The following is a 268989-nucleotide window of genomic DNA, read 5'->3' as shown; positions in this document are numbered from 1 at the left end:
GAACTGGAGCCACGTCAGGACGGGGAAAGGAGGGACCGTCCCCGTGAGTGTGAAGAAGCAGAGGATGAGAGGAGGATCTCCCGGGAGCGAGAGAGGGAAGAGCCCGTGCGGGAGAGGAGGATCGATCGCCAACGGGAGCTGGACCTGGAGGTCTCCGAGCGCCGCAGCCGCCAGACGCGGGACAGGGAAGAGCGCGGTGCCACGACCAAGCAGACAGAGACACGTGACAGACGGGACGGTCAAGCAGGCGAGCCCGAGGACGATGGAAGGAGACAACGTGACTCAGTGAGGTACGAAAGGACACGAGAGACCACGGTGGCGGCAGCAGAAGCAGACGTGGAGATCCGCCGCACGTCCCGGGAACTGGAGCCACGTCAGGACGGGGAAAGGAGGGACCGTCCCCGTGAGTGCGAAGAAGCAGAGGATGAGAGGAGGATCTCCCGGGAGCGAGAGAGGGAAGAGCCCGTGCGGGAGAGGAGGATCGATCGCCAACGGGAGCTGGACCTGGAGGTCTCTGAGCGCCGCAGCCGCCAGACGCGGGACAGGGAAGAGCGCGGTGCCACGACCAAGCAGACAGAGACACGTGACAGAGGGGACGGTCAAGCAGGCGAGCCCGAGGATGATGGAAGGAGACAACGTGACTCAGTGAGGTACGAAAGGACACGAGAGACCACAGTGGCGGCAGCAGAAGCAGACGTGGAGATCCGCCGCACGTCCCGGGAACTGGAGCCACATCAGGACGGGGAAAGGAGGGACCGTCCCCGTGAGTGCGAAGAAGCAGAGGATGAGAGGAGGATCTCCCGGGAGCGAGAGAGGGAAGAGCCCGTGCGGGAGAGGAGGATCGATCGCCAACGGGAGCTGGACCTGGAGGTCTCTGAGCGCCGCAGCCGCCAGACGCGGGACAGGGAAGAGCGCGGTGCCACGACCAAGCAGACAGAGACACGTGACAGACGGGACGGTCAAGCAGGCGAGCCCGAGGACGATGGAAGGAGACAACGTGACTCAGTGAGGTACGAAAGGACACGAGAGACCACGGTGGCGGCAGCAGAAGCAGACGTGGAGATCCGCCGCACGTCCCGGGAACTGGAGCCACGTCAGGACGGGGAAAGGAGGGACCGTCCCCGTGAGTGCGAAGAAGCAGAGGATGAGAGGAGGATCTCCCGGGAGCGAGAGAGGGAAGAGCCCGTGCGGGAGAGGAGGATCGATCGCCAACGGGAGCTGGACCTGGAGGTCTCTGAGCGCCGCAGCCGCCAGACGCGGGACAGGGAAGAGCGCGGTGCCACGACCAAGCAGACAGAGACACGTGACAGACGGGACGGTCAAGCAGGCGAGCCCGAGGACGATGGAAGGAGACAACGTGACTCAGTGAGGTACGAAAGGACACGAGAGACCACGGTGGCGGCAGCAGAAGCAGACGTGGAGATCCGCCGCACGTCCCGGGAACTGGAGCCACGTCAGGACGGGGAAAGGAGGGACCGTCCCCGTGAGTGCGAAGAAGCAGAGGATGAGAGGAGGATCTCCCGGGAGCGAGAGAGGGAAGAGCCCGTGCGGGAGAGGAGGATCGATCGCCAACGGGAGCTGGACCTGGAGGTCTCCGAGCGCCGCAGCCGCCAGACGCGGGACAGGGAAGAGCGCGGTGCCACGACCAAGCAGAGAGAGACACGTGACAGACGGGACGGTCAAGCAGGCGAGCCCGAGGACGATGGAAGGAGACAACGTGACTCAGTGAGGTACGAAAGGACACGAGAGACCACAGTGGCGGCAGCAGAAGCAGACGTGGAGTTCCGCCGCACGTCCCGGGAACTGGAGCCACGTCAGGACGGGGAAAGGAGGGACCGTCCCCGTGAGTGCGAAGAAGCAGAGGATGAGAGGAGGATCTCCCGGGAGCGAGAGAGGGAAGAGCCCGTGCGGGAGAGGAGGATCGATCGCCAACGGGAGCTGGACCTGGAGGTCTCTGAGCGCCGCAGCCGCCAGACGCGGGACAGGGAAGAGCGCGGTGCCACGACCAAGCAGACAGAGACACGTGACAGACGGGACGGTCAAGCAGGCGAGCCCGAGGACGATGGAAGGAGACAACGTGACTCAGTGAGGTACGAAAGGACACGAGAGACCACAGTGGCGGCAGCAGAAGCAGACGTGGAGTTCCGCCGCACGTCCCGGGAACTGGAGCCACGTCAGGACGGGGAAAGGAGGGACCGTCCCCGTGAGTGCGAAGAAGCAGAGGATGAGAGGAGGATCTCCCGGGAGCGAGAGAGGGAAGAGCCCGTGCGGGAGAGGAGGATCGATCGCCAACGGGAGCTGGACCTGGAGGTCTCTGAGCGCCGCAGCCGCCAGACGCGGGACAGGGAAGAGCGCGGTGCCACGACCAAGCAGAGAGAGACACGTGACAGACGGGACGGTCAAGCAGGCGAGCCCGAGGACGATGGAAGGAGACAACGTGACTCAGTGAGGTACGAAAGGACACGAGAGACCACAGTGGCGGCAGCAGAAGCAGACGTGGAGATCCGCCGCACGTCCCGGGAACTGGAGCCACGTCAGGACGGGGAAAGGAGGGACCGTCCCCGTGAGTGCGAAGAAGCAGAGGATGAGAGGAGGATCTCCCGGGAGCGAGAGAGGGAAGAGCCCGTGCGGGAGAGGAGGATCGATCGCCAACGGGAGCTGGACCTGGAGGTCTCCGAGCGCCGCAGCCGCCAGACGCGGGACAGGGAAGAGCGCGGTGCCACGACCAAGCAGACAGAGACACGTGACAGACGGGACGGTCAAGCAGGCGAGCCCGAGGACGATGGAAGGAGACAACGTGACTCAGTGAGGTACGAAAGGACACGAGAGACCACGGTGGCGGCAGCAGAAGCAGACGTGGAGATCCGCCGCACGTCCCGGGAACTGGAGCCACGTCAGGACGGGGAAAGGAGGGACCGTCCCCGTGAGTGCGAAGAAGCAGAGGATGAGAGGAGGATCTCCCGGGAGCGAGAGAGGGAAGAGCCCGTGCGGGAGAGGAGGATCGATCGCCAACGGGAGCTGGACCTGGAGGTCTCTGAGCGCCGCAGCCGCCAGACGCGGGACAGGGAAGAGCGCGGTGCCACGGCCAAGCAGAGAGAGACACGTGACAGACGGGACGGTCAAGCAGGCGAGCCCGAGGACGATGGAAGGAGACAACGTGACTCAGTGAGGTACGAAAGGACACGAGAGACCACGGTGGCGGCAGCAGAAGCAGACGTGGAGATCCGCCGCACGTCCCGGGAACTGGAGCCACGTCAGGACGGGGAAAGGAGGGACCGTCCCCGTGAGTGCGAAGAAGCAGAGGATGAGAGGAGGATCTCCCGGGAGCGAGAGAGGGAAGAGCCCGTGCGGGAGAGGAGGATCGATCGCCAACGGGAGCTGGACCTGGAGGTCTCTGAGCGCCGCAGCCGCCAGACGCGGGACAGGGAAGAGCGCGGTGCCACGACCAAGCAGACAGAGACACGTGACAGACGGGACGGTCAAGCAGGCGAGCCCGAGGACGATGGAAGGAGACAACGTGACTCAGTGAGGTACGAAAGGACACGAGAGACCACGGTGGCGGCAGCAGAAGCAGACGTGGAGATCCGCCGCACGTCCCAGGAACTGGAGCCACGTCAGGACGGGGAAAGGAGGGACCGTCCCCGTGAGTGCGAAGAAGCAGAGGATGAGAGGAGGATCTCCCGGGAGCGAGAGAGGGAAGAGCCCGTGCGGGAGAGGAGGATCGATCGCCAACGGGAGCTGGACCTGGAGGTCTCTGAGCGCCGCAGCCACCAGACGCGGGACAGGGAAGAGCGCGGTGCCACGGCCAAGCAGAGAGAGACACGTGACAGACGGGACGGTCAAGCAGGCGAGCCCGAGGACGATGGAAGGAGACAACGTGACTCAGTGAGGTGCGAAAGGACACGAGAGACCACGGTGGCGGCAGCAGAAGCTGACGTGGAGATCCGCCGCACGTCCCGGGAACTGGAGCCACGTCAGGACGGGGAAAGGAGGGACCGTCCCCGTGAGTGCGAAGAAGCAGAGGATGAGAGGAGGATCTCCCGGGAGCGAGAGAGGGAAGAGCCCGTGTGGGAGAGGAGGATCGATCGCCAACGGGAGCTGGACCTGGAGGTCTCTGAGCGCCGCAGCCGCCAGACGCGGGACAGGGAAGAGCGCGGTGCCACGGCCAAGCAGAGAGAGACACGTGACAGACGGGACGGTCAAGCAGGCGAGCCCGAGGACGATGGAGGGAGACAACGTGACTCAGTGAGGTACGAAAGGACACGAGAGACCACGGTGGCGGCAGCAGAAGCAGACGTGGAGATCCGCCGCACGTCCCGGGAACTGGAGCCACGTCAGGACGGGGAAAGGAGGGACCGTCCCCGTGAGTGCGAAGAAGCAGAGGATGAGAGGAGGATCTCCCGGGAGCGAGAGAGGGAAGAGCCCGTGCGGGAGAGGAGGATCGATCGCCAACGGGAGCTGGACCTGGAGGTCTCTGAGCGCCGCAGCCGCCAGACGCGGGACAGGGAAGAGCGCGGTGCCACGACCAAGCAGACAGAGACACGTGACAGACGGGACGGTCAAGCAGGCGAGCCCGAGGACGATGGAAGGAGACAACGTGACTCAGTGAGGTACGAAAGGACACGAGAGACCACGGTGGCGGCAGCAGAAGCAGACGTGGAGATCCGCCGCACGTCCCGGGAACTGGAGCCACGTCAGGACGGGGAAAGGAGGGACCGTCCCCGTGAGTGCGAAGAAGCAGAGGATGAGAGGAGGATCTCCCGGGAGCGAGAGAGGGAAGAGCCCGTGCGGGAGAGGAGGATCGATCGCCAACGGGAGCTGGACCTGGAGGTCTCCGAGCGCCGCAGCCGCCAGACGCGGGACAGGGAAGAGCGCGGTGCCACGACCAAGCAGAGAGAGACACGTGACAGACGGGACGGTCAAGCAGGCGAGCCCGAGGACGATGGAAGGAGACAACGTGACTCAGTGAGGTACGAAAGGACACGAGAGACCACGGTGGCGGCAGCAGAAGCAGACGTGGAGATCTGCCGCACGTCCCGGGAACTGGAGCCACGTCAGGACGTGGAAAGGAGGGACCGTCCCCGTGAGTGCGAAGAAGCAGAGGATGAGAGGAGGATCTCCCGGGAGCGAGAGAGGGAAGAGCCCGTGCGGGAGAGGAGGATCGATCACCAACGGGAGCTGGACCTGGAGGTCTCTGAGCGCCGCAGCCGCCAGACGCGGGACAGGGAAGAGCGCGGTGCCATGAAATCCCACAGAGCAACATGCGAGAGAAGCAGTCTCCAGATAGTTGAAGAAGAACAGGAGAGAGATGTTCCGCACTGCCTTCAGGCAAATGAATTACGGCATGAGCCATGTGAAAGCACCCCCTGTGAGCCCTCAGAAGACCAAGATTTGAGGAACCACAGGCTTTTACATGAGGAAGAAACACGTGAGCCAAACAGGTGCCGGACACATAAAGATGAAGGACGAAGGCCCGAGAGGAGCCTCTACCGAACCATGGAGGTGGATAACAGAGACCTCTGTCCCACAGGAGATCAGGCGTCTGTCACTGACATGAGGGTCCGTTACATCCCCGCTGAGCCCAATGTACAGCCAGAGGTGCAGGTCCTCCCTCAGTCCTGCGATCCTCAGACCATTGCTTACTTGATCCACGTGATCCAAAATTTGAACGATCCTGAAGCTACCACCTACGAGATCGTCTGCCACCAGCCCCATGACCTGGGGAAGCCCATCTACATGAAGAAGTGCTATGTGTCACCCCAGCCACCGGCAGTCCCGTGTGACAGGAGCAACCACCCAGAGCCACGACCCCAAAGGGACGAGCAAGAAGCAGGGGAGCCCAAACCGCCGCAGCAAGGGGGTACACCAGCTTCTAGCTCCCAGGAAAACACAGGGGATCGCAATGAGCCACAGGAGAGGTCTGAAACAGGGGTGAAGGAAGGGGCTCACCAGGCTTCTGCCTCCAATTCGGATGGTGTTAAGGTTGACCCTTGCTGTGCAAAGCCCAAGGAGGACAGGAGGGACAGCCAGCACACCAAGATGCCTGACACAGAAGAGAAGGAGCATCATCCCCAGGGAGATGGATCAAAAGCTGCCAGTGAGCAGGTCCTGCGGGAGCCTGAATCCAGCTGCCAGGTGAGCGAGCATGAGGACGGGGAGCCCAAGAGCTGCCCACCTCTGCCCCAGGCTCCGGAGCCACGGGAAGCTTGCGAGCCAGGCCAGCGAGCCACCGAAGAGAGCTGTCCCCAGCCGCCCCAGAGAGATGAAGCAAGCCGCTGCCATGAGGATGCAGAGCTTCCCCCGCCGGAAAAGAGTCACCAGTCACGGCAGGAGGAGAACAGCAAGAGGAACCTCCAGCAAGTGAGCGATGCCCAGCCTCAACGGGAGGAGGAACCACGTCTTTGCACCAAGCAGAGCCAGGTCCCCCCTGACCCCCCGGTCTCACAGGAGGCACCGAGCTGTCCTGCCGGGGATAAAGCCAAGGCATCTTAAAGGCAAGTCCCCTCCCTGGAGCTGGTGGGGCTTCTCCGAGTCTCTTTGAGGATCACTTCTGCTCTCGGCTTTCAGCTTAGGATGTTACCGTGTGGTGGCACAGAAGTGTTCGACACAAAAGGGTTAATGGGGTGCTCTGTGGGGGCATCAAGTTTGGGGTTTTTCTATCTAACAAATCCTCAGCAGCTATGTAAGCAGAGAGTTACCCCAGGATCTGCAGCTTCTGCCTTCCTGCATTACGTCTGTGCACCTTAATGCAGTATTTAGTCACTTTTCTGCTCTAATTGGATTCCTTGGGTCTCGCTGTCCTTTATGTCCCTGTCATCTCTTCTGCCCTGTGGCATGACTGTTCTGCATCTCACTGCACTCACGTCTCCCTAGCCCCGTGACTGGTTCTCCTGTTAGCTTCTGCTGTGCAAGGCAAAAAAAAAAAAAAAAAAAAAATTCCAAATCCCAGTAGCTCAATCATACTCATTCCAGGGCCTGAAAATCCTCGAGGCTGGAAAAAAAACACTTTTGTAAACTCAGTGGTTTTAGTTACACCTTTCTGCACCCCTAACAGCTGAGCAGAATGCGAGCTCCAGCCTCACGGAGGCTTTGAAGCAGCTGAGTTATGCTGTGGTTACGGCAGGGTAATGGTGGCAGTTGGGGCGGGGGGGTTGTCTCTTTCTTCTTCACACTGATGTATTGCTTGAAAAATCAGAATAAATAGCTGACGACTGCACAGACTGCTGCCATCCTTCATCCTTGCATCTAATTTCTACAAGGGTCTCAGCCTGGTGGGAGGCTGTCCCAGTTCAGATCACATATTCCTCCTAATCCCAGACAGGGGCTGCAGAAAATCCCACCAAATCCCCCTGACGACATGTCTAGGAGCCCACATACCTCTCAGACTCTGGCCCTCACTACTGAGCTGCATGATTTCAGGGGCTCCCATCGCAGCCCGCACATGCTGTGGTCCGAGACCCACATGGGGCCGTGCGGATGTGCCCGTGCGCTCCGGCTTTCACGGCAGACGTGCGCTACGGGGAGAGCCAGCAGTTCAAAGCCATCCAGATGCACATTTTCCTGGCCATATGCACCTGCCTGCCTTTTCCCCTGGGCTGCCCCATACCAGGGACCACTCCTGGCTCCTTGGGCAGGAGAGAGGCAGCAGCACAGCATAGAAAATGCACCGGATCTCACACATGGTGCACAAGGCTGGAGGTGGAGACATCCATGATCCTCCCTGGAGAAAACCATATTGTATTCACTTTTTTTTCCCCTTGAGCAAGAGCGAATCAATTCCCTCAGCAGCAGATGGGGCTGCAATGTTGCAGGAAGACCATGAGAGAGGCGAGGGCAACCCCAGCACCATCTGTGTCTTGCTCTTAAATGCAACCAGAGCCCACTGGCTGGTATCGGAGCCGGCCAGGAGGAACAAGGGCATCCCAGGTCCACCAGAGCCTGATGCAGGCTCAGAGGGCAGCACCCAGGGCTTCTCGCTCACCTAGCCACGGCCACCACCCTGTGATGTTTTGAACCTGGCGCCAGAGGGACTCAGAAGGGTCCGTCCCAGCCAGGGGCAGGCGGATGCACGGGGCGATGCTCTCAGCGATGCCCCCTTCGTGCACGTGACAGTCGCACGTCTTGGTGACAAACATATGGCAGCACAGATGGTCTGTCTGCAAACAGGGCCAAAGCCTGACTGCAAACACACACAGCAGCAGCAAGAACCAGAAACCTCCCGAAATCCCCCACTGCAGCCAGGATGGGGCCGGGCCACAACCCCCCCTGGGATTTGTTCTTGCAAAGGGGGAAAAATAACACTTGGGCCTCTGACCAGCTCAGATTTTATTGTTAAGGGAGCACAAAGAGGAGTTTGCAAAATGCAGGTGGAAGTGCAAAATCCAAGAAGAGTAGCAGGTTTCTTGCCTTGAGCTCCCAGGTTTGGAAAATCCTTTTCATTCACGTGGACTGAACTGTTTCTAGATTGGGAGGGGCTGAATGGGGGGAGGGGGGGAAGTACTTTTTCCCCAATACATGGGAAAAAAGGAGAGTTTGGGGGCAGGAAATTGGGGCAAGAAAGGAAAATATATTGGGGACGTGTCCCCCCGATTTGCTGCTTCCCTTTCTCCTGCTCTACGCTGAGTCCCAGCCTCCAGCAGGATTTCCCGAAGAGCCCCATCCCTGGAAGCTGTCCCAGATCCCAGAGCACATCCCGGCTCCGGGTGCAGCCCGCGTTATCCCGACCTCTCCGCTCCAGGCTCCCCCTGAAGCTTTTGGGGATAGGTGGCAGCGCCCAGGGCTGGGAGTCACAGGGAAATCCAGCCCTGGGCGGGCAATTCTGCGTCAGCGCAAGGTTGCAAAGGCGTGGAGACGGGTGCCGTAACCACGGGCCGGCTGTGCAAACGTGGGTAAACACCACGAGCAGCTTCCCTGGCTCCCCGTGGATGGGGAGCGGCCGGGCATCGCAGCCCCAAGTGCTGGTTTCTGAGCAGCACAAGCCCCGCAGCCCCCATCCTCCCTGCTCTGAGCTATTTGAGCACATCACTTGCCTTTCTGGGTGCCTTTTGGGTGCCTCCTGTCCCTCCTCCACCTCCGTGTCTCCCTGTTTTCAGCCCTCCAGGGACTCTCGCTCTGCAGCAGCGTGAGGGTAGCCAGCCCCAGGCCAGCACCGCTGGGGACAAATCCTGGCTGCAGCCAGCTCCCAGCGCAGCACCCCAACCCCCTGGGGGCTGCCTTCCCCCCCTTTTACACCATCAGAAGGCTACGAGGTGTTGTCAGCGAAGCTCAACAGGTCAGGGTTGAAGGGATGGGGCAGAGGATGGCTCCCGGGGTGGGCAGCCCCAGTTGTGTTGGCAGGGGAATGCTGCCTGCTCTTGCCTTTGCCGGCCTCATCGGCAAAGCTGGGGAAGCCCAAATCTCACCGTGGCAAGACGAAACGCCAGGGATGCTCCGCGTAGCGACGAGGCAGCCCTGGGGGTCTTAGCCTCGACCCTGGGGAAGAAATTAAGGGAGCCATAAAGGGACAAGTGGCAAAGGACTGAGGGGCGAAAACAGATCAGAAGGAGAAAATGCGAGTGTAAATAACTGTAAAGAATAAAACTCAGGAAGGAAAGGGACAGGAGGTCTAGAGGAGGGGCCCAGCACATTCCTGAGCCGGAGCTGGGAACCGCAGGCACGTCCAGATCTGCCGTTAGAGCTGACGATTGCCCAACGCAGCCCAAGGGGCTGAGTCAGGGCTGGGTGCTGGCTGCACCGGGAAGGGCGGTGGCTGCGGGGTGAGGCTCATAACCACCCCGGCTCCTGCTTTGCCACATCGCACCGCAGCCGTGCCGAGGACCGAGCCCCCTCTTCGCACCCCAGCCATGGTGAGTGAGTCGGGACCCCAGGATGGGGAGGGAGAAGTGGTTCCGTAAGGGCCGGCGGGCGATGGCAGAGGAGCGTTTCCCGCAAGCGGCCCCAGAGCTGAAGGCGAGACGCGCTTTGGCACGGGAAAGAGCAGACAGTGCCAAGGGCTGAGCTAAGTCTCTGCCGGGGATGGGGCCCAGGCGCAGGAAGAGGGTGCAGAGCTAGAGAGGAGGGGCAGTGGGTCCCTGCAGGTGTGGGGGACCAGGGGGTGGCATTTGTGTTGTTCCCCCCCCCCACCCCCTTCCCTCCCCTCCTTTTTCCCCACTGATGCTTCCGATGCCCATCGCCAGACTCGGGGCTGCAGCTCTGTCTCCACCATCCCATCCCCCCCAGCGCTGGGGTAGGGGGGTGCAGAGGAACCAAGAGCCGAGGACCCGCGGCTGAGGGTGGAAGCAACTCGGTTCCTCTCACATTAACCAAAAAAGGCTGAACTGAGCCTCAGGCAGGGCAGGATGTGGCAGGGAGTCCCCGGGATGCTGAGGCCAGGCAGGGAAGGGCAGAGTCCTCCCAGCTAGCTCTCCCCGGACTGCCCTTCCCCAAAGACTGGAGCCATGGGGAGGGGAAAGAGCCCCACATTCGCCCCCCCTCCCTCACCTTGCCCTGTCCATCCCCACTGGGGAAGCCCACAAGCCAGCCCAGCTCCATCCCCACCCGAGGCAGCAGTTTGGGGAGCCAACTCTGCTCGCATTTTTCTCTCATGACTCAGAGTTTCTCCTCTGCCCAGACAGGATAAGGGGAGGGAAAGGGGGAGGCAGGCTTAGCTTTCCAAAGAAGCAGCCCCAGCCAAACCATGCTGGAGAGCATGGAAAAAAAACTAGCCCTTCGCTGTGGCTGCAGCGCAAGCTCTTCCCCATCTCCGATGGGAACTGACATCTCCCCAGGGGATTTTCCATGAACCACTCCCCAATCCTCTGGGTCCTTCCCGCACCACAGTGCTGTGCCAAGGCATCAGAGAAATTAATACCGAAGAAAAATGCAGCTGAACAGGTTGGGCATAGGAGACTCCTCGAGGAAAGCAGTTGCAGGAGGCCCCCCTCGGCCCAGCCTTCCTCCAGAAATAGGGTCAGGCTGCTCTTCTGCAAGCCCAGAGCTCCCTGCAATGCTCACCTGAACTTGCTCTTGCTCCCGCAGCCCACGGAGACTGAACGCTGCATCGAGTCCCTGCTCGCCGTCTTCCAGCGGTACGCAGGGCGTGAAGGCGACAGCCTCACGCTCTCCAAGAGGGAGTTCCTGGCCTTCATGAACACCGAGCTGGCTGCCTTCACGAAGGTGAGCAATAATCCAGGCCAAAAGAGGCTCCCGTAGCGTGTACTTCAGCCCCCGGGACAGCAATTCAGCCCCACAAGCACCATGGGGTGGGCAATGGGAAGAGCTCACTCCCACCGGATGCCAGAGCGTGGCCTGACAAGAGCTGGCCCGACTGAATTCTGCCTCCCTCTGCCAATCCCTCGCCACTGGTGACGAAGTCAGCGGCTGCAGTTCCATACCTGGGGTGGGGGGGTTGAGCGAGGGGCACCTTTGCCTCGAGGCAGACATCGATTCCCATCTCTTTGGTCTTTTGCAGAATCAGAAGGACCCAGGTGTCGTGGACAGGATGATGAAGAAACTTGATTTGAATAGTGACGGGCAGCTAGACTTCCAGGAGTTCCTGAACCTCATTGGGGGCATCGCAGTGGCCTGCCACGACACCCTGCTTAAGGCCCCTCACCCCTAGCCCTCGTTGCTGTGTCTCCCCCACCACTGTGAACATTCCTCGAATAAGACCAATGCAAAGCTGGAAGCAGTGTCCTTAAGATGGGGACATCCCCATTCCTCATTTTTATCTATAAAATAAAAGGTTCAAAATCCTAGTGTAAGGCATGGCTTTATTTCAGCATGATGAGTGAGGAGAAAGCACTAGGAAAGTAGTCCAGCCACATGGGAGCAGGATCTCTGGGTCCTACCCTCTGCTTCTCCACTGATGCGAGAACACGCGTGTTCTCAGCCTTGTCACTGCCAGAAACTGCGATCTGCCTGGCTCTGGAGCTCCTCCAGCCTGTCAAGCACCATGGGGAAAGGTACAGTAATACTAAGGGTACAACCACACCCGGTAAAGGTAAAGACAGGAGCATTACCAGTAAGGATCATTTAAGCACTGGCAACAGCAATTACATACTAATAATTAGCAGAAGCAGCCCCTGCTGGCCTGATAAATTATTTCAGGACTACAGCCTCCATTTTCTGGAAACTTCAAAACCCTCCGAGGCTGGTAGCTTAAGAGTGCAAAAGAGGAAGCAGGGGGAAGGTGAAAAGAGGAAATTAAATCTGATCTCTCTTTTATCTCAGATCACATAAGCTACAAAACAGGAAGAGCAAGATGGTCGATTTACTTTATTCATGAGAGAAGCTGACTATTTTGAGGAACGTTGCCAGGACAACAAAACAAAAAGTCAACACTAGCACTTGGATGCTGAGCTGCTCTCTTGCCACTTCCGAGGGGAGCAGAGCTGCCCCGGAGCAGGGGCAGGCTCTGCGTTGGCCCCGGTTCCAGACAGTGCCGCGTTCCTGTGAGAGCCAGGCTCGGCTCTTCCTGCTGCCCAGGCTCCAGCAGGGTCTTCGAGCTCTTCTTTCAGGAGCCCAACATTAAAGGATGTAAGGGGCAGCTGCTGCCTCTCAAGCAGTTTCTACCTCTGAAGCAGTTTCTACAGAGTGCACTGTGTGGTAACCAGGGCTCAGCAAGAGCCACCCTTTACGCTCCGGAAAAGATTTGCCCTGAGACAATGCTACGTAGAAACTTCACATCAGCTGGATCTAGAAACAGAAGCGCAAGTTGCTACTACTTGGAAGCAGCAAGGAGTCTCACTACAGCATTCCTGGGTGGGGAAGAGCAGGTAAGACACAGCACAGGCACGGCTACGATAAAGAGACTAGACTAGAAGCTGAAATGGTGGGAGGTGAAAGTTTCCACTTCGTGCTGTGAAACGGGACCATTTCCCTCCGATCTCACACCTCCCCAGGACAGGCATGCCCTAGCGGAACTGGAGCGGGCTGATCCGCAGCCCAATAACATCTTTGCCGATCTCTGTCACCTGAGGAATAAAAGGGAGATGATTAATGCTTAAAAGCAACTCAACAGCCCAACCCTGTAACGCAGCATTCAGAATCTAGATGGTTCTTAAGAACCCACGCTGCTGATCACTGCAATGTCAGTCCCTGAAGGTAGCATTTAAACTACACCGTATTTCACAATTCCCAAACTGTTCCACCTCACATGCCAAGTCCTCCGACATTCAATTTGACCCACAGCCCATGCCAAGTCAGCTTAGGGGGAGCGTGGGGGAAGCTGCTGAAGGGGATTCTCAAGGGAAACATCATGGGCTAGGAGCAGGTGGTAGCAGACGTTGAGACTCCCTTACTGTAGTGACGCGGCAGATCTGCCCATGGAACTCGGGGCAGTAGCAGGCTCCGCTGAGCGGACACTTCTCCACGGGTTTGCCACGATAGATGGGTCGGTAAGAGGCAGCACAGATGTCAAAGGGGTTGTGCATGTCATAGTTGAGCTGGTAGGTGTCAGTGGGATTCTTCTCACACGCTGACAAGATCTTGCGAGTCTGCAAAAAGCAACCACATTGACCAGAGGGGCAGCTACGACGCAGTCCAAATAGGGTCTGCCCCAGTAGATATTTCGGCCCATGCACCTCACAGACATACCTGCTGGGCCACCTCAGGCTTCGGACCCAGCTCCAGCAGCCGACGGGCAAAAGTAGCAGCTGTCCTGAAGTTTTTGAGTTTGAAAAAGAGGTTGAGAGCAGTACGCAGCACCAAGATCATGTGGACGGGCTGCAGGTTGGAGTGGGTGAAATAGGCAGCCATCTGCATTAGGGAGAAGGAGAGGAAGCAGAGATACAATCACTACCAACCACGTGAATAACTGGCTGCCCTGAAAATGCTGCAAGAAACCCCTCCCAGGTAATCACTGCCACATCTGCTTTAAAGGAGGAAATAGCAGAATTCAGGATTCCCAATGCCTTTTTAAACCCAAAGGCTACTTCCCCCTCACCTCCCTCATAGTGAAGAAATTCACAGAGTTTCTGTACCTCGCAGATTCGCTTCTGCTGCTCCAGGGTCTCCTTGGGCAGCTTCTTCCGCTCAATCTCCATCGAGAGTCCTACGATATACTCCCGGCAAATGGCTATCAGCTGCTGGGCCTTTCAGAGAGGAAGACAGAGTCAGGCATTCAGCCTCCTGCCCCACGGGCACGCAGACAACGGGCAGAAGAGTCTGCCTCTCACCTCAGCAATCTCCTGCTTGTTGTCCACCACCAGCAAGGGCACGCTGAGCAAGATGGAACGGAACTTCTCCACGGCCTCCTCAAACTTGCCAGCCGTAGTGAGCTGGTAGCACAGCTGCAGGCGCTGGATCAGGTCGTTGAGTTTCAGTCCAACGGCAGGGAGGGCGTTCTTCAAGCCAGCTTCTTTCCTGGGGGCACCAAAGAGGGGTTAGGGGTATAAACGTGACCACTGCAGAGGCCAGCAAGAACACAGACATCGTCAGCTCGACTGCAACTTGTCAGAAATGTTTTGACCGAGGGCCACGCTGTTTTTCTTTGCCATTAGCTTAGCACAAAAGACATCTGTGCTTCTGTAATTCTGCCACCCACAATGCCCAGCTCCCTCTGAATTAGCACAGGCTGGGAAGTCTGGCTCATTTTTCTACAGTGGCTTCCAGGCACCACTGTAAAAACACACCTGTGGTTCTCTAGATGCCTCAGACCAGCTTTGTCAGAGGCAGAGCATTAGTGCTAGAAAACACAGCATCCCAACTGCCTCACCCTGGTTTTAGTCTCTAAAAAAAAAAAAAAATGAAAGCAGTTCTTTACATCTTTACATCTAACAACAGGCAACAGAAAAATCCCACTAAAGACAGAATGCTCCCTATTTATATCCAGCAAAGAGGAAGGCTCCTCCCTTCACAACAGAGGGAGGAGACATTTCTGGCTATAACTGTCAAGGAGCCTGGGAGGTATATGGCACAAGGAAAAGAGCACAGAAAAGGAGCTAACCCGGCTGCTTACCAGTTGCGATGTGGGTATCCATACATGGTAGGAAGACATGGCAGGGCTTGGTAGGTCGTACGGCCACGGGCATAGGTCTGCAGGAACAGCTGCTTGTAGGGTCCGAAGTTTGTTACTCCCACCTGGTCGTGCAGGAGCTTAAAAAGACACATCGATCTGCTGAGTAAAAGCTGTCCAGGGCTTTACAAAGGCCACACAGACATCACTCAGGCTCACAGCACCTCTTATTTTATACCCAGAGAAAACAATGCACAAAATGATTCACAAAAGGACACAAAACGAAGCTTCAGACTGGATCAGAGACAAAAATACGTGGGGACAAGGGCACAACCTTTTCCCTAGAAACTCCAGGGGAAACTTACTCTCATTGCTGTCTCAAAGGAGCCTGCCAGAATGTGGTCAACAGGAAGCTGAGAATTGTTACACCACACCTACAAGAACAGAAGGGAAACATATATAAGAGGAGTTGTGTATATGCATACATTTGTCTTACCTACCCTCATCACCCCTAACTCCCCTTAACAAAGTTCCTATGCTGTGCTCACAGATGAGAGTTAACAAGAAGGACTGAACCCAAAAAAAGAAGAGCCAAAGTAGAAAGTTTCTGAGAAAGACAATCAAAGACTCGTGCCACTACCTGAGCTGGGCTGGTGCCCTTGGTGGGTGGCACAAAGAATCCATCCTCTGCAGCTCCTGCTGGACCAGCAGGAACATCCTGGGGGAACACACAGAGCAGTGATTAGTCTGGAAGTTTCTGGCACTCAGATGAAATCAGAGCTGGCCACAGCTGTGGTGACCAAGTCTCCGAAGACCACCAGAACAGATTTCCCCCACCACCACCACCACGACAAGGTGTCATTGCCTTCTCAAGTAACTACAACTGGGCTACTTAAGAAGCCCCCTGGAAGACTCCTACCAGTTCAGGGGGAAGATCCAAATCTTCTTCGACTTCCCATCCACCTCCTTCTTCCTGTCCTTTACCTAGACCTTCCTCTCCAAAGCCCTCTCCAGCATCCACAAAGCCATCTGCATGGAAGGGGCAGGGGGGAAATAGTCAGAGCTCTTACACAGGTACACACTTACACATCTGCAAGAAAAACTCTTGGATTCACCCACCTTCATCCAGCTGCAACTCTGCATCTTCTCCCCAGCCTTCGGTGCCAACAGTGTCGATATCAATATCAGCAGCCAAGGCACCCCCTTTACCTACAAAAAGGGTACGATGCTTCATTTATTCACCTCTGGGTGGGTCAGGTGTTAAGCAATGAATTACATTAGGCCAGCACCCTCCCTCTTCCAATTGTCGAGTCCCATCTTGTGCTAAAAGGCCAAAGATTTGAGAGATTTGCCAAAGATAGTGTAAATGCCAAGCTGGATTCCAACCTCTGCTAGTAACACACAACAAATCTGAGCTTAACAGCAACAGTTCAGGAGCCACGGAGACAAATATCTCCATTCTGCATATCTCAGCTTAACGCAACTTTCCAAGTACAAAGCAATACCTTTGCTAGCAATTGTTCCTTCGAAGAACCCCTTGGAGACAGTCAGCAATGGCCAGTTGGTATCCAGAGGCATGACAGGAGCAGGAGGCTGCAGCAGCTTTGCATTGTGATCAATGTCTGGAATCTGAGCAGAGAGAAGCAGAAAACAGTTAAAGGCCACATAAGGAAAATCCCATTCTTTGACCTACCTGCCTCCAAGCGGCACAGACGGTCTCAAGCCTGATAAGCGGTGACTGGAATGGAGATGGTTCCTCCCTCCCAGAAAGGAGCTGCCTAGCCAGTCACACTAACACCAGATCCCACCGTCACCTTCTTCCCAAACTCTACAGCTCTTGTAACGAAGTAGGAAGCATTAGTCAGTGTGCTAACCGTTTCCTTTTCAGGATCAAATGTTTCCTTCAGGCTTTCAGCTTCCTCGTCCAGACCATGAGTTGCAGCCGTGAGATAGGCCAGGGACTCTGAAATGAGATATAACTAACATGAGCGCGTGTTCTTCATCGCCTAGAGAAAGAAAACTTCTCACACCAGCACCCATGGCCACACTGTCACAAAGAGAAGATTAGCAGCATACCAAGGTGTAGAATCACACCCTTAGGGGTGTCACTGGATTTAGGACTAGAACGTGCAGGCAACGACTAACCATGGGAATACGCTCTACAGTCGGTTCAGCTCTCCTGGATCATATTCTAGCTCTCGGGTTGCTTTCTGCTCATCTGATTCAGTTTCTCAAGTAAGGGATTATGCTGATCTGCCTCCAAAAATTACTGTTCATCCCAACAACCTCTCCAGCTTCTCCCCAGCCCACAGGAACACATGTTAGTCGGATATTACTCACTTTGCCCACAGTTCTTTAGGATCCTCACTCTCTCTGCCACGTCTCCTAGATACAAGGCATTCTGGTAGTGGCCACTCATATCTTTACGGATCTCAGCTAAACCAAAAGAAAAAAAAGTCACAGTAGCTTTGCTGTTCTTGGCCTCCACTGTGATGCCGCTCATTCCCTCTGCGAATGACACTCATACCCTCTTATCTCATTCTTCTTTGCCATCGCCCTGGCACTCACCTATCTTCATCATCTTCCGAAGCTTCTCCAGATTGCCAGTGATGAGATAGAGGAAGGAGAGCCTATCGAAGTTCTTGGTGCGCTGGTAGCACATCTCCACAATCTGGTGATTTCCCTGCAGCAACGCCACTTCTCCCAGTTTCTCCCAGCAATTCTTGTCATCCAGAGCTTTGGCTGCTTCCAGAGCAATCTAACAAGAGAATTGACATGGTTACAACGGCTTTGCAGAAAGCAGTTTTCTCTGAAAGCTTCTGTTGATAATGCCCGAGATGGAAAGCACAGCAATACAAGGATCACCACACTAAATCACGCCCCCAGCTGAAGGCCTGCACCTTAGCAAAGCTGCTATCATCCTCAGTTCTGTCACTCTCAACTAAGACTTCTTCTTCCCAATACTCCCCCTCCTCGCAGCAAAAAGTAAGGTTGGCAAGCGATGCCCCAAAGGCCACGCCTTTCTCACAGCACCACCTGCCACCTCACCTCAATGTTGCCACACTCCAGTGCCAGGCTGAAACGGGTCTTCTCATCCTTGACAAAGTGCAGGGCCACCTCTGGGTAGCCCTTTTTCTGCAGGTAGGCAATGATGGACTGGCCCACAAGCTTAGCATTCCTCACCATGTGCAGCACCTGCAAAGAAAAGTCCCAGGTATTGAAGCTGTCAACTTCCCTTTACCCTCAGGTATAGGTCAAGGAAGAGTGCGGGGTTTCTCATGTCTCCTCACCTCATCATACTTTCTGTTGATCAATGCCAGCTTGAATTTGAATTCTGTGGGATCAATGGTGAGGACCCTGGGGCGGCACTCTCTGTCCAGGCAGTACACGTTGTTCCCCTTCACGCGTGTAACGTAGATAGGCAGGTCCAGGGTGCGGATAATTCCGTGATCCCTATGCCAACACACAGCATACGCGTGACATGCATGCCAACACAACACATCTGTAGGACTACATTTTCTACCTCAAAGAAGGCCCAACACTCTATATGTTACTTTAGCCCGGATTATAAAAGCAAGCCCCAGCCAGATGAACAGTGCAGCCATCCAGCCCAGCAATAAAATACCAGTGCACAGGGTAAGCAACCAAACATGAGTATTTAGCTCTAGCTCTCTTTGCGTACGTCCACGTTGTAATAAAAGTGCCGTTTCACAAGCACCAGCTTTAGTGTCTGCCAAAAAAAAAAAACTATGGTAGTCTGCAGAAGGCCTGCCAGTTCAAGGACTCGGTGCACGACTCCCAGACTCACCCTGTGGTGACAGCATATTTGATGTGATTGCTGGTGGTATAGATGAAAACACCACTTTCATCCCAGGCACCGCTCTTGACACGGATGTTTTCATGGATGTTACACAGTGACTCCAGCTTTCTGTTGCAGATCATGATGGCTGGAGAGGAAAGCCAAAAGAAGTAACGCTAGGGAACCCTCTACTGTTAAACATCTGCCTCTGAATTATGACTTCTCTCTTCCATAGTCCCAGCAACAGGAACGATATTCAGAGTGTCAGACACTAAGGAGATGATGGCAACCCCAACTAAATTGTCACCATCTGCCTTTGTTTCATGAAAGAGATTAGCTGGATCATTTTGAGGAGTACAAGAAGCCCTCCGTTTTACAAGCTTACAGAAGGGTTTTGCTGAAGAGACAAAGTGGCAGGGCCCACACTACGGATGTCTTCAGCTGCACCTTCACTGCTAGCCGTGGCACTGAATGGTTTCTCTAGCAGGGACTCTGCTCCCAACCAAGGAAAGAGCTAACGCGCACTAGGATCCAGGTGAAACACTGCACCCCCCCTGCTGCTTACCATGCTTAGCCAGCAGAGCTACATGGGACATGTCAGCCGACCAGATGACGTATTTCACCTTGGAGATCTTCACCGAGGCCAGAGTTCTGGGAAAGGACAGCAATGACAGAGTTGAACAATACCCCTCCACAGCAAGCTCTGTGATCAAGCTCTGTATGATAACTACCAGCGCCCAACACCCTGAACCCAGTTTGCAGATGCCCTGAAGCCCCTTTTTGTAATTCTGGAGCTATAAAATCACGAGGCAGAACTGACTGTCTCCACAGTCCAGTACAGCAAAACAAACCTCCCTCCACACCTGTGCAATAAAAAATATATTTGAGTGACAACTGACTTCAAAACCTAGATTTCTGAGGGGGTTTTAGGGATAGATTTAACAGAACAAAGGAAATAAGGTATTTCCAAGCAGCATATGCATTGTTTAATTTACTTGTAACTTTCCTCAACAAGACTAGAAAGACAAAGGCATACAAATAAGGAAATGAGGCAAGTTTTGGGACATAAGCAATCGACATACACCATATCTATCTGCAGATAATCCAGAACCTTCTCAAGCCTACAAAGATGGCCAAAAGCACCAACTCCTTGCCTGTTTCTTTGTGGCTAGCAACACGTATGCCAGCACAAACATGCTGCCAAAAAAGATATAAAACCTAAGGGATAAGACATCAGGCAAGCTTAGCTTGATTGAGTTTGGTTTTTTTGATTTCTCTCCACTTTTATAGCACCCGATTCTGTAGTCACAGGATTTACAAGGGTATGGCACACATCTCCCTGTGATCAATGGCACGATGCCTGCAGCATAAATTGCACCTTGGCTATGTTTACACTCTGCTCTTCCTAACAGTTGTTAGCCGTGGTTTGGATCAGTCTGACGCAGCCTGCAGCTGATGCTAAATTCTGGAGTGCATTAATAGCCATTACTTGTCCCCAGAGGGCATACGCCAGCAGGATTACAATATTAAAACTTCTCCCGGCAGACCGGATCTTACCGCTTCTGCTGCACGTCAAAGAGGGTGATGGAGTCTGCATCTCTCAGTAACAGGTTCCCTGTGCCAGCATAGAAAATCTCATCACAGTTCGGCACCTGCACCTTCTTCGTGATCTCATTCTTCAGGTTTTTGATTAGGATCTGCCAGTGGATGAGAGGAAATGTAACAGCACAGGACAGTTTGGTAGCTTCTACAAAGAAATTTAGGATTATTTTAACTCACAATTTTTGTATAGCTGAACCTCACTGACAAGAGGCCAAAATAAGAGCTGCAGTCATTCTCAAAGCAGGATCAGACTTTATGCTGCTAGAAAACCCAACCACAAGTTTGCCAGGGTGCAGACACAGCGTACCCTTTCTTTTCAGCCCCACTGCTGTCATTACTAGCTGGCTGATACAGTTTGCAAGCCCCTTCTACAATGAGTATATGAACAAAGTAAGTATTAGGGAAAAGTGAGAGAGAACAGAGTGTAGATAGAAAAAGGAAATTGGCAAGTTGAGAGGGGAGAACGGCAAGTGGAGAAGGGGAAGGCAGGGAGGAGTAACAGAATGGGCATGAAATAAACTTGAATTTACTAGGCCGAAAAACACCCTGAATTAGGAGAAAAACGAAAAAGAAAAAATACAATATCCTGCATAGGGCAAACAGCAAGACTTTTCTTCCCCTTCACATCAAGTAAATTCAAGCAGGGAAAACTTTCCATGACTGTCTTTCCCCATTCTTTCTCCTCTTGCAGTCCACAAGTGAGAACAAAGAGCTTTATTAAAAAGCTAATCTGTATTTTCACCATTTTCCCATTACTTTCATGCTAAGAAAGTGACCTGGGTGGCTTCAGAGTCCTGTTCTGGTCAGCTTTCGCTCCTGAACTCACCTGCTGTAGCAGGCTTCCAACAACTGAGCTACGATTTACTGTCAAATAAGTTAAATAATATTTCAACTCATTACATTTTCCACTGTATTATATTTCTTTGTGTACGTCTGCAGCCCACTCTCTACTGACAATGTTTTGCCAGTCTACTTGGATCTCCAATAATTCTGTTAACCCAATCTCCCCGCTTTCCATCTGCATACTTCCAAATGACAACATACCCCGTTAAAAAGATGACCCTATTAAGCTTGTCCCCTTACCGAATGCATGCGATCCAGGACTGCAAAACGATTACGAGCTACCCACACAGCTGTTAGCCCGGAGGAACGTTTCCCTTCAGGGGCTAGGGAGAGCAAAACACAGGCAGTGAATAAAACCTCTGGCAGGCTCTTACGGCAACACATTAGTCAGTCTTGTTTGATCCCATCTTGGCTGTTGTAGCTGCTTCCTACTAATTCATGTTTAACCTGAGGCTATTCACAAGACTCATTTCCTCCCCTGATGTCCTTTCAGATCTCAGTGTGGCCAGCGCCAGCCCTTCTCTCCAGCCAAGGCACAAGACAAGTGGCTGTCTGTACCGCCAACGCCACTGCTTGGCGCTGAAGCGGGCCATCGTGGGCGACAGCACCGTCTGTCAAGCTAACGAGCAGAGCCTTGCTGGCCAAACGAACCGAGCAGCGAGGGTCCCGGCTTCAGTGTAAGCCCCCCTCTCTCTCCCCGCTGCAAACTGATATAACGAGCTGGAGGAGAAAGGCTGCACTCTCCCCAGCACGCAGCTGTTCTCCCAGTTTTAAAATGCTAATACAAACACAGCACTCTGCATGTCAGACAGCACAGAAAGAACAGTACCGCAGGATGCGCTTCAGATGCAGAAAAACCTTTTTGCAGCAGCGGAAGGGAACAGAGAAGTGAAGCGAGAGAGCTGCTGCTGTTTTGGTAAAATAAAATTTTCTTTAGTTCTCAGCCCCTTTTCTCACCAGTCCTGCTGCTGCTCAACACGAGCGTTTTTGGAGACTCACGCACTAGACCAAGTGCTATTTCACCACGCATAGTGCCATTTGTGGCAGATCTACACCCTAACAAATGATGATTTAAACCTGACTGCCTTGCCCCTCAGCCCTCATTCACTACCCAACACAAGGAAGACTTGTCTGAATTCAATTCCCAGCTCCGCTTGGGGTTTTCTGATGGCAATTTCACCCGTTTTTCTGGATCTCCACAACTCAGCATTTTTACCGGCTTTACGTCTTTAACACTGACTGTAGATCAGGCAGAAAATTATTGAAACATATTACCCAGAAGACTGTTAAAGAGCAATAAGAAAGCTTAGCTTGCCTTGTAGGTCAGGTAAATAAGCTGAAGGACATGAGGATGACAACTCCAAGGCACACATTAATACCTACATTATAGTCCTGGGACTACAGGTTGCATATATAGCAGCTTGCTAGAGAAGATACTTATCAACCAGTAGAATTTTATGTTATTCTTGAAAATGCATTAAAAGTGCATGGTTTTCATGAGACCTAGACATTTCTTCCTCTAGAATAACCCCTTTCCTCATTTAAAGGGTCACAAGCTGGGCGTCCCCAGACAAGTCAGCTTTGAACGTCTCAATCAAATGAAATATTTGAAATATATTCAGTAACATTTAATATATATAAAGTTACTAAAAAGCTCCCTTTCTCTTTCTCTCTCCAAATACACCTGCTGACTGTACTCAGCAAAGAAATCTTCCCTTCATTAGACCCACAGAAGTCAATAAATCTATGAACAAGAGAGCTGGATTCCAGTCTAACTCATTCATCACTCCCACTCATTTCAAAATCTTTACTGCCGTGACGACAGAGGCAGGAGGAACCAGCTGGAGTTTCAGATCCCAAATGGAATTCATAGTTAGGAGAAAGAATTATTTATTTTTTTTTTCCTAAATCATGTTTTGACTTGTAAATTGCACAAAACTGATCTGGAATTTGCCGAGAGGAAGAATGACTACTGGCACCCTGGCGCTGTCACTTTTACAGCCACTTTTCAGAGTATAAAACCTCTTAGAACAAAACATATCTGGTTAAAATCCATCTCTGTTGACAAGCCAGGAAGGCTGCCTGCTGCGTCGAAAGGGAAAACGGAAAGTTCCTAATAACAAAATTATAAAATATATATTTGTAGCAGTAAAAGTTTGGGATGAACATGAATTTTTCAAGTCAGTGTAGTGTGATATAGTGAGCAGGAAGCCTGCCAAATGATGTGTGCTGCAGGGGCATTGGGAAACACGGAGAGAGTCCAACAAGAGAGGCTTAGAGAAATAAAGCTTTTTTATATATAACACACACACACACTCAGTTGGAGAGCGGAGGAGGGGACAGCTCCACAGTAATAAACACTCACAAGGATTAATGTGAAATAAGAAATGCCTACCATCCGGATTCTGGGAGTCTGCATCCTTAGGAATGGTGTATAGGTCATAAGTACTGTTCTCTAAGTTGCTGGCTCTCTGCAGAGAGGAGGAAAAACCCATTTTGAGATAGGATTTCTAAGAATCGACATTCACAGCCTCGTGGAAAGATCTTTAGCACATTATGCAGCAAAACTGACTTACTGTGCAGAGAAGGACAGCATTCTCAGCTGGGTTGTATGACATGTTGAAAACAGGGAACTTGGAACCACTGAAGAAGAGTCATGAAGAAAAGAGAAAGTTAGAGTGGACCAAGAGTATTTCTACCAAAGTTGCCTTCTGATAAACGCCCTTCATTTTCTGAAATATACCGAGTACCAGAAAAGCTCAGTTTTCATGAATTTCCTGAATCAAAACCACTCGGAAACACTGTAAGAACATCAGCATTTCAAAAATGAAAGAGCTGGCATTTCAGTTTGAAATTTAAAACTAGTTAAAAAAAAAAATTATATCTACACACAGATAAAAATTGACCTAAAAACTTCTTGTAGGCTTTGTAAGTTCATCTGACAGAATAGTCAGTTGAAACAGGTATGTGAATACAACAATACGACCTATCTGTAAGCGAGAAAGGGGTTCAGGATACCGGCAACACCTCTTGTAACATGATGAGCACCCATCTCCTACCTTCGCAGCTGCATGACAGCAACGTCTTTTGAACTGTTGAAATCGAGCTGGCGGAGGAAACGGTCCTTCACATAATACAGCATGTTCCCATGCACAGCATAAGCAGGCCTCTCTCGCTCCAGTTTGAACACAATCATGCCACCGTCATGGCCTGAGAAAAGGCATGCGAGAATTCAAACGTGAATTAAGTCCTGTGGTTTTTCTCATTATGAAGATGACACTACCAAGCCCTTCAAACCAAGAAAGAGCCAACAAAAATCATAACCAGTGACTGCCAGCCACGTCTCCTACTCCTCAGCCTGAATGAATTAAGTGATTCCACTTCTTTCCTAATGGCCTACCCCCCTTTAGGTTTCCTAATAAATCTAAGATCTGACACTCTTCTAGAAACACTTTGCCTTGCTGTCATGCATTTCTTTAAGTGGTAATAGTCCAGCGTGGGTTCCCCTAGGATCTGTCCCATCCCTTCTTAGCCTTAGAGCATTTAGCCACTTAATGCAGAGGCTATCTTGTTCTAGCTTTGAACTCCAGCTGATACAATGAGATTGTGTTCCACTAAATAAGGATCTTTTCCCTACGATACATTTAATAAAAGCATCTGCAAGTCAGTGTGTTCCGCAAAGTGTGCTAAAGAACAGCAAATCCTATATGGATTTCCTACATGGAATACATTTTCTCTCCACAGCAACCTGTCAGACGCTGAGCAGGAGGTTTTTTTACCTGCAGCAAAGAGGTTGAGGTTGGGATGAGCAGCCAATACCCAAAAGCGATCATGATCACGCCGAAAGGTCTGGACACCCGTGCTAAATGTGCAACAGAAGGAATAAGGAATATAAACAAAATGGAAACCCTGGTGTAAACTTCAGTTCCCAAAATGAAGATTCTAAGCTTTGCCATACAGACCATCTCTAGCATTCAGCACGAGGAATCCACTGAGAGTTCAAAACACTGTATTCAAAGCCTTCTGTCAAATAATATATTCTCATTTAACATATCTGCAGCAGCAGTATCACGAAACAAGACGGCCCCCTTCCACTTGCTTTCAGACAATTACAAGCCTCGCTCTTAACATGTGTCTCAAAGGGACAGAAAACGTGAAAAACATGACTTCTCGCTCATGAATTATCAAACCCTAGCACCGATGTTTTAAGAACTGCTAGTGTTCAGTTTCTCTAAGAGTAACTGTAGGTCTTTCACACATGTAAAAACTTTCATAATAAGATTGAGTCAGATGCTTGAAAAGCACTAACCGTTTAGACATATCCCAGACACGGATGCTCTTGTCTTCCGAATTGCTGAGGATTAGTTCCTGCCGCGGGTGAAAGACAGCGCACGAGACATTGTTGTAATGCCCCCGGCAAGTGTCAACCTCCCAGGCCTTCGATTCTAACCAGAAGTGGAAAAGAATGAGGAAAATAATGCTTAAACAGGTTAAGCTCTGGCATAGCAGAAGCACAGCATGCACTTTATAATAAAGCAAACTCCATCGGCCACTAGTTACTATACCATTCTCTACAATTTACATTTATGATCTCTCTCTAACCACTAGCACAGCTCACCTAAGAGGAACAGATAAGCCAGATTACTAAAGAGGTGCTAAGAATTGTATATACTTTAGCTGGACTGAGTTGACAAAAGCACAACCATTCTTGATGGAGGGCTTCTGGCTCTCGAATCATCTCCCTTTCTTATTGCATCAGTGCATATTCAAAAAGCTTCAGAGTTACGTTTTTCTACTCCTACAGACTCCTGCTCAGCAGTGTGTGCAAATCAAAAGAAGCTAGAAGTGTTTGCTAGAGCTCTCCTCAAATTGCAAAAGCCAATGCTGCTTGGGATTATTTACCACTCTATCATACTGACATGTTTGCAAAGTGTAAGTTACCTCCAGGTTCAGCCTACAGATGTTCAAACATAAATTTCAACTCTTAACCCCCTTCCCCCTGTGGGCTCCCCCTGGAAAATCCTCTTACCATTCATCCGCCAGATCTTCACTTGCCGATCATCAGCTCCCGACACAATAAGTGGCATTGTGGGGTGGAAGGCGGCCCAGTTCACCCCACGATCATGGCCCTACAGGCAAAAAGAAAACAGTCACTTGAAGCAATTTGGTGACTGAATGGAATGAGCAAAGGAAGGATGAAGCAACAAAGACTGCACACAGGCTTGCCAAGACACAGCTTTCGCTGTTTTTATACGCCATGCTGCTCATACCAAATGCTTACAGATACTAAGATTATAGATGCCTGCAACAGTAAGCTTTGCGGATACCGTTCTTCACCAGTAGAGCAAAGCTGAAGCTCAGCAACAGAGCAGCACCACTTCCTAGCTTTAACAAGCCATTACAGAAGGCTGTCTCTACCGTAATCTCCCCTGTTGCTTCCAGCAACACAAGATAATAACATCTGCTATTTACCTGAGCTTTTGGCTGTACAGAGAAAACTGTATCTGTTTGGTTACAGTGCAAAAATCTCCAGGTTTCAGATTTTAAACTCAGAAAAACTAATGCCATAATCTACAAGAGCATATAACTCTCTATAGAGCTGAGTCAGGTGTTTTAACTTTTTTCCTCTGCTATTTTTCTGAGCTTTTAGAGGATCATTTGTGTCACAGGGATTTCATTAAATAAATCTGAAAAGGCTGTACTGACACATTGACACTGTACCTCAAGAACGTGCTTCACAACCGCATCTGTTGTCCCAAATAAATCCACCCCTGTTATGCCCCTGACATCCGATTCCACAGCTCCAGGGGACAGGTTCTTCTTCCTTAGGCCTTGTGGAACAAAGAGGAAGGAGGAGGGGTGGAGGAAGCAAAAATTATATTATCAAGAGAATGTTTCTAATTTAACAACAAATTGAGTGCTCTCCTGTGCGGTTTACACACATCTTCAGGTGGAAACTGGGAACTTGAGTGGAAGAGGGTGAGAAACATCCAGGACTCCCTTCCACTTCCTCCAAAAGCATAAGCTCAGATTAGACATATCAAAAGGAAAGTCTGCAATGCAGCAAATCGTACAAAGGATCACCTCAGCTCACTGGGATGCAGAGCGCGGCACCTCAGCAAAGGCCTGACACATTCCGATTTCTCCCCCTCGCACCCCTTGGCTAATCTGAGCTTGCACCTTTCGGGGGACTTTCACCCACTGCCACTTTGATGACCTCTTGGTTATGGCTTCGGACAATCTGCCCGGAGACAAAATATTTTCAGGAGCTAAAGCTATATGAAATAAACCCTGTTCCCACTTCTGAAGAAAACTAAGTCATCCAAGTTAAAACAGACCTGTATCTCCTACCCTTCATCAAAACCCCATGCAACACAGCAGGGAAAGTGAGAATCAAAAAAAGCCTCTCCTCCAATAGCGCACAGGGAAAAGACACTACATACAACACTAAAACAAAACTTGGAAAATAGGCTTTTCCATTTAAAAGTACTTGGCCCAAGGATGCTACTATTAAATTTATCAAGGATAAGAAAAAACTGTCTAGGATAAAAGCAGAATTGCACTGGTACGGATGCCAACAGAGAGGGAAGTGTAAGGAGAAAACAAACAATACTGAAGACAAAAATTATTATTTTCTTGTCACAGTTCTGATTCCCAAACTCCTCATGGATTCACAGCTCAACATCTCAACGACCTCTCTGGCAAAGTTAGTCTAATGAAACCAACATGTTAAGCAGTGTCTCACAGCAAAGCACAAATGCTCAGCGCACTGAGTGAGGTCCACATACAGATGGTCCGGGTAACGGTGAAGGACTTGAGTGGCTGAGTAGATACTTCTACAAACTGACACAAAGCTCCCAGAAAGGAGGAATAAAACATATATAATCCAAGAAAGATGAGAGAAGAAACACAAGACTTTGGGAAGAGAAAATACTTGAGCCTTTGACAAGCCAGTGAAACAGGACTGGGACACAAGTGGAAAATTTCTGGCGCAACTGCACAAATCGAGAGGAAAGGCAGGACACTCACAGAACACACCAGCCTCCTGTGTTGCTCTGGGGAGGGAGCAGGGACAGAAAAGGGACTTATAGCAGAAAGGCAGACATTAGGCATTCTGAGGACAGCTGTTAAAAAAATAACCTGAAAAGGAGACTCAGCTCAACATGCACATGAGCACTCAGGAGAACGGGTATTAAAATAACCAGAGTAAAGGGGCAACATGCTAATGGTGAAGGACAAGTTGCAAGTTAGGAGAGAAGGAAGAAGACAGACAGCCCTTTGCAAATTCTTTTGCTTTGTTCTCTTCTTCAATGGAAACTAAAGAGGGCTCTTGGGTACAGACTCTTTTGTTGCTGGGCTCAGGTTCCTTCCTGTCCCCGTAATCCATTCACATTCGGCAGACAATTAGAGAAGTGCAGCGGAGGCTGAAGTTGTACCAAAGGTTTTGCCAGCCATCAACATACATCCGCTGAGGATGCTCAAGGAGAGGCAGTCTAGGTTTACAGACGCTATCTGGGGACTCTCAGCTCAGGTCTTCCCAGTCCCAGGGCTTCTCAACATTGCCAGCCCAAACCCTCAGGTGATCCTCACTTAAGCTGGTCATCCAGAGGGACTAAACAGAGCCCTGACAGAATAAGGAAGTTTCCTGCCAAGCGTCAGACATCGACACTTGCCAACCACGAGTAAGGTTAAGCAGGAGTTGGTGTGTGATGTTAGAGCACACACAAAGGCCCTGTGATCAGGGTAAGACGACTCACACCCTCCTCAGGGGTTAACACTTATAAAGAGACAGAGAAAAACACAAGATTATTTTGTAGTTTCTGCAGGTTAATATCAGCATCATGAGCAAGGACTTCATTCCACAGCACAGGTGAGTAATACAAAACGAATGTTCATGCATTTTAATATATACAAACAAGCTTATTCTGACTGCATTCACACAGTCTTCTCTCAGGAGATTAGAAGGAAACAGACCCTTTAACCTTGAGCATACTTGTTTTACCTTGAAGATCCTTTACCAGAAGGTTTCAAACCAAGGAGCACTAACTATATAGGAATTCAAAACAACAGGGCCAGCTTCACATTCCAGTGCCCAGTCCAGGTCACGCTCCTCATCCCTCACGCTCTCTGCTGAGGCTGCCAACAGAGTTGACAGTTTTGGGAAGAGGATTTTGGAATCTGACCTCTAAACTCATTTAACTGAGGGCATCAAAGAACCGGTGCTCATAATCCCAAAACCTGCTGAAAAAAATTCCCACTGATGTCAGCAGAAGCTGCAAGTTAACAGCAGCACTCAGAAACTGAGTTAAAGCTCAACACCAAAATGATGCTGTCTATGAGTAGGATTATGGGCACAAAAGACATCAGACAAAATGGGGAAATAATCCTTCCCAGGAGACTGCTAGAGCCAAGAACTGAATCCTGCTAAGGACATAAGTCATTTTGGGGAAAAATTGGGGAGTGAAATTGTATTTTGAATCCATTTCTCATCTCTGTGTAGGTTTTTCCACACACTAGTATTCTCGCAGTGTCGTGTCTGACTGGAGCGACAGCTGAGTCAATAATTCAGCATGTCTCTAAAACCCCTCATCACATATCAGCTGAGAAAAAAAAAAGGTCTGTACCATCTCCAAACCAATTTGGCAGCTGGAACCCTGCTGAGAGAGAGCGTTTGTGGGAGAATGCAGCAGCAAAGCTTACTGGCAGAATAGCTGTTAAACTCCCCATGCTGGCAGTACAGAGAGCAGGACAGGTTTTAAATAACCAGGATATCCTGTCCCCAGCCCCTACTGTTGACACAGCTGGCCACGTCTGAGCGTGTACTACAAATAACGCAGTGTGCCCAACCAAAACTGCAATGGCGAGAGCGGCAGGTCGGATGAAGTCTGTCTCTAGACTAGTTTATGTTGTAACACCACCACTACTGCCTTCACCTGCCTCCCACCAGTCCCTTAGTCTCCATCTAATATTTTCTTCCTTTCTAGCTTTTCCTTTAGGGATCATATTTCATTCCATTAAGTCACCTTGTGGCCTAGGTATAACGAAGAAATAGCTAAGATATCAGCAAAGTACTTTGGAGTTTTGCCTTGCAACTCCTGCTCTGATCTTTAGGCCACGCTTCATTTTATGAAACAGGCAAGCAGACTGAAAAAGTTGAAAGAATTCCTAATAATATTATCTTCCTGTCGCCACCCACAACTAGGCTACCAAAAAACAAAAAAAAAAAACCCAAAACCCTACCCTTTTTGCAATCCAGAGGCCTTTTTATCTTTCTCTCAGAACGAATGACTTATTGCTGCCTCCAAGAGTTTTTCAAGGGGATAAAGGTGATCCAGAAACTTCTAAAATCCTCCTACAACTCTGGCACGTCTGCAAAGCTGATCAGTTGACAACACTACATCCCTTCTGACAGCAATACTCATTGCCTATATTGGCTATAAAATCAGACTGGGGGATTAGGTTGCAGAATCTCTGTCTTTAGAGGTTTTTTTGGCTGCACAAAGCTCCAGCTCACCTCATCTACTGTCGCAGAAGACTTGCTTCAAGCAAACGGCTGGACTAGATGATGCCCAGAGGTCCCTTCCAGCCAACATCCTTCGATTTCAAGGAAACTGAGGGGAATAGGTTCCCATCAAGAGAGAATTTCCTGCCTGAGGCTCCTACAGTCAACAGGCTACTCTTCCTGCTCTCAGATCCGAACCACTCTTTCCTGCCTCACTTGGCTTTCAGCAATTGCAGTTTTGAAGTGGGCTTTGCCACTGGGTACCCCCTTGATCTGGGCAGCTCACCAGAAATATCCCAAACGCGCACAGTCTGATCCAAGCTGGCTGACACTACCAGGTCCTCAGAGGGGTGAAACTGGGCACACATCACATAGTGGTTGTGTCCTGTCAGCACACTACAACAAAAAGGACAGAAAATACCATTTAAACGTAAGAGATATTAATAATACACATTCCAATTTGCACCAACAGCAATAAGCTCAGTCTCGGGAAGTATGACGAGGAATATAGGACTGCTAAAATGCTACTCTTCAAGAATTAGCATGACTGAACACTGAGCGCATCTCTTCTCACCGAGAGCATTCAAGGGCTGACTTTCTGATATCAGTAACTTCACAGGGTTCGGCCCTGACACGTCTTATATTAACCTCAAAAAATTTTCAACCAAACAACATGTGAATTTACAAATACAAGTCTAGTGGCATCAGGATAAACGAGCAAAAGACAAGACTGACAGAAATATTCAGAACTGATCAGTTCTCTTTGCCAGTTCTATTCCTTCAACTAAGCACGGCTTCTGCTTGAAAAAAACAACAGATGAAGACAGCTTGCCCCCAAACTGTGCAGTTATTTTTTTAAAGCAACCACTGATTTTACCAAACACAAGTTCTGGACTGCCAGTTCCAAACCCGAATGGTCTGGTCATCAGAAGCACTCAAGATCCAGGGATATTCCTAAAAAGACAAAGTATTCTGTATATGAAGCAATACACACCCCAGGCTTTCCCTCCCCGCATGGTATTTTCCAACTGTCCCCAGATATGACCCTTTTTAAGTCTTATTTAAGATCTTGGAGGCAGAATTTATGCCTCTTACACCTCTACAGAAGGCTAACGTATCTGGAGCACCTTCATACCAGCAAGTCCAGCAGAATTTCTTTAGAAAACATTCTCATCCAGGGAAGCAAAAGACAGATGCCCTCTCATACACAAAGGGAGCAGGCACCCCCCGCGGGCATAAGTACGAGAGGAGCTTACGTGGTGGAAGAAGGTAGTGCGAATATAATCCAAGTGCCCAAGCAGAGTGAAGAGACAACGGCGTAATTTGTAATTCCAGACCTGCACAACACAGAAGCAGAACAAAGACGGTACGTGCCACCGCCTGCTAGATTTTTTTGTGTGCGTTCTCACATTTCAGCTCACTGCAAGCCTCTCTCTTCCATTTTAAAATGCGTTTCTAATGCAAGCTACAACGAGACTTCAACTCGCTGCAGTTAACTCTGCAACAGGAGAATCGCAATTCCCAAACACTATTTCCCACCCACCCACCCACACTCTCTCATCTTTTAACCGGTTTCTTTACACATTCCCTTCCCTGGATGATGCCTTTTAGAGAACAAGAGCTAAAGGAGTAAAATTTTACCTTTATTTTGTAATCATCACCTCCAGAAACAAAGAGAGGCTGCTGTTTGTGGAAGTCAATACCTCGAACGGGTCCTACAAATAAGAAGAGCAGGTTGGACACAGCAAGACGGCTGAGAGCTGGAGCAGTCCCTTGTACCACTTAAAGACTACAATTACATTCCTCCTCGCTCCTGTTGCCATTGATAAATTAAGAGCTCCAAAGCAACAATAAAAAATCATGTAAGACTCTGAGATCCCACTCCCAAACCCGTCTCTCTCCGTCAAGATGCCTGCAGCAATCCATCCCAAAACATCCAGGCCCTTCAAGTCTGTATTTACAGGTTCATTCTCCTACCATAAATAAAACTACTAGCCCACTTTATGCATGTGCAAGCAATGTTCAGAGCCAGCAAACTGGCCACAAAGAAACACAGGCGAAAATAGAGACGATCTGATGTCAGGCAGAAGCCTCAGCAACGCTTCAGCAGAGCCCCTCTTCCTCCTCTCGCACCCCAGTCTTCCTCCACAAGCAGGTCCCAGTACCTCCCCCCAGCACACTCACCGTCGTGCTCGTCGAATTTATCGATAAGGGTGCACATCCGATAATCCCACAGCTGGATGACGCCATTGTGCAGGCTGGTGAGGATCCACGGCCGCTTGGGGTGAAAGCTGAGCCCTGCCGAGGCACAGAGACGTGACAACGAGGCCTCCGCGCACTTGGGAGCCCAGAGGCCCGGAGCAGCCCTGGGGGAGCCGCCCAGCCCCCCCGCTCAGGGACCCCAGGGGCGGGTGGGAGCTCCCGGCACAGCCTCCCCGGGTCCCCAGGGGCTCCCAGCACAGCCCGAGCTCAGTCCCGCCGTTACCTTTCACCCGGGCCGACTTAGTCTCGAACTTGGTCAGCATCGCCCTCCGCCCCGGCCCTTCGCACCGCCACCGCCTCGGCCCTCCACGTCGGCGCCCCGGAAGTACGCCCAGCTGACTTCCGCTTCCGCCAACTCCCCGACCATCGAGTGTCAGTCCTCCCGCCGGCGCAGAGCGGCTTCCGGTGGCGCCCGTGCGTGGCCGCGACGGAGGAAGCGGAAGGACTGGGAAGATGGCGGCGGGGAGAGCCTGGGGCAGCCGGGGGATGGAGGCCGCTGCGGGGAGCTGCCGGGCCCCGCTCCCGGCCTGGTGGGGGCTGCTCCGGGGGCTGCTTCTCGCCGTGCTGGCAGCGGGTGAGGCTGGCTGGGAGAGGGTTGCGGTAGGGCAGGGCAGGCCTCCCCCGCTTTGGGGCCGCTCCGCGACTGAAGCGGAGCTAGGGAGGGCCTCGCCTGGCCCCCTTTGCGATGGGGAGAGGCTCGTCTTCTCTCCCCACCCCCCGAGTTAGGGGAGAGCCTTTTGAGATGGGGAGAGCCCCTGGTTTGTCCCCCTCTGAGGTGGGGCTGTGTCTTCTCCTCAGGCTCCTGCCAGGGGAACTCTGTTGAGAGGAAGATCTACATCCCCCTGAACAAAACGGCACCCTGCGTTCGGCTCCTGAATGCCACCCACCAGATTGGCTGCCAGTGTGAGTACAGCTGCGGGGCCCCAGAGCTGCTCGTGGGTGATGGGGTGTAACGCAGCTCTCGTGGAGCTCCTAGATCAGTATCGCCCTTGTTCTCAGCGCTGTTCGCCGTCTTTTCCAATCCTCCTCCAGTAACGCTGAATATGCTGACCTGTTTCTGCTAAATTGAGGGGTGGAGACCTTAGAGAGACTGTGTTCCTACGGACCTCAAAAATCCCTGCCGAGGCAGAGAGCAGCATTTTGAGGTTGTGCAATCAGTGGATGCACAGGACAAAACCAAGCCACAGCTTCTAGGGGTACGAGGCGAACCTGTGAGCGCTGCAGAATGCATTGGGGTTAACAAGGTACGCGAGAAAGGGAGCAGGGAGTGAATAAGTGAGAAGATGACGTCTGAAGGGAGAAAAGCGTTCGGTTGAGCTGCTTGTGTAGTGCTTGTTAACTTTGTCAGGTTGTTTTGCCATATTGAAATGGGGAGGGCAGGACTGCGTGACTGTAAAAATTAAAAGATAGATAAGGGAATCCCATTCAGGCAGTATTCCTGGCTGAAGTTCGTGCGAGTCAGTGTTTTGCTCATTTCCAGTTCAGTTTTGCTTCCTCAGTGAGCCACTCCCTGCAGCGGAGGTTGTCAGCTGCCACTACAGGGCAGCACAGCTGCGCTTGGTCTGTTGGATAACTGAGGGTACAAGGTTCTCTTGACTCCTCTTCCACCCTCTGTGTGAGCCTAGTGTTTGGGCAGACAGCCACATGCAGCCCTGCCTTCCCGCTCACAGGCAGTTTCTGACAATGACAGCAGTTACTAACTGGGGGGGGTGACAAAGTGCTTGTTTTTATAAGTAGCTTCTTGTGAAAGTGCTTTGTCTGTTGTCCGTTTTCTTTGGGACGGGGTGAAATGCCAAGCGGTAGACCTGCTTTGTTGCTAGTCCCCTTTGCTGTCACAATCTTTTGCCCCTTGTGCTCCTCCAGGCCTCGTGCTGAGCTGGCTTTGAGCTCTCAGTTTCTGAATTTGCAGTCTTTACTCTTTGCTGAGGGACAGCGCTAAACTGCTGCTGAGACCGTGGTCCTTGAGGGAGGTCCTGTCTCCTCCGAGTGCCTTTCTGTCTCAGGGCCTTTTTCCTGCTATCCTTCCTTATTCTTTTCAGTCACAGGAGACTTGTAGCGCTTAGTTAGCTGAAGGTCCTTAAGTGCTTTGATGCGCTTAAACAAAAGATGCTTTCAAAGCACGAGTGCTTATTTCTTAATTTATGCTGTTCAGCTTTTTTCTTTCCCTGCTAAAAGCCACTGCTCCTTTTTCTGTCCTGCTCTAGCTAAATGGTGCCGCTTCACCAAATTGCTTCCTCCAGTCCTCTAATCCCATGAGCTGTTCTTCCCTAAAGCCCTTAGTAACATACTGCCCTGCTTTTCCAGGGTGGTTTGGGGGTGTGAAGGAAGTAGATGACTGTGAAACGTGAAGGGCACGCTCTCTTTCCACAGCCTCCATCAGCGGAGACACAGGGGTGATCCATGTGGTCGAGAAGGAGGAGGACCTGAAGTGGGTGCTTGCTGATGGCCCACACCCACCCTACATGATACTGCTAGATGGAAACCTCTTCAACAGGTCAGTCATCAGGAGTTTTTATCTTCCCAGGGTGAGTGGAGCCCGGAAGACCAATATGGGTGATGAAAATGTCATTTTTCAAGTGACAGATGGCAGAATCGGCCCTGACTGTGCTGAAGTATAGTGAGGTTGAAACATTTATGGGTTTACTGTGTTTTAGTGCCTGAATTTATTTCTTCTTAAATGGGCTGGTTTGCTGTTAGAAGAGCTCTGCTCTGTGGAAATTCTCATGCCGTGTTCATCACTGTAGCAGTTACTAAAGTTCACTAAACAACGTGATTAAGATTGGTCACATCTCTTCCTGGGCAGAGCAGGAAAGAAGGGGCTGAAGTTTTCTGTTTGTTGCTGTCTGCATAACTTTATGCGGTTCGGAGAAGATAAAGAAAAAGGGACATGTTGGTTATTGTGATCAAAAGCATCATCACGTGCTCGATTGTAATATGTCAGCATTAGCATGTCTTGGGCTGTAACTCTTCATTAATGAACTCCAAATTTCACTCCTATTTTCTCTCTTCCAGGAGGGTAATGCTGCAGCTGAAGGGAACCTCACGAGTGTCAGGCCTTGCTGTGGCCATTGCCAAACCTAGCCCTCCCCAGGGATTCTCTCCTGGTTTGAAGTGCCCCAATGATGGGTTTGGTAAGGAAATATTAAGTCTTTATCCTCATTAGGAGGCAGAGAAATGGTGCCTTTACATTGGACAGTCAAAACAAGAAGTGCAAAGGGTAGCTGAAATTGCGGCTACACTTTAATGTCAACGTGGTGTTTAAGATGACAGGCTCAGTACGTTCTTTCGAAGTAGTTGGTCTGAGCTGGAATCTCATCATTTCTCAACAAGGGCTGGGACAAGTGTTTGGGGGAAGACTGTTAGATAAGCTGGCTGGAACAGCATTAAGTCACTAAAGTGCTAAACCTGACCAAGGGTGGTTGTAACTTCTTTTTCTTTAACATGTGAAACTTGTACTTTCTCCACACGTGATCATTAAAGTGTCTTGTGTTTGCATAGGTTGAGTGGAGTGTGTGTTTCACCTCTCTGTCTGGGCCAGTCGCTACTTTTTAAAATGACATTCTGCCTCCCTGAATTCCCCCTGTGGTTTCAGTTGGGTTTTCATTTCACTGTTTTTTCATGCAGCAAATTTATTGTATTGCACTTGGAGGGGAGAAATTGCTACACCTTCTGTAGTTTGCGCAAAGCTTTCTGCTGTGAAGGCTGCCACGTACACTCCTGAGATGAGTTTGGTGTGCTGGCATTTGTCGTCTCTCTGCCTTCGTGCTGTTTGCGCAGTATCTAGGTGTTAAAATGATTGGCACATTATGGATGCCTTAGGGGTACTTCCAGCACATGATGAGCTCAGAAAATGCGGGTTTGTATGTTCCTCCTTTTGAAGTATAATGTTTCTCTGTGTGCCTCCTCCACTCTCTCAGCATGTGATAAATGCTCGCTGAGTGCTCATGCCAGCCTCCTGGCATGTGATGGCTTTGAGCATGCATGTTTCTCATTCTCTCTGCGTGGCACGGCGCTCTGTCTCTGCCACTCTGCCTCATGCAGTGACCAACTCCATCTCTCCAAGCTTTTGTCAGCTGGTTCCTCAGCCCGTAATGGTGTTCATTCTGTGTTTGCTGCTATTTTCTCAGCAGGCCCTACCTCTCCTGCAGTCTGTTATTCTCTTGCAGGCTCAGATTTGCCCATTTCTTTCTGTTTCCAGGTGTGTATTCCAAAGATTACGGCCCTCAGTTTGCACACTGCAATAAGACTGTGTGGAATCCTGTGGGGAGTGGAATTTCGTATGAGGATTTTGACTTCCCTATTTTTCTCCTTGAAGATGCCAATGAGACGCAAGTTATTAAGCAGGTACTGCACTTTCTCAGCGAGTAGGAGAGGAGAACGGCTGCACAGTTCAGGAAAGGGGGCAGAAGTTTTGTTTTCTCTCATCTTAGATGTTGAAATCTACAGTAAAAATGTATGGTCCAATTTTATATGCAGTACACAGTGCTATTACAGAAAGACTAAATTTTGTAATTATTTTTATTTCCATCCAGTGTTATCAAGACCATAATGTCCCTCGTGATGCATCTGGCCCCCAGTACCCTCTCTGTGCCATGCAGCTTTTTTCCCACATGCATGCTGTCACCAGCACGGTTACCTGCATGAGACGCAGCTCCCTCCAAAGCACCTTCAGCATTAATCCAGGTGAGCAGATTCCTCTTTCCATGTCATGATGTGGGATAAGGCCGGTGGTAAAAATCCCAGTGGAATACAGTTGTGCAAAAGAAAGAAAATTTTAGAGTTTCCCTAAAGGCTTGCTTGCCAGCTGAGCCTTTTCAAAATCAACTATTTGAGCGATAAGGAATTTGGGGCTATGTTTGTCATCAGTTTAGAAAATAATATGTAGCAGAGATGCTGGCTGAGAAAGTCACCTAACACCTGCTACGTAGATCATCAGGAATGGCTCTGGGATTACTGCTCCGTTAGATTCTGTGTACATGAATTGAAATCCTGGTGAATGTTTTGCCAGTGACTTTCCTGGGGCCAGGACTTCACCCCTGCTGAGCAGAAATTTGCTCCTGTGATAGAACCACTGGTGAGCTACAGCTGACCAGAAAGCTCATTTCTCACTTGGCACTGCTGCAGTCTCAACTCAAGCAATGTTGTTTCTGCTTCCTAGAGGTTGTATGTGATCCTCTTCTCGATTACAATGTGTGGAGCACCTTGCAACCTATCAATTCCTCTGGAAAAGTCAATCCTGAGAAGGAAGTTATTATTGTCGCTACACGAGTAGGTACCTCTTATCTTGCTTTGTAGAGCATGGACTGGAAAGATTCTGGGAAGATGTGGGCTTAGAGTCTCATGGGAATATGCTCCTCGTATATTTTCATTTATTCTCATGTTCCAAACCTTTTAGGTCTGACTGTCTATTTTGTTTCTGCAAGTATCAGCCTTTTTTTAGTTGGTGGGTTTACCTATTGTTTCAATATAAGGACATCTGCATTTTGTTTCTTTCTTTCTTGTTAACGTGAGACTTTTTTCAGCACTTCTTTCACTGATGGAACCAGACAAGTAGAAATAGTTAATGTGTCTGTTATGCTGTGCTAAGGTATTTCACATCCTTAAAATGTGTGCAGAGGGAGACAGTTGGCTCCTCTGTATTTTGGGGGGCGGGGGGGGAGGCTGAATCACATGGAGATTTTGTTGTGTGTCAAGCAGTGAGTCAGTGTCAGAGCTGAGAAAAAAGTTCACTTCCCCATCTAGCAGTCACTTTACAGTCACTTTATACATTTTAAACACAGTCACTTTATGTTTTACAGTCACTTTATACCCTCCAGAGATGCAAGTTCAAAACTCTGTTTTGTCACTATCTCAGAGGCCCATGCTGAACATTAAAGCATTAAAATTACGGCACACTTGATGATCTCAGTTTTCAGGTCAGATCTGAGGGGTGGTGGCAGCGGCAGGGCTCTGAAGCCTCAGGACAGCCACAGCAATGCAATTAGTATTTTAAGTTTCATTAGGCAGGGTGCTTTGGTTCTTCCCTTACCAGTAGGATGAGTGGGATAGGAGAGGGGTGATAGATTTGCTTTCCCAATACAATATTCCTCTGTCTATGTGCACATTTCTTACACCTCCTGTTCATGCTTACAGATTGACAGCCATTCCTTCTTCTGGAACATTGCACCTGGGGCAGAGAGTGCTGTCTCTTCTTTTGTGACCCACTTGGCTGCTGCTGAAGCCCTTCATAAAATGTCAGATGTTCATTTGCTGCAAAGGAATATAATGTTCACCTTCTTCCAAGGGGTAAGAGCAGCGGTGGCACTCCACCATTTGGCTTGTTCTAAGATAGCAAATCAGCCCTTGGCTCCCTGCAAATGAACTTTTTCCCTACTCTTTGTGCGGAGTCATTTGTCTGCATCCCCACGCTGTGGTTCTCTCTGCTCCCCCAGTGAAAACAGGATCTTAATTGCACTGGGATAACAACAGCAGATGGAGCTTCCACTGGGGCAACCCATATTCTGCCCCACAGTTCATTCTGGATGAATGACTCAAACTTCTCTTTCCCTCCTGTCTCCTCCCAGTGTGCCTGTCTGTATGTCTGTTCTCTGTCTCACCCCCCTGTTCAGGATAAACTGCAATGGCCAGGCTTTAAATTCTGAAATGAAGCCCAGAAAAGGCTAGATTAAAAATATATGTGTTGACAGCAGCAAAATGTAGCTCATTTCTGAGAGCCCAGCACTGGAGTTGGCAGCTGTGGAAAAGCAGAGCAAGCATGTGGAGGAGGGACTGATGGCCAACAGCTGATGTTCCCCTCAAGGCATCTACATTGATGGCTTCTTTTGTGCAGCTTTGTGAAACTGGCTCCCACAGCCCCATGCTGCGGCCATGTGATTCCCTTCATTCACTCTCCTCAGCACATATATCCCTAGTCAGAATTTCCCTGGGGGAGACAGGCATACAGCGCTATGGAGCGGACGTTCTCTGTCGTGCTCCCAGGACGTAGGAGGAATGATAAGACTTGGCTGTAAATTAGTCAAGGGGGAAGTCTGGTGGCTGGCTGACCTCGTTGCCCTTCTTAGTCGTGGTGATTCTCTTCTTAGGGGCACGTATTCTTCCCCACGCAATGCTCAGCTTCTTGCAGGTCCCTTGACAAACTCATTTCTGTCATCTAGCCTTCCCTCCCTTTTTTCCAGGGAAACAGACACCCCTCCTTTCAGGAAAGCTTCATATATTTCATTCCTGGAATGGAGAATTGCCCTTTTCCCTGACTTGCTGTCCTCCTTACCAAAAAACAAAGAGGATGACTTATGCCAGAGTAAAGGCTGTATTAATGCCTCTCTGCTGTTACGCACAGTAAGAGTATCTTGCTAGATATCAGTGCTCACTTAAGTCTGACTTTGCCTCTGCCTTTCTTGCTTGTGGAATTCAATAGCTGTCCCCTGTTTTTTTGCTCTTTGCCTTCCTTTTTGTCCTTTGCTCCATCCCTTCCTACAATACCTTTGTCTTTGGAGCCAGGCACAATGTAATATTTGCTTCGGTCTTTTGGTGTGTGTCAGGCTATGCGAACCTTCAGAAATACTTGGTGCAGTAGTTGGCCCTCAAACTCTTGGTTTTGATCCGCCTCAGCCTCTGAAACATTGCTGTTAGTTGTGCCAGGCAGCTATCCGTATGTGATTCAAGTATGATTTTTTTTTTTTTTTCTGTTGCAGGAGACCTTTGATTACATTGGCAGCTCACGAATGGTGTATGATATGGAAAAAGACAAGTTTCCTCTCCGCTTGGACAACATTCATTCATTTGTGGAGTTAAATCAGGTATGGGATAAGTTAGGGGACCTTTTTATTCCCTGTTTCTCTGTGATAATTTAGTTGTGGTTTTCCCAGCCAGCCTTTCACTGGTTTTGATTTCTCCCTGGACTGGACTTCCCTGCTCTGCAAGACTCAGTAATGTCCAATCATGTACTTATGGTGGGTTTTTTTAATTTTCTTGAAGGTGGCTCTAAGGAATGACTCAATTCTATGGATGCATACAGACCCTGTCTCTCGGATGAATGAATCTGTGGAAGTGCAGGTAATAGAAAGCAATGTGTAGTCATTCATCTAACCAAAATGCTGTGGGATCTTTAACACACCGCAGATAATCAGGATATTAACCTTTCCAGAGAAATTACACATCCAAAAGAATAGCGGAACAGTGCCATTTTCTCTTCTTTCAGGTTAGAAACTTGCTAGATATTCTGAGTAATAGCAGCGTGGGAGCAAACGTGACTTTGCAAGAAGCTGGATATTCGCAGCCTCTTCCCCCATCTTCCTTCCAGCGCTTCCTTCGGGCCCGGCACATCCCCGGAGTGGTCTTAACTGACCACAAGACTGCCTTCCAGAACAGGTACTTCTCCAGGGTCGAGGGGCACAGGCTGGCCCACAGCCGAAGGCAGCGGAGCCGGCAGAGGGCATCTGAGCTCCTGCAACGCCTTTGCCGGGGGTGTGCTGCCTAACATACATGTAGAGCGGCAGTCCGGGGGGAGCGGAGGAGTAAACATGTGCCATGTAATTGAACAAGCGCAACATAATTATTCTGACAACCGAAAGAAATCCAGTTTTGTACAGAAAATGTTCCCCACAGCTGGCTAGAAGCCAGAGGTGAGCAAATGGCAACTGAGCGTGCCTAAGCCTCATCTGTTCTTCCAGAAGCTAGCTGCCTTTTTCTTTTTTTTTTTTAATATAGCTTTCTGTTTGTGATGGCAGAAAGCCCCAGGCATTGGAAAGGGCACTTTCATTCACCCCACATGACCCTACTACAGCACGTTCCTTGGGGATCCCCTGCTCCTTTTCAACTTTGGAAGTGGAAATGTGGGGTAGAGGACAGACATATGCCTCTCCCCTAAACCCTTCAAATTGTCTCTTTCCCTTCATCTTCTATCCTTCTCTGCTGTTTCTGAGAATCTCTGTAGCAATCAAGGGGAAGTAGCTTCCCTTTCACCTCTAAATCTGCACTGCTTTAAAGGGATAAGAAGAGCTGGGGTGGAGGAAAGCGCAACTCACTGCTGTGTGACCCATCTTCAGGCTGGGGCGATCAGTCCCAGGTTGGCTGGGAATGTCAGGTGCATAGGCCATGCAGTGGGCTTTCAGCCCAATTCCCAGTTCAGCTGCGTACGCTGCAGATGCCTTGGTGTAAATCTCTCATAGAGTTCACTTGCAATTCCTCTCTGCCTTCAAGATAAGGCATTAATAAAATCCACTGGCATGACTTGCATCAAAATCCCGCTTCCCAGGAGACCTTCTGCATGGGTTGTCCTTGCCTCAGTTTCTCTACCCATTTAATAGATTGGGCTGTCGCCCACCTGAAAGCTAATCACAGCTTGTAAATTGCGTGGAGATCCTCAGATGGGAGAAGCTGTGGAAGGGCCAAGTTAATTATAAAGCCTCATTAAATGGTTTAAGGAGCGTGTGGCAGGGCAGTGCTTTGGCAGGGCTGTATCTCTGCTCCCAGGAGACTGCTCCCACTGTTTGCTTTAGGCACACTCTGAATTGAATTCCATGCCCTGTGGTTTCTTCCTGCCCCTCCCCAACCTCTGTTTGCCTTCTTCTTTTCAGATACTACCAGAGCATGTACGACACTCCAGAGAACATCCGGATGCAATACCCCGAGGGCCTTAGCCCTGAGGAGACCTTGGAGTATGTCACAGACACAGCCAAGGTGCCTACTTTGCATTTCCTTTAGCTGCTCTATCTGGGGTGGATGGGGCTTTGGGTAGGGGCAGATAGAAGTAGGGCCATGGGGAGAGGGGGAAAGCTGTTTCCAAAAAGGGCAGAAAGAAGATGGGAGTGCTTTGTACAGTGACAAAGGCAATCGGCACCCAAATGCTAGCACGATGTAAGCATTTTGATGGATGCGTAGATTCTGGCTTGCTCTCCTTGCTTGTTTTGCTGGATCTGCCGATCTTGATTAACACAGAGCGCTCTTCCTTTGCAGTCCCTGGCAGAAGTTGCCACAGTGGTCGCCCGTGCTCTCTACCGGCTTGCAGGGGGAGCCAACAACACCTCTGCTATTCAGGCAGATCCAAAAACGGTACGAGCAGATGGAATTGAGTCCTTGGCATCTTTGATGAGCCCTCACGTACTTCCCTTCTGTCTCTGTTTATATGTGTTTACACAGCATGCTGTCCTGTCTGTCTCCATGAGGGCTTTGCCTCCCCCCTTCTCTCTTTCCCCACCACAGCTGAATGAAAAACCTTTCGCCCTTCACTAGTTCCTTGCCTCTCGATCTCAGGGCAGACATTAAGCTTCATGAGCCCTCTACAAAAGAGAGCTCCTTTATCCTCGTTCCACAAAGCAGAAGAGAAAGTTGAGGTGAAATGGCAAGGTGTGCCACAGGGATCAGCTAAGGAGTCAGTGGAGCTGGAATCAAACCCAATTTTCACAGCTCGGTCCTGAATTATATACAGTTGTGACATATAGTCTCTCCTTTACTGTGCTCTTGGCCCTTGTAGTGGGAAACATCTGTCAGCCAAATAATCTTGAGAGGTATAGCTGTTAAGATGCTATTTTCTCGCCTCTTTGTATAAAGCAATTTCCATCTCTTTCCAGGTCTCTCGAATGCTGTATGGGTTTCTGATTAAAATGAACAATTCCTGGTTTCAGTCCATCATTAAGCCAGACATAAAAGGAATTCTGGGTGAGAGCAACATAGGGAAGAAGAACTCAGGAATGGGTTTGACCCCATATGTTACCTGGCAGCGTTCTAAAGCGCCATACTAACATTGTCTGCTTCTGGCCATCTCCCCGCCAATCCCATTTCTCTGACTGTTCCAGGTGATGTTCCCCAACATTACGTTGCCGTTTCCAGCCCTGTGAACACTACCTACCTTGTACAGTATGTCCTGGCCAACCTCACGGGCACAGTTGTTAACCTCACCAAGGAAGAGTGCCTGAACCCTGAAAAAACACCCAGCAGTGAGAAAGAGGTGGGTATCCATTAGAGTGGGATGATGGGTAAGGACAGATCTGCTGTCCGATTTGCTGGTTTCTGCTTTTGAGGAAGGCTGGTTAGGAATGCTTTCTGTTGCTCGTAATAACACACGGGGGAACCGGGAAGCTCCTCCAACAAGGAGGCATCTCTAATGCCCAAGGGCAGGGGAGGAGTGGGCAAAAGGATCCCCTTACAGTGAGAACAGTCAGTAAAGCCCCTCTCTCTCTCCCCAGAGACACGGGTAGGGTTCCAGAACAAGAGGATAGTCTGGTTATTTGCTAGTGGCTGTTTGCTGTCTCTTACTCTCCCGTTTTCTTTGCAGATGTATGAATATGCCTGGGTGCAGGGTTCCCTGGACCCTAACTCAACATCACGAGTCCCCTACTGTGTTCGGTCAACTGTTCACCTAAGCAAAGCACTCTCTCCCGCCTTTGAGCTGCGGCAATGGGGATCTACGGAGTACTCCACATGGACAGAGAGTCGGTGGAAAGAGATCCGTGCCCGAATATTTCTGGTAGCCAGCAAGGAGCTAGAGGTGAGTTTGTACATGTCTGAAAAAGAAAGTAGAGAAAAAAAATATGGCTAGCTTTGAATAACATTTCCTGCCAGCTGGAGAAACAGTTCAGAGTTTGTTACAAGATCTTGTGAGCTCCCCAGTTAAGAACAGCCAGGCTTTGATCCTTGAAAATGAGGTAACCAAGAATGCATCACTGGTGATAACCCTACCACCTCCAGCCATTTGTGGGTTAATAACCTAGTCACTGAGGCCGAGACAGTGCAGAATAATCAAGAGTCCCATGAGCAGGCTGAGCTCTGTGAATAAAAGGTAGAAGTGACAGGAGTCTTAACCCCTTCCCCAAGCACAGGAAGCCAAGCCAGTGAATCTGGCTGTTAAGGTGTTTTACCTGATGTGCAACCCTGATCTTCCTTCCTGCAGTTCGAATCCCCTCTCGACAGCGCAGAAATAACTTTTGCACAAACCTGCACAAACAAAAGCTGCTGTTGGTTCAGTGTCTCAGATTCGAAGCAGCCCTTAGCTGGGTGTGATGTGGCTTAAGTACCAGCAGAATAAGGGTTAAGCGTACAGTCACTTTGGGACTCTCTGCCTGTGTTGATGCCCTCTGGTTGGCTGTTAATGATGTCATACCCTGTCAGGACAGACTCAGGAGTGCACAGCGCTGTCGTCATCATGCGCTAGCAGTAAGCCACCCAAAGGCCATGCAAGCCCAGGCAATTGTTGCATCTCTCGGATGGTTATTTGAAATCTGAGCAATTTATTTGTGTGGCACTGGGCCTTTTTAACACCATCAGGCAAGCAAAATGCCCTGCCTGTGTCTCTTGGCCCAGTAGGTACTGGTGCCCTGGAGATGCACAGTTTGAGCCCAGCCATCCCTGAAGTGTTGACCCGATAGAAAATGTACTGAGAGAGTTGTAGCGGTGCATGAGTGTCTGGCCACTGCATGGGGACTGTCCTGAGATATCCAGGGGAGACTGGGAATGGCAGTCCTACCATGCAAGGAGAAGGGTTGACAGGAAGGAATCTAACGAGGCTTTAGACTGGTCTGGCATTTAAGCTTCTAACAAGGCCTTAGGCTGGTCTAGGACTTAGGCTTCAGGAAAGGCGCTGAGCAGGAGGTAATCTCAGTTATGCAAAGACAGATGTTGATTCTGCCAGCAGCTGTGCTTGTTGAAGACATTTACAGTTCCTTGCCAGAAGAGATGACAGTTCACGCAGGAGTAGCCAAAGCATCACGTTAAATGCTTGCTAAAAATCTTTGCAAACTGCATCGACTACTCTGAAACGCGATACGTTCTTTATCCGTGAGACAGTTTCTTATCTTTTCTCTTAACCATCGGTTTGTGTGGACTGTTGGTAACTACAGGGAAAGCTGACCTGGTCCTGTCTGGCAGTTGCTTTTGTCGAAGTCTGTAAGATCCTCGGAGTATCTTTTTATTTCAATGTACATAGTGCCTCAGTAGTGAGCTGGTCTCTGTAGCTTTCTGACGGAGACCCCCATTCGATGCAAATTCTGTGAGGTGCTGCAGGTCTGTGTTTGTAACAACAATGCTAAGTGTTTCTCATCCCTTCCTAGATAATCACTTTGGTTGTGGGCATTGTCATTCTGATCTTCTCTCTCCTCGCCACGTATTTTATCAACGCCAAAGCGGATGTACTTTTTAGCGTCCCGCGGGACCCTGGGGCTGTGGCTTACTGAAGATGCTCTCAGGCTTGAGAAGTCTTAGCCCTTGGATTACAACTGTCAAAGATAAAACTACACTGGAATGCCCCTCTCTCTGGATAGGGATGCAAATGGTTCTCTCCAGAGCTTCCGTGCTCAGGTTCTGGGGACTGAGCCCTAAAACATAAGAGACTTTCCCAGAAAACCGTGCCGACCAAGCCCTAAAGAAAACTGTGACTGAGAAGTTCCCAAAGCCTTTCTTTTTAATTTGTCCTTACTTCTGAGCAACTTGAGAGGATTGGTCCTGAATGCCACTGAGACAACAATGTGATGGAGGTGTTCCCTAAATGAAGGCAAGGGTGGAAAGGGTAAAGGTATTTTCTCTGGGGGTGTATGTGGACCAGCAGATTTCCATGGTGTCTGACAGTACAGGTCGCCTGTTAATGTCCAACAGTTGCTGTGAATTTGTGTATACTACAATGCAGGGAGGGCAAGGTGTGTTTAACAGATGATTAGATGTAAAATGTCCTTTTTTTAATGGTGCAATATTTTCTGGGTTTTGTATATATATAAATAGTTCCATTTAATTAAAAAAATCTCCGCTTACAAATTAACCCCTTGCCTGTTTTGTCTTAGTTGCTGCCAAAAGGACCAAAACCACTGGGTGTTGCAATATGTTTTGGACTGGGGAGAAAGCGTTTGTCTGATGTGTTTTTTGACTCGCATTGAAACTTTGAATTCTTTCTACAGCTGGACAAAAGAAAGCCATTGTGCCCTCAGACAGGACAGGGAATTCACTCACCGTTGTTTAGACTGTAAGCTCTCCAAGGCAGGGATAGCTGATCACTCCAAACGGTGCTTTGTACGACGGTACCTTGCTCTCAGTCGATCCCTAGGCACTGGTATAATAAACGTGGTTTTTTCATGAGCGTGCTCACACATTTTGTTTCCTTCAATGCCATTGCTTAGCGCCCAGCAAGACTGGGCTCTCAGGGCTAGCGGTTGTGACTGACCAGGCACTTGAATATTCCTGGTTGCTTCTTTTGTATGAAAATTCACTTGTTCTTCAGCAATCATGATTTAAAGGTGCTGTTGTCCAAAGTGAGGAGCTCAAAAATAGGTAGAGAGGATTAATTCCAGAAATCGGAGCTGACGAGCACTAAAGCAGACATCGCTTTCCCTTCCCTAGAGGACAGTGCAGGCTTATTGTGTTTAAGTCTTTTCTCAACTAGGCATACACTCTGGAGTTTTAAAGTAATTCAGACCTTGTACTTTCAGTGCCACCCTGAGGGAGACTTTTTCCACTTGCTAATGCATCCTGCTCGCAGGAAACTGCTCCTGATTCTTGGTGGGATGTTTCTGTGCCTGATTTCATTTCTCCTAGCAATGCTGAAGAAACTCGTATCTCAATTTACATGGAGATATCTTGTCTTTACAGTAAGGATTTTCATAGCGTCTAACTCCTAATCTTTGGACTCATTCCAACTTTGTCAGAACAAAATCAGTTGCCCAAAATTATCCAAGTAGACCATTTCTATGCATGAAAGTATTTTGGGTGAGACAGAGGACCTCAAGACAGCATGTGGTCAAGACAGCATGTGGTCTGGCAGAGAATTTTGTAGAGTATGTTTTTCCTTCCCTAAGGTAAGTTTATTATATATTTTTTTTTTTTTTTACATATCAAAATGCAAATGCTTAATTCATGGTGGAGCAGCGCTGTGTGGAGACATGGTGGGATCAGTAATGGCTAATCAGCCAATTGGGTCAATATACACAGGGTTCCTGATAATTTTCAAATTAAAAATGCATCCTTGCCGTACTGCTCTCTCTCCCATCTTTGAAATCTAGATTCTGTGCCTGGGTTTGGGCTTTCCCCTACCTCGAAGGCTTCTTGTTGGAATTTTCTTTTTTCCATCCTTGTTTTCCCCATACAAACAGAAATAAACCCTTTTACCACTCCCAGCCCCATTTTCCACTCCCAGCTTTTTGTTCAGAGCTGCTCTCTGGCGAGGCGAGCAAACAGCTGCCTCCGTTGTCTGTGCCTACACCGCTCCTTGGATGGCCAACAGGTCTCCCCTGTGGACAGTGCAATGAGCAACCCTCCTATCAGTGGCTGACAAAAGGAAGGGAGAAGCAAGGGGGCTAGGCTGGCAGGCGCTGCAGCAGAGACACATTTTCCCTCCTGCTGCCAACGCTGGAGAGCACCGCAAGTCTTCGCTTGACTGTCAGCCCAAAATTTACCCTGAGCTGGGGGTTTGCGTGTCCCTCAAACTCTCTTGGTGCCAGCACTGTTGCTGCACAGAGGGGTAAAAGGAAAGGCAGTAGCCATCGGTGTTTCCAGCCCTTCTTGTTGTGTTTTGCCATGGTCAGTAAATTTGTTTTGCTCAGCTGGCTTTTGATGATGAGGCTTGCGCCGTGCAGCTCTGAGCCTTCCCTCCTCTGGGGAATTGGGCCTGAGTGTGGGATGAAAGGGGGTGGGGAAGAAATAGTCAGGATTGCGGGATTCATCTGGGAAGCAAATGAGCTGCGAGAGCGAGTCCTAGTCCCTAGGTTTCTCTTCCCTGTCCTTCCCCAGACTGGCTGTGGCTGCTTCCCTTCCCCTCGCAGTGCCCTTCTCTCACGGTGACACCAGTGACTCACGGGGGTGAGGGGATGCTCTTGAGACCTTGAGGTGAACAGTACTTGAAATACAAAGGTGTTTTGTTAAAGTAAAGCTAATGTTGGTGCAAGGGGCTGCTTTGTGTGTCGTGGAGAATGAAATCCCATTTTATACGGAAACAAGACCATGCAAAAAGGTCTTATGTTCACCTGCATCCCTCTCCAGATCATAAATGGGGCAAGCTGGGAGGAATCGGGATCTCCGTGACCTATTCAGTTGTTTAGTCTCACTCCTGATCTTCAGACAAAGAGCTGACAGTGGATTTGGGAGTGCTCATTCCCCTCCGCTGGGACCAGGAAAGCCTTTGCTGCTTTGTGTACGACTACTAAATCGCTGCCCCTTAGGGAGCTGCTGTCTGCTGCTTTAAGCCCAGAGTTAGTGTCTTAGCCCTAGAAAGGCTCACTCTTAAGCCGTCCTTTCCATGCCTTCAGTCTGAGTACAGTTATCTGCAGTAGATACATGTCCCCAGTTGAAAAATGAACAGGCTTGACCCTTTGTGTATCTTCCTTTGTAATGGACAGTGGCTGCCTTCGGTTTGGGGCTGAGTTGTGTCTCTAGTTCCTCCTGCCCATCCTGGTATAACAGCAGCTGTCCTCAGCTGTGCGAACCTTAAAGTTGATAACTCCCCTGATACACTTTTCTCCATCACTCCTGAGATTATGTGCATTAATTAGAGCATCCCTAATGCTAATAAGCAATGGGGAATAAGTGCCTTCTCAGTAAATTAATGTGGAAAGTAGTTTGAGTATTGGTATATATGTAGATTTATTTTTATCTTTGCGATAGAAACGGAATTGCAGAGTTCTGAGGAGCAACTATGCATATTTTGATGTGTGCTGGCTAAATAAGGTAGAGCCTAGGTTGCGCTGGGTGACAGTGCAAAGCCAGCGGTACGGCCTCCTTTGAGGTAGGCTGACATGAACGTAATTCCCTCATTCAAAGCCCATTTGCTTTGATAATTAGAAAAGTTTGCATGGGAAATTATGCAAAACATATGGAAAGCAAACAACTTTCCTGCTCCATCTCTGGTCGTCTTTGAAGCAGTGGCTCACAGCAGAGTACCCCTGGCTGCCTCTTGGTCTAGGGAAGGGATGCAGCAAGCACCACTTGTGTCTGCCGTAGCTGGTCCAGGAGGACGTAGTCCAGCTGGGAAACAATTCACAGGAACGCTCTAGAGATACCTGGCTGTTTTCTGGCTTTGACAGATTTCTCCTGGCAAGCCTTGCTGCAGTGATTTAAAATGCTTTCCCAGCTGACAAAGGTTACCATCTCTCTAGCACAGTCAGCAGAGGAGACAAAGCTCACTCCGTTTCAGTTCAGCATCTCAGTCAAGTTCAGGTACTGGGAAGATGCTCTCTTCTGACTCTTAAGACTTTAGCTTGTTGTTCCAAAGCATGAATACTTGAATTTCTTCCAGAACTACTACATTTTGAGGTTGTTTTACGTCATTCCTGGTCTAACCAGTTCTTCCTGACGCTTATAGATGCTGGACAGCTTTGAGTTCTGTCCAAGCACTTGGCATCTTTGGCATCTTTTAGGCACTGAGTTCAGCAGGTCAGTTATTCTGCTGGTTTAGTGGGACGGGGGTTCTGCAAGCTCTCTCCCCTGCTCAATGCTTGACCACAGAAACAGGGAAGAAAGGAGAAAGCAGCTGAGCAGCCAAGGGTAAATTCACCCTCAAGAGACTGAGCCTGGAAGAAGCAAGTTCTGCAGCCCTCTGCCAGGGGAAAAAGAAGTGATGCAACTTCTAGCAAGGCTTGCTGAACTGCTCCTCAAAATAAACAGGCCGTTGACGCCAGCGAGGGCTGGGGCAGCTGCTCCCAGGGGCAGTTGCCTGTCTGCACCTTGCGCTGTGTTTTGCTCTTGAAGGTGAAGGCTGCAGCTCTGCGCCTGTTCCCATCTCCTCCCTGCACTCAGCTCCAGTGAGTCTGGTGCTGGCAGGACAGCCCTGGAGAACATCGACCGGACACTGGAGCCACCTTTTCCTGTTGTGCTTGGAGAGAAGTAATTCACTACCTGCTGCCGGCTTTTTTGGCTACAATATGCCAAGGCAGGAGTAGAAACCCAGGGATCTCTGCCTCACTTTTCTCCTAACTGTCCTCCAAAATCAGCCTCATCCCTGTACCTTGCCTTGCAAAGATCCGTGAGAAGTCCTGTCCTTACTGATAACCCCACAGACTCTCCATGGAACTCCCAGCCATGCCTCTGGTACTGAGATAGCGCTTGGATTACCCCAAACCACCTCCAGCTACATCAAAGCCCAGACTAGTTTTTTTGGGCAGCCCCTGACTCCTCTTGCTGAGGAGGGCAGCTGGCACATGCTGTCTTCGCCGTAGAGCCCCCAGGCATCTTGCTGAGACACACGCTCCCCCCTTCATGCGCACACATAATTTGCAAGCATCAATTTCCTCTCTTCTCTCCCCACGCAACTCTACCAGGGATTTCTGCACAAAAAGAAGATGCCACTGACTCTCTTGACCTCTGAACTCAGCTGCCTCCCGGGAGGCAGAGGGCTGGGGCTGAGCCCAGAGAGGAGGGTTTGCAGCTGCCCTTGTGCCCTGAGGGGGGAGACATATGGGGGTGACAGTCAATGAGACAAGGAGAAAGGAGAGGAAATGTGTGTTTTCTTAGCGCCCGGCCTCCCAGCTCCTGGGAACTTTATGGCTCTGGAATATTAAGAGGCAGGAAAGTTAATTAATACCCAGAACAAAGCCAGGGCTGTTTGGCTTCTGGGAGAAGGAAGCAGTGGAGACAGGAAGAAAAAATTGGTGTCGTCTTAAATAATTTGTTTTCTATGTTTTATCAGTAGCTAAAATAGAGGTGAAGCCCACCGGAGGGGTGAAGGGATTGATTTTTGGAGACCAGAGAAAGAGGCTTTCTGACAAAGGGCAGGAGAGTTTGTTGGGTGAGCTATAGGAACAGCTACCATTGCCTTACTCAAGCTGGGGACTGAGCGTGGGACGTGGCAGAGCAGCATGCGTAGTACCGTGCTCTCTGTCACTTCTCTAAGAAGTCTCTATTTCTCTTACTTGACATGACACTTCTGCTCCCCGTGTAGCATCCTTCCTCTCCAGTCTGCCCAGCTTCTGCTGCCTCTCCTGTTCCCAGCACTGGAGCCCAGCGTCTGTGCTCTGGGCAGCAGTGGCTGCAGCTGGCCGGAGTCGAGCTGTCCCGCAGATGGCCTTGCTAGGATTGTCATTCACCCCCTTTGCTTCTCCCTGACAGTCAGCATTGCAGTGTGGCTGCGTTCAGCTCCCAGTTGGGCTATTGCCTGCCTGATATCTAGCTCAGGATTTAGAGAAACTGAGGTGTTCCTCTACGTACCGCTTTAAGGCATATTCAGACAACCAGACCCTGTTTTCACAAGTGACAATTGCTTAGGCATGGTTTATTCAAGGGAGAGTGTTTAGCTTTAACTCCCAAATAAATATGTGGAGAAAACCTGCTACCTGCCACAAGAGCTACTCCTCTGCGCGCCTTTGAAACTGCTCTAGATCTGTCCGTGCTGAATACTTTAAAGACCTCTGAGCTTTGTGTGCCTCGAGTCTCTGTGAAGTGGGCCCGAGCCCATCCTTTGCCTACGTAGACTGGCAGGTCTTTGGTCCATGGACCAGTGAAGTGGATACAGACGTAACGGAGCCTTTGTGTGATGTTGCTGTCTAAAGGAGACATCAAGTCCTGCGTCCCAGTCCAGTGCTCTGTCCAGTAGCCTATGGTCAGTCTCCAGTAGCCCTGCTGCCATGATTGTTGACAACTGCTTTCTGTGTCCTACCCATAAGCAGCAACGAGGTCCAGCTGAAGGAACGAAGGCAGCTTAGCTCAGGATAACTATCACAGCAAGCAAGGGCCATTGGCTGGCACCCAGCAGGCATCCGAGTCCAACATGTGCTTAAAATCAGGGTCTGACTGCTACAAATAGGAGTGTAGGAATTGCCAGACTGGATCATGCCCAGGGTCCATCTCTGCTGCTGCCCTTGTCTCTGACAGAGACCAGCACCCGCACAGGAGACCCTGGAGTGACCCCGCGCCCCAAATCCACAACACGCTGATACCTGGGCACCTCGTTCCCGCACTGGGTACTATTGCAGCCGTCTGCCCCAGCTCTGCTCAACCCTGTCCTCTCTCGGTGTGCAGTGAGAACATCCGGTCAGATGTCGCCACCACCACGCCTGCGCGTCTGTCCACCCGTCTGTCCGTTGTCTAGCCAGTCGTGTGCATTCCTGGAGAAAAATACCAGGGCTGGAGAAAAAGGAAGGTGGTTTGGGGACATACTGATTCAAGCTTGCTCTTCCCCAGCCTGTCTCATGCAGCCCTGTCCTCCTGGGGCCCCATCCTTTTATCTCCGGCCTCTTTCACCTGCGTGTCCAGCCTGAGTGCTTGTGTGTGGTGCAATTGCTTGGAGGAGGTAGATGATGAGGCAGGGATGGAGGATGCTGCTTAGGACCTACAGCTCTCTGCTACCCAGGTGATCTTTCCCCAGTGCCAGCACAGCTTTAACAGTGAGGTTTCTGGGGCTAATCAAGATCGACATACAAACAAAACAGCATCTCTGCATCTCACAGCCAGCAGAAAGGGAGAAGCAGATGGGCTAGAGGAGGCAGGGAGCTGCTGCTAAATGGATTGATGGAGAGGCCTTTAAGAGAGATGGATTGGAGAGGGAGCCGCTGGAGGAAAGGGCCGGGGCGGCCACGCTGCGAATGGGGCAGGGGCCCAGGGAGATGATGGGAAGGGAGAAAGGCCTGCAGATAACAGATGGATGGACACAAAGACTGGAAGGGAAGAGAGGGACAGATGGACAGGCAATAGAGAGAGTCAGGAGAAGAGAGGGATCTGAACGTAATTAGATTGGATCCGATTATGACAGACTCGATTAGAGCAATATTATGATCAGGAGCTTCTGTCGCTATTTGGCTTTTAGGGGGGAACAAAGCCAGAGAGCACGTGTGGAAGGGGGACAAGCGGAGGCGAAGGGAACCGGGCAGGATGAAAGGAAAGGGGCTCCTTGTGAAAGCTGTCAGTGGTGGTGGTGACAGATTGTCTAGTTATCGAGCACCGGGGCCGTCTGTCACCGACCGCTCACAAAACCTGCACTCAATAAAAGCCAGGGAGACAAAGGCGAGGAGAGGGGCTATCGGAGCCGAGAGCTTCTGTCACTAGCCAGGCAAGCGTGGCCAGGGCGTGGAGAGAGCTGTGCAGATCAGGGGCCTTCTGTTATTAGCTAGGCACATGCACAAGTAAACATGGGTGTGCGCACAAACACACGTGCTGAGGGGTGCTGGACCTTGCTCAGCCACCCACCCACACGCACGTGTACTCCGCAGCCCAAGTTTGCACGTGCACACACGCTTGTGCACACGCAGCTTGCACGTGCACACATGTATTCGCGTGCTCTAACATACTTGCCCAAAAAGGCCTCGAGCCCTGGCTTCACAGGTCATCATCACCCTGAGTGAAGATTAACAGGCTGCCCGGCTGCTTCTCCAGCATCGATCCAAATAGCTCTGCTTCCCGCTCCCTGTCTGCGAAGAGTCTGGTAGCTGGAGCGTCACCCGGCTGAGCATCGCAGTGTGGTCAGCGAGGCCTTGCACCGTCTGTGCAGAGTGTCTGAACCTTCGCAGCCAGCCCGGGCTGCAGCTGTTGGTTGCAAGAGTGTGCTGCAAACCAGACGTGATGGAGCTGGCAGCTGACCCCTCCACAAACTGCACTTCTGCATGTCTGGGCAAAGTATAATGGCACCAAACGTGACGCTGTGGATGCTACGGGATCTCTGATGGCTTGGCTGCAGGGAACGGTCCAAAAAGGCAGGTCTGCCAGAGAAGACTTTGCCATGAATGAGCAGCTGGGTGGTCACAGGAACACAGCAGAGGCCAGCACCTTTTGTTCTGCAGAGGGTCCTTGCTGGAGAGATAGGGTGCAGTCCCACCATGCGCATGAAGGTACCAGTTGACGGGCAGGAGTAGTAATTCCCCCCGGGGACTCTGTCTTTCCAGCATCTATGAGTTGTGGCAGGGATCTCCTTCCAGGTCTCCCACCCATTGTTTGGACGTGCAACCCCTCACTCTATAAAAGTTACAAAACTCCGGCTGGATCTGCTCCAGCAGCACAAGGGTTAAAGCTGCCTGTTTTCCCTGACAAGCGCAGGCCAGTGTGGTCCCCAGTGGTTTTGTACAATATGTCGCCTCATCTCCTGCCAAATGCTGCCTCTTCTAGTCTCTTTTCATACCTCACCGTGCCCTCCCTGCACACACGCGGGAGGCCTGGAGCGGCGAGCCTGGCTCAGGTCCCCCCGGCCCCATGCCACGGCTCCTCTGTCTGCAGCTGATCCCTGAACATTCTGGGTCAAGGTGGGCAAGTCCTGGAGGGCTTCATCTCCTTGGATGGAAACACCACAATGGACCCACCTGGGTCCATCAACCTCACAGGTCAAGCTGAAGGTTATCGAGAGATTTTTTTTTTAAAGTTGGCTGTGCTCCCACCGGTGTTCACCAGCCTCTTTCTTCTTGAACGCTGTGTTGGAAAGGAGGCCCAGGAATTCAGAGGAAACGAGGATTTTCTGCAGGCTCCAGCTTGTGGGCTCCTGCAATTAAGAAACCCGGTTGGTTTTGACAAGGAATACCAGTTTCTGCCAGCCAGGAAGTTGGGAAACTCAGAAGTGAAGAACAAAGCCAGAGGGTCTCTTGTTCTCCCTCCCCCAAATCTCATCAGTTTTTGGCCAGCCTTAGCATATTTGAAGCTCAGAAGTTCTTGCTGAGGAGGTAGAGAACGAGGCAGCAGCCAAAATCCCAGGGATCATGGCAGCTCCCATGGGCTGCAGGCTCTGAGCAGGGACCAGGGAGGATTTCAGCCACGGGGGGAATATTGGCTTGGATTGCAGGAGAAAGGTCTTGAGTTTCTTGCTCTGCCATCACCCTCCCGTGAGACCTGTGGTTGTGGCTTCATCTTCCCCCACTCCCCGGCACAGCCCCGCTGGCGTTCATCTCGCCCTCCACGAGCCGGTTGGCTCTGCAAGGCTTTGTGGGCTGTGTGCGTGCCGTGCAGCGCTCGGCATCAGGGCTGCGTCCTGCCCGTTGACGCTTCTCAGGTACAAAGAGCAACCGTTTTCCAAGCTGAGGGATGTTCCCAGATGAAATCCTCCCTCCCGGCAGTGCAAAATTTGGATGCTGACAGATGAAGGGGCCTTTGCAATCTCAGCTCTTACCTGCGGGAGGAGGAAGGCTGAGAGTCTGCGTCATCCCAGGGCAGAGTTAAGGTGACTGCGTTATGGGAGGGGGGCCTCGGCTGCTGGGAGCAGACTCTGTGCTTGTGTCACTGCAGCCGAGCAGAGAGGGCTGTCCCCAGTTCGTGTCCCCTGCCTCGGGGGCGAGCCAGGCAGTCCCTGTCCCCGCAGAGCACCGTGGGAGAGCCACAACGATCCGGGGTGGGAGGATGGATCTGCCAATGCCTCGGCTTGAGAGAACTTGAGTGGGAGCCTGCTGAAGGGAGCCGAAACCTGCCCGCTCGCCTGGATGCTGCACGCCGCGATGGCCGCGAGGCCGGCGCAGATCGGGCCTGGCATCCCCAGTGGGGAGGCTCCAGCAGCCAGCTCCGCTCCTTCCCTCCCCTGCTCCCCGAGCCCAGCCCGGCAGGATGCCCGGAGCAGCCCAGCATCAGCTGTGGAGAGAGGTGGGGCCCTGCTGGCATCCTGGCAGGGGGAGAGGAGCTGGCCCTGGGGGTGAGCAGGCGAGACGGGAACGGAGGAGGGACAGGGAGTGCAGAGCGAGAAATAAATACAAACAGCCCATCAGGCTCTCGGGGGAGATGGGGGGCCCAGGCGGAGCGCTGCAGCGAAGGAGGAGGGGGACACGTGTGCACGGGCAGCGGGGTACAGGGTGCGCAACGGGGCTGGAAGGGGTTGGTGAAGGGTGTGCAGACCCAGGTTGATGTGTATGTGCTGCTTGTGTGTCCACACGTGAGGGAAGTGATCTGTGCGTGCGAGAAGGGCGCGCGTGTGATAGATGCATGACGTGCGTTGCATCCAGTGCATTATCCAGGCACGCTGTGCATCGCGCGCGCGTTAGTCTCGGGGCGGATGTGGCTATTGCCACGAGCTCATTAGGCGAATATTGTTTTATAATCGGTGCCATAGCAATGGTGAGGCAGGCTTCTCGCTGCCACCTGATCCCTCTGCCTCGTCCGCCGCTCGCCCTGCAAACTCCGAGACCATCTGCTGATCCGTGCCACGGGCTGGAGTCCGCCCAGGTGCGAATGCCCATCACCTGGGCTTCGCCTGCCGCGCAGGGGAGGGGGAACCAGCCCCCAGGGCCTGGCGAGGGGGGGCCCGTAACCTCTAGCACTCGGAGGAGGGAGAGGAGGAAGGTGGGAGACTCCAGCAAGCAAATTGCAGGGAGATCTGGGAGGACACACACAGATATGTATGTGTGGGATGGGGGACGCAGGGATTTCGGAGCAGGGAGTTTACTGATAATGCGGACAAACTAGAGCGGATTTTCTCAAGACAGAGTTTAACAGGAGAATTCGAAATCGAAGAAGGGTGAGAGGCAGAGACCAAATCTAACCCACAAAAGAGATCATTGTTTCATGGTTAAATAGAGGATCAGTGTTTCAAAGCAGTACCTGTGTATTCTGGGTACCTCTTTCTTTCACTTTCTTTCTCTTTCCTCACCAAACTTTACTACAGGTGAATTTTACGGCAGCTCACAGGCAGGGCCTAGGGGATAGTTCTTGCTGCTGGTAGAGCCTGTCTGGGAGAGGCTGTCCGTGCTCCAGGCACCCACCAGTGCTCGCCCGCCCCGCACATGCACCCGCAGACTGGTGCATCACACAGCTGCGTGCACACGGACACCCGTGCATGCCGGCACAGCACGGACACGCAGCCCAGCTCCGACACGCAGCCCAGCTCACACACGCACCCACGCCGCGGCTGTGGGGGCTGCACGCCGGTGGGAGCCACCGGGAAGGCTGTGCCATGGGTCCTGCTTCTTCTGCAGATGCTGCTCCTCGTCCCACCCTGGCGCAGGGACTTGCCTGCCTGTCTGTCTCTCCCTCTCCCCTTTCCACGCTCGCTCCCATCTCTCTATTTCTCCTTTATGAAATATGCATGGAGAACAGATGTCGCCTTCTCCCGGAGCACCCCCACCCTCCTCCCTCCCTCCCTCCCTCCCTCCCAGCCCACCACCTCCATCCACCCTCCAGGACCACATCCAACCTCCACCTCCCTCCTCTCCCGGGGGCTCCAACCTCCCGCACAGCCAATGGCATCCCCTCTCTTGACTTTAATATTTATGAGGGGGGGAGCACCGGAGCGGCCAATGAGGCGGCCGGTGTCAGACCTGGCGTGCGAGGCTGGGGTGTATATATAGCGTATGGGGCACATGCCTCCTTGGGGTGTCCATCTCAACGTGCGGTGGCCCGCTCGCACTCCTGCCCAAGGAGTAGCATGCCTGGGCCCCAAGGCTGCCGGGGTTCCCCCTGACCCCCCGGGTCCATCCCACGGAGCAGGACGCCGTGCGCACCCGGGGAAACTTTCTGCCTCCTCAATGGACGGATGAGCCAAGCGGTTCCTCCCTCCTTGGATTACTTTGAGCTTCATCCTGCTGGAAGAGAAAAGCCCGGGAATGGTCATCGGCTTGGGGGTAAGGTGGCTGTCCTGGGGATGGGTGAGCAGCGCTCCTGGATGTTGCTGCGAGGTTTGATGCTGCTGAAATGGTAGCGTGGCAGGTGGGGAGAGGGACAGCGAGATAAGCAGCATGGTCTGTGCGGGAAGGTAGCCCTCTGCACAAAGCCGCAGGCTCTCTCGGGAAGGGGGCTTGACCTCGGCGCGAGGTTTAACGCACAAACCCGCCTGCGCGTCCTTCGCTTTGGGCTTGGCGGCGGCATGGGGGATTTCTGATCAGGAAAAAGAAAAGGAACCTCCATTCAGATGGCCTGAAAGTGGGTCCCAGACACACTCTGCGTGGCCAGGGAGTCTTCAAAAATTGTTACGCTGCTGGTCTGGAGTGCAAGGAAAAGGGCAAGCGAGGAGGTGGGAAGCATTGCTTCCCGTCGGGGGTTTAAGCGTTACAGGGGTTTAAGCGTTACAGGGGTTTTGCTGGAGGCAGGACTGGAGCAAGTGTAGGTTTAAACGAGGTTCTTGCAATAGATTAATTTAGGAAGATGGCAGTTTATGGTTCATCTGAAGGAAAGAGTGAAAAAGAGTCCCTCAGAGCAAAAGTCATCTATGTGAAGGAAAAGCTTTTTGAGGACTGGACTAACCCAGTGAAGGAGGAGCGGGATAAGGAGTTTATTTGGGTCCAGTACTGAAACTTGTCTTCATGCAAATGGTCCGGCATCTCCTGCCGACATCCTTCTGTGACTGAGACCCCCGTGCAGGACTCCTGCCTCCCGTGTTTGATACACCTTAAATTCACTCACAAGGATGCTGAAACAGCGACAGCAACGTGTCCCACAGCCTGTGCCCTCTGCGGACCGCGGCAGACCAGTGGGTGGTTCCCGGGCTGTTCCTGGGCCAGGTCACCATCCCCGTCTGCCCAAGGAGAAGGAGTTTTTGGAGCCTCCCCTACTCCAGAATGAAGTGACACGCTTGTGCCTCGGTGCTGGTGTCCCAGGAGGGGACAGGAGGTGGTTGTTTGTCTCCTTCCCTCCCCCATGCTGAAGCGATGGGGCCAGGAGGCAGCGGAGCCGCTCCGCAGTTTCTTACCAGGGTGGCTCACCCGCATGTGGACTGCACCTCCAGCACGGTCCCGGTCGGATGAGGCAGCACCTGAGTTTGCAGAGCAAGAGGAGAACAGGCCTGTTGTTTTCAGAGCAGCAGCACCGGGATAAGAGGGAGACGGAAGAGCAGTGAAGCCAGTAGAAGAGATCAAATGCAGTTCCCCGTCCCCCGAGAGCAGGGGGGAGAGTATTTAAAGAGAAGCTGCGCACACAGCTGCGGAGCCGCACACGTGAGCGTGATCCTGGACGTCCGTGCACCAACTCCTCGCCACAGCCCAGGAGCTGAAAGTGCAGAGCTGCCGTGGCACGTGTCCAGCCCCAGAGCCGACCTTCCCTCCTTCTCCCGGCCCGGCCGCAGCCTCTCCGGAGCTTGTGCTCATGGCTGGAGCAGCAGCCCTGCCCCGCTGCCGGGAGCGATGCTCCAGGGACAGCTATTGGGAGCGGGAGCGGGGCGGCACCGCCAGCACGCAGGGAAACACGGCCGTGGCGACAAGCCTCGAGCTGGCCATGAAGGGCTGCCGCTGCTCAGCAGCCAGGCACAAGCTTGCTTTGGGTGGTGTTCACCCATGGACACGCTGCTCCCGAGGGCAGAGCAGCCGGCAGGGCAGGACTGCTCCCTCCGAGCACTAGCAAGGAGGTCCCAGCTCTGCAGGAGGGGGACAAGAGCAGAATGAGAAAAGAAATTAAAGTGGGAGGGGAATGGAGAAGGTTAAACAAGGTGCAGGAGTCGCGGCTATAGTGGACGGCTACAGCAAATGTGGCTAATTCAGGAACTTGAGATAGACGCTCCTGCGTTGGTCGTGGTTCTTGGTCCCTAGCTGGTTTGTCTCTGAAGCTGATCGCAGGGAGAGCAAGTTAAACACCAAACCAAACTCAGCCGTGCTCTAAGGACAGTGCAGTTTATTGCAAGCTCAAAGCCTTGAGAGGGCATCTCCATGGATCCTGAAAGCCACTTTTCCATCAGCCCTTCCGTCATCTCCAGGCTAAGGGATTCACAAGAGTAACTTTTTGTTTAGGATTTGGATGGTTTACTTGTACTCTCACGCAGAGCCGAAAGGTTTTGTGTTATAGAAAAAAAAGTCCCGGTTATTTTTTTTAGTGCTATCTGAATATCACAGTGCAAGGGTGAGTGTGTGTGTGTGCACACAGAGATGCTTGACTTGGGGTAGATTTACCAGCGCGAGTGTAAATTATTGTGCATACATGGATGTGGGGTTCTCACAGAGGAGTCGTTGACTGGGAACATTTGCACATAGGTGCTGGGAAACGTGTCTGTGTGCACATGTGTACCTGTGTGTGTACATGCGTGTTTGTGTAAGCATGCAAAGAAACAGCCAGCTACATTTGGGGGGGCTCAGAGGGGCTGTGCGGATATTTCTGTGCACCCTTACGGGGTTCCTTGTGTTTCTTGGGCAGTGCTTCTGCAAACGCGCATCAAGGGCTCTGCCCCCTGCCAGTCTTTTAAAGCGGAATGTGGACTATTTCTTCCCAGTCATCGCCTGTCCATATTCGTTTAGTTTCCATTTCTCAGTCGTATGGCTCATTACAAGCTTGTCAGGCCTGAGAGAGGTAATATGTTGTACATCTCTGCCTGGCTGGCTTCCCAGCCAGGCTGCCGTCTCTTCCAGCAGCAGCATTTCCCCATCTGAAGTTTGTTCCCCTTCCCCTGCTCCACCCCAGCCCTTCCCCTGCCCGGGGGGAAGATGCGCCTGCAGCAAGACCTGCCTTTCCCAGACCCGCTCCCGGGGTGCCGGAGGCATCTGTGCGGGCCTGGGGCCCCCGTGCCGGAGCCACGCAGGGAAGGCGGCGGGGGGGAGGAGAAGGGAGAGGAGAGGCAGCTTTCCCGGCCGGCGGCACAGCGTCCCGGAGGGAGCCGGGAGCCAGCGTCTATTTGGACACATCAAGCAAAGCAGCTGTGTTGGGTTCCATATGTCGGGGGTGCCAGGATCCATGACATACGGGCTCATTTAGTATACAATAAGCCCCCCTTCCTCTCGCCCCCGCAGTCTGTTTTTCCCCTTTGCTCATCCACCACCTGTCATCTCTCCGGAGAGCCAGGAGAAATGGCTTCCACCTTCTCCCAGAGCCACTCCACCGGCTCCCTCTCCGCCACCCATGACCAGGGACCCAGAGCCCCATCCCAGCCCTGCAGGGACGGGCTGTCCCCTGCTCCGGCTGGGGCCAACGCCGCGGGGCAGGTGGAGCAAACAGCCACGCTCTCTAGCTACGTCTCTCGTGTCCGCCGGCAGCCGGGCGGTACTGAGAGCCCCTGTGCTTCTGTTTTCTAGAGCACGCGGAAGGAGTTCGGCTCTGACACCTGACGGCTCCGAAACTGGGTCCTGCCACGGCTGCACGGAAGAGCCCGCCGTCTCTGTGCACGCGCGCGCGCAGAGGATATTTATTTATTTATTTTATTTATATGCATCCTGCCATCTTTATTACATTATTTATTGTGAAAGCCATCGCCCGCCCAACGAGTTCTCCGGGGAAAAGGGAAAATTTTCAAATTCCCTTGCGGAGACTGTGTGTGATGAGGAGGAAGAGGAGGAGAGTAACCAGGGGCTTGCTGTGATCAGGAGACCTTCTCTTTAAAGTAGAGCGGTTTTGCTTCGACGTCGTGCCCGGGTCAGTCTGTCCTCCTGACGTACCGCATCTCTGAAGCATCCGTCTTTCTGTCCACCCCTCTTCCACAAAGATGATGCTCAATTCGGACCAGACAGAGATTGACCTGCCCCCGACACACTCCGAATCTGAGTCCGTCTTCAGTGACTGCGGCGGTGGCCGCGCGGGCAGCGCGGAGGACGCCGGCGGTGTTGGCTTGTGTGCTCAGTCCCGGATAGCCGAGCCAGGAGAGGCCGTGAAGAAAGACCTGCAGCACCTGAGTCGGGAGGAGCGTCGGCGCCGGCGGCGTGCCACGGCCAAATACCGGACAGCCCACGCCACGCGGGAGCGCATCCGCGTCGAAGCCTTCAACATGGCCTTCGCCGAGCTGCGGAAGCTGCTGCCCACCCTGCCACCGGACAAGAAGCTCTCCAAGATTGAGATCCTCCGCCTGGCCATCTGCTACATCTCCTACCTGAACCACGTGCTGGACGTCTGAGCTGCCCAGCCTGCGTCCGTCTGTCTGTCTGCCACATCTCCTACCTGAACGTGTGCTGGGCATCTGAGCCGAGAGCTCAAGTCCGTCTGTCCATCTACGACCTGAACCACATGTTGGGCATCCAAAATGCTGTGCCTGTGTTCATCCGTCTGTTCAAATGGACCAAGTCCCCAGCTGTCTGCTCTACCCCCTATCTGAACTATCTTCTGTATTTCCCCACCACCAAGCCCGTGTCCGTCTGTCTTTCCATCCTGCCTGAGTCAGGCTGGATGTTTGGTCCATCCGCCATCCGTCTGTCCTGCTGGATCTGCTGCCTGAAGCCTGTGCTGGCCATGTACACTCCCAATTTCTGCCCGTCCTTCTGCTGCGCATCCCACCGATACTGCCTACGGGATCCTGAGCCCACATCCGTCAGTCTGTCCACCACGTCCGCTCCCTGACCCACGGCAGGAGCCACTGAGCCCAAGTCTGTCTGTGTGTCACCTCTTTTACACGAGCCACAAAAAAATGGACCTGTGAAACACTGCAGCACCAAGCAGCCCCGGGGTCTTGTCTGTCTGTCTGTCTGTCTGCGCCTTCTGCCACCGGCCACCCCACCAGCACGGCCAGTCTGGGCATTTTGTCTGTTTGCTGCTGCTCTGCCCCTGGCATCGTGCTGGGCACTTAAAGGCCCACGCCAGGACCATCCTCTCCGCAGAGGGAGCGCAGCCCAGGAGCATTCTTGAGCACAGAGCAGCTCCTCTGTGTTTGCCCTGGCTTTTCACACCCCAAAAGGAAGCACGAAGTGTGGTGCAGACCTGGCAGGACCTGGCCACGCTTTCCACGGACAACAGCATGCGCAGAGAGGCGTGCTCGCTCGCCGTGCTGCCCGCAAGGTGCCCGAAGCAGCGCTGGCCCCGCTCCCGTGCCAGACTGGAGCAGCACCCGGGGTCTCTCCAAGCCCCTCCGTTGCACATCTGGTCTCCCCGAAGCTCAGCACCCCGCTCCCCAGGCCCGTGCATCCCAGGCTTTGCTGCCCGACCCTCCTTTGCACTAGCGCACAGCGAGTGTGAAGCCCCCCCTGGCCTGGCCCACTGCACCGACAGACGTGATCACCCCGGGGCGTGAGACCTCCCCATGCGGCACTTCATCCCTCCCCACTCTTCCTCTGTCTCCCCTTCGGTGCTCCTGGTGAAAAAGGCCTGAGTGGGGTCACCAGCGTGGCACATGCCCCAGCACAGGGGGACATCGACGCTCAGCTCTGCCAGCGCCGCGTCCCTCCTCTGCAGCGCAGCTGGTGCTGCCGGGGCTCCTGTGCAAAGAGGCTTCGCCCCGGGGTGCCGCGAGCCCCCCCATTTACACCAGTACGGCACTGGTGCAGCGTGACCTTCCGCAGCATGCGCTCTGCTGGGGTAAACTGCACTTTATCTGCGGCTTGCGGGGCAGCGGGGTTGGAGAGGGGAGGAAGCAGGCACGGCCCTTTTGCCCCGCTTCCAGCAGCGGGGCTCTCCCCGGCCCCCCCTAACATGGGTCAGCACTTTGAGAGAGAGAGGAGAGCGGGAAAGGAAAGCAGAGCCGAGCAGCCTTTTCTCCAGCAAGGGCACGCTGAGGCTGGGGAAAGCTCATTGCAAGAGTGAATGTTTTGCCTTGTTTTATGGGTGTGTGTTTGTTTTAAGAGTTAATTTTGCACTGGCAGTGGCAAGAGCACAAGCAGAGCCCAAGCAGGGGAGCAGGACCACGCAGAAACCACTGGCTGTGCTTAGACCCAACGCTTCGGGCCGGGAGCAGAGCCACAGCCTGGCCCGCGGGGAATGGGTTGGGGCTGCTCCTCGTTGAGCCTCGCCGCGAGACAGGCAGCGGTCCGGCCCGCAGGGTACCTGCTGGGGGAGATGGACTTTGGTGTGCCAGAGATGAAAGGTTCGTGCTGAGAGGGTCAGTGCCATGTCCTGCGAACACCAGCAAACCCCCAGAGCCAGAGCAGGAGGTCCCAGCAGCACCTGCCCCGCTCTGCCCTCCGGGATCCTGCCCTCCGCTTTTTGCCTTCCCAAGGTGTTGGTCGCTGCCTGTGCCGGGTGTCCGAGCCCCGCGAGCCCCAGCTGGGCTTCCCGGGACCTCGCGGACCTCCTGGCTCCATCCCACCCCCGTCTCTGCCGCCAGCTCCCAGCAACGCCTCGCTCCGTACCTCATTTTCCCCCTCCCCGTAAAAGCAGGGAGAACGATCGCTACCTCTGTCTCGCAAGGACTCGCCAGTGAATGTGGGATCCCCGAGGGCCGGAGCAGCGGACCCCGCAGCCGGTTCCCCCGTCACTGCACCGCTCAGTGGGGCAGCGGCAGAGCAAAACAGAGCAGGGCAGCCCACCCTTCCCCTCCACTCACCAGCCACGTCTCTGTGCCACGAGGATATTTATTGAATTAATTTATTGATAAATGTTATTATTTATTTGCTGTGTTGTGCACTTTTGGGAAAGGAAAACTAGAAAACAAACAAAAAATAATAATGACCACGGCGGAAAACCAACCAACCCACCCTTGTACGCGGTGTGCCCCAGCGTGTGTTTGTCTTGGCTGTTCAGACTGTGCAAGGATTTATTATTTATGAGCTCACAAGGAAGTCGGGGAGAGGGAAATGAATTAAACTGCCAGCAAAAGAGAGATCTTGAACTTGGAGTGCCTAGCTTCCCTTTTTCTTTCCCTTTTTTTTTTTTTTTAATCTTGTTTTTAACCATCTCTTCCTTGCGCTGTGCGGTGGTGGTGGCAGATTCCCTGCGCAGGAGTTGATGGCTCTGGCCGTGCCCGTGAAAGGAGGCGGTGGGAGGGAGGCCATCGCCCGCTGCTCCGGCCAAGGGACCAGGATGTGTCCTCTTGGCACTCCAAGAGTTCTACCAGCGCCGGCTGGGCTCGGCCTCGCTCAGAGCCAGGGTGGACGCCGTGTCTTTGGTTTTCCCCGGGTCTGCAGTCGCCGTTTGAGCCCAGCTTGGGTTTGCTGGGAGAAGCAGACCCCGAATGGCCCAGTCCCTGTGGTGATACAGAGGGATGAGGACATCTGGTCCAGACATCAGCATCTCCAAACACACCCAGCAAACCGCCTTCTCTCTCCCGCGTACCCCTGGGAAATCAGCACGGCCCTGGCTTCCCAAGTCACCCATCCCTTGACCGTGCACCTCTGCCCACCAGAGCCCCCGTGGTCCCCTTCCCCACGCCCCCCAGCCCTCTCCCCTGTCCCACTCGTCCCTGCGAGCCCCCAGCGCTCTCCCCGCTTCCTCGGCCCACCCCGAGCGTCGTGGGGAAGCAAGTTTGCGGCTCATCTCCTTTGTCTGCGCTGATCCCGCACGTCCCTGGGGGCAGGTTGCAGCTGTTCGCCGACTTGCTCCAAATTTCTTCATATAATCAATTGGCCTCGGCTGCAGCTTGGCTCAGCAGAGATGCGTCAAAGGGGAAATAATAAACATGGGGGAGGGAGCAGGGGAAGGAAGCGGGGAGACTTTGCACCGGGCTGCAGGGGCAACAGCGGCTGGTGGGGCACGGGAGAGGACCTTGGAGGACCTCGGCGCTCCCAGCACCCCTTTTTGTCCCAGCTCAGGGATTTCTCCCCGGTTTTCACCCCTTGGGATGCGCCGTGTCCCCGCCACCCGCATCCAGCCCCAGCTCTGCTCCCAACTCCTCCGGCACCAGCCTCCACCCGCGGAGGTTTGTGCGGGACGGCCGTCTCCATCCCACCCCGAGCCACGCACGCTCCGGGAGGTGGTAATTGGGTTAGGGCAGCGCGAGCTCCGCGGCGGCGGCTCCCAAACCTCTGCGGGCCCGTCGTTCCCGGCTGCCAGCCCCGGCCCTGACATATGGTCCTCATTGTGCCTCGCACAATGGAAACACTTCATGCTAATTTAGATGCTAGTTCTGGCCTTGCTGTCATCTCCGACAGATTGGGTCCCTTGCCTGCTCTTTGTGCTTGCGGGCAGGCAGGGTAACAGGCAGCTCGGCTTCTCCTCTACCTCCCTGAGCGTTTTCCTAGACACTTCCCAACTCTTTCTCTATTCCCGCAGCTATTTCCTTCTCTCTCCTTCCCCATACACATCTCCATCTCCCCATTCCTTCCCCGGCATCTGGAGGACGCTGGTCCTGGTGCGCAGGTAGGTGTGTGCATGAGGAACGTTTCACGATGCCTTTTCATTTGAAAAATATCCATGGAAAATAGTCCTGAAGGCACAGATAAACAGACACGCATGAAACTGCTCGGCTGCTTTTGCCCGGCGGCATTGCTGTGTCCCTGCCCCGGGGACGACAAGGTGGGGATGGCTGCTGGCCCCCTTCCACGTCCCTTCCTCTCCCAAAAAGGAGTAGCCGGGGCAAGGTGTGACAGCCCAGTTTGGGAAGGGGGAAGGACACCCCTTGTTTCAGCCTGCTGCCCCAGGGCCAGGCCGCCTATGTGTGCCCTGGTCCCCCGGGGATGTCACTGTGGGCAGCAGCTGTGTCCCCAGCTCGCCTGCGCGAGGCGGCAGTGCCATCTGCTGGGTCCCCAGGACGCTCACACCAGACCCCTGTCACCCCCCAGGCTGGGGACCCCTGTCCCTGCCAGACAAGCCCTGGAGCATCGCTGGCCCCTGTGAAGGGACCCACCACAAACCCCACTGCAGCTCTTGGGCAGGGCTGGGACTGGGAGCGGTGCAAGGGACAAAGGCAAACGGCACCCGTGCACGCACGTGGGACCTTCCCAAAAGCATCCTCCGTGACCCATCATTTTAAATGCTCGTTTCATGCTCGGTTTAGAGCACAAGGGTCCTCCGAGGCTGCGATGCCAATCAGAAACGGGTGGCTGGGAGAGACAGGCCCAGGCCCAAAAGGGCCGACGGTCTCACTAGATAAGGCGCGTATCTGATCCCTTCCTTCGAGACACGGAGCAGGAGCTAATGAGCCATCGGATGCCTCGCGCCTGCGATCGCGTAGCAGAGGTAAAGAGCCCGTCTGGACGGAGACCGCAGACAGCAGCGTGGCAAGAGCCGGGTGCGAGGGCACGCAGCGGGGCAGCAGGGGCAGTTGGGGACCCACGCGTCCCCCTCCAGGCAGGGTCCGCAGCACGCGGGAGAGGAGGGCCGGGGGGCTAAGGAGGGTTTGGTGCGATCGCCGGCAGCCTGCCACCCCAGGGCTTGCAGACAGGTCAGACAAACATCTGTGGGGATGGGTTAGATCCTGCTGATCCTGCCCGCGGCAGGGAGAGGCTAGCCACCCTGCACGCTGCTTTCTAGGACTCCTGATCTCCAGAGTTATCCGCCCGGAGCCTCTGCCCCCCTCCCTGCGGAGCAGGAAGCCCGGCCGTGACGCCTTGGGATTGACGGGCGTTGGACCTGTCTGGGGTTCGGTTGTCAGCGGGTAGGGCGGTGGGGCAGCTCTGGGCGAGGAGAGGGGTCTGGCGAGTGTGAGGGGAGACAGCTACCCCCCGCTCTGCTCAGGGAGGCGTACCGAGGACTTTGCAAGGGCCCTGGGTCTTCCCTGCTCTGCAGAAGGTCATTTCCAACAACGAGGCAAGACAGAGCTGGTTCTGGGGACGACTCCATCCCCAGGAGATGGATGGGAAGCGCCCAGCACCCCCTGCACTGCTGATCCCAGGTGCTCCACACGGGATAGTAGGGCTGGGCACCTTGCAGGGCCAGGCGGGCTCTTCTGTCCTGAGCGCAGGGTGCGGAGGGAGGGGACCGTCGCTGTAAATCACCAGGTGGAACAATGCGGCCCTTCCCGGGTGGCAGGGAGGCTCCAGCAAGCCCGGCTGGCCAGGAACGAGCTCCGAGGGCCCATTAATCACTCCTGGAGCCGGAGCGGGCACGGAGCGGGCGTTGGCGTTAACGTTAACGTTAACGTTAACGTTAACGTTAACGTTAACATTAACCTGCCCCTGCCCCTGCCCCTGCCCCTGCCCCTGCCCCTGCCCCTGCCCCTGCCCCTGCCCCTGCCCCTGCCCCGCTCCCTCCCGCCCCGACCCCTCCTCTCCATTAAGGGAAACCGAGCCATTTAAATCCGGCCAATGGCGTGCGCCAGGAGGAGAGCGCCGCACGCCATTGGGCAGCCCCGGGTGGGGGGCGGGCCCGGCCCGTTCCCAGCCTCGCTCATTGATATAAAGCGCCCGGCGGCCCGGCCCGGCTGTTCCGGGCTGGTGGCGCGCCCCCGCCGCGGGGTCCCCCACGCGTGGGGCAGTGCCACGGCTCCTGGCCTCGCCCAATGCAGAGCCTGGCTTTGCAGGGCGCTCTGCGTGGGGGTCCCTGGCCTCTGGAGGGCAGGGGTGAAGGGGTCCCTCCCTCTGGAGCAGGTGGGGGTGCTGCCCCCTCCCCCCCATAAGCAGTGGGTCCCCCATGGCACCTCTGCTGCCGGGGGGTGCGAGTGGGCCCGTGAGAGCACGGGTGCCTTCCCACGGGCCCTGCTGGGTGAGGGCATGGTGCTGCTCCAAAGCAGTGGGTGCTGAGACCCCTTTAAGGGACCCCTAAGCCTGGCATGGGGGCTTGCGTGGGGCATGGCTCCATCTTTTCCAACCCCCCCAGCTCCCTGTCCGCAAGCGGGGTGTCTGCAGCGTGTGCTGAGCTGCTGTCCCCTGTCCCCCCCATCCCTCCTTGCTCCCTGTGTGTCCCTTGTCGCTGGGGAGCAGGGCTGGGGGGAGCTGGGAGATGGAGTGGGGGTCTTCCAGGGCCCCCCAGCCCAGTGCAGCAGGAGCCTGGCTGGAGCAGAGGGTCAGGGCTCCCACGTGCTGTGACCTGTTCGTGGGCCAAGGCAGGGCACCTTTACCACGAGGGTCACGGGTGGACTCTGCACCCAGACACTGGGGCCCAGAGCCGGACCTGGGCAATGGACCCAGCTTTCATGGGTGGGGGCAGCCAGGGCCCACGGGGAGTCGCTTGTTCACAGGCACCTCCTTACCCCCACCCCAAAACAGCCCGGCCTGGCACGAAGGTGGGAGCAGGAGCACGACCCCAGTGGGCTGGGACCCCAGTGGGCTGGGACCCCAGTGGGCTGGTACCCCTTCGGGGCTCGACCTTCCCCGCCACCGGCCTGGCCATGCTCATGCCCGGGTGCAGAGGGGCACTTGGGGGCACGGTGACCCCCGGGCACAGGGGCCTCGTGGGCTCGGCGTGACCCCCCCGACTGCCGAAGCCGGGGAAGACCCCAGTGGGACTTAACCCTGCGCCCCACCCGTGCCGCCCCCCAAGCGGCGGGGACGCCCCTGGGCACCCCCACCGCCACCCTTATCCCAAAAGCCCGGGCTGCGGATCGAGGACCGGGGGAACGGGCGGGATCCCCCTCCCCACCTGCAGGTACGGGGGGAGGAAGCCGGGGGTGTCCCCCCCCCCAGACAATGGCCCCGGAGGGGCGCCGGGAGCGCGGAGCGGAGACAATGGGCGGGCGCGGGGGGAGCGGCCGGGAACAGCGGCGGGCGGGCGGGAGCTGCCGGCCCGGGGCGCGGCGGGCCGGGGCCGGGCGCACGGCGGAGCGGAGCGGCGGGGCTGGGGGGGGCCGCTCCGCTGGGATTCGGGGTTTCCTCCGCCTCCTCCTCCTCCTCTTCCTCCCACTTCTCCTCCTCCTCCTCCTCCGCAGCAGCAGCGGCAGCAGCAGCAGCCCCGGGATTTCGGTGCGGGGGGGACGCGCACAAAGGTGCGGCGGCGATGGTGAGTGCGGGGGGAGAACCGGGGGGGAGCGGGGTGCGGAGCAGCCCCGCCGCAGGGCGGGGAGGAGCGGGGCCGGGCGAGCCGCGCTGCGGGGACCGGGGCCGGGGCCGGGGCTGGGCTCGGCGCGTCCCTGCAGGAAGGGCCTGGGAAGCCGGGGACTTTCCTGGGCCGGCAGCCAGGCGGGTAGCGGCTGCTCGGCGAGCCCCGCTCCCGGGGGTGCCTCGCTGCGTGGCGGGGGGAGATGCGGGGCTGCCAGGTTTTTTTTCCCCTCCAGCTCTGAAGGAGGGGCCGGGGTGAGGGGGGTCCCTGGGAGGTGGGTGCTGAGGAGGCACCCGGGGATGGGCCCCGCTCCCAGGGTGCCGGTTGCTCCCTTTTCGCTGGTCCTGGGGAACCTCCCCGGCGGGCGATGCGGCGGGGCCGGGTCCCCCCGGTTGCACGCAGCCTGGCACTGGTGCCTGTGGCTTTCCCATTCAGCAGTGGGCATGCTTATACTGGAGTTTACTGGCCAAGCTGCCCTGCTGCGGTCAACCACCCCTTGGCCTCCGAGCCCTTTGTGCCCAGCACGGGTGTAAGCACAGGGCTTCCTCCTGCCTGCAACCCCTGCGAGCAATAGAGTGACCGCAGCAGCGGCTGGGGGACGAGGGTGGGCACCCACGGGGTGTCCACCCCGCTACCTGCCCTGCGCCAGGGCTGGGTGGCTGCTGGGAGGACGGCGAAGTGAAAACGGCCGACGCTGCCGCCAGCTCTGCGGGACCCGCAAGGCAGGCAGGGTCTGCCCGCTGCGCCTGTCCCCACCGGCACGCTCACCTGCTTCTGGGAGAGACCCAGCCGGATTCTGATCCGGTTTATCTTGGTCGCATCCTGGCACAGAGCCCTGAGCCAACAGGGAGTTCCCTCTGCTCTACACCGGGCACGAGCTCAGACATCGGCCCTGCTGCTCTGTCTAGGGTGAGAGGCTTTATTTCCTTGGGAGAGGGTGTAGAGTCTCTTCCCCCCCACCCCCCAGGCCTTGGTATAATAACCGAGGCGGAGGGTTAAAACAAAAACCAAAAAAAAAAAAAAAAAGAAAGAAGAATTAAATATTATCTTCACGGAGCCGCTGGGGACGGCTGTTGCTTAATCACAGCAATTCGGGATTGTGTTGGGACCGAGCTGGGCTCAGAGGCAGCCTGAGTCAGATGCGATCTCTGCGCAGCCGGGCTTCTCCTGTGTATTTACGCTGTCTTTGTGCTGGGGGGGGGGAGCTCAGGATGAGACCGGCTGATTTAATTAGCAGACGACTTCATTGAAGCCGGCGATGGCTCCTCGCCTGGCTGTTGGACCGTGGGGTGGTTGTTTTAGGGTTGCGGGTCACTGGGTCCCATGGGCGGCCCCCATCCTGGAGGCATGGCCCCGAGGACGGGCACAGGGCTGGGAACACCGGGTGCCCATACCCGTGCTCCTTCTGGGCTCCCTTCAGCCATTTGAACGATCAAATGTGGTTTCTTGTTTTCACCAGCTCGCAGACAATGGGGCCGGAGGGGGCTGGGGAGCGGGGAGCCCCCCAAAGGCGGGGAGCCTATCACCCCAGCGTTGGGCAGGGCTGAATCAGCCCCAGGTCTTTGCTCCGAGTTAATTTTACATTTTGATTCTGTTTTCTGAGGGCCGGCGTGGCTGGCAGATGCTTTATGGCTTTATTGTCCAGCCAGGATGCTTAGGAGGGGGCCTCGGAGAAAACCACGGGCCTTCGCTGCCCTTCCCCGCGCGAGCGCCGGCGATGAAGCAGCGAGTGCTCCGACCCTTGGGCATGGTGGCACCGGGGCTGCCGGGGTGGCGAGACCAGCCACCAAAGCTGGACCCCACATGAGGGATTTTTTTCCCTTGTGCCCTCTGAAGGCGTTTGCCTCCTCGGGCTGAGCACGGCCCCACCTCGAGCACAGCAGTCGGTGGGTGAATGTGGTCACCTTGCTCCGTGCCTGGGCCCAGACGGATCCCGTCTCTACGCTGTTTTTCCAGGGTCCACGACGCAGGTAATGCTGTCTGCCCGCCGCAGGCTGGCAGGATTTAGTAGGGTTAAGTATTAAGCACCCGGAGCTGATGGAGCAGAGCTATAATCGATCTAAAAGCGCAGTTATTTATGCTTTGGGGTAGGAACTGGCCTTTTGGGGTGTCACCGCAGCACCTTGGGGACAGAGCTTCTGACGATGCTCTTGGAGAACAGGCTGAAATCGAAGTAATGGCCCAAACCATGAGCGCGGACCTCTGTGCCTCCTCAGCTCGCCCTGTCCGAGCGTCCTGCTTGGATGCTCGTGACCACCGGAGAAGCAGCCTGGGACTCCAGCGTTGGCATCCTCCTGTGCCCCAGGGTGACCATAGGTTTGTCACTTCGTGCCGGCATCCCACCCAAAGGTGCCACCGGTGTGGCTGGAGGGGCGGTGGGAGCAGGAGGGGACAGGGAGATGTGATTTGGGCAGCGGGAGGGAGATCTGGCCCTGCAGCACCTCGCCGTGGGGCTGGCGATGTGCTGGGCATCGCGGTGCCGTCCCGCATCTCCCTGGACCCGGCACCAGAAACCGCAATGGCGAAGCTGCCGCTCGTCTTCCCAGGGAGCCCCGAGCACTCCCCGCGAGCTCGGGCTGAGGCGGACGGGGACTGCGAGGTTGCGGGGTGCAGGCTGAGCCCCTCTGCCGGGCGCTGAGCCCTGCGAAGGGAGAGATGGAGCAGGTAAGCGGCCGGTGGGCGTCTGGGAGCTGGAGGGCTGCAGTTAGGATCCCTTGGTGCCGGCACGTTTTGCAATGCAAATAGCTTTCTCTTTGCATCGAGCCCCGTTCTCATGCAAATCCCTGGGTTTTTTGTACATTTTTTTTCTCCCTCTGGTTCTAGATCTCGGTGCAGTCATTTTTACCTGGGCGGAGGCAGCTAGTGCATTCCCGATGCGGCTGCGACCTCCATCGCTCCCGGACACGCAGCGGGATCGAAATGCCGGGTGAAAGGCTGGGCTTTGTCCCGTAGTCGCGCAGTGGGACTTCCCCGCCGGAGGAAACTTGGTGGGGACCGAGCGCTCGAGGGACTGGACGTTCCTGTGGATATTGTAACAATCCCGAGTGATCGTAATTAAAGCTGGCAGTTTGGAAGGGATATTAAACCTTCTGCATCCAAGCTGACGCTGAGCAATTTGAGAGCAGAATGAGACCCCATGGGGCAGTTGGATTAAGCCACTCGGGCTTCCCATGGGCCTTTCCCGCCTCCCTCCGAAGCGCCCGGTCGTGCCAACGGACCAAAGAGCTGGAAGTTTGCGGATTCCTCCCAGCGGCGGCATCTCCCGGGGCTGGGGCTGGAGCGGTGGGGGGGCCAGGGCGGCCGCTTTCCCAGCCCGGCATGGGGGGACTCGGCCACGGAAAGGAGCGGAGCAGCCTCGGGGTTGAGGGACGTGCCCTGAGCTCGCTGTGAAGCCTCAGCTCCGCCAGCCAAGAGGAGGTGCGGGGCTGGATACGGCCCGGGGAGAAAGGAAGGAAAATTGTTGGTGTTTGTGCTTCTGGAGGGGGTGTCCAAACGGGGGGGAGGGCAGCGAATTGCCTTGGCGGCCTCTCCCCAGCTCCTCGGTAGATGATGACCACCAGTGCTTGGGGCATGAATAGACGTGGCGGGGGGATCTGCTTTGACCCCCAGCTCCTGCCTGGGGAGCCCGTCTCCCCTCCCGTCCAAGCAGGAGCACCCACGGGGTTTTTCCTAGCCGTGCACCCGCCTTCTGCTCTTTGCGGGTCACCCATGGGCACCCAGCTCCTGGTGCCAGCAGCGTCCTCCGTCTCCCCTGCATTTGGTGTGTGTGTGAAATATGGGCATTGCTCCGTGTCCCTGCCCGCCGCCTCCCGCTTCCCCAGCAGCGTGGGGCTCGGGGGGCCAGTGGCCAGCAGGGGAACGTGGTGGTGGCCGGCCAGGGAAGGTGCCTATTGTGCGGAGGCAGCAAGGCGTGTTTGTGTAGCCAAGCAAGCAAATGTGCCGGGCGCTTGGCTCGGCAGACCCGTGTGCCGGGACCAGGAGGTGCCTCCCGTTCCCAGGCCTGTTTCGGAGGCGTGCCGGCAGCGTCCCCACCATCGGCATCACTGCTCGGGGGTCCCTGGGCCAACCTCCCCGGCGTCGGCGCGGTGAGGGAGGACAACCCCGAAATTACAGTGTGAGGCAGGGCTGAGGCCTGCCCATAAACAGCCTGTGCGGCTACGGACTCCGGCTTGCGGTGTGCCTCAGTTTCCCCATCTCTGTCATGGGCAGAGCCATGCTTCCAGCCCTCCTGGGCTTACTGGGAGGATAAACAGCAGTGGAGTCATGTGCCAGGAATCCAGGACCCCGGGATCCTCCTGGCCCGCTCCGTGACTCAGTTTCCCAGTCGCCGCGATGCTTGTCGGGTCTAGCAGGAAAACACCTGCCCAGATGTGGCTTCTGCTCCTGCTTGGCCCCGGCGGTGGGAAGCCATCTATCGCCGGTGTGCGAAGAGCTGCATTCACACCCCTCTCATAACCACATTAGAGCATCCTGACTTAACGCTGGTATTTATTTAATTGATCTAGATTTGCAGATGCTGGAAAAAGAGCACCGGTGGTGTAAATCGCTGAGCTGTAAATCGTGGGAGCAGGCGGACGCTCACCAATCCGCTCCAGTGCGAAGGCAGCCAGTTGGGTCCCAACCTTCTTGTTCGGCCACCGATTTCTCCCTCTGCCCTTTGCTCAAAGCAGGTTTTCCTCCAGAAAATGTCATGCCCGGCTCTCGCAAGGTCCTGGTGCTGAATAAAGCGGGGACAGAGCCACGTGGCGTGGGTTTGTGCTACCCGGTCCAAGGGGGACGCTGCCTCGCCGGGGATGGGAGGAGAGGGTTTCCCTCTCAGGATTTGCCCTGGAGCTGTTTGAAATAAGAAAGCTTTCTCATCTAGAAACGCTTGGATCTATTTTTTTGAGCATTTGAATGCAAAAGGTAGTTCGTGTTTGAGGTTCATGGACTCAAAGGCAGGAGAGACGGCGGCAGCGGCTTTTCTGACCGCCCCGAAGCCCCAGCCAAGCTCTCGTTGCTTTGAACCCTGTGATGTGCTCCAGCATCATCCCGAGAAGCCATCCAGTCTGGACTTGAAGATGTCAAGAGATGGCAAATCCTCTCCTCCCCTGAGGAGTTTGTTCTGATGGTTAATCACCTCGCTATTAAAAATGTGAGTTTTCCTCCTCGTTTGCATGCGTCTGGCTCCCGCTCCCAGCCTTTGGCGGTTGCTCGGCGTCTCCGCGGGCTCGGTAAGGTGAAGCTGCTTCTTCTCCTGGAGACGAGGCATCCATTTCCAGCCTCTCCACCTAAGCACCTTGTGCTGCCGAACAGGCTTTCCCCACTCTGCCAGGCAAACCATCCCAAAAAAAAATCCCTTTCTTCCCCACCGGAGCAGCCAAGTTGCTCTGCCGGCACCGGAGCGGCCGCGGGACAGGAGGACGAGGAGCCCCCGGCTCCAGCGACCTGGGAGATGGCTGCTTGATTTACAAATTAACCTTGCAGAACTGCTGGGTTGGGGGTTATTCCCCCCCACCAACCTTTGCTGGGGAGAAAGTTCGGCCGTTTTGGTATGGGCAAGACAGAGGGTCCTCGTCGGCCGGAGCCGAGCCCTGGTCCCGATGCGGAGATTGCCTGTGGTTCATCTGTGGATCATGCCGGAGCGAAGCATCCCACGCTGCTGCTCTGCCCTGGGAAAGGGCCCCAAAGCCTCTGCCCGTAGCCTCTGCCCCGTCGCCAGCTTGTGATTGAAGGGCCGGGCTCGCCGCAGCCCTCTGCGGCCATTCCCGTGGCTCGTTGCTTGCTCCCCTTGGAAATGCCCGCCTTGTTCTCCCTCGGAACGGATCGACCTTCGTCGCCCGGGTCTGGCTTTGCCTTTGGGAGCTGGATGGCCCTGGGGTCCCCGTGCCACTGGTGCAGCCGTGGGGACCCCTGACTCAGGGGTGGACTTGAAGTGTGGCTGCTGGCCATGGGATTGTGGTGGCCAAGGAGCGTTAAATCCACAGGCTGGCCTTTGAATCGCTGAGATGTGAGATCTGGGCGCGTGGTGCCGGGGGCAGGTGCCGATGCGGCGTGGAGGTGATGCCAGGGCAGGTTTTGGGCTGCGGGGGTGTCCAGCCCACCCTCATTTTCCTCCCCTGCCCATCTCTCTTCTCGGGTGCTCACCAGGGGTCAAGGCCAAGCGAGGAGCTCTCGTGGGGTGGATGTCCCCAGAGGGAACCGGGATGGGTGACCTGCCGGACAAGGACTTTGGCTGGCGGTGCCCGGTGTGACGCGCTGCGGCTCTCCCGCAAACACGTGGCTGGGTGGTCCCGGTCCCCGGGGAGGGGATGCTGCGAAGCATCCGTGTGCGGCAGGGACGCCTGGCTCCTGATTTCCTTCTCTCTTGCTTCCCCCAGCTCGACCGCGGACCCCCGGCACGGCCGGCCGGCCCGTGAGCGGCCCCCCATGCGCAGCCCCCTCCTCCGGCGCCCGCCAGCTGGATGCCGTCCCCGCCGGAGGCTCAGGATGCCCCAAGTGCCTCGGTGACCACCGGGACGGGGGACAGCACCCGCCTGCAGCCGCCTCGCCTTGACCTCCCGCACCGTCCCGCCGGTGAGTCCCCCGCGTCCATCCCCTGCCCCGGTATCAACCTCCTAATGGTGTTAATGGACCAGACTGGGGACAAGCCTGTCCTCAGCCCCCTGCGCCGATGGAGGCAGCGGCCGAGGCTCCGGCATTGTTCCCAGCAGAAACCCGATCCCTGCCTGCAAACAAAGCCCAGAAGAGGGGGGCTGGCAGGAGGTTGGGGGGGGGCACAGGGGGGTCCTTTCTCTCACGGCCCCTTCCCCCATCGCTCGCTGGGGATGCCGGGACGAGCTCCCGGCCCTGTTGCCATCTCCTAGACAACCGGCGTGGGGGGGGGCTTTTGTCTCCATAGTGATAAATGTGTGAGCATCCAGCATCTGGGACAAAAGGACACCCCCCCCCCGCCTTTTTCCCTCCTCGACCCCATCTCTCCCTCCCCGAGGCCTTGGAAAAGAGGCCAAAAGACATTTGGGTTTTATGTGGTGGAAATGGCATTTCCGTGGTAACCCGGCGCGGTCCCCCAGCACGCGGTGCTGGCTGGGAAGGGGGGTTTGGGGCTCCGAGGGATACCTAATGCCCGCAGCCCCCCAGCACCCTTAGGTGAGGGCAGGAGGAGTTGGCAGGACCCCTCTGATGGGGTCCAGCGTCCCCCGGCATGGGTCCGGCGGTGCGCTGTCCCCTCTGCCTCCCCGAGGGTGGCTCCCATCTCTGTCCAGGTCTCCTCCGTGGTGGGGTCACAGACCCGGGCAAGCCGGCACTGAGCCCACGTCGGGGCTGTAAGCAGCTTGGGAGTCCCCAATACCAGTGGGGTTACCTAGACTGGGACCCCCAGAGACCACCAACGCACACCCCAGCTCCTGCCCGCATCCCCCGAGCCTTTGCCCGAGGTCAAGGTGCCCTGCGCTGCGCGGCTGGGATCTAAGCAAGGCGTTATTTTCCCAACCCAGCAGAGATCTGACACCATAAGCAGGCGTAGGTTGGTCTCATGTGCGTGTGTGTATATATTTATACACGTCTGTGCCTACAAATGGCTGTAATGGGAGTTTGGGGTTGGCTAATAACGACGTGGCAGCTGTGAGTCAGCGCGCAGGGTGATGGTATCTGCTCTGAGCCAGCCTTGTGATGGTGGACCGGTCCCCGGATGCTGCCGGAGCGGCCCAGGCCAGCGGTCCCATCCTCGGAGCCGCCGCGGTAGCTCCCGGCAGCTCCCCGCTTCCCCCGGTCCCGGCAGCCCCGAGCTCACCCCGGCTCGGGCTGCCCCTGCGGGGGGAGCTGGGGCCGGTGCGAAGCGGTGCTCCTCGGCACAGACCAGGGCTCCCGTGCCGATCTCCTGGGTGTGAGATCCCAGCTCTGCGCTGGGAAACGTGTCTGGGCAGAGCCCCGCGCTGCGAGATGGGCCTGAAACGTTGCCTGCACCCAATTATTCATTCCTCTTTTTTTTTTTTTTTTTTTTGGCCCCCACCCTAGGCCCTCTCTTGGCAGTTAAAATAACGATCGTAATATTAATTAAAGTGTAAATCACCCAAAACAGAAGCTAATAATGCAGTATCATTAATAAAGGGGAAGGTGGCCATCCCGGACCCAGCTTGGGCAGGGGATAAAATAGAAAATGCCCCAAAGTGACCCAAATTCCCTTTCCCTGCTGAAGTCCTGCCCCATTTGCCACCGGGGCTGGAGCTGTGGTGGTGCAGGGATGGTGAGTGAAAGGATGCTCACCGGCGGCTGGGACCCCCGGGGATTGCCGGGATGCTGCCGTGCCGCCGCTGACCCTTCCGCTTCGCCTCCGCAGGCGGGCGAGCTGTTTTCTCCTGAGACGAGCCCAACCAGGTGATCAAAATAGAGTCCCTCAAGGTGACGGTCGACTTCTTGAAGGTGCCCCTGGGCCTGAAGAAGCCCCCTCTGAAGGAGGCCCTGGCCGCCGTCCCGGGGCCGGGGAGACCCAAGCCCCTCGGCGTGGAGTGGCACAAGCCCCGGCGCTCCGACACCATGGACAATGAGTCGCAGTACTCGGGGTATTCCTACAAGTCCGGGCATTCCCGCAGCTCCCGCAAGCACAGGTGAGGGGTCGGTGCGTGCCCAGGGGGGTCCCTGGCCCCAGTGGGTGCTGCCACCCCGGTGCACCCACCCCGCTCCCCTCTCTTGCCTTCCAGGGACCGGCGGGACCGGCATCGCTCGAAAAGCCGGGACGGGAGCCGCGGGGACAAGTCGGTGACCATCCAAGTGCCGGGCGAGCCCTTGTTGGACAACGAGTCGACTCGGGGGGATGAGAGGGTGAGTTGGGCAGGGGGGAGGGATGGGGTCGGCATCTCTGCCCTGCCGCGGGGATGCTGCCGAGGGTGGGAGCCGCCGGCGGGGCGCGGGGGCTCCCGGCATGCCTGGTGCTCCCCAGCGGAGCGGTCGAGCCGGTTGGGCTGGCCCTCGGCTGGCGGACGGGCTCCTGCGAGCGCTGCGGCAGCGCCGGCGGGGAGGGCGGGTGGGCGGCGCGGGTGCAAATGAAAGGGGACCGGCTGTCGCGGTGCCCCAGGGAAGCAGCCGGGGTGGGCATGGGCTGCCCAGGGTGGAAAACACCCTGGGGATCCAATCCCTAGGGATCCACTCCCTGGGGATCCACTCCCTAGGGATTAGCTCCAGCTCCTGGCTCAGCGCCTGCCGGTGATGCCGGCTCGGCCATCCCAAGGCGTAGTAACCCCAGCCCGGCTCCCGGCAGGGTCACACCGGCAAGCGGGTTGGTGAGGAGGAGGCTCCCGTGCTGCATCCCTCCTCCGGCCACCCCAGCCCCGCGGTCCCACGGGGGTCCCTCGGTGCGAGCGGCAGCGGGGGCAGCGCTGCCGTGCCCCTCACGCTGGGTGCCGGCACTCCTCCGGCCGCCGCGGAGCCCGGTCCCTGGCTTTAATCATCTCCCAGCCACCTACGCAGGCGGCTCCGGCTCTTTTCATCTTCCCCCAGCAAGAAGTCGGCGCCGGCAGAGGACGGGGTTTGCGGTGGGTGGTTGAGCCTGCCCGGTCCAGCCGTGGCCGGAGCGAGCCGATGGCAGCGTGGGTTCGCCTGGGGACAGGCTGGGATATGGACTGGTCCTCCTGGACCCTCCTCCGCTTCCCGTCCCTCTGGAAAGCCCCGGACCGTGGCTTTATTTTTCTGTTTGGAATGAAATTGCTGGCTTTCCTGCAGAAATTCAGGGGTGGGAAAAAATACGATACGATAAAACCCCAAGTTTCAGGGATGCCAAAGTGCCGTAAAACAGAACGTGAAAGTCTGAGTGAGAGGACGGACAGATGGACAGACCCGTGGCTGTGCCGGGGCAGGGTTTTCAGCGGCTGCGGTGCAACGTCTTCTGCCTCCGCTGAAACCCCACGTTTTAGCTGGGAAGGAATCAAATGGGGACGGGTCATTTCCACACCCCTCTGGCTTGAGGAGGGGGTTTTCGGAGGCGGTGGGAGGCCTGTCCAGCACTCCGAGCTGCCGGATCACAGGCGACTTTGTCCTGCCTGGCGCGGCGCTGGAGGAGGCAGCAGCCGCCTGCGCGGCGGCAGCGAGGGTGTGTTGGGACGGCAGCCGGGCATGTTCCTTCTGGCCCTGCTAATGAGGGGGTTTGCCTAGAAGCAGGATGCTTCCCACTTCCAAAGCTGCTCTTGCCGGTGCCGGCAAGGTGGAGCGCGGCACGGAGCTGCCGACAGGGATTTCCTAGAGGGTCCCGGCCAAATCGCTGGGTCTCCCCACCCCGGGCTGAGGTCTCCGCCGTCTAAATGGGGGTGATTGCGCTGGGCAGCACGCCGGGCTTTGAGGTTTGGTGGATGGGAGATGCTGGAGTTGGGTTGGGGTGGGGGTCCGGCGCAGCCGACAGCCCCCCGGGGCGCTGGGGACGGGGGGGACGCGGAGCCAGCCCCTGCGTAACCCTCCCATCCGCCCTCCCCAGGATGACAACTGGGGCGAGACCACCACGGTGGTGACGGGGACGTCGGAACACAGCATCTCGCACGATGACATCACCCGCATCACCAAGGACATGGAGGACAGCGCTCACCTGGACTGCTCCCGGCACCTGGGCGTCTCGCTGGCCGGGGCGCTGGCGCTGCTTGCCTTCCTCACCCCCCTCGCCTTCATGCTCCTGCCCCAGCTGCTGTGGCGGGAGGAGCTGGAGCCCTGCGGGACGCCCTGCGAGGGGCTGTTCATCTCTGTGGCCTTCAAACTCCTCATCCTCCTCCTGGGCAGCTGGGCTCTCTTCTTCCGTCGCCCCAAAGCCTTTTTCCCTCGCATCTTCGTCTTCCGAGCGTTGCTCATGGTGCTCGTCTTCCTCCTCGTCGTTTCCTACTGGCTTTTCTACGGCGTGCGGATCCTGGACTCGCGGGATCGCAACTACCAGGGGGTGGTGCAGTACGCCGTCTCGCTGGTGGACGCGCTGCTCTTCGTGCACTACCTGGCCGTGGTGCTGCTGGAGCTGCGCCAGCTCCAACCCCAGTTCACCCTCAAGGCCGTCCGCTCCGCCGACGGGGCCAGCCGCTTCTACAACGTCGGCCATCTCAGGTATGGGGGTGCCGGGGGGTGCTGCCGGGGTGGGGGTGCTGCCGGGGTGGGTTCCCGTGTTTGTGTGTGTGCGCACGAGGCGTGCGCGTGCACGGACGCACGTGCACGTGCGTTGACGCGCGTGCACGTGCGTATGCGCACGGGCATTCAGGCACGTGCACGTGCATACGTGCACGGCCATTGATGCCTGTACCTTGATAGAATCATAGCATCGTTTCGGTTGGAAAAGACCTTTGAGATGATCAAGTCCCAGCTGTAAAATTCGTGTGTGCGCACCTACATATGCGCGCGTGCATTCACGCGTGTGCATTTGTGTGCGGGTACGCGTGTGCACGCGCACGCCCGTATTCACAAGCGGTTGTGCCCACGCCGCCGCCCTCCGTGGCACCCCGGCATCAGCCGGCCGGAGGAGCTGCGAGTGTGCCCCGCAGCGGGTGCAGCCCCGCTCCCCCCGCGGGATGTGACGTCCCCGCAGTGCCACGCGCTGTCCGTCCCTTCCTGCTCGTCCTGCCCCGGCTGTGCGTGCCCCCCGCCCTCGGCGCGGTGCTAACCATCTCTCTCTGCCCCCCGCCGTGCCCGGCTGTGTCTCCCTGCAGCATCCAGCGAGCAGCCGTGTGGATCCTGGAGAACTATTACCACGATTTCCCGGTCTACAACCCTGCCCTCCTCAACCTGCCAAAATCCGTCCTGTCCAAGAAAATGTCCGGGTTTAAAGTCTATTCCCTCGGCGAGGGTGAGCTCCCCTTCCCTCGGCTTCTCCTCTCGTTCTCTCTCCTTCTCTTCCCCATCCCTGTGTTTTCCTCTCTTTTCGGCTCTGGAGAGCCCGGAGCGGGATCGCCGCAGCCTGGCCGTGGGGCAGGGGGAGCATCGGGTACCCCGCAGCCCCCCATTTCCTCTCTAACCTCACCCTTTTCCCTGCAGAAAACACAACGAACAACTCCACGGGCCAGTCCCGGGCCGTCATCGCGGCGGCTGCCCGGAGGCGCGACAACAGCCACAACGAGTATTACTACGAGGAGGCAGAGCACGAGCGCAGGGTGCGGAAACGCCGCGCCAGGTACGGGGCCGGCAGCGGGGTCCGGGCTTCCTGCGGCACCGGGTGCCCCATTGCTGTGTGCCCCATGGGGTGTCCATCCCAGGACCCTCGTGAGGACCTGGGCTGTGCTGGCAGGAGGGAGCGGGGGGCTCCTGGGGTCACCTCCAGCCCCCCAAGACGAGGCGTTCCTGCTCTTGGGGAAGCGCGTCCCAAGCCCGGCTGTTGCGTGGCACAGCCAGATGTCCCCCAAAATTGTTTTGGGGTGGAAGTTGGGTTCCTGCCATCCATAGGTAGGCTCCCCCCAACCCCAGGGGATCTCCTGCCCGTGGCCGGACTCTGCCCTGCTGCAGCCACATCCATGGCTTTCCTCCCGGCAGGCTGGTGGTGGCGGTGGAAGAAGCCTTCACCCACATCAAGCGGCTGCAGGAGGACGACCAGAAGAACCCACGGGAGATCATGGACCCGCGGGAGGCGGCTCAGGCCATCTTCGCCTCCATGGCCCGGGCCATGCAGAAGTACCTGCGCACCACCAAGCAGCAGCCCTACCACACCATGGAGAGCATCCTGCAGCACCTCGAGTTCTGCATCACCCACGACATGACGCCCAAGGTGCGCAGGGGGCACGGCGAGGTGGGACGGGTCTCCGGGTTTGCCCAAGGGCTTGGTCCAGAGGGTGAGGACTTGGGTGGGATTTTTTCCCCACCACGTGAGAGCATCCCCCCAGGAGGACGAGGGGTGGGGGGATAGAGCCAGAAAAGTGGGTGTAACCCCAAGGGAGCAACGCGCAGCGATGGGAACCAGCCGCGCGGGGATGTTTTTCCTGCAGGACCTGCCGAGCAGCTTGAGGCTGCAAAAAAAAAAAATAGGCTGAGCCGTAGGAAGGCGACGTTCACGTGTCCTTTCCCTCCTCCAAGGCGTTTCTTGAGCGGTACCTGATGGCCGGGCCCACCATCCAGTACCACAAGGACCGCTGGCTGGCCAAGCAGTGGACGCTGGTCAGCGAGGAGCCGGTGACGAACGGCCTGAAAGATGGGGTGGTCTTCGTGCTGAAGCGCCAGGACTTCAGCCTCGTGGTGAGCACCAAGAAGATCCCTTTCTTTAAGCTCTCGGAGGAGTTCGTGGACCCCAAGTCGCACAAGTTCGTCATGAGGCTGCAGTCGGAGACCTCTGTGTGAGCTGAAGAGGGATGGAGAGGGGTCGGGGGGGAGACCCTCTCCAGACCCCTCCGTCTCGTCCTCCCCATCTCCGCCGGGGCTCAGGGAGGCCACGGCTCGAGGGCAGAACTGCGGCGGGCGCCGGGAAGCAGCACCCGTGCCCAGCTCCAGCACCTGTGACCACTGGCCCTCCGCCTCGGCTTGGCCCCCTTGGGGTGGGCTGAGCCCCTTCCTCCTCCTCCTCCTCCTCCCCGAAACCCAGGTCCGTGTAGCATCCCCCCAGAAGGCGCAGCCGGTGGAGGACAGCGGCACGGCCAGGAAGGAGATGGCGTTTCAGTGCCATAACTCAAGGGCTAACTACACGTTCTTCACCAGCGTCTTCAAGCACCATCAGGTCCCAAGGACCTTCTGCGCTTCCCGTTTTCTACCTGGCAACTGTCCTGGCTCTTACCTTAAACCACCGCCTGCTGTCTGGGGCTGGTTTTTAATCCTAGAGATTTTTTTTTGGGGGGGAGTATTTTGCAAACACCTCCGCGATCTGTGGCTGCTATGAAAACCTCCCCTGGCATCCAAGACACCGGAGCGGTGATGCTCCTGGCTGTAGGAACGTCCTCCTCGCCTCTCTGCTGATGGTTTCCGTGCTCAGCTCTTAACAAAAGCAAGTGAAAATCCGGTTTTTAAGAGAAGCAGAAGGGGTTTTTTAAGTGGTTTCCCTGCTCCCGAGGCGACCCGTGTCCCTGGTCCCAGCAGCATCCCTATGGGGCTTCCCCACGCTGGTTGGAGCTGCAGCCGTGGGTTGCAGGCAGAGCAGCTTGAAATGTCTCTCGGGGTCCAATCCCGGACCCGGAGCCAGCGGGGTGACTGAAACGAGGGGTTCCTGGTGAGGGTGATGAGGGCTCGTGGCTCAATGAGGTCCTTAATTAATGTCCCATGGTGGCAGGTGGCCCGTGGTGGTCCCACGAGCTGGGGCTGGCTCGCCATCGGGGACACAAAAGCTTTTGCCTTCCCTTGGTTTTGTTAAGGTCACAAATACCTCATGGATTTATTTTAATTTTTTTTTTTTTTTTTTCCCCCTCCCTCTGGATCCCATCGTCCGGCCACGCCGTGTTGGGTCGGGGGTCTCGTGGGGGTTGTGGCTAGGCAGGTGGGGTTGGTTTGGTCGTGGGAGCTGCCAAATCTCATCCCGGGGAGGCGTGCGGTTGGGTTTGATTTTTGGTTTATTTTGTCCTAAGCACTAAAGGGGTGTGAGTTCGAGGGCGGGGGGCAACGATGCCGCTTGGGCCGTGTGCCACCCCAGAGGGGCTGGGGGCTTCCCCAGTAAGTACCAGTAGTAACGTGAAGATGCTGGAGGGCTCCTGGGGGTCCGTCCCCATCCGGGCACCACGCTGCTCAGGGCTGGCTTTCCCAATTTCCAGGAAATCTCCATTTTTCAGGAGTTTCTAACCCCTGCCTGGGCTTCCCTCATCTTCCAGCCTCTTGAGGCCGAAGGACCCGGGTTTCACCCCCCCGGTCCCTCCCGCTCCATCGGTGCCGCTGCCGCTGGCAGCCCATTTTGGGGTGTTTTACTGCAAAAAAGACTTCAGTGAGTGCGAGCGGATGGATCGGCCAGGGAGGGGGGATTTTCCACTTGGAGTTTAAGAAGAATAAACCCTTTTTCGTTTGTTTTTGGTTGTTTTTTTTTTTTTTTTTCCGCAGAGCCGAGACCTTGTGCATGCGTGTAGAAAATTGTAAAATGTAAAATTGTTTTTTAATATATAAAAAGCTTGTTTTTACAGTTTGCAGTGGATCGAAGCATTACGGCAGTGGTAGGAAGTTTTGTTGGTTGGTTTTGTTTTGTTTTTTTTTTTCATAGAGGAACTAAAATTGTACAAATTTTTTTTTTTTTTTTATAAAATAAACCCATTTTGACTTTTTTTTTTTTTTTTTTTTTCCCCTTCGTCTTCCCGCACCCGGTGCTTTGGGGTGAGGCAGCTGGTTTAGGTCCCAGCTCCTGCCTGTACCCTGCCCGCTCCGGGCAGCTCAGCGGAGGTGCTGCAGTGGCAGGATGCGGCCTCGAGGGAGCACTCGGAGAGAAACGGGTCCTGCCCTCGGAGGGTGCTCGGTGCAGGGCGAGAGCTTGGCGTTGGTGTGGGCCGTGGATTTAGGGTCTCTGGGGCCAGGGGTCTGGGGTTTGAGGGGTCAAGGGTTTGGGGGTTGAGGGGTCAAGGGTTTGGGGTTTGAGGGTCAAGGATTTGGGGTTTGAGGGCCAAGGATTTGGGGGTTGAGGAGTCAAGGGTTTGGGGTTGAGGGTCAAGGGTTTGGGGTTTGAGGGTCAAGGATTTGGGGTTGAGGGGTCAAGGGTTTGGGGGTTGAGGGCCAAGGATTTGGGGGTTGAGGGGTCAAGGGTTTGGGGTTTGAGGGTCAAGGGTTTGGGGTTGAGGGGTCAAGGATTTGGGGGTTGAGGGGCCAAGGGTTTGGGGTTTGAGGGGTCAAGGATTTGGGGGTTGAGGGGCCAAGGGTTTGGGGGGTGAGGGGTCAAGGGTTTGGGGTTTGAGGGGCCAAGGATTTGGGGGTTGAGGAGTCAAGGGTTTGGGGTTTGAGGGGTCAAGGATTTGGGGTTTGAGGGGCCAAGGGTTTGGGGGTTGAGGGGTCAAGGATTTGGGGGTTGAGGGGTCAAGGGTTTGGGGTTTGAGGTTCAAGGATTTGGGGGTTGAGGGTTCAAGGGTTTGGGGTTGAGGGGTCAAGGATTTGGGGGTTGAGGGGTCAAGGGTTTGGGGGTTGAGGGGTCAAGGGTTTGGGGTTGAGGGGTCAAATGTTTGGGGATTATAGGGCCAAGGAGTTGGGGTTTAGAGGGGCCAAGGGCTTGGGGTTTAGGGGTCCAAGGGTTTGGAGTTTGTGGGGGCCAAGGGCTTGGGGCTTGAGGGGCCAAGTGTTTGGGGATTATAGGGCCAAGGAGTTGGGGTTTAGGGGGCCAAGGATTTGGGGTTTATAGGGACCAAGGATTTGGGGGTTGAGGGGCCAAATGTTTGAGGATTATAGGGCCAAGGAGTTGGGGTTCACGGGGTCCTGGGGTTTGGAGTTTATGGGGCCAAGGGCTTGGGGTTTAGGGGTTCAAGGGTTTGGAGTTTATGGGGGCCAAGGATTTGGGGTCTGTGGGACAGAGGGTTTGGGATTTGGGGGGCCAAGGATTTGGGCTTTATGGGGCCAAAGGGTTTGGATCTGTGAGGTCAGGGTTGGGGGTTTATAGGGCCAAGGATTTGGAATTTATAGGGGCCAAGGGTTTCGGGGGACCAAGGGAGTTGGGGTTTATGGGGGTGAAGGGCTTGGGGGTTTATGGGGCTCAGGATGAGCAGAGGACAGCAGGGGCCGCTGCTCTGCCTCCCCCCAGTGCAGACTGGAGAAATGCCCAGCCCCTCCCGGGGCGGGGGGCCAGGTCCCAGCCCCTTTGCTGGGGAGCGAGTCCCCCCCATGCACAGCTCCCCGGGGGGCTCAGGGCTGCTCCCGGCCCGCAGAGCCTCCGCCTGCCCCCGGGTTGCTGCTGCCTGCGGTCGCCTCGCTGCCGCAGCCGAGGCGGCGGATGTGCCGACACCTGCGTAGCCCCCCCAGCACCCGCTGCACCCCCACCCCCAGCCCGGGGCCCCCGCACCCCGGCTTGTGGGGGGCCTCTTCTGCAGCAGCAGCAGCGCTGATTGACTGGAACCCAGCGTCGGCGTTTCCTTTGGCTTTTGCACCTTTTCTCCCCCAAAGCCTGCTCACCTTGCAGGGCGATGTTTGCTGTGAGTGGGGGAAGTAGAGCGAGGGGAAACTGAGGCAGGTCAGAGCAACTGCGGCGCTGGCCCCAGCAGTGGGGACAGGAGCCGACGCCTGCAGTGCGTGCATGGAGGGAGGCGGGGGGGGGGGGTCTGGCCCCCCTGCCAAGTCATGTTGGGGCTCAGGGCCCCCCCAGGCTCCTCATTTCCCAGGGGACATGCTTGCGTCCCCAAGGGCACGGTACCCGCAGGGGCACTGGGGCTCTCTGGGGTGTTTCCAGTCCGTGCCCCGTCTTTGCCCTGTGATGAGTTTAACAGTCATCTGACGAGCTGCTGGCCCCGGGGGGCGGGGGGGGGGCATTATTTCAGTCCTGTGTGGTTTTTTCCCCTCCGTGAGTAACGGAGCAGCACAAGAAGCTCCTTCCCCCGGCCGCCTCAGCGTGGGCCGGCTGTCAACCGCCTCTGCTCCGTTCCAAGACACGGGGGAAAAAGTGACGGCTGGGTTGGCTGGCTGCCCCGGCAGAGAAAGTCAAGGGGTTCTGGGGTGAAATCCCGCTTTATTGGCTCAGCTGTGCCCCCCTCCTCGCACACAGGGCGCAGCAGTAACGGCACACGCACACGGCCACGGCCCCTGTGGGTCCCCGTCCCACGCAGGTCCCCGTTCCAATGGGGATTTGGTCGCACGCTCGAGCATCCATAGGAAGGGCCAAGGCGGCACACGATGCTCGTGGCCCCCAGCCACCGCGTGGCCCCCGGCCGGGTCATCCCGGCTCGGTCCCCACGCTGTCCCTCAGGGGTGGCCTCGTGCTCCCTGGGGGTGTCTGGAAGCCACTGGGCTCCCCCAGGAGCCCTCAGTCGGCACCGGGCTCCCCAGAGCAGCAGGGACCACCGGCGGCTGCGGGGGTATCGGGCTGGGGAGAAATAAAATGAGGTGCTGGGGTGGGGGGGCTACAAACCCTCCCCAGGGACCCGAATGGGCTGGAGGGGCTGGGGCTCAGCTCGCAGCCCCCCCTGCCCTGGGCACCGGGGGCTCGGTGCATTGGGGTGAAATACCTGGGGCAGCAGCAGCTGGGGCCGTGGGGGGTCCGGCTCGCAGAAGGTGGTTTCGGTGTGCTCCACGGCTGAGGATTTCTCTGGCCTCTTCCTCTCTTCCTGCAAGAGAGGCTGCTTGAGGAGCTGCACTGAGCTGCCCTTCACCCGCCTCCGCTGCACCGCACGGCTGCAGTGGATGGGGAAACTGAGGCACGGGCTGGGGCTCGCCCAAAGCCACGCAGGGGGTGAAAAGCAGCTCGCAGCCCTCCCAGCTCACGCCTCGCCAGCAAGAGCATCCCCATCAGCCGGGCTCACCTGGGGAGCGGGGATTATTGGGGTGGTGTCCTGGATGGGGACGTGGTCCAGGGCTCCCAAATCTGCAAGGCAACGAGGTGGGATGTGAATCACGGCACCCAGACCGGGTCTACGATGGTACGACGAGATGCCCCGGCCTCGCGGGGCTCAGGGTGGCTGCGTCTCACCTGAAGAGCTGCTGGCAGAGGCGGCTTGGTCCTGGCTCCCTGCGGGCCAGGGCAGACACAGGCGTTACAACAGCGGGGCCGAACGGGCTTTGCAAAAAAGCCCGGCGAGACCCTCCCGGGAAGAGGGCAGCGGTGGGGGATAAGCTGGCGAGCTTTTGGGTTTGCTTTGCAGCAGGAAAAAAAAAATCCTCGAGCTCGGGGTTTGTGTTAAAGCAGAAAAGGAGAAGCCCCGGGGGGGGAAAGGGCAGAGCTGGCACCGAGAGATGGAAAATTGCACAGAAAAGGGAGTTATGGGTTAAACGTCTGGACTTTTAAAGCCAGATCTGAGCAAGGGGCAACCCTCACCATGGGGCCGAGCTGTGGCCAGAGGAGTTTCTGGGGACAGCCTCTGGCTGGCGTGAGGGCCTGATCCTGCACCCTCCTCCCCCGCATGCAGTCAGACCCCCCCGTCATCAAGCTGCACCAGAATAACCGACTTTTTGCAGCGCTTCTTCACGCTTTGAGGATGTGGGCTGCGAGATGGCTGTCACCCTTTCCTGCTAAGCCAGCAGGCAGCCGAGCGGAGGGGGGAGATGCTGGTGGCCCGGTGGGGGAGCTCACCTTCCCCCTTGGTCTGCCGGTAGGTGAAGAAGAGCACGAGCAGAGCAACCACCACAAAAATGACAGGGGACCAGTACCTGATGGGAACAGCCGATGCATTTTCTATGGGAAGAGAGAGGAGATGTGGGCGTGCTGCCTGCAAAAGTGGCCGGGGGGGGGTGGCAGGCACTGGGGTGTCTCTGGGGGGATGCAGGACCCTCCAGGACGGTGGCATATCCCCAAGCCGCATCTCTTCCTTTCTCCGTGGGACTCACGGGTTTTGTTCCCTGCAGCGCCTGCTCGTGTCGGCACGGGGGTGGTGATGGGGTCCCTGGTCCAAAGAGGGGGTTGGGTGACCGTTGGCCTCGTCGGCAGCTTGTCCACATCCCTGGCAGTTGTGGTGGGGTCTCCCGTGGGCTCTGGGACATTGTCACGCTGTGTGGCACTTGGACGCCCCGGCTCCTTTTCTTTGAGGACGAGAGCTGGGAACAAGGGTCGTTAATTCATGTTAATGCCCCCCCAAGCCAGAACTGCCCCTGAGGGTCAGGAACGGAGCTGCGGAGCTGGGGGCTGCGCTGGCCCCACCATGGTCCTGCACCGCGGCGTAAGGAAAGGCAAGGCAGGAGCAAGAAGTGGCTAACACACGTCCCTCCGGCCTCCGGTGACTTGGGACTGGGAGGGGATCGCTTCAGCGGGCTGGTGGATGCCAGCAGAGCGGCAGGCGCTGCCGTCCCACATCCTGCCAGAGTGGCAAGCGGCCAGGTTCACACCGCTCTCCTGCACACCCCCCCCCCCGCAACGAAGGAGGTGCTGCTGGTGGCAGTGCCGTGGTGGATGCCGGGGAGACCAAGCCGAGGGTTTGTTGGAAGTTGTGCATGGCCACACGCTGCCGGGCAGCGTCACGCCGGAGGTTGGGCAACTGGCGGCGGCGGCAGCACAGATGGGCGCTCTGCGATGGTGAAATGGGGTCCCCAAGCAAAGCAGCTCACAGCCGCTACGCTCCCGGCCGTGAAGGGCTGAGCAGTCCGGGAGCATCCCTGCCGCCGGGCCAGCAACGGGCTGGGCAGGAGCGGGGAAGCCCAGGGTGCAGGTTTGCGGCACAGCTCGGTGCTGGGAGAGCCCAGGAAACCCCAATCCTCCCCCCCGCACACAAGCCAGACCCAAGACAAGCAATAAAGCAAGCGGCCTGAGCCGTGCCCCCCATGAAACAAGCGGGCAAACGTCCTGCCCTGCCACCAAGGGTCCCCCGGGAAGGCATCATGGCATTGCATCCATTGCCTTCACGTCGCCCCTTCCTCCTCCTCCCTCCAGCCCCACAGATGGAGGGTGTCCCCGGACCTCACGCCACCCCCTCAGCCCCACTCACCGGCTCCGGAGCAGACCACTGCGATGCAGAGCCACCCCGTCCCGATGCCTCTCAGCTCCATCCTCCTCTGCCCCACCAAACCTCCCACCACTGCTCCCCCTCTTGCAATGTCTTCCTTCCCCTTTCTGCCCAAGCAACGGCTTCCTGTGAGCTCAAAGGTGTTGGCACTGAAATAGGATGATTAATGGCCAGAAACCATCCCGGGGGTCATTTCTGGGGCTGTGCCCGGGGTAAGGGATGGAAACCCGTCAGCCGTCGGCGTGGGCGAAGGAGGAGGCGATGCTCCAGCACTGTCCCGGCTCTCTCCAGGCCAGTCCCTGGTGCCATCGCCGCTGTTTTAAGTCCTGTCCAGGCTGTGGATTGGAGTTACAAGGACAGATTTGGTGCCACACGGACGAATCCCTTGGTAAAATGCATGGCCCACTGAGGTATACATTTTTAATTGATCAGCATGAATTTGAGGAACTCACAAACAAGCCTGTCACATACTGTGAAAATGCAGAGAATAAACAAGTTACTCCACAGGCTCGTCAATAATGGGCAGTTTTCACCCAAAATAATATGCAGACAGAAATTGAGCCCAGATGCATCTTGCATATTTATTCCAGTAGCTCCTAGAGGGCTCTCCTGTGCCAGGCACTTCAAAGAAATCTCCAGTTTCATCCCTGAATAATTTACTATCCGCACAGACAAGACAAAGAGCCGGGGGAGGCGGCACGCACGGGAAGAGGCTTCCCAGCGCGGGCGGCGTCTGCCTGTCCGCTGGAAAATTGATGCCAATGTGCGTGTTTTGCTCAGTTGCCAGCTCTAGGTGGGTTGAGGGAGCAGCGAGGGTGGGGATGTGTCCTGTGCCCCCCTCGCTGGGCATGCAGGTCCCTGTAAGTCCCAGCTCGGGATGAACCCATGCAGAGCCTGCTGCAGGACACGCGTCCCGGTGGGATGCAGCCGCTACCACGCCGTGCGGCATCCCTGCATCGCTCAGGGCTCGGAGAGCTGCTCTCCTCCCTAAAGCTCTCCTGGGAAGCCGCCTGACTCCGGAAACACAGCACTTCACATCCAAATATTTAATGCAAGAATAAAACCTCATATACAAACACATCAAAGGAGTGGAGCAGAACATCACCAGCCACGTTCCCTGTCCTCTTTTCCTCCAAGCCCGGGCCATCTCCTGCCCCTGGACCCCGGCTCGGCCCTGCAGCGTCCCGGGGACCGCAGGGAGGTCACTGGCAGCATAAAGCGATGCTGAGCACGGTGCCAGGGTGCCGTGAGGTTTGGGAGGTCCCCGGCAGGCCTGGGAGCAGCGAGCGCTGGGGAAGCAACCGGCACTGAAACCGCAGCAGCCTGGGTGTATGCACCTGGGCAAAGGCACATGCGTTTCCTTAGTCAGCTTTCTACCACCACACATTATTTTTGCTTTCTCTCGGGTTAGCAACCGAATGAAGCAGACAAAGTATTTGCCAAGTTTAAAAGTACAGCAAAAAGAAAAAAATGAAAAAGGTCTTTAAAGAGGCTCCTCAAGTTTTGCCTTCCTTTCGTCCTGAGGCTCTGCACCACGAGGTGCTGCAGGGTGAATCCCGGGAGCTCATGTCCTTGCACCAGGAGGGCTGGGTTTGCAGCCGCAGTTTTGGTCCATGTTCCTTGGTCTGGTCAGAGAGGGCAGAAAAAGGAGCCCAAACCCCACGTGGATGCCAAAACACGGGCAGAGCTCCTGCACCAGACGAGTCTGCATTTACGGGGCGCTTACATCCTCACGTCGATGGCCGGGGACCGCTGCCGACAGGCGCATCGGAGGCAGCAGCGACGGGGAGGGAAGGGGAGATGCTGCAGCCCCACGGGCCGGACAGAGAGGAGCACCGCGCCCAGAGCAGCCTCATGGGTGCACCAGAGCTGTGCCGGGGCTGCGCCGCGGGGTCTGGCTAGCTGACGGACGAGTAGAGGGTTTTCTCATCCTGCTCCTGGCACTCCAGCTTGCTGTTGCCCATCTTCTCATCATCTGTCTGCAACTGCAAAGGGATGAAAGCTTTGCTTGGGCTTGTGGGAGCTGATCCCTCCGTTGGAGAGAAAGACGGAGCTCAAGGGCTTGGCTTGAAGCTCTGGACCCCAAGAAAGCCCAGTGAAGGCCTGTCTGTCCGTGCCCCTTGCTCCAGGGGTTACCTCTCTCACCCTGGGATCTTGCCCATCGCCTTGCTTGGCGCTGGAGCTTCTCCGGGGGAGATGGCCATGAGCACCGACTCACCTGGGCCGTAGGCTGGATGGTGGAATAGATGGTTTTGGAGCTCTCCACGTCACGGGTCGGCATCTTCTTTGGGTCCTCTTGCTGTGCATTAGAGCAACTCTGCAGGTGCACCTGGGGAAAAGATTTTTAAAACTGTTTCCAGAGCTTGGAGCTGGCAAAGGGATCTCAAAGCCTGGGTGAGCCAAAGAAGGCGAGTTTGGTGGGGCCGGGGACAGAGACCCTGGTGATGCACCGGGAAGTGCAGGCAGGTGGCCGTGCTGGCTGCTCTTGGCAAGCCCCGGCGCTGGCACGTCCCCCTTCAACTTCCCAGGAGGATCTAACAGACAAACCCCGGGGCTGCCCAGCTGCCGTCCTTCCTCCCCGTCCCTGCCACGGAGCAGCCCAGGCCGTCCCCGTCCCATGCAGGGACCCCCCCCAGCCGCACAGCCCGGTCCGGCCACGGACCTGGAGGACTGGGATGAGCCTGCACAAACTCACCTGCTGGAAAGCGCCGACTTGGGTGTACACCGTCATGTACTCTCCTCCGGCCTCTGCAAGGAGAAAAAAGTGGCGGGTCAGCGAGGGAGCGGCTGCTGTAGCCGGGAAGGGGCTGCGGCGGATCCCCTTGCATGCCCCGCTGTGCCCCCGGGATGCTCCTCCCTGAGGGCTGGAGGGAATCCCGGCTTAAAGTGTGCCGGGCTCAGGCGAAAGCCCAGCCGAGCAGGAGCTGCAGCACCTGGCAGTCCCTCGGAGCTGCTGGAGGTGTTTGCTGTGGGTCGGGGTCGAGGTGAGCATCGCTTCTCATCCTGTCATCCCTCCTGCCCCAGCCGCTGCGGGAGCAGGGCGCTTGCTTCCAGTTCAAAGGACAGCAGTCGAAGGGACTTGGTAGTGAAAAATCAGCTTTTTTTATTTAAATACAAGATCCCTGGCTGCTTTTGGAGGGCATTTGTGTCTCCTTCATACGTTGCCACCATTGCAGCAAGCGTTAGCATCAGCTCGTTCTTTGGCTCCTCGAACAGAGGAGGGGAGAGGGGATTTAAATCCTTCATAATCCCTTTTTTGGGTCAAAATTTCAGTGCCTCTCATTTGAAGCGCTGCTGCCAGCCCCACAGAGAACAGCCACGCAGGCTTCAGCCTGTGCAGAGAGGAGCGCTTCGGGGCGAGGTTTTGCCCATGGTTCCCAACGGAAGAGCTGGATCCAAATTATCGGCCGGGAAGAGCCCGTGGTCCTGGTGCTGGGTGTGCCTCGACATCCCGCTCGGGCACACGCAAAGGCAAAACACAAGGCAGGAACTCCCCCATTCGTGTCAGCTTTATTTTAGCTTACAGAAATGACAAAACACACACTGGAAAAGAAAAAAAAAGCCAGCGAGATCTCTGCTGGGCTTTGGCTCAGTTGTAGCAGTGATGGGCACGGCCCGGCCCGGTGCAAAACGGCCCTGAACATCAGGGAGAGAGATGGGAACTGCTCTGGTGGCCTCTTCTTCCACCAGGTTTCTCGGCTGGACTCGCACCCTGAACCCCTGAGTCTAGCGGAGCTGATCCCGAAGCGATGCCAAGGGTGTGCTTCAGTCCCTGCGGCCATCGTCGTCCTGCTCCACCTCTCCCAGGAGCCCCCAATCTCTGTCCCCAAGAGCTCGGGAAACCAGGCAGCAGCTGTTGCAGGCAGCGATTGCAGGCAGCGGTTGCTCAAGCTGCACGCGGTGCTGCAGGGGGGGTGTTTCTGGCCATGGGGCACACGACTCCTCATTGCTTCTCGCCTGCCAGCTCTTTTCTTTTCCCCAGAACCCTTCTTGCTTCGGTGATCTCACGGCTGCGCTCCCGGCTCGTTCTTGGTGGGCTGGCACGAAGTTTTCCAACAAGAAACTAGGGGAGAGCACGGCTTCAGCCACCGCAACATCGCCTGGGATCGTCGCCTTTCACTTGCCTCCGTGCATGCAGGGTAGGGGCGCAGGGAGGTGTCGGGGTCCCGCAAGCCAGGATACGCTCTGGTACCAAGCCACGGCGGCGGATGATTTCCCTCCTGATCTTAAATGCGACCAGGCTATTCCCACCAGGAAAAAGGGGGAGGGAGGGGAATGCCTGGGGGAGCCCCAAAGTCCTACCTGTGTTCACAGCCTCGGCTGCAGGCAAACGGAAGATACTCCAGCCTGGGGGAGAAGCGACACGGGGCTCCCGTCAGCAGCAACCAAAGCAAACCCCACGCAGCACGCCCGGGCACCGGGGCTGCCTGCGTCCTCCCCCCTCAGGTCCCATCTCCTGCTTGCCCGGTCCGCAGGGATGGTTGCCTTCAGGGGAAGCAGCTCACCTTTAGAAATACTGTAGATCACGAGGACAACCACTGCTAATAAAGGCATTCCGATTCCGATCACCAATGCGGCCATGATTCCAACCTGCCTGCTGGAGTAGTTGCCTTGAAAGAGAAGAAGGTCCGGTAACAACATCTCAAAACATATTTGCCTCTTCCCGGCATCAGAGGAGGGGGAAACGGGCACATCTCTGCTTCAACACCCCGCTGAGCCCTCCTCTGCTTCACAGGGCCCCTTATTTCATGGTAACACAGTCCAACACGGAAAGGAGGTGGCACACTGCATGCGGACGAGTGGCTTCGCAGACAGAGCAGCGGCTGGGAGACTCCCACCCCAGCCCCTCCGCAGCTGCAGCTGCCCCCGCTGATGTCCCTTTGCACTCCGGGGACGTCACGGGTGGCTTTTCGGGGGAAAACCCCCCATGGGTTGGGGGCAGCGGGTGTACAGGGAGCCACGCTCCCACCTCCAGCCCATCCTTGGCTCTGCCTCTCCATTGCACAAATTGATTTGATGCTCCCATCCCAAGCTGCGACTTTTTGCGGGGACAAGCTATGGGGGACAATGTAGACCCACCTCCCCTCCCCAAATTCCGCAGGTGACGAAGACAGCACACTGGATATCCCCCGCGAGCCATTTTGGGAGGAGATGGACTGTGCTGACCTCAGGCTCCCCATCTCCCCCCTCCCCAGATACCCCCCGGGGGTCTGGGGTGGCCAGACGCTCTTAGCTAGCTCGGGCACACTCAGACGCTTAAGAGCGAGGCCGGACACGGACAGGCGGTTCAGCAGCTCACCGGCGGTGGGAGGGTGGGTTGTGTTTTCTGGCGGCACAGGTGGCACAGCGAGGGGAGAGAACAGGGAGAGAGGTAAGTGTCTGTGCCGGGGCTCCGCGTTTCTCTCTCTGCACGCCAAGGCACAGCTCGGGGGAAAGCTGGAACCACTGGGAGCAGGACATGGTCCATCCCCACCATCCACCCACGCATCTTTCCATTGCTGTTACCTGCACAGAGGGCGGCAGGCGAGAGGACAGTGGCGTTGCGGCTGCTGACGGGGTTTCGCGCCATGCACGTGAGCAGCGGCGGTGGCTTGTCCGGGGGTGGCTCATCCACCAGCACCGTGGGCCCCTCGCTCCATGACCCGTCCGCCATGCTCCAGACGTAGGAGACGTTGCCGGAGCCGGAGCTCGACGCGGTGCAGTGCAGTGTGTAGCTGCAGCCGTTGGCCGAGCAGTTCTGTGCCTCGCAGGTCACCGTCGGCACTGCCAGCTCCCCTGTGGGAAGCAGGGGGCTGTCAGGAAATCCCTGACCCCCCCATTTAGCACAAAGCATAAAAAACCCCAAAACTCCAACACAACAAGGCTCTTACTGTACACGTGTAGGGTGAAGGCGGTTTTCATCCCCGAGATCTTTGCGGTGTAGGTACCGGCGTCGTCCATCCTCAGCTGGGAGATGGTGAGCGCGCTGCCGTTCCTGGGGAAGGCCAAGCGTGGCTTGTAGCTGTCGTCAAAAAACGTGGCTTCAAGAGGATTGCCGAATTTCACGGTCACTATGACATCGTTGTGGAAGCTCCAGGCTACAGCTTTGCCATCCAGGCTCTGGAGTTGGAAGGTGACGGACCTGCCCACGGCCCCGGTCACTTCTGCCCCGTTGCTGGTGCACGCTGGAGAGAGAAGCCAAGCTGAAGGCAGCGTGCTCAGGGAGAGGGATGCACAGCGAGCTTGGGGGCTGGCTGGTGGAGAAGGCAGGAGGGCTCAGGGAAGGGTCCTTGGCCGAAAGAAGAGCCTCGTCCCACTGCGATCACATAGCGTGATGCCATGGCAGCCAGAGCCCCCCGTGCTATCACGCACAGTACCTCTGTTCAGCTGCGGGTAGTCACGGAATCACAGACTGGTTTGGGTGGGAAGGGACCTTTAAAGGTCATCTAATCCAGCCCCCCGCCACGAGCAGGGCCATCTTCCACCAGATCAGGTTGCCCAGAGCCCCGTCCAACTCGACCTTGAATATTTCCAGGGATGGGGCATCCCCCACCTCTCCGGGCAACCTGGGCCAGCGTCTCACCAGCCTCAGCGTAAACAATTTCCTCCTTAAATCTAGGCTGAATCTCCCCTCTTCTAGTTTAAAACCATCACCCCTTGTCCTGTCGCTACAGGCCCTACTAAAAAGTCCGTCCCCGTCTTTCTTATAAGTATTGAAAGGTGCAAGAAGGTCTCCCCGGAGCCTTCTCTTCTCCAGGCTGAACAACCCCAGCTCTCTCAGCCCATCCTCACAGCAGAGCTGTTCCAGCCCTCGGACCATTTTCGTGTCCCTCCTCTGGACCCGCTCCCACAGGTCCACGTCTCTCCTGTGCTGAGGACCCCTGAGCTGGACGCAGCGCCTCGGGGGGGTCTCACCAGAGCGGAGTCGAGGGGCAGAATCCCCTCCCTCGACCTGTTGGCCACGCTGCGGGTGACAGCCCAGGAGACGGTCGGCTTGCTGGGCTGCGAGCGCACGTCGCCGGGTCACCCGAACCCTCTGGGGTATCCCTGGGGTCGGGGACGCACGCCGGGTCACCAATGCTGGATGTGGAGAGCACTGAAGGAACAACTCCGTCGCGGGGTGATTGCAGGAATTAGGGGATTCCTTTTTGTTTTAAATAAACTAATTGCCTCTGAGGCTCTGGGCTGAGATGCCTCAGGAGGACCTGTGCTTTCGCGTCCCCCAAGGGCTCATGAAATGAGCGGCACCAGGTTCCCCTGCGGCTGTGGGACATCGCTGCTGCTTAATGCGCACAAAGGGAGTGCAAGGGACAGAGCCTCGAGGCGCAAAATGAAAGTGCAAGGAGGAGTTTGCAATGGCTCAGAAAGGTTGGGCAGGTTCCCTTTCATCACCGGACCAAAAGGCCAAGCTCACCTACATGAGCAGGCAAGAAAACGAGTGGCCTCTTCCCCAAATGTGCAGCTGCTTCTCCCCACTTCTGAGAAGGAAGAAGACATTTCCCTCTTATTTTGCCTACTTCCCGTTTTAAAAATCAGTGCTGTCCAGTCTGGGCTGGGCACAGAGGTTTTCTCCCCAGGAAAGGGAACTGATCTGGGCTCGGCTGGGCAGCCAGACCCCCGAGGTTGTCACCTCTCCCCGGGTCTCTGCATTTCTGGTCCCCTCTGCCTGACCCCGTGGGGACGCCTCTGGGACATTGAGAACAGGCACCTCCGACCGCATGGAAGGAAAAGCTGGGTGGGGAGATAAACTTGAAAAAGGAAATTCTGCTGAAGCAGCAGATAAGGATGCTGGAGGGCTCATCTGGTGGCAAAACCCTCTTCGGGGCTGTGGGAGGGGGCCAGGGCAGAGCCAGCGTCTCTGCCCATTTCCCCTTGCCTGGAAAGAGGCAGAAAGTGTCTCCTGTTCCAAACAGCCCTAAACGCCCCACAGCAAAACCACAGGAGCACGGAAAACTCAGCGACAACACGTAGAGGAACGGACGCTGAAGGTGGAGCGGCACGGCAAGCTCGCCAGCCGGTGCACGTCTGGCAGCAGCTGGATGGAGACTGGGCCAGAGCTGAGACCTGATGCATTCACTCGTTAGCAGAGGGGGAGCACATGAGAGCGAGGGGCCAGCACCGGGTCGCGCTGGCCATCTTTCACCCCGGTTTGCCCAACATCCTTGGGACAAACTCCGTCCCCGTGGAGCTGCACCTGGCGCTGCTGGTCCCACACATGCTAGCCCTGTCCCCGCTCTCCCTAAAAGCACCCCGAGCCCGCCGCGGGCTCCTTCCCTTCCACCACCGAGGGAAAACGAGCACCTTGCACTTACTTGCTTGGTGGAGGAGGAGGATGGCAAGTGGCAGGCACCGAAACATGTCCGTCGACCCGCAGCGCACAGAGAGGAACTCTCCACAGCTAGCATCTACTACAAGTCGTGGTGGCGAGAGGAAGATGAACGCGCTTGCGACCACGTGGTTTTCCCTCCTACAGCTGGAGTGGGTGGAGATAACTTGTGTGCTTTGTCATGGCTGATACCACCACAGTGGCATTGGTTGGTGACATTGGGCCTGATACCAGAACGGGTATGACAAGGAGGAAAATCCTACGTGGATAATGAAAACTTGAGATGAAAAAAACCCTCCATTTCCAAAACTCCAGGAGTGTGGCAGTGTGCTGGTTTGGGCTGGGATAGAGTTAATTTTCTTTATAGTAGCTGGTGTGGGGCTGTGTTTTGGATTTGTGCTGAGAGCAGCGTTGATAACACAGGGATGGTTTAGTTGTTGCTGCACTGGTCAAGGACTTTTCAGCTTCCCCTGCTCTGCCGGGCTGGGAGGGGACACGGCTGGGACAGTTGATCCAAACTGACCAAAGGGCTATTCCGTAGCACGCGATGTCATGCTCAGCCATAGAAAGCTGGGGCCAGAAGAAGGAAGGGAGGAGAGTTGGAGTGATGGCGTTTGTCTTCCCAAGTGACCGTTAGGCGTGACGGAGCCCTGCTTTCCTGGAGATGGCTGAACACCTGCTGCCGATGGCAAGGAGCGAATGAATTCCTTATTTTCCTTTGCTTGCATGCGCGGCTTTTGCTGTACTTATTCAAATGTCTTTATCTCACCCCACGAGTTTTCTCGCTTCTACCCCTCCGATTCTCTCCCCCAGCCCACCGCGGGGGGAGTGAGCGAGCGGCTGCGTGGTGTCTCGTTGCCGGCTGGGGTTCAACCACAACAGGCAGCTGGGACAACGAGCATCATCGCGGCTGTGCGTGACAAGTGTCCCAGCTCCTCTGTGGGAATCAGCCCTAAAAGAGGGGTATCGTGGAGACCATCGTGGGTCAGCCCCCCAGAGCACGCTGGTGCCCATGGACCGATGTCACCGGGTCATCACATGCCATCCCTTCATAAGGGATGCTGAGATCCAAACTCTCTGTTCCCCCCAAACTCCATTCCCCCTAGATGGGACAGCTGAATGACAACTGCAGGGAAGCAGCCGCTTCCCTAATTCAGATTATTCTGGGAAGTAGCATGACACCAGCATCATACTGAAATTCAGGTGGGGGAAGCACTGGGGACCAACTGGGGATGCTGGGCTTTAAAATAGCCCTGGTTCCTCCACCCCAGCGAGGGAGCGGGGGCTGCTGTCGCCCATCAGCGCTGCCCCAGCGCTGTGCCGCGGCCGGCTGGGCGATGGGATACATCAGCACGGGGCCCGGCGTCATTGCTCAATACGAAAGCACTCACATCGCTGAACTCCTAAAAACAGCTTCTCTCTTTCGCAACCCCCTGGCAGGGGGGTGAGATGAGAGGCAAAAAGAGACACCCTGTAGAGCTGCCCCGTAACCCCACTTTGCATCCTCCGACCGTCACCTGGGAGCCGGGGGGTCTGCGGCATCGTGGCTCAATGCTCCTCTGCAATGGCAATATTAGCATTTTTACTTAAACTCTTCCCCATATTGAGCATCTGATGTCCCCTCACAGCCGTGGACGCGTGCCGGGGCGGCACGTCGCAGGGTGCCCCATCATTCTGCAAGGACCGATACGAGTAGCACCGAGCTCCATGCCGCGTCAAGTGCCAGGCACAGAATCTGGGCTTTTTACACCATTTTAGAGACACAAGGGCAAGCGTGACCTTGCCCTTCCCTGGACCTGGGGGGAAGTGGTTGCTTTGCGGGCAGACTTTTCCAAGGAAGCAGCTCAGCTGATTTTCTGTGGTAATGAAAGGAGGAAGCTAAGAAGGTGCAAATAACACTGATTTTTCTTCCCCCCCAAAGCGTGGTCCAGCTCCTGACACACTCCTCCAGCAAACCTTTCCATTAAAAGGCTTTACTATAAATTTATTTTCTTTACCCTTAGCAGCGGCACACGAGATCAGACCTGCTGTACGAGCTGAGTTATGTTGGGATTATCAAATAGCTCAGATTGGGGGGGGTGGAAAAAGTTTACAGCCCTGGTCCCTCCTCCAGGCCACCTCCAGCATCCCCACGCCAGGTATTTCTGCAGGGAAGCTGGGAGCTGCTGCGGGCAGGAGGTGGCCAGGCCATGGGCAGGGACTGCCTCCCCCTCTCAGCCAGAAATTCAGCTTTAAATAGTCCGCCTGGAAGATCCTTGCCTGTTCCCATAGTCATCAGTGGAAAAGGATGGGGATGGAAAAGTGCGGCGGGATGCGGCTGCTTCCCCAGGCGCGGGCATGGGCTGCTGGTGCCCCCGGTGCAGGGCGTTGGGCCAGGGCTGGGCGGGTGCCAGGCAGGGCTCAGCCCCGAGAGGATTGCAAAATTTTCTTCAATACTTGGACCAAAACCCGGGCATTTCGTAACCGTTGTAGAGCAGAGGTCCGAAGGAAAAAAAACAAAAACCACCCAAACAAATAACTTCTGATTTTTCCCTGCTGCCATTGAAACCACGTCCCTGGTGTGGCCAGCTGCCACGAGCCGGGGGCTCCCTCTAGCGAAGCCGAGGCCACAGGATGAGGCCATGGGGTGAAAACCCATGGGGCAGGGATGAGGTTGGGGTGTAAACCTGCTCCAGCCATGCTTCGCGGTGCTGGACCGTGGTGCTGATGGGCTGACCCTTCCCTTCCGAGGCGCCGATTCTCTCTCCCTCGCTCATGCCCAGCTGCGGGGTCATATCCAGAGACCCTCTACCCTCTCCCGGTGCTTCAGCATCTTGCTGGCCGCCCTTAGCCACAGCCCAGAGAGATTTCTCGCCTTGCTTGAGCCCTGCTCTTTGCTCTGCCGTCCCTCACCTCCGCGGCCGTCATTGCAGCCCCAGCTCGGCTGCAGCGGGGGTCGGCGTGTGCCGGAGGGTTTTGCCCCGAATCCCCAGGGACGAACGGGGTTTCCTCCAGCTGGGAACGTGGATGTCGGTGCCCGGCGAGCAGAGGCGGAGGCCGGGCTGGGCTGCTGCCCGCTGCCCGGAGAGGCTCAGGCCATGGGCATCATCACGCTGGCGTAAACTGTCGTGGGCTCCTTGTCGGGGCTCTGCAGCAAAGAGCAGGGAAGCAAAGGGGTGAGCGAGGTGCCTGAGCTGGGGGAGGCCGTGGGGTGCCCCATGGCAATGCCCAGCTGGGGCGAGGACCGGGGAGGGGGGAATCACCCTTACCTGCGAGAGGGGCGGGTGGCCCTGCAGGGTGGGCAGCTCTGTCGGGGGGCTGCGCAGGGGGTGTGGGGCTCTGCCAGGGGCCGGGGCCGGGGCCGGGGCCGTGTCCGGGGGCAGGCCGGTGGCTGCAGCGTAGATGGTGGTGCAGGAGGGGTGCTCGGCAGCTGGGGACCCTTTCTGCTTCTGCACGGAGAGCGAAGGATGAGCAGCAGCGGGAGCTCGCCATGGGGGCCCCTTCGTCCCTCCGCCCTACATGGGCCCACCGTTTCCTCCCCAGGTTGTACCGAGCAGGACTCGGGGAGGGGGGAAAAACACACAGGCTGTCCCCAAAGCCCCCCTGGGATGCTGGGGGCTGGGGAAGCTGCAGCACCCAACCTTATTCCCCAGTGATTCCCAAATTAATGGCAGCCAGGCTGACTCCTGGAACGGCAGGGATGATTGACCCCGGGGAGCCCACGGCCACCCCAGTCCCCACCAGCCACAATTTCACCCTCTCCCTCGCCAGCCACGGGGCTGTGTTGACACCCAGTGGCCAAAGCCCATCACAGAGGGTGCCACAGACCCACGAGGAGGCACCCAGCAACGAGCCCGGGGCTTTGGGTGCTGCTGCCTTCGCTGTTGCCCGCCGCCGTCCGAGACCCCCACCCAAGAAACCCCGCCGGGGTCGTGCCCGCGCTCCCCGCCAGCTGCAGCGCTCGGGGTCCTGTCGCTAAAGGAGCATTTCCATCGCTAAAGGAGCATTTTTTTCCCCCATGCGCCGAGTCCGGCTGGGGTCGTGCCGGTCGTGGCTCACCTCCACCCGCTGCACTTGAGAGTAGATGGTGTGCATCGCGCTGTCCTCGGCGAGCGGCGAGGGCGAGTGCTCCTGGCCGGCTGCGGGGGGATAAGCAAGTCACCGAGCTGAGAGGGGAGCAGGGACCGAGGGGGACGCCAGCGCTTTGCAAGCTGTATCCTGCTCCCGTGGCCCAAGGCACAGCAAGGGTGAGCCCATGCTGGGTCCATCCCCGGCACGGTGCCCGCTGGCTGGAGCCAGCTGCATCCCTGTCCTCCGGCCGTGGTCAGAGGATTTCTGGCCACCACAGGTCAGCTTTGCAAATTTGTCGCTACACAGGGAATGGGGCTGGGGGGGCACAGCCCGGCTGGGGCACTCGGAGAGATGATGCTCTCTCAAATTTGGGCTGGGATCATTCAGTTCCCCTTGAGACCATGCAATACAATCTCAGAAGCCCATCATCCGGGTAAAGCGTTAGAGATCACGTGCAGGTACATTTCTCTTTTTTTTTTTACCTTTTTTTCTTTTTTCTTTTTTTTTTTTAAGCTTCCTGCCTTTTACTCTGTGCTTCAAGGGAAACACATTTTGCTCCTTCCCCAGGGCCAGGGTACTCCCAAGACGAGTTGCCCGTGGGGATCAGCCCCTTGGTCCATTCACTTGGCTGGCTGGGGGCAGCTTCTGTCCCACCCCACCCGTGGACCACCAACTGCCCCAGCACCCCTCCCTCGTGGCACTCACCGGTGGACGTGGCCAAATGGACGGCCACGAAGACCACGGTGAACATCATCACTATGAGAATGGGCACCACCACCATCAGCACGAGATGCTTCGTCCTCAGCCCGGTGCTGCCTGGGATGGGGGGCAGGGAGGGGAGGGGGTCAACCGCTGGCCCTGGGGCCCAGGGTCACCCAGAGCTGAGCAGAACGGGCTGCGGAAATCTTTCTTCATCTCGTCACCTAATTTTAGGCTGATGATGTCGAGCAGAGCTCTCTCTAATCTCCTCCAGACTGCAACAGTCAGCGAAAAACCTGCTGTGAGCCAGATCCGGGCCAGATAAAGCCCTAAAAACTTCTCCGGTGGCTTTACGGAGGCCTGCGGGGAGGCAGCCCTTTGTACAATGCCCTTGCATCGCAGGTGCGTGAGAAGAGGGCCCTGGGACAGAGCTCTGCAGCTCCAGCCGCCAGCCGGGCTCCCACCCTGGGGAGGCACCCGGGGTGGCCCCTCTCCTGGACCACTAACGGTGACACCATGCAGGGGTGTCCCACAGTGCAAGGGGTTTTGGGGCAAGAGGGTGGGAAACAAACCCGAAACCCCCCTGGAGCATCTCATTTCAACGTCTCCCTTTCCTAAGCAAGAGTCCCGACTGTTTTTCCCATGGGGATGTTTTCTCAGCACAGGTCACCGTGAGAGTCCCAGCAGAGGTGTGACTTCTCCTCCCGGTCCCCAGGGAAAGGGGCAGCCGCTGTGTCGCCCGGCCCCAGTGAAAGTCCCCACGTCACGAGAGAGTGCTAGAAAACCCCAGTGAGAGAGAGCGTGACTTTTGCCCTGAGAGCCTCCAAAGGGGAAGTTGTCACCAAGGTTTTTACCCTCCCCAAACCACCTGGGGTACGAGTCTCGTGTGTTTAAAATGAGCCTCGAGCACCAGGGCACTGTGAGTGTGGGGAGGCAGTGGGACCCACGGAAGTTTACAGGAAGGACTGGGCAAGGTGACGCAGCCGCCACTTTTCTTGCCAAAAGGCTCCTTTGAAGCTGCCTAAAGCAGCATGAAAAAGTCCCCTGCAAAGCAAGAGTGGGTCTGAGAGGCTAGAGCGAGCCGGGTGGGCGACTGGGGACTTACCCCCTTGCTCGTAGCTGCACTCGGAGGAGTTGAAGGTGACAACCCGGCTGGTGACGGGGTTGCTGGCCGTGCAGGCGCAGGCGATGCTTGCGTTCTGCAGGGGGTAGGAGAGGTGCAGGAGGCTGCCGTTGTGGGAGCAGAGCCCCGAGGTGCTGGTGTCCCGGCTGCCCCAGCTGTAGGAGACGTTGTCCCCTCGCTCTGCCGTGCAGTTGAGGGTGACGGTGCAGCTGCTGTTGGCCAGCGCCCAGCCGAGGATCTGGATGCTGGGATCGGACACCGGCTCTGGAGAGAGGGAGGGAAGGGGGAAAGCTTTGTGTCTGGGGCAGGACACAAACGTTGCCTTGGTCCCTGCCTAGGAAATCCTGCTGATGTCTCCTAAATCCCTGGGAGATGGAGAGGAGCTGGGCTGGCCCCGGACCCGCTGCAAACAGCATTAGAGAGGGACATGGTCTGCACGCACCCAAAGGTTCCTGGGGGTACCCAGATGGGGCTGCAAGAGGGTCCTGGACTCACCGCAGCGCCTTGACATCAGGGTGGGCATCTCCCACTCCCCCTGACCACCACCCACCTCCCAGACCTGCTCCCAGCACCACAAGAGGCCGGGAGCATCCAGCACAGTCCTCCCAAGGCAGCACGTCTCACCATACACCTCCAGCTGTATCTGCCAGACTTTCTCCTCCGACCCCTTGCTGACGATGTACTCGTAGAGTTGCCTGTCCTGCCGGCTGGTGTTCAGGATCTCCAGGGAGAAGTTTGTCACGTGGAAGCGAGTCCGTCCCTGCATGTAGTTGGTGTAGTTGCCATCCATGTACTTGAGCAGGACAAGCTTCCTCTGCGGGTCCTCCGTGTCCCGCTTCCACACGGCCGCCTCAAAGCGCAGGGTGAGCTTCTGGAGTTCAGGAGGGATCTGCAATATCGTCGTCTTCCCCAGGGTGCCCAGCACCGTCTCCCTCGCCTTGCGGCCCATGCCTGGGAGGAAAGCGGAGAGAAGGGCTGAGGCAGGCAGGGAGACACGAGGGGCTTGGACCACCCGTGCCCCCCGCATCCTGGCTCTGCCAGAGGAGGGCAGATGCCTGCGGAGCTGCGGTAGCTGGCAACGGCGTTGGACCCACCCTGGTAATCCGCAGACTGGGGACGGCTCAGGTTGCGTGAGATAAATCGGTCGAAAATTGAACAGATCATCTAGCTACGTTTTCAAGCTCCGGGTTATCCACCACGTCTTGCGCCAGCGATCACCGGCGGGTGAGAACATGAGTCGTGCTGTACGTCAGGGCTCAGTGCGAGCTCTGCCCCATGCCCACCCCACAGGACCATCCCCTAGAACCAAAGGAGCGACCCCCAGCCCTCAGCCCCACATCCTCAACCCCAAAGGATGCGGGTTAAGGTCTCAGCTCAGAAGCCGGAGGGGAAGCGTTTGCCTTCCTCTGCCCTTCCTCCCCACCCTCGCCTTCCTGGAGTGAGGTGAGAGAGTCTTCATTTGCATCAGCCTCTGCGTTCTCCCATGTCGGGCATCAACGTACGCAACGGCCGAATCCTGATTTAAGGCTCTGGGCTTTGTGTTGCCACAATGGCAGCCAGCCAGCGCGGTGAAACCACCCCACAGAGCGGGGCTGTCTCGAGCAGGGAAAGGCACTTGCGGTCCCAGTCCGGTGGGGATGCTGGTCCTGGGAGAAGCAGGCTGGCAGCAGTGGGACCAGCCTGGAGAAGTCCTGGTGACGCCAGGGCAGTCCAGAGGGAAGCGATACTCGGTGGCTCTTGGGCAAAGCCTGCAGCTGAGTGCACGTCATGGGCACACAACTCCCCTCGAGCACCTCAGCTCCAGAAACCTTCGGTGGGACTTTTCTTCTAGAAATTGCAGGAAATGCAGCCTTCCTGGAGGTGGGCTCAGGTGTAAATCCTAGGTTGTCCTTCTCCTGGTCAAGGTGGTTCTTGGTGGCCACAGAAAAGTGCTCTTAAGAAGAGGGGTGCAAGCATCTCCTACACATCCCAAAGCATCTCAATGACCCGGATTTCCTGGAGAGCACGCGGGAGGATCTTCTCCCCCAAACCCTTTCATGTCTTTCACTGCAAGACAGTGATTCATATTTGCCCGCACCCTCAGGCAAACAAGTTTGTTTTTGTAGGAAACAGCGTGGGGACAGGTGCCAGGGCACCGCTGCTGCCAGCCACCAGCAGTGGGAGCGTGGAAGGGACCCCACCATGTCACCCCACATTTCCTGCCAACTTCCTTCCATCGGGGCGAGGCTTTGCCCCAGAGGGAAAAGAAAAGAGGGGGAGCTACCCCCGAAGAACAGGTTTGGGGAGGCCCAGATAAGCCCAGTATCTGCCTCTCCTGCAGCACATATGGTTCCAGTAAAAACCACAGAGCAAATGCTCCCCCCGCTGCCATCTCAAGTGAGGGCCATCGCTTTTTTTTTCCCCCCTCCATGACACGAAACACAGCAATTTCTGAGCTATCCCTGTGGACTACATCTCCCCAGCATCAAAGCAGCCATGCGGACACGGCCGTCATCCCGCAGAAACCCCGTGGTCCGACCGACCCAGTGCCTCACACATTTTTTGCTGATACATTTACTGTAAAGCCCAGCATGCAGGCGGATGTTCTATTTTCTCAGCAACATGTATTTCTGACATGCAGTGTGGTTAGGCTCCTCATTCATGACCAAATGGAAAAGCCCTTTTTACGTCACATCAGAAAACCCCTCTGTAAGGAGCATCTCCTTTGCAGGGAAGACGACTCGGCTGGAGCAAGGCTGCAGGAGGAGAGATGTGAAGGGTCTGAAACCATCGGTGCTGAAGCCCAGATGGAGGAGCTGGAGGAAGGCAAGCGGTCCGCACCGGCACAGCGCTAGGTCCGGAGCAGCGTTCGCATCAGGTAATGGGCTCGTGGGACTTTCGGTGTGCTGGCTAGGCAGAAACCCCCGGGGGGATTTTAAAGGCAGGTATTCTAGTAACAGTGAGCCAGCAGAGCTGAGGAGAAACCCCAGCTCTGCCAAGGTCTCTGGTTTCCTGGCCAAGCCCTTCGTTTTACAGCCGGTAATTACACCAATGCAGTGGCAGAGGGCTCACGGGGCTGTGAGGACACAGAGTGTCCCCAGGGAAGGGGAATGGACCTCAGGATGGCACCGAGAAGAGGGTCGGGATTAATCACAGCTCCCTTTGCCCTGCGCAAGGGCCCCGACTCACCCGAGCACTTTTGCGCAGGCTCAGTGCCACTGAAACCGATATTGCAGCATCGTCCCGTAACTGCCAACAGGCTGGGAGGAGAGGACCCAGGAGCCCTGGGGGGCCCGGGGGGTCCTTGCTCCCTGCCCAGCTGGTCTGGGGGGGGATTTCAACTTGTCCAGGACACCATCGTCCCCAGGACACCATCCACAGCTGGCCAGGGCTCTCCGGGTACCCAGAAAACAGGCATTGCCCCGCTGCCAGTCCCTTTCCGCTCGCCTTACACACATTTTATTGCTTGGGTACGGTCCCCCAGCCCACTGGCACCTCTCGATCAGAGACACTCGCTCTCACAGAGAGCGAGACAATCCGCCAAGGACCTTCATCTCAAGTACCGCAATTCACATCTGGTACTAAATTATTTGCTCAGTGCTATCAATACCCCATTAAAACATATGGTAGAGTGCTTCGCTATTGCAGCTACACTTTGTCCATCACCATCTTTGTTCGTTCATCATCTTTTATTCTCTCCTCCCTCAGCCTGACTAGTACGAGCATATTAGGGATGCACCACGCATCCAGCTTGAAGTTACGAGCCATTTATCTTCTATATGAATATTTATACTCGATCTGCCCGTCCACCTGATGCACAGCTCGCGATTTCTAAAGGTCTTAATATCTGACAAAAATCCCCAAACAATCTGAACCCAGTATTTCACGGAGAGGAAAACATACTGTCGCGGTTTAGCCCCAGTCGGCAACGAAGCACTACACAGGCGCTCGCTCACCCTCCCCCCCCCCGGTGGGATGGGGGAGAGAATGGGAAGAGCAAAAGTAAGAAAACTCATGGGTTGAGATAAGAAGAGTTTAATAAATGAAATAAAACAAAATAAAATACTAATAATAAATTGTAATGAAAAGGAAAACAACGAGAGAGAGAGAGAGGGGGGGGAACAAAACCCAGGGGATAAAACAAGTGATGCAATCGCTCATCATCCGCTGACCGATGCCCAGCCCGTCCCCGAGAAGCGATTGCTGCTCCCCAGCCAACTCCCCCCAGTTTCTATACTGGTCATGACGCCATATGGTATGGAATAGCCCTTGGGCCAGTTTGGCTGTGCCCCCTCCCAGCTTCTTGTGCACCCGGCAGAGCCTGGGAAGCTGAAAAGTCCCTGCCTAGTGTAAGCACTGCTCAGCAACAACGCACACATCAGTGTGGTATCAACATTATTCTCATCCTAAATCCAAAACCCAGCACTATACCAGCTACTAGAAAGAAAATTAACTCTATCCCAGCCGAAAACAGGACACATACATACCCCAAACACAGCCGAGAGAGATCAGCAGCCAGAGACACACACTGCAGCCCATGCCTCGGTTCATGGAGCCTCTGTTGCGGTGGAGTTAATATCTGCTGCCGGGCTCATTATAAGAACGGGTACACTCAAATCAGAGACGCTGCCCTGGGCCATGTGTTTCCTGTTTTTGGCTGAATGACTCTCTTTTTTTTTTTTTTTTTTTTTTGAGTGGAAAGTATTCAAAGCACTGAGTGCTGAATGCTTCACTGAAGACAGCCTGAGAGACCTGCAGAAGGAAGCAGAGCATCGACTTATAGTTTGTACCAGAACTGCATCATCCTGCCACGGGTCTTTAACCCGACCCCAAAAGAAGAGGAAACGACCAGCAAGAAAATGCTTTCGCATACAGTAACAGCTTCCTGGGGCTGTACAGAGCCTTCAAACCCTGCTACCGCGGCGGGGGCGGAGGTGGGCAGCCACTCCCCCCATATGGCATCATCCCAACTGCTGCTGCTCAACCCGAGCGCCGTGGGGCTGGAACACGTGGGGCATGAAGCTCTCCCAGAGAGCCGGCATGCACTGGTGCTCATGGCCACGACGCCCACCAGTGCAGGAAAACCCCAAATATTCTGGGATTAACCCATACCCCTGCTGTGGGCTGCATGGGATCTACAGCGAGTAGGAGTATGGGCGGTCTTTAAAAACCCACCAAAGAAAAGCCCAATCCTTGTTCTCAGCCTGAGCGCTCAGGGAGGTGACCTGGACTTCAATTTGCTCCTCTCCAACGCCATCCCCACAGCAAGTGCTCAGGGATGGGGACGGGTCCCCCTCCTGCGGTTGTCCCCCCGGGTGGGGATGGAGTGGGGACCACAACCTCCCGCGCTCAGCGGAGAGCCGGGGATGGGGACCGTGGGGAAAATACCTCTCGTTTGTTCCGCTCCTGGAAAGGGGCAAGAAAAGCTTGGTTGTTTTTGTGTTTTTAGTGGAATGAATTATTCACCTCCATCAGTGCTCAACCCGCACAGCTTTAAAATAGGAGAGGCATTTTTTCCTATTGCTTTCTTTAAGTTTTCGTTGCTTTTTCTTGTTTTCAGAGGATAGCAGAGGCGACAGCATGAAGCAGGAATTCCTTTGCTGTTTTAAACCAAATTTGAGTGCCACAAGGAAAGAAAGGGTAAACTTACACCCCACTGCTTTTCAGCGGAGCCAAGCTCTGAGACCTCCATGAGTTTTGTTGCCAATAAATTATGTCTAATGATAAAAAGGCTAAAACCACACTAAACCACCCTAGCACCCTGCTACGCTGTTCCTTCCTGCTCAGACAGCATCTGGTTGATTAAAAAAAAAAGAAAAAAAAAAAACAAAAAACCCAAGCCATTTCCCAATAATCAGCAGTTCACAGAAGGGAAGAGCTCAGCAGAGGTGTAAAAAAGAAAGGATGAGTAAGATGAGTATGAAGAGACTCGGCTCCTTTTCTCAGCACACACGGTAAGGAGCTTCGGCTTAGCTGAAACGGAGCGGTGGTTCCCACCGGAGGCAGCTGGCTCCCGGACCGAGCGCTTGGACAGATGATGGAGGGGTGAAGACATCACCTTGGGGTATCTTGCAGAGCAGCAAGCTGCCCCAGCACAAATCTCACTTGAAGAGCTGGTGGTCGGGAAGGAGGTCTCCGGTGGATGGGCTCCACCAGCTCAGCCCCCCAGGTAGGGCAGCAGGATGGCCCCCAACCCTCCCGTTGACACGGATAGGTGCCCTGCGCTTGGGTGCAGGCTGTGCCGGCATGGAGAAGACCATTGACCACAGATTGGTCCAGGAAAGCCATAAAACCCCAATATCACCCATGGGGCACTACCACAGCAGCACGCCCCAGGCTCATGGCTTGGACGGGTGTCCTCTTCACTGGGTAAAAAAACTGGCTGGTGGCCAAGCCCAGAGAGTGGTGGTGAATGGAGTTTACTCCAGTTGGCGGCCGGTCACAAGCGGTGTCCCCAGGGCTCTGTGCTGGGGCCAGTCCTGTTTAATATCTTTATCAATGATCTGGACGAAGGGATCGAGTGCACCCTCAGTCAGTTTGCAGATGACACCAAGCTGTGCGGGAGTGTTGATCTGCTGAGGGGAGGAAGGCTCTGCAGAGGGATCTGGACAGGCTGGATCGATGGGCTGGGGCCAATTGTATGAGGTTCAACGAGGCCAAGTGCTGGGTCCTGCACTTGGGCCACAACAACCCCATGCAATGCTACAGGCTTGGGGAAGAGTGGCTGGAAAGCTGCCTGGCAGAGAAGGACCTGGGGGTGCTGGCTGACAGCCGGCTGAATATGAGCCAGCAGTGTGCCCAGGTAGCCAAGGAAGCCAACAGCATCCTGGCTTGTATCAGGAATAGTGTGGCCAGCAGGACTAGGGCAGTGATCGTCCCCTGTACTCGGCACTGGTGAGGCCGCACCTCGAATGCTGTGTTCAGTGTTGGGCCCCTCGCTACAAGAGAGACATGGAGGGGCTGGAGCGTGTCCAGAGAAGGGCAACGGAGCTGGGGAAGGGTCTGGAGCACAAGGCTGATGGGGAGCGGCTGAGGGACCTGGGGTTGTTCAGCCTGGAGAGAAGGAGGCTGAGGGGAGACCTCATCGCTCTCTACAACGCCCTGACAGGAGGGTGTAGAGAGGTGGGGTCGATCTCTTCTCCCAGGTCACAAGTGACAGGATGAGAGGAAATAGCCTCAAGTTGTGTCAGGAGAGGTTTAGACTGGATATTAGGAAAAATTTCTTTACTCACAGGGTGGTCAAGCATTGGAACAGGCTGCCCAGAGAGGTGGTGGAGTCACCATCCCTGGAGGAGTTCAAAAAACATGTAGACGTGGCACTTCAGGACATGGTTTAGTAGGCATGGAGGCGTTGGGTTGATGGTTGGACTAGATGATCCTAGAAGTCTTTTCCAACCTTAATGATTCTATGATCCCTCCTTGCAGGCTGAGGGACCATCCCCATCACTCACAAGACACATCCTCCCCCTCCAATGGGCCCGTGTCCCACCATCCGGAGCCAGCTCCTCCCATGGGGGCAACTGTGGAAGGGCTCCTGTCCCCAGCAAGGGTCTTGGGGCTCCCTCCATTATCCCCCCAGTCCCCGAGCACCCGCTGCAGCCAACACCAGCCCAGAGGAGAACATAGAACTGTGGGGTTTAAGGTTCGAGCTAATTTAATGTCTGCAGATAAATATTTCTGAAGGCAGAGACCACACTTGCCCTGCCAAACCCTCCCTTGCATAGAAAGCCAAAGTCCTCCAGTGCTCCAGCACCCAGCTGCGCCCGCGCTAGTGTTACTGGTTTCAGGTTAAACACATCATGCACCATCCTGCACCATCGCACTGCTCATCGGTCCCATAAAGGGCATCAATGGCAGCAAGCGATGGCTGAGGAGCCCCAGGAAAGGCTCAGACCTCCCTGCAGATCTCAGGGCAGGGAGATCTGGAGAAGAGGATTTCCAAGCAGTTAACCATGACTTTAGCAATTTAGATTGCCAGGGTTCTCTAAACGCTGTTGCGACAGACTTCATCCCCGTTTTGTTCAGATCTGGAGAACATGACCTCCGATTAAAGCAAAGCAGAAACGGTGAGGAGGGAAACTGAGGCACAGAGCTGCCCTGAAGGCAGTGGCAGAGCAGCCAGAGCCTGGGCAGGCCGCTGTGGATGAGACCAGGTGGGTGCTGATGTAACGGACACTGGTTGTAACGGTTCCCTTGAACCACCACATCTTTCTGCATCCAGCTGGTTTGGGGACCTCATCTGGGTGCTGGTCCAGCAGTGGGGAGTGATGAGACATCCAGCTCTGGAGCCCTCAGCTCAAGAAGGACATGGAGCTGTTGGAACGGGTCCAGAGGAGGCCACAAAAATGATGCGAGGGCTGGAGCACCTCTCCTACAAGGACAGGCTGAGAGAGCTGGGGTTGTTCAGCCTGGAGAAGAGAAGGCTCCGGGGAGACCTTCTTGCACCTTCCAATACTTATAAGAAAGACGGGGACGGACTTTTTAGTAGGGCCTGTAGCAACAGGACAAGGGGTGATGGTTTTAAACTAAAAGAGGGGAGATTCAGACTAGATTTAAGGAGGAAATTTTTTACGCTGAGGCTGGTGAGACGCTGGCCCAGGTTGCCCGGAGAGGTGGTGGATGCCCCATCCCTGGAAATATTCAAGGTCGAGTTGGACGGGGCTCTGGGCAACCTGCTCAAGTTGAAGATGACCTTGCTCTTGGGGGGGGTTGGACTCGATGACCTTTAAAGGTGCCTTCCAAATCAAAGCATTCTGTGATTCTATGAGACGAGGAAAGATGGCAACCATAGAACGTCCTTAAGCCAGAGCGAGGAAGAAGAGGAGGAGGAGGTGTCCCAGGACCAGCACGCTGGTGGTGGTGCAGGATGCAGCAGCGGACGACTCACCTGGAGGCAGAGGGAGATCAGGGGTGTGGGGAGGGCTGTGGGCTGCCTGGCCCTGGCAGGGGACCCCCAGACTCCCTCCCCAGGTAGGCTCCTGCCACCCAACAGCCCACAGTGCAGGAGGAAAGGGGACCCACCACTCCTGACCCATAGGCCACCTCCAGCCTTGCAGGGACCCACTGTCCTCAGGGTCACCACCGCTGCTCTGGGGACCCTCCAAAGCCAAGGCCACCTTGCAGCCCATCCTACCCGAGTTTTGCCATCTCATGCACCGTAGGTGGTACCTGTCCAGGAGCAGGGATGCCTGTAGGTCAGCAAAGCATAGTTGGAGGAGACAGGGTTGCTGACTTTGCAGGTGTAGGTTTGTATCAAGGGGTTGAAGGAGACATGCTGCTCAGAGGCACGCGTACCCTCCTGTGGGAGCTTGCTGGAGGGGATCCACTCGTAGGTCACCCCTTCGAGCCCCACCGAGCACTTGAGGGTGACTTCACACCGCTCCGGGTCATTCCTGATCACTTTGGCATTCACAGTGGGCTTCGGGACCAGATCTGCAAGAGGCAGCAGGATGTCACAGCCTCCCTGTCCCCCCACGGGGCTCTGGGACAACCCTTCCATCCTCCCAGCTCACCATACACTGTCAGGAGGATATTTTGAATGTGCTCCTTGCCCATCTCATCCTCCAGGTACACCTGGTAGATGCTGCTGTCGCTTTTCTGCAGACGGCTGATTTTTAGTGTGTTGTCGGGGAAGAGCTCCAGGCGTCCCTTGTAGGTGCTGTTGGGGTACTGGATCTTCCCCCTGCTGTCCCGGCTGGCGATCTTCACAGTGTTGTTACGCCGCCAGTGGATTTGGTGGTAGGAGACCTTGTTTTGCAGGCTGGGACTGAGGTATGCCTCCCCATGAACGGCCCCAACCACCTTCCGTGGTGGATCTTGTTGTGCCAAGGCTGCCAAGAAAGCGGAGACGGGCGCTGCTTGGCCAGCCGGGCACAGCACACCCCTCCCCAGGCCTCGTCCCCATTTGGGGACCTCGATTTCTCCCACACACATGGAAAATGCAAATAACTGATTTTCTCTCTAATTCCTAATGCCTTTGCTCTCTCTCAGCCTTGGAGGCACGTTGCAGGGAGAAGCCCTACAGCTAGCGACAGGATTTCCGCCTCCCCACCCTGAGCACAGGACCGCACAGATCTCCCAGTGAAGTTTTTTTTCCTTTGCTTTCATTTTTGGGGTCCTCTCCCCCCTCCAGGCTCACCCAGAACAGCCCCTAACCCCCAGCTTGGTGGTGGCAACGCGGGGGCTCCCACGGGAAGGGAGCTGGTGGGTTGCACCTCGGGCACAGCGCCGGGATGGGAAAAGCTGGGGGAGAGAGCGCGGACAGGGAGGGTTTACCCATAGGCACGTCCCCAAGGTCCTCCACCCTCCCCAAAGCCATCTCCCCCCAACCCAGCCCCTCACCCCAAGGAAACCCGCTGCACTACCTTGCATGATGAAGAGGAAGAGGAGAATCATTGTAAGCCCTTCCGCCATCTTCTCTCTGCGTCCACACCCAAACCCCGGGGTAGAAATCTCCCTCGCCAGGCAGCTGCTCACCGAGGACCCCCCCAAACCTGCAGCCCCCTGCCACCGTCCCTAAACCCGGGGCTGGGGGGGCTCCACAGGAAAGGGGATGGCGGGGCAGCCGCACGGCTGGGAGGCGGCGTGAACCCCATACGGTTCCTCCTTTGTTTCCGGGCTCTCGTGAGAACAAGTCACAGGGTTTGCGACAGCACCCCATGGGCGGCCAGCAGCAGCCCTGACCCTCCCCGGGGACACCACGCACAGCACCCCATGGGCCCCTCCGTCCCCATCGGAGTCGCCCCGCCACCCTGATGGTAAATGAAAGGCAGACCCCAGGGGTCACATCTCCCCTTTACAGCTGCTGTAACCAACCCACAGGCTTCCCAGTTCCCCACCTGCAAACCCAGGTCTGTGTCCTCGCCGAGATCTAAGCCCCCGACATGCCATCGAGCAGCCCCAGCTTGAGTGGGGACCACCAGCACCGGTATTCGGGGTGTCCCCATGACCCCGGTTCACGGGTGAGAAGGAAACAGGAGGGATCACTCACTGATGCTAAAGCACGTGCTGCAGTCTCGGCACACTGGCCTCCAAGCAGGGCAGATGCTTAAAACGAAGGATTTTAATTACGCCCTGGATTCCTTCCTGAAATACAACATTTCAGGGCCTTTGTTCGGCACTGGCCAAGGGATGCGCGAGGCAGAGAAACCAGCACAGCCCCTGCGTCGGGGGCAAACAGCCGCCGGCGTCTTCCCATGCGCCGCCCCAGCCGTGAGCGAGGAGCACGAGGGCCGACCCCGGCCATGAACAAAGGGCAACGGCGGCACCCGCTGAGCCCTGACCCAGTTTAATGTCAGCCCTGAGCAGTCCCCATCCATCGGGGAGGAGATCCGATGTCAGCACGGGGAGACGTTAGTACGAGCACGCCAGCAGCCACGCGATGATGCTGCAGCTGGATCACTGGCACCGATCTGGTGGCACCACGGTGCCGAGCACCCGCCGGCTTGTCCCCATGCCCGATTACACCGCGCTGATAGAAAGCGGCGGAGATGGGAAAGCAAACTTCGCTGGCAGGGAGCAAAGTGCTGCCTCAGCACTTGCAGCGAGCGCTGCAAATTATCTCCGATATGCAAAAGCAGGTCATTAGCATAAATTACAGCGCCGTGATGGAGCGTGGCTTCGGCAGGACCCCGATGTGCTGATGGATGCGGCAGTCCCCAGGCTCCGTGCTGTCGTCTTCAGATGTTTCCGCTCATCAGGAACGCAGGGACCCCACGTTTTGGGCTGCAAAGGGGCTGAGATGCAGCTCCTGCTTTAGCCCCCGCTCCCAGGCAGCGGCCACAGCCCAGCAAGGATTGCCACCGCATCCCCCAGGGCCTGCACTGGAGGATTTCCATCCTCTCCATCGTGCCTGAACTTTTCCCACTGAGTTCAGCCGGCCACAGGCCCCGCTGCCCCCTCTCCATCAACGCCAACTGCCACATGCAGAAGGGGATGCTGTTACAGTGCAAGAAGTATTCGACTCACACCTGCACATCGTGAAAAGCAGAGGTTGGGGCTCAGGAGGGCGTAAACCAGCCCGGCTCCCGTGGCAGTATCGGCACGCTGTGCCTGAGACCCCATCCACGCCAGCCCAGCCCCCTAAATTCCCTCGTTGTGGCAGCCAGACACCCCCTCCCTCCCCGTGCCAGCCTCCCAGCGTAGCTCCCGGTTAATGATCCCAATTAATGCTCGTTTCACAGGGAGCAGCCACAAAGCTATTTTGATCCGGGGACTCAGGCAGGAGAAGAGCGTTGCAGAGCCACCGCCGCTCCCTATGCTGCCGTCAAAGTGCCACGTTTCATTTTAATCCCAAAGAAAAGCCCTTGATCTTGCCTTTGGAAAGATCTTTGAAGCCAGAGCCCCTCTTTCTCCACCTCCTTCTCCCAGGGCCGCTCGTGCTGTAGGAGCATGGGATAACTTAGGTGGGAAGGGACGTGGAGGCATCTCCGGTCTCAGCTTGCCATGGGGCACCCGGGGCCGTGCCCAGCCCAGCCGTGCAGGGACTGTCCTGCCCGAAGCCGATGCCCATGGCCACATCTTCCCTACCCAACAGACGCAGCTGAAACTTTGCGAAGCACACCTCTGCATGAGACCCCATTCGCTTCAGAGGTTCCCAAGCCACAAAAACCAAGACAATTCCCACTCCCTCCCTGTGCCCAAGGTACATTTCAGGCTATAAATAGCCAATTAAGCTAATTAAACAAGCACCACAATTGCCTCATACAGTTCAGCTTATATTTGCACCTAAAAATAAATTCTCAAGGTATATCGAACCCGTCGAGACCTTAAAAAACCCACAAGATCACACACATCCTCTTCCCCCATGACCCCACCTGTCCAATTTCACATCCATCTCCTCCAAAGACAGGTTTCCATCACTGAGTCTTTCCTCCTTCGCTCGCAGGAAAGCCTCCAAGGCGCAGCTGGGGTTTGCATCCTTGCAAAAACCCATGTCTGACTCTTTCCATCCCGAGCAAGCCCCAGGGTTGGGTCCTGGTGGGTGCTGGAGGTCTCTGGGTGCTCTGGGAGAAGAGGCCCGTAGGGAAGGGAAGGTCTTGCCAAGGCAGCCGGGGCACTAGGAGAGGTGGTGGCCAGCAGGAGTTGGGGGCAAGGTCTGCAACGGGGGGCACCAGCATCTAGAACCCCCTGTAGCCTGCAAGGAAATGGGTGGAGTTGGGTACACCATGGCCCCAAAAAGCTGATGAGCTTTGGAGATACCCAGGGCTCATCTCCCCACCGGTCCAGTGCCCGTTACCTCTACGTAGGCAGTGGAAACCAAAGCTGGGTCCAGCTTCTTCCTCTTGAGAGAAGGAGACTGTGGAGCAGAGCGAGAACCTGCCGTTAGGCAACGCACAAGCGGGACGGTGAACCCAGCACCTGGTTGATGAACCGAGGGGACCCCGTTTTCTGTGCCGCTGCAGACAGGGCAACCTCACCTTCCTGGGGGGCTGAACCGTGGAGTAAATGGTGCAGGTTTTGGGCTCCTGCGGGTGGCTCGGTCTCTGCCAGGGAAAAATGGTCAAGGTGTGCCAAGAAAAACAAATTTTGGGCAAACGGGGTGGTCTTGGGAGCTGCCATGGATGCATCCAGCCTGGGGGCCGCACAGCCAAGGTCGCGGGGCAGCTTCAGGCCGCCCTCACAGGCACGGGACTGACCCTACCTGCGTTTTGGTGCTGATGACGGCGTAGATGGTGTTTCCTCCCACGGTGGCCTCACTGGTCCCATTCTGGGGAAAGAAAGCAACGCCAGGACGGTTAAAGGATGCAACCCAGGGTGACGGCCAGTTCCAAATAGAGGTCCTATCCCTCCAGGCAGCGTGGGGAGGGGATGCCCAGGGACACCCCCAGCACTCACGGGGTCTCGGCCGGTTTGGGCTTTGCCCACCTCCTCGTAGATGGTCAGCGTCTGCTCGACAGGTCCTGGGGGAGTTTGAAGGGTCAGTGTAAGACGGCTGACATGTTAGAGTCCCCAAACAGGGGGGGTTCAGCCCTCGAGCAAAGCAAAGCAGAGGGAGAAAGAGGTCCCTTGGCGACTGGGAGGTTTTACTTTGTTGGCACCTGACAGGGGCTGGGGGGGGATGCTCCAGTTCAGAATAAAATGAATATCCAAACCCAAACAGTCCTCTAGACCCCATGGGACGAGACCTCCAGGTTTGGGCACCGATGCTTGGGGTGCTGGGATGCTTCATCAACCTGGACCACCCTGCATCAGCAGGGATGGGCAAAGACCGCGTGCCCCGTGCAGCACCTGGCAGGGGGGTGACAGCCCTGGCAGGGGGGTGACAGCGCCCGGTGGCTTTTCCCACATCAGCCCCAGGAGGAGGGAGAACCCCAGGGCCAGCACGGAGAGCATTAGGAGCGTGACAGAAGTCAGGAGGAGGGCAGGGGCTGCACAGCCAAAACCCCACGGCTGCTCGTCCCGTGAGCTACTGCAGCAACGCCGGGGACAAACCTCCTGGGGGGTCATTTCCTCGCTTCCTCCGCCAGTAGCAGATGACAACGAGGGCTATGGAGATGGCCAGTGCCAGCCCCAGGGACACGGCCACTGCCCACCATGAAACAATGCTGGAAAGCCCTGGGGAGGAAGGAGAGGAGAAGGGGAGACCTTTGACGCAGGGCAGAGCTTCGAACCATTTCTAAACACAGTCTCTCTCAGCCTGCAGAGAACAGACCTGGCCAGGAAGCCTCAGTCCCCGTTACATTACCCATGCTCGGCTATCACGTTTCCTTCACCAGGAGGGGAAGCTGGGCACATTTTGGCATCAGCGTGATGTCCTCCACGGTTTCACTGGCCCAAGCAGGGAGACAAAGGGCCCCAAAAGAGAACTGGGAGCAAGTGTGGCCTGCGCACCCCCAAATCCCGCTTTTACAGAGCTGAGGGTAAATTACCTGAGGGCACAGGATGGCAGGCTGCCGCAATGTCGGTGCTGGTCGTTCTCCAGCTCACCGGGTTGCTGGCATTGCAGTGGCAGACGGTGGGGTCGGCGTCCCCACGGACCTGCAGGTGCAGCCAGGGCTGGTGCTCCAGGGATCCCAGGGGATCCCCAGTGCAGGACCAGCTGTAGGAGACGTTGCCGGCACCGGGCACGGTGCAGACCAGCGAGAGGTTGCACCAGCCCTGCTCCCGGTGCAGGACGTGTGTCTCCAGGCGCGGAGGGTGGACGGGCTCTGCGGGGACAGAGCCAGTGAGAAGGGACGGGGGGGACGGGGGACGGGGTGGTGGGGACCCGGCTACTCACCCCGCACCGACACACGGAAGCACATGCTAGTTACATGGCCGGATGCGTCCTCAAAATCTGCCCTGTAGACCCCACTGTCTGCTGCTCTAACCGGGCTGATCTGCAGGGAGAGGGTCTCCTGCTGGAGAACGGCTCTCCCGGAAAAAGGACCCTTGGTGGATAAGACATCTTCATCCTTCCCAGCCGTCAGGATCCGCTGCCTGTGTTCTGCATCCAGTATCATTCCCCAACTGACTTTTGTCCATCCCTGGGGGGGGTTCTCTGGCTGCAGCTCCAGCACTCCGTCGACAGACACGGCTTGCTCCCGGCACTCTGGGCGTCCTAAAGCGGAGAGGGGTGAGCGAGAGCCCGCGGCCCCGGGACATGCTCCATGGCTGGGGAGGGGGCACAGCCGCTGGAGCCCACCCATGCCCCAGACCCACAGCCCCCAGCATGGCCCCTCCAGCTCCCCGGGGACGAGCTCAGCCTGGTTCCCCATCCCCATCTTGGGGGTACCCTTCCCTTTGCACCACCCCAGGCTGGTTGTGTGTCTGTCCGCACCCGCTGCTCTGGCCACACATTGCAGATGCTCATGCAATATCCTCTGCCCTGCCCAGAGCGGGGATGGTTGCAGACCCTCTGATCATAGCGTCTGATTGCTCATTTGTGCCCCAGCTCCCTGCTTGCCCATCCAGCCTGGGGAACAGCAGGAATTTTGCCCACTGGACCCTTTTTTCTTGAGTTTCTGTGCTTGCGTCCCTCTTTTCAGTGCAGCTCCGGATGTCAAGGGCTCTGGCAGAAGCAAGATAAAAAAGCCCCTAAACCAAACAAATACTCGCAGCCGCCGGGGCTGAGTGCACGTAGTCTCATGGCTTCCTCATGCTTGGTGTGGTCAAGGCAGCGCCGGCGGCCGCCTCAGGCGTGGGTGGACTTTGCACAGTACAGCCCCACACAACCGCCCATCCTACAGCCCTTGGCAAAGCCCGGCTTGCATGGCCATCGAGGCAAGCGTCAGCCTCCGGGAGCTCGGCTTAACCCACCCATCCTACAGCCCTCGGCAAAGCCTGGCTTGCACAGCCATCGAGGCAAGCGTCAGCCTCCGGGAGCTCGGCTTAGCCCGCCCATCCTGCAGCCCTCAGCAAAGCCCGGCTTGCACAGCCATCGAGGCAAGCATCAACCTCCGGGAGCTTGGCTTAGCCCACCCATCCTGCAGCCCCCAGCAGGGCTTTGCCTCCGTGCAACCGATCCAAACACCGAGCCATGCTCAGAGGGCACCTATGGAGCCACCAGCTTTGCATCTCCTGGCACAGCCAGGAGACCTGGAACAGCTCCAGCTTAAAAACCTTGTCTTTGCAAAGCTGCAGGTATGAGAACGCCTGCCCTCATCAGACCCTGGGGCGCAGAGAGGACATCCCTGTCCTCAGCAGATCTAGGAATATGAGAGGTCAGAGCAAGCAAAGGCAGAAGCATCCTCCCCTGGGGAAATGATGGAGCGGGCTCTGGAGCAGGCACTATTTATCAATTCCCACCCCTCATGGCTCACATCTGGGACCTGCAGCTCATTACTAAAGGGGCCCTTCCCACCCCTCCAGGGACTAAACAGCCTGCAAGATATAGGGATTATTGCTCGTTACTGCTTTGCAGGTATCTAGTGCTGTGAGAAGGAGATGGGGGTACCTTACTACCCTCATCCTAGGCTCCTGGAGCTGCCCCAGAAGGAGGGTGCAGGAGCAGTGGGCGTGCAGAGCTGGAGAAGAAATAACACAAAAGTACACCTCGCAGTCCGGAGGTGCGATCGTAACCCGGCGCGAGCGCTGGGGCCGAGCCGGTGCAGCACACACCGTAGGTTAACCACGCCGGGACCTGCAGGGAGGTTTTGCAGCTCAGCTGAGCCCATGGGTGCTGCAGGCTCTGCTGCTTCAAGCAGGCAACACCCCAGCTTGTGCACTCCTGAGCAGCGAGCGGCCCCGGCCCTGCACCCTCAGGGTAGGCAAGGGGGCCGGGATGCGCGTCTTAGGGTGGTGAGAGAGGGAAGGTGGAGGTGATGCTCGCCCGGTCTCCCCGAGAGCAGGGAAGGGTGGCAAGATGGGGGATATAGAGATGCAGCCAGGAGATGCTCCATGCACCAAGGTGGGCCCCGAACCCAGGCGTTTCTCCACTCCTCTCATGCAGAAGTCACTGTTTTTTAGGAAGAAGACACTCAGCCACCAGCAGCTCCACTGAAATTATGGAGGAAAGGTGCTGTGTTCGTTCAGCGGAGAGACCTGGCCTCAAAAAGCTGCGTTTCTGGGTGCAGGAAAGGTCAGGGCTGGCTGTGGGGCATGGATGCTGCTCTGGCAGGGAAATGACTTCTTTCAGATAAGCGCTGTGTGCTGCAGCCAGCAACGCTGCCCACAAAGGGGAACCAGCCCTGCACGAGAGCCGTCCCAGCTCTACCCACTTTGGGCAGAAAAAGAAGAAAAGCCAAAAACCCCCACCCGGCCCTGCTCCATCTCCCCAGGGACCCCGAGCCCGGCTTGCTGCCCGTGACCCTGCAGCCCTGAGTGCCTGCGGATGCCTTCACGCCAGCGGCGTGGCCAGCCTTTTCCCGGCACCCAGCCGCCCGTCCGTGCGTCCCTCCTGCCCTGCCTGCGAACGCTGCCCACACCAGTGCAGGCGGCAGGGCTTGCCCACCGCCAACCTCCCCTCTGTACCCCGAGGCCGAGCGAGTCCCCATCCTCCCAGCGAGCCCAGCACCGCGTCCCCTCCTCACCTTGGCCGCTGGCCGCGGCCAGCAGCATCAGGCACAGCAGCACCAACAGTGCCAGCGGGCACCAATGACCCCCGTGCCGGTGCATCTTCGGACGGCACCCGAGCAAGCTCCTGCAGCCAGAGAGGTGCAAAAACCACTCGGAGCCGGTGACTGCCCAGCGGCAACTTCCTCTCCTGCCTGCAGCTCCTTCGCACCCTCCGCCTCTGTTTGAACTCCTCTGCACTGCCACTTGCACCCTTCGTGTGTGTCCCCCCCCCAGCCCAACCCTCCGCCGGGGTAGATGCCGGGGTATCCCGGGTCCCCGTGGGGCAGAGCACGGTGGGGAGGGATGAGCTTGGCTGCAGGGCTGGGCGGCTGCAAACCTCAGAGGAAACTAATTTTAATTAACGGGGAGGGGGGGGGAGGTGGTTTTTGGGGGTTTTGCTTTCCCTTTGCAGCTCACTTTGGGAGGAGAAGCTGCACCGGGTGCCGCACGGCAGCAGTTTGTAACATGCAGACGTGGCCAGCGCCCCAACTACAGACCACGGACGGCCCCAGGCAGCAGGATTCGGCCCGTCGGGGAGCAGCGTCCAGCCCAAAGACCACCCTGCCTCGGGGTCAGGGAGCTGGGGAGCGGCGCAGCCCAGCCGGGGGGCTCTCGGGAGGTGCGGGGGGCAGCGGATGCAGAGCCGGGGCTGATCCTCCTCCTCCTGCGCCTGCCCTAATCTCCCGCACCAATTCCCACCTTTCCCTGGGGTCAGCCATGGAGCATGTTGCCCTTCTCCTCGTCTCCCTCTTCTTCCTCTGCCGAGCCCAAGGTAGGCAAGGGCGAGTGGCCGCGGGGAGCTGCAATGAGTTGTGTCCAGCCTCTGCACCAGGCATCCCTGTGGGGCTGGCAAGTTCCTTGGGAAACTGCTTTTAAAAAGCATGCCCGGGGTCAGCGCTTGGCTGTGGGTTGGTTTTTGTTTATTTTTCCTGTGAGAACTAGCAAGCAAACAGCTTGTCACGGTATCGGAGCAGACTCTTGGGTTGTCGGGTGAAAAAAAAACAACCACAAACCGAAGCCAAAAGCAAAAGGCCTTTTTGATGGTCAGAAAGCCTCAGCACTACAGGTATTGCTTAAATTGGGCCATTAAAAAGGAATTACTGTAAAAAATTGTCATTTTTTTTAAGGAAAGGGTGCATGTCTAGGAAAAAATGCTCTGCTCTCGAGGGTTTGACTTGCTGTAGGAGGGTGGTGAATGAGAGCTTCGTCAGAGCTTCCTCTGTCTTTGGAAAATGGGATTCCCTTTATATTAGCCTTAGGTAACAAATATATAGGGAGAAAGTAATGCCCATGGTTGGGAGTATCTGTTTCTCACCAGCCGAAGGTAGGCGGAGGCAGAGGCTGTGAGAGAATAAGGAACTGAAAACGGCTTCCCAAACTGCGCTCGGCCTCCCGGGGGGGGGGAACCAAGGGATGGCCGAAGGCACGGGATGCCAGAGGCTTCCAGCCTGGGATCCCCAGAGATGGACGGAGTGGGGCTGTGCCGGGTGTGGGACCCCCCTGCGGTGGCGGTGACCGTGTCCCCTCCCCAGCCATGGAGCATGTCCCGGGGCCGCGGGCTCTCGCTCACCCCTCTCCGCTTTAGGACGCCCAGAGTGCCGGGAGCAAGCCGTGTCTGTCGACGGAGTGCTGGAGCTGCAGCCAGAGAACCCCCCCCAGGGATGGACAAAAGTCAGTTGGGGAATGATACTGGATGCAGAACACAGGCTGCGGATCCTGATGGCTGGGAAGGATGAAGATGTCTTATCCACCAAGGGTCCTTTTTCCGGGAGAGCCGTTCTCCAGCAGGAGACCCTCTCCCTGCGGATCAGCCCGGTTAGAGCAGCAGACAGTGGGGTCTACAGGGCAGATTTTGAGGACGCATCCGGCCATGTAACTAGCGTGTGCTTCCGTGTGTCGGTGTGGGGTGAGTAGCCAGGTCCCCACCACCCCGTCCTCCTGTCCCCCCCGTCCCTTCTCACTGGCTCTGTCCCCGCAGAGCCCGTCCACCCTCCGCGCCTGGAGACACGCGTCCTGCACCGGGAGCAGGGCTGGTGCAACCTCTCGCTGGTCTGCACCGTGCCCGGTGCCGGCAACGTCTCCTACAGCTGGTCCTGCACTGGGGATCCCCTGGGATCCCTGGAGCACCAGCCCTGGCTGCACCTGCAGGTCCGTGGGGACGCCGACCCCACCGTCTGCCACTGCAATGCCAGCAACCCGGTGAGCTGGAGAACGGCCAGCACCGACATTGCGGCAGCCTGCCGTCCTGTGCCCTCAGGTTTGTGGGACAAATGTTTTTGGGGGGAGTTTCTGCCCCTCCAGCTCCAAAATGAGGTTTGGGACTTAAATCCATTTGGGATAAATAAGTGGGAGATGTAGCTGGGGGCGCAGCGCAGCGCGCAGCTGGCGTGCAAGGTGCTGTGTGGCTGTGAACCAGTGCCGGCGGTGGCAGGGACGTGGCAGGATCAGTCCTGCAAGTGCTCTGAGCCTGTGCTGTGGATAACCTGGCCTCGGTGCCCCCGAGGGGGCAGGGGATGCCCCCCCATCCCCACCTTCTGTCTCTCTTTGCAGACTTCTCGTGGTCCTACTGCACGGTGAAGGGGCTGCTCTGCCTGCTGGTGCTGGGCAGCCTGCTCGCAGCCGTGGCCGTCACGCACCTCCTCGTCCGGCAGCGGGGACCCCCTTCCCGCAGCGCTCCCGTCTCTTCAGGTGCTGGGTAGGACCCCCCAAAGGGGAGCCTGCAAAGCAGCTGCTGGCTCCCACCCCACTTCGTGCATCAAGTGGGGCCTCAAAACACCCCAACAAATGAGCTGCTTTTAACCACGGAGAGCTGTTAACCCGCCTGAGCATGGATCAAAGAAAAATCTACTTTTTTTTCCCCCCAGTATTCTGTATTTTGGGTGCTTGAAGAGGAGGATCTGTGAGAGGACAGATCAAACGGGCTGGAGGCGTTTTCACCCCAAAAGATGAGGCTCCCCTCCAACAGCCCAGGGCAAAGCTCTTCCCCCCCACCCCAGAAGAGACCCCCAGGGCAGGGTTCTCCCTCGGGTTTTGAGCAAACAGGGACACGCTCCCCTGCCCGGCGTCCTGCCAGACCCCTCGCTCTGGGATGGAGCCGTCCCGACGATGGGATGGGGATGCGGGGACTGAGGAGCATCGCCCCAGCCTGGTGTTAACCCTCCTGCCCATCCCTTAATGAAGCAGCTCAGCATGTCGCCCGCTCAGCGCCGGAGGTTGATTCCCTCTCCCAAATATCTTAACTCCAGATCTGCCGCATACAGATAAACTGCGGATGGGGCGCCATGTGGAAGGAGCATCTTGTTATCTGGGCGCAGCAGCAGTTTGTTGGTCTCTTATCTAGCCCCAGCCGACAGATACCACCTCGTTAAATCACTGGTAGATATTAATGAGCTTGTCCTGAGAGTGGTTTTGCTACAATCCAGCGGCACTCTCAGCTTTTCCTGTGATATCAGGGATGTCCAAACCCAGCACAGCCCCACTGAGGCCAGGCGTCCCTCGTGCCCGCGCCGTCCCCTGCCCGGCAGCATCATCCGGGGCCGGTGGGTCGCAGGCAGCCGTGGTGCCGCTGGAAGAGAGCAAGAGGCACCGGGGCCAGCGGGCCCTAATCCGATCACCCCGCCGTCTGCTTCTGCTCTCCGATCCGCGCAGCTAATCACCTTATGGTAAGCTCATTGCCTCCGCGGCGGCCCCGAGCTATTCCCCGGCCCCGCTGCCGGGTTGGATGCCGGCAGGGAAACTGTGGCTGGGAGCTGGCTGATGCATGGGATGAGTTGGGGACCGGGGGTCCCCGCTGCGAAGCAGCCACCCCGAGCAGGGGCCGTTGGCTGGTTCTGCTGGGAACTGGGCAAAGGAGTGGGAAAGGGGCGGATTCCCAGCAAAAGTCTTGGAAAAAGGCCGTGGCACGGGGAGCAGAGAGGGACGGGATCAGCTCAGCCTTTCCGGCAGCTGGAGCGGGTTTCCTGCAAGCCTGAAACCCTCCAGCATGCCCAGGCGTGCGGACCCAAGGATGCACAAGCCACAGGTCCCCGCTCCGTCACCCGGCAGCGACCAGGATGCAACGGCTTCAACCCCGGCGGTGGGGGAAACTGAGGCACAGCCTGACCCCCCACAAGCCCGGACGGAGCCGGCTGGAGGAGCTCTGGCAGCTTTCCCTCCCCGGGCGGTGACGTGGGACACGCCAGCTCCCACGGCCCCTTCCTCCCCCTCGCAGGCAGAGGAGCAAAAAAACTAATTAAGGCTACAAAGGGAAAAGCAGCGTTTTGCAAGGTTGAAAACCTCCGCTCCGGAGCAGGGGCTGAGCCGATTAATTAGAGCTTTTGTCTGCGGCTCTGTTCAACATGTAGGGAACAATTTACATCAAGGGGACCTTCCCTGGGCTGGAGGAGCTTTGCTCAGGGAGCACAAGAGGGGGGCAAGAAAGGGAAGGGAATGAAAGGGAAACATTTACCACGTTTCACGGACCACGTTGAGGAGGAAGGGAAGACGCTGCATGCTTGCAGCACCGCATTGCAGAGGGTGTTTTTATTCAGCGCATCATCCGCGGTTTCTCATTCCCCTTCCAGCTAAATTTGGCCCATGAGATGCGCAGGCGAGGAGGGCGGCGGAGGGCTGGGGGGGGGTGGTTTCTGCGCAGGCAGAGCCGCTCGCGTGGCAGTGCGACGGCTCGGGGACGCGTGGCTGCTTTCCCGGCTCCGGCATCCCTCCGGCCTTCGGGAACGCAGCCGGTGTGGCCGAAGCAGCCGTGCGGGGCGGGTGATGCTGCAGGACGGGAGCGGGAAGCGGACGGCCATCCCGCACGAGGCTTTCACACGGATGCTGCCACCAGGGTCCCCATGGGGACCCCCACAGTGTCCCCCCCTCCCCTTCTCAGACGGACAATTTTTTTTAATGCTTTTCTGTGTTAATAGGCCTGCAGCCCATCCCCGCAGCCTCCAACCTGCGCTCCACTTCTAAACCATGGAGGGAGGAAAAGTCACTTTTTTCTCTTTTTTTTTTTTTTTTAACCAAAATACTCTCCCAGGCCGAAGCGTGGCTCTGCCCGAGAGGTGGCAGCATGCGACCGCACTCGGTGGCAGCCGGGCTGGGCTTGTCCCTGGGGGGCCAGGCCTGGCCTTGCCTGGGGTCCCTGAACCCCCCAACATCCATCCCGCAGGAGCTGAGCCCTGGCTCTGTGCGCTGATCCCAGATCACCGGGGGAAGCGATCAGTGGGTGCCAACCTTCGCTTTTGCGGGGGGACGGGGATGGAGGACGGGGGGCGCGGGGACAGCGTCCGGGCGAAAGCGGGTTTCCACCGAGAGCGTCGTACGCGGCGCCTGAGCCTCCCCCAGCCCCAGCTAAAATTCAGCTGTGCTGGGGGGCAGCGCCCGCGGCCGCGTCCCCCTTCCCAGCTGGTTCCGATGGGAAAAGGGCCGGGATGCGCAGGGGAAGGACCCCAGCCCCAGCTTTGCCCGTGCCCCCTGGTCGGGGACATCCCGCAAGCAGGATGTGAAACCCCTGCCTCCCCTCCGCCGCTGGTCCCATCGCCTCCGCCGGGTTATTCGTCATCCGCAATGGATGGGGGGGAAGCGGGAGCTTCCCCTTTCTCTCCTGCTCATCCCAGGGCAGGGTCGGGCCCTGGCACATCTTGGCAAACACCAGCTGCCACCACTTCCTCCATGAAGCCCGTCCCACACGCAAAGTCACCGCTTCCCTCGCCCCCACGAGCACCCATGTCCTTCCTGGCCGTCAGCCTTGTGCAATCCCCCTCCGACAGCGCTGCCGCCAGCCCCGGGGAGTTTTCTGTCCCTGTAGAGCTCAGCCCCACTGATCGGGAATCAAAGCACCCTCTCAGCCCCACGCAAGGAGGGGACATGGCTGGAGCCAGGGCCACGCTTCTCTGCTGCGTGCTGCTAGCAGCGGCCAGGGGTAAGGATGCTCGTGCGGCCGGGGCGGGCAGTTTGCCGTGGGCAGGGCTGGGATGCCAGGGCAGGTGGGCTGGAGCATCCTGGCTGCACCAGCATCCATCTCTAGGGATGCTTTGGGGTGATTTTTTTGGGGGGGAGGGAGATGGAGACCACCCTTGTCCTTACGATCGCTGCCGCTGTGGTCCCCCCCACCCCACAACCATCTCGTGGCACCCGGTGCCTTGCAGGTCTGCATCTCTGCTGCGGCACCAAGCTGCTGAAGGGGCTGGAGGGACAGTCCCTGTTCTTCCCGGCCCTGCGCCCCGTGTCCGAAGACATCGTGCGGGTCACCTGGAGGTCCCGGGGGACCCACATCGCCGAGGCCAAGCCCAGGGAGAAGATGTTCACCGTCAACTACCTGCCCGACTTCCGTGACCGGCTGCTCATCCACCCCACCAACCTCTCGCTGGAGATCAGACTGCTGCAGCTGGGCGACAGAGGGAAGTACAAGGTGGTCGTGGACACCTTGTCTGACCCCACCAACCCAAAGACCTTTTCCTACTTATTGCTGGTTCATGGTGAGTCCAAGGACGGAGGGAGGAGGGTCGTGGGGACCAAGCTTGGGTTCGGTCCACCCCGGGCATGTCCCCATGGGGGTGGGCTGCCACCACGTGAGCTCCTGAGCCCACCTGCCCCACGCCATCTGCTCCTTGACTATGCGGAGGAGCCCAGAACGGGCATGCGGTCTGCGGAGAAATTCCTCTTCCTCTTTTGGTGCCTGCGTTCACCCGCTGCACCCAGCCCAGGTGGCACCCAGACCCCCTGGGGTGCTGCATCCACTGCACCCAGCCCCGGTGACACCCAGACCCCCCCAAAGTGGGGGCCGGTCCCCTGTCCCTGAAACAGCCGCTGGCCCCGCGGCTCACGCCGTGCCCTGTGCCCACAGGGGACTCACCCGAGATGGCCACTGGGACCGGTGACGCGGGAGGACACAGCGGGAGCACCGTGGGACCCCGGGGAGCAAGCGAGCCCCACGCTGGAGATGCCACAACACAGAGCACAGGCGGGGGGCAGCCCCCGGGCAGTAACGGGGGGCCGGGGGCGTGCGGGGTGCGGGACCACTACTGCGCGGTGAAGGGGTATCTCGTAGCTGCTGTCTTCGGGCCACTGCTGATCCTGGTGGCCACCATCCACATCATGACCAGGGACAAAGCCACCAAGCCGGGGGATGAGGTCTCAGTGGGGCCGACAGTGGGGTCTGAGCCCCCCGGCATTACCGCTGTGCAGGGACCATACCCGTGGCAGCGATGAGCCCGTATTCAGGGCTGCGGGAGCGGTGGCTCCCCTGCCTCAGTTTCCCCAGCCGGGGATAGCCACGATTGCTCTTATAAAAGTCCCTCAAGGATATGAAGGGGCTTTTATAGAAAAAAAACAGTTTCCTCGCCCATTGCACAAGCAGCCGCCCCAAAATGTGGCAGTGCCTCTTCCTCCCAGAGGCCACCGCAGCCCACGCGGGGCCCGGCAGCCCCCCGGCACCCAGCAGGACCGAAACGCATCCCAGCGCAGCCCCTGCGCTGAGCGTGCCGCGGCGTCAGGTCTCAGCACCCCCCGTCCAGGGACACCTCCGTTACCAGGCCATCATCGGTTTCATATTTACAGCCCCAAATCCAGTGCGAGATAATAATTCAGCATCTCATAAAACCTTCTATAGTTTATAATAAGTGAATTATTTACTGGTGACCCTGACTAAATGCTGCACGGCATAAATTATTGAGTGGCAGATCTGTCAAAAAGTTCTCATAAATAAGTTATCTGGTGCCGTCTTAATGTTCCCAGTAAATTACTCATTCAATCTCCCGTCTAAACGCTCTCCTGGGGAAATTACTCGCGCCTGCTGATTTATGAATTAGGCCTGGGCAAATAAGGACGATTAGGAAGGAGAGCCCTGCCAGGACACCCGAGGGTTTCGCTTCGCTGTGACGTTTCATCCCGAGTGCATCCCTGGTGCTGCCCCGGCCGACAGCCGCTGGGTGCCAGGCGGGACGGGCCCTGGTCTGCCCTCTGGTCCCAGAGGGACTGTCACTGTCCCCAGCCCGGGGTGCCCAGCACCCTCCTGCCAGCCACAGGCACCGGCCAGGCAGCGATCCCGGGGTCGGGCAGCGATCCCGGGGTCAGGCGGCGATCCCGGCGTCGGGCAGCGATCCCGAGGTCCGGCAGCGATCCCGGGGTCCCGCAGCGATCCCGGGGTCGGGCAGCGATCCCAGGGACAGGCAGCGATCCCGGGGTCCCGCAGCGATCCCAGGGACAGGCAGCGATCCCGGGGTCCCGCAGTGATCCCAGGGACAGGCAGCGATCCCGGGGTCCCGCAGTGATCCCAGGGACAGGCAGCGATCCCGGGGTCCCGCAGCGATCCCAGGGACAGGCAGCGATCCCGGGGTCCCGCAGTGATCCCAGGGACAGGCAGCGATCCCGGGGTCCCGCAGTGATCCCAGGGACAGGCAGCGATCCCGGGGTCCCGCAGCAATCCCGGGATCAGGCAGCTTCCCGCAGCAATACCTGGGGAAGCAGCGCCCGCTCCCAGCCCTGCTCCGCTGTTCCCCGTTGCAGGAGGGAGTCAGAGGGGTTCCCCCAAACCCAGGAGCGCTCCCCCCAGCACCCCGCGGCGGCCCCGGGCTCCTTACCCGTGCTTTATTGCCTGCCGGCTGTGGCACACCGCCCTGGCCCTATGCTTTATTGCCGTTATAACCATCGCCCGGCAAGCAGGCGTTTCCATCTCCCCCAACAAGCCTAAATCCTCCCTGCCAGCAGCCTGGGGTTGCTCTCGATGTCTCGAGCGCGCCAAGAACCATATTTCCACCAGGTTCCGGGCGTAATTAAAGTGTCGCCCGAGGAGCGTGACAGCCACGACCCCGCCACAGAGGCAAAGCACGAAGTCGCGAGCCCCGGGAGGCGACTCCTCCGGTTTAACCATCCCTCTCCCCGCTACCGGCACGCGGGAATTGCAGCCGCTTTCAATGAATCACTTTGCCTCTTATTCCGGGAGCGGAGCTGATTAAAATAATACGTTAAGCACGGCTCGACCTCGTGGGGTGATGGGATGGGGAAGTGCCTTCCCCGTGATGAGGCACAGCCTGCGACGGAGACAATTAAATCACTCGCGGAGGATGGTGAATTTTGGCGGGGGGAGGCGGGAAAGAGGAAAATTCACGTGCAAGAGCCGGGGGTTTAATGGGAGACTGGGATGCTGCACAGTTATCCATGGTGGGAGAACCGGATTTGCCCCCGCGGAGGGGACGGGGACGGGGACGGGGCTCCCTGGGGACGCTCCTGCATCCGCTTCAGCGCCAAGGCCACCCCGGCCGCTCCGCCGGGTCCCCACGGGAGCCCAGCTCGCCCATCACCCGTGCGCCAGGCCTGCGCCAGTGTTTGCTTTAATAATTGAAAGCCGGTTTGGGGGACAATTATTTATTTAAAGGAAACAGCGTGTTAACAAGAACACAATCTAATCCCTGGTGACAGATGTCTGCTTTATTAGCACCTCTGTCCGAGAGCCGAGCCCGGGAGGCAAACAAACAAACACGACAAATAAAACCCTCGTTAGAAGATGTAAGCGCACGCCAGAAATTAGCGTGAGGGGGGAAAAATAAATATGAAAAGGCAGTGGCACCCCTGCGATGGCTGCTCGCGCCGGCGCCGGGTGGGGTGGAGGGAGGCGATGCTTGGAGCCGGGGCTGGACCAGCTCCGGGGCGATGGTGGAGGCGGCGTTTCGGCCAAATCCCCGGCTAGACAGCACCTCGTCGTCCCCGGGGCCCTACACCGAGGGGTGCGACCAGAGGTGCTGGGCGAGGTTGTGTCCCTTTTCACCCCGTGACACCCAAATCGGCTCTCCTTGCCTGAGCCCGGCACCAGGGAGCAGCAGGATTTGGGAGACGGGGAAACTGAGGCACCGAGGGGCAAAGGGACAGGTCCGCAGTGCCTGGGGAGATGCAAGGAAACCCTGACTGCGGTGACGGGGAGCAGCCGGGGAAGGACAGGCAGCGCAGGCAGTGCGGGCAGCATGGGCAGCGGGTTACAGGGACAGGATTAGTGCTGGAAAAACAGGCTCAGTCCTCGGCCGCCGTCTGGGGCTGGGGGGAAGGAGAGCTGATTTTCCCCCAGCGCAGGATTAGTCCAAGGCGCTGTCAGGGGGTGGCTGGCCGAGCGGTTTGGGGTGCTGGGGATGGGGTCCCGATGGCCAGGGCAGGGCTGGGTCACCCTCGCCCGCCGCCTGCGGCCGCATCGAGGGCACTGCCCCCCTGCCTGCCTGCCTCCGCCCTGGCTCGGCCGAGAACGGCAACCGTCGAGGCGGTGATGGATGCCACGGCACGCCGGACCCGCGGGGGCTCTCCGGCATGTCCCCATCTGTTTGGTGTCCGTTTAGCAAATGCCTCCGTGAGGACCAGCTGCAAGCTGGCACTCAGCACCCAGCTGGCACCCAGCACCCGCTGGCACCCAGCACCCACCCCGAAACCCGGCTGGGGAAGCCAGAGCGTCTGGTCCCCTGGGAGCTGCTCCTGGGCTGGAGTCCCACCTCGACCATCTCTCCCTGGGACTCATCTGTGCTCCAAAAAATAAAGGAATTAAAGAAAAACGGCATCAGCGAGTTGTAGAGGGTTTGGCACCCGGGTTCCGACAGCGCCCGCCGGGGATGCTCTGATGTCTCATATAGAGCTGAGTCCCAACAGCTCCCATCTCCCCAGCCCCCTTCTTGCCCCAGCTCCTTTATCCTTGTGACTTTGACCCGCTTGTGAAATTTGTTTTAAATCAGCCAAGGAGCTGAGGGGTTATTGGCAGGGGGAAGGAGGCCGGAGAGGCGAGAGAAGCTGCCTTTCCTTAAGAAATCAAGTTTCCTGCAGCTCTTCGCAAATCACCGTCCGCCGAGCAGGCAGGAGCCGGGCAAGCAGCGCCCGCCGCAGCCCCTCCTGGAAGGCAGTTAATTACCGCGGAATAGAGGTCACGCCGGCAGGAGCGTACAAACACAGGCAAAGAGGCTTCCTCGTAATTGCTTTTACCAAAAAAAAAAAAGATAATAATATTAAAGAGACCTAACGTGGGTCTGAAGGGCTGGGGTATAGATTTCTCCGGCCTGACGGCTTCTTTAAGCAGGGAATTCGCCTGCCTTTCCCCGCCAAGGTGCTTTTCATAAGCCAAAAAACATCTCAAATTATTTTGCTGCTCCCCACCGTTGCGCCCCGACGAGCGGGAAGCAAAATCCCTTCCCCTCCATCCCGCCTCGGCCAGGGCGGGAGCATCGGGCATTGCAACCCCCCCAGGGACCCCCGGTCCTGACCCAGCGCGGACCAGGGCCGGCTAACGAGCAGCTTCGTTAGCCATTCCGCTCCAGCGCGTCGCTCGTAATGAGGAAAGGCGAGCGGCTGCCTCCAAATGGGTTCTGGAAGCTGCTCGGAGACATTAGGCTCTGTATAAATATCATTATGATTGTTATTATTATTGGCGCAGATGGGCTTTCATGGCCCGCCACGCACCGCGGGAGATCCTGTTCTGCCTCCGGCGCTCGGCGAGCGGGAGAAAACAAATTGCCGATGCCAGTCCCGGCTCCACGCGGTGCCGGGAGGTGCCGTGTACCCCCCCCGGCCGGCTGCACCCCGCCGCAGCCTGGGGACAGCACAGGAGGAGGGACCCCTCGCCTCGCACCGCGGGGACTGTGCCAGGAAGGTTGTCCCCAGGGCCACGATGGCCGGCGCTCACCGCAAGGATGGGCTTGCTCAACCCGCCCTGACGCCGGGGTTGATGGGCCTATCGCCAAGTTGGCCGGGCCGTGCTGCCCCATGGGGACTTTGTCCCCCGCGATCTGCCAAGGTTTTGGGGGCTTGGGGGTCCCAGGCTGCCTCTGCTGCTCCCCCCTCGCCCCCCAGCGCGGTCCCCGGCTTCGGCCACCCCCGCTCCGGAGCAGCGAACGCAGCGGCTTTCTCCTCTCCTCCCGTCAGCAAATTCCCGGCCGCCGCTGCCGCTCCTCCCTGACCTCTCTCCCCTTCCTCCGTGCTCGACAAACTCCCTCATATTTCTTTCGACTCCGCGGCCATCTCCTCTCCTACTCAAATTCCTCCGGGTGGCTGGGGGGGTGGCAGCTCCACGGGGCCCCTCGAGCCCCAGGAGACCCTCCAGCGCCGAGGGAAGAGTTTGGCCGGATTTGGGGTAAGAGAAGCCCACGGGCACGGCGATGCCCGGGGATGGCATGGCCACGCCGGAGATGGCACGGCCACGCTCCCCCCATCGACACCTCCTGTCCCCCCCCGTGCCGACCCGGACACAACTTGCATCGCCCACAAGCCACATCCTGAGGAGAGCCGCTGTTATTACTTTTAATAAAACATCCTTTATTTTCAAACATCCTTTATTTTCATCTCTTTTTTATTGCAATCATCCATCTCGGCTGCTTCGGAGCCCTGCGCGGCCGCCACGAAGGCTCCCGGTGCCCCGGGGGGCTGTGCCGGGAGAGGCTCGGGGGTCCCCGGCTCCGTCTGGGGGAGTCCCTGGGTGAAACCACCTGGCAGCAGCGGATCCCTGGAGAAAATCCACAGCTGAAGGAAGGCCCCGAGGAAGAGGAGGGAGCCTGGAGCCCCTTGCAGGGACCCAAGGGGGAGCCGGGTGCCCCACACCGGCCGAGAGCCACCTCCTGTGTCGCACAAGGGACGTGCCGACTCGCAGCCACAGCCACGGGGACCCCAGCCTGCCCCATGGCCAGCGGGAAAAAAGAAAATCCCTGCTAGAAATCCCTGCTAGAGCCCCAAAATTGGCCTTTTCTGCTACGGCATGTGGTGGTTCAGCGGCCTTAGCTCCTGCCCCGAATCACCCCGGGCCGGCCAGCGCTGCTCTCGTACCCCTTTGGCAAAGCCATCGGAGCGCGGGAGATGCTGCTGACTCAGGCAGGCAGCCCGGCGCTGGTTCCCATTTACAATGTTTTCTCTAAAACCCTCAGGGTTAGAAATTCTATTTAAGAAAAAAAAAAAGAAGAAACCCAACAACAACAACAACAACAAAAATAATAAAAAAAAATAAAACCCAACCCCACACCCACCATGAAAGCTGAAGCTTCTGCCTCCACCGAGGGCTTAGCCCGCTCCACTCGACTTGGAAAGCTTCCCTTCCCGGGAGCCTGCGGGCAAGAGGATTTTTGGAGGCGCTGAAATCCCGGGCCTTTAGCTGGAGCTTAGAAAGTTTTCAAGAGAGAAATAGCAAGAGGAAAGGCTGCAAGCGTGTGCGGCGTGGGGAGGGGAAGCTGCCGGGGAGATGGGAGGGGAGGCGAGGGCGAGGGGCTCAGCATCGGCCCCCGCGCGCTCTGCCCTGGGGTGCTGCGGGGTCGCGGGTGGGTGCTGCGGGGTCCACAGCCCCAGCCAGGCACGGTGTGCACGCGCCCGGGGGTGTACACGCGCACACCCCCCCCCCCCCCAACACGCGTGCACAGAGGCACACGCACATGGGCACACACAGAAGCACAAACCCACCCCGTCACGCTCCCACACGTGTACCCCCCCCAACATGCATGCACACACGTGCACACCAGCATGCGAACACGTGCACGCACACACGAAAAACCCCGAACACACACACACACATGAACACGGACACCCTGACGGGCATGCACGCACGCACACGCGTGCAAACACCCCAGTGTGCAAAACAACATGGGGATACACAGCCCCAACGTGCAAACCCAAGCAAACACACACCCCAACACACATGTATGCACCCCAACATGCATGTACACACCCTAACATGCACATACATGCAAGCACATGCCCCAACATGCATGCACACACCCCAACCCGCACACACGCACCCCAACACGCACACACACCCAAGAGCACACCCCAACATGCATGTGCACACCCCAACATGCATGTGCACACCCTAACATGCACACACACAAGCACACACCCCAACATGCATGTGCACACCCCAACATGCATGTACACACAAATGCACACCCCAACATGCATGCATACACCCGAACACGCATGCACACACCCAAACATGCATGTGCACACCCCAACATGCACGCACCCCAACATGCATGTGCACACAAGCGCACACCCCAACATGTATGCACACACCCCAACATGTGTGTACACACCCCAACATGCGTGTGCACACCCCAACATGCACGCACACAAGGACACACCCCAACATGCATGCACACACCCGAACACGCGTGTACACACCCCAACATGCATGTGCACACCCCAACATGCGTGTGCACACCCCAACATGCATGCACACACCCGAACACGCGTGTACACACCCCAACATGCGTGTGCACACCCCAACATGCATGCACACACCCGAACACGCGTGTACACACCCCAACATGCATGTGCACACCCCAACATGCGCATGCACACCCCAACATGCACGCACCCCAACACTCACGCACACACAAGCGCACACCCCAACATGCGTGTGCGCACCCCAACATGCGTGTACACACCCCAACATGCGTGTGCGCACCCCAACACTCACGCACACACAAGCGCACACCCCAACATGCGTGTGCGCACCCCAACATGCATGCACACACCCCAACATGCGTGTGCGCACCCCCACCCGCACCCCCACACCCCAACCCGCCCACGCGGACCCCGCACACGCCCCCGCCCCCTCCCGCCCCGCCCCGCCCCGCCCCCCGGCCGCGCACTCCGGGGCTCGGCGCGGCGCGGAGCGGAGCCGGCGGAGCGGAGCCCAGCCCGGCCCAGCCCAGCCCGGCCCGGCTCAGCCCGGCCCAGCCCGCCGCCCTTCCCCGGCCCTGCCCGCCCGGGCCATGCTCTAGCGGTGCCGGTACCGGGGCGCGGGGCCGAGCGGGGCGGCGGAGCGGGGCAGCGGCCACCCCCCGCGCCCCCCGCCCGGAGCGCGGCCGGGACGGGAGCATGCGGATCCTCCTCCTCTGCCTTCTGACTCTCGCCGATACCCACGGGCAAGGTGGGTACCGGCACCGGGCACCGGCTCTCGGGTACCGGGCGGCGGCAGCGCGGGGCCGCCCGAAGTGCGCGTCCCAACTCTGCGGGCAGCGCTCCAGCCCCGGGCTCGGCTCGGGCGAAGCGGCTCCGGTCGCTCCCGGTGCCGCCCGTTCCCGCTGGGATGAGAGCGGCTCCGACCGGGGAACGCGGAGGCTTCGTCCCGCCGGAACCGGCGGTTCGGTCCGGGGGGGGGGGGCGGGGACCTGGCGTCCGTCGTCCCCCCCACCCCCCCACCCCGAACTGCCTGCCCGGAGGACTCGGGCCCGGGTGCTGGTACCCCGGGTCCGGTCCTCGTGGACCCCCCACCCCTTATTGGGGGGGTCCTGATGGAGCCGGGTCCGGTTCTCCCCACCCCGGGGCTGCGTCTGTTCCCCCGGTTCTGGTCCTCTTGGATGCCCCGGTGTGGGGTCAAGGTCTTGTCGTCGTCGTGGGGTGTGTGTCCCCCCCCCAGTCTGAGTGCCGGTCCCCCCCATCCCGGTCCCGTGGGGCTCCCAGGGCCCGGTGCTGCCGGGGAGGTGGCGGCAAGGCCGGAGGAGTCGGGGTCCGGGGGGGGTTGCGGGGTGTCGGGCAGGCGAGGGGACCCCAGGGTCAGGAGGGTGGCCCAGCAGTGGGGACCCGGCCGTGGGCACCCCAGCTGCTGGGGGGACCCGGGGCTGAGGGTGACGGGGGGACCCGGCCCGCACATGGCGATGGTGGGGGGGAGCCGAGGGGGGGCTGCCATCCCCCCGCAGGGAGCGGAGGGGGTAACTCTGGGGGGGCAGCCAGGACCCCTGGCTCCTGACCCGGGCAGCCCCTGGGAGAGGGGCCGGGGGGAGCGGGGGGCACCCTCTTCCCCCCCACTTGCTCTCCAGGGCTTGCTGCAAGCGGGGGGGCAGCCCCAGCCCCCCTCCCAGGTCCCTCTCTGACCCCCAAAGGGCTGCGCTGTGCCCTCTCGGGGAAACTGAGGCACGGGGGGTTGCTCGGCCAAGGTCACGCAGAGCAAGAGGAGCGGAGTGGGGGGACAGCCCCGCTGCCCCCCAGGGCCTCCCTGCCCCGCCGCGCGAGGGGAAGCGTGCCATGCGTGCAGCGAGCTCGCGAGGTCTCAGCCGGCTCGTCCCTCCGCAGGGCTGGAGCCGGGCATTGCCCTGCGCCGCTGCAGCCCCTGCACGGCCTCCGGCTCCTTCCCTGCTGCAAAATCCAATCTAATTTTTAATTAAGGGGGCGGCGTTGCTAAGATGCCAGGAGGAGGGGAAAAAAAAAAAAAATTGAGTCGACCCAGGGTTTAAAAGGAGCGTGCAAAGCTTCTTAGGGGGCCGGGGGGGCAGATCCCAGGCTCCCCCGCGCAGGGCTCCGCTGCCCTCCCAGGAACAAAAGCGCCCGCTCTCCCACCCGGTGCCATGTGGATGTCGTCGGCGAGAGGGGCCCAGCTCCGGCATCGCCGCTTCGGTGGAGGGAAGAGCCGGATGGCTGAGCCCAGGGCTCCGGCGTGGCGGGGATCGGGGGGTCACATCCCTGGACGCGGGCCGCGGTGACCCCCCGGTCCCTCCCGAGCAGCCCCGTCCCGTGGCAGTCCCCACCATCTAAGTTTTGTTCTTGCCTCGGAGAGAAGCCTTGCTCTAAACAGGGGTGCTGGGGGGGTCCCACTCTTGTTGGGGGGCAAAATTTGGGGTTCCCTCCCCCGGAGCCGGGGCCGTGCTGGTCGTGTGCGCACGTGTGTGCGGGGGGGGGATCGGTGCCATTCATGTCGTTGCACACAAAGATGTTGAATGGGTTTCATCACTCTTCATTTCTCACTAAATAATTTTCTGTATCTTATCTAAATGAAACCCATTATTCTTCCCCCCGTTTCAATCACTCGCCGTGATTGCGCCTCAGATTGAAATATTTATTCATTTTCTGGGCGATTCTTCTTCTCTTTCTCTCCGTGGGGGGGTGGTTGTTTTGTTTTTTTTTTTATCCCCCCCGCCCCCCTCCCCTCTTCCCTCTCCAAAGCAGCAAAATTGAAACAGCAGAGAGATGGGGGCTGAGGGAGGGGTGGCAGCGGGGGGGCTCATGCCAGCCCCCTGGGGCTCGTGGGCCACCCCGGTGCGTGGCTCTGAGACCCGGCACGCTCGCTGCGTGCCCCAGCTGAGCCCCGCTCCCTTGGGAGACGTCACCGCTGAAGGAGCAGGGGTGGCAGCGGGTGGTTCGAGGTCAGGCTGGTCCCTTCGCTGGTGACTTTTTCAGGCGAGCTGGGACGGCGGGATGTGGCCCCTTGGCCCCAGATTTCTGGGGCAGGAGGGACGGTGCCGGAGCAGGAGGGACGGTGCCGGGGCACAGGGCCACCCTGGCTGGCCCAGATCCCGCACGTTGATGGACCTCGGTGGCTCCCCGAGGGGGAAGGAGGCGAGGGAAGGTCCCGGTGGTACCGGCGCAGCCAGGGAGGTGATGGGGACGGTGCCCGTCCTCCCTCCGGCGGAGCGGCAGCGGCTCGGCTCCCTGCACGCCACCGGAGCCGCGGTGGCGTGATGTGGTTTGTAAGATGACCGTCGTCTGCTGCAGGGTAATAAAAGCCCCCTGGGAGACGCTCCGGGGCTGAGACGTGGCGGTGGGGGAGGACGGTGGCCCTCACCGCCACCCCGGAGCCGGTGGTGTTCAGCATTGCGCCCTGGCCACGGGCATCCAGGGACCAGTGGCCATGCTGGTGGCCCCAGGGCTCTGCCCGATCCTGGGGGTCCCCGGGCTTCCCTCGGGCGCTTGCCTGGGGTGACCCCACCACCCGTGCGGGCATGCGGTGCCCTGGGCCCGAGGCTGCTCTCCTGGAGGGGCTGATCCGTCTCTGGCTCCGGTTTGGCCTCACCGTGTCCGGCAGCGCGGCAGCAGTGCCCCCCTACCCCCTGATGCCGTGCAAACCCGTGCCAGCCGTCCCCCACGTCCCCTCCGGGCAGGAGCCTGGCTCGCCGCGATCGTACCCGACACCCCTCCGGACCCTGTCCCCAAAACCCCTCGGTGGAGGGACGGAGCCGCGGCGGGTCACCGCAGGCTCCCCGCAGCAGGATGGCACCCCCAGCCCCGCAGCCGCCCTTCAGGAAACCATTTTGGCGACCGGGATGCGGGCTCGCGGGCGCTGGTGGGGTTTTGCCGATGCTTTTCCCTTCTCCGGGGCGGGTGCGGGAAGGGGATGAAGCCCCTTCCCCACCCTGGGGATGCCTCCATCTTTCCGCAGGGGAGCAGAGCGAGCGAGGGACGCACCGCAGCCCCACGGCGGGGTCTGGATCCGGCCCTGGGCTCTGCCCCGCTGCGCTGCCGGGGCCGAGGCAGCCTTTGGGGCCGGCGGGATGGGCCCCACCATGGCAGCCACCGCCCCGTGCCGGGACTTGCCTGGGCAGCCCGTGCCAGGGCTGAATCACCCGCTGCCGCGCCGGGGCCCGGTTCACCGGCGGGGAGGCAGCCAGCCCAACCGCAGAGCCCCCCGGCAGCCTTCCCCGCCGGCCCGGAGCGCTGCCTGCGCCGGCAGCACCCCGCCTGTTTTCTGCGGGACCCAGAGCTGTCCGTCTGTCCGTCCGCGGTGGCCTCTGGCAACCCAACCGTCCAGAGGTGAAATCAGGGTCGTTGGGCACCTCTCTCCCACCGACCAGAGCTGAGCAGCATTAATTCCATTCCCATCCTTTAATTCGGGCTTGGTTTAATCCCGAGCCAGCTTTCCTCCTGGCCTAGATCCTACCTGGGATCCCACCGCCCGGCTCGCCGGGATGCGCGCCCGTCCCGCTGAGCGCATCCCCGGGGATGCCGGAGCCAGCTCCAGTCGCGGGACCGTGGCGTGCGGTGGCTGCCCGGCCTCGCTGCTCCTCCGCCGCCGTCTGTGGGTCCGGCCGGCCGACACGCAGCCCCCCGCCACGCGGGCAACGCGGGGATTATAGCTAACTCTCCATAAAGATTCCCCTAATTGCTTGCCTTACCTCAGGTTTTATCATCAAAGCATCCGTTATTCCCTCTCTAGCCTCCTTTTCTTTTTATTATCTCTTAATTAATCACTCTAGCTTTCACACTTAGCAGATAATTACAGTCTCCTGGGCACACAGCTCATTTTCATAACCTCCTGCTCCCAGCCAGGAGCGGGCACGGCGCGGGAGGGAGGCGCGGGGACGATGGAGGGGACAGAGGGACCATCCCGCGCCGGCGGCGTGACCTACGTCACTTCTCTCGGCGGCGGCGTGGCCACCGCGTCACCCTCCGCGTGGGCAAGCGGGCAGCACGGGCTGCCAGCCCAGAGGATGCTCGGCGAGGAGGGCGGCCGGGCGACGGGGCAGAGTTAAGGGTAGCTGGAAAAGGGACGGAGCTCCGGTCCAGGATCCAGCCTGGACTTTGCTGGGATGCATCCGTCGGGGCTGGGAGCTGGAAAAGGAGCTCCATTCCACCCACCCGCCGCCAAAGTCCCGTCGGCGTGGCATCAGACGTGGCGCAGGCGGTGACGCCAGGCCCTGGTGGCGGGCTGGATCCCGGCGATGCCGGGGTCGCTGCCGCGAGGGGATGGCGGGAAGCGGGGATTTAAAGAGCGAACCCGCTTGGGGAAGGTGCAGGGAAGGGAAAAAGGGGGAGAGAGGCCTTTTCTGCGAGGGCTGGGACATAAAGGGCTGCCAGCGCTGCCATGGCAACGGGCGGATTATGATCCAAATGGAAATCAAAATAAGAGGGGGGGGAAAAGCGAAAGAGTGGAGTAAAGGAGGAGGGGAGGAAAAACAACTTTTATTTCCAATCGGAGAGCGGTTGTGCGCCTTGGAGGGGTTGCCATAGGAACGGCAAAGAAAAGGAGCCGGGGAAAGCGCGCGGGCGTGCAAGGGAGCGCGCGGGCGTGCAAGGGAGCGCGCGGGCGTGCAAGGGAGCGCGCATGTGCAGGGGCGCGCGAGGGAGCGTGGGGGTGCACGAGGGAGCGCGTGGGCGTGCAAGGGGGTGCGGGCGTGCGGCCCCTGGGAGGAGCGGGCAGAGCGGCGGGGCGATGCAGAGGAGCGGGACGAAGGCTGCAGCCCCCCGGCTGGGCTCTCCCGGGGCAAACACGCCGCCCCTAGCCGCTGACACCGGGGACACCCGTGGGCCCATCCCACGGGAGCTGCGGGATTGGGGGGCACCCCGGCTGCCCCCTCCCCAGGTTGTCTCCGAGCATCCTCGCGGGCACCGAGTCCCCGCCGGGCACGGGAGCACCGTGGCGCTGGAGATGGGAATATCCTGGTGCCGCTGCCGGGCTCGGAGGGTGCCGAGGACAAAGCGGGGCTGGTCTGGGTGCCCAGGGCTGGGGTGGGTGCCCGGTTCCCATCGCTCCCCCAGGCAGAGCAGGACCCTCGTAACCCCTTGCAGGGGGAGTGGGGGGCTCCAGCCGCCTCCTCTCCTGCTTCCTCCCTTCCCTTTTTGTTTTTTTATTTTAAAAAAAATGGCCTTTCAAGTGGAGTCGATTTAAAATAATAGCTTTAAACATTCGAGAGGGGATTTCCCGTCCTGCGCCGCTGCCAGCCTCGGTTCGGGGCATGCAGAGCCCCATCGTGTGTCCTCGGGGAGGGCTGGGGGTGCTGAGCCCCCCCTGGCCGGGCCGGTGGGCTGCCGGAGGTGTCTTGGGGGCCCGTGATGGGCTGGGGGCCACAGGGTGATGGGCTGGGGGCCACAGGGTGATGGGCTGGGTGCTGCAGGGTGCTGTGTTTGGGTGGAGGCTGGAGCGGGCTCCCTGGGGCCAAGGAGGAGGCAGGAGCGCGGCAGTGGGGAAACTGAGGCACGAAGCGCTTTGCTTTCCCCATCAACGTGGGCGACCCCCATGCAGGGCCCAGGCTCTCCGGCCGGCTCTGCACACGGCGGCGTTGGCCCAAAAAGCTGGGGAACAGCGAGAAGCAACCCCCAAAGCTAAACGCTCCCCCCCCCCCAAATGCCCCCCATCCCCACCAGTCCCTTGCCTGGGGTCTCAGCCCCCTGCCCGCTGTGGGGCGGGTGTGGGGAGCTGAGGGTTAAGCTCTGGGTTTTCTTTCTCTCCCTCGTCTTCCAGAGAGCCTTGGCAGGAAATTCCTCAAATTCCAGGCTTGTGGGATCATTGCTGGGCTCTGACCGCAGGAGCGGGGAGCAGGAGCCAGGGCTGCTCCCTCCAGCTCCAGCTTCTCCTGAGCAGGATTTGCAAAGCCCCGGAGGGGAGGGCGGGCTGCGTCCCCCCCAAATCTAGGGTCACCCCGGCGGGATGGGTCCCCCCCCAGTCAGAAACACGATGCTCATAACCCCCCCCGAGCCGCGGGGAGCCCGGCACCCAGCTTGGGGTGACCAAGCTGGTGTGGGAACTGCTGGGCTCAAACTTCTCCGGGACCCCCCCAAATAGCCCCAGTGGGGTGATGGGTCCCTGGGGGACCCGAGAGCCCCAAATCCTCCCGGGGGGAGGGCACGTGGCCGGTTTAGGGTCCAACGTGGCAGCTGGGGTTCCCCAGCACAGGGAGGCGTGGGGAGCCCTGTGGGTTGGGTGGGCAGCTCTCGGGGGGGCTCCCACCCCGCCAGGTCCCCCCCGCTGCCGTGCCGGGGCGATGACTCCGCAGCCAGGCGTGGTTGGGGAGGAAGGAGCCCAAATTCCTGCCCGTATTCTCCCCTCGGGAGCGGAGAGGGAAGGGAGCACCCAGGCCAGAGGGACGACCTGGGGTCCCCACCGCATTTGGGGTCCGGCCGGAGGGAGACGCCAACCCGCACCCCGTCCCCATCGATTTTTTATCCCCCCCCCGCCTTCAAACCCGTTTCCTCCCGGATTAGGTTTTTTATTAAACCCCATTTGCCGAGGATCGAAACGAGCTGCTGCCAACTCCGGCGGCGATGTGGAATTTAACCTCATCTCGTTACCCACGCTCGCGGTGCCGCCTTTACCCGTCGGGACTCGAGCTGCCCATGGGGAAACTGAGGCACGGCGCGGGGCGCGCACGCCCCATCGCACACGGGGTCCCTGTCCCTAAGGAGAGCTCCCGGGGCAGCGAACGAAGCCGGGGCTCGTCCTCTGACTCATCCTTTTCCGTACGTTGGGGCGCGGAGGCCCGTATCGGAGCCTCGCGCTCTCACAGCTGCTTGTCCCGATTCAATGTGAATGATAATCCCATTATTAAGAGATGTCTCATTAAGACATCTGTAACGAGAGCGCTTACCAGCAGCTTGGTGGAAGGATGCCAGCCCTGTTTAAATATTTTTTTTTTCCCCCTTCATTAATGATTAGGGATTTTTATTTCCCCCACTCCCCTTTTCCCAAAGAAGAGCTTCCCCCCCCCCTCCCCGCGCACACACAAACAAAAGTCTTAATTAGACATTGTTCCTAACAGGGATATTACACAAATTAATTAAACTCAAGCCAATAAACAGCGCTGCTCCATAATTCTGACAGCCCCAGAAATGAAGAGGAAATAACAAGGGGAGAGGCTCCGCCAGCTCCTCGGGGGTGGGGGGGTGCCCGCACGCCTGGGTCCCCTCGGGGGGGCTCGGGCCGGGGTCTGCGTCCTCGCTGTGGGGCTCTGTCGCTGGCTCGGGTCCCCACAGGGTGACGCTGGGTGTCCCTGGGGAGGCTGCATGGGGTGGGATATGGGGTGGGATGCTTGGGGTGCGGGACCGCTGGGCAGGGTGGGATGCCCGGGGTGGGGGGGCTGCTGGGGTGGGGTGGGGGGCGGAGAGGGGTGGGCTGACCCCAGCAAACCCAAGCGGGAGCAACATCTGCAGCGTCCCGCACATCTGCAGCCCAGGCCTTTGTTTGGCAGCGGTGCAAAGGGCAGCGCCGGGAGGAGGAGGAGGAGGAGGAGGAGGAGGAGGAGGAGGAGGAGGAGGAGGAAGGCTGGGGTGCGAAGGCAGCTCCGATCTGCGCCCTCGCCCCTTCTGCGGAGCACGAAAGGCGCAGCTCGACCCCTGCTCAGAGCCAGGAGCGTGCAAAGGCCCCCCAGGACCCAGCAGGGACCCCCCACCCAGGGGTGCTGTGGGGCTGATGGAGCTCGTTTGGGGGCGGCGCGGGGGTGTCTGTCCTCGCCCGGGGCGTGCACATGGCTGCACACCCAGGCACACACGTGTGCACACACACAGGCACACACGTGTGCGCACACACATGGCCTGCGCTCACGCTCCCAGCTCTTACAGACACAGATATTCCCGTGCAAGCACCCAGCGGGTACACGCACGCACACGCATGTGCACACGCACTCCCGTGCAAGCGCGCAGCTGGGGTGCGCACACACACGGACGCGTGCAAGCATGCAGCTGGCGCACGCACACACCCCGACACATTCCTGTGCGAGCACACAGGCCGGTGCGCACGCACACACACACACATGCACGCTCCCGTGCAAGCACACAGCCGGTGCATGCACACACGTGCACGCGCACCCCCGTGCTCTTGTGCAAGCACACAGCCGGTGCATGCACACATATGCACACGCACGCCCGTGCAAGCACACAGCCGGGGCATGCACACCTACTGCCTTGCACGGACAGGGCTAGTGCGCACACACACACGCACACGCCCGTGCAAGCACACAGCCGGTGCACGCACCCACACACACGCGTGCACACAAAGACCCCTGTGCAAACACACACATGCACACGCCTGTGCAAGCACACCGCTGGTGCACGCACACACCCCCACACACACGCTCCCGTGCAAGCACACGGCTGGTGTATGCACACTTACTCCCTTGCACGGACAGGGCTGGTGCGCGCACACACATGCATGCTCTTGTGCAAGCACACAGCCGGTGCATGCACACCTACTCCCTTGCAAGGACAGGGCTGGTGCACGCACACGTGCACACACACACGCGCACGTGCACACACACACACACACATGCACACGGCCGTGCAAGCACACAGCCGGTGCATGCACACACGTGCACACACACACACACGCCCGTGCAAGCACACAGCTGGTGCATGCACACATACTCCCTTGCAAGGACACAGCTGGTGTGCACACACGTGCACACACACGCTCCTGTGCAAGCACACAGCTGGTGCATGCACACACGTGCACACACATGCTCCCGTGCAAGCACACAGCCGGGGCATGCACACCTACTCCCTTGCAAGGACACGGCTGGTGCGTGCACACACATGCACACGCCTGTGCAAGCACACAGCCGGGGCATGCACACACGTGCACACACACGCTCCCGTGCAAGCACACAGCCGGTGCATGCACACACGTGCACACACACGCACACGCCCGTGCAAGCACACAGCCGGTGCACGCACCCACACACACGCGTGCACACAAACACCCCTGTGCAAACACACCCACGCACACGCCCGTGCAAGCACACCGCTGGTGCACGCACCCGCACGCACGCGCGCACTCCCATGCAAGCACGCAGCCCCCCGCATCGCCCCACTCCGGCCCCGCGCAACCCCTGCCTGCAGCCCCCCGAGCCCCCCACATCGCCCCGCTCCGGCCCCACGCAGCCCCTGCCCGCAGCCCCCCGAGCCCCCCACATCGCCCCGCTCCGGCCCCACGCAGCCCCTGCCCGCAGCCCCCGAGCCCCCCACATCGCCCCGCTCCGGCCCCACGCAGCCCCTGCCCGCAGCCCCCCGAGCCCCCCACATCGCCCCGCTCGGGCCGGCCAAGCCCTTTGTCTTTCTGCCTGGCTGCCCCCTTTCACCGGGGTTAACGGCGGGAGAAAGGAGCCGAGTTTTTCCACCAACTTTGGGTGCCCCACGGGTCCCTCCCCGGCGTGGGGCAGGTGGGACGGAGACAAAGCCCCCCCCCCCCCCCCCCAGCCTCTGGGGGGGACAGGAGCTGCGGGCAGGAGCGGGATGTGGGGGTGCCGGGCTTCCTGCCGGGACCCCCAAACCAGGGTCCCCGTGGGATGAACCCTCAGGACCTCTTCAGGGTCCAGGGGGGCTGCACCCGACGCTGGACCCCCATGTGTGGCCTTGGGGACGTGCACCGCGCCCCACGGTCCCCGTCCCCCCCCAGCCTGGCTCGTTTGCCGTAACGCACTGAAGCAATTCATTTATTTTCATCTATATTTCCTCTCTCTGCCCGGCGCTGGTTTATATTTTATTGGCATCTTTGCAGCGCTGAAAGTAATGTAATTACGAGGGGAATTTATATGTTGTTTCGTAAGTCGGGAGTTCATTTTTTTTATATTATTATTATTAGGTGGGGAATATTTAAGGCTCCTCGGGAAGGAAAAATAGAACCCAATTCCACCACGTCATCTCCCCCGGTATTTATGCCTCTTCCCAACGAGATTTTAATTGAAAATTGTTTTGCACGGTCCCCGCGTTGCATATTTTTATCCTGCCTCTAATGACGACCCGGGGCCTCGGCCCATCTTCCCCCGCCGTGTGCCCTGGCTGGTCGTAAAAGGCAGGGTGGAAAATTTGGGGATGGGTTGGGACGAGGAGCGTGGGGTCACGCCGGCGGCGGAGGGGACAGGGTTATCCTTGGGCTGCTGGACCCCCATCTCCCTTCGATCTCTTCCTTCCCCGTGCCTCAGTTTCCCCGTGAGGACGGCCAGCATCTGCTGGGGACCGTCACAACCTGAGGATGCTGCCCGGGGAGCGGTACCCGGGGTACCAGGGCCTGTCCCCGCTGCCGCAGGCGTCCCCCCACTGGGCTATCGATGGGGTCCGACACGGAGGTGCCGGCGCGGCGCGGCGGCGCCCGTCTCCCCTGCCCAGGGAATAATCGAGGTGGAATATTTGATCGGTCGGGAAATGAGCTGCTAAATTTGTTGTGAGATTGGTGTCACCAGCGATGGCGGCCGGGCCGGGAAATGAGAAATCGGGAGGTTACGGGAGAAGCCAGTGCTGCGGCGGGGGGACGTGGCCCATGGGTTTGCTGGGGACACGGAGGGACGGCAGAGCCGGGGTCACCATGGGCGCTTCGGTGGCGTGGAGGGGATGGGGAGCCCCGGTCCCCATGGGTGCCCGTCCCGCATCCCGGTGCGCCGGGGGATGCTGTGCCGGGGGGGCACGGTCAAGGTGACCCCAGGCGGGGCGCGGGGAGGCGTTGGGGACCCGGCGCTGCCGAAAGCGGGTGGCGAGGAGAGGCGGTGGGGCCGGGGGAGGGGAACCAATCTCCTCCTCATTTGTTTTTATAATTTTGCCTTTTAAAAAATGAAAATAACTGGAGCATCCTTTCCCTAGAGAGCTTCGCTACCACTGGCTTTGGGAGCAGGGAGCGGAGGGGGGAGGCACGGAGCGGCCCCCGCCAGCACCCTGCCAGCCTGCCGGGGACGCTGGGGATGCCCACGTGTACCCAGCCACGGGGAGGGACGTGCAGCCCCGGGGGAAACTGAGGCACGGCATGGCCTTGGTGGGGGGGTCTGTGGGTGGTTTGTGGGGGCTCCCGTGCCCCCACCCCACACCTGGTTTCCCCTCCTGGGGGGAGTTTTGGGTTAAAACAGCCCCGGTTTGCCACCGCCATCGCACGTGCAGAAGTAACGGGGTCAAACGCAGCGGCAGCTGGGGACGCTCGGCTGGGCGAAGCGATGCCCCCCGAGATGGCGGCGGGGGGGGCGGGCTGGATGTGGCCCCGTCCTGGTGCCTCCCAAGCCTGGGCGCTGGGCGCTGGCCAACGATGCGCTGGCGTCATATGATGGTGTTGAAATACTTTCCGTTCCTGCCGGGACGGGGAGGACCCGCCAGCGCCGGGAGCAGAGCCAGGGCGCAGGGTCCAGAGGCAGCCGGGATGGGGACGGGGACGGGGACAGGGACAAGCAGCCACCGAGGATGCTGGCATGGCAGGGATGGGGACGGGGATGGGGACAACGGGCCACCGAGGATGCTGGCGTAGCAGGGATGGGGACGGGGATGGGGACAACTGGCCACTGAGGATGCTGGCATGGCAGGGATGGGGACAACCGGCCGCCGAGGATGCTGGCACGGCGGGGATGGGGACAGGGACGGGGACAACCGGCCACCGAGGATGCTGGCACAGCAGGGATGGGGACAGGGATGGGGACAACCGGCCACCGAGGATGCTGGCACGGCGGGGATGGGGACGGGGATGGGGACAACCGGCCGCCGAGGATGCTGGCACGGCGGGGATGGGGACAGGGATGGGGACAAGCGGGGATGCTGCCAGCTCCCCACACATCACGGAGCAGCGGCTGCAGGATTCAATTAATGAGGAATTAAAGGATAGTAATATTCAATTAATGTCAATCAGAGCGGGATTATAGGAGAGAGATTTTGGTCAAATGGGGTCGATGCCTTTTTGACGAGGATGCGCCGGGGGCTGATAACGAAGCCGGGGCGGGGGACAGAGCTGTGACCCCCAAATGGTGCGGCCGGCACCGGGATGGGTCCCCGGCTGCCGGTACCCCCGGCATCACCATCCCAGGGTCCTCCGCGGAGCCGCTCTGGCTTCGCCACCCACCATCCAGCCACGTTAGCGTTAAAAAGCCAAGAGGAAAGAGAAGAAAATAGAAGAGGGCATTGAGTGACTTCGAACAAGGAGCGGAAGCGGCTTCTCCTGCCAAGCTGCTTTCAGAGCGCGCGGCTCGGCCTGTTCCCGGCCAGCGCTGTCGTGCCGGGATAATCGCGGCGAAGGAGGCTCATAAATTGTTGATGGCAACGGGGACCTTCTCTAGCAAATATCAATTTACTGGCTGGGAGCTGCGGGCGAGCGCGTTGCCGGGTCGGGTGGCCACCGGTTGGGTCCCCGTCCTGCCGGGGCTAGCGGTGACCTGCGGATGCTGCGGGAGATGGTCGGGGGCATCGCCAAAACGAGGATGGGGCCCCGGGACACCGTCCTCCCCGAGAAATGTCGCCGGAGCCCTGTCCCAGCCCCGCTCCCTGTCCTGGGGTCAGGATGGGTTCCCGCTGCCACCCTGGGACCCCAGGGACACGCAGGGTGGGGGTCACCGGCCTCGCGGCCAGCCCCACCAGCCCACCCGCATCCCGGCCCTGAGACGCGGCCGGGTTTTGCTGAAAGACCCAAATTGCTGGAGCCTAAAATAGCCCCCGACGCCGGGCGGAGCAGGGGGAGCGCGGGGACGTGCCAGGGCCGATCACATCTCAGCGCCGGCACGTCCCCCCGGCGAGGCACGGCACCGCCCTGCCAGCACCCGGCAGGATGGGACCCTGCAGCGGCTGCGTCCCCGGCGGGATCCATCAGCGGGCCACGGTGCTGCTGGCTGGGGCTGGGCTCAGCCCCCTTCCGTGCCTCAGTTTCCCCGTGCAGCCGGTCGCAGGCGAGGGGTCCGCGGGGTCCCCTCCATCGCTGGCTCCTGTCGGGTTCTTTCAGGGCTGGCTGCAGCGCTTGCGCTTTTTTTTTCCCGTACCATTGCCTCGCGCCGGGTGAAGAGTGGCTCGGGGCGCTGGCACCAGGGCTGTGACAGCGCGGTGACAGCGGAGGGGGGACAGCGGCGGGGACGGGGACAGGAGCGATGCCCCATCCGCAGCATCCAGCCGCGGTCTCATCCTGCCCTCCTCTCCCATCTCTCCCTTTCCGCTCTGCCGGGCAGGGCCACAAGGAAGCCAAATCCTCTTTTCTCTCCCACAGAATAAAACCAGCGGAGGGTGGGGTTTTTTTTCCCCTCCCTGTCTATTTTTTTTTTTTTTTCAATATAAATAGAAGCGAACAACTTGGGAAGAGGAAGGGGGAAAGGCTTAAATTTAAAAGCAGCGAGAAGAGGAAGGGGAGGAGGGAGAGAGATAAAATAATAATAAAAAAAAACCTCTAGCACGGAGAGATTTAGCTCCATCTGAAAGCTGTCAGCGCGAATAAAAAGCTTTCCTTTGAACCCTGAGTTTAATAGCGAGAGGAGAGAGAGGGAGATTGGAGCACCAGCCCCAGGGCTTAATCAGCCCTTCGCTGGATGAACAGGGGGAGACAGGGCCGGGAGTGGGGCTCCCCGGCCCCCGCCGGGTCCCCGCGCCCGGGGACCACGCAGGAGCCACGCGTGGGCCCGCCGGGAGCACGGGCGAGCCCTGCAGGGACCCCGCCCGCCCGCCTCTGCCCACGCACACGTGTGTTCCCGTGCACACGTGTGTGTTCCCGTGCACGCAGCCACATTCCCGTGCACCCAGGCATGTTCCCGACGCACATGCGTGTGTTCCCATGCACGCATGGACATTCCCATGCACCCATGCACGTGCTCCCATGCACACATGTGTATTCCCATGCACGCAGCCACATTCCCGTGCACCCAGGCATGTTCCCGACACACATGCGTGTGTTCCCATGCACACGTGTGTGTTCCCATGCACACACGTGTTCCCGTGCACGCAGCCACATTCCCATGCACCCAGGCATGTTCCCGATACACATGCGTGTGTTCCCATGCACACACGTGTGTTCCCATGCACATGTGTTCCCATGCACACGTGTGTGTTCCCATGCACGCAGACACATTCCCGTGCTCCCAGGCATATTCCCGACACACATGCATGTGTTCCCATGCACACACGTGTGTTCCCATGCACGCAGCCACATTCCCGTGCACCCGGGCATGTTCCCGACACACATGCGTGTGTTCCCATGCACACACGTGTTCCCGTGCACGCAGCCACATTCCCATGCACCCAGGCATGTTCCCGACACACATGTGTTCCCATGCACACGTGTGTGTTCCCGTGCACGCAGCCACATTCCCGTGCACCCGGGCATGTTCCCGACACACATGCGTGTGTTCCCATGCACACACGTGTGTTCCCATGCACATGTGTTCCCGTGCACACGTGTGTGTTCCCATGCACGCAGCCACATTCCCGTGCACCCGGGCATGTTCCCGACACACATGCGTGTGTTCCCATGCACACACGTGTTCCCGTGCACGCAGCCACATTCCCATGCACCCAGGCATGTTCCCAACACACATGCGTGTGTTCCCATGCACACACGTGTTCCCGTGCACGCAGCCACATTCCCATGCACCCAGGCATGTTCCCGACACACATGCGTGTGTTCCCATGCACACACGTGTGTTCCCATGCACATGTGTTCCCGTGCACACGTGTGTGTTCCCATGCACGCAGCCACATTCCCGTGCACCCAGGCATGTTCCCGACACACATGCGTGTGTTCCCATGCACACGTGTGTGTTCCCATGCACACACGTGTTCCCGTGCACGCAGCCACATTCCCATGCACCCAGGCATGTTCCCGATACACATGCGTGTGTTCCCATGCACACACGTGTGTTCCCATGCACATGTGTTCCCGTGCACACGTGTGTGTTCCCGTGCACGCAGCCACATTCCCGTGCACCCGGGCATGTTCCCGACACACATGCGTGTGTTCCCATGCACACGTGTGTGTTCCCATGCACGCAGCCACATTCCCATGCACCCAGGCATGTTCCCGATACACATGCGTGTGTTCCCATGCACACACGTGTTCCCGTGCACACAGCCACATTCCCATGCACCCAGGCATGTTCCCAACACACATGCGTGTGTTCCCATGCACACGTGTACCCGTGCACACGTGTGTGTTCCCATGCACGCAGCCACATTCCCGTGCACCCAGGCATGTTCCCGACACACATGCGTGTGTTCCCACGCACACTTGTGTTCCTGTGCACACGTGTGTGTTCCCATGCACGCAGCCACATTCCCGTGCACCCAGGCATGTTCCCGACACACATGCGTGTGTTCCCATGCACACGTGTGTGTTCCCATGCACGCAGCCACATTCCCGTGCACCCAGGCATGTTCCCGACACACATGCGTGTGTTCCCACGCACACTTGTGTTCCTGTGCACACGTGTGTGTTCCCATGCACGCAGCCACATTCCTGTGCACCCAGGCATGTTCCCGACACACGTGTGTGTTCCCATGCACACACGTGTGTTCCCATGCACGCAGCCACATTCCCGTGCACCCAGGCATGTTCCCGACACACATGCGTGTGTTCCCATGCACACATGTGTTCCCGTGCACACGTGTGTGTTCCCATGCACACAGCCACATTCCCGTGCACCCAGGCATGTTCCCGACACACATGCGTGTGTTCCCGCGCCCATGTGGACATTCCCATGCACACATGCGTGTGTTCCCATGCACACGTGGACATTCCCATGCACACATGCGTGTGTTCTCATGCACGCATGGACATTCCCATGCACACATGCACATGCTCCTATGCACACATGTGTATTCCCATGCACACGTGTGTGTTCCCATGCACATTCCCATGCACGCATGCACGTGTTCCCATGCACACGTGTGTATTCCCCTGCACACGGACGCATTCCCATGCACACATTGCATGTTCCTATGCACACACGCATGTTCTCATGCACACGGGTATGTTCCCATGCACACCTGCGTGTCTGCCCGTGCACACATGTGTGCACGCATGCTCAGAGCCCAGGGCTACCGTGCCACCATCCCCCCAGTGCCCGCCGCAGGGTGAGGGGTGGCTGGGATCAGCTGTGCCGAGGTGCCAATGCTTCACGGCGGGCGCGTGGCGAGGCAAGGGGGGCACGGCGGTGAGGGGGGCACGGTGACGAGGCGAGGGGGGCACGGTGACGAGGGGGGCTCGGTGATGAGGTGAGGGGGCACAGTGGTGAGGCAAGGGGGCACAGTGACAAGGTGGGCACAGCAGCGAGGGGGGCACGGTGACGAGGAGGGCACGGCGGTGAGGGGGCACAGTGACGAGGCAAGGGGGCACAGTGACGAGGGGGGCACGGTGACGAGGTGAGGGGGCACGGTGACGAGGCAAGGGGGGCGCGGTGACGAGGGGGCGCGGTGACGAGGGGGCACGGTGACGAGGGGGGCACGGTGACGAGGCGAGGGGGCACAGTGACGAGGGGGGCACGGTGACGAGGTGAGGGGGCATGGTGGTGAGGCAAGGGGGCACAGTGACAAGGTGGGCATGGCAGCGAGGGGGGCACGGTGACGAGGGGGCACGGTGGCAAGGTGAGGGGGGCACAGTGACGAGGCGAGGGGGCACGGTGACGAGGTGGGCACAGCAGCGAGGGGGCGCAGTGGCAAGGCAAGGGGGCACGGTGACGAGGGGGGCACGGTGGCAAGGTGAGGGGGCACAGTGACGAGGCGAGGGGGCACGGTGACGAGGTGGGCACAGCAGCGAGGGGGGCGCAGTGGCAAGGCAAGGGGGCACGGTGACGAGGGGGGCACGGTGGCAAGGTGAGGGGGGCACGGTGACGAGGGGGGCACGGCAGCGAGGGGGGCATGGTGGCGAGGCGAGGGGGGCACGGTGGTGAGGGGCGCGGTGGCGAGGTGAGGGGGGCACGGCAGCGAGGGGGGCACGGCAGTGAGGGGGGCATGGCAGTGAGGGGGGCATGGTGGCGAGGCGAGGGGGGCACGGCAGCGAGGGGGGCACGGTGGCGAGGCGAGGGGGGCACGGCGGCGAGGGGGGCACGGCAGCGAGGGGGGCACGGCGGCGAGGGGACACGGTGGCGAGGCGAGGGGGGCACGGCGGCGAGGGGGGCACGGCAGCGAGGGGGGCATGGCAGCGAGGGGGGCACCCCTTGCCTTTTAAGCCTCCAGCCTTCGGGAAGCCGCCCGATTCCGCGGCATAATGTCAAGGCCCCGCGACATGGAAAGACTTTGAGCGCTCGCTGTGCCGTGGCAATCGCTCGGCACGCAGCCTCCCCCGCGCCCGCTGGCCCCGTATCGCCCTCCTCCAGACTAAACAGCCCTTTGCCCGGCAGGACGGGCAGCGCTTGATGGGGGGAGACGTCCAAACCCCCCCACCCCGGTCCCTTGGAGCACCCAGCAAAGCCCCTTCGAGGAGGCGAGGGAAAGGGAAAGAGGCAGAAGCCCGCCGCGAGCCGGCGTGCATCGCGTGGTGACGGCTCCCGAGCTCTGACAACCGCCGCCAGCACCCGCTGGCGACCTGCCACCTCGGCTGGCGTGGGGAAGGCGGGTGGCACTGGCACCCGCTGGTCCCTGCCCTGGGGAACCGCTGCGTCGGGCGCTGGGGTGCAGGAGGGTCCCGTCGATGGGTGTTTCGGTGCTTGGGGACAACCGCGTGGTGATGGGTACGGGGGACCGGTGGCGGTCGCGTCCCCTCCGCACCGTGTGGGTACCACAGGGCATCCCCGCTGCGGTGGGGCCCTCGTCTTGCCGGGGAAGAGGGAGCTGCTGCCGGGGGAGCTCGCAGCCTAAATACCCACAGCAGCCGGTTATCCGCTGCCGGGATTAGCAGCCAAGTTGGAGTTTGCCGGAGCCGGAGCTGGGCATCCCCTGCGCCGGCCATGCTGGCACGGCTGGAGGAGGGCAGAGCATCCGGAGCGGGCAGCTCCTCGCTTGCCTGCCGTTGTCACCTTCATCTGCCGAAAACATCGCCCGCGCTGTGCCGTGCCAGCCCCGTGCCGCGCCAGCCCCGCGCTACGCCAGCCCGGTGCCAGCCGGGGCCAGGCCAGCGCTGCCCGTCGGGCAGGCAGAGGGGCTGCGGGTCCCCCCCGTGCTGTCTGGCAGGCGGCCGCCGCTGCCTGCGCCTCCTCCTACCTGTCTCGCTCCCCCTTCCCCGGCTCTGATCTTCCCTCACGCCCACCTCTCTCCAGGCACCTTCCTCTTTGATCTCCGCTCTGCTTTTTTATTTCCCCCTCCCCTCGGCCCCCCCATTCCTGCTCCATCTTTTTTCCGCCTCTCCCGCGCTCTCCTTCCCTTTTTCTCCCTCCCTGCCTGCACCCCTGCTCGGTCTCCCCTCCCAGGGGGCCACGGGGCTGCGTAGGCATGGGCTGGGGCTGGGGGGGGCCGGGGCGGTGGCACGGGGTCACCCCAGGGTGGCCGGGAGCAGTGACTGTCCCCAACTCACCGCTGCAGGTCCCTGGTGCACGGCCAGCGGTGCCGTGAGGCCGGTTTGCTGCACCCTGTTGTGCTGGGGTGCCCCCTTGCAGGGACCCTGGGGTGCCTGATGCGGGGGTGTCCTATCCCAGGGATCCAGGGACCCCCTCCCGGGGATCCTGGGGTGCCCCATCCTCGGGATCCTGGGTGCCATGTCCCGAGGATCCTGGGGTACCCCATCCCGGGAATCCCTGGGTACCCCATCCTGGGGATCCTGGGGTGCCCCAACCCAGGGATCCTGGGGATCCTAGGGTGCCTGATCAAGGGGTACCCCATCCCAAGGATCCCAGGGTACCCCATCCCGGGAATCCTGGGATGCCCCACCCTGGGGATCCTGGGATACCACGTCCCAAGGATCCTGGGGTGCCCCATCCCAGGGATCCTGGGTGCCATGTCCCGGCGATCCCAGGGTATCAGGTCCCAGGGATCCTGGGGTGCCCCAGCCTGGGGTTTTGGGGATGCCTGATGCTGACTCTTTCAGTGAACATCTCGGCGCAGCCCGGCACCCGGGGATGCCGCACGCGGGTCGTGGGGTCTCTCCAGCTCAAGACCCTGCGGATCGCCGTACCCCACCCCGTGCCAGGACCCGCGGGCAGGCACCAGGGCGACGGTGGCCCTTCGGTCCCCCGTGCCAGGCATGGCACGGAGGGTGCCAAGTGCCAGCGCGTCCCATCCCCCTTGGCGGGGACAGGCAGCCCGGCTGTGCCTCGGCACCACGGCATCCTCGGGGCCGGCACGAGAGCGGGCGCTGCCGGGAAGGGAGGCAGCAGCCCGGGCCGTGGCGTGAGGATTTTGGGAGCTGTCAGGGCCTTTGTTTGCAGCATCAAAGGCAGGAGGGAGCCCGGAGCCTCCGGCTCTCCGGGGACGCAGCACAAGCTGGGGACAAACCCAAATGGGTCAGGGTGCCCGAGCTGTGGCTGTGCCCGGCACGACCATGGCAAGGGCATGGGGCACCCCACAAGCAGCACAGCCGTGCCGTGCCGTGTCGTGCCACGCAGGCGGAGGCCGAGCTGGGGACTTAGCGGCTTCATTATCCGCAGCTCACTCATCCCCAGAAGGGATTTCTGCCTTCTCTTCTGCCGTGCCATGGTGGAAATCATTTGACTCTTTTAGAAAAAAGTCTTTTAAGGAGGGGAACTGCGAGATGCCCCGCTCCCCGCTGCCCTCCCGGGGTCCTGCTCCCCATGTCGTGCCCCGGGGCCGGCAGCACACGCATGTGTCAGGCACCCCCGCGCTAGCACATCCCATGTGTCCCCGCCGCCGCGTCCTGGTCGATACCCCCTGGCCGCGTGACGGGCGCTGTGCTGGGGCACCGAGATCAATCCTGGCTGCTGCGTGGGGTTGGGGCTTGGGGGCACGGTGGAGCCCAGCTTGGGGGGTCCCACATCCCCAGCAGCCCCCTCCGAAACCTGCAGGCGCACAGGCAGCTCTGGGGGGGCCCCGGCAGGGCCGTGCTGGAGGCAGCTCCACGGCGCTGGAGCCGCCGGCATGACGGAGCACCGAGCGCTGCCGGCACAGCCACCGGCGTGCGGGGCACCCCGGGCCCTGGCCGATCCCCATCCTCTGTCCCCAGTGGCACAGACACGGTTCGTGGAGGAACCGGAGGACCGGACGGTGGTGGCCGGCCAGAGGATCGTCCTCTCCTGCGTGGTGCTCAATTACTCCGGGATCGTGCAATGGACCAAAGACGGCCTCGCCCTGGGGATGGGGCAGGGGCTCAAAGGTACCCGCGGGGCAGCGGGCGGCTCTGGGGACATCACCGTGTGGGGCAGGGGCTGTCACCGCGCAGGAGGCTCTCGGGTGTTACGTCTCCTGCGGCACCGCTTCCCCCCGCCCCGTTTCCCAGCTCCCCGTGCAGCGTCCCCGGCTGCCGTGGGGCCGGTGCCACGTGCGCCAGTAGCGAAGCACCGGCTGGGGCCGGGTGCCCACGATCTGCTCCTTCCTGCATGCACCGGGGTCCCTGCGCACATCGGGGTCCCTGCATGCACCAGGATCCCTGCACACATCAGGGTCCCTGCGCACATCGGGGTCCCTGCGCACACTGGGGTCCCTGCGCACATCGCGGTCCCTGCATGCACCGGGGTCCCTGCACGCACTGAGCATCCCGCATGCACCAGGGATCCCGCATGTGCCAGGTCCCCGCTGGCTGCCCATGTCCCCACTGGGGCTGGCACGGGGCGCAGGCAGAGCCCTGCCTGCAAGCCAGCAGCCCCCTGGGTCTGCCCAGGCCCAAACAGGCAGGAGCCGCTTCTCCATGAACAGGGGATTCCCTTCCGCACCGGCCTCTCCTCCCTGAAAAAGGGCCCCTGGAGCATTCCCCCCAGCCCTGGAGAATTTGGGTGACCCCCATCCTCTCCGTGCTGACCCCCTCCGTGCTGTCCCCGCAGCCTGGCCACGCTACCGCATCGTGGGCACGGCCGACTCGGGCCAGTACAACCTGGAGATCACCGACGCCGAGCTCTCCGATGACGCCGTGTACGAGTGCCAGGCCACCGAGGCCGCGCTGCGGTCCCGCCGGGCCAAGCTCACCGTGCTGAGTAAGGAGCCAGCCCCCACACCGTACCCCATGTCCCCACACCGTACCCCATGTCCCCCACCGTACCCCATGTCCCCCACCGTGCCCTGCATCCCCCAAGCCATCGCAGGCAGCGCGGCTGCTCGGGCGCGGGAAAGGCTGTCGCTGCCTGCGCTGCCGCCCTCCCCCTTCCCTCCGGCAGCCTGGATGTGCCATTATCTTTAATGCCTTAATCTATATTCACGCCGTGGCTGAGTTACGGGACCTACGAGTGCAGTAACTTTGATTTCCCTGACTTTTGTGTCTTGTAAAAAAAAAAAAAAAGGAAAGAAGATGCCAGAGCCGCAGTGGAAATGTTGCATGAATGGGGTTTTAGGGCGGATTTCGTGCTTTTCTTAATTTCCCCCCCCCCCCCTCTTTCTCCTTCTTCCCCTGGCATTCAAATTCCCATTAGAAAGACGGGAGATAAAAGGCGCGTGAGCAGGAGATGTGGCTGGGATACTGAGCAGCCCGGCTCTCCCCGCGCCGCAGCCGCTGGAGCATCCCCCCGCACCCCCGGGCAGGGACGGTCCCCGGACACCCCCAGCCCGAAGGGGCCGTGCTCGGCCTGGGGGGCTGTGAGCCAGTGGGAACAGCCCTGCTGCGGGGACTTCGGGGTGGCACTGCCAAGGCTGGGGGTACCCGGGGGTCTCCTCCATCCCCTGCCAAGCTCCTGCATCCCCTGCCCAGCGTGGGGCTCAGCTGGGGCAGGGCAGGGGGGTCCCCAGGCAAGGGGGTTCTCCAGGCAGGGGGGGGTCCCTGGACAGGGGGGGTCCCTGACCGAGAGGTCCCCAGGCAGGGGGGTCCCTGGGCAGGAGATTCCCCAAGCAGGGGGTTCCCCAAGCAGGGGGGTCCCTGGGTAGGGGGTCCCTGGGCATGGGGGTCCCCAGACAGAGAGGTCCCTGGGCATGGGGGTCCCTGGGCAGAGGAGGCTCCTGTGGGTATTGGGGTCCCCAGACAGGGGGGACCCTCCTTCTCTGCCCATCCTACAACCACACTCCTCCGCCAGACACCCAGTCCCCATTTCCATCATTACCGGGGCAGTTCGCAAACAGCCGAGGCCGTTCCAGCGCATCCATCTCCCCACGCACGGCACGAACTCCCCCCCCGAGCCCCCCTCTCCAAGCCCCCACGTCGGGGACACCCCAGGCCAGCCTCCCGCCCCAGCGTCTACCGGCACAGGGTTTCCTTCCCGCTGCCAAATGGCGCCTTTACCTCTCCCTGAGAGCCGAGCCCTAATAAATCAGTAACGGGGCTTTAGCTCCTGATCAAAAAGGGGATTAATACCCAGGCGGCGCCGGCCCGGTTGACGCTCCGCTGTCAAATGCTGCCTGCAGTTGCAGGCAGCAGGGAGGAGGTCAGCCTCCGCTGCCCTTAATCACCCTCCCTTTATCAGAGCTGCATCAATTTTTCAGCATCGCGTGGCCTGGAGCGGGGTCTGCCTGTGCCGGGGCTACGGGCAGGAGCCCTGGCTCCGGGCAGCCAGCACCAACCCGGTGTCCCCTCTCCCCTCTGCAGTCCCCCCCGAGGACCCCACCATCGACGGAGCCCCCGAGATCCTGCTGCGCGCCGGGACGCCGTACAACCTGACTTGCCGGGCACGCAGCGCCAAGCCGGCGGCCACCATCGTCTGGTACCGGGATGGGCTCCAGCAGGATGGAGCCATCACCAGCACGGTACGGGGACGTGCCGGGACCCCACGTCCGTCCCCTCCGCCCCACGCCGTGCCTCGGTGTCCCCAGCACGGCGCTGGGAGCCAACGGGGACCGTCCCCTCTCCCTGGCAGGAGGTGTTGGCCGACGGCAAGCGGGAGACAACCACCAGCCAACTCGCCATCAACCCAACCGACCTCGACATCGGGCGGGTGTTCTCCTGCCGCAGCACCAACGATGCCATCCCGGCGGGCAAGGAGACCTTCGTCAAGCTCAACGTTCACCGTGAGTCGGTGCCGGGGGCGGAGGGGACGATCCCTGCGTGTCGGTGGCACAGGAGTGGAGCTGGGGCAGGGAGCCGGAGATGAGTTCTCAGGGTACCTGGGCATCGTGGGGTGCCCGGGGGACCCCAGCCCCGTGGTTGGAGCAGGGTCCCTGCAGAGGGGCTGGGCTCACGGGGGGGATTCGCCCGGTCCCACCCGGCTGGTGCCAGGCTGGAGGCCAAGGCTGGGACTTGGTGGTGAACACCGACCTCCAGTGGCTGCTGCAGGAAGGCTCTGCCCTGCCGGGGCCCGGCACCCACCGCCAGCACCCACTGCCAGCACCCAGGCTGGGCAGGGATGCTGGGTGCCCACGGTGAGCACCCACACTGGGCAGGGATGCTGGGCACCCACACTGGGCAGGGATGCTGGGTGCCCACAGAGAGCACCCACACCAGGAAGGGATGCTGGGCACCCATGGCGAGCACCCACACTGGGCAGGGATGCTGGGTGCTCATGGTGAGCACCCACACCAAGAAGGGATGCTCGGTGCCCATGGTGAGCACCCACACCAGGGAGGGATGCTGAGCACCCATGGCGAGCACCCACACTGGGCAGGGATGCTGGGTGCCCACAGAGAGCACCCACACCAAGAAGGGATGCTGGGCACCCATGGCGAGCACCCACACTGGGCAGGGATGCTGGGTGCCCACGGTGAGCACCCACACCAGGAAGGGATGCTGGGCACCCATGGCGAGCACCCACACTGGGCAGGGATGCTGGGTGCCCACGGTGAGCACCCACACCAGGGAGGGATGCTGGGCACCCATGGCGAGCACCCACACTGGGCAGGGATGCTGGGTGCCCACAGCGAGCATCAGAGCTTTTGGGGTCTCCCACACCGCGGGCCATGCCCTGGGTGCCAGCGTGGGGCGGGGGCGATGCAGGCAGCCCGGGCAGCGCCGGGCAGGGGGATTCTCCCTTTGTCCCTTCTCCCTCTGCCACGCTGACCCTGCGCCAGCACCCGTGACGGCTCCGTCCGCCCTCCCGCAGATCCCCCGACTGTCACCCTGTCCATCCAGCCCCAGACGGTGCAGGAGGGCGAGAGGGTCGTGTTCACCTGCATGGCGACCGCCAACCCCGAGATCAAAGGCTACAGGTGAGGGTCCCGCGGGACCCCAGGAGGGCCCTCCCCAACCTCCTGGCTTGGCTTCAACATCATATGGGGACGGGGTTGGGGGGGGCCACGGGGGTCCTGCGCACCCCCTGAATGCGCCCGCCTCGGGTCTCTGCCCCATCCCAGGTGGGCCAAGGGGGGGGTGATCATCGAGGACGCCAAGGAGAACAAGTACGACACGCAGGTGGATTACACCTTCTTCACGGAGCCCGTCTCCTGCGAGGTGCACAACGACATCGGCAGCACCAACGTCAGCACGCTGGTGGATGTGCACTGTGAGTGGGGCAGCCCCCAGCCTGAGCCCCCCCCGCCCCCCCCCGGCACCCCCGGGCTGCTGCCAGCCCCCCCCAGCTCTGCTCCTCACCCTCTTCCCCCCCCTCCCCTCCAGTTGCCCCTCGGATCGTGGTGGACCCCAAACCCACCATCACGGACATCGGCTCTGACGTGACGCTGACGTGCGTGTGGTCCGGCAACCCGCCGCTGACCCTCACCTGGACCAAAAAGGAGTCCAACATGGTAGGGTCCAGTGCCTGAGCTCGGGGTGTGGGGGGGGTGGTCTGGGGAAGGGGGTCTCGTACCCCCTCCCTGATGCCTCCACGGCGCTTGCATCCAGGTCCTGAGCAACAGCAACCAGCTGTACCTGAAGTCCGTCACTCAAGCCGATGCGGGGCAGTACGTCTGCAAAGCCATCGTCCCCCGCATCGGGGTGGGCGAGCGGGAGGTCACCCTCTTCGTCAACGGTGAGTGCCCCCCCCCCCCCCCATGCCAGACCCCGATCCAGGACATGGATGGGTTGATGCGGTCGCGACGCCCGTGACGAGCGGTGCCTGCGGCGCAGCGTGCTCTCCCCCCGCCTGGGGTTTTGTTCAAGCCCCCCCCCTTGCCTCCCGCAGGACCCCCCATCATCTCGAGCGAGGCCGTGCAGTACGCGGTGCGTGGGGACCGCGGCAAGGTGGAGTGTTTCATCGGCAGCACGCCACCCCCGGACCGCATCGTGAGTGCCGCAGCGGGGGGCCAGGGATGCCGGGGGGGTGCTGGGGACGACGCTGAGGTGTGGGTGCTGACGCAGCCCCCTCTCCCCCACCCCGGCGGGGCCAGGCGTGGGCCTGGAAGGAGAACATTTTGGAGGCAGGGACGCTGGAGCGGTACACGGTGGAGCGGACTAACACGGGCAGCGGCGTCCTCTCCACCCTCACCATCAACAACGTCATGGACGCCGACTTCCAGACCCGCTACAACTGCACGGCCTGGAACAGCTTCGGGCCGGGGACCGCCATCATCCAGCTGGAGGAGAAAGGTAGTGCCGGCACGGCACCGCGGCTGCCTGGCACGCCGGGGAGCCCGGCTAGGTCTCGGGCGTTGCAGGCAACGGGGCTTCAGCGAGGACAGCTGTCCTCCTGCCACGGCCGCCTCCTGGCAGTGCCCTGTCCCCTGTCCCCAGCTAACGTCTCCCCGTCTCCTGTAGAGGTCTTGCCCGTGGGCATCATCGCCGGTGCCACCATCGGGGCCAGCATCCTCGTCATCAGCTTCCTCGTCGCGCTCGCCTGCTTCCTCTACCGGCGCCGGAAAGGAAGTGAGTGGGCGGCACAGGGGGTCTGTGGCCACAGCAGAGGGGACCATGGGTGCTATCCACGGCGGCGATGCCACCCACGGGGCGGGGGTGGGAGGATGCTGGCGGCGGCCGCCTCCATCCCCGGTTCCGTGTGTCCCCAGGCCGCAAGGACGTCACCCTGCGCAAGCTGGACATCAAGGTGGAGACGGTGAACAGGGAGCCCCTGACGCTGCACACAGACCGCGAGGAGGACACGGCCAGCGTCTCCACGGCCACCCGCGTCATGAAAGCCATCTACTCGGTAAGGGACACCCCACGCCGGGGGGTCACCCCGCAGCATCCTTCCTTGCCCCACGCCGGGATGGATGGGACCAGGGAGGAACGAGCCCGTCTCTCCCCCCCTGTCCTGCAGTCGTTCAAGGATGACGTGGACTTGAAGCAGGACCTTCGCTGTGACACCATCGACACCCGCGAGGAGTACGAGCTCAAGGTCCGGTGATGGTGCCGGGGCGCGCGGGGCGTAAAAGAGGGGCAGGTCCTGGTTTTGTCCCGAGCCGGGTGGCTGCAGGGTGCTCGGTGGAGGGGAAAGGACTGGGACTCGTGTGCCCTCTCCCTGCAGAGCCCCGCCAGGCTCAGTGCATCCCCCCCACCGCTCCCCCTCTCCTCGCAGGACCCCACCAACGGCTACTACAACGTCCGTGCCCACGAGGACCGCCCGTCCTCCCGCACCGTCCTCTACGCCGATTACCGCAACCCCGGCCCAGCGCGCTACGACACCCGCCCGCCCTCCCGCCTCTCCCACTCCAGCGGCTACGCTCAGCTCAACACCTACAGCCGCGGCCCCGCGTCCGACTACAACGCCGAGGCGGCACCGGGTCCCGGACCCCCTCCCGGCACGGCGGGCGGCGAGACGGCAAGTCAGCTCTCTTACGAGAACTACGGGGGTCACGCCGCCTTCCCAGCCGGTGCCGGTTATGCCACCTACCGCCTGGGGTACGGCCAGCCCCCCAGCCTGGACCGGGCACCCTACGATGCCTACGACCCCATGGGCAAGTACGCCAGTGCCACCCGCTTCTCCTACACCTCCCAGCACTCGGACTACGGGCAGCGCTTCCAGCAGCGGATGCAGACGCACGTCTAGGGCGGGCAGGGGCTGGCAGGCAGCGCCGAAGTGGGGGGGGGGGGGGGCGCAGGCAGCGGGGGTCCACAGGTACCTCACGACTGTCCCCTGATATTCAGGGGCTCATCCTGACCCTCCTGCCCCGCTTCTCCTCCGGCGGCTGGACTCCACGTGCCGTGCCACCCCCTCGGGGTTTGCTGACGGCGGGGACGTGCCCCGACTCTCTTCGAGCTTCCACTCATTCAGTTCTTTCTTTTCGGTACCTTCCCGGAGGAGGGAGAGGGTTGGGGGGCATCCTCCTCCCCCCGCCCCGTGCCCACCCCGTCCCCCCCATCCCACCCAGCCTCAGCGGGTGCGTGTGGGTCCGTGCGGCTGGCGGGGCCGGCTCTGCAGCCTCCGCTCTCCCGCTGCCCCAAATCCTTCCCCGATGGGTCCCCAGAGCCAGCACCCCCCTCTCCCTCCTCTGCAGGAGCGAGGGGCTGCACACGAGCCACCCCCAGAAACCCCCCCATCCCGTCCAGACCCCCGCGCGAGGCAGCAGGGAGGTGCTATATGTGTGTATATACGTGTCTGTATGTACATACATATATGCGATGCCCAGTTTCTGGTTTCGCCCCAAAAAAGCCCCATCCCAGCCCATTCCCATTCCCTGTGCCTTGACTTTGGGGACAGCCCCCGCTTGGGGCCGGGTCCCCCCTTCCCCATCCGTCCCACCGGCCGACAGCCCCCACGTCCACCCTCGGAGCCACAAGCACGGGGCGCCCCGAGGGGTCCCAGAGGATCGGGCCCGGTGAGTTCGGAGCAGCAGACCCCCGGCGTCCGCGTGTCGTCCCCCCCATACGCACACCCGTACCTATGGGACAGGCTTTCCATCCCGCTGGTGTCAGCCTGACCCCAAGCAACACCTCGAGCAACACCCGGTTGGACCAGCCGGCTCCGTCCCACCGCCACAGCCAGCAGCACCAGCCGGCGTGGGGCTGCGGGGGGGGTCCCTCTTATGAATGTATATAAAGGTGTATATAAGGGGTGTAAGCACCCCCCCCCAGCCACCAGCAAGCGTTGCCGCTCCGCAGCCCCATCCCCGGCACGCTCCCGCCCCGGCCCCGAGGGTTTGGCGAATGTTTTGAGCCACGGCAAACCAAACCAGCCGGGAGCGGGAGCTCAGCCGGTCCCCCCAGCTCCAGGAACTGGGAGGCACTGGGCAGCCAGGGCGATGGGGGCCCCCGATTTCGCTGCCTGCAGTGGTAACGCTCATCCAGATGCTGGTTTAGGAGCTGGGGGATGGGGGGGGGTGTCTCGCTGGGGTGCGGTGAGTTTTGGAGGGAGGCGCAGGGTGGGGAGCCCTTCCCGGTCACGTCGCCGCCCAAAGCTGTCCCCTGGGATTAGGTACGAAATGCCTCCCCGCGCGCGCCCGCCCCACGGGGGTCTGTCCCGGGGAGGGGGACACATTTTGCGGTCCCCATCCCACCGAGCACCCCACTCCCAGCCGCCGACGGAGCCAGACCCCGGCGGGCAGGACCCGGCCTTGTCGCGAGCAGGTACGATTTCGAAGGGCTGCCGGGAAGGGGTTGGCAGAAGCGTGCTGCCAACGCAGCCCCGGCGGCATGGCCGGGGGGTCCCCTGCCCCCCTTCCTTCCCCCCCCGACCCCCCTAAAAGGTACTGTCAGGACGGGCCAAACCCTGGAAGGTGCTGAGCCCGCACCCAGCCTGAGCCTCTGACTGCAGGACTGCGTGCCATTTCTTGCAATGGTGCCTGATTTACACCCCCCGACACCCTCCTCCTCCTCGCCCCGTGCCCCCCTCCCCGGGGACAGCCCCATCTCGGGGCGGGGGGACACACACCCCCCCAGGTGCTGCACCCCCACATCGATAGCAATAGCCACGGCGGCAGCGCGGGACGGGCGTCCCGCCCCAGCCATCCCCGGGTGCCGCGAATCGAAGCCGAAGCTTTAAAATGAAAATTTCCCCCGGGGTGGGAACGGGGTCCCCCCCCAGGCCACGGCCGAGCCCCCCGGCACCGGGCGAGCGGGTCCCTTCCTTAGCACAGGCTGTTTTAGACCCCTAGAGACACATATCTGTGATCCCCCCCCCCACCCCAACCTCCCATTTTTTATTTTTTTCATTTTCCCTTTTTTTTTAAATATTATGTACTATATTTTTAGTCTTAAACACAATATATTATATATATTTAATTTTTTTATATATATATATATAAATATAAATGTTAAAAAAAGGGGCTGCAGGTCGCCTTTGTTCTGCAGGAGCGTCGTGACGGGGTGGGCCCGAGTGACCCCCGCCCATGGGACAAGAGCGGTGAGGGCGGGGGGGGGTCCGCAAGGTCTTGGGGGACCCGGCGGTGGCACGGCCAGCGGGGTTGGGGACGTGGGTGCTACAGCCGCCCCGGGGAGGGACGAGCTCCTTCCCCATGCCCAGCACAGAGCAACGCTTGAACCTGGGGTGACGTCTGTGCCGGCTCCCGGCCCCAGCGGGGACACGGGGCAGCTGGACGGGGGGGTCCACTGGCCCTGCGGACCCCAACCAAGCAGCCGAGGGGGCGGCAGGATGCACGCCGGGCTCCGCTGACCTATTTCGCCAAAGCTTTTAGCCGGAGCTGATGCCAGGGGAGGTTTGCCAGCCCCTCCGCACCCAGCCTGGCTTTATTTTTTTATATATCTTTTTTTTTTTTTTTTTCTCCAGAAAACCCTGCAAACAGGCTCGCTTAACGATTTTGTTTCCCTACAAATGTAGCCTATTACTTGGTGTGTTTCCACGCCTGGTTTATTATGCATGAACCAAGCAATTTGCCTGCCGCTCCCGGGGACACATCTTTAAAACAAAAAAAAAAAGAAAAAAAAAAAAAAAGAAAAAGAAAAAGGTGCTTTGTCATTTTTAATGGTTTTTGCTGGAGCGAGGAGCGGGCGGATGGAAGCATGGATAGACGGATGGATGGACACGGAGGAAAGGAGAGACATTAAGTTCCTTCTCCGTCCATAACCCCTCTAACTCGAACGCCGCCGTGCGAACCAAGCCAGGCAGCTTCAAAGAGATCGGCTCAGCTCCGAAATCCAAGCCCCGGGGGTGTCTGTACCTTGCTAAAGCAGCAGCCTCCTTTCCCCAGGAAACAAATCTCCTCTCCTCGCCATCCGGCTAATTTATTCCCGAGATGTATTCTAATTTATTCCCCAGGACGGCAGCAGGCTCACCGCCTCCTCGCAGCAGCACAGAAATCTCTCGCCTTCGTCTTCCTCCCGCTTCCCTTCCCTCGCGGCCTCGCCGAGGCTGCAGCCTTCGGGGGAGCGGGGGAATTTGGGGTGGACCGCGTGATTTTATTTCACTTCCATTCCCACACGTTCGTTCTCCCCTGGATGCGAGGGAGAGGAGGGTGGCAGGCGGGAGGGGAGAGTCTCTGCCGAAGTTTGAGGGTGCAGGTGAAACCCTTGCCCTCATCCCTGCGTTTTGGGGAGGGAGGACCCCCCCGGGAACCAACACGTACCCACCTCAGCTCCCAGGATTTTCTCCAAAATCCACCCAGTGCTGGCAAAAACAGCAACCCCGCAGCCTGGAGCTTCTTTACCCGGGGTGGGGAGGGGTACGGACAGCCACAATTTAACTCCAGCTGCAGCAGGTTAAAAAAAAAATAAATAAATAAATTAAGATTCCCTCAAGAAAACCGTAATTTGTCTCTCAGAGCCCAGCACCCGATAATAACACGCTGTAACCAAACAGAGATATGATTCCCGTCCCTTCCCTCACCGCCGGCTGTCATGCTGGAATTTAATCTTTCAGCCCTCTGTTACCCAGGCTGGTGATAAAATATAATTTGATTTCGTTCCTAATAAATCACGAGCTCTTGGAGAGAAAAAAAGAGGGAGGGAGGGTTGAAGTTCCCTGAATTTGTCTGCGTGGCAGGATGGAAAAGTGGGAGCTAACGCCAGCACCCCAGCGCAGTGCTTGGCATCAGCAGGCGCCCCCAAAGCAGGCAGATGGAGGAAGCAGCGAAGCAAAGCACTTACAGGCAGGAGACAGGCAGGTGCTGCCTGTGGGCCTCAGTTTCCCCGCCTGCATGAAGCTCTTGCAGGGCCCAGTCCGCCCTGGTCAGCACTGGGAGCAAACCATGAGGGCAGTGACTGTGGGACAGTGTGACGCAGCAGGCACCCCTCCAGCCACAGCCCTGCCCTGGGCAAGACGGCTGCTTTGAGTGCAGTGGAGACGGGGTACAGGGGGTGAGACCTCCCCCTTGGTGCCAGGCTTCAGGACCAGGCCTCAGTGCCAGGCCTCGGCCCTCACAGGCCTCAGGAGCAGGCGTCGGCCCTCACACGCCTCAGCTCTCAGAGGCCTCGGCCCTCACAGGCCTCAGCCCTTACAGGCCTCGGCCCTCACAGGCCTCAGATCCAGAGCCCTCAGCTCCAGGCCTCGGCTCTCACAGGCCTCGGCTCTCACAGGCCTCACGAGCAGGCCTCAGCGCCAAGCCTCGGCCCTCACAGGCTTCGGCCCTCACAGGCCTCGGCCTTGCCCCTTCGGGGTAACCGCCCTAGCTCTTCCGCGCTGCCCCAAGCCCTCCAGGCCCTCCAACCCCAGACCCGCCCCATCTACCACCCTCCCCGCTACGGCCCGGCCCGGGCGGGCACTGAGGGGCTGGCCCCCCAGCGGGGCTATTTATAGCTCGGAAATCCCGCGAGACTTGGGTGGTGCCGCCGCCAGGTGAGAACGAGGCGCGGGGCGGGGCTTGTCTGCCGCTGCCCGCTGCGTGCGTCATCACTCGGCGCCCGGCGGCAGCCAGGCCCGGGGGGGGGGGCAATGGCGCTGGTTGGGGCCTGGGAGCAGCGCCGGGGGGTCCCCAGGAGCCTGGGGCTGGGGGCGAAGGGGCCCTTGGTAGGGCTGGGGGAGCCTGAGGGGGGCCGGAGGCTCCAGGGGTGCTGGGGGGCGCTGGGGCCCGGGCCCCGGGGCTCTGGTGAGCCTAGGGCTGGGGAGTGCTGAGGGGCCAGCCCCGGGGCGTGAGCCCGGGGGCTCTGGGGGGGCCTAAGGCTGGGGGGCCTCAAGGCTGGGGGGCACTGGGGACCTTGGGGGCGTCCGCTACCCCCGTAACCCTGTTCTGCTCCCTGGCTGGGGGGCAGCAGCCGGGGCTGGCTGAGGTGGGCAGGGTCCCCCCCTCCATCTGCAGCCTCACCCACACGCACCCCCGGAGGCCTCTGGCCCCCTCTGAACCCCAACAGGCCGCTCCCCGAGCAGCGCGGGGGCTCCTCCCGGAGCGGTGCTGCTCGGCCCTGGTGAGAGCGGCCCGGAGGGCACGGCCGAGCCCGAGAGCCGCCCGCAGCAGCCAGGCCCACGCCTGAGAGCGATGGGAGCGGAGGCAGAAAGGGACGGGACGGGGTTTTCCGAGTGCCGTGGGGCTCTCCCGGGAAAGATGCTACTTGCAAAGTGCTAAATAGTGTTACTGCTGGGCTGGCCCCGGGAGGGAGTGCTCCGTAAGAGTGAATCTCTATCCCTAACCGTTGGTGATAAATAATAAAACACCGCGTTTTTCTTCTCCCTGTGTTCTCAGCCCCCTCCGGCAGCCCTTTCTGGAGCAGTGGCCTACTTCACAACAGGCGCTTTCGCAGCCGGGGCTCTTGCTGCGTGCAGGAGTTACTCACAGCAGCCTTTGGTGCTTTAACCGTGTCGCAGCTTTTTTTTCTGAGGAGCAAAAGCGTCTTCGCTATCATGAGTTCGGCTGCCTCTGCCTCTCGCAGAGGGTCAAAATAAGGATCCGGCCCCAACGTTGGCACGCTGAGCTCTGGCCGTGGCCGTGGGGGGCACAGGCACCCCCGGTTTACGTTACCTGCGGAGCCCTTTCTGGTTTTAAACAGTTGGTTTTTGATCACCAGCGTGTGCTGGAGGGAAACTTAGACGCTCACAAGTCTATGGGGCCTGGTGAGATCCACCTGAGAGTACTGAAGGAACTGGCAGATGGGCTCACCAAGCCCCTTTCCATCCTTTACCAGCAGTCCTGGCTAACTGGGGAGGTCCCAGTTGACTGGAGATTAGCGAATGTGACCCATCTACAAGAAGGGCCAGAAGGAGGACCCGGGGAACTACAGGCCTGTCAGCCTGACCTCGGTACCGGGGAAGCTGATGGAGCAGATCATCCTGAGTGCCATCACACGGCATGTAGAGGACAACCAAGGCATCAAGCCCAGCCAGCATGGGTTTAGGAAAGGCAAGTCCTGCTTGACCAACCTGATCTCCTTCTACGACAGGGTGACCCGCCTAGTGGATGAGGGGAAGGCTGTGGATGTTGTCTATCTAGACTTCAGGAAAGCCTTTGACGCTGTTTTCCACAGCATTCTGCTGGAGAAACTGGCTGCTCAAGGCTTGGACGGGTGTCCTCTTCGCTGGGTAAAGAGCTGGCTGGATGGCCAGGCCGTGGTGAATGAGTTTACTCCAGTTGGCGGCCAGTCACAAGCGGTGTCCCCAGGGCTCTGTGCTGGGGCCAGTCCTGTTTAATATCTTTATCCATGATCTGGACGAAGGGACCGAGTGCACCCTCAGTAAGTTTGCAGATGACACCAAGCTGTGCGGGAGTGTTGATCTGCTTGAGGGGAGGAAGGCTCTGCAGAGGGATCTGGACAGGCTGGATCCATGGGCTGGGGCCAATTGTGTGAGGTTCAACGAGGCCAAGTGCTGGGTCCTGCACTTGGGCCACAACAACCCCATGCAACGCTACAGGCTTGGGGAAGAGTGGCTGGAAAGCTGCCCAGCAGAGAAGGACCTGGGGGTGCTGGCTGACAGCTGGCTGAATGTGAGCCAGCAGTGTGCCCAGGTGGCCAAGAAGGCCAATGGCATCCTGGCTTGTGTCAGGAATAGTGTGGCCAGCAGGGCTAGGGCAGTGATCGTGCCCCTGTACTTGGCACTGGTGAGGCCGCACCTCGAATGCTGTGTTCAGTGTTGGGCCCCTCGCTACAAGAGAGACATGGAGGGGCTGGAGCGTGTCCAGAGAAGGGCAACGGAGCTGGGGAAGGGTCTGGAGCACAAGGCTGATGGGGAGCGGCTGAGGGACCTGGGGTTGTTCAGCCTGGAGAGAAGGAGGCTGAGGGGAGACCTCATCGCTCTCTACAGCGACCTGACAGGAGGGTGGAGAGAGGTGGGGTCGATCTCTTCCCCCAGGTCACAAGTGACAGGATGAGAGGAAATGGCCTCAGGTTGTGTCAGGAGAGGTTTAGACTGGATATTAGGAAATTTTACTTCACGGAAAGGGTTGTCCAGCATTGGAACAGGCTGCCCAGGGAAGGGGTTGAGTCCCCATCCCTGGAGGTGTTTAAAAGCCGTTTGGATGAGGTGCGTAGGGCCATGGTGCAGTGGTGGCCTTGGCAGTGTTAGGTTTACGGTTGGACTCGATGATCTTAAAGGTCTTTTCCAGCCTATACAATTCTGTGATTCTGTGAAACAGGAGCTGGCATCAGCTTGCCAGGGTGAGATCCCGACCCTGCGCTGGGGCAGGGTGGGAATGGGGCGGCTGCAGGGGGGGTACCCCATGGAACGGGGGCTGAAAGCAAGGCCCTGGGCTGGAGCAGCCCCGTGGGACCTGCAAGATCCCTACGAAATAACATGTTTTCTGTCTGCAGCGAGTGACAAGTAGCTGTGGCTGTCACTGGGTCCTTTCCTGAGGCCACACTTCCCTCTGCTGGAAGGCCACACAGGCGCATCCTTCTCCATCTGGGCGATGTCGTTTACTGGGAGCAGTGGGAAAATCCCCGAACCCTCCCGTCCTCGGGTTGTCACCTGCAGGGACAGAAACAGCCGTGTGCTGGGCGAGGAGAACGTGCGGCAATGCCTCAGCCCCGGCACTTTCACACCCGTTTCGGGAGCCGAAGCGAGGGGCGCAGCCTGAGCGGGCACCGCTCCTGCGCCTCGCCTGCCAGCTGAGCCTGGGGCATGTGGGGTCTGGCAGCTGCCGGCACCGCTGCCTGGGGGGCCAGCGCCTGCGAGATGATGCCGGGCGGCCTGAACGTGGCTGCCTGGAAGACGGGAGAGGCTGCGGGCTGGGGGACGGTGGGCAAGGAGGGCTGGATCCGGCCTGGAGGCGTCCCCCCAGCAGACGATGCTGAGCCGAGCCCACGCTCCGAGCAGACTTTGTCACCGCTGCGGTGACGGCAATGGGGACAAAGAGAAGTGGGCTCCAACGCCCAGGACCAGCCTCGCTCAGCCCGCTGCAGAGGCCTGGCTGAGGGGGGGGTGACACCGGCTGGCACCCCCAAAGCCGCGGGGGTCCCCCGGTTGTGGTGCAGGGACGTCACTTCTCAGCCCGCGTTGCCGCTCCCTCCTTCCCCGTCCGGCTGGGGCTGTGCCTGGGGGGCACGGCAGCGGGTGGCAACGCAGCGTCCCCTCCTCGTCACTCTGACCCTGCTAACGTGGGGACAGGAGGTGAAGGAAGAGCTTGCCGAGCTGCGGGCTGGCGGAGATGGACGAGGTGTGAAATCACGGGGGGGAGTTACTGTTACAGACACCGGGGTGCAAACGCGGCTTTGCGCTTTGATTTGCCGCTGCACGAGAAGGCAGCGAGGGTCGAGGACGGGCAGGTGCCGTGTCTGCCTTTTTGGGGTTGCCTCGTTGGCCGTGGCCGTCGGCTTCGCAGGTGGGTGAAGGGCGAGAGCGGAGGCGTCTGCAAGATGGCGGGGGACGGAGGGCTGGGGTGGGCCGCAGCGTCCCACCACCCACCGAGCTGCGGCCAGCTCCTCCTGCCCCAGCAGCCAGATCCCCCGCTGCGGGTGGTTTTAGGGGGTCCCCCATGTGGGATAACTGCTGAGGTGACTTGGAACACACCTCCATCCCAAAGGCTACCCGCCTCCAAGCTGCGACCACCCCTCACTGAGCTTCCGCTCTGAATTTTCCTAGCTTATACCTTTAAAGGCAAAGCAAGAAAACTTCACACCAATCCTAAGCAAAGGTATGTATGAGTAGAGTCACTCAAGCTCCACCCGAAAGGAGAAAGAAGAGAAAGAGAACGTTGGGGAAGACACCATCGCGTACCACTCCGACCTCTGGGATCAGTCACCGCGCTGAGCCTCTCTTCCCCCCCATGGGGACGCCTTTGGGTAAGAGTCGAACACTTGGTTATACCAAGTGCCTCCCCGGGAAACTTAGAAACCTCTCTAGAGTCGCTTTATTATCTTTTAACGCATTTATAGCCGGCAGTGTTACTCATATTCTTGGTATTTGCACGTGCTTTGCAGACAGTGAGTTTATCACCGGTAATCCAAAGCACCCGTGTGTCTGTTGCTCTAATAAACCGCACTCTCCATTGATCTCGCCGTGGTCGTTCTCATTGAACGCAACCAGACTCTTTACGTGTGGCCGTGATAGTTCACGCAACACGACCAGACTGGGCGTGTAAGCGCGTTATTAGTGAATCCGTAATCGTGACGTTCAGTACGCTGGACACGACCGGACTTCTAACGTTGTAAATTAATGCTGTCGCCTTAGCGAAAGCCCTGAGAGGGCTCTGGTTCTGCTAAGCGGCTATACACACAGTCCTTAGAAAATAAACCGTTGACCAAGTCTGAGACTAAGACTGGACCTAGCCGCACCTAGACTCCTCTCTGAGAAGGAGTTTAGAAAGCAAGGGGGTCCTGTCTGAACCTCGTGGCTCAACGGGAGGGTTCCCCCCCCCCCAGCCACTCCTCAGACTCCTATTTGCATGCGACAGTAACTCTTAACGCAACCCCCCGTCACCCTGTGCCTGCAGCCCTGGGGTGGGGGACGGGGCAGTGGGACCTCCCTTAACATCTCTTCTGCACCCTCTTTTTCTGATGCTCGATTACCCCAAGCCCGGGCGCAGCCCCGGCAGGTGAACGGCGTCCTGGGGGGGTCCGTGCTGCTCTCCCCGGCTCTGCCCCCCAACAAGACGGTGAAGGAGATCGAGTGGAGCTTTTCAGCCGGCGCCGGTGCCACCATTCAAGTGGCAGAGTTCGGCCCCAGAGGCTTCGAGCGCCCCGACCCCAAGGACCGGTTCAAGGACCGGCTGGAGATGTTCAACGAGACGGCGCTGAAGATCGGGGCCCTGGAGCGGGGCGACGGCGGGGTCTACGGGGCTCGGATTAAACTGCACCCGGCGCTGGTGGAGGATCAGTCCTTCAGCCTCTCCGTCTACGATGGGTGGTTGCAAAGCGGGGATGCAGATTACCGAAATTCTTTAATTTCGGCACTAAACGCCAGCGTGCGTGGCCCCTCTGCTAGCGCAGCTAGGATGTTTCCAGCCCTGGGAACAGATTCACCCCCGTGTCCCCCTCCCTCTGTGTGTGCAAAGTGATGATTTGCGGTCACATCGAGCTGAGTTCTCAGCAAATTATGTGGTTTTCCTGGCTGCGAACAAGCGCGGTCCCTGCCCCCCCCCCGCCTGCCCGGGGCTCAGCGCCGCTCGGCATCAGCCCTGCACCGGCCTGCCGTGCCTTCCCCCCACGCGGCACCCAGGCACTCGCTGCTCCTTGCCTGCCAAATGGCAGCTGCCGAGCTGAGGCCGATGAGCACGTAGGCAGCTCCGGCTCTGAGCTCCCCACGCTGTTTCCCGACCTCCCGGCTCCAGCACGCTTGAGCTAATTGGCTCTGGCAGCCGGCTGCGGCACGGGGCGTGCAGCCGGTCTCCGCGGCCATGGTGCTTGTTGGGCCACGTCCCGGCTGCTCCCAACCCTTCGGTTGTCCCCGAGCCCCCCAGGACAGGAGGGCAGTGGGGAGGATCTGCTTTTGCTGGGGTGTGTAATCCCCTCTTGTTGCAGAGCCGCTGCTGAACCCCGAAATCCAGAGCTGGCTGCTTTCGAAGAGCCCCGCGTGGTGCCGCCTCATGCTGCAGTGCCACGTACCCAGCGGGACCAGAGGCACCGTCGCCTGGATGAAACCCCATGGGGAAGCGGGGGGGTGTCAGGGTGCGTCCCCTCTGCCGGGGGGTGCTCTACGTTGGGGTGCAGCCCGGCTCCCCCACCACCAGCCTCACCTGCAGGTCCCGGCATCCGTAGACCTGGCCAGCGTGTGCTGGAGCGGAGGGGAGGGCGGCATGGAGGGATCAGAGGGGAGGGTGAGGGTCTTGGGGGGGTCTCCTGGTATCTCCAGGCACTCACGAGCTCCCTCCTGCCCCGCAAAGGGCTGTTTTGGCGGCCAGGCGTCCCCTCGCTGCCGTCCTTTCCCCATGGCAGGGGATGGCGTCAGGCCCGGCTGCCGGACCACGGTGGCTGCAGTGGTGCTCCTGCCAGCCTACGCCGCCACGCTGGAGTTTCCCCAAGTCCCTCTGCGGCACCGTCCCCGATGAAGAAGGATGAGGCGACGGCTCAGACCTCCGTGCCCACCTTCGCCGAAGCTCTCCGCTTTGAATTGGCGCTGCCTGGCTGCCCCTTCGGGCCGGCTCCCCGTGCCGCGGGGACATCCCTCGCCGTCCGTGCCAAGAACCGCAGCCCGTTCCCATGGACCGTCCCAGCCACAGGGAACGGCTCTGGCAGTGGCACGTGCCAGCGGGAACGACGACCTTGGGACTGATCCCGTGTCCTTCCCTTGAGTCCCACGGACACCCCGACATCCCCACAGAGGACCGAGCCAGCGGCATTTCCCGGCGCGATGGCGGGGGAGTGATGGACCCAGCGGCTCTGCTCGGTGTTTCCCAAAGTCCTGAGCCAGCGCCGACGCCTTCAGCCCACCCGGCCTGACGAGATGCTGCCCGTCTCCCCATCGCGCAGGGACCGCAGGGGATGTCCGGCACAGCAGTGCTTCACCTCGCCCTGGATGTCCCAGCCTGCGAAACCCCTCAGCGCCGACTCGCAGGCAGGAGGATTTGGCAGGAGGAAGCCCCTGCCTTGCACAGGAGCCGGTGTCATCCCCGGCGAGCACTTGCCATGGAGCCCCGTCTCCGGATGGATGGATGGCCTTCGTGCCATCCAGCCGCGTTGTCCTCCTCTTCCTTAGCTCTTGCAGGGCCAGCTGGTTTTCCCCATTAGCTGGAAATTTCAACTCAGCGACTTTCAGTTCCCCTCTGCTCTCAAGAGATGTGGGAGGAACTGGCAGCGTGGGCAGCGTGTCCAGCCCCTGCTCGGCTGCCGGCTCCCCTGGGGGGGACCCCAGCGGGCAGTTTTGGGACATTCACTGGCCCGTGTCCCCTCCCCACGCCTGCCTCAGTTTCCCCAGCGCTTTGAGGATCCTCGTTTGAAGGTGCCCCGGGAGAAGGGCTGGAGTTAATAGTCCTCTGGGTGCAGGTTAATGATTTTGCTCGTAGGCGGGGAGCGGCAGGGAGAGCAGCCCTGCTGCGGAGGTTGCTTTCCCCCTCCCTGTTTTCCACTTCGAGTTCCTGGAGGTTTTAAATAAAAAATAAGCTTTCTGTGCTGCTAATGGAAAGTGCTTCCTTCCAGCCTCGGCCCCCGCAGCAGCTCAGGGCTCCTAAATCATGGCTGGGAGGGCTCGGGGAGGCTTTTCTGCAGCCCCCCAAGGGGGGGAGAGGGGTGTAAGGATGTGGGGGAGCCCATGGGGACGGTTTGGCAGGTCCACAGCTGCCTCGGCATCGCCGCCGGACCCTGCCAGGGCATCTATTCCCCAGGTGCGTCCCCTGTGATGCAGCCAAGACCTCACAGCCCCTCGGGACATCCCCTCCCGTGCTGCTTTCTGCACCCAAGGGTGCTCGGGCACCCCCGTACCCCTCCCTGGGTGCAGAGCTGGGGGTGCTCCCACCACCCAGCTCCAGGCTGCTCCCGCTGCCTGGGTTTCCCCAGGGAAGTGCTCTTGATATTGGGAAGTCCCATTTCAACGAGCCCTTGGTCGTCCCCAGGGCCGGCGGGAGACCTGGCAGGGCTGTGCCGGGCATCACCGGCGTTAATCCGGGCACCGAACCGTGCTGACGAGGGATGCCGCAGGGTCGGGGGTCACCAGCAGCCCCCGCCATCCTCGCTTCCCACCCTCGGCGGCGCGGGTCCTGCGCGCTTCCCCCGGCCACCTAATCATTTCTGGCGAGCTAATTAATAAGCTGGCTGTGCCCCGCGATGCACGGCTTCCTACGGGTTGCAGCGAGAGGCGGCTTTGCTCCTCCCCGTCTCTCCTGCCGCTGACTCTGCCCACTGAGCCGCACGAAGAGCCGAGGAAGAGAAATGGAGGGGGAATTGGCCAGGAGCAAAGCCCGGTTGCCCTCGCTGCTCCTGGCGTTGCTCGGCCTCGGGCCAGGTGAGTGCGCGGGCGGCCGCCGCTGAGCCCTCGTCCTGCGGGAGCCTCGTGGCAGGGGGCTGGCGGCAGGGTGGGCTGCGGGCAGGGATGCCGACCCCATCCTGCCTTCTCCTTGCCTGCTGCGGGCTAATTGCAGCCCACCCCCATGCTGCCCTTCCATCCCTCTGCGCTCCCGGCCGGGCACGAGGTGGTTTCTGGAACGCTGGCTCAGTTGGTCCAGCTTTAACGAGAGGTTTCGTAACGAGGGGGCAGCCGAGCGGCTGCGGGTCCCCCGGCTTCATCCCCCCACGAGGGTCCCCTCGCCCCTACCGTGGCGTCTGCCAGGTGCTGCCGTCGCCCCACGGAGCCCTTCAACCCCCCGAGGCCGTGCCAGATCCGGCTGCAAAGAGGCTCCTTACGTAAAGCAGGAGCGAGGAATCCCCTTAATTCCCAGCGTGCTAATCCACACGTTTAATAATTCCCATAAAACCTCCCATTCCTACCGAAAGCACCTAATAGCACGGGCAGATTAACGGGGAGGGGGGTTATCTTCCTAACGATGAATTGGCTCCACGAGCAAGACCAGGGGCAGGAGGGCTGTGGCACAAGGTGCCAGCCCTGCCACGCCGATGACAAATATCTGACCCAGCTAGATGGAAAATAGGCTGTTAATGATGCTTCGGAGTTTTCCTGCTGCTTTCTTTGATCAAAATTATTTGATATCAGAGCGTAGCGGTGGGGGGGTGATGAGAGAGAGCAAAACCTGGGCTCATGGTGGATAAACCCCGGGCTAAAATCAGCATCGTAGCTCTATTTTTTAGGGTCTGGTTGAGACCCGAGTTGGACTAATCCGGGTGCCGAATGCATCACGCCGCATCGAGCATCGATGTGTTTATTCCCCCATCCCTCATCTACCGGATCCTGCCGTGGGGTCGGGGGCTGCAGAGACCTGAGTTCCCGGAATCCCGGGGTAAACAGGATGAGCCGGGAGGATGCCGGGGAAGTGAGGCGGCGGCTGTGCTCGGCGGAGGCCTGGCACCAGCCGGCTTTTCCCAGCCGTCATTTCCTCCAGCCGCTCGTACAATAGCGCGGGGGCGGCCGGTGGGGACCCCCCCTGAGAGCCGCGGCCGGCGGATGTGCCGCAGGAGGGTGGAAAATGCCGGGAGGGGTGCAGGGAGGGTGCCCGTGTCGCTGCCCGTGCTGCTGCCTGTTCTGCTGCCTGTGCGGTGCCCTGGGTGGGCAGCCCCCGGTTTAAAAGCGGTGGGCAGCGCCGCTGGGGAGGCACGGCCGACTGACGGATGGACAGATGGACGGCGGGCGGGCAGGGCACGCGTGCACCTCCAGCCTTCGCACGGCTGCAGCAGGGGATGGGGGAAGAGCGTCTGCCCGAGCTCCTCCATCAGAAGCCTGATGAGCTTCTGTAGGGCCCCCGCAGCTCCTTGCTGCCGCTCGGGGCGGTGGCTGTCCCCTCCTGTCCCCCCCCCGGACCCCAAACCCGGCACCTCGGGACCCCCAGCTCCCCCCTCACCACCCCACTGATCCCCCTATGTCCCCCCGCTCCCATGCACGGGCTCAGCATCCTTCCTCCGGGCTGGGCAAGAGCCACGCAGCGTCGGTGCCCACGGCTGGGGCAGCTCCACGGGGCCCCGAAAACTTTGCAGTCACCCGGGGAAGTGTCAGAAATTCGGTCAGGTTTAAGATTCGGCTGGAAGAATGGGAATCAATCCTGGGATAAGCAGGATCAGAGCAACAAAAGCTCCAGCGACGCGGAGCCCTTCTTATAAAGCAAAGCAAAGAGGCAGCTTGTAATTTGAGGCTGCTGGAGGGTTTTGTACGAAATAAACACTCGGATGTCTGTGTTTAATCTGCTTTAATGTACAGGCACATCTGCTTCTGCTCCTGCGGGTGGGGGGAGAGGAGGGGAGGTGGCGGGGGGGTGCGCCGAGGCGATGCAGGACCCATCACCCCGGCCATCGCGGGGGTCCCGTCCCAGGCGGGACGGGGGCAAAGCCGCTCGCCCCAAGCTCGCTGTCCCAATGGCTGGGCATCCCAGTCCCCGCGTGGGACGAGGACAGGGAGAAGGGGAGGCTCTTATCCCGGTGGCAGAGGGGCGTGGGGGGCCGCGGGGGCCGGGGCCGGCAGAGGAGACAGCTTGTAGGTAGGCGGGAGCTGCCAGGAGCGAGGGAGGTGGTGCCGAGCGGCTCCTGGTGTGATTTTGCAGAGAGCTGTCGATGCTGCCAAAAAATAAAAATCCATGGTGGAGGCTCAGACGGAGGGGCTGCAACCGGCTCCGCGGGCTGGGAGAGCCGCCCGGGATGGAGGCAGCAAACTCCCATCCCCACGGGAATCGCCCTGGTCCCGCATCTGGGAGGTGGCTCCGTCCCTCCTGGGTCCAGCATCCCCACCGTGCGGGGACCCCCGCCGCCATCCCCGCTCTCCCCCATCGCCTTAACCCTTGTCGATCTTTCGTAGGCATCTTGGCAGAGGCGCGTTTTAAGGCGGACAATGAGGTTTTGCAGATGCTGGCTGGGAACTCCTCCCAGACTCTGTTGGAGCGTTGTTCTGGTGAGAGCCCGGCCGCAGCCCCGGGGACGGCAGCGTTCAGATGGGGCACCCGCATCTGAACCAGTAGATGCTTTAATTTTTTTGGCAACCAGTCTCCAAACCCAGCATCCTTCCCTCCCTGCCGGAGCAGGAGGCGGCTCCGTCGGAATACGGGGTCTTCTGGGGGGGACATCCCCGTCCCCAGCCCGGAGAGGGACCGGCCAGCAGAGAGACCAGGCAGAGAAACGCTGCTTCTTCCCCCTGAAAAGGGACCCATCCCCAAGGGTCCTTCTGTCCCCGTCTTGTCCCCGCTGTCCCCGTCTTGTCCCTGCGCGCCCAGTGACTTTCTGCCTTGTCCGCAGAGCTCCTCTTCGGCCAAGCCCGGGCGCAGCCCCGGCAGGTGAACGGCGTCCTGGGGGGGTCCGTGCTGCTCTCCCCGGCTCTGCCCCCCAACAAGACGGTGAAGGAGATCGAGTGGAGCTTTTCAGCCGGCGCCGGTGCCACCATTCAAGTGGCAGAGTTCGGCCCCAGAGGCTTCGAGCGCCCCGACCCCAAGGACCGGTTCAAGGACCGGCTGGAGATGTTCAACGAGACGGCGCTGAAGATCAGGGCCCTGGAGCGGGGCGACGGCGGGGTCTACGGGGCTCGGATTAAACTGCACCCGGCGCTGGTGGAGGATCAGTCCTTCAGCCTCTCCGTCTACGGTGAGCGGCTGCACGCTGGGGTTTGGCAGAGGCGCTGGGGGCAAAAATAGAAAGCCCTGAGTGCGAGTGCTAACCCTTTTACAGGTGGGGAAACTGAGGCACGGAGCAATGATGGGGTTTACCAGGGTTAGGTGAGACCCCAACCTTTGCAGCCCAGTGCCTGCAGCCCCTCCAGCTCTGCAAAAGGCCAAATCCTCTCACCCCAGGGGTCCCCGAGGTGGCCGTGCCGGGCCCCGCTGGGGACAAGCGTGACGGTAGGGATGAGCAGGGTGGAGAAAGCCCTGCCGTCCCGTGCTGACCCGTCCCCCCTCCTCGGACGCAGAGTCGGTGCCGAGCCCCCGGACCCGCAGCCAGCTCCTGGCCAGCACCCTGGAGTGGTGCAACCTGACGCTGCAGTGCCAGGGTGCCGGCAAAGGCGCTGTCAACGTCACCTGGAAGAGGGACAACGTCGTCTGGGACCTGACCTCCGACCGCGACCAGCTCTCCCCGGATGGAACCACCCTACGGCTGGCCCTGCCACCCACTGCCGCCAACGTCACCTACGCCTGCACCGTCAGCAACCCCGCCGACCAGAAGGTTGTCCTCTTCGACCTGCAAGCCATCTGCCAAAGCGGAGGTGAGACCCTCGCCCCGAGGATGCTCGGGGGTCCGACCCCAACCGGCTGGCTTGGCAGGGGGTGGGCTCAGCCCTTTGGGGGGGGTTGGCACTGCTCAGTGCCTCTCTCCGCCCTCCCAGGGGGACAGACGTCCTTCTCGAAGTCGGGGTACATCGTCCTGACCCTCATCCTGCTGGCGGTGAGCTTGGGGGGAGCCTTCTGGTGCTGGCGGATGAATAGCGAGAAGGCGGCAGACCCAGGCAAGTGAAGCCCCCTCCGAGAGCTGGCATGGCTTTGGGGTGACGGGGGGAGTGGGGGGGGGGGGAGGGTCCCGGCCCCGCCATGACGCCCTGCTCCCCTGCAGCTGCCACCCCCACGGTGCCCGCCGAGGAGAGCCCCTCTGACCCCCAGTACGCCGAGATCGTGCGCCGGAGCCCCCCGGAAGGTAATGACCAGGTGAGGCCCCCGGGGGTGCTGGGGGCTGCCACCCGGGGAGGGCTGTGCCGGGGGTCCCGGCCATGCTGGGGGGTCCCGGTCAAACTGGGGTCCCAGCCACACGGGGGGTGCTCAGCCATACCAGGGGTCCCAGCCACGTCAGGGGCCCGGATGCGTGGGGGTCCTGGCCACACCGAGGTCATGGCCACAGCGGGGGTCCCGGCCAAACCGGGGGTCCCAACAACACTGGGGGGTCCTGGCCACGCCAGAGGTCCTCACCAGACCAGGGTCCTGGCCACGCTGGGGGTCTCAGCCATGCTGGGGTCACGAAAACACTGGGGGTCCCAGCCACGCTGGGGTCCCAGCCATATTGGGGGTCCCAGCCAAATCAGGGGTGCTGGCCACACCGGGATCCTGGCCACACCGGGGGTCCCAGCCACGCTGGGGTCACAGCAACACTGGGGGTCCCACAGCGACACTGGGGTCCCAGCCACACCAGTGTCCTGGCTATGCTGGGGGGCCCAGCCACACCGGGGGTCCCAGCCAAACCAGGGGTCCCAGCCACACTGGGGTCACGGCAACACTGGGGGTGCCAGCCACGCCAGGGTCATGGCCACACCGGGCACCCTGGCCACCCCGGGGGTCCCAGCCACACGAGTGTCCCAGCCACAGCGGGCACCCAGCCCCACGGGGCACCCATGGGTGCAGAGCATCCCACAGGGGCTCCACGGGGCCGGGGGGGGAGTGGGGTGGGCAGGTCCCTCACCAGCCCCCCGACTTCTGCTGCAGGGCCTCGGTCACCCCGAAAATAACCAGGAGCAGAGCTCGCCGCAGAAAGCACCGGTCACCACCGTCTACGAGCAGATCCGCCGGGCACCAGAGGACACGGCCGAGGAGGTGACATAGGCCCTCAGGTGCGGGGGGCTCTGCCCCCAAAAAGGGACCGGTGCCGGGGGGATCTGCATGTGGGGACCCCCCAGCCTCCCTCACCGCACGCTGCCGAGGCTGAAGGGCTCCTGTCTCCCGCAGGCACCCGCAGAGCCGGAACATCGGGATTTCCTGGAAGGGCTGTAAAGTGCGTTGTGTGCCAAATCCGAACCCTCCAGCCCCCGTTTCGGCTCCGGGGATGGGAGGCACCATCTCGGGGCGACAGCCGGACGGATGCTTTCCCCCCCACCTCCGGTTTCTCTCCAACCTCCTTGTCTGACGCCCTCCAAGACTGTTTGGGGAGTGGGATCCCGGACCGAGGCAGAGACGAGCAGCGGCGGCGGTGAAGCCGGGGGACCCTCCGTGGTCCCCGGATGCCCCGGGACGCTCCGGGACCCCGGGGTTCACCTCCCACTCGCCGCCGCTGCCGGGCTTGGCCGGGTCGGGTCTGGGGGCACTGGGGAGGGCAGGGGCACATCCCGGTGCCGGCCAGGCCATGCCGCTGCGGCACGGCACTGCAGGTCCAGGATGAGACCCCCCTGGGGCAGACTGACCCCCCCCACCCCTCCCCAGCCCCCCCCCCCAGCCTCCAGCTCCCCCCAGGACCTCGCAGGGACCCTCTGTGGGGAGATGCCCACGCGGCGTGGGACCTGTCCACCCGCTTCGCTCTTGCCACAGAGACACGGGGGGGGGGACACACACGTCCCCAGCCCCGTCCCACGCAGCTCCACTGGAGAGGAGCCGGGTGGCATCTCCGGGACCACGGAGGGACGCAGAAGGGACCGTCGCCCGCGTGGATCCACCGAGAAGCACCCCCGCTTCCCGCAAGCCCCCCCCATAGCTGTTGCCCACGTAGCGCGACAGAGGGGGTATCTCACTGCCTGTGTGTCCAGCACCTACTGTCACGGGGCTCCTCGCTCGGCCGGACCTCCCGCCGTTGTAAAAACAGCAAATAAATGTTGGTGAGATCACAGGGGAAAGCTGGCAGCGGAGCGGCCACGCGTGGGCACGCGTGTACCCGTGCACGCGTGCCACGTGCACGCCTGTTTCTCTGCATCGGCACACGGACCCGTTGCAGTCAAAGCATCCCGGAGCCGTGCAAAGCGCCCAGGTTCAGGGCTGCACCCTAAGAAACCCCAGCCCGGCCCCCCGTGCTGCGCACGGGGACGCAGCCGCCTCTCGCTTCCCTTTTCGGAAAGGCGGCGGCGGCAGCGGCGTGACCTCCGCTTGTGCTCCGTGTGCTGCCTGGGGCCGGCCTGGCCCCCCACGTCCCCCCCCGAAACCTGGGGGGCTCTCGCAGCCTGGCTCTCCATCGCAGCCAAGACACGACAGGAGTCCCGAGGGGTGACAGTGACCGTGGGGACAGAGCTGGGCTGTCCCCAGAGACCTCTTTTACATGTTTCCTTCTGCTGCTGTGGGGGGTTCTGGTTCAGCGAAAGCTTCTCAAGAAAAGACTTTGCTGCTCACGGGGAGAAACCGAGTCCCCAGTGGGAAATGCAGCCTCGGGGCAGGGGACGGGACCTCCTGGGTGCAGGGGACGGGATATCCTGGGTGCGCGGGACAGGACCCCCCGGGTGCTGGGGACAGGGGCATCCCAGATGCGGGGACAGGAGCATCCGGGGTGCAGGGGACAGGACAGACCCGGGCGCTGGGGACAGGAGCATCCCAGGTGCAGGGGACGGGACATCCCAGGCGCTGGGAGCCCAACCGGGACATTTCGAAGCCGACAGGGACCTTCTCCCCTCGATTTAAAGCCAGGCAAGCCCTCCTCGGGAGGAGCAGCCACCCCAGCCGGGCCCCGTGGCGGGGACCAAGGGCTTGGGCTTGTGCTTACCCCGGGCGTGCTGGTCTCGGCGCAGGCAGCCAGCCCAGCTGGTATTATTTACCCAACAACAGGCAGCAGCAGGCAGCGACAGGCAGCGCCCTGCTCCTGCCTTTATTTATTGCACCTTGTTCCCAAGAGGAAAAGAAAGGCTGGGCAGGGGGGACCAGCTTGGGGATTTCGGGGACCAGCCCGGGGGCTTCGGGGCCCTTCACCAAAGCCTTGGTGCGGCAGGAGGGAGAGATCCCACCGACCCCGACCCGTGGCGGGGCCGTGCCACGCGGGCTGGGGGCTCAGCGATGTCCCTGCGATGTCCCTGCGATGTCCTTGCATCGCCACTCCCCTAGGAAGGTGCAGTGCTGCATGTGGGCAGATTTGCATGTTCACTCCCTCCAAGCTGGTACATAGAGCTGAGATCAAGGCTTCGAGCTCACAGCGTCGAAGCGATGGGGATGTCACCCGCCCGCCCACGTCCCCGTGTCCCCTGGCTGCTGGCCCCGCTCCTCATGGCGGCAGGTAGGCAGGAGGGGAGGGCAGCAGCCATGCTGGGAGGGGACCGTGGCTGTTCCAACGCTTGCGACCCCCATTTATTAGCGACCCCCATTTATTAGCGACCCCCATTTATTAGCTACCCTCATGTATTAGCGACCCCCATTTATTAACGACCCCCATTTATTAGCGACCCCCATTTATTAGCAACCCCCATTTATTAGCGACCCTCATTTATTAATGACCCCCGTTTCTTACCGACCCCCATTTCTTACTGACCAGGTGGTGGTGGGAGAGAGCTGGGGAGCGCGGCTTTAGGTCCCAGTTGCAAAATGAATGCTAACCCCAGGGGTTTAGAACGTGAAATATTAGGGGTGAGAATAGGAATTGCCTCTGCGAAGGAGCTGGGAACGATGCACCGGGGCACCGGCGGTTCCTTGGGGGGCGAGCCGGGGCGAGCCGGGGCTTCTTGCTTGCAGCCCATGGGGGAAATGATGCGGGGCGTTGCTCAGCCTCCCCTCCTCACTTTACTGCCGGCATAAATCAACTCCCGAGAGGTTTACGGTCCCCGGCGGGGCTGGGACCCCGGGGCCAGCGCCTGGGGCTGTTTGCTCCTTCTCCTGCTCCGTGGCTGCTGCTGGGCGCAGTCGGCTCGGCCAACCGGCGATAGGGAAAGGGAAAATTAATTTTGGCGAGTTATGGAGGAAGGCGAGGAGAGGCGATCTCCCCTCTTCGTTCGCCGGTGTGTTTCCACGAGGAAGAAGAGAGAGATCGAAGGGTGGCTTGGCTCCAGGCTGCTCCGGCCGTGCCGCAGCATCGCGGCGACGTACCCGCTTCCTCGGGGAGGGGGTTTTGCACCCTGCAGCCGTTGGGGGCACCTGGAAAAGGCTCGATGGGTGCAATGAGTGGGCAGAGGCTGGGTGCTGCCCCACGTTTAACCACCACCCGGCGGGGTGCCCCGGGGACGGCTGGGACACGGCGGTGCCGCGGTCTCGCTCCCCATCACCGCTGAACCGAGCGCAGTGTCGACACGGTGATACCCAAATGAATCCCCCCCAGCCCCCGTCCGCTCCCAGGGGAGCGCAACCCCGGAACCAGGGGGGGTCCACGGCCGTGCTTTTGCGTGATGGGGCCATGAACCCCCCAACGCTGCGCCGGCGCGTGCGGTTTGCTGGCTGCAGGCCGGCCGCGCGGTTCCCCTCGCCTCGCCTTCCTCTTTGCAAACCAAAGCGGCTGCAGGGAGTGGGGGGAGAGGCTGGAGCCAGCCCCGAAGCACACAGGAAGCGAGCAGCCTGCGAGCCGGGGTGCAGAATGGGCCCTGCGGTGTGGGGATGTGGTTGTCTGTCCGTCCGTCCCCCCCACAGGGGGAGGCTGCATCGGCTTCTCGCAGCATTCGGCGTCTCGGAGCTGCGTCCCCTGCTACGGGCAGCTCTGCTGCTGGGAGCATCTCGTTGTCACCCCAGGAATAGGGGGGGCTGCACCCCAAAAGCTCAGTGCTGAGCTGCCCCACAGCCCTGGATGGAGGGTCCCTGTCCCCACCAGGACCCATGGGGACATTTCCCAAAGATTTAACCTCAAACCTGCCCCGCTTTGAGCCCCGCTTGGGCGCAGGCATGGTGGGAAGAGCATCCCCGTCCTCTCCGCGAAGCCCTGGCTGGTCCCTACGGTGGGGATGAGCCGTGCACAGCGTGGCGTGACACCGGGACAACACGGGACGATGCTGGGAAGGCACCGCGAGCGCCCAGCGTCCCCCCAGCCCCGGGGGATGCCCGGCCCCGGCGCGTGGTACCCAGCTGCTGGGGATGCAGGAAGGGGAGGTGATGGGTGTAGGATTAAATGAATCATCCGCACTGTCATGACTAAGGCACGGGCGGGCAGGTGCCCACGGGTGCCCTGGGTGGGGGCTGTGGGGAGGAATGGGGGGGTCTGCTGGGGGTCTCCATCCTCCAAACTACCCCTGTCCCGGCCAGGCGCTGCGGTTGCCCAGCCCTGGCAGGTGAACGGCGTCCTGGGGGGGTCCGTGCTGCTCTCCCCGGCTCTGCCCCCCAACAAGACGGTGAAGGAGATCGAGTGGAGCTTTTCAGCCGGCGCCGGTGCCACCATTCAAGTGGCAGAGTTCGGCCCCAGAGGCTTCGAGCGCCCCGACCCCAAGGACCGGTTCAAGGACCGGCTGGAGATGTTCAACGAGACGGCGCTGAAGATCGGGGCCCTGGAGCGGGGCGACGGCGGGGTCTACGGGGCTCGGATTAAACTGCACCCGGCGCTGGTGGAGGATCAGTCCTTCAGCCTCTCCGTCTACGGTGAGCAGCTGCAAAGCGGCGGGCGGTGGAGACGGGGTTTACAGCCCATGGGAGAGGCGATAAAACCCTTCTGCGCCCAGAGTTATCGGTGCCCAGGAAAGGGGAAGAGAAATTGCTCTTGCTGCCGAGCATCTGTCGTGGGGATTTTCCTGGGTTTATGACTAACCGCGATCCACCCCCACCTGAGCTTCCCCTTCCCACGCCCTCTCGCAGCCCCTCCGGCCCAGCTCGCCCTCCCCGGGGGACCGAGGGTGTCCTCGGGGTGTCCCCGGGCAGGACGGGTCCTGTGAAAAGGGTTTCTTTGCACCGTAAACAGGGCCGGTGCCAGTGCCAGAGATCCAGCACCGGCTGCTCTCCCTCACCACCCAAGGGTGCAACGTCCACCTGCGGTGCCGGCTGCCGGCCGGCAGCGATGCCGAGGCCGCCTGGCAGCTCGGCAGCTCCCTGGGGACGCCGTGGGGACAGCTCTGCGAGGACAACCAGACGCTGTGCCTGGCCGTGCGCGCCAGCGCCTTCAACTCCAGCTACACCTGCGTGGCCCGAAATCCCATCCAGGAGCGGAACGTCTCCATCCGCCTGGACACCCTGTGCCGGCAGCAGGGTAAAACGTCCCCCGCCACCGGTGCCACCCAGCCGGGGGGGTCCTGGCACCCACCACAGCTTGTCCCCGCAGAGACGCATGGCTGGTGGAGGTGGCACGTGTGCCTGGTGCTGCTGGCTGTGGCCATGGGAATCCTGCTCGGCTTTGGCTGGCTGTGGAGGAAGAAGAGGAGGAAGAAAGCAGCTGAGGGAGGTGGGTGCTGCTGGGTCAAGGCTGCGTCCTCGCAGCCGGGAAACAGAGCTGGGAAAGAGGAAACCGGCTTTTTCCTTCGCTGTGGCTCTGCCCGCCCCTGCCTGCCCTGCCTGGACCAGGACGGCTCCATCCCCCCCCTTCCCCGCATCCCGGCTCCCCCCCGGCACCCCTCGGCTCACCCCCCCGCTTCTCTCGCCGTAGCCGCCCTCGCGTCCCCCTCCAGCGAGGATGCTCCGCTGGAGCCGTCGTACGCCGAGATCCAGAGGAGAACCCCCCCGGAGGTGCATGAGCGGGTGAGGCTGGGGGGCCGGGGCCAAATTCGGCTCCTGGCCCATTGCACGGCGCTGCTGGGGCCGAATTCAGCTCACGCCGGGGCCGCGCTCCGGCTTCCAGCCCTTCCCTCCAGGCTGAGGGTCCCCCCGTGTCCCCAGAGTCCCCTGAGCCGGGGGACACAGCCCCCTTCCTCAGCCCCATCGCCCTGGAAGCGGCTCCTGGCATCGCTCCGAAGCTCCTCGTGCTTCACCGGGGGGGAACGGGGAGGTGCCACGAGGGGACGTTGAAGGACCGCCATGGGCCACCGTGTCCCCGGGGGCTTGTCCTGGCTGTGGAGCGGCCGTGACCGGAGGGCTGGTGGCTCAGGGGGGGGTTTCTCCCTGTTTTCTGGCCTCGAGCAGCAAGACCACCCTACCACCATCTACAGCCAGGTGCAGGCAAGCACGGGCAGCGGGGCCGAGACGCTCGCCTAACCCGCCGCGACCGGTGAGTACCGCTGGCACCTCGTCCGTGCCGGCACCGTCTCCATCCTCGTCCCACCACCCCCAGCTCTGTCCCCGCACTGATTGTCCCCGCTTTGTCCCCGAGCAGGACAGCTGGAGCAGGACGGAGCAGCAGGACAGGGACCACCGAGCCCCCGCGACACCGGGGCAGGAGCAGCCGCCACACGGCGCCGTGGACTGACGGACATTTGTGTGCGTCCCCGCGATGTCTCCTCCTGCCCCCTCCCTGCTCCGTGTCCCCCCACCTCTGCTGTGGGAGCAGAGCAGGACCTGGGGGGCAGCGAGCAGGGTCCCCGCGGGCTGCCACATCCCCTTTCCCCAAACCCAAGAGCAGCCGGGTGGGGACGGGGGTGCGGGACGGGCTGGGGGGGGGTGTCCAACCCCACCCCCACCCCCTTGGCCCACCGGTGACTCCAATAAAGGCGGGTGAAGGCGAGGTGTGGGTGGCTTTAATGGGGGCCGAAGCCCCCCCTGGGTCACCCCGGGACGTGGGGGCTCTGCAAACTGGTGGGGGTCCCGGGGTGCCCTCCCTGCAGCGGGGGGGGTGGCTCTGGGTGACGGCGGGGGACACACACACACGTGTGTGTGTCAGAGCTGAGGGGGGACATGGGGACATGGGGACGTGATGCTCGGGGCTGGTACCAGGATGGGGCCCCGGCCCAAAGCGTGTCCGTCCCCCCGTGGGAGCTGCAGCAAGGGCAGGGCGGGGGGGGGGGCAGCACCCACGGGGCCAGCACCCACCGGGTGGGGAATGGCACCCACGGCTCCGTCAGGGTCACGGGGTGCCCTCTCCCAGAGCGCGGCCCCCCCCACCGCGCTCGCCGGCTGCCCGTGCCGCAGGGCCAGGTCCTGCGCGGCCGGGTCCCCCCATGCAGCCCCATCCCCGTATGGCCTGGGCCCCACGGGGCCGGATCCTGCACAGCTGGATGCCCGCACAGCTGGATCCTGGTACAGTCATACACCCGCACAGCTGGATCCCTGCCACAGCTGCATCCTGATACAGTCATAGACCTGCACAGCTGGATCCCCGCACAGCGGGATCCCTGCCACAGCTGGATCCTGATACAGTCATAGACCCGCACAGCTGGATCCCCGCACAGCTGGATCCCTGCCACAGCTGCATCCTGATACAGTCATAGACCCGCACAGCTGGATCCCCGCACAGCTAGATCCCTGCCACAGCTGGATCCCCCCATAGCAGCTGCCCCACACAGCTGGATCCCCATACAGTCACCGCCCACACAGCTGGATCCCTGCACAGCTGGATCCCCCACGTAGCGGATCCCCGCAATGCTGGATCCCCGCACAGCTGGATCCCCAGACAGTCACACCCCCGCACAGCTGGATCCCCGCACAGCTGGACCCCCAGACAGTCACACCCCCCGCACAGCTGGACCCACGCACAGCTGGACCCCCAGACAGTCACCCCCCGCACAGCTGGATCCCCGCACAGCTGGATCCCCAGACAGTCACGCCCGCGCGCACAGCTGGATCCGCGCACAGCTGGACCCCCAGACAGTCACACCCCCGCACAGCTGGATCCCCGCACAGCTGGATCCCCAGACAGTCACACCCCCGCACAGCTGGATCCCCAGCACAGCTGGACCCCAGACAGTCACCCCCGCACAGCTGGATCCCCGCACAGCTGGATCCCCAGACAGCCACACCCCCGCACAGCTGGATCCCCGCACAGCTGGATCCCCAGACAGTCACCCCCGCACAGCTGGATCCCCGCACAGCTGGATCCCCAGACAGTCACCCCCGCACAGCTGGATCCCCGCACAGCTGGATCCCCAGACAGTCACCCCCGCACAGCTGGACCCCCGCACAGCTGGATCCCCAGACAGCCACACCCCCGCACAGCTGGATCCCCGCACAGCTGGATCCCCAGACAGTCACCCCTCGCACAGCTGGATCCCCAGACAGTCACACCCCCCGCACAGCTGGTAGCCGGCCCCTTCCCCAGCGCCGGGCCCTTCGCTTTCCGCCCTCCTTTGTCCCCCGCCGCCACCCGTCGCAGCGCCGGGGCGGGGCGGGGAGGCGGGGCCGTGCGTGCGCGCTCCCGCGCCGGGCCGGAAGCGGAAGCGCGTGGGAGCGTGCCCGGAAGTGTGTGGGCGGTGGCGGCGGTTCCGGTTCCGGCGGTCGTGCGGGGGAGGCAGCGGCGGCGGCAGCAGCGAGGCGAGCGGCGCGCACCCCGCATCGGCACCGCGGCCCGGGCGCGCTCCGCCGCCCACCGAACCCGCTTCACCCGCCGGACCCGGCCCGGCCCGCGCCGCCGCCGCAGGTGGGTCCCGGTGCCGGGCGCGGCCGAGCCGCCGCCGCCGCCGCCTCCCGGCCTCCCCGCCGGCCGCCCCGTACGCGCAGGCTCGGTCGCGCTGGTGCCCGGGGGACCGGCTGCTGGCGAGGCCTTGGCGAGGAGGGCGCCGGTTACCGGGGGCGGGGGGGGGGACGACGTGGGTGCCCCCAGGAACCGGGAGGCCCTCGGCGAGGCGGGGGCCTTTGGCGGCGGGGCTGGGGGTGGCGGCGGGGGAAGCGCCTGCTGGAGGCCTTGGGGGGGCGAGAACGGGGAGTCCCCGGTTACCGGGGACGCTCGGCGGGAGGGGCTGCGGGAACGGCGTACGGCTACGGAGAGCCGAAGCGGGGCAACGCTCCCGGTAACCGGGCGCCTCGCTACGTAGGAGACCGGTGGGGGCGTACGGTTCCCGATGGCCGTGGGGAGAGCGGGAACCGGGAGGGCCCGGCGGGGGAAGCGGGGAGGGGGGATCACGGGCGGCTCGGCCCCGGGGGGTCGCGGCGACGGGGAGGCGGCGGCGGCGGTCGGGGCCCTTCCGGGGCTCCCCGCCCGGGGGCGGAGGAGGGGGGGGCGGCGGTGCCGTCGCTGCCCCGCCCGGGGCAGGGGAGGGAGCGGCGCGGCGGGCGGGCAGGCTGGGGCAGGCCGGCGGCGGGGAGCGGGGGGGGGTGGCGGCGGGGCTGCTGTAACGGGAGCCCGGCAGCCCGGGCCCGGCCGCCGCCGCGGCGCCTGGTCTCCTCCCGGCAGCCATTTACATACTTTGAACATTTCAAAGCAGGAAAACCCGGCGGGGACGGAGCGGGGACGGTTCCTCCCGGGGGCTCGTCTGGCCGCCGGGCCCTGGGGGGGGGGGGGGGTCCCCGCGGGGCCGGTGGCCATCGCCGCTCTTGCTGCGAGAGCCCGTTTTACCGTGAGGGAGGGGGGACGAGACCCGATTCCCGAGGCGCTGGCAGGTAGCGCTTCGAGCCGAGCCCACCGAAAACGATTGGAATCAGATGTGCTGTCCCCGACGGGGATCAGGAGCCGGGATTTTATTCCCCCCCCCCCCTTTTCCCTCGCTGGTACATCTGGGCGAGCTCAGCAGCTTGTGTATTTTGGCAGCGGAGCCCGTCTAGTAACAGAAGACAAACTGTGTTTGGCTTGTTTTGTCTGTCTGACGGCCCCACCGTGCCGCCGCGTTTCGTCCGTGAGCTTTAACGGCGGGGCAGGAGGGAGGCCGGGATTAACCGCCGGCTTTTTGCGACGGGGCGGAAAGACGGACGGGGATGATTACGGCCAGGGAAACCCCGGGCGGCATCTCTGGGGACGGGCAGGGTTACGGCTCGAGGTGGCCTCTCCGGAGAGATTCCCGAGTGCCGCTTGCGATAATGGCGTGTGGATGTCGCTGATGCCGATTTCCTTCTGTTTCGCAGTCAGCAGGAGGGAGAAAATGAAAGCAGGCTGCAGCATTGTGGATAAGCCAGAAGGAGGAGGAGGTAAGGAAGTCTAAAGGCTGAGTTGTTCAGCTGTTACGAATTCTTTTCCCAGGATAAAGGAGCTCAGGCGGGATTAATTCCACCTCTCCTAAAAGCTCTCGTACGTGGGCAAAAAGCCGCGCGTGAGTGAGGGTCGATCAGACGTCTGCTCGACGGGCCGTCGGCGAGTTTTTAAAAGCGCCGGGTTTAATATGGAAAGAAATTTTTCTGGAGATGTTTTATTTGTAAGGATTTGGGATCTCTGAGGTGGATCCCCTCCGGTCTGATACAACTCGTGCCTGGTTTTTGTCTCCGTCGCAGCCTGCGATAGTGGTGTGGGTGGCGTTGGAGCGTGATGCGACTTCTTCCACGCTGCCGGAGCCTGAAATTGTGGCCGCGATGATTTGGGGCGGGGGGGGGGGGGGGGACGGGACACAACGACCACAAAAAAACCCAACGAAACCTCGCGTTAGTAGTTGTGCTGGGAAACTATTCGGAGAAAGCCGAACTTGGCAGTCGCTCAGAAACATCTGCCGGCGCAGTGGAAGCTGGAGCGGGCTGCCGTGCTCTGAAATAAGGGGGAGCTGGAGTCGCTGAGAGCTATCCGCCCTCGCCCCCCTCAACGTCGGCGCACCAAATGCTCAAATCTGGATTCTTTGCCTTATTTCAGCCACCTGGAGTCCAAATTGTAGCCACGTCTAAAACTTTGGGGCTCCTTTCCACTGCTTCTCACGCTGAACGTCCCTTTCGGTTTTTACTATTTTTTTTGGTGGGGTTTGGGGATTCTCCGAGCAGAGGGGGTTAAACCGAGTAAGAAAATGAGCAGAAGAGGAGGAGAGCCGGGTTTCTCTGCTTCCACGCTGAATGTTTAATAGAATTACAGCCCCCAGCGATGCTCTGTGGTCTCGCTCTGGAGAAAACACAATAAATACGCAGTAGAGCTTGGCAGTTGTGAGCTCCTGTCGCTGTCTGAATAACTTTTTCTTCTTTCTTTGGGTTTTTTTTTTTATTTTTTTGGCCCTTTCCAAGGTTATCATTTCCCCGAGTGGGCTTACAAGACTGAGTCCAGCCCCGGCTCCCGACAGATCCAGTTATGGCATTTCATCCTGGAGCTGCTGCAGAAGGAGGAGTTTCGCCATGTCATCGCCTGGCAGCAGGGCGAGTACGGGGAGTTTGTCATCAAGGACCCTGACGAAGTGGCCCGGCTGTGGGGTCGGAGGAAATGCAAACCCCAGATGAACTACGACAAGCTGAGCCGGGCGCTCAGGTGAGCAGAAGTTTCTGTGGAGGTGAGGGGCTGGTAACGAGCCCTCCTTCTCTCCTTCCCCGCCTCATTTGGGTAACTGATCGTAGATATTCAGTCCCCGGTTCGGCGGTACCTGCGTTTCTGGGAGGTTTGTATCGAATTTTGAGTTCCGGGATGCCAGATTGCTCGGGTAGGTCTGACTGTACTTGGGTGTGATCGGAGAGACGGGGGAGGGCGTCCCTGGTTCGCCGTGTCGTGTTCTGCGTCACGGTGTAAATTTGCACCTCTAGTTCAGGTTGTTATTATCAGGATGGCTTCCTTCGGGGGAGCTTTTCTGTCTCTTTTCTCAGCTTCCATTGCCGCTACTGGTTTGAGCAATGAAGGTGTGGGAGGAAACCAGAGGTGTTACTCTATTATCACACCATCAAGGGTACCGTTTCAGAGAAAGCAATTCCCCTTTCTAACATAATTTGTACTTGCCTCCTTACCTCTAAATCCAGAGGTTCCATGGCAAGGGCCTGGACTGGGTGTTTCCCGAGCCCTGATGACACAAATTTGGGTATCCTTAAGGACCCCCTCTGGCCGCCAGTGTCCCTTTGCGTGAGACAGGGGCTGAGCGTTCCTCGCTTTACATTTCACATCTCCAAAGCCTCCAGTACGATGTCGTCTTCTTTTATTTAGACCCTTCCATAGGGGTGTGGTTTCCCCCCCCCCAGTTATTGCTGTGTATTTTGAAGCCAGACAGTGGAAAACTAGCCTGACCCTCTGAAGTATTTCACCATTTCAAGCCTGTCACCTGCAGGAGTGGCTGGGTTCCTGACAGGTTCTGGCATTATCAGTCTGTAACATGGACTTCGCTGCCTTACGCCCTCTGATACCTCCTGGGTGGAGCTGACAAAGACAAACAAGGCAGCAAACACAAGAGTCTCCTACTGGAACAGGAAGGAAACAATAAATTGAATGGCACCGAGGCTGTAGTTGGTACATGGGAGTGGAAAACAGCCTCCACCTCCTAACACTGATCATGTCTTGGCATCTTGACGCCGAGTGTGACAGCAGCGGGGCAAGAGCACTGCGGCTATCAGCAGCCGCTTCAGCTCGGGACCTGTGGCACCTTCCCCCCTCCTGCTCCAAGCCGGCCTGGCTTTGTTTGGTGCGCGCTGTGGCAACAGGCACCGCGCGTTAATCTGCCTCCTAAGTACAGAGAACGGTGGCGATGATCTGCGTGTGACACCTTTGTTTGTACACCGGCATTAGGAGGCTGAGGACAAACAGCGGGGGTGTAAGCGGGGAGGAGGCCGCGGTGGGGATTCTACCCGCTGTCTCTGTGGCCGAGTTGTTCTGCCTTTGTTTGGTGCTGTGAAGGTGAGGAAGGGAGGCTGGCCGGCGATCGGGGCCGGCTCCGAGCGCCTGCCCTCCGCAGCCCTGATCAGCGCTGCCTTCGCAGGCAGCGTTGAGTTTTTGATCTGAAGGTGCGAGTGGGTGAACAGAAGGGAAGCAGCTTGCTCACGGGCATGAGAGCAGCAGAAAGCAGCTCTCCCGATTTCCAGCCTGATGCCCTGTACGCTGTTACAATACCCTGGGCCTTGCAGATTGCAGAAATAAAAAATCTGAGGCCCCTATCTGGGTAATTTGGTCCCTTTTGCTCAGCTCCGTCGTTGCACTGAGTCTTGTTCTGCCCCAGCCCAGGTAAACGTTCCCCTCTTTCACGTTCTGTGTCTCAGCACAGGTTCACCTGAGTTTTCCCCTCCTGTTCTCGGTCCTGTCATGTTCCCCCGGCAGTCACAGCCCACGTGGAGCGACCGTGCGCGTTTCGCTGGCTGCGGGGCACTTGCACGGGTGGGAATAGGGAGGCAGTGCCAGCGGGCGGGCGAGATGTTTGTTCGAGACCCCCCAGCCCATGGCACTGGTCCCAGTTTGGACAGGGGTGAGAACAACATGTACAGGCTTGGCCTGTTGTTCAGCTTTCGCTTCCCTTTAGGATTTCACCTTTTCCCACACGTTCTAAGGAACATAATGACCTGTAAAATGGTTTGAAGCCTACTGCTAAAGAATGTGTTGTAAAAGGAGTGGGTGTCGTTTGGAAACTTCCCGATCGACTAATATTTTCTTGTGCTAATACCATAAATTCTCCAAGCAACTTTGTTTTTGTAGATATGTCAGAGGTGGATGTCGATGGTGCTAAAAGAAACGAGACCTTTAAACAGATCACCGCGTGCTTTGATCGATCTCTTTAACTTTCGTTAACAGATACTATTACAACAAGAGGATTCTCCACAAGACAAAAGGCAAAAGGTTTACCTACAAATTCAACTTCAACAAGCTGGTGATGCCCAACTACCCGTTCATTAACATTCGGCCTAATGGTGAGTGCGGGTCGGGGCTGCTGCTTTTTATTGTCCCCGCTCCTGGCGCGTGGAACGGGGCCGGGACCGAGCCCGCAGCCTCTGCAGATCCCCTCTCGGTCATCTCCTACGCTTGAAAGACTGCCGAGGCAATCAGCGCTGCTGTGGTGGTAATGTCTGGACGTTGATAAAGCCTTATCTGGAGCGCTCTTTCCCTCGGGTTTGTTACAGACGCATCTGCGGTCATCTTCAGGGGAGGCTGGAGGCGTTCTGGTTTCCTATTTGAGCTTGCTTGTTGGACTGTCTTTATGGGTGCCGCGAGTTTGCTTTGCTTTGCTCTCGGGGGGCGGGTGTCCTTGGGATAAGAGGGTTTTAGCTCTGTTGCAGGGACCTTGCCTCACTCACATGCTCGTAACGTAAGTTTATGGTGCCATATAAATGTGACCCTTCTCGACAAGGAGCTTAGAGGTGCGTGGCGAGGCATGCGTGCGAGCACTATCAGAAAGTTCGCAGCTTAACAGCAGTTTGCTCTCCTCCCTGCTTCTGCAAAGGCCCCATGTTTGCTTCAGTTCTGCTCCTTTTATATCAAAAGGAACTTTTCTTAACCGACTCCTATCTAGAGTTCAGGGGAACGTAATAGCGAGCGCAGAGCAGTTTCCAGAGAAGAGTAGTAACTCGTCTGAGTTTGACTGAAATCACAGGTATTTCTCGATTCTCCCTGCGGCAGAACGGCGTGCTGACGTTCAGGATAACGAAAAAGAGTTTAGGAATGGAGCGTAATTGTTCCCTTCTCATCCTAAAAGGCCTTTGAGTCTCTTGCCAGGAGCAGTAGCAGGAGTTCACTCTGGGTTTGTCCCAGAGTCAGCAGTGCTGCTGTGGTTTCTCTGGAAGAGGGTCCTTTGTTCGCAAGATCCTCTTTGGTGGAGCTAAGTCCCCCCATAGCTAGATTTCTACAGCTGGGGTGATTGCCTCCATAACTGCACAGCCAACCACGCAACCAGGGAAATTAGTGGCCATCGAGTCCATCAAAAAAAAAAAACAAAAACCCAACCCAACCTTCTGGAAGTCATTACAGCGAGGCCCGAGACTGCAAACTCTCCACAGCAAAGAAAGTGCGAACGCAGAGGCGCCTGAACCAGCCTTTCTCACAGCGCTGTGCGCTTAGTTCTCACCTCGTGCAGAGTGCCCCAGGGGAAGCCTTGAAGCTTCGTCTAGCAGGGAGAGAGCAGGGGAAAGTGGGGATTGAATGTTGACTCTGAAACCCCGGCGGCTGAGAAAAACAGGTTACGTGTGGGTTAAGAGTATTTCTCATCGGTGCTCGTGTAGCCTGTGCCTACGTACGGCGGTGACTGCTCGTTGATCTTGGCAGTTGAAGGCAGACCCGCATCCCTCCCCGCCCCTGGGGAGTCCCAGCCGGGCGCGAGCACAAATGTTATTTCAAGGCATTGTCTTCTAAGCAAACAGTAACCCCAAAACGGGGCTGGGAGAATAGAAATATTCATAGAGGCGTTCTGCTTCACCTGTGTGGGACACGCTGCCTTTATGGCAGCGAGGAGAAGGAAATGTATTCTCCAGGAGTCCTTAGCCAAAGCATGGGGGTGTAAGATGTAGTATGAAGCTGCGCTGCAAATCTATAATTACTTGCAGCAACGAGTCTGGGCAGTTCCAGCTCAATATTGCTCACTGCTGTTCCTTTTCCCTGTTTGCAGCCACTCCCTCCTATCTCTGGGGCATGCATTTAAAAAAAGAAGTTTGGAGAACTGGAATGCACTTGTCTAATTACAACCTGTTTTCTTTCCTTCTGGCTGGAATGGGGGTTGGGATATCAAACCTGTTTGGGGCACTGGGATCAGGTTTCTTCTCTCACTCACGCAGTTTTGAAGGGGAGAATCAACGGGCGCGTTGTGGAGGTGAGAAAGCGGGGGGGGGGAGGAGAATTTGCCTCAATATGGCTCGTTACGGCACGAGTAAGTCGTAGACAGGCGGCTCCGTAGGCACGGCGGTGGAAGAGGAGCCAGCGAGAGCTGGCAGCGTTACTGGCAGGAGCGTTGGAGAGAAGACGTCTTCCCAGAAAAGCACAAATCAGTGACTTTCAGTCAGCCCTGAGAGCTTGAGGTTTACCAGCAGCGCTTCTGCCGGTGGCGTTCGAGCGCGATTGCTTAACCGTGTTCCTAACGTACCGTCGTCGAGACGTTTTCTGGTTAAACCAGAGCGAGGAGGTCAGGGGAGGGCATCCGAAAGTGGAAGTTGTTTCAGTGGCACTGGAGGTTCACAAAACCTCAGCCGGGGTGGAGAGAGGAGATTTCATCCCCGGCAGTGGCGAGGTTTTGAGGTGGGCAGAGGAGACTGGAGCTCTGCAGGGGAAGGGAGCAGATGGGAAAGGCACCTCCCATCTAATCGTCTGCTGCGTTGTTGATAGCGCGTGGTATTTTTGTGTTACTCTTCCAAACGCCTGCGGGTGCGGCCCAAAAAGCAGCTCTTTACCTGTGCTTTCACTCCCTCAGCAACTGCGCTCTTAACTCTCTCCCGTACTCTTTCTCTTTCCCCCCTGTCCCAGGTGTCGTGCCGCAGAGCGCTCCTCCCGTACCCACGGCTTCGTCCCGCTTCCATTTCCCACCGCTGGACAGCCACTCTCCCACCGAAGATGCCCAGCCCAGTCGGTTCTCCGGTGGGTCCCTGGTCCCATCCAACCCAGAAGCGTTGGGTGACGGCGGCGAGAGGAAGCCGGACATGCCGGAGCTGGAGGACGGCTCCTCGGATTGGCGCCGTGGCGTGGATCTCATGGCCTCGCGCAACGCCGTGGGCGCTGGTAGCGTCAACCACCAGAAGCGCAAGCCCGATATTATGCTCCCTCTCTTCACCAGGCCCGGGATCTACCCGGATCCTCACAGCCCCTTTGCCGTGTCCCCTCTGCCGGGGCGCGGCGGGGTCCTAAATGTCCCGATCTCTCCTGCGTTGTCCCTGACTCCCACCCTTTTCTCCTACAGTCCCTCTCCGGGCCTCAGCCCCTTCACAGGTAGCAGCTGCTTCTCTTTTAACCCCGAGGAAATGAAACACTACCTGCATTCGCAAGCTTGCTCCGTCTTCAACTACCACCTGAGTCCGCGGACTTTCCCCCGCTATCCGCTCATGGTGCCACCACTACAGTGCCAAATGCCCCTCGAGGAGCAGCCCCAGTTCCCCATCAAGCTACAGCCTCCACCCGTGGGGCGCAAAAACAGAGAGAGACTGGAAAGCGCTGAGGAGCCGGCGGCTCCCCAGCTAGCTACTCCTCCTCCCAGGGTCAAGGTCGAGCCCGCGATGGACAAGGAGGCAGAGTCCGAAGAGCCACCGGCGAAAGGAAAAGACAAAAGTGAGAGAGAGGAAGGCTCTGGCGTGGCGGCCAGCCTGGAAGAGGAGAGAGGGCCCGTGTTTGCCAGACCAGCTGCCCCGTCGTGGCACCCAGCCCCACCGGCACCCACCCAGGCCAGCTTCTCAGCTGAAGAATCCCAGGAGCAAGGGGAGAGCAGCGGGGAGAAGTCATCCCGAGAGTCTGCCGGAGAATCGGGGGCGCAGGAGAAGAGGGAGGATGCCCTGATGCCTCCGAAGCTGCGTCTCAAGCGCCGCTGGAACGGTGACCGGCAGGCGGACGTCCCCGAGGAACGCCAGAACGGCCGAGTCCACTGGAACGGGGCGCTGGGCAGCCCGCACCTCACGGCGGGTCCCAAGGCCGTGACGGCCACGGCTGCCTCCGACACCTAAGCCCGGGGGAGCCTTGCAGTCCGTCTGTGCTGAAAACATCTGTGTATTTATGTAGCAAGGTTGCAGAGCGTGGGGGGCGGGCGGGGGGCTGGGGCTAGCCTGGTTTGGTAATTCTAGAAACTAGGGGTTTTGTGTTCTTTGTTTTCATTGTTGAATTGCAGGTGAGACGCGGTTGTCTTGCTCCGATTAGGAGAGGCGAGGGAAGCCGGCCGCCCTTGTGCGCGAGCTTCAGACCTTGCACGAACTCCAGCGGGGTTGAGGCCTCCACCGGGACGGAGGAACTCCAGACACGGTCTATTTTATATACGCTCTAGTATTTATAGAAGCAGGAATCTCTGAATTCATCTAGTTCCTTTTTCTTTTTATATATGGAGCCTGGTGCGATGGTGGGAGAGGATTTCCTGCCCGTTCGAGACGTGCCGTGCGTCAGCCTCGGAAGCTGTCTGTGTTTTGGGGGGAGGCCTGAGGGGCGAGGGAATATTGCACTGTCTGTGGAGCGGGGAAGGTTGCAGAAAGACACAACTCGGAAAGTCACTGGCGCGCCAGCAAGGTGGGACGCTGCTGGAGAGGGAACGGCGTTCCCGGCGAGCGGATCTCGGTAGCGCTTCAGGATATATATATTAGTCGTCCTTTTCGCCTTTCTGAAATACTGCAGAAGCCATGAGCAAGATATTAAAAAAAGAAAAAAAAAAAAAAATCTTTCAGGGAAGGGAGTGGGGTGGGAAAAAAAAATAACCTAATGCCTTTAATATACGCATTAAAATGTACCCTAGGTGGTTTTTTATTTTTTTTTTTCTCCTAATTGTATGGGTGGAGTTGGGAGCGATTGGAAGATTAACACTGAAATGATTGTGGTGAGTTCATAGAGGAGGAATGACAGGAGCTTTGTTAAATCTTATTTCCTTTGTTTGGTTCCCCTATCACTTTGACTCATGCCTTAACTACGTGTACACTTTATGCGAGCAGGGTCTATTGACAGAAGCAGCCTGTGCGAGAGCCAGATGCGTTTGGCCGAGGTTGGGTTTCGCGGAGGTTTTGGATTTTGCCCGATGACGGAGAAGCGACGGAGAGCGCGGTGGTTGCGGGAGCGAAGGACGGCGGAGGGGCGGCTGTGCCCGCCGGGCTCCGTCTCCGCAGGCTGGGTCGAGGCGGGGTTCGCGGTGTAAATCTCGCTGTATTTTTGCTATAAATCTGCTATTTCCCTACGCGGCTGCGTTTCTCGTTAGGCTGATTAACTTAGGCTCCGGCTTACACAGAGGAACGCGCTCGTCTCCCGCTGCGTCGGGACGAATCCCTAACGATTCCTTGAAAGGAGCTTGGAAACAACCGATCTCCACGGGGATAGAGCCGTATCCAGAGAGCGGCTGATTATTCACGCGGTCGTAGGCGAGAGGCGTGCGCGGGCAGATTTCTCCAGTCGAGGACTCGGTAACTTGTAGGAGGGAGCGTGTGTGAGCACAAGATTATTTGCAAACGCTATTAAAGCAGGTAGACGGGGCTGGTCGGGCCCCGCCGAAACGAGATGCCGTGTGTGGTACCCGGAGCGGTCCTGGGGGATGCAGGGGCTGTCATCCGCTTACCTGGGTGAGCTCGGGCCCCCCCCCGGCTTCGCCGCCCGGCTGGGCTCCGGACCCCCGGTGCCTGGATTTACCTCCGTGGCTGGAGGAAAGGGGAGGGAGCCCCTCAATCCAGCCCCGGAGAGGGGTTCAGCGAGTGAACTCAGGAATTAGAAACACGAGGCCTTTCCCATCAGTAATGCATATCGTCACCCCCCCCGCCCCGTACCCAAGTGCCGGAGCCCGTGGGTGCCGCTCCCGTTTGGGGAGGGGGCCGGGGTGGGGGGAATCGCCCTTCTGGCCCTTCATTTAAGGCAAAAAAAAAAAAAAAAACACAAAAAAGTTGAACTGTTGTTTGGCTTTAAAAGTTTGTAATTGGTTTTGGGGGGCTGGGGAGGGGAGGGAGGGGGTGTTGTCTTCATAGCCATTGCACTGCAAACCGGGAGCTCCGCGTTCAGGGATAAAGGACTCAGGTTCTCAGGACAACGGACCAGTGACCGGCTGCGGGTGATGGGCTCCACTTCGGAGGACACGGGGAGGGGGGGGGGCAGCCAGCCAGTCGTGTCCCCCCCACCCCGCCGCCGGCAGCGTCACCCGCGTCCCCGCCGGCTCAGGGGGTCACCTCGGTGCGAGGTGGGGGCTCCTCCCGACCAGACTTCACATTGCCTAGCAGCAGCCTCGGAGGAGGGCGCTTATAAATACATTTTAAAGAATTAAAAAAAAAAAAAAAATTTATATATATATATTCCGATGTGCCAAAATATTTAAACTTGTAAAGTTTAAATGGTTGAAATCTCAACGTCCACCTGTATTAATTAATCAAGAGCATGTTAATGTTTAAACCATTTTTGCTTTGTTTAGTCGTAGAGAAGCTGTAGGAAAGAGACTTTGAGCGGACAACCAGCAGTAAGCCAAGATTTTGGGGGGGGGAAATAACGATCAAGACGGGGCGGGGAGGATGAGCCACGCATCTCCCCGCGGCGGCGAGCGAGCGAGCCTGGCAGAACCGAACGAGCTGCAGAGCCGAAACGAGCCCCGGGCTGGGGCCACCGTCCCTGTCCCCTCCCCGAACCCAAGGGAGGAGGAGGAGGAGGAGGAAGAGCCCCTCTCCAGAAGCATTAACTTCGGCCGGTCGAGTCGCCCTCGTCGCCTGCGGGAGGTTCCACCCGTTGCTTGGTTGTCCCTTGTTTTTATTTATTCCATAATTATGTTTTTGTTTTGAAAGGAACTCGTTTTGGGGGTTTTTTTGTTTTTTTTTTTTTTGCTCTTTTTGTCTTATGGATCCTGGTGGGTTTAAAAAAAGAAAAAAAAAAATCTTCTTCTTTTGGTTTGAAATAATCATAATCAGATTGTTTAAAAAAAAAAAGTTCGATTTTTAGCGTGCTTTTAAGGAGAAAGTATTTACTGATAGAAAGTTGTTTGGGGTTTGGCTGTTGTTTTTTTTTTTATATATTATTAAAAAGAAATCACTTTTCCTGAGGCATGTTCTTTGACTTCACTAGAATTGATTCAGCAGGGATTAGTGCGGATGCATACACGTACGGCGGGGACGTGGTTAGCTTGAGCTGTCTGTCCACGGAGAGCAGGATTGAACGTGTGTGTATATGTACATAACAATGTAAAGTAGTCTTTAAATACTCCATTGTGCAGTGCCTTTAGACGTTCCACTTTCTATAAAGTCTTCAAAAAAAAAAAAGTTTGCATATATATATTATATATATATGATGTAATGTTATAGAAATATATGTATAATATACATATTTTTTCCAGGGGTATCTGATAGCTCTGTATTTTGTTATGGAAGTTGAAAGAAAACAGACAAACAAAAAAAAAAAAAGTATTTTACCTCAAATTAAAAAGTTAAATAAACCTTTTAAATAAGCATTTCTGCTGGTAGCTCGGTCCTTGGCGGGTTTCGCGCCGGGGCGTGGGCGGCGCGGCTTGACCAGCGTCTCTCCGAGTCTTTCCTAGAGCCGAGGCCGCGTCCGGCTCCGCTGCGGTTCGAGATCCGCGTCCGGATCGAGACGGTTTTGCTTCGGTTTTTGGAGAGGGGCGTCCCCGGTGACCCCCTGCTCTGCCCTCCAGCTCCTGCCGCCCCTGCCGCCGCTCGGCCCCGCTCCCCTCGCGGCGTCCGAAGCCACCGCGGGGTTTTTCCCGAGGCGACGGCCACCCCGGCCCCGGGGAGGTGCTGGCAAAGGCTCCGGTGACCCCGATTCCGCTGTCCCCGTCTCCCAGGGGGCGGCTCTGCGAGGGGACCCCGCACCCTGACGGGGACGGATGGACGGACGGATGGACGGACGGAGCTTTGCCCACGGGCGCGGGTTTGGGAAGACCTGAAGGGCCGCCGAGCGGGATGGGGGGGATGCAGGGCTGGGCCGACCCCAGCTGCGCTCTTGTCGAGTCGGGTTTAAACTAAATTCAACTAAAACTGGCTTAAATCCCCGCTCGGAGACCGGCGCGGCTTTCCCCCTTGGCCAGACCCGCTGCCAACGGTGCCTTCGCTAGAGGCTTTCTCCAGTGGAAAGGGGCCGGGGACGTGCTGGCGTGGGGGACCCCGCTCGGGCTGGGAAGGCAGCTCGGGGCTTTTTTTTAATTATTATTTCTTTTTTATTTTATTTCTGAGCACAGAAAGGGATGTGTGTCAGGAGAGGATTAGGGGATGGAGCCCCTGGCTCTCAGCCCTGTGCTTCCACCGCAGGGCTCTGCTCTGCGGCCGGCCCCTGTCCAGGCCTTTCTTATTACTAGATTATTATTAATTATTATTATTATCATTATTCTCTTGCAAACGGCCGGGGCAGCGACACCGGGCACGGAGCCGCTTGAGCCCCCAGCACCCTCCTGTTCGTGCCACGCTCTTGGAGGGACGGAGCTGCCCAGCGAGAGCTTTCCCCTCCCTTCCTCGGACACACAATTAATCTAATAAGAAGTATATTTAATTAAACACCCCTTAATTCCAAGGACACACGCACCAGGGTCCTGACAGCCGGCTAATCCTCACGGGGGATTTTTTTTTATTTCTCCATCCGTGCTTATCAATGAGGTGTGAATTCAAGACCCTGGTTTTGCTGTTGCCGGTGGCTTTGGCGGGGCGCTCCCAGGCCAATCTTGGGGGGATTTGGGATATTTTGGGGAAAAACGGGTCCCGTTTGGAAGTTTGCAAAATGGTCGTTGCAAAAAAAAATTAAAAAAAAAAAAATCCCGTTGCACAACGAGGCACCGAGTGCGGGAGCTGGAGGAGCCGTGCCGGCCCCGGGGATGCTGCCGGCCCCTGCGCAGGATCAGGCCCCTCCCGGGGAGAGAGCGGCCAGGAAAATAAGTGGAAAAACGGCATTTTTGGAGACGCTTTTCCAGCTTCTTGATTAAAAGGGAAAACTGCAAGTGCTCTTCCAATTTCATGATGAAGACGAGCCCCTTTCTAGCCACGCTGAGGTTTCCTCTGGAGCAGAACCCTGTCTGCTTTCCAGGGAAAAATACGGGAGATTTGAGCCCAAACTGGAAGACCTAAGCTTACTCTGTAGAAATTTCCAGCAACATCCAAGCGGGAATTTTCCAAAGCGGCCCCAGCAGCTCGTGCCGGGAGCTGATGGCAAAGCTGATTAAGAGCCTGCCCGCGCTTCGGAGCCAGGGCTGCGCTCCCAGCCGGGTGCTCCCTCTCCTTCCCAAACACCGGAGCGATTTGGGGGCCAGGAAAGCCCCCCAGTGCCCTTCCTCCTTCCACTGCTCCCTTTTCGCTCCCTTTTCGCTCCCTTTTCACTCCCTTTTCGCTCCCTTTTCACTCCCTTTTCACTCCCTTAGCCGGAGCTGTGCTGGCTGATACTGCAGCGTCTCGGGGTGGAGGTTTTTTGGGGGGACAGCCTGCGATTCGGGACTCCCCATCCTCATCCCAGCCCCGGGAGCGAGTCCTCGGGGGGGAGGACGGGGACGGGTGAAGCGGGATATGGGCTGCATCTCCCTCTGTGCCTCCTCTTCATCTCTCTCCCCTCCTTCATCGCCCTTCTCCCCCTTCCTCCTCGCCTGCCGAGGCGGGGGCTGCCGGTATCGATCTGTGCCGTTCCTCCATTTCGCCCGCATTGATCAGGTAATTGCTTTATCTCTTATTTGGCCACCGCGTTATCGGCTCTCGCTCCAGCTCCCGGCCGGTTCCCTGGGGGGGCTGAAAAACCGCGCCGGGGCTTGCGTGCCTTCATCTGTTCCTCCCGCCATCGGGCCTCGCGTCCCCCAGGCGAAGCCCCTCGTGGTTACGCCAAGCCGATGGCATCAGCCGTGACCTAACGGGAGCAGAGTCCGGCCTCCCCGGAGGGGCTGGTGGCCGGCTCCTGCCCCTCTGCCCGTGCCCACGGCTGCGTTTCGCCTGCTCCGTCCTGAAACGGGTTTGGGGCGAGGCGATCCCCGCTTTGCTCCGCTGCCCCGTGGCCTCGCGGGGATGGCAGGGCAGGCGTCCCCACCGCTCCCGGGAGCCCTGGAAAAGGAAACACAGATTTAAGGAACAACCTCACAGGGTTTTCCCTTCTCCCTCAGAGGTGCAGGAGCCCCGGCGGGGTCTGGGACAGGGACGGGACGGGGGTCCCCTGTCCCCAGCTCGCTCCGCGTCACCCCGGGACCGCCGCTGTCCCCATGCTCTCGCTTGCAGGCGGTGAAGCGGGAAGAGGGGGACGAGGCTCTGGACGAGGAGCTGGACCGGCACAGGCAGCCCAGGAGCTGCTCCCCGTCCAAGCATCGCAGCATCACGCCGTGGCCGAGCATCTCCCCGATGCCGGAGCGCCACGCTGCCAGGGGCACGGTAGGCTGGATAACGCGGCACGGGGGGCGGCGGGGGGGGGGAATCTCTCCGGGACTTTCCAAAGCCTTTTTGGGGAGGGATGCCCGGCTCGGCGGGGTGGGGGGATGCTCGGGTGCAGCTGGGCGCGTGGGAGGTCCCCCCCCGAGGGCAGCGAGCCTGCAGACCCACTGGGGATTTCCCCACGCCCTCTCTACCCCACGCTTACAAGTCCCCGGGGTCTCTTCTTGGCATCCCCCCCCTCTACCCCCCCCAAATTTCTCCCGGGGGTCTCTGCTCCCGGCGGGGATCTGGCCGGGAGCACCCCCTGGGTCGGCGGGAGCCTGCTGCTCTTGGAACCACCCGAATTCGCAGGTGCAATAAAACCCCAAAGCTCTTTCATCCAGTCCCAGCCTCCTCTTACTGGCAATTAAAACCACCTCCAGCCCCGATCCTGCCTGGGGTGCTGTTAATCCTCCCTTGGCACCCGAAAGGCACCTCTGAGAGGCAGAGAGCTGCTCCCGCCCGGCCGGGAGGAGCGATGAGCTGTGCCGTCCCGGCACTGCGAAGCCCCGGGGCCCGATCCTGCCCCGCACATGGGCTTTGCACGACGTCGGCTGCGGCCAAAAAGGGGCCTGGAGGCGGCCGTGGTCTGGGGGGGTTCGTGCCGGCGGGGCGGGCGCTGGAGGGGGCCGGGGCACGCGAAAACGTGAGCGAAATGGGTTTACTGCTGGGAGGCCGTCGGCGCGATTGCTATCGATCGTCAGCTGTCACCTCCCATCCCCGCTAATGGCACCTGAAGAGGCTTCGGGAACCGGAGCGGGGCGTGCGCCCGCACGCCGGCCTCATCCTGCTCCCGGCACGGTCCCCCAGCACCCCTCACCCGGGCTCCTGCCTCCTTTCTCTCATTTCCTTTCCTCCGCTTGCTCTTTTGTCATTTTCGGCCAATTCTGCCTTCCCTCCTCGCTCCCCATCTCCCGTTCGCCGCGTCCTCTCGCTCTTCATCTCCCCCGTCCCTCACCCTCGTCTCAGATGAGCATCCCTCACCCTCAGATGAGCCCCCTCCGCTTCTCCCCTCCCTCCTCCTTCCCTTTTCATCCTGCTTTTCCCTTTTTCTGTGATTTTCCGCCCTTGCTTCCCAGGCTCAACCGCTCCCCTCCGCCTCGACCTCCCAGCTCTGCCGCTGACGTCCGTGGCCGTCCCTCGGCTCGGCTCCCCGCTCCCAACCCACCTCTTGCTTTTCCCCCCTTCCCGCCCAACCTCCTCTCATTATTATTTTAATTTGGGGGGGATTAACCCGTGATAAATGACTTATTGATCCGGCTCGTGCTTTGCGGCCCCATCCTCGGGGAGACGGGGACGTCTCGGTGGGTTATCCACAACAAGCTGCCGGGGCTGGACCGGGAGCATTCCCCGGCTCTGTGCCGGTGCAACGGGCAGGGGGAAACCGCGCACAGGGTGCCCTGGGTGCCGGCACACGGTGGGTCGGGGGTCCAGCACCGGCACGGCTGCCTCCCCATCCCGCTCGCTCCTGGCACGCTCTAGATGTTCAAGTCAGAACAGATAGCGAGCCGCCCGGGCCCTTCCTCCCAATTACGAGGAGGGAAAGCAAAGGAGCGGGAACTCGCCCGGCGCTTTGGTAGGCAAAGCGCTCGGCGCCCGGGGCCCTGGCACCGCGCCGCCATGGCTGACGGTGTCGCAATGGGTGGGCAGCCACGAGCCGGCTACGCCCTGCGGGATTCACAGCGAGCTCCTGGATCGGCAAGAAACGTTCACCGGCTCCACCCGGCCTCCACGCTGCCAGGGCGCGTCTGGCTGGCTCCGGCTGGGCTCGGGCCACGGGCAGGAGCGCTGCCGGCGGAGCTGCGCCGGCTGGGAGTGGGCAAAGCCCAGCCCCAGCGCCGGGGAGGTGCTGCGGGCACCGTGCTGCTGCCCGTGGTGGAGGCATCGCGGTGAGCGTGGCCATGCAGGAGGGTCATGCTTCTTGCCATGGCGTGCCGTGGGCTCGCGTCCCAGTGGGAGCCGGCCGCGGGGACGGGTACCTGGCTGGGATGGCGGCTCTCGGCATCGGCCAAGCTGCGCAGCCGTCAGGGGACGGATCCGGCACGGAGAGCGGGGAGATTTTCACTCCAGCCCTGATGCCCGGGCACCATGGACCAGGACAACACAATTTTGCAGCATCCCTGTGACTCCTGAGGGGATGAGCACCCATGGGGGCCCCCCGCAGCCGTCCCCGAGCCCATCTCGCACATCCCTTGCTCTGCCACCCCATCCCCACCCCCATCCATCAGTCACCCTCCCCCCCCCCCCAAGCCCGTATCGCTTTCCGTCACGTTAGCCTCACTTGATTTAACCAGCAAACAGCTCCGGGATTTAATTCCCCGTCACCGGGCAAAGCGGGGAGCGATGCTGCTCCCCTCCATCACCGCCGGCTTCCTGGGACGGTTGAGCCAAGTGGGGCTTGTCCCCACGGCAGCCCCAGCCCCTCCTCACCCAGCCTTCCCCTTCGGGTCCCCGCTTTTCCCCGCAGCCGAATCCCCCCCGGCTTGGATGTGACCCTGCGCCGCTGGAGGAGATAAACTGGGGAGGGTCCCGTCGCCTTTCCCAGCATCAACCCACTCCTCCCAGATCACAGGGATGGGATGGGATGGGATGGGATGGGATGGGATGGGATGGGATGGGATGGGATGGGATGGGATGGGATGGGACGGGCAGGTAGGGACGGGCTGCCGGACCTTTTGGTGCCCCTGGGCTTTGTGCGTGACTCTGGGAGAATTTTCCAGAGGCCTCCGGGGCTGGGGAAACCCCGTCCTGGCCAAAATATCCCTGCCGGATCCCCGCTTCTCCGGCAGGACCCCGCTGGCACTGCTGGCCAAGGCGCTCGGTGCCCTTCCTGGCTGTCCCCATCGGTGTCCCCGGCTGGTCTCACGTAGGGAGGGACCGGTGCGCAGGGAGCTGCATCCCCATAACTCACAGGGACCAGGCACGAGGAAGAGGAGGAGGAGGATGGCGACGGCAGCGGTCAGCAGCCCGCGGCTGGTGAGGGGTTAACGCAATCGCCTGTGCAGCCACAGCCGCCCTCCCGGGAGCGAGCGCAGCAGGACTGGGTTTTCATTTTAAGTGACCCTAACGCGGTGAAATGCATCGGGCCGGGTGCGCCAGAGGCGGGGAGCGCACGGGCGAGACGGATGCCGGGCGCCGGTGGGAGGTAGGAGACCCCCGAGCGATCCGGCGCGGATGCTTTGGGAGAGGCACTGCGAGCCCTTCCCTTGCAGGGACCCGGGGGTCCCAGCACCCCTCGGAGCCCCTCTCGTTCCCGGCGTGGGTTGGATGCCCTCCACGATGGCACCGGAGCGGGCAAGGGGCACGGCCGGTGCCTCGGACACCCCGCTTCCCCCCACAGCTCCCACCCACGCACGGGGATGTCCCATTGCGGATGCTCGGGTCAGGAGGTGGCTCTGCTCGGGGTCACCGTGCCGGCTTCGTGCTCCCGAGGCTGCCCCTGCCTCCACCTCTGCCTGCAGGCAGGGTTCACTGCAGGCAGGGTTTGGCGCAGGCAGGGAACGGGTCTCGTTTTCCATTTTCACCGATTTCACCAATTCAAGGGTGGGGTTTCACCCTGTTTGCTCGGGTCGGTGCCCCTGCGCCAGCTCCCACCTTGCTGCCAGCTCCGAAGAGGATTTAGGCAGTGAGGGAAAACCCCAAAGAGCTTTGAGGATTAGGGCTGGGCTCGGGGGATGAAGCCGATGATATCCCAGCCCAAATCCCAGCCCCGCTCCTCGTGGCAGCCATAAGAGCCCCACGGTCAGGAGCTGGATCCAGTGCCCCCCTCTCCCCCGGTGCCCAGCATGGCCAGCTTAGCTGTATCCAGCCCTGGTCTAGCCGTATCCAGCCCTGGGGTGACCATATCCAGCCCTGGTTTAGCCGTATCCAGCCCTGGGGTGACCATATCCAGCCCTGGTTTAGCCATATCCAGCCCTGGTTTAGCCATATGCAGCCCCGGGATGACCATATCCAGCCCTGGTTTGGCCATATCCAGCCCCAGGATGACTGCATCCAGCCCTGGTTTGGCCGTATCCAGCCCTGGTTTAGCCGTATCCAGCCCTGGTTTAGCCATATCCAGCCCCAGGATGACCACATCCAGCCCTGGTTTGGCCGTATCCAGCCCTGGTTTGGCCATATCCAGCCCTGGTTTGGCCGTATCCAGCCCCAGGATGACCACATCCAGCCCTGGTTTGGCCGTATCCAGCCCTGGTTTGGCCGTATCCAGCCCTGGGGTGACCATATCCAGCCCTGGTTTAGCCATATCCAGCCCTGGTTTGGCCGTATCCAGCCCTGGTTTAGCCGTATCCAGCCCCAGGATGACCACATCCAGCCCTGGTTTGGCCGTATCCAGCCCAGGATGGATGGATCGAGTCCCGGGATGGGCTGTATCCAGCCCTGGGATACAGGAGGGGACCGAGCGGGGGACAGGGGATGCCACTGTCCCAGGACGTGACATACCCAGGGACCAGCCTGCCCCCCCCCCCGCCCCTGGGAGCCCTCCTGAGCCCCTCGCCTGGATGTTTCCAGGGCTGTGACTTTCCGATGTGACCTTCATCCCCTTGTCATCCTCCCCCCCAGCCCGGTTAGGGTTTCTGTTTGAAACCTTTTAAATCCCACAGTCCCAGGAGACCGAAGGACGGGAACGAGCAGGGCCAGGGAGGGAAGGGGGAAACCACCGTGAGCATCCGAGGGTGCTCCGAGCCCGGGATGGGGCTTCCCGCCGGGGCGGGGGTCGGACCCCGCAGCACGGGGAGGGTCTCCCGGCCCCGGGAAATGAGGGGGTGACATGCCATCGAGGGTGGCTGTGGTGATGTTCCATCCCCATCTGGCTGCGGCAACCCCTCTCCCCTGCCCCGTACCTGCGATGAGCCCCGGGATCTGCCCCCCGCAGCTCCATTGGGGTCCCCCCCAGTTCCATTGGGGTCCCCCCCGGCCCCATTGGGGTCCCCCTGGCTCCTGGCTGTTCCGATGCTCCCTAATCTGCTTGTTTTAATAGCATTAAATGCTTTTAACCGAAGAGGCCCTTCATCTCTGCCTGCCCGAGGGGTGATGCCCCCCCCTCCAGGGCTTGGGGGGCCGCCTAAGGAGATTGGAGAGGGATTTGGGAGAGATAAAGGGGCAGGAACCCGGCCAAATCCCAGCCCGGACAGCCAGCCCCGCGGGATCGGCCCCAAACGCTCCCCTCCACCCCCCCATTGTCCCCCCTCCCCTGTCCTGGGGGGACCCAGGCGTCTTGGCTCCCTGCCCACCCCCACAGCAGGGGACCCCCTGCCCCAATTTGGACCCCCCCCTTCCATGTCTGTGGTCTCCACTCGGTTCCTCTCCCCCAAATCCGGGGGGGACCCTCAGCCGGAGATGGGGCACCCCAGGAAAACACCCCCAGGGCTCAACAGCCCCCGTGGGGCTCACGGGGACCCCCCACCCTGCACCAGAGATTTGAAAGAGGCGTCGAGGCCCTCGCAAATGCGAGACGGAGAATAAACGAGGAGAGGAAAGCAAATTAGGAGAGGAAAAGAAAAAGAGGGCACGAAGCCTTTCCATTGCCCCCGAGCCCCTGGGGGGTTTGCAGCCTCCTGCCCTTTGGAGCTGCCGCTCTCGGGGCCCTGTTTGCCTTCCTGCTCCAATCCAAATATCCCAAATTGCCCCATTTCTATTTACCCGGCTGGGATACGGGGCCGGGAAAGCGCCGCGGCCGCTCGGGCGAGGGAGAGGAGGGAGCAGGGAGGGGACGAAGCCGCCTTCACCCTGTCTCATCATTCCCATCTCTTTTTTTTTTTTTTTTTTTTTAATTAACCTGGGGGTTTTGGGCTGAATCTGGAATCAGGCTCAGATAAAACAGGGGGGGCACCCACCTCCAGGCACCTGCAGCCGAAGGGGCACAAACCAGTCGGGGGTTTCGGCAGCGGTTCCTTCGCGGCTGCCGGGCAGGGACCCCCAAACCCCCGCCCTGCACCCCAACCCTCCGCTCCCCCTTCTCCTTCCCAGCCATCTCTCACTCCCTCTCCTCCTTAAGCAGATTTACGCTTCACCCATCCCCTCCCTTTATATATCCAGGTGATGCTCCCTGAGACCCTCAGAGGGATTCTCCTGCCCAGCAGCTCCCACTCAGGAAGACCCCCCCCGGCGGGGCCGGAGGTGAGTGGGGTGGGGGTGCTGGGGTTCCCCCACCCGGGACCCCACGGGAAGCGGTGGGAAAAGGTGATTTTTTGTTTTTTTGGCGATGCCGAACCCCCTGCAAGCGAGGACACGACCGTTCCCGTGAGTTGCGGCGGCATGGCCTGTCCCGGGGAGGTCACGTACCACCGCGGCAGCATCCCCCCGGTGCTGGGTGCGTCCCCCCCGGTGCTGGGTGCATCCCCGCCGGTGCTGGGTGCGTCCCGGGTGCTGGGTGCGTCCCGGGTGCTGGGTGCTCACCGCAGGGCTCCTCTGCTTTCTGCTCGCAGGCTGGAGGATGCAGTGTGGCTGCCTGTCCCAGGGGCTGCCCGTCCTGCCTGGCTCCTGCTGGGTACCAGGTGAGCCCCCAAAGCGGAGCCCAGCGAGGGGGGCAAAGCCTTGGGGAGGGAAGGGGTGCATGGCCCACCCTCAGCCCCCCGCTTTCCTCCCTGCCCGCACCCAGGGTCGGTTCCTCTCCGCAGACCCGCAGCCGCTGCGGGATGGGGCACGGACCTGGGCACCAATCTCCCCGGAGCGACCAAGCAGCTGCCTTGGCGGGGAGCGGTGACCTTGGGGTGATGTCCCCCGGTCCCCAGAGACCCCTAAGCGTTGCCCCGCTCGCTCCGCAGGGCTGGCCTTCCCCGACTGGGCGTACAAAGCTGAGTCCAGCCCCGGCTCCCGACAGATCCAGTTATGGCATTTCATCCTGGAGCTGCTGCAGAAGGAGGAGTTTCGCCATGTCATCGCCTGGCAGCAGGGCGAGTACGGGGAGTTTGTCATCAAGGACCCTGACGAAGTGGCCCGGCTGTGGGGTCGGAGGAAATGCAAACCCCAGATGAACTACGACAAGCTGAGCCGGGCGCTCAGGTGCCGCAGGGGACGGGGGTTTGGGGGCCCTCACCGTCCCGGGAGACCCCACGGGGTGGCGTCCGCCATGCCAAGGGGTCCCCTCAGCTCACCCCGTTCCCAGCCCTCAGCGGAGGTGTCCGTCGGTCCGTCCGTCCGTTAACACCCCCACTTCCACCCTCCCACCCCCCAGGTACTACTACAACAAGCGCATCCTGCACAAGACCAAGGGCAAACGCTTCACCTACAAGTTCAACTTCAGCAAACTCATCTTCCTCAGCTGCCCGCTGTGGGACGCCCGCTGCCCGTCCTCGCTGCCGGGTGCCGGCAGCCTGTGCCACCCCCCTGCCGTGCCCCCCGGCATGCCAAGCCAGGTAAGGGGGTCCGGGGGACCCAGTCCGGCTGGGGACATCCCTGGGGACAGGCTGCCCTTGCCCGGCACTGCCACGTCCCCTTTCATCCCCCCAGTTGGTGCCGAGCGTGCTGCTGAGCCGGCGGGTGCTGGCGGAGCCGCTGGCCTGGCACCGGGGTCCCCAGCACCCCCGGCACCCCGACATGCTGGAGAAGAGGGCAGCCACCACCGGGACTGGTAAGCGTGGGGCCAGCGGGGCTGGCTGGCGTGGCAAGCGCCGCTGCTGCCTGCGCAGGCAGGGGAGGCATCGGGGACAGGCAGGGCTCGCTGCCTGCGGGCAGGGCAGGGGGCTGCAGGGCGGTGGAGAGCAGTGGGTGCCAGAGCTTTTGTGGGTGCAGGGTATGGTGGGACTCGGGGCCCTTGGTGCAGGCAGGAGGGCCCTGCCTGCAGCCCCAGCACAGGCAGGGACGCCGCCGTTGCCGGTCCCACAGCAGCACCCAGTGGCTGTGGCTGGGAGAGAGGACGGGGCACCCACTCGGAGGGTGTCGAGGCCAAGGGAGAAGGGACCAGCCGGAGCACCCCAGGGTGCTGCCCGCACCCCTCGGCGTGACCCCGGTTCGGCTGTGCCGTACGGTGCCGCCACCGGCCACGCTCACGGCGCTCCCCGTCTCTTGCTGCCCGCAGGCCTCGGCTCCGCGTCCCCCCCGTGCTTGGGGGGCTCCTGCTGCCGTTTGGGGGTCCCGGAGGAGCTTGCCCACCTGGCTGCCTTCCCCCCGCCGCTGCCAGCCCTGGGCTCCCCGGCACCCGCCTGGGCCACCTTCCCCGGCCACGTCCTGGCCCCCCCCAGCCGCCCCCCACCGCTGCCGCCCCCCCAGCCAGGGGTCCCCAGCCGTACGGGGCTCCCCACATCGGTGCTCCTGCACCCCAGCTTCCCCCCCAGAGCCTTCCCTGGGCTCCCACTCGTGGCCAGGGGGCTGGTGCCGGAGCCCTCCTCATCCCAGCCAGGGGAGGAAGGCAAGGAGGAGGAAGAGGAGGAGGAAGGCCGGCGTGGTGCCACCGCTGCACAGAGCTGCCCTGGGGTGAAGCTGGAGCTGAACGGCAAAAGTGGGGTGCACCCGGCCAGCAGCGTCGCATCCCCCCAGCCCCCCACCTGGTCCCTCCAGCCGCCCTAGGGTGGGCCGTGCATCGGGGCGGGGGGCAGCCACGACTCCCCCTCGTCCCCCCCATCCCAGCCCCGCAGCACCCCGGAATGTGGCCAACATCCCCAGCACAGCCCCCGGGGTCCGGCTGAGCCCCCCCGTGGGGTCCGGGGTGCCCCTTCGCCCCCCCCAAGCCGTCGGGTCCCTGCCTGCACGCAGCTGCCGGTCTCGCCCTGCCTGTACAAAGAGCAGGAACCGGCCCCCCCAAATAAACCAGTTTGCAGAGAGGGGTCTGGCTGTTCTCGCCCGGGGTGGCACCCCAAATCTGGTGGCACCCCAAAACCACCGTCACCACGGAGGGGAGGCCATGTCCACGACCCCAAAACCCCCCCCGAGGCGTGCAAACGGGATTTTGGGGGACGGTGGCACGGGGGGATGCAGGCAGGACAGGCTGGCCCCCAAAAAGTTGATTTGGGGGCCCGGGGGGCAGTGGGAGGCTGGGAGCCGGTACAGGGTGCGGGATTTGGGGTGCGGGGGGACGAGTCGGGCGACTGCCGCTCGCTCCCCGGGATTCCCGGAAAACGGTTCATTTTCATTTTCACTTTTCCATGTTTTCCACGTTGGAAAATCTGCGGGGGCAGGAGGGGGGGGAAAGCGCCTCGCTCTCCTTTTTGGGGACCCCCCCCATCCTCCCCTTGTGGCACAGGGCATCTGTGGGGACTCAAGGGGTGGCGAGGGTTTGGGGGGCTCCTCGCGGGGCACGCCTCAGTGGGGTGTCAGGGGGTGACCCCTCATTTCCCTGCCGAAGCCTCGTGCCCCCCAAATCCCGGCTGTGGCTAAGGGCCCCCCCATACCCGGGGTACAGGTGGGACCCCTATAACCGGGCTGTGTCTGTGGGTCCCCCCACACCTGGGTGGCCCCGTGGGTCCCCCACATCCATGCTGTCCCTGTGGGTCCCCACACACCCGGGTGTCCCTGTGGATATAGGGGACCTATATCCAAGTCTTGCTGTGGGTCCCCCACACCCGGGTGTCCTCATGGGTCCCCCCACACCTACGTCTCCCTGTGGGTCCCCCACATCCACGCTGTCCCCGTGTGTCCCCCACACCTGGGTCTCCCCGTGTGTCCCCCACACCCGGGTCTCCCCATGTGTCCCCCCATCCACGCTGTCCCCGTGTGTCCCCCACACCCGTGTTTCCCCGTGGGTCCCCCATCCACGCTGTCCCCGTGTGTCCCCCACACCTGGGTCTCCCCGTGGGTCCCCCATCCACACTGTCCCCGTGTGTCCCCCACACCTGTGTCTCCCCGTGGGTCCCCCATCCACGCTGTCCCCGTGTGTCCCCCACACCCGTGGCTCCCCATGTGTCCCCGATCCACGCTGTCCCCGTGTGTCCCCCACACCTGTGTCTCCCCGTGGGTCCCCCATCCACGCTGTCCCCGTGTGTCCCCCACACCCGTGACTCCCCATGTGTCCCCCCATCCACGCTGTCCCCGTGTGTCCCCCACACCCGTGGCTCCCCGTGGGTCCCCCCATCCACGCTGTCCGCGTGTGTCCCCCACACCTGGGTCTCCCCGTGGGTCCGCCCATCCACGCTGTCCCCGTGTGTCCCCCACACCCCGGTCTCCCCGTGTGTCCCCCCATCCACACTGTCCCCGTGTGTCCCCCACACCCGGGTCTCCCCGTGGGTCCCCCCATCCACGCTGTCCCCGTGTGTCCCCCCACACCCGTGGCTCCCCGTGGGTCCCCCGATCCACGCTGTCCCCGTGTGTCCCCCACACCCGGGTCTCCCCGTGGGTCCCCCCGATCCACGCTGTCCCCGTGTGTGTCCCCACACCCGTGGCTCCCCATGTGTCCCCCGATCCACGCTGTCCCCGTGTGTCCCCCACACCTGTGTCTCCCCGTGGGTCCCCCATCCACGCTGTCCCCGTGTGTCCCCCACACCCGGGTCTCCCCGTGGGTCCCCCATCCACGCTGTCCCCGTGTGTCCCCCCACACCCGGGTCTCCCTGTGGGTCCCCCACACCCGAGTCTCCCCGTGGGTCCCCCCACCCGGGTGTCCCTGTGGATATAGGGGACCTATATCCAAGTCTTGCTGTGGGTCCCCCCATCCACGCTGTCCCCGTGTGTCCCCCCACACCCGTGTTTCCCCGTGGGTCCCCCATCCACGCTGTCCCCGTGTGTCCCCCACACCTGTGTCTCCCCGTGTGTCCCCCATCCACGCTGTCCCCGTGTGTCCCCCACACCCGTGTCTCCTGTGGGTCCCCCACACCCGAGTCTCCCCGTGGGTCCCCCCACCCGGGTGTCCCTGTGGATATAGGGGACCTATATCCAAGTCTTGCTGTGGGTCCCCCCATCCACGCTGTCCCCGTGTGTCCCCCACACCTGGGTCTCCCCGTGGGTCCCCCCATCCACGCTGTCCCCGTGTGTCCCCCACACCCGTGTTTCCCCGTGGGTCCCCCATCCACGCTGTCCCCGTGTGTCCCCCACACCCGGGTCTCCCCGTGTGTCCCCCCATCCACGCTGTCCCCGTGTGTCCCCCACACCTGGGTCTCCCCATGTGTCCCCCGATCCATGCTGTCCCCGTGTGTCCCCCCACACCCGGGTCTCCCCGTGTGTCCCCCATCCACGCTGTCCCCGTGTGTCCCCCCACACCCGTGGCTCCCCATGTGTCCCCCGATCCACGCTGTCCCCGTGTGTCCCCCACACCTGGGTCTCCCCGTGGGTCCCCCGATCCACGCTGTCCCCGTGTGTCCCCCACACCTGGGTCTCCCCATGTGTCCCCCGATCCACGCTGTCCCCGTGTGTCCCCCACACCTGTGTCTCCCCGTGGGTCCCCCATCCACGCTGTCCCCGTGGGTGTCCCCGCCCCCGCCGGGTGTCCCCGCGGTTCGTCCCCCCGCCTGTTGTCCCCCCGCCCTCCACCCCCGCACGGCCCCCGCCGGCGCTGCCCCCTCGGCGGCGGCGGCGGGGGCCGGGCGAGCCCGGGGATTGGGAGCGGGCGTAGGCCTCTCCCTCGGCCCGGCCCCCAGCGCCGCCGGGCGGGTCGGGGGGGGCCGCGCCGCCGCCGCCGCCGCCGCCGCGCCGAGCCGGGCCGGGCCGGGATCAACGCCGGAGCGGGGGGTCGGGCCCCGCCGAGGCCGCCGAGGCCGCCGCCGGGCGCCGGGGATGGTGGCGGCCGGAGCGGGGCGGCGGCTCCCCGCGCCCTGACCGCCGAGGGGCCGCGGGCGAGGCACCATGAGCGTGCGGCCTCCGCAGGCCCTCGACAGGTAGGTGGGGGGCCGGGGAGGGCCGGGAGGGCCGGGGAGGGGGGGCCCGCAGCTCGCCGCGGCCTCCGGGCGGCTGTCAGCCGGGGGAGCGGGGCCCGGGGCGGCGGGGAGACCCCCCCCTCCCCGCAGCCGGAGGGTCCCCTCTGAGAAAGCGGCGTTTTGGGGTGAAACTCTGTATTTTGGGGAGGCAGGCCGCGGCCTCTCCGCCTCCGGGGGGGTGGGGGGGTCTCAGCCCTCCCTGGGCCCCCCCTCCCGCCCCTCCGTCGCCCCAGGATGGTCCCATCCCGCCGCGATGCTCGGACCAGGCTTATGGTGTGTGTGTTTCCCCCCACCCCAAAAAAAAAAAAAACCCACCCCAAAACCAACCCACATCTGACCGGTGGGAAAATGTGGCCAAAATCAGAAATGGGGAAACACCCAGGTTCACTCTTGCGCTGTTAAATATCTTTCCCCGGGAGCGTTTTGCCCCAGATAGCCTCAGTTTTAACCTAAATTTCTTCAGGTGGGCTTTTGGGGTGCGGGGTGCACCGCTGGGGTGGATGGGGGGGGTCTTATCCCCGCCAGGGCTCAGTCCCTCGCAGGCAATTAAGCTAATTAAACCCCAGCGGGACGTGTTCGCTTTCTGCCCCCGGAACGGGGGGCAAGCGGCCAGTGAGGGTCCCGCTCGTCCGCACCCCGTCTCCGGACAGCGTGGACCCAGGTAGGCAGCGCTGCCTGCGTCTTCCCCGCTCCACGCATGGGAAGATGGAGGTCTGCGCACGTTCGGGAGCTGGAAACGGGCACTTTGCTCCGCGGCAGCCGGCTCGGACCCCTCTTGGCATCCATGGCTGGGGTCCGAGCAGACCAACATGGCAGGGGGGATGTGAGCCGGTGGAATAAGCCCTAGAAAAACCCCATTTGCTTTTGGGGTGACTTGAAGGATGGAGGGGGATTGTGACTGCCCTGCCTCAGGGCGAGGAGCTTCCTCGTGTCCCTGGCATGGCCGGGCTCGTGGGCTGGGACCCCCGGTCCAGCCCCAGGGGTGCGACAGCGTCTATTCCACGTGGATCTCGCCCATTCGTGCCGCCGGCGTGGCTCTCTGCCGAAAACAAGGTTTTCTTTTCGCTCCCCGTGCCTCAGAAGAAGCCGGTTCAGGGCGTTGGGGGCGGCTGCGATGCCGCATCCGCTGGAGACATCCCTGGCCGACGGCCTTGAAGATGCTCAACGTGGGCTCCCGGCGCATCGGCACACGCCGCTGCGCCGAAAGGTGGTTTGGTGCGTTCGTTAGCAGGACGGGCAGCGTATTTCCACCTCCTTCGCCAACGAGCCCTTTGCACGGCTTTCTCCTGGTTTGGGGGAAAGCGTGTGTGCGAGGCAGGGGCTGGGGTGGAGCACGAAACCACCCCGCCGCGCTTTCCCTCTGTGTAACTCTTAATTAGCCAGAGAACCCGGCCACGAGGCCAGCGCTGTTCGCAGCCAGCCCCTCCGGAGCAGAAATTAAGGAGCTGCTGAATTTCGCTCCCATCCCGGGTGGGGGGAAGCGGCAGGATCAGGTCCCGGCGGTGCGTCGGAGCGGGGACTTGCCGCATGAGCCAAGCTGCCCGACTTCCCCGCCTCGGGGAGCTGCGGGGCGTCATTACCGGCCTTAAGACTTCTCTCTGCTCTTTAAATAGCCGCGGTCTCCTCTGCTCTTTAAGGTCAGGCGCCTGAAGTGCCCTGGCCGAGCTGGGAGTCACTCGTTGCTGGGTGGCATGGTGCTTCAGTGACAAAAATGACTTGAAAATGGGTTAATGAGAGGACTTTTCCCCCCACCTCAAAGCACCCCAGCAGCCCCTGCCCTCCTGCCACCACCAAGCAAAGAGTGGCTTTGGGGTGGGCGTAGGGCTTCTGCCCGCTGGTCCCCATCGATGTCCAGGCAGCCCCCGCGGCAAGTAGGCAGGCTCCCAGGAGAGGCAGACCAGTGCAAACCAGTATAGATCTTCCTCCTCCAGCATTAGGGGATGCAGAAGGAGTTGTGCATCGCCAGCGAGCGCCGTCCGGCTGCGGGAATGTGACTTGCCCGTGGGTTTAGTCATCGCTCTCTAACCTCTCGTATTGCCACGGTTTTAATCGTAGAAGAGCCCGCGGGGAGGAAAGCGTTTCAAGAGCGGCCGTTCCCGAGCTGCGCTGGTGGAAAGAGGCGAGATCTTCCCCGCTGTGGGGTGCGCGGCTTTTATTTAGGAGGAAGGTCGGGGAGAAAACATCCCTTCGGGGTAGGTTATTCCATATCTCGCTCGCTGCTACGGATCTCGCACCCCAAAAGCGCCATCAGTGCCGGACAAACCAGATCTGCCAGTCTGTGTTTTCCAGGAGATGAGTGGCACCGTTAATGATTACACTGCCCGACACGGGGAGAGCTTGGGAGTGATTTGGAGCTGCTCACGGTCCTTGCCCATCTTGCTGCACGCTCCAGCAGCATTCCCAGAAAAGCTGGGCCCCGCGCTGCGTGTGAACCGCATCTTCCTTGGTGGGGAATTCGGATCCCGGCTCTGCTTTCCCCATCGGACTCCTTCCACGCTCCCACGCCGTGGTTTTCTTGCAGGCGGGGAGGGGAAGGATGGCACGCGCTTTCTAAAACGAAATTTTGTGGGAGGAAAGGGGTTTTGGCGTGCAGGGTTGCTGCTGGTCTGGCCTAACTTTGCTGGTAGGGGTCACGATACTTAACATTTATGTAGCGGAGTGCATGCACAAAGTGCTTTGCAAACATCACCTAATTAAGACGTAAATACTCGCTCAGCCCTTCCTCGCCTCCCGCCTTGGCTCCCACAACCTCTCCGTGCTCTTCCCCAGCTCTTGCTGGTCTCTGCCAAGCAAAGCGCTCCAGTCGCCGTCCCTTTTTGGGTCTAATCCTGCTCGGGAGCTCCCACAGCCGCCGGCGGGAGTGGAGCCGGGGTTGTTTAGGGTCTCCCTTCCCCGGCTGCCCTCTTGTAGAGGCTGCCAGGGCGGTTTTGGGAGAGAGCGGTGCAGGAGGACCCCGGCCCAGCGAGCCGGGCAGGCATCGCGACTGCGAAACCCAACAAATTTTGCGTAACCGACTGGCTGCCCGAAATCACAGCTGTCCCCGCGCTCAGCCTCCATTCCTCCCCGTGGGGAATAGGCATTGCAAAAATTTGCAGCACACAGACAATTAGAAATGTGGGGAATGGAGTCTGCTGCGCCATTAAACAACCAGGGCTGCTGCGCTCATCGTGTTAATGTTCTTTTTTTTTTTTTTTTCCCCATTTAATTAAAAGTCTTAATTTAAACAAAGCTTTTGCAGAATCCCCTGTCTGCTGCAACAAAGTTGCTGGAGGAATCCGGGGATTTTTAAATTCGGTTTGCTGTGGTGCGTACGCAGGACTTTGCATCTGATTTGCAAAATGAAATTTGTTACCAGCCGCCTCCTGAGGGCTGAGGCTTTGCTTTGCTTTTGGAAAAAAAAAAAAAAATAAGCAGAGAGAGAGAGAGAAGGAAAAAGCTTTGCTGCATAAACCCCAGATGGATCCGGGATGACTCCAGCCTCATGGATTTGCGGGCGGACGGGCAGCAGCTGCAGGGTGGCTTGGCACTCGCACGTAGCCTGCGTGCCACGGGGACACGCCGGATCTCGGCCGGCCGCCGCGTCGCCGGCGGTGCTGCCCTGGCCCTGCCGAAGCCCTGGGGTTGGCAGCGCGCTGGCACTCCCGGCTCCGCTGCCGGGAAGAAGGAGCTGGGTCGCAGCCTTGCAAACACGCCGGGGTCAGCACAGCGGGGATGGAGGCACCGGGCTGTTGATCCAACACCGGCCAAAAGTCCCCGGAGGGCTGCTCTCATCCCGCCCTTCAAGTGGGCTCCGACGTGCTTTGCCGGCTGGGAGTCGGAAACCTGTTGTGCGCCTTCATGTGGGAAGAAAATGAGAAGCAAACCAGATCTCTTCGGGGACGGGGGGTGTCATCGCATCTGCAGGCGGCCAAAAATGTTGAGAAATGATTTTTTTTTTTCCCCCCTCTTTTATTTCATTTGCTAGCAACACCCTAGCAAGGTTTAAATCTGCCTCGCTGTGCAAACTTAGATGCAGACGCATAATTACAAGCTTCCCCGGTGCGTCATCGTGCAGCAGTCGATGTCGAGGAGCAGCGGGCGGCTTTGTCCCTCAACCCCTCCGTCCCCAGCGAGAAGCAAGCAAGCAAGCGTTCCCAGGGGACGCACACCCCGCGCCCGGGAGGGGATGCGGACACACAGCCCGCTCCCGGGGGGATACGGAGGGACATCTCCGGGGGATGCGCATCCTCGGCACGGCCGGCTTTCCGCTGCAAGGCTGGAGCCGCTCCAGCGAGAGGAGCGTCGGGGCTGGACGCAGCCGGGCCAACGCGTTTTCCCTCTGCTGTGCCGTGGGGAGGGGGAAGGGGAGGAAGCTGAATCTTTTTTTTTTTTTTTTTTTAGCTGAAATTCCTTCCTTCCTGTCCCCAGAATACCAGTATGTGAAACCGTCTGCGGGGCTGTGGCCCGGGAGAGTGGCAGGTGGCAGGGTTTGGCATGGGAGATGTCGGGGAATCCTGGTGCTACCAGCAGTGCAGACCGTATCGTCAGGCTGCGGTGGAAGCAATGACTCAATTGCAAGAGGCATCCCACCAAGACACTGATTTCCCTTTTCAAGTTGGTTTTTTTTTTTCTTTTTTCCATATATATTTCTATTTTTTTGCAACTTTTCCTGCGGACGGGCCAGTGCTGGCCCCACCTGCCTCCCCGCTCTACCTCAAAAAGCAGCGGGTTTCCAGGCGTGCCGGTGCGGGCTCCGGCTGTCCGCAAAACATTTTCTCTTCCCCGGAGCTTAGATCGCAGGGAGCAGCCGTTTGGAGACCTGGGAGGGAAAAAAAAATAAAGCTCCCGGTCTCGGAGAAAGCGTTTTGCAAAGCTCCGGCTGGAGGCTGACCTGCTTTGAGGATTTGATCCTGTTCCCTCCTAATCTTTTAATTGTAGCGTTTGCTCTACGTGGGCTCCCAAGGTGGCAGCGCCTGTGCTGTGCTTTGCTCTTTAGCGTGCATGATGATTTTATTTTCCTCCTTGTTTTTTCTTTTTTTTTTTCCTTGGCTGTGCCCACCTCCAGGGCTTCTTACCCTTGCTCCCCGCCGTACTGCCCTCTGCCATCCTGCCCTCCTTGCAGGCAGGCTAGGCAGAGCATCTTCGTCCCGTTGTGTGTTCGAGAAAACCAAATAGCAATGATTTAACTGAAAGTAGCCAAAATCGGGGAAAATAATCTCAGAGCAGAAACCTCGGAGGGTAGCGTGTAGGATGTGGATGCAGGTGCCGGTTCAGAGACTGGCACCGGTGCTGGGACTGGGCGAGTCAAGGGTGGTTGCAGGATTTGGGCATCGTTCAAGGGCTCTGGAGTTACAACTTTTAGGAAAACCGGAGGGCTGGTCTTTCAGGGCACCAAAGGAGCTTCCCCGGCTGGAAACGGGCACCGGGGTCAGGTCTCCATCGAGCCGGCAGCATTTGGTTTAAAATGGCATGTTTTGGCTTTCTGTAAGTCAATTAGGAAGGAGCTTATGCAAAGCCGAATTAAACTACTCTTTTAGGCAGCAATAAGCCAGCGCTGGCCCCGCTCCTTCGAGCGGGATGGAAGCCGGCTCCTGCCACGGGCATGGGGTTGGCATCTCCCGGTGTGGGACTGGTGTTGGGCCGGTGGCTCCTGGCCGGGCTGGGGGCTCAGCCACGCGTGGTCCTTGCACTGTCGGGCACCGGCGAGCTTCCCCTAACGAAGAGGCTTAACGACTCTCTGTGCGGCAGGGCCTTAAGTCCTGGCATCCGGGGCGATGCGGAAAGAGGAGCCGATCCTTGCTTGGCCTGGATAAGCAGCAGGTCTGACCTGCCCCGAGCAGCCTCCAACTGGCTGCCGGGTAATCCCGCGGGGTTAATCCTGCACCTACCCCTCGACAGACGACGGTGCTGCTCCCCATCCTGGATTGCCTCTGAAACAGGGGGGACCAGTCCCATTCCTGCCCCCAGCTCCTGGGGAGATGCTTCGGCCATGTCCCCCCTTCCGCAGCCACCATCCCGGGCTGCGACCGTGCCCGGGCTCCTTCGCACCAAGGTCCTGGTTTATCCCCCGCTTCAGCAAGCAAGGCAAGGGGTCCTAATGGAGTAAATTAGAGGCTGTGGCGTAACGGCTGCGCGGGTCGGGTCTGGATTAAGATTGACCAGGCAACCTTAGATGAGGTGTTTCTTAATATTCATCTCCTGGAGCGAGGAAGGAGCCGGGGAGCTGTTGCACCTTGCGAACTGGCTACGGCAGTGGGGCTGTGGGGTTTACGCTGCTGTGGGCTCCGATTTTCCATCCCTGTGGGGTGGTTTTGGGGGGGACCCTCTTGCTCGGTCCCCACAAAGGGCTGAGAGTCTCACCCGGCTTCATGATCCTGCAATGAAACCAGGCTGGGTTCGCTGCAGACGTTATTTTAGGCAAGTGAGGGGGGATGCTTTTCCAGGCAGCCCCCCTGCCCGAAGGACGATGCCGAGGGGCGATGCCGAGGGGCGATGCCTCCCCCTCCCTGTCGTCCAGAGAAAGGCACAAAACCGGGAGGAGGATTTGCACCGGTGAAGGCGAATCCTGCCCCAAGCCTGGCGGGTGCTGCGAGGCCGTGCCGGGCACAGGGAGGTGTTTTTGGGTCCCACCACCCTCCCCGAGGGGTGTAAGCGTGCTGTCGCTGTGCCGTGTGTCACACCTCTGCCTCTTGATTTGTTTGTCTCCTCTTTCCCCCTTGTCCCCGCACCGCTGTCCTCCGGGTGTCCCTTGTGCCACCACCCCTGTCTCTGTCCGCCCCGGCAGCCGAGCGGGCAGCAAGAGGCAGCCTCACCTGCCCAGGTAAGTGGGGTCAGGGACGGGGCTGCTTGTGCTCTCATCCTGCACCCTTGCTTCATCGCAGCCTTCAGGGTGTAAGGCAGAGACCGGCTGCTCTTCCTGCCGGGAACACCTTCATTTTCTCGCTCTTCCCGTTGCTTTCCGACCCCTCCGGCCCTGCCTCGTTGAGGGAGAGCTGTGGCTGGTTTGGTTGGGAGGAGGAGAGACAGGATAGCAGAGCTGGGCTTTCATCCCTGGGATCGTGGAGGGGCACAGGGAAGGGGAGGCAGTGCTCCAGGGCCCTCGTTTTGTGGATGGAGCCGGGTTTGGAGGCAGAGTCAGGCCCCTGAGGAGGGGTAAAGGCTGGGGGCCGCTCTGGCATGCTGTTGCCAATGTGTTCCCCCATACACCAAGCCTGCTGGCACCGTCTTGTTCAAGCAGTGTTCGCAGGGATGGCTGCCCAGCCTTGACTTCTCCAGACCCCCGTTAGCTGGAGAATAAACGCCAGGGCTAAAAACAGCCGTGCAGACGAGCCCCCCCCCGCTTCCTATCGCAGTCTTTCCACCACGGCAGCGAGGGGTTGTGCTGTGCCCCTTTGATGCACAGAAAGCCCCAGCCCACGCGTCCATCCAGCATCCAGAGCCTTGCTGCAGGGCTAGCGAGGCTCAGCAAGAGGCCAGGACCGTAAAGTAACCGTCCGTTGTCCGTCTGTCTTTCACCCATCCTTCGCTGCTTTGTGTCTCTCCTTCCATCAGCCTGGTAAAGACCTGCCGCCGAGCTCCGTCCCGTCCGCGCTGCATGACGCATCTCTCCCCTCGCCTGCTGCCTTTGCTGCTCTCCCCAAGCCCTGGGCAGCCCCCGCCGCTCCTCCCTGCCAGCAAACACGAGACCTCGGGGTCCTGGCCCCGAGTGGGGTCTCTTCTGGGGCTCTCCCCAGAGCCCTGTGGTGGTGAAGGGAGAGGAACCTTTTCCCAAGGCTGTTTGGGGACAGGCAACTGGAGGCATGGGCAGCACTCGCCCGTGCTGGCTGCCGTTGCCTTCCAGCTCCATGCATTTGTTTTTCCTGAGCCCAAGAAGGAGCCGTGGCTGGAGGATGGCTCTGTCCAGCCGTCCCTGGTCCCAGCCATGGCTGGAGGATGGCTCCATCCAGCCGTCCCTGGTCCCACCGTGGCTGGAGGATGGCTCCATCCAGCCATCCCCGGTCCCAGCCATGGCTGGAGGATGGCTCCATCCAGCAGTCCCTGGTCCCACTGTGGCTGGAGGATGGCTTTGTCCCTCGTCCCACCGTGGCTGGAGGATGGCTTCATCCCCGGACCCAGCTGTGGCTGGAGGATGGCTCCATCCAGCCATCCCCGGTCCCAGCCATGGCTGGAGGATGGCTTTGTCCCTGGTCCCAGCCATGGCTGGAGGATGGCTCCATCCAGCTGTCCCCGGTCCCAGCCGTGGCCGGAGGATGGCTTTGTCCCCGGTCCCAGCCATGGCTGGAGGATGGCTCCATCCAGCAGTCCCTGGTCCCACTGTGGCTGGAGGATGGCTCCATCCACCAGTCCCACCGTGGCTGGAGGATGGCTTCATCCCCGGACCCAGCTGTGGCTGGAGGATGGCTCCATCCAGCCGTCCCCAGTCCCAGCTGTGGCCGGAGGATGGCTTTGTCCAACCATCCCTGGTCCCACTGTGGCTGGAGGATGGCTCTGTCCAACCGTCCCTCGTCCCACCGTGGCTGGAGGATGGCTTTGTCCCCAGTTCCATCCATGGCTGGAGGATGGCTCCATCCAGCCATCCCTGGTCCCACCATGGCTGGAGGATGGCTCCATCCAACCATCCCCAGTCCCAGCCATGGCCGGAGGATGGCTCCATCCAGCTGTCCCTGGTCCCACCGTGGCTGGAGGATGGCTTTGTTCCCGGTCTCAGCCGTGGCTGGAGGACGGCTCCATCCAGCCGTCCCCCTCCCTGACCTCTCCTTCTCCTCCGCAGGTTAAGCAGCCTGTCTTCCCTGGGTGATTCGTCTTCAGAGCGGAGGTCTCCCGGGCACCACCGCCAGCCCTCCGACTCCTCCGAAACCACGGGTAGGTTTTCCTGCCCCTTCCTCTGCTTCTCTTCCGCTCGAGGACTGCATTTAGTGCCCTGCCCGCCCAGAGAGCTTGGTGGCACATTGCCACCTGCCTCAGTCTTTGCAGCGCCCTCGGGGACAGGGCTCCTGTGCCCCTTTGCAGCACCCAAAGTCACCCAGCCAAAGCTGCACCTGCCTGGGGAGGGCAGGACCCTTCCTCGGCTGCCGGCGAAGCAGCCCAGCGGGACCGGGGATGATGCTCTAGCTGCCCGCAGCCGGGAGCTCTTCCCACCCTGCCCATGCTCACCGGGGCACCCTGTTTTCAGGAGAAGGGGTCCAAGCAGGGACATCCCGTGAGGATGAGGATGAATTAGCTGTGCCCTTGCGGTCTGGCTGACTTCGGAGGCTCTGCACTGGGCTCTGGCTTGGGAAAGCCGGCAGGAGCTGCAGCCCCTGAAACCGAAAGCAGCGAGGGGGGTCCCCACAAGCTAAGTCCGTGCCCCAGGCTTGAAGTCTCACTGGTTTTCCCTCCTCTCCCTCCGCAGGTCTGGTCCAGCGCTGCGTCATCATCCAGAAGGACCAGCATGGCTTCGGCTTCACCGTCAGCGGGGACCGCGTCGTCCTGGTGCAGTCGGTGCGGCCAGGTGAGAGGGGCCGGCGCTGGCAGCAGGCAGGGCAAGGGCAGGGGGGGCAGGAGATGCCTTGGGGCTCCCCGCACCCCCTCAAAGCCACATCCCCTGTGAGAAAACATGGGAGAAAGGGGTTTTCCTTCCTGAGCTTGGGGTCTCGCTACAGCATCGGCCAGGATGGGCAGGACACGATTGCTGGGGGGGAAGGAAGGCAGTTTTGGGGGAAGCGTTTTGGGGAAGCTCCCCAAAACGGCCGCGCTCTCCCCGCTCCTTGTACAACCCGGGGAGCTGCTGGCGGTGGGTGGGTGGGGAATTCCCTTTTGTAGCCCTGGGTAAACACAGATTCAGCAGCTCGCTGCTCTTGGCACTGTGCTGCAGGAGACGCTGCCGGTTTTGCTGTATAATGACTTTGCGGGGTGGCAGGGCTTGGAGCAGCAATTTAAATAGACAATGAGCTGCTTATTTTACAGCGGATGTTCCCACCTCCTCCCCCTTCCCCCCCTCTAGCCCGAAAGCCAGGAAAAATGAGAATATAGGAAAGGGAAAACGCTGCGAGTTTCAAGGGCAGGTTAGCGCTGGAGTGCCTCTCTCCTGCAAGTGGAGCTGCACTGGGGAGCCCCCCACATCAGCCCCCTCACCCCGGGGCTGGCTGGGGGGACGGGGATGAGGTCCCCAGGTGCAGGGCAGCCCAGAGTCCTGTCCCCCCTCTCCCCGCTCACTTAATTTGCCAATAACAAGACCGTTAAAGCCGAAAGAATCCGAACAATCCAACGTACTTTCCACTCTCGGAGCTCGCTGCCGTGTCTCAGGCCCTTGGCTTGGAGTTGAACCTAATGGAAACATTTTCCTCTTGGTTTTGGCTTTCGGAAAAGCGAATTTTTCATGTATTCCAGCCTCGGCAGCTTTGTTAAAGAGCAGGCGGGGGGAGAGGAGGCAGAGCAGTGCTGCTTTTCCCGGGCCCTGCTCCTGCCTTCGGATCCAGGCACGTGGTGGCTCTCTAGATGTGTCGGAGCCAACCCGTGTGGTGGGATAACAGGGTTGGGCTCCCCTCGTCCATCCCGAGACGGATGGAAAAGGCTGGGGTCTGGCTGGGGGAGCAGAGGAGGGCTTGTCTGGATGAGGTATGAGCTGAATGTGTGCTGGGTGTTGTGCATAAAGCACCCGAGGCTCGGTCGCCAGCCTTGTCCTGTGGGGAAGACGTGCCTGGTCGTCCCCATGTCCCCCCCCGGCAGGACAGTGGCTGCACAGACTGTGCCAGGATGATCTGGGACCGGCGGGAGGGGAGTCCCTGGCTCTGTCTGCGGCCCCTCCGGCCCTCCTGACGCCTGTCTCTCCTCCCTGTGTCGCAGGAGGGGCGGCCATGAGAGCCGGGGTGCAGGAGGGGGACCGGATAGTCAAGGTGAGCATCCCCGGCCATCGCCCCCGCTGCTTCTCCACGTGGGGCCGCATGCCCCGCTCCCCACAACCAGCCTGTCTGACCCCCTCTCTCCTCTCCCAGGTGAACGGCACGATGGTGACCAACAGCTCTCACCTCGAAGTGGTGAAGTTAATCAAATGTGAGTATGGCCGAGGGAGCTGCGGTGGCTCCTTCTCACCCCGGGTGACTGGCAGCCCTGGTCCCCACCGGCCGGCTGCTCTGCCCAGCCGCCCCGCTCCATGGTGCCCGGGCTGCTGCGGATGAAACGGGAGGAGGCAGCGCGGGTGTGCAGGAGCACGTTTCCATCAGGCCGTTAGGGAGATTGGTGGCAGCCAGCCCCCACCTCTTGCACCCACAGGGTGACGGTCTGCCCCGTAGCAGGGTCCTAAAAAGACAAATCAGTGTTTACAGCCTTCGTCACGAGCCTTGCAGCACGGAGAGGGGCACCTCATTCCTCCCCAGCCCGGGAGGCCACAGGATCCCACCCAAGGGCAGGTCTTGATTCTTGGGAAAAGATGGGAAAACCTGTCTCGGTCATTCCAGTGAGTGTTTGCAGGGTGGGCCAGGGTAGCATCTGCCACGGCAGAGGTGGCCTCACTGCTTACAGGGACAGGGACGTGCCCACTCCGATGCCGTGATGTTTTAGGTTGAGAGAGTGAATAACGGAAGTCTTTCTCACCCTCCCTTTCCCACTCCCAAATTTTTCCAGCCGGTGCTTATGTCGCTCTGACCCTCCTGGGCTCTCCCCCTCCTTCGGTGGGGCTCTCCAGTTCTCAGCAAGACGTGAGCGTGGCGGGGGCTCCCCGCATCACCCCCGCCTGTCCCCCACCGCCTCCCCCACCGCCGCTCCCTCCGCCGCAGCGCATCACCGACCCCAAGCCCCTGCAGGTAGCAAACCGCGCGGCACTCCCACCCGGCGCCAACGCTGCCGCCCCGCTCTGTCCCCCCACCACCCGGCACGGTGGGCAGGAGGAAGGCAAAGCTCAGCCCTCTTTGCATCCATCTGAAATTGCAGGACCCCGAAGTCCAGAAGCACGCGACGCAGATTCTCCGGAACATGCTGCGGCAGGAGGAGGCAGAGTTACAGGTACGGCGGCGGCACGGCTCTTTTATTCTGCGGAGCCACGATGGAGCAGCTCTCGGTGCTGCCCCGGTGCTGTCCTGGCTTCCCGGCCCGTGTAATACACGCTTCGGCCCATCGTCCTGCCGACGTGCTCAGCCCCGTTTCCTCGTGGGCGGTGGGACGGGGCTTACGGGGTTGGGGCCGGTGGGAGCGTCTCCTCTCGTCTCTCCGCTCAGCGTTTCTACGAGGCGTACAGCCGAAACCCTGCCACCGCGGTAGAGGAGCAGATTGAGGGAGCACGCCGGCGGGTCAGCCAGCTGCAGCTTAAAATCCTCCAGGAGACTGGTGGCTCCGTGGTACGTGAAATTAGTGGGGTTACCCCCGGTTCAGGGGTCCTGCCGTCCTCCTGGCTCCCTTCGAGCCTGGCTGGAGCCTGAGGAGACCCTTGTGAGGCGGTGGGTGCAGTGGTGGAGACATCCCAGGTTTCCAAAACCTGCTGCAGTGGGAGCCGCTGCGGCTGGCCCGTCCCTGGCCCTGCGCCCGGGTGTCCCCACGTGCCGGGGAACGTCCCACCGGTCCAACACACCTCCTCGTGTTGCAGGATTCGGGGCGGCTGTGCGGCGATTCCGGCTTGGCCGGTTTCAGGGTGACGGAAGGTGAGTTGTGCTGGCAGGTCGGACCGTCCCCGTGTCCCCATCTCCTGAACACGCGGGTCAGTCTCTCCTCTGCTCCCAGGACGCCTCTCCCTGGACTCGCAGGACGGTGACACTGGGTCGGAGTCGGGGACGGAGCGGCTCCCCTCCGTGAGTGAGGTGAGAGTTGGGGTGCGGCCATGGGGAGCCCACCCCAACTTCTGCTGGGCCCTGGTAGTGGGGAGAAAAGCCCAGACGGATGGGTCTGTGCCTCCTTAGGAGTCGAGGACCTGCCGTTGCCATCACAATTATTTGTTTGCCATCTGAAGAAGCTGAATTTCTTGTAATGCGGTCTTGGCTCTAAATTTCTTGGGCTTGTAATGCTTTAGCCTGGCACGACTGCCTCAAAATGAAGGGTACCCCAAAGTTTCTGGTTTGTGCTCCTAATCTTAAAATTCTTCTGATGGCCCTGGAGGGCTTTTGTGGTTTCCAAGTTCCCTGGGCCCATCTCCCTTTATGGTCTCTGACCTGCAAATTGCTCTCGAGACGGCCTCGAGTGCCTCTGCCGGGTGGGTGAGCGGCAGCGGCGGCCCCCGGCGTGGAGCCTGCCCGTCCCCGCATGCCCTGACGCCTGCGCTGCCGTCCCGAGCAGATCGCCCTGAACCGCAACTCCGTCTTCTCTGACCACGGCGTGGACAGCCCACGAACCTCCCCGGTCATCACCGCCCGCCTCTTCCAGCACCATCGCCGGCAGGGCTCCGACACCCCCTTTGCCCCTTCTGCCGAGCAGGTGGGCTGGGGCCGGGTGGGGGGGTCCCGCTGCACGGCCGGGGCGTCTGATGGGTGCTCGACCTGATCAGACGTGGTCCAAGCCTCCCTTGGGAGCTGGCGGGGCGGGATGCTGCAGGGAGGGCGAAGGCGTCCCCCCAAAGCCGGACGCCTGCCTCCTAACTCTGTCCCCTCTCCCTGGCAGGGGTTGGACCGGACAGGACAACCCCTCATCATCGGCCCGGAGGAGGATTATGACCCAGGATATTTCAATAACGAGGTAATGGTGTCCAAAGCGTTCTTGGCTTTTGTCCCCTCTCCTTAGGGGACAGGGCTGTCCCCATCCCACGTGGGTCACTTTGTGGACCCTCATGCCCTGGCACCTCCTGGCATTTAGAAATCCTCCCAGGGGACATCCAGGCTGGTCCGGGGGAGGCGAGTGCCCGGCTGGGGTGAGGAAAGGGGTGTGGGAGCTGGAGATTTACCCCGGTGCCGAGCTGTGGGACGGGCCTGATCGGGAGGAGTTAATTCCTTTCCGTCCCAACTGGCTCTTTCTCCTCTGGTCCCTTCTCTACGCAGTGCGACTCCCTCTTCCAGGACCTGGGCAAGCTGAAATCCCGACCGGCCCATCTGGGGGTCTTCTTGCGCTACATCTTGTCCCAGGCAGATCCCAGCCCCCTGGTAAGGGACCCGCCGGTGTCACCGACGCAGGCACCAAGCAGGGCGGGGGGAATGCGTATGGGGCGGCATATTTAGCACCATCCCCTCGTCCAGGTGAGCTCAGGATGGTGCTGGTTTGCTGAGCCCATCCGCAAAGCTCTGTGTTGCCCTTCTGCCAGAGGCTGCCTGAGGCTAAGGCAGCTGCCTGCGCCTGCCTGCTCTCTGCCTGCCTGCTGCAGGCAGCTGCCAGCCAGTGGTTCCCAGAGCTGTGTGTGCACGTAAGAGGGAAACACAGCGTAGGGTTACACTTCCTCCCCTTCCTCCCAGGCGTGGCACGGTGGGGTGCTGCCCTCCCCAGACCCCAGCGATCGTTTCCTGTTTCATGGCCGTACGGGCGCCGCTTTACTGAGCCTTTCACCTCCCCGTTTCTCAACCTTCCTCCTCCTTCGCTACCCACCTCCGCTCTCCCCTTCTTGCAGCTCTTCTACTTATGCACGGACGTTTGCCAGCAGACGACCGCCAAGGATTCCCGGGTCTTGGGGAAGGACATCTGGAACATCTTCTTGGACAAGAACGCAGTAAGGGCAGGACTCGGCTGTGAGCCTGCACAGGATTCCTTGTCCGTGCAAGGGATCAGCTGGAAAGCCAGCGTTGAGTGTCGTGTCCCTCGCACGGGGATGCTTTTTTAATGGTGTTTTTGCCACTGACATTGCTTTGTTGCTCCTGGTTCCTCCGCATCGGTGCAAGCAGTTGCGTAAGGCCCGTACCCACACGTTGCACAACTGCAGCTGCCCTGGTGCCTGGAAGCTGGGTGCAGGCAGGAGAGGAGGGTCCTGGCAGCGAGGACGGGGCTCCAGGCGCTCCCGTTAGTGCTCCTGGGGCCCAGTGCCCCCTCGGAGGGAGCAGGGTCCCATTGCGCTGCTCCGGAGGGGGTTGTGTGTTGGGTGCTGGGCGCTTGGTGTGTGAGATCCCCAGTTCTCGCCTCTCCGGCTGCAGAAATTGCCACGGGGCGACGGTGCAGGAGCGCAGGGCACCCTCTCCACGCTGGCTTGAGCGTGGCTCTGGCGCGTGCGCTGTATCCCCAGCTCCTTCCAGCCCTGCTCGCCGCACGGGGAAAGTGAACGGGTGCTGAGCCGTTCTTCTCTTCTGCCTTCCCTCCCCAGCCTCTCCGAGTGAAAGTGTCTGAGCAGCTCCTGGCTGAGATCGGTGAGTGAGGAGCTCCCAGGTCGTGTGCCGTGGCCCAGGGCCTGCCACAGCACCCGCGGTCTGCATGGCCGGCGTTGCCGTCACCTTCGCCCTGAACGAGGGCTGTTCATTAGGATGCCAAATCAGGATCGCAAAGGATAGGACTCTGCCTGTTGCCCTCTTAGAGGTGTGCCGAGGTTTGGGACTGGGGCTCCTGAGCTCTTCCCCAGCTCAGTCCCAGTGGTCCCAGGGGTCTTGTTATGTGCGGGTGTCTCAGCCTGGGTGTGCAAAATGGGAAACAGGTTGTTCCAGCCTGGAAACCAACTAGCAAGGGGGCTGCGCTCTGGCAGGGGGAGGCCAGCAGAGAGGCTCTGTGGTCTCCTTGCCTACCCTGCTCTGCCCAAGGGCCTGAGGCTGCCAGAAGATCCCTTGAGCCCTTCCTTGCACGCTGAACGTGGTTGGTGACACCGACTCTCCTCTCCCGTCCCCAGAGACTCGTCTGCGGAATGGGGATGATGTCCGAGCCGCCCTCTTTGAAGCTCAGGAGATGGTGATGCCCGAGATACAGGAGCAGATCCAGGACTACAGGTAACGCAGCTGCCTGGGTGCCCCACAGAGCTCGACAGGCTCCTGCCCGTGCGGGTGGCTGGTGCCCGGGCTCATGGCCCTGACCCTTTGTCCTCCGCAGAACAAAGCGCACCATGGGCCTGGGGAGTTTGTACGGGGAGAACGACCTCTTGGACCTGGACAGGGACCCCCAGAAGGAGCGGCAAGTGGCCGAGAAGCAGCTGGCCCAGCTGGGCGACATACTGTGAGTGCCGGGCTGCCGCAGAGGCTCCCTGCCCTGCACGTCAGGGAGCGCCTCTCTGCCTGGATTTGGGGCGCGGATGTGGGGAAGGGGATCGGACACAGGCTTAGCTCTGATCCGTGATCCTGCTTGATCCACACGTTTGCCGGCGGAGGTGGGAAGGAGAGTTTGGAGCAGGCGCTGGGTGCGGTGGGGGGCAGGGGGCATGGTGGGATGGAAGGCTTGGTGCTGCAACCTTGCCTGTTCCAAACAAGCTCTTTTATCCCTCCCCATCTCTCTCTCCAGGTCAAAATATGAAGAGGACAGGAGGTGAGTGGCCCTGGGGCACAGGGAGCGCGCGTCCAGATGCGTTTGCCTTACAGTTGTTAGCTGAGGAGGCAAAAGGAGCGGAGTCACCGGAGCATTCCCTTCCCGTGCTGGCCTCCAGCACCCTCTCCCCGTGCCAGGCATAACCCCGTGGGCTCTCAGGCTGGCCCTGGGGAAGGATGAACACTCGGGGTCCTGGTGTGCAGCCCCCTGCCAGCCCCTGCCGCCTCGGCTCACCCTCTTGAACTGCTTCTTGCCTGCGTCCCCACCCGGGCATCCTCTCCTGCCTGGGGACGGACCCTCTCTCCCCCCAGAGCCCCGCGGGATGTCCCAGCTTCCCCCATTGTCTCCCCTGTCCTGGTGCCGGATCTCCAGCCTCACGCTCTCCTCTCTTCCAGCTCCCCCATGGCCTTTGCCCTCAGCACGTATATGAACCACACAGGCATCCGCAGCCGGGAGCCCCGGGTGGCCGGCACCAGCGAGAAGGCCCAGTCCCTCCCAGACAGGGACAAGTGGCTGCCCTTCTTCCCCAAGACCAAGAAGGTGGGTGGCTTGCTGGCAGCCTCTTCTCTGCCCCAGGATCAGGCTCTTGCTGCTGGATCTTTTAAGGTGACCCGGGGAAGGGTTCTCCAGAGATCCCCATCTCCCCCCGTGCCTTGGAGAGCCACTCAGCGCCAGGGCAGAGCTGGATCCTGGCCCCGTCCCTTCCCCGGCAGCTCATGCCGCGGCGTTCAGCCAGCGCGGTGAAGGTTGGGGTCACCCTCGGGGCCCGCGTGGTGACGTGTGTTTTTATCAGTCCTCCTCTCGGGTGTCCCAACAGAGCAGCAGCACGAAGAAGGACAAGGATGCCATGGAAGACAAGAAGCGCAACCCCATCCTCAAGTACATTGGGAAGCCCAAAATCTCCTCCCAGAGCAGTGAGTATTGGGACCTTCTGGGGTGCTGTACCCGCCAGCCTCCCTGCTGCCTGGAGGAGATCTGTAGCCGTCTGCGTGCCCAGGGCCATCAGGTGGCCTTTGGCACCCATGGGACTCCCGTTCACCCGGTAGCAGGCATTTCTCATCAGCCACCCTCTGCTCTCCTCCAGCCGCTCATTGGAAACCTGTTGTCTCAACTGTCCGTGCTCCCAGATGGCTTTGAGGGGAGTGGGAAGGGAGCAGAGCCGAGCTCTTCCCCCAGATTTATCTTACGTACCCCGTCCTCCAGGCGCACACTGTGTCTTAAAAGTGCCAAAGCTCCTGGGGGGGCTGAGGTGGTGGAGAGCGAGCGTGTACATGTATGTGTGCGTGTGTGTACACGTGTGTACACGTGTGTGTGCCTGCGTTCCTCTTCCTCCCCTTCTGCTTTGAGTTCTCATGCCGTTAGCTCACACGTTCCCTCTTTGCCTCCTTCGTTGCTGAAATGCAGGATCGATTTGACATCTCATTTTTGTTTTTCCTTTCAGCATTTCATGTCCCTTTGTCCCCTGTTGAAGGTAAAAGGCCTCTTCTTTTGTTTGCCATTCACCTCATGTGCTTAGTTTTATTTTGTCCCTCCAAGGTACCCCAGCGTTCTTGCACCGAGCGTTGGGGTGGGCTCAGATGGGTGCCGTGGGGTCCGGGAGGAGGGCTGCCCGCGGTGGCCGGCTGTTCCCATCCAGCGCTCGGGCATCCCGGGCACCCGCTCAGCACATCTCCCCAAGGAAGCTGGTGACCAGCCTCGGGGAAGCCCCTTGGGTGAGCGGTCGCGATGCCACCGGCACCTTCGCCTCCGCAGCCCGAGCTGGACGGGGCTCTGCCGGGCAGACGGCCGAGGCCGCGGTGCAGCGGGGTGGGCAGCAGCACCAGCATCTCCTGCCCAGCCACGCGCAGCCGGGTCTCACTGGGGTTGCTTCCTTGCTTTCGCCCCAGCAGTCAAACCCGGCAATGTGAGGAACATCATCCAGCACTTTGAGAACAACCAGCATTACGAGAGCCAGGAGCCCGGCACTCAGCGGCTCTCCACCGGCAGCTTCCCCGAGGACCTGCTGGAATCAGACAGGTAGGGCAGGGGGGCATTTGGGGGGCAGCCCGTGCTTTTGGGGGTCCCACAGCAGTTTTTGGCGGGTTTGCATGTGCGGGGATGCCCACCAGGCTCAGCCTATTCTCGGTTTTGTCTCCTTGCTGCAGTTCTCGCGCCGAGGTCAAGCTGGGCCGCTCGGAGAGCTTGAAAGGCCGGGAGGAGATGAAGAAATCCCGGAAAGCAGAAAACGTGCCTCGGTCCCGTAGTGATGTGGACATGGATGCCGCAGCCGAGGCCACGAGACTTCACCAGTCGGCATCGTCTTCCGCTTCCAGCCTGTCCACAAGGTGGGAGACGCCATCTGAGCCACGGGCAGGGAGGACCTGGGTTCCCCTGGGCCCTGTGTTTGGCTTCAAAGGGGAGCTGGGACGGCCAGGGGTCTCAAAGCTGAACCCCTTGGGCTGAGATGCTGTCTCTTGGGAAAGCTTTTGCTAAGCCTGTGGGTCAAGGCCAAGCCGCAGCCACGCAGAGCGGGGTGGTCCCGGCCCCGCAGCGCCCAGCTGCCTGCAGAGCCTCCTGGCCGATGTTTGCCGGGGGAAATGAAAGAACTGGGCTTTAATTCCCATTTGTGCTGCCCCAAACCCCTCTCACAGCCGGTAGCACTGGACCCACGTCTGGAGGGGCTTACAGAAACGCTGTTGGGCGCTGCCCCGTGGGGTGCAGCGATGGGAGGAGAGGGGCCAGGACATCAGGACACGAGAGTGACTCTCCCATCCCTCCCCAGGTCGCTGGAAAATCCCACCCCCCCGTACACGCCGAAGATGGGACGCAGGTGAGTGGCCCAGCCTCCGTCTCTGCCGTCTCTACCGCGCCGCCCCGAGCCGGCCGGGATCCCTGGGGCCAGTTTTCCTACAGAGCAGGAGGGTCACTGTAGGGGTGTGCCGGGGCTGTACCCCGCTTTGGAGGTCAGAGGGGCTCCATCCGTGCCTTCCTAGCTTTTCCCTCCCCGTAAGCGAGCCTTGACAGAGCACAAGGGGAGGCGATGCCCAGGGCTGCCCCGGGAGGGAGTCCCCTGTTAGTTCTCCATCCTCCTGGGGTGAGGGGGCACCTCTGTTCCCTTGTGTCTCACGCAGGAGCTTAAAGGACCTATATAGATGTCTGCTGGGGGACCTAGTCTTTTAGCTCAAGAGTCAGAGGCTTGTACTTCTTGTGCTGAAGGCCCCGGGTTCAAGCCGAAATAGGGCCCAGGTAGATATTGGCTGTACTGGGAGCGCTGTGGGGTGGGCTGGCTGGATGCGGGTGGCTGCAGAGTACTCCCACCGCCGCCTTTCACCCTCCCAGGAGCATCGAGTCGCCCAGCCTGGGTTTAGGCATGGACCCCTTCCTGCCTCATCTCCTGGAGGACGAGCAGGGCCAGCTCTCCGACCTGGAGCCCGAGCTGGACTCCCAGAACTGGCAGCACATGGTCAGCCGGGAGCTGGTGGCCAATCTGCCGCAGAAGGAGGTCGACCGGCAAGAGGTGATCAACGGTAAGGAGCACGGGGCATCCCAGGGCCGTGAGGGACCCCCCGGCAGCGCGCCCCAGCACCGCGGGGCTCCCCTGGGCACTTCTCCACCCCTGTGCCTTTCGCGCAGAGCTCTTTGCCACCGAAGGGTCTCACCTCCGCATCCTCCGAGTCCTCGACCTCCTCTTCTACCAGCGGATGAAGAAGGAGAGCCTGCTGTCCCGGGAAGAGCTGGCGCTCCTCTTCCCCAACCTCCCTGACCTGATAGAAATCCACAGTAAGCCTCTTCCTGCTCGGATCCTGCTCTCCCCTGGAAATACCCCCCTGCAGCGGGAGCAGGGGGTGGCCCACGTGGCCCGTGGCTGCCCGGTGCTCCCGTGCGGTCACCCACCACACGGACCAGCCCTGCTGACGGCATTGTACTGTCTCACCGCTCCGGCCTTTCCTTTCCCTCTCCTGGGAACCATCCAGAGCCTGTTTTTTCCGGGCTCTGCCAATGCCCGTGTCTGGGAGACCTGGTCCGTACCAGCCCTTGGCCTAGCACGCTTTCAGGACACGCTGTCACTGTCACACTCCTTGACACACTGCGTCCGTGACGGCAGCAATCGAAGCCCATTGGGCTCTCAGCCCCTCCTGCCTGCACCCATGCTGGAGAGCCGGCGGGGACCCTCTGGGGCAGGCAGCTCGGCGGGTGCTTGCACGGAGGAGTGGTGGGTGGCCCCGGCACCCTGTTCACGAGTCCTGTCTGTCTCTCACATCCCCGTTCAGATTCTCTCTCCGAATCCATGAAGAAGCTCCGGGAAGAAGGACCAATCATCAAAGAAATTGGGGATCTCATGCTGTCTCGGGTAAGGGGGGACAGGGGTGGTAGAACCCTCAGGAACATCTTCTTGTCCTCCAGCGTGGAGGGGTTGACATCTTTAAGGGAAGGTGGAGGTGACCCCACTGTCACGCTGTCCCCTGGCCGTGGCTGCGCTCGGAGCGGACGAGCTCGGGGAGACTCGGGGCTCAGGGCCAAGCCTGGGGGGTGCCTGAGCCCAGTTCTCCCCTGCACCCCCCCAGTTCGACGGCCTGGCCAAAGAGGAAATCCAGCAGGTCGCTGCTGACTTCTGCTCTTACCAATCCATCGCCCTCGAGCTGATCAAGACCAAGCAGCGCAAGGAGACCCGTTTCCAGATCTTCATGCAGGTTTGTCCCTCTCCTGGGCCGTTCCTCGCCCCGGTGCTCCCCTGGCTTCCCCTGATCCCACCTCGGGACTTTCGTCCTCTTCCCTCTGCCCTAGGAAGCAGAAAGCAATCCGCAGTGCCGGCGCCTGCAGCTCAAGGACTTGATCATCTCCGAAATGCAGCGCCTGACCAAGTACCCGCTGCTGCTGGAGAACATCATCAAGCACACCGAGGGTAGGGGCTGGGGGGGGACGGGGGGCTTGTCCCCAGGGTCGCTCGACTGCGTGCTCCCATCTCCAGCACGGCCTTCGGCTGGCAGAAGGCGATCGCTTTCTACCATGGGGCTCGTGCCTCTCTGTTGCCTTCTAAAGCAAAATCCCAGGGCGGTGGGGAGCACGTGCTGCCTTTCCAGCAGAAAGAGCCGGGCCGGGGGGGTCCTGGGGGTGGGAAAATCTCCCTCTTGTCGGCAGGGAGCTCTGGGCTGGTGGCATTTTGTGTCCGGGATGTGGGTGGGAGCCTGTCACAGTGGGACAGGGACAGCCCCATGTCCTCTGCTGACCCTCTCTCACCTCCCTGCCGTCCCAGCGGGCACCTCGGAGCACGACAAGCTGTGCCGAGCCCGGGACCAGTGCCGGGACATCCTCAAGTACGTGAACGAGGCGGTGAAGCGAGCGGAGAACCGGCACCGGCTGGAAGGCTACCAGAAACGTCTGGATGCCACCTCGTTGGAGAGGACCAGCAACCCGCTGGCTGCTGAGTTCAAGGTAGCTCCAGCTCCCGGGCAGCGGCGGGGGGCTGGTGGGGTCTGCCGGGCCCCGGCCCACGCTCACCACCGCCCTCGGCTTCCCGCAGAGCCTGGACCTCACCTCCCGGCGCATGATCCACGAAGGGCCGCTCACCTGGCGCATCAGCAAGGACAAGACTGTGGGTACGGACCTTCCCCACCGCCCGGTGCTGGGAGACTTCTCCCCGCAATCCTCAGCGTCCCCCAGGACGTGGGCATTTTACCTCCAGCCCCGGCGGCATTACGGGGACCCCCTTAGCCCCCCTTTGCCGCATCTGCCGGGCCATCGTCTTTCCTGGGTGCAAGGAGGGAGCTTCCACCTGGCTTGCGAGCTCATCCCTGGCTGAGCCTCCGCTCTCTTGTCTCTTCTCCCACCCCAGACCTGCACGTGCTGCTCCTCGAGGACCTCTTGGTGCTGCTGCAGAAGCAGGATGAGAAACTGGTGCTCAAGTGTCACAGCAAGACAGCGCTGGGCTCTTCGGACAACAAGCAGACCTTCAGCCCCGTCCTCAAGCTCAACTCGGTGCTCATCCGCTCCGTGGCCACAGGTAGGGAGAAAGGCCAGGGAGAAGCCACCGGGGCTGGCAGCGAGGACGGCCTGTCCTCCGGCCGTGTCCCACTGCGGCCGTGCTGGTGACAGCCGTGCCAGTGGGTTGAGTTAAAGCCCTTCACCGTGCTCCGACCTTCCTCGTCACTCTTGGTCACCCCACGCAGATAAACGAGCACTCTTCATCATCTGCACGTCGGAGTTGGGACCCCAGATCTATGAGCTGGTGGCGCTGACGTCCTCCGAGAAAAACACGTAAGGCTCGGCGGGACGGGTCCTGGCAGCGATGGGCCCGGGGCGGGGGCTTTTCTGGGGGGCAGCAGCCCCCCCGGGGAGCTGACGAGGGGCTCTCGGCCCGGCAGATGGATGGAGCTGCTGGAGGAGGCAGTGCAGAGTGCCACGAGGAATGCCACCTTCCCCCCTAAGCGCCGGACGCCGGAGCCCACCCGCACAGCACCCTCTGGGTGAGCAGCCCGGCCCTTGCTGGGAGCCGGGGCCCTAGCCCAGTCCCGTGCTGGTGGGCACTGGGGGATGCGGCCAGCAGGCTTCTGGGTCTCTCCGGAGGGCAGCTGGGATGGGGACGGGGGTCCTCCCTGGTCACTCGGGACCCGGGGGTGGCTGCCAGGGCTCCTGGCACCTTCTGCGGGGGCTTCGGCAGCGTCGGCCGTGGGGTCGGTGCTGAGCCCCTGGCTCCTGCCTCTCGCCTAACGCCCCTTCTCCGTCCTCGCAGCCTGGTGTTACAGGACCCCGACGTCTCCCCGATCCTGTCCCGAGGTGCCGGCTCTGGGGCAGAGGCAGAGGCGGAGGATTGCTCCTCAGGTGGGCTCCCCCAGCCCTGCCTGCCCCCCGCTGCCTGCACCCTGCCCCTCATCTTTCAGGGACGGGCCGTGGGTCCGAGCTCTCCCCTTCTCCCCGCAGCGGACGACAATCCCACCGTGCTCCTGGCTGGGGAGAAGCCCCCGGTGCTGCTGGAGGAGCCGGTGAGCAGCGAGGTGGAGGAAGGGGAGGAAGAGCTGCCCGCAGCCCCCCTGCCCACGGGGGCTGGCGTGGAGGTGGCTGACACCCTCCCGGCCGAGCGGCCGGGACCCCCCATGCGCCTGCCGCTCCCGGGGCCCGTCGACGCGGAGGGGCTGGCCGAGGCGGCGCTGGAGGATGGTGAGTGTCGCGGGGGGCTCCCCCCCCACGATGCCAGCCTCTCCCCGGGGGGGAGCCGAAGCCCAAAACCGCCTCTTCCCCTCCCTTCCACGTCCCATCCCAGTGGAGAACCTGCGGCTCCTGATCCTACGGAGGCTCCTGCCCTGCCGGGACGCGGAGCCTGAGGACGACCTGACGCCCACGCCGTCGGTCATCGGGGGTGCCGGCCAGGCCTGGGACTCGGTGCTCTCCAGCCAGGATTCGGCCTCCCAGGAGGTGCTGGCAGAGCCCCCAAGCACCGCCGAGGACACGAAGCTCCGGTCAAGCCGGGAGGAGACGGATGAGACGGGTCCGGCTGCCGAGGAGCCGAGCAGCTACAAAGTCGTCCGGAAAGGTGGCGAGAGGGGTGGTGGCGAGGGTCCTCGGCCGGGCAGGGTGGGGGGCAGGCCCCGGGGCCCCCTCTCCTCTCCCTGCCCTGCCCCTCGCTGGGATCTGGGGTCTCCCTCCCTGCTTGCCTGCGTGAGCTTGGCTGGATCGGAGCTGGGGGCTTGCACGGGGGGGCTGAGGGGTGCGGGTCAACACCCCCCCTCCTCTGTGCACCCCAGGGGTGTCGGGCTCTGATGGGTGCTGGTGCTGGGTGCTGATGGCGGGGTGCTGGTGATGGGTGCTGCTGGATGCCGGTATTGGGGTGCTGGTGCTGGGTGCTGGTGGATGCCGGTATTGGGGTGCTGGTGATGGGTGCTCGTGGATGCTGGTATTGGGGTGCTGGTGGATGCCGGTATTGGGGTGCTGGTGGCAGGGTGCTGGGTGCTGGTGGATGCCGGTATTGGGGTGCTGGTGATGGGTGCTGGTGGATGCCGGTATTGGGGTGCTGGTGGATGCCGGTATTGGGGTGCTGGTGATGGGTGCTCGTGGATGCTGGTATTGGGGTGCTGGTGGATGCTGGTATTGGGGTGCTGATGCTGGGTGCTGGTGGATGCCGGTATTGGGGTGCTGGTGGCAGGGTGCTGGGTGCTGGTGGATGCCGGTATTGGGGTGCTGGTGATGGGTGCTCGTGGATGCTGGTATTGGGGTGCTGGTGGATGCCGGTATTGGGGTGCTGGTGATGGGTGCTGGTGGATGCCGGTATTGGGGTGCTGGTGGATGCCGGTATTGGGGTGCTGGTGATGGGTGCTGTTGGGTGCTGGTGGTGGGTGCCGGTGGCGGGTCCTGCTCACCCCTTCCCTCTCCCTCCCCCCTCTCTTTTCGGGGTGCACAGCCCCGGCGGAGGGTGCTAAGGAGGCCACGCCCTCGCCAGGCAGCAGCCAATCAGAAACTGAGCTGCAGGAAGGAGGCGGAGCTAATGTAGATGGTAAAGAGACCCCCCCATGCCCTCCCGAGCCCTCGCAGGGTGTCCCCGTGTCCCCATGTCCCCGTGTCCCCAGGAGGGCCACGTTCCCGTTTCCCCACGAAGGGGATGCCCTCGCGTCCCTCGAGGGGAGCCGTGTCCTCTAAGGGGACACGCGTCCCTGGCAGGGGGGACGGTGTCACTCGGGAGGACGTGTCCCTGGGGGGGGACACACACACGCACCCTGTGTTGTCCCTGAGGGCTGTCCCCACGGCCGAGGACACCCAGTGCCACTGCAGCCCTGACGCCGTGACCCAGAGCGAGCTGGAAATGGGTCTGTGGCCGGATCCTGCTGCAAAGGGGAGGGGGGGGCAGGACCTCAGGCAGCAAACACCCCCCCCACGCCCCCGGGGGGCCACCAACACCCACCCGAGCAGGCCCCTGCCACACTAACGCTGCTCATCCCCTCTTCAGGCAACTACTTCTACGTCAGCATGCCCACGGGAGTCCCCCAGCCCACGGCCCCGGACCCCGCGCCACCCCCCAGCCCCCCGCGGGGGTCCCCACAGGAGGCACCCACCCGTCCCAGCCCTGCCAAGGGCTCTCCGGACCCCCCCGCTCCCCTCCACGACGTGGACCTCATCTTCCGAACCATCGAGCAGCTGACGCTGAAGCTCAACAGGCTAAAAGTGAGCCCCCCAAAATGGGGAAAACCACCTTGGGGTCCCGTCAGGGTGTCCTGGTGGGGGGGGGATGACACAGGGGCCTTGACCCCAAACCTGCGCCCACCCCTCTGACCTGGCACCCTTTTTCCCGGGCACCCTCCAGGCTATGGAAACAGCTCACCGGGAGCTGCTGCAGTCCCTGGGGTGCAGCTCCTCGGCCGATGCCACCCCCCTGGGGGGCTCAGCCCCGGAGATGGATGGGTGGTCTCAGCGGCCCCCCAGCCCCGACGGTGACAGCCCCCTGTCCCGTGCCCTCCGGAGCCTGCAGGGCCCTGCCACCAACGCCCCGGGTAAGACCCACTGCCGCGCGGTGCTCGCCCCCCGCCCCGTCCCCTCGCCCCCCGCCGCCGTCCCCTCACCCCCTTCTCCCCATCTCTTCCAGGCTCCAGAGCCCCCTCGCCGAAGACCCTGCTCGCGACACCGGCCTTTAGCCACAGTGGGGAGGGGGGGGCCCCCCTCCTCCCCCCCCCCCAAGTCGCTCAACGCCGGGGAGCTGCCCGACAGCCCCCGCACCCCTCCCCACACCGGCAGCCGTGGGAGCCTCCCCCCAGACTGCCGGGGGCTTCGGCTGGAAGGAGGGAGCACAATCCGGCGGGGCCGGCAGCCGGGCCCCCCCCCTCACCCCCTCGCATGGCAGCCCCGGCTCGGCCCCCCCCGCCCCCCGGCCGTGAGAGCTGGATCTAGTCTGTATAAATGCACTTTGTTCTGTTCCTCTCCGTGCTGCGGCCCCCTCCCCGCTCCCCGCTGCCTATAAATATGTACGTACGTGCACCCCTCCTGTAAATAACCACCGCCGGCCCCCCCAGCCTGCCCGGCCGGCAGCCGGGGACCGGGGGGCAGCGGGGACGCCCCGAGCACCGGGCTCTCCTCCCCGGCTGCCACCGGTGACAATCGGTGACCTGAGGGGGTGGCCGGGGAGCCCGGGGCACGTCCCACTTCCGCTCCCCCCCATCCCTTCTCCCCCTCCCAGGTGTCGCGGCGAGGCCAGCGCTGGGGTGTCTGATATATATATTATATATAATAGAGCCAAGACTGACCAGTTGCTGTTCGACGCCGTATAATCTGGTTTATTTTCTTCCTTTCCACGGTAAAGGTTTTGATTTTTCTTTTTTTTTTTTTTTTCCCCAAGAAAAGGCAAGAAGCGAGCTCGCCTTCGCCCGCGGGTGCCCGTGCGGCTCCTCGGGGGCCGGCTAGGCGCCCGATTCCTGCCGCTCTTCCGGGCCCTGGGCTTTGGGGAGGGGGTCCTGCGGCAGCAGCAGCTCCTGGAGCCGCACAAAGGCCGGGCTGGTGGGAGGGACGTGGTTCTTCTGCGGGGAAGCGGGGCGTCAGGCGCTGCCAGCCCCACGGCGCTGCCAGCCCCACGGCGATGCCAGCCCCACGGCTCACCTCCAGGGAGAGGCACAGCAGCCCCTGCTGCCCCGGCACCTTTGGCTTCTTCTCCCGCTGCTGCCCTTCCAGCGCTGCCAGGAACGCGCCGAGGCCCCGCTCGGTGATGCGGTTGTCTGCGGAGGGAGAGGGGGGGGGTCGGGGACAAGCGGTGGGGGGGCCGGGGGGCCGAGCCACCCCCCCCACTCACGGGTCAGGTTGAGGTTGAGGAGCGCCCGGTTCCCCGGCAGGACGACGCTGCCCTGGTGCTGCCGGGCCTCCTCCAGCAGCGGGTGCGGTGGCTCGGCCGAATCCGGTGCCTGGACACAGGGGGACCCCTGAGGGAGCGTGGGACCCCGGAGTCGGGCACCCCGTCCCCACCCCGTCCCCCCCAGCGTCTCCCACCTCCAGGCTCGGCTTCTCCTGGCCGCTCGGTTTCCCATCTCTGCCACCACGGGCGGCTCTTGGCTCCGGCGCTGCTGGGAGGGGAGAGCAGGGAGGGAGCTGAGCAGGGCACGGCCCCCCCCGTGTCCCCCCAGCCTGTCAGCCCCTCACTCACGTTTCTTGGGCTGCCTGGCCTCCTCCTTCCGCAGCGGCTCCTGTAATGGACAGTTTGCGGTTTGCAGACCCCCTGCCTCCCCCCCGCAACGCAACGCAAAGCTGGAAGGGTGGGGAAACTGAGGCACGCCTAGGGCACCCCCTGCTCCCAAAGCCAGGGGAGCCTGGGGATACCTGGCAGCTGCCTGCTGGGCTTCCCCCTGCCCGCCCCGCTCCCCGCACCGGCCGCCCCCTCCTCACCTTCTTCTTGGCGGGGGTTTTGCCGTGCTTGGCCGGGGGCAGCTTGTCGGGGGCCGTGCTGCTGTGCAGGCTGTAGGGACGCTCGCTCTGGCCCTCGGTCTCTTTTGGGGTCTGGGGGAGAGGGGTGCTCGGGGTGCCGGCAGCCCCCCGGGAGCCTCCGACTTTTCCCAGAGGTGAGGAGGGAATGTGCCCACCGCAAAATGGGAAGGGGGGCGGGGGGGGCCTCACCGTGCGGGACTGTCCCAGCGCCTCCGCCAAGAGCAGCCGCCTCCGCTCCACCACCTCGGCGTGCATCAGCGCGAACGGCCCCAGGACCTGGCGGGCAGCGGGGCCGGGCTCGGGGCAGGGTCCGTCCCCAGCCGCACACCCCACTCCCGAGGAGGTGAGGGGCACCCACCTCGGCGAGCCTGACTGCCCCCGCGTCGCCGATGTCGTTGTTCGCCAGGGATAGGGAGAGCAGGGAGCGGTTCAAGCGCAAGCCCTGGAGGACCAGGACCGAGGGACGGGATGGGTGCTGGGTTGCGGGGTGCTGGGCACCCGGCTGCCCCCCGCGCCCTCCCCTGCCCGCAGCAGGCAGCCCTCCCGCTGCCCACCTGGGCGATGTAGCCGGCTCCCAGGTCCGAGATGCGGTTGAAGCTGAGGACGAGCGAGACCAGGCTGCGGTTGGAGGAGCTCAAGCTCTGCCCGATGAGCCGGGCGTCCGCGTCCCCGATGCTGTTGTTGCGCAGCGAGAGGTGGGCCAGCCTGCGGGACGGGCGGCGGAGGCCTGGGCTTTGCTGCCTGCACCGAGGGGGTCTCGCAGCAGGCAGGGGCTGCCCGCGGCTGGGGACACGTCGGGGGTCCCGGCAGAGCAGGGCAGAGGGACGAGCGCGGCTCGATCCGGCTCCGACTCACGCGCTCTCGCTCCCCATCAGCGTGTGGAAGGCGGGCTCGGGCAAGGGGTTCCCCTCCAGGCTGAGCGTCCTGCGGAGGAAACCCCCCACCCCGGGCGGCATTAACGATCCTCCCCTGGCACCCCCGGTTCCTCAATTAGCGATAACGAGGGAGCGCCCCTCAACCGGCCGCGTACCGGAGGCAGGGGCAGCGTGCCAGCAGCGCCGCCAGCGCCGGGAGCAGCCGCTCCGTCAGCCCGACCTTCCAGAAGCTGCGGGAGGACAAAGCGACATCGGGACCCGCTGCTGGGGAGGGGACGCAACCGGCATCTCGGGGGGCTGCCTGTGCCCCCCCTCCCTGCCCGCACTCACTGCACTGCCTGCAGGCCGGCCAGGGCGGGCAGGCACTGGCTCAGGACCCCCAGCACGTCCTCCTCGACCTTCCAGCCTGCCGGAGACGGGGAGGTCAAGGCCGCGTGACGGGATAGGGGGGAAGAGCCCCCCAAAAGTGGCCGTTCCCCTCCTGAGAGTGCCCGTAAGGCGCAGACACGGCTCGGGGGGGGATCCCACAGGCTGATTTCCAGAGGCTCCTCGTCCCTGGGTGCCAGGGGGGACCCTGGGGGGGACCCACCTCGCAGGAAGACGGCGCGGACGCTCGGGGGATCCTCGCGCTCCCTCTCCACCTGGATGCAGGGCTGGAAGTAGCTGTACTTGCGCTCGATGCGGGCGAGGACCTCCGTCAGCGTGGGCTCGGCCGGCTCCTCTGCGGGACAGGGACGAGGGTGGGGCGGGGGGTGCTGCCAGCAGCCCTGCGCTCCCCCAGGAGGGACCCCACAGACACACGGGGGGGCTCTTCCCCCTCCCCCCCCCCATCCCCTTGCACCCCGATGTCCCCCGGCCCCGCTCACCATCCGCAGGGAAGCTCGGGGCCGGCCGCAGGGTGACTTTGGGGACGCCGGCGATGCCAGCCCGGGCACAGAGCTCGGGAAAGTCCTGCTCCAGGAGGCCGGTGCACTGGTACTGCTCTGCGGGCAGGGCAGGCGGGAGGGGGGGGACATGAGAGGGACCCCCGCAGCCCCCCCCACCCCTGCCCCAGGGCCGGGGGCTCACCTGCGGCCTGCTCAGCCTTCCTCCCCGCACTCTTCATCTCCTCCTCCACCACCGCCTTCTCCCTGGGCACCCGCTCCCCCCGCCGCCTCATGGCCTGCAGCTGGGGGGGGGGCACCGGGGGGGCTCAGCGACCCCCGGCACCCACTGGCCCTGCCTGACACCCAGACCCCCTGCATCCCTGGGCCAGGGGGTCCCAGTGGGGTCCCTGTGTGGGTGAGGGGGGGTCCCAGGGCTGGGGGTCCTATGGGGTCCCTATGGGGGGGGGGGTCCCAGGGACAAGGGGCCCTATGGGGGTCTCTGCAGGGGTCTCTTTAGGGGGTGAGGGGACACCCAGGGTTGGGTGGGTCCCTTGGGGGTCCCTATCGAGGTCTCCCTGCGGGTGAGGGGGGTCCCAGGGCTTTATGGGGGTCCCAGGACTGGGGGCCCAATGGGGATCCCTATGTGGGTGAGGGGGGTCCCAGGGACAAGGGGCCCTATGAGGGGTCTCTCTGCTGTGGGGTTCCCACAGCAAGGGGAAAGGGGTGTCCCAGTGGTCAGGGGCCCCATGGGGGCTCTATGGTCATCTCCCTGGGGTGAGGGGGTCCCAGGGTTGGGTGGGTGCCATGTGGGTCCCTATGGGGGTCTTTCTGGGGCCTCCCAGGGCTGGGGGGGCCCTACGGGGGTCCTCATGTGGGTGATGGGGCTCCCAGGGCTGGGGGGCCCTGGGGGGTCCCAATGGAGACCTCCCGGGGGGGTGTCCCAGGCCTGGGGGCCCTATGCGGGTGAGGGGGTCCCCGGGCTGGAGGATGCCTCATGGGGGTACGGGGGGTCCCAGGGCCGGAAGGGGACTCATAGGGGTCCCTATGGGGGGTCCCTGGGTGGGCCCCAGGCCGGGGGGGGGGCCTATGGGGGTGCGGGGGCCCAGGGCGGCTGCGACCTCGCTCCTCGGCCTGGGCCCGGCCGCGGGGGCAACGCCTCGGCCGCGCTGCGAGGGGCGGGGCTTCGGGGCGCTGCGGCGCCTGCGCGGGGGCGGTGCCGGCCTGGAAGGGGCGGGGCCCGCGCTAGGTGGGCGGGGCTGGCACGGAAAGGGCGGAGTCAGCCCGGAGCGGGCGGGGTGGCAAGGAAGAGGCGGGGCGGGCGTGGAAAGGGGCGGGGCGGTGTGGAAAGGGGCGGGGGCTGTGTGGAAAGGGGCGGGGCCTCCACCACGGCCACCCGCGGCTGGAGAGGCCGGCAGCGGGCAGCGACACTGGGAGCACTGGGCTGTAACTGGGCCCTTACTGGGACCAGCGCTGGGCCTTCCCTGGGCCCATCACCGGGTCCTTACTGAGGCCACCACTGGGCCGTTACCGGTCCATTTCTTGTCCCATCACTGAGCCTTTGCTGGGCCCATCGCTGGGTCACACCCGAGCCGTTACTGGGTCCTTACTGGGACCACCACTGCCACCCCCCCGGCCCCCCTCCGGCGCAGACCCCCCCCTCCCGGGGACGCGGCCGCAGGCAGCCCTGGCTCACACCGCACCGACAACCCCTTTATTCACCGCCTGTGCCCCCCCCGGGCTCGGGGACAGGGACAGTCCCCGGGTGCCCCGTCCCCCGCAGGGCCCCTCGGTCCCCTCCCCTCCCGGGGGGTCCCTCGTCCCCGCGGTCCCTCAGCGGTCCTTCCTGCGCAGCGGTGGGGACGGCGGGTAGTGGCGGGCGGGCGGCACGTCGTAGTGGCTGGGGATGTGGCTGTTCTTGGGGGAGTCGTAATGGCTGGGGGGGGCTGCGGGGGTGACGCCTTCGGCCCCCCCGGGGCAACTCTCTGCAGGGACAAGAGGAGGCTGCAAGGGGCCATGTCCCCCCCCGGGCCATGCAGTCCCTGTCACTAAGGCCATGTGTGCCCCCCCCAACCAGGGCCATGCAGCCCCCGACACCGAGGCTCTGTCCGTGTCCCCCCGGGCCATGCAGCCCCGTCATCAGGGCCGTGTCCCCCTTGGGGCCATGCAGCCCCGTCACTGAGCCTGTGTCCCCCTTGGGGTCATGCAGCCCCGTCACTGAGGCCATGTCCCCCCAGGGCCATGCAGCCCCCGTCACTGAGCCTGTGTCCCCCCCAGGGCCATGCAGCCCCTGTCACCAGAGGCATCTGTCCGTGTCCCCCAGGGCCATGCAGCCCCCATCACTGAGCCTGTGTCCCCCCAGGGCCATGCAGCCCCCATCACTGAGCCTGTGTCCCCCTGGGGCCATGCAGCCCCCGTCACCGAGGCCATTTCCACCCCCAGGGCCATGCAGCCCCTGTCACCAGAGCCATGTGTCCCCCCCAGGGCCATGCAGCCCTCACCACTGAGGCCATGTCCCCCCAGGGCCATGCAGCCCCCGTCACTGAGCCTGTGTCCCCCCAGGGCCATGCAGCCCCCGTCACCAAGGCCATGTTCCCCCCAGGGCCATGCAGCCCCCGTCACCAGAGCCATGTGTCCCCCCCAGGGCCATGCAGCCCTCACCACTGAGGCCATGTGTCCCCCCAGGGCCATGCAGCCCCCGTCACTGAGCCTGTGTCCCCCCAGGGCCACGCAGCCCCGTCACCGAGGCCATTCCCCCCCAGGGCCACGCAGCCCCCGTCACCAGAGCCATGTCCCCCCCGGCCAGGCTCGCCGGGGCTGGGGGACCCCCCCGCCGTACCCTCCTGGGGAGGCTCCTCGAGGAGCCCGATCTCGGCGTAGGACATCTCCCGCCCCACGGGGGATTTCATCTCCACGTAGCTGCCCTCGGGGGCCTTGGCGGCGGGGGGGGGCAGCTCCTTGATGGTGGCGTAGGGGCTCTCGCTGGCCAGGGAGCTGGCGCTGGCCCCCAGCCCCTCCGGGGGTGGGTCTGGGGGAGAAGGACTTGGGGGGGGTCCCCACGGCAGGGAGCAGCCGTGGCCGGCCGTGTCCCAGGCAAGTCCCAGCCCCAGCCCTTCCCCACCCCAACCCAGTCCTTTCCCTGTCCCATCCCATTCCCATCCCCATCCCATTCCTGTCTCTTCCCCATCCCATCCCATTCTTTTCCCATCCCCCACCCCATCCCCATCCTTTTCCGATCCCATCCCCACCCCATTCCAGCCCCCTCCCATCCCCAGCCCTTCCCCACCCCATCCCTGTCTCTTCCCCACCCCATCCCCATCCCATTCCTGCCTCTTCCCCTCCCCACCTCATTCCAGCCCTGCCCATCCCCATCCCATCCCTGTCTCTTTCCAATCCCATCCCATCCCCATCCCATTCCCATCCCTTCCCCACCCCATTCCAGCCCCGTCCCAGCCCCAGTCCTTCCCCACACCATCCCTATATCTTGCCCATCCCTTCCCCACCCCATTCCAGCCCTGTCCCAGCCCCAGTCCTTCCCCACACCATCCCTATATCTTGCCCATCCCATCCCCATCTCATCCCAGTCCTTTCCCCGTCCCATTCCATCCCTGTTGCTTCCCCATCCCATCCCCATTTTATTCCCATCCCATTCCCATCCCTTCCCCACCCCATCCCAATCCCATCCCCATCCTTTTCCCCTCCCATCCCCACCTCAATCCAGCCCTGCCCATCCCCATCCCATCCCTGTCTCTTCCCCATCCTATTCCCATCCCATTCCCATCCCTTCCCCACCCTTTTCCCATCCCATCCCCACCCCATTCCAGCCCTCTCCCATCCCCAGCCCTTCCCCACACCATCCCTGTCTCTTCCCCATCCCATCCCCACCCCATTCCAGCCCTCTCCCATCCCCAGCCCTCCCCCACACCATCCCTGTCTCTTCCCCATCCCATCCCCATCCCATTCCAGCCCTCTCCCATCCCCAGCCCTTCCCCACACCACCCCTGTCTCTTCCCCATCCCATCCCCACCCCGTCCCTGTCCTTTCCGCACCCCACCCCACCCGGTCCCCTCCCCATCCCACCCCATACCTTTGCCGTGGTACGTCCCCAGGCTGCAGCTGTAGCTCCGGTCCAGCTGCCCCCTGCAAGGGGGCAGGTTGGAGGTGTCCCCCCTTCCTTCCCCCCGCCCCCCCAGCACGAAGGTGCTTCACCCAACCCGCCCCAGCACCTTCCCGGCAGCTCCTAAGCAGGGAGGGGACCCAGGTGTCCCCTCGGCTCTGGCCAAGGTCCCCGCCGGCTCCCCGAGAGCTGCCCCCCCTCACCCCCCCCTTACCTCTGGGGCTCAGGGCGGGTGCCCCGAGGTGCTTCCAGTCGGGGGGCAGCGTGGCGTTGCCATCGGGGCCGTAGGGTCTCTCCGTGCCGGGGAAGAGCTGGGTGCCGGGCACCTGGAGCCCAAACAGGGGATGGATTGGCCACGAGGCTCCCGGCCGCGGTGCCGTGCCAGGCCGTGCCGTGCCACGCTGCACTGCGCAACGCCGTGCCGCACCGCGCAACGCTACGGTGTACCGCGCAACACCGGGCTGCACCATGCAACGCCATGCTGCACCGCGCAACACCGTGCTGCACCATGCAACGCCATGCTGCACCTTGCAACGCCGTGCTGCACCATGCAACACCATGCTGCACCGTGCAACACCATGCCACACCGCACAACGCTACGGTGCACCGCGCAACACTGTGCTGCACCATGCAACACCATGCTGCACCGTGCAACGCCGTGCTGCACCATGCAACACCATGCTGCACCGTGCAACGCCATACCACACAGTGCAACGCTACGGTGCACTGCGCAACACCATGCTGCACCGTGCAACACCATGCCACACCGCACAACGCTACGGTGCACCGTGCAACATCGTGCTGCACCATGCAACGCCATGGTGCACCGTGCAACACTGTGCTGCACCATGCAACATCGTGCTGCACCGCACAACACTATGGTGCAACACCATGCTGCACCATGCAACACCGTGCTGCACCATGCAACGCTATGGTGCACCGTGCAACACCGTGCTGCACCGCGCAATGCTATGGTGCACTGTGCAACACCATGCTGTACCATGCAACACCGTGCTGCACCGTGCAAGACCATGCTGCACCGTGCAACGCCGTGCCGCACCGCACAACGCTACGGTGCACCGTGCAACACCGGGCTGCACCATGCAACGCCATGCTGTACCGCGCAACACCGTGCTGCACCATGCAACGCCATGCTGCACCGCGCAACACCGTGCTGCACCATGCAACACCATGCTGTACCATGCAACACCGTGCTGCACCATGCAACGCCATGCTGTACCGCGCAACACCGTGCTGCACCATGCAACGCCATGCTGCACCGTGCAACACCATGCCACACCACACAACACTACGGTGCACCGCGCAACACTGTGCTGCACCATGCAACACCATGCTGCACCGTGCAACGCCGTGCTGCACCATGCAACACCATGCTGCACCTTGCAACGCCATGCCACACCGCGCAACGCTACGGTGCACCGCGCAACACCGTGCTGCACCATGCAACACCATGCTGTACCGTGCAACATCGTGCTGCACCATGCAACGCCATGGTGCACCGTGCAACACTGTGCTGCACCATGCAACATCGTGCTGCACCGCACAACACTATGGTGCAACACCGTGCTGCACCATGCAACACCGTGCTGCACCATGCAACGCTATGGCGCACCATGCAACACCGTGCTGCACCATGCAACACCGTGCTGCACCGCGCAATGCTATGGTGCACTGTGCAACACCATGCTGCACCATGCAACACCGTGCTGCACCACGCAACGCTATGGTGCAGCATGCAACACCGAGCTGCACCATGCAACACTGTGCTGCACCATGCAACGCTACAGTGCACCGTGCAAGACCGTGCTGCACCGTGCAACACCGTGCCACACCGCGCAATGCTATGGTGCACCGTGCAACACCATGCTGTACCATGCAACACCGTGCTGCACCATGCAACACTGTGCTGCACTGTGCAATGCTACAGTGCACCGTGCAACACCATGCTGCACCGTGCAACGCCATGCCACACCACGCAACGCTACGGTGCACCGTGCAACACCATGCTGCACCATGCAACGCCATGGTGCACCATGCAACACTGTGCTGCACCATGCAACACCATGTTGCACCGCGCAACACTATGGTGCAACACCGTGCTGCACCATGCAATGCTACAGTGCACCGTGCAAGACCGTGCTGCACCATGCAACACCATGCTGCACCGTGCAACGCCGTGCCACACCGCGCAACACTACGGTGCACCGTGCAACACCGTGCTGCACCGCACAACGCTATGGCGCACCATGCAACACCGTGCTGCACCGTGCAATGCCGTGCCACACTGTGTAATGCTACGGTGCACCGTGCAACACCATGCTGTACCGTGCAACACCATGCTGCACCATGCACTGCTACGGTGCACCGTGCAACACCATGAGGTACCATGCAACACCGTGCTGCACCGCGCAACGCTACGGTGCACCGTGCAACACCGTGCTGTACCGTGCTGCACCAAGGTGCACCGTGCAACACCGTGCTGCGCCGCGCAACGCCGTGCTGCGTGCACCACGGCGCATTATGCAACACCGTGCCACGCTGCACCGTGCCGCGCCACGCCGTACCTTGAGGGAGCTGGCTCTGTCCTGGGCGCTGGGGCCGGTGGCCGGCGGCACGCACTGGGACAGCGTGTGGTAGCTGGGGTTGGAGTAGTAGTGCGCGTGGTGGCTCGGTGGCACATCTGGGGGGACAGGCGTCAGCCCGGCCAGCGGGGCCACCGGGGCCGCGTCCCTGCCGCCAGGCTCACCTGGCACCACGTAGTCGGAGGTGTCCGTCTGTCCCGCCGTGTAGGCCACGGCCAGGTGCCGGCTCTCCTTTCCCTTCTGCCGGTGATGGTAACACAGGGCCACGGCCACCACGGCCACCAGCAACGCCACCAGGGCCACCATGCTGAGCACCAGCCCCAGGGAGCTGTAGGCTGCGGGGGGGGCCGGCAGGACGGTGTAGGGCTGCTCGGGGGTCCCTATGGGGTGAGGGGGGGGGGGACAGGGTCCTTAGGGGGGGGCAGGGACCCCGGTGGGGCCCCCCCGCTCCGCGCCCACTCACCGGCCTCACAGTGGGGCCCGATCCTGCCCGGGGCGCAGGGGCACGCCCCGCTGGCGGGGTGGCAGGTGGCGTTGTGGGGACAGCGGCAGAGCTGGTCACACTGGAGCCCGAAGGTCCCGGGGGGACAGGCTGGGGGCACAGGGGGTGGGGGAGCCAGAGCCATACTGCCCGGGACCGTATGGCTCCATACGGGGGCCATACAGCTCCGTACTGCCCGGGACCGTATGGCTCCATACGGGGGCCATACAGCTCCGTACTGCCCGGGACTGTATGGCTCCATACTGGGACCATAGAGCTCCATACTGCCTGGGACCATATAGCTCCATACTGGAACAATACAGCTCTATACTGCCTCGGACTGTATAGCTCCATACCAGGACCGTATAGCTCCATACTGGGACCATATAGCCCCATAGTGCCCAGGACTGTATAGCTCCATACTGGGACCATATAGCCCCATAGTGCCCAGGACTGTATAGCTCCATAGTGGGACCATATAGCCCCATAGCGCCCAGGACTGTATAGCTCCATACTGGGACCATATAGCCCCATAGTGCCCAGGACTGTATAGCTCTATAGTGGGACCATATAGCTCCATAGTGCCCAGGACTGTATAGTTCCATAGCGGGACCATATAGCTCCATAGTGCCCAAGACTGTATAGCTCCATAGTGGGACCATATAGCCCCATAGTGCCCAGGACTGTATAGCTCCATAGTGGGACCATATAGCCCCATAGTGCCCAGGACTGTATAGCTCCATAGTGGGACCATATAGCCCCATAGTGCCCAGGACTGTATAGCTCCATAGTGGGACCATATAGCCCCATAGCACCCAGGACTGTATAGCTCCATACTGGGACCATATAGCCCCATAGTGCCCAGGACTGTATAGCTCCATAGTGGGACCATATAGCCCCATAGCGCCCAGGACTGTATAGCTCCATACTGGGACCATATAGCCCCATAGCGCCCAGGACTGTATAGCTCCATACTGGGACCATATAGCCCCATAGTGCCCAGGACTGTATAGCTCCATAGTGGGACCATATAGCCCCATAGCGCCCAGGACTGTATAGTTCCATAGTGGGACCATATAGCCCCATAGTGCCCAGGACTGTATAGTTCCATAGTGGGACCATATAGCCCCATAGTGCCCAGGACTGTATAGCTCCATACTGGGACCATATAGCCCCATGGTGCCCAGGACTCCATAGCCCCGTACTGGGACTATACAGCCCCATAGTGCCTGGGACCATATAGCTCCATACTGGGACCATGTAGCTCCATACTGCCCAGGACGGAGCTGGGTAGGGGTAACCCATATGGCCCTGGGCAGTTCTCTCTCTCTCCTGCCCCCCCGAGCCCCCAGGCTGGATCCGGGGGGCGCAGACCCCCGGGGGGGGACAGGGGGGTCCCCGTGCCGGGCCCTACCTTCTCCGCAGCGTGGCCCCGTCCAGCCGGCCGGGCAGCGGCAGGTCCCCTCGGCGGGGTGGCACGTCCCCCCGTGGCGGCACAGGCAGGGCTCGGCGCAGGCGTCCCCCCAGGAGCCGGGGGCGCAGGCTGGGGAGGGGAGGGGAGGGGGCGAGAGGGATGGGGTCACCCCCACTCCCCACGCTGCCCCCCGGCCCCCCGTGGCCCCCCACTCACGCTGGGAGCAGCGGGGCCCACGCCAGCCCGGGGCGCAGAGGCAGGAGCCGTTGGCGGGGTGGCAGGAGGAGCCGTTGGCGCAGGAGCAGCTCAGGGAGCAGCGCTTGCCGTAGCGGCCGGGTGGGCAGGCTGGGGTGAGACGAGCGCGCCCGGTCTCAGCCCAGGGGTCGGGGAGGGTGGGTTAGGAGCAACGTGTGATTTTTTTTTTTGGGGGGGGTGGGGGGCACTCACGGCGCTGGCAGTTGGGGCCACGGTACCCTGGGGTGCAGGAGCAGGACCCGTCCAGGGGCGAGCAGGCAGCCCCGTTGCGGCAGGAGCAGGGCGTGCGGCAGCCCCGGCCCCAGAAGCCGTGGGGGCAGCCCTGCTTGCACTGCGGCCCTGCGAGGAGGATGAGCGATGAAGGCCAAAGGCTGCGAGGGCAGCGGGGTCCGTCCCGTCCCTGGATCCCCCCCCCTCCCCGCCCTTACCTGTCCAGCCGGGCAGGCAGCGGCACTCTCCCGTCACCGGATCGCAACCATCGGCGTGGGCGCAGTCGCACCGCTGCCCGCAGCCCACCCCGAACGTCCCGTTCTGGGGTACGGGGGACAGGTCAGGGGGTCAGCGCTGGGGACGGTGGCACCGAACCCCGGCGCAGGCAGCACGGGCACAGCCGGCAGGACTCACCGGGCAGGGCTGCAGGCAGCGGGGGCCCTGCCAGCCCGGCGAGCAGCGGCAGGTCCCGCTCTGGGGGTCACAGGCAGCCCCATGGGCGCACTCACAGCTCCGGTTGCAGCCGGGACCCCAAGCGCCGGCGGGACACGGCGTCGAGCAGTTGGGTCCGTGCCAGCCTGCGGGATACGGGGGATGGCGGGGGTGGGCACGGGGATGGGGACCCCCCCACCCCACCCGGGGCGTTCACCCACCTTCCTTGCAGAGGCAGGAGCCATCGAGGGGGGAGCAGGCGAGGGCGTGCTGGCAGGAGCAGCGCCCCGAGCAGTTCACCCCGAAGGTGTCGGGGGGGCACAGGGAGGAGCAGTGCTCGTCCTGGGGGGGGTGTGTGGGGGGGTGAAGACCTCAGGGCAGCCGGGACCCCCACCCAGGGCTGGGGAAAGGACCCAGAAGCCTGGGGAACCCCCTGGCCCTCCTCTTGGCATCCTGGTGCTGGAGGGAGAGTGGGGGACCCCAAAACCCCCATGGGAACCCCGAGGTTGCCTGGACCCCAAGCTGCCCCCAGGGATGCCCACACGCCCATGACCCCCCCCACCAAGGGATGCCCAGACCCCGAAACTGCCCCCACAGATAACAAGAGCCCCCGAGCCATCCCCAAGGATGCCCAGAGCCCTGTGTTCCCCCCAGGGATGCCCAGCCCCCAGGCTCCCCCAGGACCACCCAGACCCCACTCTCCCCTAGGGATGCCCAGACCCCCCAGTCCTGCCCCAGGACCACCCAGACCCCACAATTGCCCCCAGGACCACCCAGACCCCGACTCCTCCCCAGAACCACCCAGACCCTCACCACTCTCCCCTAGGGATGCCCAGACCCCCATTCTCCCCTCCCCAGGACCACCCAGACCCCACAATTGCCCCCCAGGACCACCCAGACCCCACACTCCCCCCAGGACTACCCAGACCCCACAATCGCCCTCCAGGACCACCCAGACCCCCACTCTCCCCTCCCCAGGACCACCCAGACCCCCACAATCGCCCCCCAGGACGACCCAGACCCCCACCACTCCCCCCAGAACCACCCAGACCCCACGCTCCCCCAGAACTACCCAGACCCCCACTCTCCCCTCCCCAGGACCACCCAGACCCCCACAATTGCCCCCAGGACCACCCAGACCCCACACCCCCCAGGACCACCCAGACCCCACAATCGCCCTCCAGGACCACCCAGACCCCCACCACTCCCCCCCAGGACCACCCAGACCCCACAATCGCCCCCCAGGACGACCCAGACCCCCACCACTCCCACCCCCCAGGACCACCCAGACCCCACGCTCCCCCAGAACTACCCAGACCCCCACTCTCCCCTCCCCAGGACCACCCAGACCCCCACAATTGCCCCCAGGACCACCCAGACCCCACACTCCCCCAGAACCACCCAGACCCCCACAATCGCCCCCACCACCACCCAGCCCCCCACTCTGCCCCCAAAACCACCCAGCCCCCCACTCCCCCACCCCAGACCACCCAGCCCCCCCGCCCCGAGATCTCCCCCACCCCCGACCTGCCCCAGGACCCCCACCCCCCGCCCCCCGCGCCCCCGCACCGTGTAGCCGGGGGGGCAGCGGCAGAGGCCGGTGGTCCCGTCGCAGGCCCCCCCGTGCAGGCAGAGGCAGGGCTGCAGGCAGGCGGCCCCGAAGGACCCGGGGGCAACTCTCGTTGCAGAAGAGCCCGGCCCAGCCCGGGCGACAGACGCAGTCCCCGAGCAAGGGGTGGCAGCTGGGGACACCCGCTCAGCCCCAGCGAGCCCAGTGCGGGGCACTGGGAGTGCTGGGAAGGGGCTTCGCAAATGGGGGGCACAAAGCGGCTGCCCCCGGGGGAGGAACTTCGTCCTGGCCACCCGGCCAGCACCCCGGCTTGCTGGGGAGGATACTGGGGAGTGGGGATGCTGGGGAGTGGGGATACTGGGGGAGTGGGGATGCTGGGGGAAGGGAGGATGCTGGGGGAGTGGGGATACTGGGGATGGGGATACTGGGGGAGTGGGGATACTGGGGAGTGGGGATGCTGGGGGAAGGGAGGATACTGGGGAATGGGGATACTGGAGTGGGGATACTGGGGAGTGGGGATGCTGGGGGAAGGGAGGATACTGGGGAGTGGGGAATGCTGGGGGAGTGGGGATGCTGGGGAAGGGAGGATACTGGGGGAGTGGGGATGCTGGGGGAGTGGGGATGCTGGGGGAAGGGAGGATACTGGGGAGTGGGGATACTGGGGAGTGGGGATGCTGGGGGAAGGGAGGATACTGGGGGAGTGGGGATGCTGGGGAGTGGGGATACTGGGGAGTGGGGATGCTGGGGGAAGGGAGGATACTGGGGGAGTGGGGATGCTGGGGGAGTGGGGATACTGGGGGAAGGGAGGATACTGGGGGAAGGGAGGATGCTGGGGGAGTGGGGATACTGGGGGAGTGGGGATACTGGGGGAGTGGGGATGCTGGGGAGTGGGGATGCTGGGGAAGGGAGGATACTGGGGGAGTGGGGATGCTGGGGGAGTGGGGATACTGGGGGAGTGGGGATACTGGGGGAAGGGAGGATACTGGGGGAGTGGGGATGCTGGGGGGAGTGGGGATACTGGGGGAGTGGGGATGCTGGGGGAGTGGGGATGCTGGGGGAAGGGAGGATACTGGGGAGTGGGGATGCTGGGGGAGTGGGGATACTGGGGGAGTGGGGATACTGGGGGTGGGGATGCTGGGGAGTGGGGATACTGGGGGAGTGGGGATACTGGGGGGAAGTGGGGATGCTGGGGAGTGGGGATACTGGGGGAGTGGGGATACTGGGGGAGTGGGGATACTGGGGGAAGGGAGGATACTGGGGGAGTGGGGATGCTGGGGGAAGTGGGGATACTGGGGGAGTGGGGATACTGGGGAGTGGGGATGCTGGGGGAGTGGGGATGCTGGGGAGTGGGGATACTGGGGAGTGGGGATACTGGGGAGTGGGGATGCTGGGGAGTGGGGATACTGGGGGAGTGGGGATACTGGGGAGTGGGGATGCTGGGGGAAGTGGGGGTGCTGGGGGAAGTGGGGATACTGGGGGAGTGGGGATACTGGGGGAGGGGGGATACTGGGGGAAGGGAGGATACTGGGGGAGTGGGGATGCTGGGGGAAGGGAGGATACTGGGGGAGTGGGGATGCTGGGGAGTGGGGATACTGGGGAAGTGGGGATACTGGGGGAGTGGGGATACTGGGGAGTGGGGATGCTGGGGGAGTGGGGATACTGGGGGGAGTGGGGATACTGGGGGAGTGGGGATACTGGGGGAGTGGGGATGCTGGGGGAGTGGGGATACTGGGGAGTGGGGATACTGGGGGAGTGGGGATACTGGGGGAAGGGAGGATACTGGGGGAGTGGGGATGCTGGGGGAGTGGGGATGCTGGGGGAAGGGAGGATACTGGGGGAGTGGGGATGCTGGGGGAAGGGAGGATACTGGGGGGAGTGGGGATGCTGGGGGAGTGGGGATACTGGGGGGAGTGGGGATACTGGGGAGTGGGGATACTGGGGGAGTGGGGATACTGGGGAGTGGGGATACTGGGGGAGTGGGGATACTGGGGGAAGGGAGGATACTGGGGGAGTGGGGATGCTGGGGAGTGGGGATACTGGGGGAGTGGGGATACTGGGGGAAGGGAGGATACTGGGGGAGTGGGGATGCTGGGGGAGTGGGGATACTGGGGAGTGGGGATGCTGGGGAGTGGGGATACTGGGGGAGTGGGGATACTGGGGAGTGGGGATGCTGGGGGGAGTGGGGATGCTGGGGGAGTGGGGATACTGGGGGAGTGGGGATACTGGGGGGAGTGGGGATACTGGGGGGAGTGGGGATACTGGGGGAGTGGGGATGCTGGGGGGAAGGGAGGATACTGGGGGAGCGGGAATGCTGGGGGAAGGGAGGATACTGGGGGAAGGGAGGATACTGGGGGAGTGGGGATACTGGGGGAGTGGGGATACTGGGGAAGTGGGGATACTGGGGGAGTGGGGATGCTGGGGGAAGGGAGGATACTGGGGGAGTGGGGATACTGGGGGGAAGGGAGGATACTGGGGGAAGGGAGGATACTGGGGGAATGGGGATACTGGGGGAGTGGGGATACTGGGGGAGCGGGGATGCTGGGGAGTGGGGATACTGGGGGAGCAGGGATACCGGGCGGAGTGGGGATGCTGGGGGAAGGGCGGATACTGGGGGAGCGGGGATGCTGGGGGAGGCGGGGGGCAGGCGGGGGAGGGGTCCCACCTCTGGCTGTGCTGGGGGTGGCAGAGGCAGCGGCTCTGGCAGCGGAGGCCGTAGAGGCCGGGCAGGCACCGGCGCTCCTCGCAGCGGCTGCCCTGGAAGCCGGCCTCGCACAGGCAGCCCCCGTCCACGTGGAAGCACTGGCCCCCGTTGGCACAGTCGCAGCTCTCCTGGCAGCCCTGCCCGTACCGGCCCACCGGGCACCTCTCCCGGCACCTGCGGGGAGGGGGGGGGGGGAGGGAAGCGGCGGTACCGTGGCCCCCCCCCGGCGGCTCCCGGACCCCCCGCTTTGCGCCAAGCTGAGGCCGTCCAGCTCGTTGCACGCCAGGCTGGGGGGAACCGGGCCGGCCCTGCCCGCGCGAAGACCTGGCGCCGGCGGCAGCGGGGCTCGGCTGCCTCGTCCCTGGGTACCCCCAGCCGTCCCTTGTGCCCCCTCCCTGTGCACCCCCATCTCCATCTGTCCCCAGCCCCGTGTGTCCCTGTCCCCGTGTGCCCCTGTCCCCCTGTGTTCCCAGCCCCATGTACCCCCATCCCAAAGAGCCCTGTCCCCACGTGTCACATCCCCCTGCCCCCCATCCCCTGGTACCCCCATCCCCTGGAACCCCCATGCCCCTGTACCCCCTCCCCTGCCCCCCGTGCCCGGTCCCCCCTCACTGCTCTCCGGTGAAGCCGGGGGCACACTGGCACTGCCCCATCCCCCGGGGGTCACAGTGGCCCCCGTTGTGGCAGCGACACCCGCCCTGGCAGCCGGGGCCGAAGCGGCCGGGGGGGCACGGCACGGAGCAGATCTCCCCCTGCAAAGGAGCATCAGGGTCGGCAGGGGAAACTGAGGCAGGCATCACGTTGCGGCGGGGGGGGGGTGTCACAGCCCACCTACCATCCACCCGTGGGGACAGACGCAGGTGCTGGTGGCGGGGGGGTGGCAGATGCCCCCGTTCTGGCAGGGGCAGGGGCTGTCGCAGGGTGTCCCCTCGGGGCAGGGCACCTCGCAGCTGCGGGGGGGGGGCGAGGGGTGAGCGGGACCCCTGCCTGGGGGGTGCTGGGGTGGGGGGCACCTACTCACAGGGGGCCGGCCAGCCCCGGGGGGCAGAGGCAGGCGCCGGTGGAGGCGTTGCAGGGGGCCCGGTGGTGGCAGGGGCAGGGGAGGTGGCAGCCCTGGCCGTAGGTGCCGGGTGGGCACGGCTGGCGGCACAGCGGGTCGGCGAAGCCGGGGGGGCAGGAGCAGGCCCCGCTCAGGGGGTCGCAGGGGGCCCCGTGGTGGCAGTCGCAGCGGTGCGCACAGCCCGGCCCCCACGACTGCTCGTCACACTCTGCACGGGGGAGACCTCCAGTACCTCCCCGTCCCCATCCATCCATCCGTCCCCATCCCCATCCCATCCTATCTCCATCCCCATCCCAACCCATCCCCATCCCATCTTCATCACCATCTTATCTCCATCCCAATCCATCCCCATCCCATCCTATCTCCATCCCAACCCATCCCCATCCCATCCTATCTCCATCCCCATCCCAGTCCATCCCCATCCCAACCCATCCCCATCCCATCTTCATCACCATCTTATCTCCATCCCATCCCATCTCCATCCCCATCCCATCTCCATCCCCATCCAATCTCCATCCCCATCCCAACCCATCCCCATCCCAATCCCATCCCCAACCCCATCCCCATCCCAGTCTCTCCCCTCCCATTCTCCATCCCCATCCCATCCCCATCCCAGTCCCATCCCCATCCCCATCCTATCTCCATCACTATCTTATCTCCATCCCAGCCCATCCCCATCCCGATCCCATCCCCATCCCATCTCCATCCCACCCCCCTTCCTCTCCCCATCCCCATCCCCGTTAACCACCGGGCCGCCCCACCCCAGGCTGCCCAGCCCTCCAGGGAAACCCGCTGCCCCACCCTACCACCCCCCGCTGGGTGGGCACCCCCCAGCACCCCGACACCCGTCCCTCACCGCTGGAGCAGTCGGCACCCCGCCAGCCCGGCTCGCACTGGCAGAGGTCGGGAGCCACGCACCGGCCGTGGACGCACTCCTGGGTGCAGCGTGCTGTGGGGACACAGCCGGGGCGGGGGGGGAGGGTGCTGAGCCAGGATCGGGCCCTCAGGGTCCCCCCGCTCGCCCCGCTCGCCCCACTCACGGACGCAGGTGTCCCGGCTCTCGTAGTAGCCCAGGCAGCACTGGTAGCGCCTCCGGTAGTCGGTGCGGACCGCCTGCCGATACTCGGTGCGGTACACGATCCTGCGCCCCACACCAGCGCCGTCAGGATGGGGACAGCCCCGCTCCAGCCCCCCATGGCCATGGGGACACCTTGCAATGGGGCAGCCCCGCTCCAGCCCCCCCATAGCCTTGGGGACACCCTGCAGTGGGACAGCCCCGCTCCAGCCCCCCATGGCCTTGGGGACACCCTGCAGTGGGGCAGCCCCGCTCCAGCCCCCCCATAGCCTTGGGGACACCCTGCAGTGGGGCAGCCCTGCTCCAGCCCCCCATGGCCATGGGGACACCCTGCAGTGGGACAGCCCCGCTCCAGCCCCCCATGGCCTTGGGGACACCCTGCAGTGGGGCAGCCCTGCTCCAGCCCCCCATGGCCTTGGGGACACCCTGCAGTGGGGCAGCCCCGCTCCAGCCCCCCATGGCCTTGGGGACACCTTGCAGTGGGACAGCCCCGCTCCAGCCCCCCCATGGCCTTGGGGACACCTTGCAATGGGGCAGCCCCGCTCCAGCCCCCCATGGCCTTGGGGACACCCTGCAGTGGGGCAGCCCAGCCCTCCATGGCCTTGGGGACACCCTGCAGTGGGGCAGCCCAGCCCTCCATGGCCTTGGGGACATCCTGCAGTGGGGCAGCCCTGCTCCAGCCCCCCATGGCCATGGGGACACCCTGCAGTGGGGCAGCCCCGCTCCAGCCCCCCATGGCCTTGGGGACACCCTGCAGTGGGGCAGCCCCGCTCCAGCCCCCCATGGCCTTGGGGACACCCCCCATGGGGGGCCGGGGTGCTCCCACCTCTGCTGCAGGCAGGGCAGGGGGGAGCCCAGCGCCCCGGCACAGGGCTCGGCGGAGGACACGACGTGGGGTTTGGTGTAGGACTCCTTCACCGCCGCCGTGAAGCTGCCGGAGGAGAGGACACGGGGTGACGCCGCGTCCCCGGGGTGCCCCGCCGTCATCACCCCCTCCCTCCCCAGTCCCCCCGGTCCTACCTCTCCCAGTAGCTGCAGACGTTGGGGTCGCTGGGGCGCAGGGCGGCCAGGAGGCAGGCGTGCATCGCCAGCGCCGCGGCCCGCAGCACCATCCTGTACGGGGGGACGACGGCTTTGCCCCTCCGCCTCGCCGCATTCCTGCTCCCCACCCACCGCCCCCGGCCCCGGCTTCAGCGCAGGATCCGGCCTCCCCGCGGGGCCGGCTTTGCATTCCTCCGTGCGCGGGAACAGCCCCAACCCCGGCCCCCGCTGCTCCCCCCAGCACCGACCTGTGCCAAGGGGAAACTGAGGCACGGCCGCTCAGCAGCCGGCGTGGCCCCACGCAGCCCTATCTCCGCATCCCGAAACACCCTAGGGCTCCATCCTGGCGTCACCCTGACCTCTCCCATCGCACCCCATCCCGGTGCGGGATGCTGCCGGGGTGGGGTACCCGGGGTGCCGGGAAGGAGTTCAGCACCGCGGCGCTCGGCCCTGGCACAACGCCCCGTGGCCCCGTTTCAACCCGTTTCGTGTTTATTCCCAGTTGTGTTTCCTGGATCCGTCGGCTTCTTGCTCAACCCAACGAGGGTTCAGCTTTGCCGGGGCGGCTCTGGGATCACCGCCAGCCTGGGGGCCGGTGTGGGGGGGGAACAGCGAGCCCCCCGAGCCCACGGTGCCGTGTTTACCGGGACGCGTGTTTTACGGCTAAACACCCGTGTGCTAGGGGAGGAAACAGAGGTTTCCTGGTCGGCACAGCTGGATTTACGGCCGCTTCCGTGCCGCTCCGGCCGCGGGACACCCCAAAGGTGCCGCCCCAGCAGCCCCCCGAGTCCATCCTCCCCCTCGCCGGGGTCGGTGCTGCGGTTTGGGGCCAAATAAGGGGGTGGAGGGAGGGAGCGACCCCCCCCCCCTTGTCCGGGAGTGGCCAGTTTCGGGTGGAAAAACCGTTTAGCGGGAATGTTTCCCCATTTCCCTTCAGCTCCTGGAATTAATTGCTCATCCGCAGGCAAAACTCCCTCCCCCGGACCTTCCCGGGGGGCAGATTTGGGGGGACCCCCCAGCCCTCCCCATAGCCCCGCTGCCGGCCCCATTCCCTGCTCCAGCAATGGTGTGGGGGGGGGTCTGGGGGTCCCAGCGCTGCTGCGAACAACAGGAACCGCTGGGAGATGCTGGCAGGAAAAGCGAGGAGTCATCAAAACACGCCGGCCAGCCCCATCTGCTCCTCACTGGGGGGCCCAGCCGCGGGGAAAAGCCCCCCCAAAAAGTTACCATAGTGGCAAGAGACCCCCCAAGAGCCAGCGCTCGCCACCCCATGGGTGCCAGCGAGTGCACTCGGAGTGGGATGGGGAGCATCGCCCATCGGTGACAAGGCACAGAATCCCCGGCGTGGGGCCAGGGTGAGGGCAGGGGACCAGGGGACCAGCCCTGCCCCGTCCCCATGGGGGACACGGTGCTGGGGCCCCCCCCCGGAGCCACTATCTCTGCCCCGGCGCTTCCTCCGCCACAGCCCGGGGGCTGACGCGTTTCCTCCGGGGGCTGTGAACCCACGGGGATGGGGCTGGGCGAGGGTGAGGGAGGCGAGGATGAAGGTCAGGGTCAGGGACAGGGTCAGCGTTAGGGTCGGGGTTAAACGGGGTCGCCGCAGGCTGTCGCAGCACTGTCCCACGCCCCAGCCGCTGTCCCCCAGCCGCCGTCCCCTCGCCACTGTCCCCTCGCCTTGGCCGTGGGAACCTGCAATGGCCCCAAGCCCCCCGCCACGGCGCTGGGGACCGTCCCCTCCGGCACCACGCCGGCAGGGCATGGCGCAACCCCCCCAAACCCACCTCCGGGACCTGGGGTGCCCTGGGCTGGGGACGGTGGCACTCACCTGGCCGGGGGCCGCGGCGGCGGGCAGGGTCGGGGTGCGATGGCCCCACGCGGGGCTGGCCTGGTTGTGGGCTCAGCCAGCCGGGACGGAGCAGCGCGGCCGTCGGAAGCGGAGGGAGGGCCGGAGCCACTCTCAGGAAGTTTGGACTCGGAGACGACTACGGAAAAGGGAAAAAAATAAAAAACCTTAGGGGTTTTTTTTTTCTTTCTTTTTTTTTTTCTTTTCTGGCCAGAAACCAGTGGGTTTTGGAACAACAAGATCGCCGGGGCCGCTCGCACACGGCGCTGGGTGGGGAGGGGTTCCGTGGGGACGTCCCGGCGCGGCCCCTTGGCCGCGTCCCGGTGCTGAAGGGTGTCCCCGTCCCCCAGGGGGTCTGCGGGGACCCGTGACCCCCTCGGCAGCGGGGCCAGCCCTGCCCGCCCCACGGCCGGTGACGGCGGGACTCTGCGCGGGAGCGGATGGAGAGCGTGGCACCGCCGAGGGCGGGGAGCTCTGTGCAACCCCCCGGCTTCTCCTCCCTGAAGGGCCCCACCCGGCGCTGGCACCCATGGGTGCAGGCCTTGATCTGGGGTGTCCCGCAGGGCTGGGGTGAGCGGACGGGACCCCCGGCCGAGGGGCCGCTGCTCTGGTGCTGTGAGGGGCAGCGGGGACCGGGGCTGCCTTCGGTTTAACAGCAGCATCTGGCGGCAGCGCGGAGCAGAGCCTGGGCCCCGTGCCCGGCATCCCGGGTACTCAGCATCCCGGCATCCCGGATCCTGGGCACTCGGCATCCCGGCATCCCTGCATCCCGGGCACTCGGCATCCCTGCATCCCGGATCCTGGGCACTCGTCATCCCGGCATCCCGGGCACTCGTCATCCCGGCATCCCTGCATCCCGGGCACTCGTCATCCCAGCATCCCGGATCCTGGGCACTCGTCATCCCGGCATCCCGGGCACTCGTCATCCCGGCATCCCTGCATCCCGGGCACTCGGCATCCCTGCATCCCGGATCCTGGGCACACGTCATCCCTGCATCCCGGGCACGCATCGTCCCTGCATCCCTGCATCCCGGGCACTCGTCATCCCTGCATCCCGGATCCTGGGCACTCGGCATCCCGGCATCCCGGGCACTCATCATCCCTGCATCCCGGATCCTGGGCACTCGCCATCCCTGCATCCCTGCATCCCGGATCCCGGGCACTCGTCATCCCTGCATCCCTGCATCCCTGCATCCCGGGCACTCGTCATCCCGGCATCCCGAATCCTGGGCACTCGGCATCCCAGCATCCCGGCATCCCAGGCACTCGTCATCCCGGCATCCTGGCATCCCAGGCACGCATCATCCCTACATCCCTGCATCCCGGGCACTCGTCACCCCTGCATCCCGGATCCCGGGCACACATCGTCCCCGCATCCCGGGATCCCAGCCACACACCATCCCTGCACTGCGGGGGTCTCTGGCCACGCATTTCCCCTGCATCCCGACATCCCGGGATCCCCGGCCATACATCGTCCCCAGCTCCTGGGCTCCCTGGCCTTGCATCACCCCTATATCCTGGGCTCCTCAGCCGTCTGTCACCCCTACATCCCGGGGATCCTGGCCATACATCCCCCCTACATCCTGGGATCCCCAGGCATATATCACACTACTAACCTATATCCGGGGATCCTGGCTGTACATCCCCCCTCCATCCCAGGATTCCCAGACATATATCACACTACTAACCTATATCCCGGGATCCTGGCTGTACATCCCCCCTCCATCCCAGGATTCCCAGACATATATCACACTACTAACCTATATCCCGGGATCCTGGCTGTACATCCCCCCTCCATCCCAGGATTCCCAGACATATATCACACTACTAACCTATATCCCGGGATCCTGGCTGTACATCCCCCCTCCATCCCAGGATTCCCAGACATATATCACACTACTAACCTATATCCGGGGATCCTGGCCATGCATCCCCCCTACATCCCGGGATCCCCAGACATATATCACACCTACTAACCTATATCCCGGGATCCTGGCCATACATCCCCCCTCCATCCCAGGATCCCCAGACATATATCACACCTACTAACCTATATCCCGGGGATCCTGGCTGTGCATCCCCCCTACATCCCGGGATCCCCAGACATACGTTACACCTACTAACCCATATCCTGGGGATCCTGGCCATACATCCCCCCTCCATCCCGGGATCCCCAGACATATATCACACTACTAATCTATATCCGGGGATCCTGGCCATACATCCCCCCTCCATCCCGGGATCCCCAGCCTCGCGTCACCCCCATTCCGGGACTCCTGGCCAGGCAGCTCAGCACCGCGTCCGTGTGTCCCCCCGTGCCCAGCCGCCCCCCGCT

The 268989-nt window shown here is 60.6% G+C and overlaps 19 protein-coding genes and 1 long non-coding RNA gene across 27 annotated transcripts in view; 11 read left to right on the top strand and 9 right to left on the bottom strand.

Moving 5' to 3' along the window:
- Positions 1-6492, top strand: part of LOC140644019 (uncharacterized) — a 13109-nt gene extending 6617 nt beyond the window's left edge. Inside the window, 2 exon segments of the mRNA XM_072846477.1 lie at positions 1-3890; positions 4251-6492. The exon segment at positions 1-3890 is cut by the window's left edge and continues 1742 nt beyond it. Coding sequence (XP_072702578.1) covers positions 1-3890; positions 4251-6492 — 6132 coding nt within the window.
- Positions 6493-9684: 3192 nt separating this feature from the next.
- Positions 9685-11735, top strand: S100A11 (S100 calcium binding protein A11). The gene is made up of 3 exons (XM_072846553.1): positions 9685-9845; positions 11017-11154; positions 11450-11735. Exons 1-3 carry the CDS (start codon positions 9843-9845, stop codon positions 11597-11599), a joined length of 291 nt encoding a protein of 96 aa, XP_072702654.1. The 5' UTR covers positions 9685-9842; the 3' UTR covers positions 11600-11735.
- A 502-nt stretch (positions 11736-12237) lies between these two features.
- Positions 12238-33293, bottom strand: COPA (COPI coat complex subunit alpha). The gene is made up of 33 exons (XM_072846552.1): positions 33167-33293; positions 32866-32979; positions 32323-32396; positions 31938-32018; positions 31559-31635; positions 30968-31077; positions 26901-27010; positions 26209-26308; positions 25489-25624; positions 24959-25041; positions 24239-24389; positions 23756-23822; positions 23575-23650; positions 21420-21502; positions 20292-20431; positions 19300-19385; positions 18744-18882; positions 18226-18388; positions 17984-18130; positions 17504-17693; positions 17276-17371; positions 16810-16898; positions 16441-16564; positions 16055-16144; positions 15855-15964; positions 15576-15653; positions 15301-15369; positions 14939-15075; positions 14157-14343; positions 13962-14072; positions 13576-13737; positions 13281-13475; positions 12238-12953 (listed from the first exon to the last, which is right to left on the bottom strand). The coding sequence occupies exons 1-33, from the start codon at positions 33204-33206 to the stop codon at positions 12894-12896; spliced, it is 3675 nt and encodes a 1224-aa protein (XP_072702653.1). The 5' UTR covers positions 33207-33293; the 3' UTR covers positions 12238-12893.
- A 70-nt stretch (positions 33294-33363) lies between these two features.
- On the top strand, positions 33364-46687 carry NCSTN (nicastrin). Its single transcript, XM_072846841.1, has 17 exons — positions 33364-33517; positions 33742-33846; positions 35314-35437; positions 35956-36074; positions 37142-37287; positions 37476-37626; positions 38102-38211; positions 39076-39228; positions 40635-40739; positions 40918-40995; positions 41141-41310; positions 42519-42621; positions 42898-42993; positions 43512-43599; positions 43737-43888; positions 44216-44428; positions 45987-46687. The coding sequence occupies exons 1-17, from the start codon at positions 33397-33399 to the stop codon at positions 46107-46109; spliced, it is 2157 nt and encodes a 718-aa protein (XP_072702942.1). The 5' UTR covers positions 33364-33396; the 3' UTR covers positions 46110-46687.
- Positions 46688-61779: 15092 nt separating this feature from the next.
- On the top strand, positions 61780-65078 carry NHLH1 (nescient helix-loop-helix 1). The gene has a single exon (XM_072846713.1). The coding sequence runs from the start codon at positions 62138-62140 to the stop codon at positions 62540-62542; it is 405 nt and encodes a 134-aa protein (XP_072702814.1). The 5' UTR covers positions 61780-62137; the 3' UTR covers positions 62543-65078.
- Positions 65079-69958: 4880 nt separating this feature from the next.
- Positions 69959-85106, top strand: VANGL2 (VANGL planar cell polarity protein 2). The gene is made up of 9 exons (XM_072846779.1): positions 69959-70164; positions 76563-76758; positions 78521-78788; positions 78882-79002; positions 80645-81252; positions 81849-81985; positions 82174-82309; positions 82666-82897; positions 83203-85106. The coding sequence occupies exons 3-9, from the start codon at positions 78718-78720 to the stop codon at positions 83461-83463; spliced, it is 1566 nt and encodes a 521-aa protein (XP_072702880.1). The 5' UTR covers positions 69959-70164; positions 76563-76758; positions 78521-78717; the 3' UTR covers positions 83464-85106.
- A 2665-nt stretch (positions 85107-87771) lies between these two features.
- Positions 87772-90695, bottom strand: LOC140644296 (uncharacterized). Of its 2 annotated transcripts, none has more exons than XM_072846976.1 (7): positions 90630-90695; positions 89539-89745; positions 89285-89386; positions 88685-88723; positions 88518-88579; positions 88224-88322; positions 87772-88081 (listed from the first exon to the last, which is right to left on the bottom strand). In XM_072846976.1, the coding sequence occupies exons 1-7, from the start codon at positions 90688-90690 to the stop codon at positions 88022-88024; spliced, it is 630 nt and encodes a 209-aa protein (XP_072703077.1). In that variant the 5' UTR covers positions 90691-90695; the 3' UTR covers positions 87772-88021. The 2 variants fall into 2 exon arrangements, with proteins under 2 accessions (XP_072703077.1, XP_072703078.1); XM_072846977.1 differs by having other exon boundaries at positions 88224-88318; positions 89362-89386.
- A 983-nt stretch (positions 90696-91678) lies between these two features.
- LOC140644149 (SLAM family member 7-like) lies at positions 91679-99069 on the bottom strand. Its single transcript, XM_072846714.1, has 9 exons — positions 98939-99069; positions 96518-96811; positions 96153-96422; positions 95947-95973; positions 95153-95257; positions 94950-94994; positions 93343-93395; positions 92866-92976; positions 91679-92632 (listed from the first exon to the last, which is right to left on the bottom strand). Exons 1-9 carry the CDS (start codon positions 98982-98984, stop codon positions 92546-92548), a joined length of 1038 nt encoding a protein of 345 aa, XP_072702815.1. The 5' UTR covers positions 98985-99069; the 3' UTR covers positions 91679-92545.
- A 2953-nt stretch (positions 99070-102022) lies between these two features.
- On the bottom strand, positions 102023-109349 carry LOC140644018 (signaling lymphocytic activation molecule-like). The gene is made up of 8 exons (XM_072846476.1): positions 109291-109349; positions 105449-105775; positions 104807-105088; positions 103708-103818; positions 102992-103070; positions 102688-102760; positions 102201-102380; positions 102023-102079 (listed from the first exon to the last, which is right to left on the bottom strand). Exons 1-8 carry the CDS (start codon positions 109340-109342, stop codon positions 102023-102025), a joined length of 1161 nt encoding a protein of 386 aa, XP_072702577.1. The 5' UTR covers positions 109343-109349.
- Positions 109350-112451: 3102 nt separating this feature from the next.
- On the bottom strand, positions 112452-115379 carry LOC140644204 (CD48 antigen-like). Its single transcript, XM_072846799.1, has 4 exons — positions 115168-115379; positions 114316-114633; positions 113972-114235; positions 112452-113690 (listed from the first exon to the last, which is right to left on the bottom strand). Exons 1-4 carry the CDS (start codon positions 115214-115216, stop codon positions 113602-113604), a joined length of 720 nt encoding a protein of 239 aa, XP_072702900.1. The 5' UTR covers positions 115217-115379; the 3' UTR covers positions 112452-113601.
- A 2163-nt stretch (positions 115380-117542) lies between these two features.
- LOC140644017 (natural killer cell receptor 2B4-like) lies at positions 117543-123576 on the bottom strand. Its single transcript, XM_072846475.1, has 10 exons — positions 123479-123576; positions 122755-122864; positions 120024-120344; positions 119674-119952; positions 119237-119359; positions 118640-118704; positions 118446-118511; positions 118222-118287; positions 118041-118100; positions 117543-117938 (listed from the first exon to the last, which is right to left on the bottom strand). Exons 1-10 carry the CDS (start codon positions 123496-123498, stop codon positions 117861-117863), a joined length of 1188 nt encoding a protein of 395 aa, XP_072702576.1. The 5' UTR covers positions 123499-123576; the 3' UTR covers positions 117543-117860.
- A 4912-nt stretch (positions 123577-128488) lies between these two features.
- LOC140644016 (uncharacterized) lies at positions 128489-129973 on the top strand. Its single transcript, XM_072846474.1, has 3 exons — positions 128489-128684; positions 128911-129240; positions 129609-129973. Exons 1-3 carry the CDS (start codon positions 128489-128491, stop codon positions 129971-129973), a joined length of 891 nt encoding a protein of 296 aa, XP_072702575.1.
- Positions 129974-137344: 7371 nt separating this feature from the next.
- KIRREL1 (kirre like nephrin family adhesion molecule 1) lies at positions 137345-165344 on the top strand. The gene is made up of 15 exons (XM_072846562.1): positions 137345-137639; positions 157953-158102; positions 158767-158916; positions 160452-160609; positions 160720-160870; positions 161899-162004; positions 162149-162297; positions 162411-162538; positions 162636-162762; positions 162916-163016; positions 163121-163319; positions 163488-163595; positions 163736-163875; positions 163987-164064; positions 164245-165344. Exons 1-15 carry the CDS (start codon positions 137588-137590, stop codon positions 164713-164715), a joined length of 2268 nt encoding a protein of 755 aa, XP_072702663.1. The 5' UTR covers positions 137345-137587; the 3' UTR covers positions 164716-165344.
- A 2354-nt stretch (positions 165345-167698) lies between these two features.
- LOC140644072 (uncharacterized) lies at positions 167699-169243 on the bottom strand. Of its 2 annotated transcripts, none has more exons than XR_012039737.1 (3): positions 168708-169243; positions 168188-168310; positions 167699-168055 (listed from the first exon to the last, which is right to left on the bottom strand). It is a non-coding gene; the product is annotated as an uncharacterized lncRNA (long non-coding RNA). The 2 variants fall into 2 exon arrangements; XR_012039736.1 differs by having other exon boundaries at positions 167699-168100; positions 168192-168310.
- A 263-nt stretch (positions 169244-169506) lies between these two features.
- On the top strand, positions 169507-177019 carry LOC140644267 (uncharacterized). 3 transcript variants are annotated; one of them, XR_012039769.1, is made up of 4 exons: positions 169507-169566; positions 170237-170890; positions 173566-173765; positions 174498-177019. XR_012039769.1 is itself a non-coding variant. In XM_072846915.1 (2 exons), the coding sequence occupies exons 1-2, from the start codon at positions 173624-173626 to the stop codon at positions 174977-174979; spliced, it is 624 nt and encodes a 207-aa protein (XP_072703016.1). In that variant the 5' UTR covers positions 171352-173623; the 3' UTR covers positions 174980-177019. The 3 variants fall into 3 exon arrangements, 1 of the variants encoding a protein (XP_072703016.1); XR_012039768.1 differs by lacking the exon at positions 169507-169566 and having other exon boundaries at positions 169760-170890; XM_072846915.1 differs by lacking the exons at positions 169507-169566; positions 170237-170890 and having other exon boundaries at positions 171352-173765.
- A 763-nt stretch (positions 177020-177782) lies between these two features.
- Positions 177783-183638, top strand: LOC140644241 (SLAM family member 8-like). Its single transcript, XM_072846871.1, has 7 exons — positions 177783-177858; positions 180744-181085; positions 181408-181701; positions 181822-181941; positions 182046-182137; positions 182906-183030; positions 183146-183638. Exons 1-6 carry the CDS (start codon positions 177786-177788, stop codon positions 183020-183022), a joined length of 1038 nt encoding a protein of 345 aa, XP_072702972.1. The 5' UTR covers positions 177783-177785; the 3' UTR covers positions 183023-183030; positions 183146-183638.
- A 7691-nt stretch (positions 183639-191329) lies between these two features.
- On the top strand, positions 191330-201284 carry ETV3 (ETS variant transcription factor 3). Its single transcript, XM_072846643.1, has 5 exons — positions 191330-191507; positions 192926-192988; positions 193997-194234; positions 196464-196579; positions 199116-201284. Exons 2-5 carry the CDS (start codon positions 192943-192945, stop codon positions 200297-200299), a joined length of 1584 nt encoding a protein of 527 aa, XP_072702744.1. The 5' UTR covers positions 191330-191507; positions 192926-192942; the 3' UTR covers positions 200300-201284.
- Positions 201285-218193: 16909 nt separating this feature from the next.
- ARHGEF11 (Rho guanine nucleotide exchange factor 11) lies at positions 218194-244583 on the top strand. Its single transcript, XM_072846473.1, has 41 exons — positions 218194-218412; positions 227201-227292; positions 227822-227920; positions 229255-229304; positions 229404-229461; positions 230032-230210; positions 230338-230409; positions 230622-230741; positions 230987-231041; positions 231121-231197; positions 231670-231807; positions 231991-232065; positions 232365-232466; positions 232925-233023; positions 233609-233651; positions 234122-234218; positions 234319-234441; positions 234724-234747; positions 235143-235287; positions 235565-235661; positions 236189-236218; positions 236634-236763; positions 236892-237071; positions 237509-237556; positions 238066-238253; positions 238360-238506; positions 238998-239077; positions 239292-239417; positions 239512-239629; positions 239981-240159; positions 240248-240323; positions 240560-240727; positions 240894-240981; positions 241089-241190; positions 241457-241545; positions 241645-241881; positions 241985-242254; positions 243119-243211; positions 243662-243876; positions 244016-244202; positions 244444-244583. The coding sequence occupies exons 1-41, from the start codon at positions 218381-218383 to the stop codon at positions 244581-244583; spliced, it is 4668 nt and encodes a 1555-aa protein (XP_072702574.1). The 5' UTR covers positions 218194-218380.
- Positions 244584-244963: 380 nt separating this feature from the next.
- LRRC71 (leucine rich repeat containing 71) lies at positions 244964-248702 on the bottom strand. 4 transcript variants are annotated; one of them, XM_072846904.1, is made up of 15 exons: positions 248058-248702; positions 247856-247972; positions 247579-247710; positions 247320-247395; positions 247145-247219; positions 246970-247038; positions 246669-246819; positions 246473-246556; positions 246304-246390; positions 246076-246186; positions 245837-245876; positions 245683-245756; positions 245489-245615; positions 245299-245414; positions 244964-245219 (listed from the first exon to the last, which is right to left on the bottom strand). In XM_072846904.1, the coding sequence occupies exons 1-15, from the start codon at positions 248146-248148 to the stop codon at positions 245103-245105; spliced, it is 1467 nt and encodes a 488-aa protein (XP_072703005.1). In that variant the 5' UTR covers positions 248149-248702; the 3' UTR covers positions 244964-245102. The 4 variants fall into 4 exon arrangements, with proteins under 4 accessions (XP_072703005.1, XP_072703006.1, XP_072703007.1 ...); XM_072846905.1 differs by having other exon boundaries at positions 245489-245597; positions 245683-245753; XM_072846906.1 differs by lacking the exon at positions 245489-245615 and having other exon boundaries at positions 246304-246556.
- A 983-nt stretch (positions 248703-249685) lies between these two features.
- On the bottom strand, positions 249686-266724 carry PEAR1 (platelet endothelial aggregation receptor 1). Its single transcript, XM_072846909.1, is given in 24 exon segments — positions 249686-249837; positions 250692-250880; positions 251940-251985; positions 252173-252295; positions 254555-254670; positions 254737-254952; positions 255036-255164; positions 256468-256596; positions 256684-256812; positions 256915-257061; positions 257151-257253; positions 257347-257510; positions 257586-257706; positions 258934-259036; positions 259038-259106; positions 261597-261809; positions 262248-262387; positions 262471-262585; positions 262657-262903; positions 263552-263644; positions 263736-263836; positions 264597-264701; positions 264791-264883; positions 266637-266724. Coding segments are annotated over 23 exon segments (3042 nt in total). The 5' UTR covers position 264883; positions 266637-266724.
- Between the last annotated feature and the right edge of the window lie 2265 nt (positions 266725-268989).

The sequence above is a fragment of the Ciconia boyciana genome, chromosome 26 (assembly GCF_034638445.1).
Source record: "Ciconia boyciana chromosome 26, ASM3463844v1, whole genome shotgun sequence".
Taxonomy (NCBI): Eukaryota; Metazoa; Chordata; class Aves; order Ciconiiformes; family Ciconiidae; genus Ciconia; species Ciconia boyciana.
This window is presented reverse-complemented; position numbering and strand designations above follow the sequence as displayed.

What these genes read in the sequence shown, in the direction of transcription:
- S100A11 (XM_072846553.1), top strand. An exon ending in AGCTGGCTGCCTTCACGAAG is followed by an intron (nt 11,155 to 11,449) that starts GTGAGCAATAAT and finishes GGTCTTTTGCAG; the next exon opens with AATCAGAAGGACCCAGGTGT.
- COPA (XM_072846552.1), bottom strand. Translation starts at nt 33,206, where the DNA reads ATGCTGACCAAGTTCGAGACTAAGTCGGCCCGGGTGAAAG. An exon ending in ACAAGCAGGAGATTGCTGAG is followed by an intron (nt 14,073 to 14,156) that starts GTGAGAGGCAGA and finishes CCTCTCTGAAAG; the next exon opens with GCCCAGCAGCTGATAGCCAT. An exon ending in AGCAGAAGCGAATCTGCGAG is followed by an intron (nt 13,738 to 13,961) that starts GTACAGAAACTC and finishes TCCCTAATGCAG; the next exon opens with ATGGCTGCCTATTTCACCCA.
- NCSTN (XM_072846841.1), top strand. Translation starts at nt 33,397, where the DNA reads ATGGCGGCGGGGAGAGCCTGGGGCAGCCGGGGGATGGAGGCCGCTGCG. An exon ending in CCACCAGATTGGCTGCCAGT is followed by an intron (nt 33,847 to 35,313) that starts GTGAGTACAGCT and finishes CTCTTTCCACAG; the next exon opens with CCTCCATCAGCGGAGACACA. An exon ending in CACCCAGCAGTGAGAAAGAG is followed by an intron (nt 43,889 to 44,215) that starts GTGGGTATCCAT and finishes TTTTCTTTGCAG; the next exon opens with ATGTATGAATATGCCTGGGT.
- NHLH1 (XM_072846713.1), top strand. Translation starts at nt 62,138, where the DNA reads ATGATGCTCAATTCGGACCAGACAGAGATTGACCTGCCCCCGACACAC.
- VANGL2 (XM_072846779.1), top strand. Translation starts at nt 78,718, where the DNA reads ATGGACAATGAGTCGCAGTACTCGGGGTATTCCTACAAGTCCGGGCAT. An exon ending in CGACTCGGGGGGATGAGAGG is followed by an intron (nt 79,003 to 80,644) that starts GTGAGTTGGGCA and finishes CGCCCTCCCCAG; the next exon opens with GATGACAACTGGGGCGAGAC. An exon ending in CCCACGACATGACGCCCAAG is followed by an intron (nt 82,898 to 83,202) that starts GTGCGCAGGGGG and finishes CCCTCCTCCAAG; the next exon opens with GCGTTTCTTGAGCGGTACCT.
- LOC140644296 (XM_072846976.1), bottom strand. Translation starts at nt 90,690, where the DNA reads ATGGAGCTGAGAGGCATCGGGACGGGGTGGCTCTGCATCGCAGTGGTC. An exon ending in CTCTGCCAGCAGCTCTTCAG is followed by an intron (nt 88,580 to 88,684) that starts GTGAGACGCAGC and finishes GTTGCCTTGCAG; the next exon opens with ATTTGGGAGCCCTGGACCAC. An exon ending in CAATAATCCCCGCTCCCCAG is followed by an intron (nt 88,323 to 88,517) that starts GTGAGCCCGGCT and finishes CCTCTCTTGCAG; the next exon opens with GAAGAGAGGAAGAGGCCAGA.
- LOC140644149 (XM_072846714.1), bottom strand. Translation starts at nt 98,984, where the DNA reads ATGTTTCGGTGCCTGCCACTTGCCATCCTCCTCCTCCACCAAGCAA. An exon ending in CCTCCTCCTCCACCAAGCAA is followed by an intron (nt 96,812 to 98,938) that starts GTAAGTGCAAGG and finishes TTCTCTCTCCAG; the next exon opens with CGTGCACCAGCAACGGGGCA. An exon ending in AACCCACCCTCCCACCGCCG is followed by an intron (nt 95,258 to 95,946) that starts GTGAGCTGCTGA and finishes TTCTCTTTCAAG; the next exon opens with GCAACTACTCCAGCAGGCAG.
- LOC140644018 (XM_072846476.1), bottom strand. Translation starts at nt 109,342, where the DNA reads ATGGGCTGCAGTGTGTGTCTCTGGCTGCTGATCTCTCTCGGCTGTGTT. An exon ending in GATACAGCTGGAGGTGTATG is followed by an intron (nt 105,089 to 105,448) that starts GTGAGACGTGCT and finishes CCCTCTCTCCAG; the next exon opens with AGCCGGTGTCCGATCCCAGC. An exon ending in GTGCAGCTACGAGCAAGGGG is followed by an intron (nt 103,819 to 104,806) that starts GTAAGTCCCCAG and finishes CCCCCATCCCAG; the next exon opens with GCAGCACCGGGCTGAGGACG.
- LOC140644204 (XM_072846799.1), bottom strand. Translation starts at nt 115,216, where the DNA reads ATGGCGGAAGGGCTTACAATGATTCTCCTCTTCCTCTTCATCATGCAA. An exon ending in CTTCCTCTTCATCATGCAAG is followed by an intron (nt 114,634 to 115,167) that starts GTAGTGCAGCGG and finishes CTTTCTTGGCAG; the next exon opens with CCTTGGCACAACAAGATCCA. An exon ending in TATCCTCCTGACAGTGTATG is followed by an intron (nt 114,236 to 114,315) that starts GTGAGCTGGGAG and finishes TGCCTCTTGCAG; the next exon opens with ATCTGGTCCCGAAGCCCACT.
- LOC140644017 (XM_072846475.1), bottom strand. Translation starts at nt 123,498, where the DNA reads ATGGCTGACCCCAGGGAAAG. An exon ending in CGGTTCAGCCCCCCAGGAAG is followed by an intron (nt 118,101 to 118,221) that starts GTGAGGTTGCCC and finishes TCTGCTCCACAG; the next exon opens with TCTCCTTCTCTCAAGAGGAA. An exon ending in TTTCCACTGCCTACGTAGAG is followed by an intron (nt 117,939 to 118,040) that starts GTAACGGGCACT and finishes ATTTCCTTGCAG; the next exon opens with GCTACAGGGGGTTCTAGATG.
- LOC140644016 (XM_072846474.1), top strand. Translation starts at nt 128,489, where the DNA reads ATGTCCTTCCTGGCCGTCAGCCTTGTGCAATCCCCCTCCGACAGCGCT. An exon ending in GCTGCTAGCAGCGGCCAGGG is followed by an intron (nt 128,685 to 128,910) that starts GTAAGGATGCTC and finishes GGTGCCTTGCAG; the next exon opens with GTCTGCATCTCTGCTGCGGC. An exon ending in CTACTTATTGCTGGTTCATG is followed by an intron (nt 129,241 to 129,608) that starts GTGAGTCCAAGG and finishes CTGTGCCCACAG; the next exon opens with GGGACTCACCCGAGATGGCC.
- KIRREL1 (XM_072846562.1), top strand. Translation starts at nt 137,588, where the DNA reads ATGCGGATCCTCCTCCTCTGCCTTCTGACTCTCGCCGATACCCACGGG. An exon ending in GATGGGGCAGGGGCTCAAAG is followed by an intron (nt 158,103 to 158,766) that starts GTACCCGCGGGG and finishes CTGTCCCCGCAG; the next exon opens with CCTGGCCACGCTACCGCATC. An exon ending in GCGAGGAGTACGAGCTCAAG is followed by an intron (nt 164,065 to 164,244) that starts GTCCGGTGATGG and finishes CTCTCCTCGCAG; the next exon opens with GACCCCACCAACGGCTACTA.
- LOC140644267 (XM_072846915.1), top strand. Translation starts at nt 173,624, where the DNA reads ATGAGTAGAGTCACTCAAGCTCCACCCGAAAGGAGAAAGAAGAGAAAG. An exon ending in CCCCATGGGGACGCCTTTGG is followed by an intron (nt 173,766 to 174,497) that starts GTAAGAGTCGAA and finishes GATTACCCCAAG; the next exon opens with CCCGGGCGCAGCCCCGGCAG.
- LOC140644241 (XM_072846871.1), top strand. Translation starts at nt 177,786, where the DNA reads ATGGAGGGGGAATTGGCCAGGAGCAAAGCCCGGTTGCCCTCGCTGCTC. An exon ending in AGCCATCTGCCAAAGCGGAG is followed by an intron (nt 181,702 to 181,821) that starts GTGAGACCCTCG and finishes CCGCCCTCCCAG; the next exon opens with GGGGACAGACGTCCTTCTCG. An exon ending in CCCCGGAAGGTAATGACCAG is followed by an intron (nt 182,138 to 182,905) that starts GTGAGGCCCCCG and finishes CTTCTGCTGCAG; the next exon opens with GGCCTCGGTCACCCCGAAAA.
- ETV3 (XM_072846643.1), top strand. Translation starts at nt 192,943, where the DNA reads ATGAAAGCAGGCTGCAGCATTGTGGATAAGCCAGAAGGAGGAGGAG. An exon ending in TAAGCCAGAAGGAGGAGGAG is followed by an intron (nt 192,989 to 193,996) that starts GTAAGGAAGTCT and finishes GCCCTTTCCAAG; the next exon opens with GTTATCATTTCCCCGAGTGG. An exon ending in AAGCTGAGCCGGGCGCTCAG is followed by an intron (nt 194,235 to 196,463) that starts GTGAGCAGAAGT and finishes TTTCGTTAACAG; the next exon opens with ATACTATTACAACAAGAGGA.
- ARHGEF11 (XM_072846473.1), top strand. Translation starts at nt 218,381, where the DNA reads ATGAGCGTGCGGCCTCCGCAGGCCCTCGACAG. An exon ending in CCGGCAAGAGGTGATCAACG is followed by an intron (nt 238,254 to 238,359) that starts GTAAGGAGCACG and finishes CCTTTCGCGCAG; the next exon opens with AGCTCTTTGCCACCGAAGGG. An exon ending in ACCCGCACAGCACCCTCTGG is followed by an intron (nt 241,191 to 241,456) that starts GTGAGCAGCCCG and finishes CCGTCCTCGCAG; the next exon opens with CCTGGTGTTACAGGACCCCG.
- LRRC71 (XM_072846904.1), bottom strand. Translation starts at nt 248,148, where the DNA reads ATGAGGCGGCGGGGGGAGCGGGTGCCCAGGGAGAAGGCGGTGGTGGAG. An exon ending in GCACGCTGCCCCTGCCTCCG is followed by an intron (nt 247,039 to 247,144) that starts GTACGCGGCCGG and finishes TTTCCTCCGCAG; the next exon opens with GACGCTCAGCCTGGAGGGGA. An exon ending in GAGCCGGCTACATCGCCCAG is followed by an intron (nt 246,557 to 246,668) that starts GTGGGCAGCGGG and finishes CTGGTCCTCCAG; the next exon opens with GGCTTGCGCTTGAACCGCTC.